General features: G+C 31.9%; 7 protein-coding genes across 12 annotated transcripts; 4 read left to right on the top strand and 3 right to left on the bottom strand.

Annotated features, from left to right (window-relative positions):
- Window positions 1-45,973: 45,973 nt before the first annotated feature.
- On the bottom strand, window positions 45,974-168,066 carry LOC115891037 (ankyrin repeat and BTB/POZ domain-containing protein 2). The gene is made up of 18 exons (XM_030911430.1): window positions 167,480-168,066; window positions 147,825-148,005; window positions 140,062-140,226; window positions 138,995-139,171; window positions 136,812-137,006; window positions 133,441-133,667; window positions 129,519-129,726; window positions 127,462-127,658; window positions 120,843-121,030; window positions 100,076-100,329; window positions 89,487-89,729; window positions 82,070-82,228; window positions 72,434-72,652; window positions 63,932-64,175; window positions 62,761-62,934; window positions 62,550-62,689; window positions 60,322-60,621; window positions 45,974-46,549 (listed from the first exon to the last, which is right to left on the bottom strand). The coding sequence occupies exons 1-18, from the start codon at window positions 167,668-167,670 to the stop codon at window positions 46,136-46,138; spliced, it is 3,876 nt and encodes a 1,291-aa protein (XP_030767290.1). The 5' UTR covers window positions 167,671-168,066; the 3' UTR covers window positions 45,974-46,135.
- On the top strand, window positions 89,961-94,174 carry LOC115891038 (uncharacterized protein K02A2.6-like). Its single transcript, XM_030911432.1, has one exon. It carries the CDS (start codon window positions 90,334-90,336, stop codon window positions 94,168-94,170), a length of 3,837 nt encoding a protein of 1,278 aa, XP_030767292.1. The 5' UTR covers window positions 89,961-90,333; the 3' UTR covers window positions 94,171-94,174.
- Window positions 168,067-182,259: 14,193 nt separating the features above from the next.
- Window positions 182,260-203,622, top strand: LOC115890973 (ikaros family zinc finger protein). Of its 4 annotated transcripts, XM_030911348.1 has the most exons (10): window positions 182,260-182,335; window positions 182,424-182,562; window positions 183,632-183,722; window positions 184,171-184,275; window positions 185,778-185,922; window positions 192,547-192,882; window positions 195,846-196,134; window positions 197,651-197,965; window positions 199,840-199,987; window positions 202,196-203,622. In XM_030911348.1, the coding sequence occupies exons 3-10, from the start codon at window positions 183,686-183,688 to the stop codon at window positions 202,429-202,431; spliced, it is 1,611 nt and encodes a 536-aa protein (XP_030767208.1). In that variant the 5' UTR covers window positions 182,260-182,335; window positions 182,424-182,562; window positions 183,632-183,685; the 3' UTR covers window positions 202,432-203,622. The 4 variants fall into 4 exon arrangements, with proteins under 4 accessions (XP_030767208.1, XP_030767205.1, XP_030767206.1 ...); XM_030911345.1 differs by lacking the exons at window positions 182,260-182,335; window positions 182,424-182,562 and adding an exon at window positions 182,856-183,025; XM_030911346.1 differs by lacking the exons at window positions 182,260-182,335; window positions 182,424-182,562 and adding an exon at window positions 183,055-183,439.
- A 2,825-nt stretch (window positions 203,623-206,447) lies between these two features.
- On the top strand, window positions 206,448-209,341 carry LOC115891002 (zinc finger protein 569-like). Its single transcript, XM_030911385.1, has 3 exons — window positions 206,448-206,750; window positions 206,802-207,432; window positions 207,492-209,341. The coding sequence occupies exons 1-3, from the start codon at window positions 206,637-206,639 to the stop codon at window positions 207,743-207,745; spliced, it is 999 nt and encodes a 332-aa protein (XP_030767245.1). The 5' UTR covers window positions 206,448-206,636; the 3' UTR covers window positions 207,746-209,341.
- Window positions 209,342-210,594: 1,253 nt separating this feature from the next.
- Window positions 210,595-220,530, bottom strand: LOC115890958 (serine/arginine-rich splicing factor RSZ21A-like). 3 transcript variants are annotated; one of them, XM_030911327.1, is made up of 5 exons: window positions 220,361-220,530; window positions 220,125-220,293; window positions 219,920-220,073; window positions 219,701-219,865; window positions 210,595-213,139 (listed from the first exon to the last, which is right to left on the bottom strand). In XM_030911327.1, exons 2-5 carry the CDS (start codon window positions 220,288-220,290, stop codon window positions 213,037-213,039), a joined length of 588 nt encoding a protein of 195 aa, XP_030767187.1. In that variant the 5' UTR covers window positions 220,291-220,293; window positions 220,361-220,530; the 3' UTR covers window positions 210,595-213,036. The 3 variants fall into 3 exon arrangements, with proteins under 3 accessions (XP_030767187.1, XP_030767186.1, XP_030767185.1); XM_030911326.1 differs by having other exon boundaries at window positions 211,142-212,855; window positions 220,356-220,529; XM_030911325.1 differs by having other exon boundaries at window positions 211,142-212,855; window positions 220,361-220,528.
- Window positions 218,972-222,212, top strand: LOC115890957 (5'-AMP-activated protein kinase subunit beta-1). Its single transcript, XM_030911323.1, has 6 exons — window positions 218,972-219,553; window positions 220,826-221,014; window positions 221,070-221,141; window positions 221,203-221,382; window positions 221,440-221,648; window positions 221,720-222,212. Exons 1-6 carry the CDS (start codon window positions 219,490-219,492, stop codon window positions 221,864-221,866), a joined length of 861 nt encoding a protein of 286 aa, XP_030767183.1. The 5' UTR covers window positions 218,972-219,489; the 3' UTR covers window positions 221,867-222,212.
- Window positions 222,213-222,685: 473 nt separating this feature from the next.
- On the bottom strand, window positions 222,686-235,287 carry LOC115890982 (coiled-coil domain-containing protein 85C). Its single transcript, XM_030911357.1, has 6 exons — window positions 234,256-235,287; window positions 232,365-232,548; window positions 226,974-227,280; window positions 223,887-224,074; window positions 223,161-223,289; window positions 222,686-222,977 (listed from the first exon to the last, which is right to left on the bottom strand). The coding sequence occupies exons 1-6, from the start codon at window positions 234,801-234,803 to the stop codon at window positions 222,930-222,932; spliced, it is 1,404 nt and encodes a 467-aa protein (XP_030767217.1). The 5' UTR covers window positions 234,804-235,287; the 3' UTR covers window positions 222,686-222,929.
- Between the last annotated feature and the right edge of the window lie 4,242 nt (window positions 235,288-239,529).

The raw sequence follows: 239,529 nt of genomic DNA, 5'->3' as shown, positions 1-239,529 counted from the left end.
CAGAACCTCCCAATTAGTGGAATAAATTAGTGGTTTCAATAACACTTTATACTTTTTGGTTTACGATCATTCACAATGTCTAACACAATTAAAATTAATAAAATATCCTAGCAACAGCTTGTGGTAGTCTGTTGTATCCATAGAGATAGAGAAAGCATAATATTTAGCTTATAAAACAATAAACTTTTGATTTCTAACCAAAATTTTTCTTGACGGGTGATGATTTCTTAACCAAAATGATATTCCTCGCAAATTTTGAAGTATAATTAGTAGAAAAGTCAACAGTTTGTTAACTTTTTCCAATAATTGAGAATTACTACCACTAATTATGATGTTCTGAATGCTTACGTTGAAATTCGGTGAACAAACTTCTACGGCTAATTGAAACTACTAATTTATTCCACTGATTTCGAGGTTCTGAATAAAGCTTTATTTTTCATATCAACATGAGTCCGATTCTGCTTTGTTGTGTAGCTGCAAGAGATTGAAGTCGTTGCATTTTTTTCGATTTATTATAATTTTCTTCCAAGTGCTTTTAGCGATGCCTATGAAATTTGGAGGGTAAAAGTTACTGTGAGTACTACATACATATATTAACGCTAAAAAAGTGTCGGCAAATTCACCAGGGACGGACATCTAAGTTATCACTAGAATATTTTTCTAAAAAAACATGTACTCCACTGACTGTTTTTCTTATTATTAGCAAACTGATGCACAGTGCTACCTACAGCAAATTTTCCAAAAAATAATCGTTTTTAAGATAATTATACAAGCACTATTAAAAAAAATATCTACGTCAGTGAGTTAAGAAGCTCTTAACTCACGCATTTTCATTACCGCACTCCTTGGTTAGATGACTACCAAAGAGAAAAAAATATTTTGTAAAACATTTATTTTGCACTAAATTGGAAAAATGTCATGAGTACCTCTTCATTTCCATAGATGTGTACTTTTTTTCGGTGTTTCTTTAATTTTCTGTTTCGATGTTGCTGGAAGCAATCCAGAAATGGCTCTGAATGCCTCTTCTTCAATGTCAGAGGGAATACTTTTCGAATCGCTCATTTTTAGCCGACCATACCAATAGGTATGGTAGACTATCAGGATCGACAAAAAAAGTTATTTTAATTTCACTCAAAATGAGTTGTTTGGGTCATAAATGACCTAAATACAAAATATTTTCGTGGTGTCTGTCTGTCTGTCTGTCTGTCTGCCGTCTGTAACACGATAACTCAAACCGCTGAACCGATTTTAACCAAATTTGGCACAAAAATACTGTGGCCTCCGAGAATCTGGCCATTAGTTTTTGGTGGGGGTGGGGGGTTGGTAAGGGGGTATAGGAGGGGGTTAAAAATTTAAAAAAATCGTAACTCCAAAATTACAGTAGCTAGCGAAACGCGGTTTTCAATTTAAGATTGGGAATAATATTTGCAACAAAATTTGTAATAACATATCGAGATATTAACATATTTCAGTATGGGCGGCTATACGTGCCTCCCGGCGCCAATTTTTTAAACTAGTGACAACAATATTATTTACTATCATATTGACATTGCCATGCACGGTTACACAACTCGTGCTACGCACTCAAGAAAGTTGCACGTTGTGCAACTTTCACACACGCATGAGTTAACAGCATCTTAATGATGCTGTTAACTCACTTGTATCGTAAATATCTATTAAAATCCTCTAACTTTAAAACATGTTTATAGAAACCTTTTTTTGTATTTTTTTGATGGGGAATCAATGAGTACCTACTTATTTAACATTTTCGTAATCACATTTTTTAATCACATTAAAATGTTTTAAAGGTTGCTATTAGAGTTAAGGCAAATTAATTAAATGGCATTTATCTCATCAAGAAGACCGAAATCGACAAAATATCAAGAGACAACTTTTAATCAGCATTTAATGGTCTACACAGTGCCGCTAACAAAAGAAAAAAAACAGAGGCGCACAGATTTTTTTTTACAAAAATATTCCTGTGAATGAAACTCATATGCACGTCTCTGGTGAATATGTCGACAGTTTTTTAGCATTAAAATATGTTGCACTTAAAGTAATTTTTACCCTCGCGATTACTTTCGAATCGCTAAAAGCCCTTTGAAAAGAAAATTATAATAAATAAAGAAAAAAGATGAAGATTTTAACCCCCTGTAGCTACGAAACAAAGCAGAATCGGGCCTATGTTTTATGAAAATTAAATCTTATTTTTAGGAGAGGAATCTCCCAACGAAAGATGGCACAATGTTTGTTGAAACACCCTGTATTTACCGTTATGTAAGTAGCGTATTTGCAGTTTGTTAAACTACAGGTTCTGAAAAATTTAAATTTGTAAGTACTTTATTTTTTGTAAAATGAATAAAAAAAAAACAATACTTTATTATTATTTTTTTTAGGAAAAACTTTATGAATCTATAAAAACTTATTACAGTTTTTGAACAGTCTAAACAAATATACTTTTTTGTGAAAGCGTTTCGAAATTGACAGCTTTTGATATTTATTTGAGATTCGAAATGACATTCTTTTAGGCACTAGTATCTAAAAGTGACACTTGTTTAGGCACTAGTACCTAAAAGTAAAAAATGAAACGTTAGAAACAATGAAAATATTTATTAGTAGGACAACTTTAGCTAATTTGTCATTCTTTGCCATCGGCTTCTTTCATAAACCGTTCTATCTCCGGTTTTGTAAGTACTTTTAATTTCGGGTCCGGTGAACTATCCTGACAAACAAATTTTGCATTTTTCTTTTTTTTATCAAAAAGTAGCCATTTTTAGTAGTAGTTTTAATTAAAAATAAATGGAGATTATGCACAGAATTTTAAAATAGCTTAATTTAATTTTAGTAGTTTTTGACACATATTTGACGTTATGGAGAATTTTAACACTTGATTTAACATGACAGCGACAAAAAGGAACAAAATGAATTTTCTTTTTCTGTTTTTTATTTTTATTTTGAAAAATAGCCATTTTTAATAATAAAAATGCGTTGGTAATGCGTGAGTGGGAAAACTACAAAAAACAACAGAAGAGTGAAACAAAATATCAATCAAACAGATACAAAGAAAAAAAAATAGCCAAACCAAACCAAACCAACCCATACAAAACCAACCAACCGCTGTAAGCATGTTTTCTTTGCTAGAGCTATAACTATAGCAATTGTCTCACCGGCGCGGTAATTTAGCCAATTTGATGAACTAATCTAATTAGTATTAAAAAAAAACATTTTTAAATCTATGACGTCATTTTTTTTCCTAAACAAAAAAGATGCATGAAATTCCTGATAATTTACTAGCTGATCTGACAACCATGTATCAATTCGCAATATTTGTCAAAATTCGACATTCACTACTCTCAGCGTAAACCACAAAACATCCCCCTTTAGAACTTTGTCTTTAATGGCCATAAGCGGGAGGAAAAGACCAACCGCCCGAACAAACACTAGAGGCGCCACCGGTCATCAAATGGTGTAAAAATTGCGAAAATTTAATCATCTAATTTTGACACAAGGGGTCGCGCTTAACTTTTTCAATTTTAATTCAATATTCATTGTTTTCAAACTATATTATTAGATTTTGTTGTATTTTGTGAATGTATAAATGTTTTCTTAGTATAAAGTTGCATTATAGTAATTTAAATTATATTACATACATATTTAAGATTCAAATATTATGACATATATGTCAGTTGCCGTCTAAAATGTCATCTTGATAACAAAAAGTTAGTTATTGTCAAAAGTAGTTAAAATCATGTTAAAATATTAAAATTTACAAGTTATAATTAGATATTTTATATTATTTCAACAACAAACACATAATCGTACAGCGTAATGTTGATATGCAGGTCCAAAACAAAACGTGCCGTTATATTTTTCAGTTTTCGTTGTCAGCCGCGGAAGTTTCAGTGATTTTAGTGTTGTCGGATATTTTTATTTGTGAAATAGAAATATTGCGTCTGGATTGCAAAACTAAAAGTGGAAGTTTTATTGCAATGTAAGTAAGCGTTCGTCCATTTTATATTTTACTTTTTTCATACCTAGGACAAATATACATATATTGAAATTTTATAATTCGTTTTATTTAAAAAATGTTAGAAAACAAGCTTATAATCCTGTAATTGACATAATTGTTATGTAATATATTCCATTTAAATGTAATATATTACTTTACAATTAAAAAAATGTAAATTTAAAATATATATTAAAAATATAAAAGAGAAAGAAATAGTTTGCTCCTTTTTTTTCCATCATTTATTTTCGTTTCTTCATATCAACACGGTGCCTCGTTGCATCGTTTGCTTCCTGGATTTTTGTGATTTGGGATCGGTTTCTTCGCTTCCTGAATCCTTACCGTACTGATGAAGCCTGAAGGCAGTTACATCAGTGTGCACTAGTGTAGGTGTGGTTGTGTGAGTGTGTGGGTGTGCGTGTCTGCACTGGTGTACACTGGTGTATACGGTTACGAGTTGTTGAGGGCTGAGCCGTTTAATCTTTTTTCTTCTTTTTTTATTAAAAATATATACAGGGCATTAAATGAATTTTTTTGTGTGCGAACAAACACGAGAGGCGCTTTATTATTTACTTTAATTTCTTAACATGACAGACGAAGTTCTAAAGGGGGATGTTTTGTGGCGTAAACATAGAAACGGATATAAATAAGTCCGCGACTCTTTCATTATCGGTTATGGAATTTGCCCTGGAATTTGCTATAAAAATCATATAACAACATTTTTAAGAATATTTTTTATGTGAAACGTGTTTTTCCGCATCAGATTTTAGTCAAAGAATCCAAGAAGTTCATTTTAAGGTAACATAAACTTCATTTTCTAAGAAAAATCGTGTGTCAAGATAGTTCACCGAAGCCTTTTCTTTGCCTGATATCCGGAAGCTTTTCTTTTTAAAAATGCAATAAGGTATGTGAATTTGCTAATATCTACGTTTCTGTGCAAGTAAATCATGGTGCAGAGAGAGCATCGAATATTTACTCCACAGAGTTGACGGCTTTAAGGTAGTGGATAACTTCAGGAAATAGATTTGGAAATAGGCTAGCAATACCTTTACTGTGAAATTCTCAACATGTTTTTCTTTGACCAAGGTTTCAAAGTTGTTGTAGGTGGTCTCGTATAAGTTTTTCGACTTCTCGGACACTAACGCGGACAGCGCAGTTTCAGCAGCTTGAAGACTCGTCATTATCACTCATTTTTTCACAAAACTTTGTAGGAAATACGGTAACATTTGAACCTGACAGAACTTTCTCATTAAACAATGTATAAACAATGCCTGACAATGCCTTAGAAACCGATTACCAGAACATTTTAAAAAATGTTTAAAAATAAATAATAATAATAATAGCATCTCGTATGAAATTCGTTGCGAAAAGAGTGTTTTAAGCACTCGACGCATTGTCAATTTTGCGTCCCGTGCTTAAAACATATTCATTTCGCAACTTGTTACCTAAAAAGCTATTTTGTCACTCTGAATAGAGATTTTGCTGATGTCAATTTCTTTAATAATTAAAGGTTATTATAATTATTTTAATGAGGAAATTGTGCTCTCTTTTTTTTTCTACCCTCAGAACATGGAGTCCATAATTACACTTATTTTTAGACATCCTTATTGAAGATTTAAGTAGTCTAATAATCGTTTATCACACTTTCCTTAGTTTACTGATGATGCTAATATAACGACTGGTTGAAGTTAAATAAAAATATAGATTTTTTAAATAATTATTTCTTTTTTATTTTGTACCTGCTAAATGTAATTATAGAAAATCAAAGAATAAAGCTCATGTCTAAAACCATGTACATAATTTACCTTAATTTTAATCAATATTACGTGTGATGTTAAAATATCATTAAATGTACTTTATAAATATTAATCTGAATTTTGTGATACATATTTTTAGTAAACTCCACAGAAAAACCGTATTCTGTGCGACTCACAGGCACTGGTCACCAATAAAACTAGTTTAGACGATGTCCTATAATAGCTACCTAGTAACGGGCATGTATATGTACTAAATACTGGAGTAGCTATCATGAATGTAAAATGTAAGCACAATAAATATCATATGATCGCAAAAAATAACATTTCAATTAGAACTTTACTATATCATAGTGTCTCCAAAAAATCCTGTATGAGTATTTCGACACTGCAAGAAAATCTACAAAATAAAATAGCTATTTTTTGGAAATACTGCTGCGTTAATCCAACGGAAACTACCGTATGATCGAGAAAAAACAGCGTCAACGATGGCTATGAAATGAAGATCGCTGTCATTTTATATATAAATTTATATGGGAAATGTCATCGATCGTCATTTCCCAGCCAACTGGACGCCGTTTTTTTTTTCGATCATACGGGACTTGTCAGCAGTTAGGTTTACAGATAAACAAATTTGGCTAACGAACAAAAAAATGTTTAACGTTTCGGAAAGTTTATCTCTTTCCGTCGTCGGAAGTAAAACAAAATACAAAGAATAAAGAAAAAAAATATTTAAAATATTTAAATGCAACTATTCGAGAACACTTTAGTTTTTTTTTAAAACAGATAGGTCCACAAAAAAAACCGTTAAGCATTTTTTTGTTCGTTAAGCAAATTTGTTTATTTGTAAACCTAACTGCTCACAAGTAGTTTCTGTTGGATTAACACAGCAGTGTTTACAAAAAATAACTATTTTATTTTGTAGATTTTCTTGCAGTGGCGAAATATCCATATAAGATTTTTTTGGAGAGATGAATCTGCCACATACATAGGTATAGACATTTTTATATACTAAAAAGTCAAATATTTGGCTACGTATTGCTTTAAAAATAATCAAATCGGCCCACTAGAACAAAATATATTAAACTCTCAAATACATCAAAGTTTTAACGTACAGTGCAATTTTTCGTGCAGATGAATGTATTTCAAAAACAATACATTTTAGTCATACCTATATATTTCTAATGAAACTCGCCTTTATTTTTTTACTAGAATCCGAAAATCAATTAATATAGGATGTTCCGTTACAAAAAACACAACTTTGATGTGTAACTTTTTCTCGAGACACCCTGTAGAACTTTATACAGGGTGCTACAAATTCGAGGTACGAGCATTGGTATCTCGGAAACCGTAATAGATACGAAGATGGTTAAATTGGGGCAAAATTGCGCCTTGGGATTTTCACCAAGATGCTATCAAAAAAGTTTTTAAAATTTCAAGGATTGCTGAGTTTTTTGGAAAACACTATTTTTTTTTTAAATCAATTTTATTTTTTCCTGTCGTTACTTTTTAGACAATCAAAAAACTAGTACGCAACATTCTCATAGCCACTTTATTAGGGCTATCTGACAGTATTTTTAGATTTTTAAATTAGCTGATAATTTGTGAGATACAGGGGCCGACTTAATATTTTTAAATACGGACCTGCATTTTTTATTTCAGTTTTTGAAAGAACTCGGTCTCCTGAGTACAGCCACACTTTATACTTTTTTTTTTGTTTTGGGTACCTTAACAACAACAAAACTATTTAATTATTATTTAAAATATATTCAAGTCCGACCCTGGTTTCTTAAAATATTTAATCTGATTATATTCATTGCATCAATATTGATCAGCGCTAATTAACATTGAATAAGGAAAATCGAGCCAATTGAAAGATTGAAATAAATAATATCCAGGTCAGAAATTGTTTATTTATTATGAATATTTTTAATTCTGACAATTTTTATTGTGAATTTGAAATTCTCAGTGTACGATCTAACTATATGCATAATATTAATCGTAGTTATTATAAATAAATCACCTTCTACAAACTAGTTTCTAATGCTCTACATGTTTGAAAGGGTTACCACCGTGCCTATTGTACAAATTTATTATTCTTTCAATTTTATTTATAGCTCTTTGAACATATCTTCTTCTTATACTTCCGAATGCATTTTGTACTCTTTATTGTAAATGTTTTATTACAAATGACGTCAAGTAGTCAATAATTTTTTTTATTGAATTTGATTTTTCGTATTCAATGTTTTACCTCATAGTCATAGTTAAGTTTGAATGCTTATCAATATTGTAACAATGAATAATTTAAATATTTAAAAAACAGAGCCGGACTTGAAATTAGTTTGAATAAATTTTGTGTTAAAATGTCCGAAACAAACAAAAAGTATAAATTGTGGCATATCATTGTACTCAGGAGACCGAGTTCTTTCAAAATCTGAAGTAAGAAATGCAGGTCCGTATTTAAAAAAATTAAGTCGGCCTCTGTATCTCACAAATTATCAACTAATTTGAAAATCTAAAAATACTATCAGATAGCCCTAATAAAGTGGCTGTGAGAATGTGTAATTAGTTTTTTGATTTTCTAAAAACTAACGACAGGAAAAAATTAAATTGATTTTCAAAAAACTCAGCAATCCTTGAAATTTTTAAAACTTTTTTGATGGCATTTTGGTGAACATCCCAAGGCGCAACTTTGCCCCAATTTAACCATCTTCGTATCTATTGCGGTTACCGAGATACCAATGCTCGTACCTCGAATTTGTAGCACCCTGTATAGTTTTAGAAAATGCTTTAAATTGATTTACATAAGCTCACAAAATTTCACTTTAATACAAACTTTTGTTCTCCTTGCAAAAACCGCGTCGTATATGACGCGCCACCCTGTATTATTCGATTTCAATCAAAATTTCAATGATTAGAGTATAAGCAGAATAGGCATAGCTTATGCATTAGATTCATTTATTTCAATAAATTTACCTAGAAAAAGAATTAAAGAAATCAAAAAATTAAGAAGGAAAAAACTAATAATTTACTAAAATTACTAAAATAAAAAATTAAGAGCAACGAATAAAAATGGGTAAACATTTTAGTATTTTATCTATAAAATACAATACAAAAGGTTTCATATTAATACATTCACAGTAATTGAATTCCGAGGTAAAGATCTCTGGGCAACACTCCACTACATATATTTTTCCATTTTGTAATAAGAATTGACGGGATATTTTGAGGAACTGATAGAAATTATTCCTGAATTAATATTTCAAAAAATGACAATTATAATATGGCCACCAAGCGATAATCACTTAAATGATTATCACTTATTAATCACATCCTTCTATAGATATAGGAAAAATATACATAGAGTTGTATCTTCTTACAGTGCCATACTCTATATAGAGCGTCGGCTACCTCTCGCATGTACTTGTGATGTGTGTCATCAGTGTTTCACAAGTACACGGGACCTACAGTTTATTTCCGAATCCGAACGGCACTATTTGAGAGCCTGTACAGGGCAAATATACTCAAGGTGGTTTGTCATTGCCTTCCTTGAGGTGGCGGCTCGTTGGTCGCTCTATTTGGATAAATAAATATTTTTATTTAAATAAATAAAGCGACCGTACTGGCTGGGGATCGAACCCGATACCTTCCGCTCCGCAGATCGACACACTAACGCTGGAGCTACGGCCGGCTACATAAAGTCGTATAATCTGATGAATTTACTCTGATGAAATAGCTTAAGAGAAAAAATAAAAATAAAATTGGTTCAGTTATTTCTAAAGTTTGAAATTTCGAAATATAGTCCAAAATACTCCTGTGTGGATGATTTCTCGCAATTATTTTGGAATTCGCTAACAAACGCTCCAAAAGGAAAATGTAAATTTTTCAGCTGCATTTTTATTTCGAAAACTTGTATAATTCCTACTTTAAAACGATTAAACTCTAAACATAAAAAAAAATTGCTAAAAATAACTTCAAAAATGTACGTTGCAAAGGTAATTTTGCAAATTTAATCGGGGATCCACCGAGATGCATGGTATTTCAAATCATCCCAGTGGAAATAATGCTATCATGCAGCTATTGAATTTCAGTTAGCATAATTGGCGGAATATAAAACTCCTTAATTTATCTAGGATTATTTCGATTTTTAGATAATACTTTATACAGGGCTGTTTTGTTTAGTTATACTCAGGTTTTTTTTCTCATGTATGATTTCGACAGACGATGGCAGAAAAAAGGCAGATGGCGTCCATACCAATCCATTTATTTAACTAAAAAAAGTTTCTAATATTTTTTAAGTTAACTATGGATGGGATTATATATGAATCCGTCATGCGTCATCTCTTGTTGTTTTTAACCAATTTTATTGGTTTATTTCAAAAATGTCAGATCATATTTCAATATTATCGGTTTAACGGAACGATGAACGACAAAGGGACGCCTCACAGTGGGGTATTTGACACAGATAGTTGATCGAAATTTTTTTACCTAGACCTTATATAAATTATTGCTATTTTCAATTAAAAAGGAAATAATATGAACAAAATAAAGGATAATTCGTCGATTCTAAAAAAAGAAAGAAAAATCACTGTTCCAGTGTTTCCACGGTCAATGCCACTAATGCCAGTAGTAATATCGCAACTAATACTACTATTGCTACCACTGCTCCGCGAGCAATGCCCATACCACTAAAGTCGCTACTAATGCCAAATTGTGCTATACTGCTAATGGCACTAATGCGATCGCTTTGTACACAACAATGCCATCGCGGTTTACACCTCGCATTAGTATATCACTGATTGGCAAATTAGAGGAAACCAAGAATGTTTTTCTCATTTTATTAGCAAAGTCGCAAAAAGTCGCAGTATTTTATTTTACTGTATGAAAGCCCAATGTTTACTAAGTAAAACGTATATAGACAATATGCTGAATTCTTCGAAATGCGCAACTAAATCTCTAAGTATAATAAAAATGTCACAAATTTAATCAAATTTTCTGAACGCCTAACTTTTAGTTGCAAAAAAGTCATTAGTATAGAGAATATCAAAATAAATAATACGTTTTTGTAGAATACATACCTGCAGCTTGCTGAGCCATTTTCAATCAAAACAATAATATAAACGTAAAAAGAGCACAAGTACAAAAACAAATTATAATTTTAAACATAAAATTTAGCCATTTACCTCTTATCTGTAAGAAGTAACAACTTTGACGTTTCGTTGAAACAAATGAATGCAACTAAACACACCCATAGCAACGCCATTCATGGCAGACATGATTTAACTTATCATTTATCTTTTTTTGGGAAATCTTAAACACATTTGCTTTTTCGAATTTCAATCACCTTTTTCATGTTAATACTCCACCGTGCGCCTGTGCGTATGAACTCAACATCGAATTTTTGAGAAATGTCAAACTCTTGCCAAATTATAGGTTATAATTTTGCGTCAAATTATGACAAATAGAAATGATAAAAGGTTTTGCATTTTGCATTTTGGACTGTGTTTTTACGTGTTTCTTGTTTTTTAAAATTAAGTGGAGGAAAACTCAAAGGGGAAATTAAATGTTGACCCAGACCATAGTTTACAGTTAATATTCGGTGCCCAGAGACAGGTTGCCAGAGATTATGGCCAGAGAGTTGTATTAGCCACAAATAAAGTTTGTATATTATCTTGTATATGATACTAAAAACTGGAGTATCTGTAAAATAGCAGCACACAAGGGGTAAATAATAATCATATTGAATAATTAATATATTGATAAATGTAACAATAAATGCAGGAAGTTGCTTGAGCTTGAAACACGGCTTGAAAGCAGGAAATCTATTTTATATTGGTATGTGATGTTTTTTTAAATTACACCCTTGCTTGTTTTGTATTAACACATACTGTAATGCATTGTTTTTAATAAAATAACTCGGGTAGATTTTTTCAATTTTATACAGTTTCTTTTATACATATCACTTCTTGTCACTCAAATTTTAAATATATTAATTTTCTGCTATGCGTTCCAATTGTACCAACTTATTTCTTTGTAAAATAAAATAAACTACTTTATAAAAAAAATAAAATGGCAGACACATCTATCACTGTCAAGGATCTTACATCAGACTATACATCCTCTTGTATTGATGACACGCTTTTATGTTTTTTTTTACACAGGTAATGTTTTTTTTCGATCATATGATATTTTACCATGCAGTGATACACTGCAGATAAATACACACATGTTTAGGTTAAATACATGTCATAATTATATTGCAAAAGTAATTATAAGGATTCTATTACCATACTACATTAAAATAATTTATCATCACTCTGGACAAGCGTTGCTAACTATTGACAAAGTTAATTGTGCACACTTACAGCATTTAAGCATCATAAGCAACTAATAAATTAAACTACTAAAATTAATTGAATTCTCTACCTATTAACAAATATGTTTTGATGCAGTGTGGTAAAACTTTATGTTGTACTACCATAGTAGAAATAAATTAGTAGTTTTTCTCATTATCAAATCCTTTCTTCTTTTTTTTCTGCCAGATTCTGTGACCATGTTTTATTAACAAGAAAATAATAGATACACAATAAAATACAAAAAATGGTTTAATCATTCCATGAAAAATTACGCAAAAACGGAATTCTAAAATACATGTACGATTGAAAAAAAAACGGCGTCAAACCTTGGCTTAATGAATATAAAATTAATGAATATTCTTCAATGAGGGAATAAAAGACACAGAGTATCCTCACTATCTTTTTATACAAAAAGGGGGGTGGCGCCATATTTCGAGACAGTGAAGCCTCATTTTCAGCTTCAAGCTAAAATATTAAAAAACAAAGTTAAAAGAACTAGAAAAAATCATAAAAACAGTAAAATAAAAACAAGTAAAGTAAAAAAAGGCAAATACAAATTACATATAGTTAATTACATGCTGTCAACAATCTGATGAATTTTATCCTCTAGCAGAAAATATCTGGTGAAGTAGAACTACTATTTTCCTTCTACTATGGTAATACCGTTATAGACGGAGAGCTGGCTACATAAAAAACCTTATCATCGTTACATGGCTAATTTTTTGTGTGAAGTATCCTTTTGTGTAGCCATTATGAAATAGTCATGTCTGCCAGCGCGATCTCGGGGCTTAAAGCGGGGGCGGCCATTCGAAAGGGTGAAATTCTGACACTAAAAATATTATAAGGTACACGTGTTATAATTGCGAAAATAGCTTTTATTTATTTTTAAGAAACGTGTAAAACTGTTGACAGACATTTTTCTCGTGGCTAAAATGCCGGCAAACCACACGAAAAAGGCATGGAATTTGACAAAAAAAATCATCGCATACATGCATGTCGGTTGGTGGAATGTCATGTTCATTTATTTAAAAAGTCGTATGCAAAATGACAGACAAAAAAGTCGTGGCTCAATCAGCGGTAGACAGTTATAAAAAACGCCATATTACTCTACAGGGTGAATCTTAAATAAGTGCAAATATTTTCAGAGCTGGTAGATCTCAATAAAAGAAACATAGTTTCTTTTTGCCGTTTTCCAAATAAGTCCAAAATAACCGAGTTTGAAAATTTAAAAAGAAATTGATTTATTTTTAAATAATTTTTGACACCTATTTTTTTCTGTACTGGCATCCATTATTTTAGTGTCGTAGCCATAGAGTGGTTAAGAAAGGCATGATTGGTTAAGAAATAATTATACAGTTAGTAAATTTGCGGTGAACAAGCAGTTCTAAAAAGTTTTCTAAAATATACAGGAAAATTTAAAAATAATGCACGATTTTCTACATCTTTTTTTGCGAAAAAAAAATCATAGACGTGTTCCTGGGGTCGAAATATATCACCCTTAAAAGTATTTTCACTTATTTAAGACCCACCCTGTATAAGCGTTTTCAGGAAATGCTGGCCGCGTTATTAATTGAAACATAATACCTGTAAGTCTACAAAAATTTTACGGTGCAGATATCGACTCAGAGGAAGACTCGTTTGCGAGCTTTGTTTGCGAGAGCGGGGATCTGCAGTACGATGAGTCAGATACAAATAGGGGTGAGACAGAATAGTAAATGTATGATATCTGTTTTGAAATAATAAAAAAATATATTTATAATATAATCATAAACATGATTTATCTATACTTAAATGGATGAGGTGGCGAGCGTTCCCTGAAAGCTCTAGAGTAATATAGCGCTTTTGATAACTGTCTGCAGCTGATTTAGGCACGATATTTTTGTCTGCCCTTTTGCATACGGCTTTTAAAATAAATAAATAAATATGACATTCCACCAATCGGCACGCATGTATGCCATATTTTTTTTCATTCTTCAAATTTCATTTTTTAATAATTTTCGAGATCATTTTTAAAATTTCATGCCTCTTTCGCGTTGTCTGTCAGCATTTTAGCGACCACAAAAATGTCTGCCAACAATGTTCCACGTTTCTTAATAATAAATTGAAGCTATTTTCGCAATTATAACACGTGTACCTTATAATATTTTGTGTCAAAATTTCACCCTTTCGATTGGCCGCCTCCTCTTTAAGCCCCGGGATCGCGCTGGCAGACATGACTATTTCATAATGGCTACATAAAAGGATACTACACACAAAAAATTAGCCATGTAACGATGATAAGGTTTTTTTATGTAGCCAGCTCTTAGACTATTAAATGTTACACTAATTACATCTATTCTGTATAGATTCGGTCACATTGTAAAATAGTAATACAGAGGTGGCATGTTACCATAAAGTCAAATTTGAAATAAGTAAATACAGTCTAATGAAAGATAAGATCAAAGATTTGAAACCTTTACAATATTCATTGGTATGACCAAAAAGCTTCAAAGTGTTTCTAAATTCTATACATGAGATTTTTTGTTTCTTACTAAGGTTTATGTTGTGTAGTATATTATTTTTTAAATAGTCAAAAAATGCGATAGTCACATTACTCACATCTGCCGATGCCTGAGAAATATATAATTTGTGCTGTTTACAAAACATTCTGTTGTCATTATCACCATCACTCATGCCTAAAAAACACATACAGGGTTATTCACCTCATTTGACACGGAGTATTATTGGTATTGTATTGTAAGTGATGGAGTCGTTGGAGGACTACTAAAACTACAATGTAAAATTATTTTGAAAAAGTACAGAGGGTCCCAATTAAAGAAAAAATATCAAAGTTTTGTTTTTTTTAAATGGAACACCCTGTATATTATTACATTTTTAGTTTCTATAATTAAAATAAACGTAAATTTGATTAAGGTTTACCGCACTTTAATCTTACCGTTTTTGAAATATTTCCGGTTTTGTAAAAATGAAGTAACAATTTTCATGTTTCATTTTTTTTTCTATGCGTATTTTAAAACCAAATATTATACTGAAGTTTTTCTATTTACTTAATTTGGAGTTTAATAATACTACCTTATACAGAGTGTCTAAAAATTTATATTAAATAATTTCTAGCTTTAAACGGCAATAATTTGTTTAATTTAAACTGAACACCCTGTATATTTTACGTGAATCAGATGCACAATTTAATTATCTATAGAATTGTAGTATACAGTTTTTACCTATCTCCTCAAGTTTTCGTAGAATTTTTTCTTATAATTTAGACCTTATTTATTAATATACCTATAGAATATTGATATCTTAGATATTTTTTAAAGCAAAAACCATACAAATTGTACAGTGTCTAAAACCGATAATATTACTAGCCCGTTTATTTACAAAAACAAATTTATTTAAATATTTGTAAAGGAGTATACTAATTAAGTATAGTACTATTATTTTCGCACAAGTATTAATTAATTACATACGTTATATTAATTGTGTTAGTTAATAAATTATTCTAAATAAATGTGTATTTGGATCAGAAATCAATATAATAATTAGTTAAGAATGCGAACGTCTCTAATGTTATAAAAAAGCATTCGTCAAAAAATTAAATAATTTTTTTATAAGGTTTTACTTCTTACCACACTGTCTAATACACATACAAAATTCAGTTGTTTTAGTATTTAGAGCAATTATTAATAATCAATGCAAACAGTCAATTAATATAGAATATTGGGATCATATTAATTGGTCTTCTTTTACAAATATTCAAACAGTTTTTTTTTATTTTTTTAATGAAATAAGCGAACTATGTCGACAATATTGTATCTGTCTGTACTCTTTGAAATTTTCTTTTTTTCTTGAAAAAGATCTCTAAAATGTCAATATTCCATGGGTATATTGATAAATGGGGTCTAAATTATATAATAATACATTTTTTTACGAAAACTTGGAAAAGATAAGTAATAAATGGTATAACACAATTTGATAGATAATTAAATTGTCCCTCTGATTCTCGAAAAATATATAGGGCGTTTATTTACCATTTAAATTAAAGAAGTTTTTGCCGTCTAAAGCTAGTAATTATTTAAAATAAGTTTTTAGATACTCTGTATAAGGTAGTATTATTTTTATTATTGCAACACAAAATTTATGATCACAGTATGATTAAAGTGCGGCAAACATTAATTAAATTTACCTTTATTTTAATCGGAGAAACTAAAAATGTAATAATATACAGGGTGTTCGATTTAAAAAATACTAATTTGATATTTTTTATTGAGTTGGGACACTCTCTACCTACCAAATAATTTTAAATTGTAGCTTTAGCAGTCCTCGAACGATACCATCACTCCCAATTTCTAAAAATCTAATCGTGTGACTGCAATACTCCTTGTAGAATGAGGTGAATAACCCTGTATAAATAACTGTATAATATGTTGACATCTCTATCATTTCATTTTTACTCTATGGTTGCTGCTATGGTTGTCAAAAATGTATTTCAAGGGGTAAAGCTACTACGCCTTAATCCCTGTAAATAATTTTGCACGATATTTTAATCGATATCAGATGTGATGTTCAATGTGCTGGTGTTAAATATACTTTAAATGGCCATGTATTTTTGGTGATAATTATTTTTAGTGTTTTTTTTTCAACTTTATGTTTATTATTTATGATCTTTGTATTTAAAAAAAAATAGCTAGATACTAAAATGTTTGTTTTTATTTTGTGATACATATTTGTAATAATCTATTTCAGCTTTATCTTTTTTATTCTATAATATAATTTCTGTTATACAGGGTGACAATTTGAAAACGAACAGTATTTAATATTACCTCTACCGATGATGATAGTATGAAAATTCCTTTGACCCCCGGGGCACCTACCCCTAAAATTTTAAATGGCAACCCCTTTTACCATTTTCTTTTGTATGTAAATAGTATGAAAATTTGGCGAAACACGTCAATTTACATATCAAGGCGGACAATTTTTGAGGCATTTGTTGTCGTGTTACTTTCAACCCCTTGTGCGCCAGGGCACCTACCCCTAAAATTTTAAATACAAGGGGTTGAAAGTAACACGACAACAAATGCCTCAAAAATTGTCCGCCTTGATATGTAAATTGACGTGTTTCGCCAAATTTTCATACTATCATCGGTAGAGGCAATATTAAATACTGTTCGTTTTCAAATTGTCACCCTGTATGTACTAAAATTCTTGTTTTAAACTTATTATAAATGTTGGTGTTCAATAGAAGTGAAAATACAAATAATCAAGATGTTAAATTTAGAAGATGTTCAATGTTGAATGATATACATGTCCCCTTTTAATGTATATCAAGCAAGCTATTCAGGTAATACACTGTTTCCAATAATTTTACAATACTCACATAATACTAAAACAAAAATATTTTCCTCTGTCAACGTCAGTTAAAAAAATATCTATCATGCATGCATTCAGTGTTTTAAATGTCATTTCATGACTTTGGTGTTAAGTAGCTACGAATTGCTTTTACCTGAAAATATCATAAACACACGTAATTGTCATAAAAGAGTTAAATATTATTTTTTAGAACTTTTGAAAGCATTATTATGTTCCTTCTTTCATAGAAAGACAAATAATAATTCTCTCCCGTAGTCAATAATGATGATAAACCTTCATTATTAACCTAGGTTAATAATGAACCACTTCTTTGCATGTATGCTTTCATATGAGGCGGCGATTACATTAGGGTACGTCCATAGTACACCATTTATAATCACTACCCTTTTTCAAACCAATTCTAAACTTCCAATTACGTAACATTTCCTACAGCATATATTTTTCTCTTTTTTCACAACCTTAATTTTCCCTAAAACTAAGCAAAATTAGAGACCTATTAATTTCATAACGCGAGTACCTAGTACTTTTTCGTATCAGTTTAATATGAACATTATCACTAGCTAATAAAAAGCCTTTATTATTTCCCACGGGATAGAAATGACAACTCCACGATGCCAAATAACATTCTCTTCGAAGGCGTAGGTTCACAAAACAATAGGACCTGCCGCGAAAAGCGGGAAACCTGTGCACAATGGACGTACCTTTAGGAGGTGCCAATCGTACAATAAGTTGTGTTCACTTACGAATAATTTCTTACGAATTAGTACGAAATTTCAATACGAAATACGTCAAAAATATTTTGTTTTTGTTCTTTCGAATAGGCATTGGGGTAAATTCTTATATTTGTTTCAATTGTTCTTTATAAATAATAACTTTATTTGCGTGTGAAGTAGTAAAACAGTACGAACAGAGTTTTGTACGACTTAGCATCCACTATAACCGCCACCTAATACCTGTTTGATTTTTTTTTGACCTAACTCATGGATGGATCTCATACAGGGTACATACATACTTCCATTTCTAAACCATTGTCACTGAAATTTTCACACAGTTTCCAATACCTATTGTTGTGTTGACATTTTGCTCAAAACCATCAATAAAGTTTTTTTTCTCTTTATAATATGACACTTTATTATTATATATTTTATTATTTATTGAAATGTGTCACTTTCAATTACTATTAATTCGTTACCTTTGACATCTTAACCCCAGACTACTTGATTATTTATATTATTTAATTCCACTATCGACACTTTAAAATAACGTTGGTGTTTTGCTGTTCATGTCTACAGTGTGTCACATCAATGATAGAATAATAATCTGTATTTTAAGAGATAAATATTTAAATTTTTGTAGAGTCATATTTGTGGGCCACATTAAAAAAATGTACAATCTGAAATTTTAGCTTTGTAAAATTGCAATAATTTACTGCACGGTGAAGATATGTATTGTACTTATTTTCTATGTTATTATATTTTATAATAATAACCCTAAATCTTATCGTAAAAATAAATAGTAAAATATTAAAAACAGTATGTTGTTTTATTAGGAGTAAAAATGACACCTTTTGTGGCGATGCTGTACGTTTGACTACAGGCGAGTCACAAAAAGTCATTTTTACTCCGAATAGAACAGCTATTTTTTATCAAACGCCACAAATAATTTTTTAATAATTTTCAAACATTCCAAATAATATAAAAATATTTAAAAGTAATATCTTGTATGTAATTATACAGGGCGGTCCGAACTGTATTCCGGAAACTTCGGCAGCATATTCTGTAGATAAAAATAAGTAAAAAAGTTCGTATTAATGTATGGCCTAAAATGCTTAGTTTCGGAGATACAGGGTGTAGAAGTTTCATTTTTATTTTGATTTTTTCCAAATAATTTCTGAAGTAACATCAATATTTGGATTAAAATTGGTGGATAGGTGTTTTTTGACATGAGAAATTTGATTTTGATGTTAATATGACTCCCATTTGTAGGTGGCGCCATCTACATGTGTTTTAACTGTTTTGAAGAGTAATAACTTTTCGTCGGTACCTGTATAAAACTACTGAGTAAAAGAATACACATTTACGACTTGTTTTACATAAAAAAGGTCTCTTGGTAAAAATCGCTACGAGTAATGGTTCTCGAGATATTTGGAATCGAAATTATCAATACCTGTCATCATTGACATAAATTAAACATGTTGACTAAATAGTTATTAGACTGAAACCTTTTTGTGTCAAAAGTTCAAAAGAAACTATTTAATCATAATTTTACGCAGAAAAACTTATAATTAATTTAAAAAAAATAAAAATTTATTATTTCAGTCAAAGAACTATATCAACGTGGGCTTATCTTTTGTCAATAATGACATGTATTCACTATTTCCATTCTAAATATCTAGAGAACGCTTGCTCGTAGCGATTTTTACCAAGAGACATTTTTTACATAAAAAGTCATGGAAATGTATATTTTTTTAGTTAGTGGTTTTATACAGATACGGTCGAAAAGTTATTACTCTTCAAAACAGTTAAAACACATGTAGGTGGCGCCCCCTACAAATAGTAGTAATTTTGACATCAAAATCAAATTTCTCATGTCACAAAACTCCCAGATACCAATTTTCATCCAAATATTGACGTTGCTTCAGAAATTATTTGGAAAAAATCGAAATAAAAATGAAACTTCTACACCCTGTATTTCCGTAACTAAGTATTTTAGGACATACATTTATACGAACTTTTTTACTTATTTTTATCTGCAAAATATGCTGCCGAAGTTTCCGGAGTACAGTTCACACCCTGTATATCGAGAATCTATGGCTTGAATTTGGCACTTTGTCAGTTTAATAATGTATTTTCGTATTTTTGTACTTAGTGCTTTACTTTTATGCCTAGGCGTTATAAAATGACTTTTTTATATTATCAATCACGTCAGAAAAATTAATACTGTTGTGACGTTTGAAAAAAAAAATATTATCGTAAAAAAGTAAAAATTATAAACTAAATCTCAAAATATTTTATTTAATTTTGGTACTTACTATTTTACGCAAATTTAACGTTACGGAGAATGTTTAACACGTGTTTTGGCATAACAGGGAGACAGAAGGAAGGCAATGTTGCCATTTCACCAGAATTTTCTGTAAAATTTTGCTGCAAAAACACAAAACTCGTTTTTTAGTATTTAGCGCAATTATTAATCAAAGGAAATTTTTTGTTGTAATAAGATTTAAGTGAGGTAATTCTTTAGAGATAATTTTTACCATTTCTTTATTTGTACCTTTTGAAAATAATTTTAAAATTTTAGGTCTAGTAATTATTTGGATATAATATACAATATTCTCGGTCGAATAGCATGAATAGCCCTGTACCTATATTATGTAATTTTGAAATGTAATTTTCAAATATATGTTTATACACGGAGAAAATTATATAATAATTGTTATTAAAAAAATTATATGATTTAAGAGAAATTCTAATACTCTATAGGACGATTACCCAGTATAATGCCACTTAAGATAATATATATTATAATAGCCAGATATAATGAAATACTGTAAAATATAATAGCTATTTACAGTACAAGTGTGTTTATGAACATGATTACAACAACGAGTGTGAACGATAATCTAATCTAATCACACGAGTGTTGTAATCATGTTTAAACCCACGTGTCATGTACAACGTTTTATCTACAACCGAAAAATAAGAAAATGCTGTTTTAATTTTCGTTTATTAGTGGTCCACCTTTAACACCTTTAACTATGACATTTGTCACATTTTTTTAATTATAATTGTGGGGAATTGTCATTATTATAAAAACTAGTTGTGTTATAGATTCATAACACCACTAGTTGTGTTATGAATCTCATATCAAATAAATAGTGATGTAAAAACGTTATAACTAAACGGTTGTAGATAAAACATTTTATAATAGCGTTAACTATAACTTGTTATTAAAAAACACGTTATTTTTAAAGAAAATTACAATAAATTTTGAAAAAACATTTCTTTAGAAATTATTAAAAAATAATTTAAACAGTAAAACAATTTATTTTATGTTTTAATAAAAACGGTTTTAACTACTGTTATCAATTTTATTACTTTTAAAGTAAATTATGTTATATTTTTTAGACTTTAAATTATCCGTTATTTGAAAATGCAGTAAGATTTAAAACATTTTGTTTTATATTTTAATAAACAGGGTTTTAAATAGTATGATAAATTCTAATTGTTTTAAGGGTAAATTATGTTAAATTTTATAGTCCCCCGCACCGTGAACGCGTAGCAATTTAGTCAAGGTTTTTAGTGGAAATAGTGGACGGTTTTCGTTTTGTTGTAAGTGTACCGGTGTTTTAAGATATAAAAAAATCATGTTTTTTAAAATTTCAAGTAATACCATTCAATATAAATTTTTGGTACTGTTTGCAAAAATCCTTATTTCTGGGCTTGATGGTAGTACTTGGTAGTACATATGGACAGCAGGAAGTTCAATGTAAGGTTCAACTGAACATGAGTGGCAAAATTTTTATTCAAGATCCATTGCCATCTCTCAAAATTGTCAGATATTGACTACAATGTATTTTAAATGGACAAATCTTATAATCTTGTACAAGCCCGGCCGGCAACAAGTAAAAGTTAGGTTAAGTAACAAAGTAACAAGCTGTATCAAGTATCTACTTGTACATGATATCGTATCATTCGTATCTAAATAGTAGGCCTAGTAGGTAATATCAACAATCACCCCCAACTACAAAATTATAATTCAAACAAAGCAAACTGCGACAAACCATAGGATCAAAGCTACCATAAGTAAATGAGTTAATTTTACTTACCTTCAAAACTTTCAGCCAATTCCGGCAATCCAAATTTTTCCTTGGGAAAAGATTCTAACCTAGACAATCTAACCAAAACAGCCTTACAACAAAACGAAAACCATCCACTATTTCCACTAAAAACCTTGACTAAATTATGCTACGCGTGCACGGCGCGGGGTTGGCGAGTACGAGCACCACCTCACGCGGCCAAGGCACACAAACCAATAAGGCCACAGATTTGCAGGTTTCGACTCCCAACGCTATAGAGTGTATATTTAATTACAGGTTTATTAAGAAGTATAACATAAAATAATAAAACCTAAAATATAATAATAATGAAAGGGTGCATTTCATTATAACTTTATTATTAGATGTAATGAATTGGTTTCATTAGGAATTCAATAATTGACGAAAAGTATTATAACTTGTTTTAAAATGTATTACTTTTGTTGAATTTCTCGTTTATTATAAAATTAGAGTAAGTGGTATTAAAGTCATTTTTTAAAGTTTATAATATTTCTTTTATCTGGTAATATATATTTTTTAAAATAATTTATAATAAAGCTATTTTTCTCCGTATACCCTGTATAAACATATTTGAAAATTACAGTTAACGAAGTATTTCACATAAAACTAGAAAATGGCATTTTTTATGGCCCAGGCAATTAGAATGATGTATTTTTTTAATTTGTCCCATGTATGACACTCAAATAAGAACCCATAGGCAAAAAAACTATATATAATCTTAGTCTCATAATCTTAATGCTGATTTATACGTATCCAGTAGCAAGCGCCAGTAGTGGAACCATGTAAAGAAATTTGCATGCCGATCACTGGCGTATGAATCAGCCTTAAGTCACAATATTTTATAAGGTATATTATATCACATGTGATGTTAGATGTACTTTTTAAACCTGCTGTGCATTTTGTGATACCTACTTATTTTTAGTGATCCTTATAACTTTAGGTTTTAAAATATACTACAGGATGATCCAGCGTCCTGAAAAATCTGTAAATCAGGATATTATATTTCAATCACAGTTTAAAAGTCTATACGAGTTTTTTTATACAAGCACACTATACAGGGTGGTCCGGACTGTATTCCGGAAACTTCGGCAGCATATTCTGCAGATTAAAATAAGGAAAAAAGTTTGTATAAATGTATACCTTAAAATGCTTACTTTCAGAGATACAGGGCGTAGAAGTTTCATTTTTGTTGCTATTTTTTTCAAATAATTTTTGAAGTAACCTCAATATTTGGATGAAAATTGGTGTCTGGGAGTTTTTTTGACATGAGAAATTGGATTTTGATGTCAAAATGACTCCTAATGGCAGGGGGCGCCACCTACATGTGTTTTAATTGATTTAAAGTGTCATAACTTTTCGTCCATACTTGTATAAAACTACGTAGTTAAAAAATATACATTTCTGTGACTTTTTACGTAAAAAACGTCTCTTGATAAAAAGCGCTACGAGCAACCGTTCTCAAGATATTTAGAATGGAAATAGTCAATACATGTCATTATTGATAAAAAAATAAATACGTTGAGTAGATATAGTAAACGCCACGAATGTTTGGGAGTGATTCATCGCTTGATGAAGTTAGAATCGACACGCGCGCTATCATTTTTACATTTAAAACGTAAATTTTTACCGCAGACGTGGGTTTTTAAAGGCCCGGTCTAATCATCTGCCTGCGATCCTCCTACTTATTCTAAAATGTTAGCGTGATTGACAAAGACGATACTATATCGCGTTTCTTTGATTGGTTCATTTTTATGCGTCAGTCCATTGGTGTGCTTGCAGTGCGACCGATGGGGCTTTCCATTTTATATTTATAACCAAATATATGTTTTGACAAGACTTTGACAGTTAAAACAACAAATTACAACAGATTATATATTGATTATTATATGACTTTAAACACCACGGCACTGGAATTAAGTTTTATGTGACCTTGAACAGATTAGTTCACATGGTAGCGACCGATGAATCACTCCCAAACATTCGTGGCGTTTACTATACATAGTTATTTGACTGAAATAATAAATTTGTGAAATTTTTATTTTTTTATATTAATCATAAATTTTTTTCCGCATAAATGATGACAAAACAATTTCTGTTGAACTTTTGGCACAAAAACATTTCAAAGTTTATGATTTCAGTCTAATAACTATTTATTCAACATGTTTAATTTATGTCAATGATGACAGGTATCGATAATTTCGATTTCAAATATCTCCAGAACCATTACTCGTAGCAATTTTTTTACGTAAAAAACGTCGTAAATGTATATTTTTTTACTCAGTAGTTTTAAACAGGTACGGACGAAAAGTAATTACTCTGCAAACCAGTTAAAAAATATGTAGGTGGCGCCCTCTACAAGTAGGAGTCGTATTGATATCAAAATCAAATTTCTCATGTCAAAAAACTCCCAGCCACCTATTTTCATCCAAATATTGACGTTACTTCATAAATTATTTGGAAAAAATCGAAATAAAATTGAAATTTCTACACCCTGTATCTCCGAAACTATGCATTTTAGAACATACATTTATACGAACTTTTTTGCTTATTTTTATCTGCAAAATATGCTGCCGAAGTGTCCGGAGTACAGTTCGGGCAACCCTGTATATTTATAAAATATTTCCTATTAAAATACCAAGTAATTTGGTGTTCTATAATATTAGAGAGATTTAAATACGCAGGAAATTTAGTCTAAAATGATGATATTTCAAAATCCACTCAGTATAGAACATGACATTTTTAGTTATGGTATTTTTGAGATTGATATTTAATGGTAAATCCATCGAGTAAAAAAAATTACAGGTCTGAATCGCCCTGTATATTGACGAAAATATCAGACCATCAATAATAATAACAATAACACAGGCCGACATGATTTTTGTAACACGAGTCAGTTGCAGAATTTCTTCATAAAAATATGCTTCTAATAACAGAAAAAATACTCCTGAAGCTCCTACACGTACCACTTTTCAGTTGCCTAATTACGCCTCTTTTTTGCAGGTAGTCAATTTTATAGATGTCAGGTATTAAGTCTAGGTAGATTCGTTTACATACAGGTAAATTTTATGATGGGATGATTGAAAGGGACGCAGTTTGTGCACTATAATATATTGTGAAAAACATAAGAGAGTTCAGTTTCAGTTGATTTTCGACGTGAGTTGTTCTATGCGTGTAGATAAATAGTACGAAAATGTCAAGTCAAACGCGCCGCAGTTGTAAAGTGTCTCCTGATCGATTTTGTTACATTTGTGGAGAATTTATGGTGCAATCACAAGCCAGACCATTTTCTGAAAATGTGAAGAAAGCCTACTTCAAGTATTTTGGAGTTTTGGTTGGAGATCAAGACAAGCAGTGGGCTCCTCATGTGTGCTGCGTTACTTGTAGCGTGTCGCTTGTGCAGTGGATGAAAGGGAAGAGGAAAAAATGCCATTTGCGGTTCCAATGGTATGGCGAGAACCAACTAACCATTTTGACGATTGCTATTTTTGCCTGACGAAAACTGAAGGTTTTTCCAAAAAACAAAAGCACAAGATCGAGTATCCCAATTTGCCGTCTGCCATACGACCTGTTCTTCATGGTGCAGATCTCCCAGTGCCGATCGCGCCCTTAGACTGGCAAGGTATTGTTTTGGAAGATAAGGAAGATATTGAATCAAACAGCTCTGGAGACCAGTGTACTGATCCTACCTTTTTACCCCAGAGGGCGGTTCCGACAAGCCACATTTGATTGTTCAAAGCGAGTTGAATGACTTAGTGCGTGACTTGGGGTTATCAAAGCAGCAGTCAGAACTTCTTGGATCCCGGCTTAAGGAATGGAATCTGTTAGCCAATGAAACAAAATCACCACTTTTAGAAAAAGAAATGCTCCGTTCTTTGCATTCTACAGTATGGAGGATTCGTTGTGTGCATGTACTGATATCGATGGCTTAATGCAGGAACTTTCTATAGAACATTCTCCTGTGAGTGGCGCTTATTCATAGATTCGTCGAAATATAGCCTAAAAGCTGTGTTATTGCATAACGGAAATTTAAAACCCTCTATACCAGTTGCCCATTCAGTGACAATGAAGGAAACTTATGAAAATATGCGCATGCTTTTAGATAGAATCAACTACAACAGGTATAAATGGCAGATATGTGGGGACTTGAAAGTTATAGGAATTTTAGTGGGACTTCAGGGAGGATTTACAAAATATTGCTGTTTTCTTTGTTTGTGGGACAGTCGTGCAGTAAATCATCATTATGTACAGAAAATTTGGCCAGAAAGAAGTGAATTTCAACCGGGTTCCCAAAATGTCAAGTATATCCCTCTTGTAGACCCCAAAGACGTCCTCCTGCCTCCTCTTCATATCAAACTTGGCCTCATGAAAACTTCGTGAAAGCTATGAATAAAGAAGGTGATGGATTTAAATACCTAAGGCAAGTCTTTCCCCAGTTGAGTGATGCCAAATTGAAAGAGGGTATTTTTATTGGACCACAAATCAGGAAATTGTTGGACGACACAAATTTCACAGACACGCTTACCAGGCAGGAACTCAGAGCATGGACCCCATTTGTTAGTGTAGTGAGGGGATTTTTGGGAAACAATAAGGATGCGAACTACGAACAATTGGTTAATGAGCTTTTAGATGCTTATAAATCGCTTGGTGCCCGAATGTCTTTAAAATTCACTTTCTCCATTCTCATTTGTCATTTTTCCCTGAAAATATGGGTGCTGTCAGTGATGAGCAAGGTGAGAGATTCCATCAAGACATAAGGACAATGGAAATTCGTTATCAAGGACGATGGGATCCAGCCATGATGGGTGATTACTGTTGGTTTTGAAGAGAGAAGACGCGGTCCCTCATAAAGGAAAAAGTAAAAGTTTTTGTTTATGTTTTGATCTCGTTTCGATTGTTTTGTACTTTTTAGGTATAAGTAATGTTTGAGGAGTGTAAACTATAAAATATAATCGGTATATAGGCTTAAGAAGTTCTTAAATCATGTTTTGAATAGCTATCTTAATATATTGAATATTGTAATATTGAATGATGTTTTATTAATGTAACAAAAAAACCTTACGTGTTACGACTTTTTTTTTGCCACTTTCGTGATTAGATAGGTTCATTCTACCACAATATCCTATTGAGCTTTGTGTTACATCGAAAAAATTTTTTTTTGTCGGCCTGTGTAACCTAACATAGAGCTGTTTCAGAACACTGGGTCACCATATACAGGGAGGTGCTTCTCACACAATTCGGTGTCTGAAATCGAAGTTTAGATACGTGTCTTTTATTCATAATTAAAAAATATTTTAAAAAATTTTTCTCTAAATCTGTAAACGACCTTTCATTTTTGACATAGTTTATTAGTTAATTAGTTTCGGAAATCCATATTTTTTATAATCGGTATTTTTGAGGACACCCTCTAGATTTACAAATAATTGTGTTTTATTTGTTTCGTTTTTCTTCGAGTCGTTCGGGTCGTATGAGGGACGCCACTCTGTATAATATTTATTTATATACTCAAATATATATTTCCAAGTGTTTTGTTTTTGAATGCTAAAATTTATCAATGTTATAATAGATGTATATCAAAATAAAAAAAATGTATATGAAATGTTAACTTTAGAGAATATATATTATGTTGATTATATATTCCTATTTTTCTTTAGTACAATAATTATTTTTAACACAGAAATGCAGATGAAACTATTTGGATGTTTTAAATTATGTAGTTAATTGAGAATATTCAGTTATAAAATAACATGACAAATTATATTCTATTTTTTAAATTGTATTTGTATTAATCTTTTGGCTACAAATAGAAATATATTATATTTATTTAATAGTTAAGTATCAGAATAATAAATTAATTTTAGTTTAGGTTGCTTTGGATTAATATTTGGAATTGTATAAAAAATAAAGTTAATTTTATATACACTAACTTGTTTTACTTAATATCATCTAAAATTAAAACTTATACAGGGTGAATCTTAAATACGTGCAAATATTTTCAGGGTTGGTAGTCCAAAATAACCGAGTTATTTTACTTTAAAAATTTCCAAAAATGTTGATTTTCTGCTTAAATTTTGTGAACCACTGGATCTTTTCTGGGTTTTCTTTCTTGTATATTTAATCTGTTACCTATGCTGCCATATGTTTTAAACTAAAAATTAAAAAAAATCAATTTTTTTTCGCGAAAAAAGCTCATAATTGTGTTTCTGGACTAGAAATATATTACCCCTAAAAAAATTTGCACTTGTTTAAGACTCACCCTGTATATATTTCTTCCAGTGACATACAAATGAACCTATGACTGCTCTATTGATGAAAAGCTGCCGTACGCTGGGGACAAAAAGGGACAAATACCTTTTTAGATAATATTTTTCTTTATTTACTAATCCGCTACACCATCAATAACTTTCAAACGAGTCAGTTAAATGAAAAATCATAACAGACCTTTTTTGCAGGTCGTTCAAGTTCCTACAAGAATATGTGTTGGTGTTTACAACACGCTAGAGATGGGCAAAAGTAACCGGTTTTTTGAATAACCGGTATTTTCCTCTAAAATAACCGGTTATTTAAAGGTAGTTTTTTTTTCATCAGTTAACCTAATAACCTTGCATTACGTTCAATAACCTATAGCCGGTTATTTTTTAAAAAATCGTACTTGTTTAAAACAAGTAACAATTAAATATTAGCTGTTTGAATCGTAAATTTCGAAGAAGCGAAAGGCACGGATCTTCCAGATATTACGACGATAACGGGAGATCCTGCTGCCCCGCTCCAAAACGAAAATATATGACATCAAACATCAAATGTCAAAATTAAATCAGGCATCAGGCGAACCCTGATGATAATAATCAAAACAACGGCCGAATGGCCCTGACAGGTCAGGTCGTAAAACAAAGTACTAATGGCATAGACTACTACTAGCCACCAGCTAGCCAAGTGATACGAACCTAACTTCAAATAGATTCTCTAAATTCTATATTTAAATTTTAACCGACTTTAACGGATTTTCAACGGTTCTTCAAAAGTTTCCATGGTTTCGCCCAGTTTCACCCACGTTTCACCGTAAATATATTTTATTTGTACTTTGAAGTCTCTCTTGAAGCTTAGACTAAAGAATACAAAATTGAAGTTCAAGTAATGAATGAAGATAATCTTTCAATATCTATTCATTCAGTCTCCTTATTTTTCTTTGGTATTTGATTAAAATAACTTGGTTGTAGATTGTAGAACTTGTGAGTTGTGTAGTTTATTTGAACGTTAAGTAATTACTAGTTTTAATATTTAATATCATATCCATGTCTACTCAAAAAAGTGAGGTTAGAATTTTATTTAAATTCATTTTGTACATATACATACTTACATTGCTACAATCTCTATTTAATCATGCGATTTAACTAAGTTTATTATCTAAATTTGAAGTAGACCTATGGAGTGTAGAGGTAAGTAAACCTATAGGAAAACTAAATATTTAGTTTTGCTAGGTTAGGTTATTTGAATAACCGGTTAATTTGTGTCGGTTAATTTTGTCAAGTTATTATTTTTTAAAGATAATTCCGGTTAACCTATAACCAGTTTTTTTCCCAATAACCGCCCATCTCTACAACACGCTAATTTGCAGTGGCGGCTCGTGGTTATTATTATAGGGAGGTCAATATCTAAAAATATTGCGTCGATTTTTCGTCTAAGACGCGGCCAAATTTAATTTGTTTCTTAGAAGGTACTTGTACGTTTATAGTTAAAGGAAAATGAATCTAAAAATAAATACAAATTACGTTAAAATGAAACCTACCCTTACATTTTTAAACAGGTGGTCCAGTGCTATTTCACTAAAAATCCAGTCAATGTCCTTTACACAAATTTTTCCACGGTAGGATATAAAAGACACTTAAATAGTAATGTCACAAAAATATAAATACATATACAGGGTTGTTCACCACATACGACACGGAGTATTGTAGCTAAACGACAAGATTTTTACAAATTGTAACTTTTGGGTTCATTGAAGGACTATTAGAGCTACAATTTAAAAATATTTTTACAAGATACAGAGTGTCCCAAATAAATAAAAAATATCAAAGTAGTATTTTTTTAAATGGAATACCCTATATATAATTACATTTTTAGTTTCTACGATTAAAATAAAGGTAAATTTGATTAAGGTTTATTACACTTAAACCTTACCGTTTTTGAAATATTTTCAATTTTGTGAAATTGCAGTATAAATTTTAAGGCTTCATTTCTCCGAGGGTATCAAAGTTTTTAATACTAAATATTTACTGAAGTTTATTTATTGGTCAGTTATTGTGTTGCAATAATAAAACTTTATTACCTTATACAGAGTGTCTAAAAATTTATTTTAAATAATTACTAGCTTTAAACGGCAATAACTTGTTTGATTTAAATGGAACACCCTGTATATTTTATGAGAATCAGATGCACAATTTAATTGTCTATCAAATTGTGTTATACCGTTTTTTACCTATCTCTTCAAGTTTCCGTAGAAAATGCATTTTCTTGTAATTTAGAACTCATTTATCAATATACCCATGGAATACTGACATTTTAGGTTATTTTTAAAGATGTACCAAATTTTTAAAGAGTATAAATACTAATATTGTCGATATAGTTCGTTCGTTTCATTAAAACATAAAAAAACTGTTTAAATATTTGTTAAAGAGGACCAATTAATATGATTCCAGTATTCAAATTACATTAATTGACTGTTTGCGTTGATTAATAATAATTGTTCCAAATACTAGAAAACTTAATTATGTATGTGTATTAGACAGTGTGGTAAAAAGTAACACCTTAAAAATTATATTTAATTTTTTGACAAATGCTTATTTATAACAACAGAGACGTTCATTTTCATAACTTATTATTATATTGATTTCTGATTCAAATCCACATTTATTTAGAATAATTTATTAACGAACACAATTAAGTATGTAGTTAATTAGTATTTGGGCGGAAATACTGGTGGTATATTTAATTAATGGTATACTCTTTTATAAAGATTTAAATAGTTTTCTTTTTTGTAGATAAATGGGTTAGTAATATTATCGTTTTACTAAAAACGATAATATTACTAGCCCGTACATTTTGTACATTTGTTGTTTTAAAAACAATCTAAAATGTCAATATTCCATGGGTATATTGATAAATGAGGTCTAAATTATAAGAAAATGCATTTTCTACGAAAACTTGAAAGAATAGGTATAATACAATTTGATAGACAATTAAATTGTGCATCCGATTCTCATAAAATATACAGGGTGTTCTATTTAAAGTAAATAAGTTATTGCCGTTTAGAGCTAGTAATTATTTAAAATAAATTTTTAGACACTCTGTATAAGGTAGTATAATTTTTATTATTGCAACACAATAACTGATCAATAAATAAACTTCAGTAAATATTTAGTATTAAAAACTTTGATATCCTCGGAGAAATGAAGCCTTAAAATTTATACTGCAATTTCGCAAAATTGAAAATATGTCGAAAACGGTAAGGTTTAAGTGTAATAAACCTTAATCAAATTTACCTTTATTTTAATCGTAGAAACTAAAAATGCAATAATATACAGGGTGTTCCATTTAAAAAAATACAACTTTGATATTTTTTATTTATTTGGGACACACTGTATCTTGTAAAAATATTTTTAAATTGTAGCTCTAATAATCCTTCAACGAACCCAAAACTTACAATTTGTAAAAATCTAATCGTTTAGCTTCAATACTCCGTGTCGTATGTGGTGAACAACCCTGTATACACATACACATTTCTAAAAGTTTTATTTCACTTTTTTTATATTTTAAGTCAATTCTTTCTCTAAACGTTTTTCCAAATTCAAGCAATTGTTTTCCTTTAACCGCACGATTTTACAAACTAAACACCGTATGTTGTCTATTTGAAAATATCTATTCCAGAATCAGTCAACAAGAGTTCATCATTTATCCAGAACCAGAAAATTATGAATTATTACCTACACAAATTTCGCGCTGCATCTCAAACCCTCGGCTACGACGAAGCTACGGCAACTAAAACTAAATTTTTTTTCGATATTAAAAATTTTAATATTGATTAATATTGGCTAAACCAAACATTATACGCGATACGCGATAAACGATACAAAAACCTAGGTTGTTTTATAATTTGAGTTTTTATAAACACCCAAACTGCCCAACGGCGAAATTTTTCCAGCGATATGACTGAAATCCTGTAATATATTTATATAGAAATAATGCATATTTCTTAATCAACTATATTGATTCTCAACTAATAAACAATATTACAAATTACAATAATAGCACGCTGGGGTTTCTAGACAAAGACAAAAACCGCCACTTGTTATATCATCTGTCAGTAAACTACCAAATACAAATGTTGTTGGCGTCACGAGCCGCGGTACTTGGAGTTTAAGGCTCCGCGCGGCACTGCATCGGATCGGACCAGAGAAATAGAAGGGATAGAGAATGAGCGTCAACATACGCAGAAGGTCTAATCAAGTTGGGCGCCATTCCAGGTCTTCGTGTCATTTTGTATATAGGTGGTAATCTATAAGTAATCATATATCAATTTGCTGTTTTCAACCATACGGGGGGCAATTTAAATTTAGTGAAATTCTATCATTTATTATGGTTAGTTAACATTAATATGATTTATTTAATTATCACTTTCAAAACTGCGTACAATATTGGTATATAATACAATAAATATACGAATATTCTGACAAAAGACGCTAAGGACAGATGACCTTTTCGTCGTTAAACACTCGAAATGATATTAAATAAGTATTTACAATATTTCATGTTTACTTGTACTGAATTACGCGTTTCAATTTAAAATTTTTGCAAATTTGGTAAAAATTGTTCTAAACAACTTTTTGTTCAAGTTGTATATTCATAAGAAACATTTGGTTCATAATTATTTTTGATGATTACCTACCTTGTATTTTTAATATAAACCTAGAAAAAATATGTTTTTGTTTTATTTTTTTTATTCGTCCCTTCAAATTGTGTTACAAAAACTGTTACATAACATGTCCTCTAACAAATATTTTCATAATCATTGATTTTATTAAGGGTATTATTATTAGTATTTATCCTGGTTTTTGTCGACAATAAAAACTCAATCTTGTAATAGAACATCAATTTTATATTTCATAAAATTATTTTGATACAAATTCAATTTGTCAAAATTCAAGTCATTAATATATTGATAAACAACCCAAATAATTCCTAAATATTTTATTATAAAAAAAAACTGTTACCGATAAGTTTGTAAAACACATTATGGTTTGTCTTAATACTAGAAAAAATAATTTATTTTTTGCACAAAAGAAGCTTGTCGATCCTTATTTGTCCATAACAAAATTCTGTATGTACAACATACATATACCTAATTTATTATTAAGAAAATTAGATTATATGACCTCAGAATTTTAAGAAAAATTTTTTAAGATAAAATAGTTTCTTCTCAACTGTAATATTGTCAACTTTGGCCTGTATTTTATCTATTTAAAAACATGGGATTGACAATCCTCTTACTAAAATACATACTGGAAGGTACTGATTAAGTTTCATTGCATCAAATACCTTTGCTATAAATCCTGGCTCACAATTTAAGGCCATTGCAAAATGCTTTTGAACTTCATCATAGATTTTACAAGAATAAAAGTGTAATATTGAAATAAAGTAACATTGTAAGCTTCATGACTAATAGTCTCATTTTTAACACTTTTTAAATATCATCTCGTTAACAATTATGAATATTATATGATTTTTCTCAGTGATTTGTGGCACTGATACAAATTAATATATGCCCCATAACAGTTTTTAAATAAGAAACTCCTGCCAGATTTAATTTTCTTATTGGCATAATACCCTTTCTTCCTATATAAATCTTGCCATTTTTTCAGTCCAATGTTCCTTGTTTTTACAGTTGTAGCAATACTAAAAATGTTGACTATAGAACTCGATACTATGTTTGAAAAAGCCTTCATACCTGTAACTGTGCATAAATCTAATTAACTGAATTCTCCTCCTCTTGACACTCTGAACACTGTTGCTGCTAATGTTAGAAATATTTAGCACAAAACTACAACTACCTACAACAAACTTTACAATAAAAATGTTAAATTTTCGCTGTTCGATTAAAATACCCTATCTTATGTTTTCTTTTCCTCCAAATAATCTTCTTGTCAAGTAAGGACCAATCTTATTTGACATATTTCTGGTACACTTGAAATTGTGCTTTCATGGACACTATAAGAGTGCACTGTTTTACAGAAGCACGAACATTGATTCAAAGTATCTTCTTCCTCCACACGTAATAAAAACATCCTCTTTAAATGGCCACATCATACACTTATTTTTTACCATTCCCAATTACAATCACGATTTTTACAAATCGCCTTTAGAAAAACTAAAAATAAACAGTTTTGGATCATCTGTAAACACGATTATGTTGTATAAACTTACACATGAAAACGAATCATTTTTCCCGGCGTATTAGCTTTCTTAGAATGTCTATGACAATAGACAACAAGCCTTTTTGAATTAGTGTTTAGAATAATTGAGATAATAATAAATTTTAACTAGATAACAACACAAACGAAAAAAAAAAAACAAACAGATGTCAATTAAAGAGGGGAAGTGACAGCGAGACCTGGAAGATGTCTGCCATCTTGCCTTCGACAAAAATTTGGATGCGCACTCGTCGAAGCTCATTCTCCCACTCCCATATCTCTGGATCGGACTGACCAGCAAAAGCGACTGCGACCATCGTACATATAGACGGCGTCGGCGTCCACTAAAACATTTCGGCCTGTAGAGGCCAGATTCCTACCTCTACCTATCTACGATAGTTGAGTCATTGCCTTCGCCGTTTCTCGCCGGCCCGATCCGATGCAGTGCACGCGGAGCTTAATACGTGTAAAACATAGCGGGAACGAATCAAGCAAAAATTAGATAAATTGGGAGTAGTTTTGAATATTTTAGGATGAAAAAAAGTGATTTACAAAAAGTAGAATTTAAATAAGTTTTTCTAAATTTCTCCTGATTTTTTTTTTTTGAGTAGAAGAGGTCATTGACCATTTGACCTCATGGTTAAGCCGCCACTGCTAATTTGTTAGAATAAAATTAGTTCAGTCATTGGGGATCAAAAAAGGGGCCTGCTTGGAAAAAAGTCCGGAAGTTTTGAAACTTTGCAGGTTAACTATAGGTTTTGGGGTCCGTAACTAAAATCCATAAAATGCACATTACCAGACTTGCCGCCGGCGCCGCCATCTTGCCAAGATGGCGTCCAAAATCGGTATTTTGTAAATATCTCGAAAACTATGCGTTTTCTGCAAAAAAAGAAGACTTGAAGACAGCAAAATTAAAGAGAATAGAATTTCCTATAAAAAAGGTTATATGAAAATTTTCGCTAAAGTCAACCGTTTAGGCACAAAATCCCTGGAAATTTTACAATTTTGCGTATAGTATGATATACAGTACGTCTGTCCGTTCTACGGCTACGGGGTATCCGTAAGAGGGGAAACGATATTCTCTCGATGTTTTTCGTAAAGAATTAGACGACGCGTCCCATCAATAAAAATTCGAAAAATTTACAATAGCCAATAAAATGAGTGGGCGGAGCGATTTGCGGTGACGTACTCGTCAAGTCGACGTATAAAATATATTGCTGTTTATTTAAATGTTTTTTGTCCGCATTCATTTCATAGACACAGATCGAGGAGACGAACTGTACATATAGTCGATTTTCCGAAATCAAATGTCGATTAGTGTTTTCACTAAAACTAGTTTTAGTTTAGTTTCTTCAATTTTATCATAAAACAGCGGCGTATCATTAATTCGCTCATATTAATTTATGAATAATTAATTGTCGTGCCGGACAGCATTCATTGCGAACTTACCACCAGGTTCAGCATTGGTCTGGTTGTACCAAAGATGCTAAAGAATGGGGTTGGAAGAAAACAAAAACAGGCATTACAGTCACAACGTTGAAAGATTCAGCTCCAAAATCCCTATTGGCATTTTTATCCTGTAAGTGCAAAACCAACAACTATATTGTAAAGCCTGCGGATGCAGAAAAGCAGGATTAAAATGTTCAATGATTTGTGCATACTGCAATGGGAAATCCTGTGACAACGTCACTGAAGTGTCACTCGACGTATCCGATGAAGAGGAGTTGGACTTGCCTGTAGATATCCCTCTGGCGGCTGAAGTTGAAGAGTTGGATGTATTGAAAGACCACCCTGATGAGCCCAGCACCGCAGACACGATCGACTTTGACATCAATGAGCCAGATCAGTCGGGCTTGTCCAGATAAGTTAAAGTTTTTAATTTATCTAGTGGAGTAGACCTCCGTTAAATGAAAGAATTAATGTATAAGAACTTTAAAATAGACGCGCCATGTACTTTACCTCTTGGGTGGTGTGGAAACAAGTACACATCAATAATTAAAATTAATTATTTATAAATTAATGAGCGAATTAATGATACGCCACTTTTTTATGACAAAATTGAAGAAACTAAACTAAAACTAGTTTTAGTGAACCCTAATCGACATTTGATTTCGGAAAAGCGACTATACATAATATATCATATTTTACCCAAAATTATAAAATTTCCAGGGATTTTGTGCCTAAGCGGTTGACTTTAGCGAAAATGTTCATAAAACTTTTTTATAGGAAATTTTATTCTCTTTAATTTTACTCTCTTCAAATTTTCGCGAAAAAAGCATAGTTTTCGAGATATTCACAAAATACCGATTTTGGGCGCCATCTTGGCAAGATGGCGGCGCCGGCGGCTAGTCTGGAAATATGCATTTTATGGATTTTAGTTAGGGACCCCAAAACCTATAAACCTGCCAAGTTGCAAAACTTGGGGACTTTTTTCCAAGCAAAAATCCCCAATGACTGAACTAAATATAAAATTCTAAAAAAAATCCCCTTGTTATTTAAATGGAAAATAGAAAATCACGATGTCAGTCACCTCTTAATATCAGTATTAAGAGCTCAAACTTTACTAGAGTTTTTTTTCGACCATCGTGTAACCTGATTTTTTTTGTAATCATTTATTTACACCCTGTATAAATGTAATACATTAACACACTAACGCTTCAGCACCACATTGAAACAGACTTTAGATAAATCCGGGGTTCTAGTAGCACTTATATTATTAAGGCTTCGCTAGAGCATAGCAGACACAAATGCTTGAACTAAGCATTTAAAGCCGATGAAATTACTATCGATTTTCTATGGCATAACCTGAAAATTTAACGAGATTGAGCAGATAAAAGCCCCCGCACACTAAAGATGTGAGTCATAAAAAGTTTGGTTTAAAAAGATGAAAAGGAATTAGAATGTAATTTGATTAATGCATCCTCTCAAAACTAATGCATATCTATTCTGAAAGTAAATAGTAGTATACATGGTGCTATAAATTCGAGGTACGAGCATTGGTATCTCGGAAACCGTAATAGATACGAAGATGGTTAAATTAGGGCAAGGTTGCGCCTTGGGATGTTAACCAAGATTCCATCAAAAAACTTTCAAAAATTTCAAGGATGCTGAGTTTTTTTAAGAAAAAGATTTTTGTTTGAAAACCAATTTTATTTTTTCCTGTAGTTACCTTTTAGAAAATCAAAAAATTAATTGCACATTTTCATAGCCACTGTAGGAGGGGTATCTGTTAGTATTTTTATATTTTCAAATTAGCTGAAAATTTGGGAGATACAGAGGCCAACTTATTTTGTTTAAATACGGACCTGCATTTTTTATTTCAAGTTTTGAAAGAACTCGGTCTCCTAAGTACAATGCCACCCTTAATATTTTTTTTGTTTCGGACATTTGAAAACAATTTATTTATACTAATTTCAAGTCCAGCTCTGTTTTTTTTTAAATATTTAATCTATTCATCGTTACAATATTGGTAAGCTTTCAAACTTAATGACGTGAGGTAAAACAGTGAATACGAAAAATCAAATGCAATAAAATGATAAAAAATAATATAAATATAATATAATATAAACAATAAAATCATTTCCCCGGAAGATGGATTGGAAATGGTAGAGCAGTATAATGGCCAGCGAAGTTCTTAGTCACATTTACAATAAAGAGTACAAAATGCAATCGGAAATATAAGAAGAGAATTCAAAGGGCTATAAATAAAATTGAACGAAAAATAAATTTGTGCAATAGGGAGGGTCTTTTTTCCTTTCGAACATGTAGAGCATCCGATACTAATTTGCAGAAGTTGATTTATTTATAATAACTACGATTAATATTATCCATTTTATTAGAGATCGCACACTGATATTTCAAATTCAGAACAAATAAAAGTTAAAATTAAGTTGTTTAAATTGCTGACCTAGATATTATTTATTTGAGTCTTCCAATTGGCTCGATTTTCCTCAATGTTAATTAGCGCTGGTCAATATTATTGCGATAAATATAATCAGATTAAATTGTTAAAAAAAATCAGAGTCGGACTTAAAAAAATTAGAAAATATTTTAAATGATAATTAAATAATTTTGTTGTTGTTAAGGTACCCAAAACAAAAAATAAGTATAAAGTGTGGCATATCATTGTACTCAGGAGACCGAGTTCTTTCAAAAACTGAAATAAAAAGTGCAGGTCCGTATTTAAAAAAATTAAGTTGGCCTTAAAAAATTAAGTTGATTAGAACTAAATAAGTTAAATTTAGTTTAAAAAACAAACAACAAGTAGGAACTAATTTTTATAACACGGGCTTATATTTATCGTACTATTTTGTGAAATAGCACTAGGCAATCAAGGTCAAACATTGTGGTGGCTTCAGAAAAATAAGTAAACGTGGAAAAACAGTTACCCATGGTAAATTAAATTGGCTATTCCTCGAAGGTTACACAAGAATATTTTTTGTGTGTTTTAATCATTGTCTAATATTATTAATTACAATATACCGTATGATCGAATAAAAACGGCGTCAGCGATGGCTATGAAATGAAGATCGCTGTCATTTTATATGTAAAATTATATGGGAAATGTCATCGACCGTCATTTCCAAGCCAACTGGACGCCATTTTTTTTCGATCATACGGTAGTAAAAACATATAAAACAGTGACTAACTAGCGGTCTACCATTTATTGGCTTATAATCAACGGTATTGCGCCTCATGAACAAAATATACACAAAATTATTTAAAAAATCGTGTACGAATTTGGTTTTGTTTTTCTAGTTTTAATTGTCTAAATCCCCTGCATAATAAATATTAGTTGAGTGGATTTATATCAAACCATCCTGGGTGCTAATAAAAGTATCGTTTGCAGATTTTTCTTAAGAACAATAAAAGAACATTGCTTTTGAATAATGTGCGTGGATCATACTTTTGTTGACATCGGGTCAATTAATAATTTTCACAAGCGGATATATTGATAATGTTACCAGTATTACTCATCAAGCAATACTACTGTTATATTAATCAATTAAAGTCGTAAACAAACCTATCATATACAATTTTATATACTAATTCATTATAATAAAATTAAATCATAAAAATATTCCTGTAGTTTAAGTGAAAAGTTTTGTTCCTAAATATCTACTATACATATAATAAACGCGTGTTTAAAAATTAATTCTGTGGAATATATTATATCAATATAACATAAAACGAGATGTAATTAACGAAATATTATCGTAACAACAGCTATTTTAGAAACGTCTAGGTTGACTTATTTCACTGAGATTTATGAAAAAAAATCCTTTGCCTCCGATACAGATACCGCCACGTTCTGGAAATAGCTCAAAACAAAACAAAATTGAACGAGGTAATAAAAAACGCCAAAAAAATCCCCCTCGCCCTCCTCACGAGTAGTTTTCAGGCGCTTTTGAGAATCGAAAGTAGGTCGAGGCAAACCGAAGTGGGTCAAGACAACTGGAAATAAATCGAAACTCATCAAAGTTGAGCGACGAAATGCGACCTTGACATGTTTCGGGTTGTTTCTGGCATAGTGTGTACGCTGTTTAAAGTTAATAAGTTAAATCGCGCCCTAGATTACGTAACTAAAAATTTAACTGGTGTCGCTTATAATTAGGTATCATCACAACCGAGGCAATTAAGAAGTTTCTAGTTAAAGTGGGCCAGAGGACAAAAAATCTTCGACAAAGGTCCAGTGTCAAAGTGGGTGCTAAATTACATCAACGCCTCTGTTCCAGTTAATCAGGGTTGGAATTTTCGCAAATCATCAGAGATCGAGTTTATTGGAAACGCCGATGGTAAAAAGTCGATAGCGGGGTGTGAGGAAGGGGGGGATAGACTGTGATATACAATTATGATCTGGAATTAAAATAGGGGTTGCGGGGTACAATTTAAAAACAGGTCAATCGTTTTAACATGTTATATTGCCGTTGATAATAATAATAATAATAATAAATAATGTTTATTCAAACTGATCCAATTACAAAGTATATACAAGACTTATACATAACTTACGAATACAAAATAGTGAATAAACATAATATCCTCTTAAGGTAGAACCTTGTCTGAGGAGTTTTATTTCTACAACAATAACTACAATATTTTATACTAAATTCTTAACAATATCTAAATGTATCAAATTAATATATTTCATTGTCCAACACTTAAGCACGCTAAAAAACAAGTTATTACACAGCGGTCTTATCTCCTATAATATCTAGTATTTTATAGGAATAATTTAACGAACATTTTATAAGTACTACTACTCCATCATTTTTATTTAGACTTCCTTCATTATATATAATGTTGTATCCCGGTATCCTATATAAATCAATATTCCAAATTTTAAAACTTTCAGTAAGTACTATACAATCAAATTCAAAATCTATTCCACGTAAAAGAACAAGAAGCTCATCAAAATTGTGATCTATGCTACGAATATTATTATGAAAAAGTTTAAATGATGATAATTCAATGTCAAATTTACATATATTAATGTCATCCACCACATCTGCCTCAATCAACCTTGTTTCAAAGTCCCTAATATATGAATTCATTGTTATCTTATATGTTAAGCTTTTAAATATTTAACTTGCAATCTGACCCATATCGGAAACACCTAATTTTTCAAAAGAGAATAAAAGATAAAATATATATTTTTTTGTTTTACAATATACTCCAAATACCTTTAATAAAGAAACAAATAATCTATATTGGTTTATAAACGTCCATGTATTTACTATATATTTAAATATTAATAGTCTATTTATTTTTAGCCCAACACCAAATTAAATTTAAACATATAGTATATTTTAATTATTTAAAAGTCCCAAAAGTGCAGAGTCAAGTCGCGATATATGCTTATATCTCCAATTAGACTAAAATTACAAGGAAATTGTAGCCGCGCACAAACGAGCGCCATCAATGTATATAAATAATTCACTAACGTTTTGTTTAAAAAAAAATGTCTCTTTACACTTGACGACATCTTCATTTCTATACCGGCTTCGAGTAACTTCTTGTTGCTGGTCTTCCCTTATTAGTTGAAGGTAGGGATGCGGTTATAAGGCCAGCCGAACCCCTGCGAGTTTGCGTAGCGATGCTCCCGGATTAATGGTAAATTCAATAGTACTGGTCGGCTTAGCTTTTGGATCCGGATAGTGAGTTTCTTGCTTGTGACGCTCTATAGGTTGTACAGGTTGTTCGTTGACGGGTGTCCCCGGAGCACTTAGGGATGGTCTAGATGGAATATCGGTAAAGACTTCGCAATCAGATTCGTTACCTTTATTTCCTCTCTCCACCAATTGTTCGTAATTATAAGTTTCGCTGCCAATTACAAGAGTATCCCTTTTAATGTACGCCCTTAAACCCTTTTCCTTTGCCTCTTTTAAATTTTGTTTGAGTACCTTGTTCACCACTCTCTCTTTCTTGGAAAGATCGTGGTTAATAAAAATGTTCTTTCCCTTCAGCTTATAGGCGCTTCGAAGAATCAATGCCTTTTTTAAATATGAATTGAGTTCTATACGTAGCGGTTTCGTTGAGTCGTTTCCTAAGTAGTATAAATTGTTTATATCGCTTATATTTATATCTACTTCTAACAGATTTCTTAGTTGCTCGGTTACCCAAGTAGCTAATTCAAAGTCCTTTAGGTTTCTGTGGTCCCGTAGCCCAAATATTATCAAATTGTTCTTCCTAGCTAATTTTTCTAGTGCTTGTACCCTGTATTCTATATCGTTTAATTTACTTTGTATTACAGTAATACTCTCCTTTAGAACTTCCGTTTGAATTGACAAATCCTCTCTCACCGTTTTAATGTCTTCTTTTAATTCTTTTTTGCTGTTCTGTATTAAAGATTTGATTTCTTGAAATTGTTTGAATATGAGCGTATCTACCATTCTTACGGTGTATATTATATATTATAATATCTGTTACTCAAATAAAAAATATTGCAATTGGCAACGACGTCCGCTGTACTTGTCCAAAACTAGGTCAAATAATTATTGTTAATCGATTTATGTGATGGTTCAAAGTCCAAAGTTATTGACCACGGCGGGGCGTTTTCTAACAAATTTGCCTTTTTAAAGATGATTAGCCGTTCTAATTATGGCACTTCTTTATTTAAAGACTAAAGACTTACTTTGTCAACTACTTGTAAACAAATTTCTCCGCGATTACAACATTAATACTTATTCACTGCGCGCCAGCGTTGCCACTGGATGATATTTCGATATTATTTATGTATGATGTGTAACGAGCAATAAATGGAAATGTATAAACACCGAAAAAATTGTAAAAAAGTAACATGCAGAAAAAAAATCGTGGGTGTTTGGGAAGGCTTGAAAGGAAACAATGTTTTTGCGACGTTTCGCGACTTTATTGTCGCTTCTTCAGGCACTATAGGAGAAGCAGTTTTTTAAAAAATATCAAAATAAGATTAACTGACCACTTACCCAAAACATATATTAATCCACATTATGCCTACAAACATTCATGGCGACTCCAACCGCCAACACTAAGACACATACAGACGAATCGAACAGAAACTTGACAGGTATTTTTTGGGCCGATATACACCGATGCTCGGTTTGTGTCGTCCCGACACCAGTTAAATTAATTTCGGTACCAAAAAAAGGATTGATTTTTTGGTATATAAATATTCCATAATATCTTAGGATTATGTAAAGTAATCAAAAAGAAAGCCAAAAATACAATAATATACAAGGTGTTCATTTTAAAAAAATCATCCCGATCTACTCACACTTTTTTGAGCCACCCCGTAGAATTTAAAATATTTTCCTGAAATACATCCCTCGTACATACTTTACATTTGCACTTAAACAAAATTCCCAAGTTTTTATATAGGAGCTGCAGATGCCCGACGCACTTTTGCCGGACCCTGTATAATGAAAAACGCTAAAGTTTAAAGCTGGTCAAATACTTTATTTTTCACTAAAATTATAATATGCCTTTATATAAATATCGAATATAAAACAATAAAAACTTAGCCAAGAATATGTATTAACAGTTCAACTTTTATTGTGAGTTATTTTAAGGAATCTACATAACTTATTTTGATAGAACAAGTAAAAATTATGTTCATTCTTCTTAAATAAAATATTTAAAAAAAAAATTTATATTATACTAACAGTCTTAGAAATTATAAGTAACATAACTTTAATAACATGGAATGTATCATAAAAAGGGGTCAACTTGACTTTGAAATGGTAATCAATATTATTCGCCAAATAATTTTACATAAAAAAATACATTATTATAGTACCAGCTAACTCAGACGTTTTTTTTTGAATCGTATGGTTATATCATCAAATTAAATATTTTTCTACTTACCACACTCATACAGAAAATAATAAATCAAAGAAATCACGCAAAAAGGTTATTAGGAAAAAGTTTATTAAACTCAATTAAAAATTCCTAAAGATTCCTAAACTGTGATTGAGTTAATTAATGTAATTTTACTTGGTACTCTTGTTTTTTTATAACGAACTTTTCGAAGTATTTGAACTTTTCAAATCAGTATTTCAACTTTTGGAGTATTGAAATCTCAATCGTATCGGTCCTTGAAAAAGCTAGCTGCAAGAGCGCTGAAGTCAAGGTTACTGAATCCCGCTTAAGAAGGGCTGGTCGCATATACAGGGATACAAGAAAACCGTCTACCGAATAAGTCTCTCTTCTTTACGGTGAACTTGTAGACGGTAAGAGGAAACAACCGGGTGGACAACTCAAAAGGTACAAGGATATTTTCCATGAAAACTTAAAGGGGACAAGCATACAGGTGGGAGGAAGCAGCGCACAATAGAACGCAATAGAGAGAACTTAAGGAAAAGCTCATGAAAAAAAACGCCTTGCGTAACCATCTTTTGATGAGTGTCAAATACTCGTCAGCGACTAATGGCAGTAGTAGTATGTACCTAGTAGGAAGTATGAAATATACTGCCCCCGACTTAAACTATTTACATTTTATTTATGACACACGCTATAGCGGGTGCGTCTCGAAAGTGGCTCACCCCTATAACTTTTTGATATTTTCATTTGAAAAAAACGAGATTTGGTATGGTAGTATATGACATCAATTAGGATTGATTGGCGTATATCTGTTTCACCGGAAATGACTACAACTTTTGATTTTTAAACGACACCTTCGGTATTTTTTTTACTTTATTCGATAGAAAATAACACTCTGAATAGAATTACATATTATATGTCAACTTTTGACGTTTTCGCTTTAAAAAATCGTATTTTAAATTTCAATCTTGAGTTCCATGATTGTGTTAAAAACACGAAATTTTAATCAAGGAGCCTTGGAAAAATAGATTTCATCGTCTAATGTTTTTCGTGTCTTGTCCTGGTCTGTTTAAAAATGCCCCAATCGTATTTTAATCATATCTCAATTTTTTTCAAATGGAACGAGGGTGGCTCATTAGCATGTTTGAATAAAGCATTTTTTTACGAATAATTTGGTACAACAAACTTGGTATTTCGAGTCAAATTGCCGTTATGAACCGCATGTTACAATTTCAAATAAACCATATAAGAAAATGCCAAAAGTTGATATATGATATGTCACTCTATTCAGTCATTTTCTGTCAAATGAAGTTAACAAATAACAAGGGTGCCATTTAAAAATCAAAAGTTGTAGTCCTTTCCGGTCAAACAGGAAGTGACCAAAAACAATTGAATACGTCAATCAATCCTAAATCTCGTTTTTTCATCTGAAAAAAAAAATTAAGTTATAGGGGTGAGCCACTTTTGACGCATCCGGTATATAAAAATGTGCCTATTACTATATTTTATTTCTTCTGTTTAAGTAGATAATATATCAAGGCTTTCTATTTTTCATTTTATACAGGGTGTCAAAAAAATAGTGTATCTAACTTCGGTGGGCAATTCTACAGATAAAAATAAAACAAAAAGTTCCTATTAACATACTATACCCTGTATGATGAGTTATGATTCAAGAAAGGGGGACACAATGGATCTGTAAGGTCGAAGTGATTAACCCCCCTCCCACTCATTCTAAATTCTAAATTCATTCTAAAATACCCTAAAATGCTTCTCGAAGAAATTACAGCTCTCGAAAGTTTAAATAAAAATAATATATTTTGTTTATTTTTAAGAACATTGGTAAACCGTTTTTCGGGCATATGTTCAGGAACTTTTTGTTTTATTTTTATCTGTAGAATCACCTATAATAATATATATATATGTATATAAATTATATACATTATTTTTATGACACCCTGTATATAATAATAGAAGAAAGAATTAATATAAGAAATTCAACAGTTTTTCTATCAATTTTTCTTCTCCAAGAATACTGAATTAAATGTATTTTTATACACTTATTTTGCTAATACCCCTTGAACGTTCTGATTAGCCTTACAAATGTTCTGATTTCTTCTAGCCTTGATTCTGTTCTGCAACGTCAAAAGCAACCCGGCCAATACATCGTGATTGGGCAACTTTTTAGCGAACAGCAATCGCTTAACGCTGTCGTCGTAGGTCAATAAAGCCACCATGTTCTGCAAAAGGAAGCCTTGGCAATACTCCAATAATTGCATAGCGTTATAGACCTTGGCGTGAATGTACATGGAAACGACGTTATCCAAAGCTACCATTGAGGCACACCGAGATTCGCAGTACCTTAGCAGGCCGTCCAACTGGAAGAAATTTGCTGCGGCCATTAGCTCCAAAATGTCTTCAGTGGCTGGTTCGAGAGTTTGACAGCCTCCTTGGTAAAGGAACTGCATAACAACCTGCAAATCAATTGTTTAATATTACTAACTTTACCTTGGATGGCAAACTTTAAGTAAAGTTTATAAGTAGTTCAGTAAAGTTAAATCGTATTTAAATATACCTATAGTCTGTCCAACGACAAAATCCTTGACAGTGATAGATGTGTCTGTCATTTTAATTTCATAGTAGTGTATTTTATTTTACAAAGAAATAAGTTGGGTACAATTGGAACGCATAGTTAATATATTTAAAATTTGAGTGACAAGTGATTGAGGTCATCAAAACATTGTGAAAAAAACTGTATAAGACTGAAAAGATATAATCGAGTTATTTTATTAAAAAAACTTACGGTATGTATTAATACAAAACAAGCAAGGGTGTATTTTAAACAAAACACTACATGCAAAAAAATATAAAAAGACCTTCTTACTTTCAAGCTCAAGCAACTTCCTGTAGTATTACATGTATCAATTGTTTACCTATCGTGTGATATTATTTTACACATACATCCAGCCAGATGGTATACAAACTTTATTTGTGGCTAATACAACTCTCTGGCCATAGTATCTGGTAAACTGTGTCTCTGACGGTCTCTCTCCGTCAAACCAATAATATTAAAATATAATCTGTCATTTTTGAAATAAACCAATAGAACTGGTTAAAAACAACAAGAGACGACGTATAACGGATTTATATATCAACCGCATCCATAGTTAACTTAAAAAATATTAAAAACTTTTTTAGTTAAATAAATGTATTGGTATGAATGTCATCTGCTTTTTTTCTGTCATCGTCTGTCGAAATCTTACCTGAGAAAAAAACAGAGTATACAACAACTTTCAAATATACAGGGTGGCGCACCTCATTCGCCTCGGTTGATTATACAAAAAGGGAAAGATGTAGAAACAAAATATTTTTTGGGTATATATGGGGAGGGAATGTGCACAATTGAAAATTATTTTGAAATGTACAGGGTGTTTCGGAACTAAGACCCATACCAATGTTATATTTTTTCTTATGGAACACCCGGTATTTTATTTCATTTTTGGATTCTTGGGCCCAACATAAGGCATTTATTATAAGGGTTAAATCTCTTTAAAATCTTTAGTTTTTGAGATATTTAAAGATATTTAAATTTGCATGCTACAATAGAATAGACTATTAACACCCTGTACATTACTTTTCAGAATTAATTCTTATGCTGAGTTTAAAGGTAGATAAATAATTTTGTGGTATTGGTTCCTTAAATTTATACAGGGCTATCAAAAGTTGCTGATCTATTTTAAGGATATATTTTATATAAAAACTTTGTTATTTCAAATGCAACACCCTATATTTTTTTAAATAAATCGAAGCAGATTTAAATGCTCTTTCAAACTATATTAGGGTTTCCTATACCTATCTAGCTCAGATTTTGAATAAAAAGCGATTTTTAAATAAAATTGCGATCAAGATGGCTGGTGTCGCCGGGGCAATTTTCTAGTGACAGTTAGTAACTATTTTCAAAGTCGACACTAGCTTATGGACATTATTATTTATAATTTATAACAGTTTACTTAAATTTACCTACAATAGTTTAATAAGTAAGTGTTCATTACTTTATCAAGAAAAATAAAGCAGTATCTGCTGGCGGAACGAATAGATATGTTACTAGTGATATTATTTTGTGAAGAAAATTGCTTCTTGGTCTCACGGGCTTATGCTCAAAGACATCCAAATAGGAATCTTCCAGATAAGCGTTTCTTTGAAAAACTTCTTGTCCTATTTCGCAGAGCTGGTAGTGGGTTTATAAAAAAAACCTATTAAGCAGGAACCTGTCGTTGGAAGTGAAGAAAATGAATTTGCCGTAATTGGCTCTTTTATAGAAAATCCATATATCTACGAGTAATCGTAAAATAATTCAAAGAACTACTTATTCGTTTTTCTTGATAGAATAATAAATACATATTTAATAAATATTATTTATTAAACTATTGTAGGTAAATTAAATAAAAGTAAACTGGTATAAATTTAAATAAGTCCATAAACTAATTTCAATTTTGAAAATAGCTACTAACTGTCACTAGAAACTTACCATGACAACAGTAGCCATCTTGATTACAATTTTATTGAAAAATCGCTTTTTATTCAAAATCTGAGCCAGATAGGTATAGGAAACCCTAATATAGTTTGAAAGAGCATTTAAATCTGCTTCGACTTATTTAAAAAATACATAGTGTTGCATTTGAAATAAACGAAATGTTTATGTAAAATAAATATTTAAAATGGACCAGCAATTTTTGACACCCCTGTATATATTTAAGGGAGGAATAACATTTTTCTGTAAAGTTTATTTCTCTACCTTTAAACTCAGCACAATAATTAATTCTGAAAAGTAATGTACATGGTGTTAATAATCTATTCTATTGTGCCTTATATTTAAGCCTTATAATAAATACCTTTTACTGGGCCCAAGAATCCAAAAATGAAATAAAATCCTGGGTGTTCCATAAGAAAAAATATAACTTTGGTATGGATCTTAGTTCTGAAACACCCTGTACATTTCAAAATAAATTTAAATTGTCCACATTACCTCCCTACATATACCCATAAAATATTTTGTTTCTACATTTTTCGTATTACGTATTTCGTATAATCAACCGAGGCGAATGAGGTGCGCCACCCTGTATAGTAGTAAACATGTTTGTATTTTCTACAGGGTGAGTCTTAAATAAGTGCAAATATTTTCAGGGGTGGTATATTTCGAGCCCAGAATCACGTCTATGAGTTTTTTTCGCAAAAAAATGTTGAAAATCATGCATTTTCTTTTAAATTTTCCTGTATATTTATCAAAAAAATGTTAGAACTGCCTGTTTCCCACAAATGTTCCCACGGTCTAATTTCTTAATCTCTGATATTACCATGATTACGGCACTAATAGAGATGCAACATTGCCACTTCCTAAACGACCTATATTTTTAATTATTCATCTGAGAAAATGCAATTAACAAGTAAAAATTACTGAAAAGAGGTGAAAATTCAGAAAAGGTGTGAACAAGATACAGTGTATTAAAAAGTGCAGGAATAAGTACTAGTTGTGTCATCATGATTAATTTATTTATTTCAGTATTCACATAATAAATAACTCTAAAATAAAACAGAACCCTTTTACCAGTTTTAAGTTTTACCTTTGTTAACCCTTTGGTTTAAGTGTGTTACCTTGTCAGCACAAGTCTATTAAAATAATATGGTTGGAAAATAATATGATTAAAAATATCTATACCATAATCATTATACATAATCATAAATACGATATTTATTCATTTTAGTCAACAAGTAGTAACCTATTTTTTTTTCTATTACATCTGGTTTTTAGATGTTGGATTCCTTAATTTTGTACAGTAGGGCCTATTTATATCTATTACTTGTCTGGCGTAGTAGCATTTCCAGTTTTTAATTCCATAAGGGGATATATCAAGCTTCTCAGTGTAGAGTAATTACTTACAACACCAGATACACCAATTATTTCAATAATATTAAGTGCTGTATCGTACACAGTTGCACAATTTTAAGAAAACACCATATAATACACTGAACAAACAGACTAATATAGAATGCAATATTGTTTGACTTCGTTGAGTAATTAATATTATTCTGTTATTGATGTTATTTGTAACCCCGATAGTATCTGCCTTTTAACGTAATTATATGAGGCGTCAAATTGCAAAACCCGTCTTATCCCAAAAACATTGCATCGAAATAATATGCAAAAACTGTTTTAGCCAATGTTTGAAGGGTTATTTCGTGCGTATGGGTTATCACTAAAATATTTAAAAAAAAACATGTGCGCCACTGACGTTTCTTCTTTTGATATCAAAATTGTATAGACCGTTTCATGCCAATTAAAAGTTATCTCTTGATATTTTGTCGAATTCGGCCTCCTTGAAGAGATAAACGCAATTTTATTAATCACAATTAATAATATTAAAATAAAAAAAAATAATAAATTATTTATATTTTACCTAATTTATTATTAAATATTATTACTATTAGTCCAACATACAGCAATTGCAAATAAAAAATAATGGTATTTATTATCTTAAATACACAAACTTAATTTACAAAAAAAAATAATTCTAGAAAGTTTTAACATCCTGTAACTCTGTAGTTTTAACATCCTGTAACCTAAAATATGCATTTCCATACCCATGTTTATAGGAACTTTTTTTCATATTTTTGATGAGGAATCAATGAGTACTTATTTAAAACTTTCGCAAGTTAATGATATTAAACTTTTTTAAAGGTTGCTATTAGACTTGGACCAAGGCAAATTTATAAAATTGCGTTTATCTCATTAAGGAGGCCGAAATCGACAAAATATCAAGAGACAACTTTTAATTGGCATTAAACTACTTACACTATTTCGATAACAAGAGAAAAAAAGTCAGTGGCGTACATGCTTTTGTTTAGAAAAATATTCCAATGATAACCAATATGCAAGTCCCTGGTGAATATGTCCACACTTTTTTGGCTTTAAAATATGTCGCATTTATAGAAACTTTTACCCCCAAAACGCTAAAAGTACTTGAAAGAAAATTATAATAAATCGAAAAAATATTAAGTTTTAACACCCTGTAGCTACGAAACAAAGCAGAATCGGACCTATGTTGATATGAAAAATAAATTTTATTTTTACGTGAGGAATCTCCCCACGAGAGATGGCACATGTTTTTTAAAACACCCTGTAAAAGTCTTCTACTGTCTATGCTAAAGAATTTATACTTGGCTATGATTCTCAGAGAATCATTGAATAAGATGACTAAAGAAGATATAATTATTTGTTATACAAGACGATAAAACGGTATCTTATCGGTCGACCTAAAAGATTAATTCACGAGCGATGAAATCGCGAGTGAATTAATTTTGGGAGACGATGAAATCGCGAGTGAATTAATTTCGGGAGACGATGATGCAATCGTCGTGTACAGGGCCGGATTTCCGCCTAGGCCTGCAAGGCCCGGGCCTAGGGGCCCAGCTAGCCTAGGGGCCCCATGCAATGAGTAGCGCGCAACTTTTATATATAAGCTCCAAATTAGATATAACATGGGGGAGCCCCAAATGTTATAAAAACAAATAAAAAAACTTACAAATGTTAAGTCCGGCACTGGTCGTGTATAAAACAATATTTTTTCCATAGCCGACTTACGTTTTAAAAAATATTCAGAAATTATTATTTCAAGGAATTTATTACGAGTAGAAAAAATATTGTACTGGGTTGGCGTTGGTTTCTATGTAATTTGACAAATAAATAAATACTATTTTTGATAGATATAAGGCAATTTCATAGACTAATGTCACATACTAGAGATAGATTGGACACTGATATAAAACAAATGGGTCCGTCATTTAGAGCCACCTGGTGATCCGGAAGAAACTAATGGAGAGTTTTGGCATAACATAATTTTAGCGTTCCGTTACTTAATAACGCTAACTAAAACGATAACGTTATTCAAGCGCAAAATTATTCCTTGTAAAATATAAAATAATAAATATAGACTTTTTTACTACATTATATGTTTTATTAGACCATTAGAACTGTAACATAATTAAAACAAAATTAAAATTATGAATACATAATACATTTTAAACACTAACAATAGATCACACAGCACCTATTTTTTTTGATTTAACAACTAAATTATAATATAGTAAAAAATATTATAGACTACTAATTAACTGTTACTAAAATACGATATATTACCAACTATGTACTTACTATATATATATATATATATATATATATATATATATATATATATATATATATATATATATATATATATATATATATATATATATATATATATATATATATATATATATATATATATATATATATATATATATATATATATATATATATATATATGTACTTACTTATTTATGATTAAATTATTTTTTTAATTTAGTTCATAAATTTATCATTTCTAAAATGTCAAAATGACTTTAATAAAAAAGTTTAGTATCTGACACGAAAATGATGATCGACTGTAAATATCAGAAGGCACAAACTAATAAAAACACAAATCACTGAAATCACTGAAATGTCCAATCACAGATCAGGAATATCTGAATTAATAATTATTTAAATAATGATTTAAAAATATCTTGACGGATCACCAACATTTTGTCAACTAGAACTAGACCATAACTAGACCATAGACAGCAGTTAACATAGAGAATGTCATGTCATCTTCATATATAAATTAGACACCTGTACTTTAATATCTTTTGCGCCGTCTGGCGATGCGGAAGAAACTAAATTTGTAGTTCTATAAAATTACCATTGGATGTCTAGGGCATGGGCAATTTTAACAGTTGCTATGGAAAAAAAGAACGAATTTTAATGTAGCTAATGACTTTTGGTTGATTATAGTGGCGTTTGATTTGTTTAACGTTAAAAATTCCAGATTATCCTCATTTAATAAATACCTCGAGGTAAAAATAATATCGATTTTTTAAGTAGATTTGATTTGAAAATAGTATCTAATGAGTTTATTAATAGTAATCGACGCTGACGTCTACTGTCTGTCCATAACAGAAGACGGTCAAGGTGTCGAACACCTGTAGCAAAATCTCATGTCTTGGTTTGCTATTTATTTTGATTGTTATTAGATATAATTTAAATGTGTTGATGTTGGTTAAATATATATTTAAATTGTTATAAAATTCTGCATCTCTCATAGTAAATATTATTTTCGTTTTAATTGATGCTCACAGCCAGAATGATTTGCATTACAGCCGGTGGCGTTCAAAGCCTACTTATTTAAAGCGGCCAAATTGTTATATACTCTATATCTCGAAGAGGAATCGAGCAAAATATCAAGTATGTTATATTTTTGGAAAGGTAATTTTAAATTCTTTTCAATAAATTAAAAATATACAGGGTGTCCCATATAAAAAATCAAATTTTCTGTTGATAATTCTTAATTATTAATTTTAAAAAAATTATACTTAAACCATTCAATTCTACGTAAAAAGGTGCTTTGGAAATGTTTTCATAAAAATACAAAATTTTCCATAGCAAAAAAAGTTACAGCGATTTGTTAAAAATGCGTATTTTTGAAAAACACCCCGTAACTCCGAAACGGTAACAGATATCGATATGCGGTTTTCACCATCATATTTTTGACAAAAATTGAGCTCCAGACACCGATATTAGTTTTTGTCTATCTCCTATAGAAAATGGTGTTTCCATTTAAAAGCGTCGAATTTGACCCCCCTGTACAGGGTGGCGCCTTTCATACGCCGCGGAGACTCTAAGGAGAACGGGAGTTTCTATCGAAATGAATTTTTCGGAGCGTATGTAGGTTAATTTAGAGCACTTTCTAAAAATATAGAGAGGTCTACAGGGTGTCACCAAAAAAAGTTACATATCAAAGTTGTGTTTTTTATAATGGAATACCCTATATATTAATAGATTTTCGGATTCTGGGAGAAAAATAAAGGCGAGTTTTATAAGAGAAGTGTGCAAAATGTAAGGTTTTTGATATATTTAACATTTTCTAGAAATAAAGAACAAATTTTAAATTACAATAAAAGCTACCTAAATTGGAATATACCCAGTATAGCCTAATATGTAGTTGAAATAATTATTGTACTTTAAATCAAATTAAAACTTGATCCAACAAGTTATAAAGGGCGAGACAAAATTAATATTGAACACTGGTCACCGTTAAAAGCCATGTTACTCTTTTATATCTCGTGAGGAATTTCCTCACGAGAGATGGCATATGTTTTTCAAACACCCTGTAGTAACCTTCGGGTTTTATAAAACTATACAGGGTGAGTCTTAAATAAGTGCAAATATTTTCAGGGCTGGTCAGGGCCGTATCTGGGGGGGTGTTTTGGGGGTTCAAACCCCCCCCGAAATTATGGCCGAAAATTTTTAAAAAGTAATGTATATGTATCATTTATTAAGTAAGTAAGAATGAAACAAAAAAGAAGAAGAAGAAGATGGATGAATATCAATGACTAAAGAATACAAGGACATGTAACGCCCATATACGGGCTGCAGCAGAATTTGTGACCTTAGACGCCAACTTTTTAGACATAACGAATGAATCATCAGCTGGTCATCAGCGACAATTTTAGCGATTTTTAATAGTTGATTGTGTGTAGTGAACTTTGTATAAACTTTATTACAATGGTAATTTATTCAGCTTTCAAGTGTAAAAGGCACAATGATAAGAAAGAGCCAGAAGTTACGTTTTATAGGGAAATAAACAGTCCCCTACACTTTTTTAGCGTTTTTTTTTATTGAATTCGATAATTATTTTTCTGATATTATATGTACTTGATATGTACTATACGTCGATACTAGTTATGTACCTTTTGTCAACATTTTAATACGTTTTTTTCGTAATTAATTAATATGATACCACCCGATACACCATAAGCGTAGTGAAAACATATAATATCAAAAATATAAATATCCCTTCAAGCGGCAATGTTAAGTAAAATAGGTGCTACGCGAGGTGCTACGGCACTGTTTGGAAGAATGGTCACAGTTTGGTCTCGGGTGCTATTTGTCCTTGTATTCTTTAGTCATTGATGAATATACATTATACATCCTAACCTCATTTTTCCACTTTGAAAGCAAATGTCATTTTCGATTTTCGACTTTCAACATTCAAGTGTTTAAAACAGCAAAAGTTTGACAAGGACAAGATTTTGAATGTTGTGTGTTTTGCTGGTCATTAACGTGATTAACGTTTGTTATTGTTCTGCTATTAGACAAAAGAATTCTTGGACTATGACACTTTAGCGGCAGAACTAGACTTGTGGCGGGAAAATGGAAGCAGCTACCTGCAGTCGACCGACCTAAAAAACGCCATCGAAACGATAATCGGAGTGTAACCGGTGTATATTTCCAAATATATACATTTTATTAATGATCCTAGCAACTCTACTAGCGTCAACAGCTACACCAGAAGGTCTTTTTCAACCCTAATGCCGCAACCGCGCATGCGGTATTCGGCGATCTCCGATCGGGGCTTCGCCGATTTCCTATGTTTGTGGATGAGGAAGTCGGAGTTCGGCGACTCGATCGGCTACGAGCAGAAGCGCTCATCTCTATGTTGTTGCTATCAGAGCCCGCATGTGTGGATGGAAAGGCGAAGTCCGATCACGAGCGTTCGGTAGTTGATGAGCGCTCGGAGTTCGCTAAATGTCGCATGTGCGGTTGCGGCATAAGACGATTGAAGGACTTCCTACGTAACTCTACAGGTCAGGAGCGATTGACAGGACTTGCTCTATTAAGCGTACATAGAGAAATAAATATCGAAGAGGTAGTCAATCGTTTTTCCAGGGAAAAGACCAGTTTATCCTTTAAGATTAATAATTTTTACCTGTTACTTTTTTAAAATTTTATTTTCATTTAAGATTTGAGTATAGCAAAGCGATTTTTTTATTATGCTTTTTTCCTAGCAGCTTTTGTACCCCCCAAGGCCAAACCCCCGAAATTTTGGTCTAGATACGGCCCTGGGGCTGGTAGATCTCGATAAAAGAAACATATTTTCTCTTTACCATTTTTCAGACAAGTCCAAAATAACCGAGTTTATATCTGTACTAATATATAAAATCCTTAAGTGACTGACATGCTGATTAATCACGATCCTGCTCAAACCACTCAACGTAAGAAGCTCAATTTTGGCATACAGGTTGATTCTAGGGTGTAGAGGTTCGATAAGAAGGGATTTTTCGAAATTCCACTTCCAAGAGGGTGAAACCACCCCTCAAATATTACAATATTTTTTATTTAAAAAACGGACAAGTTTCCGAAAAAACGCTTAAACAAGTATATTTTATTTTGTTTTTTACATATTTTAAGATTTTTTAAAAATGTATACAGGGTGTTTCGAAAAATCTGGTCATTGATCAACCACGATCCTGCTTAAAGCGGTTGACGTAAAAAGCTGATTTTTAGAAAATAGATTGGCTTTAGGGTTTAGAGGTTCGATAAGAAGGGATTTTTCGAAACTCGAATTCTAACAGGGTGAAACTATCCCTCAAATATTAAAATCTTTTTTATTTCTTTTTTTCTGGAGGACAAAAGAAAAGGGACGCCAACGTGCCAGCAAAATACAAATACAAGTTAAGTTGGGACATCCAAAACTCTACCCTAATATGCAGTAATAATATCGAATCTAAAAGGATAATATCTCATCTTTACCTATTGGTTTGAAATAGCAGCTGATTCAAATTATACAGCAAGATTTAAATAATCACCATTTCTAAAATCCGGGATACAACAGAGCGGCAAAACAAAGTGAGGTAAAGCACGGAGAGAGTTGACAGAAGCGATGTTGACAGCGCCTCCTCAGAGCGATAACAGGGTTGTGTCAAACGATAACAGGGTTGGCGACTAGGGAACGTAAAAATTACGCCAAGCGTGCCAAATAAATTATCAGGCCTGAACGATACAGAATCCGATGACGATACGCCAGACATCATAAGACATGTAAAAAAAAACGTAAAAACGTTACAAAATCGTATATTAAAATCTTTTTTTTCGGAAAAACTCTTAAACACGTATATTTTATTTTGTTGTTTTACATATTTTAAGATTTTTTATAAATTTATACAGGGTGTTTCATAAAATATGACCATTGAGTAATCACTATTCTGCTTAAACTGCTTGACGTTTAAAGCTGATTTTTGGCAAACGGATTGACTGTGGGGTATAGAGGTTCGATAAGGATGGGTTTCTCGCATCACAAATTCCAAGAGGATGAAAAGGCCCCTCAAATATTACGACATTTGTTATTTAAAAAACGGTTAGTCTTTTCTTAAAAAGTTTTTTAACCACGATTTCTTAACCACGATTCTGCTTAAACTGCTTGACGTAAAAAGCTTATGTTTGGCAAACAGATTTTTCGAAAGTCAAATTCCAACGAGATGAAACTACCCCTCAAATATTACCAAGTTATATAATAATATTGCCATATTGTTTTTTCTCATGCTGACATATATGTGAGAAAATTTTATTCAGTTTGTATGTTAATGGAAATTCTTGCTTTGCTTTATCATCACCATTACAAATGATTAATTCGACGCGAACGAAGTCGCTGGTACACGCTAGTTATATTATATTGTAACGATGTTACTTAATTTTTGTGATAATTAATTTGTAGTGATTAAATTAATTAGCTTTTAATTATCAAATTATTTATAAAATAATTATTTTGTTAAAAGCAAGTAGTAGAGTCTTGCTTCGTATCGATCGATACTCGCGTGTCTGTTCTAGTGTAGTGCTACGCCACGTTTTCATCAAGTGAATCTTGTCGTTTGAAAACTTTCCTTTCAGTTTTCCTCGCCCATTCACGTGAACGTGTGTCCTAGCCAACGCCTTCGGAAAAGCGGTGAGCGGCTTTATATTAAATTGTGAAAGGCCGTTCGCTGTCTTTCAAAAGGTGGCTGACTATGAAGAGCAGTAGGTAGCGTCCTTTGGTCAGTGTTTTCACAAGTACTGTCGGGAGGCGTTTCCTGTGCCTAATCCATCCGTGATTGAAGGGAAAGCGTGAAAACCCTACAATTTTGACCGTGGGGTGCTGTTTTCACGTACGGTTGGATTGTGGGCTAGTGAACAAACGAAAGACAAGTTTCTTCTCCGGGTTAAGATAGGGTTTAACTTGTAACTTTTGATTTCGCGATCTTGCCACGCCTGCGCTACCCTAGCAGCCGTCAGGAAGCCGCCTGCCGTCTTCGTCCCGGTGCGCATGCGGTGCCCGATTTTCTTTTAGAAAGTAACCAGACACTGCGTAGCTGACTGAAGCGCTGTGTTGCGGATGTAGACGTCTTTCGAAAGTCATCCTAACACATGCGCAGTACATTCTCCGACCGCAAATTCTAGGGTGAGCCATCCAGCCATCACCTCCATTTCAGGGCCGCGCATGCGCCCTTGGTTAGAAAATAGAAAGTGTCGCGCTTGCGTAGGATCTTACTCCGCGCCATTTTGCGCGAAACCCCTGAGCCTAGACTTTACGGCTGCTTCTCAATCAATTTGAGTTTAATAAAGATTGTTTATATTATGTTAATGTAAAACTGATTGTCTTATTTTGACTTTACCTGCACCCCTTCATACCCGGAGTCTCCACTGTTTAAAGGCTACCCGTACTGGCAGACGTGGACCTCTACCACTTTAAATAACAGAGGTGGCGCCCGAGACATCTAAAATTACCACTGTGCGTCAATAAGGCTATTTTTCACAGAACCAAAGAAATAGCCTTGCAATATATCCGGTTTTGTATATCCATTGCCTTCGATCTTCCCAATCTCCTAGAAGTAAATTTCTTTCGGACATGGCTCGGTTAATGCCCTCAATCCAGGTAGCTTTAGGTCTTCCTTTCTCTTTCCGCCGGTGTCCATTTTAGGATTTGTTTTGGCAGACGTCCGTCAGCCATTCTTTCTACATGTCCATACCATATTAGTTGGCGTTGTTCGATTTTATCGAGGATAGTTTTCTTTACGCCCATAATCTCTCTAATTCTCTCGTTGGTTATTCGTTCTATTCTTGACTTTCCAGCAGATCTTAGCCAAAAATCCATTTCAAGAGCCAGTAGTTTACGCTCTAAAGTTTTATTTATTTGCCAGGTTTTTACGCTCTAAAGTTTTATTTATTTGCCAGGTTTCACATCCATACAATACAACACTTTTAAATATTGCATTGTATAAAAGGTGTTTTCTTTCAATAGAGATGTTTGTTGACCATAATAGTGAGTTTAGGCATCCTATAGCTCTTTTCCCTTTAATTATTCGCTCCAGTATTTCTTCTTCAGTTCCTCCACTTTGGCTAATCTTTGTTCCGAGGTAGGTATAATCTGAACAACATTGTACTATGCAGCTGTCGTCCACTTCCAAATCTGTTCCATCTCCACCGATATACATATATTTAGTTTTACTGCAGTTAACAGTTAATCCCCACTCTGCGTATTCTTTAAAAAGTTTCATCGCCATCAATTCAAGGTCTTCCCTATCTTGGGCCACTGCCACTTGGTCATCTGCAAAATGAAGAGTATATAAGTAGGTGTCATTTTTTAGTTCTATTCCCATTCTACTGCAGGATCTTCTCCATTTCTTTAAGGCTTCATTGAAGTAGATTTTGAAGAGAGTTGGCGATAGACAACATCCCTGATGAAGGCCTTTGGTCACATAAAAGGTTTCTGATATGTTACTGCCGATCTTTATTCTGGAAAATGCTTGGTGGTATAGCTGCTTGATGGTTTTGATCGCTGTATTGTTAATTGGAGAGTTCTCCAACACTTGCCACAGTTTTTGGATTGGCACTGTATCATATGCTTTTGAAAGGTCAACAATAACCGAGTTATTTTCCAAAATAACCGAGTTATTTAAGTTTGAAAATAAAAAAAATATATATTTTTTTTTAAATGTTGAGTCACCGAATTTTTCCTGTATTTGCATTTTGCATCTCTTTTAGTGCCGCGCCGTAACCATGGAGTAAAGCCGTAACTATGGTAATATCAGAGATTAAGAAATTCTACCGTGGGAAAATTTGCGGTGAACAGGCAGTTCTAAAAAGTTTTCGAAAAATATAGAGGGAAATTTTAAAGAAAATCCTCGATTTTCAACATCTTTTTTTGCGAAAAAAAAACTCATAGACTTGTTCCTGGGGTCGAAATATACCAGCCATGTAAATATTTGCACTTATTGTTACAAGTTGAGCAAAACAAAATCAATTTAATGAACTCTAATTTAAAGGTACTATATAAAATATATCTACCTATATACTTACTTGAAATATATGGTATCTTATATCGTTAATTTGTACAGTAGGAAGCCCTCCCTCACACAGCTTGCTGCTCAGCATGGCTCTCAGTCTAGGACTGGCAGTGACCAGCACGATTTTGTGAGCGTAAAACAGTCTACCCTCCACGCGAAACGTGACGTCACTCAGTTCTGGATTGTTGACGTACTTCGTGTCAATTCTGGAGCCGCTAGATGTCGTAGGGGCGCATTCTTTGATGGGTTTGATCGGTTCCCAACCGAAGCACGTTGAAAAGATGTCGGCAAGAAGCAATGTTGTGCCCTCTTTCTGAAAAAGAAAAACGTTATGAACTTTTTATTGTTTGAAGGAAATATATATGTTACGGTTAAGGTCCGATGTCCGGTTAATGTTGACATTACCCGGTTAATCTCGAGAATAACACACAACAAAACAACCAGAAACATAACCTAACCCAAACATTAACGTGTTAATGTCGACATTAACCGGATATACACTCAGATGAAAAAAAAACGGAACAGAGAAATTTTTGGTCAAATTTAAAGTGTTATATTTTTGTTATTTTTAGCCCTATTTACACGAATTTTTTAGCAAACTGTACATAATTATATCAACTTTAATTCGTAAACTCAGCTTTTTGTAAACTTTAGTAATTGGCATATTACACAGGGTTAATCGGGGTTTTTTTTGTCCTAACTTTAAAACACCCTGGGCAATAATTTCGTCTGTAAATTTTCCCAAAATATAATTTCACAATAAGAACCATGCCTACTGAGCAATTTGTTTTTTTGGATCACGTCAATGCATGCTTTGGTTAGTTTTTAAGAGCGAAATGAACTGATCACGATCAATTTGCAATTTGTTCAGTTATCATTACTTTTGATATAATTTTTTAAAAAGACGAGATGGTTTTGGTGACTATTGTCGTAACGTCATATTACGCTACATCGGATACTCTATACTAAATTAAAAAAAATGTTAAAGACTAACGATACAGTCCTGGTTTTAATAAACATTAATAACGATAACAGAACTAACGATATTAAGGAAAACATCTGTAATATTGAAGTATACACTCAATATTACAGATGTTTTCCTTAATATCGTTAGTTCTGTTATCGTTATTAATGTTTATTAAAACCAGGACTGTATCGTTAGTCTTTAACATTTTTTTTTAATTTAGTACAGAAAAAAAGATTGTAAAGAATACCCTTATACTTTGTATTGCCTCCCCTGGCTACTATAACTGCCTGTATACGTTTGTTCATACTATCATTGAGGCTGCATATATCATAATGCGTTATGTTTTCCCATTCTTCTTTAAGGACCAAGCGAAGTTCATTTAATGAAGCTGGTAACGCTTCACGACCTCTAACCCTAATGCCAATCATTACCCAAACGTCGAACATGATGGGCAGTTCATAGTAGTATATAGTTCACAATAATCACCAAAGCTGCCTTGTCTTCTGTCTTTCTTTGAAAAAAAACTTCAAAAATAAATTATATGTAATTGAAAAAATTGCAAATTGTTGGTGGCAAGTCCATTTCGCTCTTAAAAATTAAACAAGGCATGTATTGACATGATCCAAAAAACAAAATGCTCAGGAGACATGGTTCTGACCCTAAAATTATATTTCACGGAAATTTACACACGAAATTATTGCACAGGGTGTGTCAAAGTTAGGGTAAAAAAGCAACCCCTCGATTAACCCTGTATAATATGCCAAATACTAAAGTTTATAAAAAACTGAGTTTACAAATTAAAGTTGATATAATTATATACAGCTTGCTAAAAAAATCATGAAAATAGCCCGATCCTGTCGTGTTAAGCCACACCCAAAATTCCAAACACACGTGCTTTGATTAAGCCTTGATTAACATTTGCAGAGCTTCAGCATTTGCCATAAAATAAGGAGCAATTTGTTACAAAACCATATAAATTATATATCACTGTAATCACAAAACTTCAATCTATTTCTGTATTATAACGGAATTATAAATTATGTCTTTATTTTCGAGAAAATTTAGACCAAACATAACGTACATTTTGTTGGTGTTTGACCATCAAAATCTTCATAAATGTGTTACAATAGTATAATCCTTTATCTTTAATTTCCTTCTTCATTTGTGTAAAAATATCTAGCCATTTTTTCATAAAACGGTAAATGCCAAACGCTTATTTTGCTACTTTTTTGGACTAATGAAATGGACTCATAAAACATTCCTTTTTTGCTTACCTTGCTATATCGGAAAATGTTGAAAAGCAACGGGAGACATTCTTGTACGAATTGAGAACTATAATCATCAGGGCATACTTGCAAAAAGTCTTGCAACAGCTGATCTATCACACAGTCTAATCTTGCCTCATGAGCAGCACCTGCAATGTCAAAAAATGAGATGAACTTACAAGAGTACAATATCATTAAAAAAAAACAAAATTCAACTAACCCAAAGAATGCATCCAACAATGTAAGGTCCAGGGAATACCCAAGGTTCGTATTTCAACTGTTATATCCAAATGGTTGTTTTCCGCACTGTGATACATGGCTTCTTGTAAAGCTTTGATTTGAACCTTGTTGAACTGCGGCGTTGAATTTGAAGTAGTTGAAGATTTTGGTGTACCTAGTTTAAAGAAATATATACAGGGTGGGTCTTAAATAAGTGCAAATATTTTTAGTAAGAGCAGAAACACGATTAAGAGGTTTTTTCGCAAAAAAATTTGAAAATTTGGTTTTTTTTTAGTTACAAACGATAATTTCTTGATAATATAGCAACATAGGCAATGGATTAAATTTACAAAAAAGAAAATCCAAAAAAGTCTAGTGGTTCTCAAAATTTTAGCAAAAAATCATCTTTTTTGGAAATTTTCAAAGTAAAATAACTCGGTTATTTTGAATTTATTTGAAAAACGGTAAAGAGAAAATATGTTGCTTTTTCTGGAGATCTACCAGCCCTGAAAATATTTGCACTTATTCAAGACTCACCTTGTATAAGCGATACCAAATAAACTTTTAATTACGTCATCGAAGGCGCGATTATTAAATTCAGTGTTGCCAATCATGGACATGACTAACTAGAATTTAAATTTCCCGCTGGCGTTTCAGGTGGTAGCTCCGCAGTAAAAAATGTCTAGTTGCCACATTTATTTATTTCCTGACATTTTGATTCGATTTATCACTTTAGTTTTGTATTACGAGATTTTGGTTTATGTGAATTGTGCTGTGAAACCTTAATCTAAAAATGTTTTACTAGCAGATCTGGTATTCGAAAATTGTTCTTTTTAGAACCGCTCTTAGTGCGAACTGTACAAGATACCGAAGCAGCTTAATAGCCGTTGCAAAAACTCGTCGTTAACCAACGTTTTTAGAATATGTTGAACGGGAAAGGGAAAGTAATTTCCCTTAATTGTTGTTAAGAAGGTGAGTTTTGTTCATGCAAATAATAACTGTTTGTATATTTATAATTAATTCATTTTTGTTTCCTAAAACATTTTGATTAAAAGAAAATATGTAAAAGTCGGCAACGCTGTACCGGTCAGGATTAATCACGTAACTAAAAGTTTATTTGGTATTATCTATATATTTTAATTCCAAGTTATATTTAGAAAAAAAATAATTACCTTCGGCAAGCATCTCCTCCAAGCTGAGGACTTCTTTATTTACAGGAGCTAAAGGCTGAGCTAGTAACTTTTGCAAAACTACCCTGTGGCCGTGAGCTGCCGCTACAGAAATGGCGCTGTAACAGCCTCTTTGAGTTGAGGCTGGATAACTTAGTGTATCCTTGATTTGAGTGGAGAAGAACGGTTGGGCCCCGTGAGCACACAGGAGGGATACCATGTCGACGTTTCCACTGCCACAAGCAACCTAAATATAAACAAAATTATAAATAAATAATAAAATCTAATAGTTATTTTTTTATACTTTATACAAAACGATAAAATAGTATTTTATCGTCGACCGAAAATTTCGGGAGACGATAATGCAATTTTATCGTCGTGTATAAAACAATATTTTTTTCCATAGCAAGTTACGTTTTAAAAAATATTCAGAAATTATTATTTCAAGGATTTTATTACGAGTAGAAAAATATTGTGCTGGTGCTGGGGGTTCTAATTTGACAAATAAACAAAGCTGTCTCTTTAGTTGTCAGTTTTAAGTCAATATTTTTTAATTCTCTTTCGTGTCGATTACTGATTGAATTGGAGCCAGAAATGGCTCAAAACGAAATAAGTAAATTACCAACAGATATTCAGGCTGAGGCGACAAACGCCATATCCAAACTACTTCCATTTAAATCCCGAATAACTTATGAAAAGGAATACAAAAATTTTCAAAAATGGAAGCAATTAAAAAACGTACGAGAAGAAATAAAGTTTTTAACCTATCCTCGCTGTTAAAGTATCATTTAATCTACCCTTGTGGTTAAAGTACTATTTTATCTACTATTTTTGATAGATATAAGGCAATTTTAACAGTTGATATGGAAAAAAATAAATAATTTGCCCAAGGCGTGTAAACATTGTATACGGCACTATTAATGTTAATAATAAACATCTATCAAGGAATGTAAACAAAATTATATTACCTTAAAATCGCGTTTTGATGTTTGGGATTTTTAGGAAAATTCAACTACTATCTGGATTACTGGAGGAATATTTTTATAATTTTATTGTTTCATACTTTTATTGTTTCCAACCTAAACTCAAAATTTAAACACCAAATGTTGTTTTAAATCAAAACGCCAAAACGCCTTTATAAAACATATTAAAACTTCGTTTTTATAAATTGTGCTTATTGCACCCATAAAAAAAATAACTCAGTTAGTACTTACTACAATATCCATATTAAGTTACTTATACACCTTAATACAGATTAAATACTTACATAAAAATGTCAACAAATGTGAAATTAATATTTTATTTGAATTGAATTGATTGATTTGAATTATTTGGTTTTTAAAAAAAATTAATCGATTTTTATCTACATACATACTTATCGATTTTTCAGCCTCAACAGCCTTCTTTTTTACTCCTTTCAAAAGCAAAATATTTTGCATAGAAACTTGGTTTTCTTCTACCGTTTCTCTAAATACTTTTTGATAAAGATTATACAGCATTGCTAATTTTCAATTTCATCCTCTGTTTCACTAAGTCGTCATTTGTTTCCAATGCCTAGTATTTTCTTTTCAGTTTGTCTCTGCCTTATACTTATCAGTCAAACCAGAGAAAAACTCTTTTTTCTCCTTAAGTTCATTTATATATATTTTTTTTATTTCGTAGGTAAATAGTTTGATATTTATTTATTCTTGGTATGTCTGATTTTTTTTATATCTGAACTACTACATATCCTTCCTTCCCTGTCAATGCAATCCAATCTTGCAATTCAATTTAGAGTGCCATGGCTGTGTCAAAAACGCTAATTTTTAATCAAGAAGCTTTGGAAAAATAGATTTGATCGTCTAATGATTTTAGTGTCTTGTCCTGGCCGGTTAAAAGATGTCCAAATCGTATTTTTAATCATATCTCAATTTTTTCAAATGAAACAAGGGTGGCTCATGTGCATATTTGGAAAAAGCATTTTTTTACGAATAATTTGATACCACACACTTGGTATTTTGAGTCAAATTGTTGTTATAAACCACGTGTTACAATTTTAAATAAACCATATGCGAAAATGTCAAAAGTTGACATTCATATGTTTCTCTAAGAACACTCTGAATAGAATGAGATATCATTATCTCATTCTTATTATAAACACTCTTTTCGCAACGAATTTCATACAAAATTTTTTGTGAAAGCGGATAATTTGAGATTTTCATGCTATTATTATTATTTATTTTTAAACATTTTTTAAAATGGTCTTGTAATCGGTTTCTAAGGCATTGTTTATGCATTGTTTAATGACAAAGTTCTGTCAGGTTCAAACGTCGCCGTATTTCCTACATGAGTGATAATGACGAGTCTTTGGATATTCAACAAGCTGCTGAAACTACGCTATCCACGTTAGTGCCCGAGAAGTCGAAAAACTTATACGAGACCACCTACAACTTTGAAACCTGGGTCAAAGAAAAACATTTTTTTCACAGAAAATGAGAGAGAGAACGAGAATTTCACAGAAAATGTACTGCTAGCCTATTTCCTGAAGTTATCCACTACCTTAAAGCCGTCAACTCTGTAGAGTAAATATTCGATGCCCCGCACCATGATTTCTAACGTTTAATTTTTTACTTTTAGGTACTAGTCCTAAACAAGTGTCACGTTTAGATACTAGTGCCTAAAAGAATGTCATTTCGAATCTCAAATAAATATCAAAAGCTGTCAATTTCGAAACGCTTTCACAAAATAAGATATTTTGATGCATAGAAGACATGTATGAAAGTTTCATAAAGATATCTGTAATAAAATCAGAGTTATTATGAAAAAAAAATAGAAAAATTTACCACCCTGTATCACAGAAATTAATATGTTTAAAGCCGAAATTACATTTACAAGTAAAGGATGATTCACGGTACACCGGACCGTACCCGAGCCGGGCACGTTTCGTGAAGTAGACACCGAGCCACGTCCGGACCTTCTGTTTATGCTACACCGAGTTGATAACGGGGCTCGTATTAGTTCTGAGTATATTATAAAACACAGCCATTAAATACTGCTGTAAGATTCACTACCTACTACAGACATGATAAAAAGTGTACTTTGTTTATACCATAACTTCAGATTGCAGTCGGGGCACCAGGAAATTCCCACCACGTGGCGGGAACGGAGCGGATCCGAGAAAAAAATGTACGCCGACATTTCTGGGACGGGGCACGGACGAGTTCCGGCGAAGCTCGGATCGTGCTCGGCCTGGCATGAATGTATATGTGTAAAGAACACTTGACAATGTTTGGACGTGTCTTCACCGACGAACGGCTCGGACCCGTTACGGTGTAGCGTGAAGCATCCTTAAAGCTTGATTTTCATGCATCCGTTATCCGACGATACGATGATACGATATTAATTTTATTGGTTGAATTTGAAGACTTCGGTTGGTTAGAAACGGTTAACCAATCGAAGCCTTTACATTCAGCCAATAAAATTAATATCGTATCATCGTATCGTCGGACAACGGATGCATGAAAATCAAGCTTAAGTCGTATACGAGTAAGCGAATCGTATACGATTTCGCATATTTATGTAAATAGGAACTCGTAGATCGTATACGTGTTTGTTTCAAAGTTGAATGAGATCCGATTTCATTACGAGTACCGGTTTTGTTTATTAACAAAAATGGCGGCAAATAAGTTATCGCCGGAGGATATTGATGGATATAGATCTTTACCACAATATGAAATGTTTATGGGGTGTAAGAAACAAAGAATATAGAGTTAATAACTCGGTTAATAATTTTTCTTCAATTTCCAAAACACTTCTTGATTTTAAAGAGGCTTTAACCAACACTCGCCTTTTTTTCTAACAATCTGTTGACATTCTCTCTATTCTTTTTTTCATTATTAACAATAGAATTCCGGCTATAGCAACACGCTTTCTTTTACTAGGCGCCATATTTACACACTTTAATGGCATACGATTCTAAATTTAAATGTAAATAAAACTCTTACTCCTATACGAGTACCCGTATACGGTTTACTCGTAAATGTAATTTAGACTTAAGACATACATTCATATGAAGTTTTTCTCTCAGAATAGGTCCAAGAATCACACCCTTTTATATTAGCATGTCGTTAAGGAACACCCTGTATTTTTATATTTTTTTATTTTTCTCTAAAACTTTTTCTCTATAGAAATTTAAAAATTATAAACGAAGTTAACCATTTTAGAAAAAACTTTTTTTTTAAATATGCATTTTATCTTAAAATGTAAGTAATAAAAAAGTGTTTCATCATATAATGACAACCCGGAGACGTGCTGTATAATATGAGCTATGTTGCTTGTCCCAAGCGGTCCCTATAGCCTTGCGGCTTCCTGGCAAGAGCTAACGGAAATTCAAGTTACACAAACCCGAAATCGGAATGGAAGCCACAAATCGGATTTCCAAAACTGAATAAGCATTTCGCCGCGGTCCAGTAATTACACAGATTCTCCAGTTGTAAAGGACAGACGACCCTATAAACATCTCCTTAGATAGTCCGTCTTTACATGTGTAAATAATCTAAATTGATCTATTACGAACGTCGCGTCGTTTCAATTAATCGATATACATATGTTATGTGAAACTTACAAACTTCGATAAATGACATGAAGAATTTTCTAAAACCTTTTATACAGGGTGTCCCAGGCTGAGCGTTCATTAGCAGTTTCTAGAGAACTACAATATCTAGATCAGAGATTTTTTGCACATCATTTTTTTCACAACGTTTCTATCGATTAAAAATATTTTCAATATAGCGGCACTTCCGGAAATACCGGAAGTTGACAGCAACTTGTGTTATTTTAAATGGGTACGTAAAATTTTATTAATTTTGATATCAAACACTATACAGGGCGGTCCAAACTGTATTCCGGAAACTATTCTGCAGATAGAAATAATTAAAAATGTTCGTATAAATGTATGTTCTAAAATGCTTAGTTTCGGAGACACAGGGTGTAAAAATATCATTTTTATTTCGATTTTTTCCACATAATTGCTGAAGTAACGTCAATATTTGGAAGAAAATTGGTGTGTGAAAAAATTTTTTGACAGAGGAAATTTGATGTTGATGTCAATACGACTCCTACTTGTAGAGGGCGCCACCTATATATTTTTAACTGGTTTGAAGACTAATAACTTTTCCTCCGTACCTCTATAAAACTACTGAGTAAAAAATATACATTTACGAGAGATATTTGAAATCAAAACTATAGTCTGTAAAACGAATAACTTTGAATTTGACAGTTCCCGCGGGCTTTTCTGGTGTTAATTTTATTAGGTTAGCAACTTGCGGCCATACTGACGCAATGCCGTCTCTAATAGAACAGCCTCGGAGCGAGATTTATGACGTCACACTAGTTAGATACTACGGATTAATAAATATGTTGTAGAATACATGGAAAACATAATTATTCCTCGTATTTTTGGTTTGTATTTCAAAAATGATATAGTTTACATGAAGTTAATAAATACAATATATATACCTATTTATAGCAATAAATACTTTGGCAGATAAACTATGAACCATACAAATGCAGCAAATGTTTTACAATATGGCTGAAATCGATAGTCAATGTAGATAGTTTTTGTGTTAAGAATAATAATTTAAAAAAATATGTGGTCATCTTTTGACAAGTTTATATTAGTTTATTTATTGCAGTAAACATTATAATATATAAATAAATTTTGTGAATGCAAATAATAATACATCACTATTAGTAGATATTGAATGTTTTTTGTTAATTAGATCGATTTTCAAACCCCAAAATTTAAAATATATTTTACATTTTACCCATTATCTTATGTACCACCTATTCATTATTTGTATATTGTAAAACATTTGCTGCATTTGTATGGTTCATAGTTTATTTGCCAAAGTATTTATTACTATAAATAGGTATATATTATATTGTATTTATTAACTGTATATTATGTATATTTCATGTAAACTATATCATTTATAAAATACAAACCAAAAATACGAGGAATAATTATGTTTTCCATGTATTCTACAACATATTTATTAATCCATAGTATCTAACTAGCGTGACGTCATAAATCTCGCTTCGTGGCTGTTCTATTAGAGCGGCATTGGTCTAATATTTAGAAATGTCAAAAGCTGATGACATTTTACTTTTGTCAATTATGACATTCCGTGATGATTTTTGCAAGAAGTGGAAGAACTGTCACTTGTTTTATTATTTTCCTTTTCTATTTCACGAAAGTAAAAAGAGATACCTATCTGATTCGTTCAGGCACTCAATTTAAAGAATATCAGTAACTTTATTGACAGAGTGATTTTATATTTGCCATGTTGGTAAAAAATAACGGTCAAAATTCAAAGTTATTCATTTTATAGACTATATCAGTACCTGTTATCATTGACAAAAATTAAACATGTTGACTAAATAGTTATTAGACTGAAATCATAAAGTTGAAATGTTTTTGTGCAAAAAGTTCAACAGAAACTGTTTTATCATCATTTTTGGCAATAAAAAATATGATTAATTTAAAAAAATAAAAATTTCCCACATTTATTAGATCGGTCAAATAACTATCTACTCAACGTGTTTATTTTTTGTCAATAATGACATGTATTGACTATTTCCATTCTAAATGACTTAAGAACGGTTACTCGTATTGATTTTTATCAAGAGACATGTTTTACGTAAAAAGTCAGGGAAATGTATATTTTTTTACTCAGTAGTTTTATACAGGTACGGACGAAAAGTTATTACTATTTAAAACAGTTGAAACACATGTAGGTGGCGCCCCCTACAAAAATAGGAGTCATATTGACATCAAAATCAAATTTCTCATGTCAAAAAATTCCCAGATACTAATATTCATCGAAATATTGACGTTACTTCATAAATTATTTCTAAAAAATAGAAATAAAAATAAAACTTCTACACCCTGTATCTCCGAAACTAAGCATTTTAGGACATACATTTATACGAATTTTTTTGCTTATTTTTACCTGAAGCAGAATATGCTGCCGAAGTTTCCGGAATACAGTTTGGAGCACCCTGTATACAGAGTGGTCCCTTTAAGACAACTTTAAAGTGCAATAACTAAGATACTACTGAGAATTTTGATTTTGGTTTTTGGCTAATTTTTGTGTTATAATAAAGATTAATCCACGAGCGATGAAATCGCGAGTGAATTAATTTCGGGAGACGATAATGCAATTTTATTGTCGTGTATAAAACACAATTTTTTTCCATAGCGTTTTAAAAAATATTCAGAAATTATTATTTCAAGGAATTTATTACGAAAATTCCACACCTGTAATTTTTAACCAATCAAAACGTGTTTTTTTGACAAATCACCATGGCAACGGATAAATTTTAGTGAAAATTTTTTCCTTGTGGGCACCCAACAGCGAATTATACTGGAAATTTTTTGACGTTTATAATGACAGAATATATTTTTGAGAGTCTGGTTTTTATTTGTTTACATGATAATTTTGATACATTTCAATTACAAAGCTGAGATGAAAGTTTGTAAACTGCTTCCATACGCTTGACTTCGATTTCCTAGTATTCGCGGGTGTCAACTGCTTAATCTCCTGGCGAATATTTTCTTTGCTTTCATGACCGAAGCGAAACATTTTTTTTAAGCCGTGCCGCTTGACAGCTTCAAAACTGAAATAGTTTTTAAGTTTGGGTGTCTCTTAGTTGTCATAGTAACTAAATAATCAATTCGACCAAAAAGCGAAAAACACATTTTAATTATTTGATTTTCAAACACAATTTGGTGTGGAATTTTCTTACCGAATACACGAGGTCAATTAATTCGGACATTTTTTCTCGCTCATGAATATTTTTAGAAAATTATCCCTCGTCTTCGACTCGGGATAATTTTCAAAATATTCATGGGCTCGAAAAAATTTCCGGAAATAATTTGACCTCTAGTGGTATTACTAGTGAGTAGAAAAAATATTGTGCTGGGTTGGCGTTGGTTTCTATGTAATTTGACAAATAAATAAAGCTGTCTCTTTAGTTGTCAGTTTTGAGTCAATATTTTTTAATTCTCTTTCGTGTCGATTGCTGATTGAATTGGAGCCAGAAATGGCTCAAAACAAAATAAGTAAATTACCAACAGATACTCTGCTGGCTGAGGCGACAAACGCCATATCGAAACTACTTCCATTTAAATCCCGAATAACTTATGAAAAGGAATACAAAAATTTTAAAAAATGGAAGCAATTAAAAAACGTGCCAGAAGAAATAAAATTTTTAACCTATTCTCGCTGTTAAAGTATCATTTAATCTACTCTTGCGGAAGTACTATTTTATCTACTATTTTTGATAGATAAAAGCCAATTTTAACAGTTGCTACGGAAACAAGAGGTTAAATGACACTGTTTAAATTTAAATATTTCATATAACAAGGACTAATCAACGAAAAAGCCTAAAAATCGTACCAAAGTTACCCCGGTTGAGGGTACAAAAAAAAATAACTAGAGATGGTTGATGAAAATGACTTGCCTGTAGAGGGGTTAAGGTAATTTTCTCCTCGCTGACTACCGCACCCCCTTCGATGTTTGCGCCCCTTTCCAAGAGTATCCTGGCACATATTGTATGGCCCTTTGCCGCGGCGTACGTCAAAGCTGTCCAGTGCTGATTGGCCCCATTCACTGCAACGAATAGAGGTGAGGACGGAGGGGGTGTCTCTGTGTCCACTGAAGCACCTGCATCCAAAAGGGCCTGAAAGGAAAAATAAGAACTTTTGTTGTAGCTGATTTAGGAAATTACACAAAAATATTTAATCTAAATAAAAAAAATATTGTTTTGGTAATACATCTAAATTAAAAAAATTAAGGAAGGAGATTGAGCATATCAAAAAGCTTAGGTCGAACGCGATGGTGACCAAAAACGGCTGACATAAATTCCGGTTTATCAATGTGCGGTCCTAATTTTATTCAAAGCTTTTAAAAATATGATATACGTTAGGCTTAAATTGGTGTCTGGGAGATTTTTGACATGAGAAATTTGATTTAGATGTCAATATGACTCCTACTTGTAGGGTGCGCCACCTACATGTGTTTTAACTGTTTTGAAGAGTAATAATTTTTCGTCCGTACCTGTATAAAACTAATGAGTTTTATACAGATTTTTTTACGTAAAAAATGCCTCTTGGTAAAAATCGCTACGAGCAACCGTTCATTTAGAATATAAATAGTCAATACATGTCATTATTGACAAGAAATAAACATGTTGAGAGAGTAGATAGTTATTTGAATGAAATGATAAATTTGGGAATTTCTTGTAATTTTAAATTAATCACAAATTTTTCTCCAAAAAAATTATGATAAAACAGTTTCTGGCACAACGGTTTCTGAACTTTTGGCAGATAAACATTTCAAATTTATGATTTCAGTCTAATAACTATTTTGTCGACATGATTAATTTATGTCAATAATGACAGGTATTGATAATTTCGTTTCCAAATATCTCGAAAAGCATTTCTCGTAGCGATTTTTACCAAACGACCTTTTTTACGTAAAAAAACGTCGTAAATGTATATTTTTTACTCAGTAGTTTTATACAGGTACGGACGAAAAGGCATTACTCTTCAAACCAGTTAAAAATATGTAGGTGGTGCCCTATAGGAGTTATATCAAAACTAAATTTCTCATGCCAAAAAACTCAATTTTTTTACATCAATTTTCATCCAAATATTGACGTTACTTCAGAAATTATCGAAAAATTTGAAATTATCAAAACTAAGCATTTTAGGACATATATACGAACTTTTTTACTTATTTTTGACTGCAGAATATGCTGCCAGAGTTTCCGGAATACAGTTCGGACCACCCTGTGTAATTGGTTAATTTTAAGTGAATTTTATAAATGATCGGTTTATCACAAGTATGTATATTATATAGTCACTTACTAGTAAAAAGTTCCTTCTGCCTCTACTATTCTCCTTTTACTTCTACATCCTAATTTTTGCCGATTCTGAACCGTCTTAGGACTGTGGTACAGAAGTGCAGAAGTAAATATACGGCAATACTTCTACGCATGAGTTGTATAGTTCTAGGACGGTTCAGAACCGGTAATAACAAAAACCCAAAGAAAGATATTAGTAGTACCGTATGATCGAAAAAAAAACGAGTCAAAGACGGCTGGCGAATGACAATCGATGGTAATTTTGGCCAAATCAATCTCTAGATGTCATTTACTAAAATATATATAAACATAAAACTTATCAAAATTAACATTAATTATAGAAAGATTTAAAAAGAATAGAACGTTTCCAGCCGCACAAATCTATTTCCAAAAATATATTTTTTTCTAATTTTAAACTACATTTAACAATCATTCTTACTTAATATAAAAATAAATTACAACCTTCTTAAGACTTCATTTCACTAGTCCGAAAAAGTAGCAAAATAAGCGTTCGGCATTTAACGTTTTATACAAAATTGGCTAGGTATTTTTACACAAATGAAGAAAGAAATTAAAGATAAAGGATTATACTATATCCGTATTGTAGCACATTTTTAGACAACTTCTTTATTTTTAAGATTTTATTTTTAATGGTCAAACATCAACAAGATATTTCTTATGTTTGGACTAAATTTTCTCGAAAATAAAGACATAATTTATAATTCCATTACAATACGGAAATAGATTGAAGTTGAGTGAGATATAATTTATATGGTTTTGTAACAAATTGCTCGCCATTTCATGGCAAATGCTAAAGTTCTGCAACCTTAATCAAGCCTTAATCAAAGCACGTGAGTATTGGAATTTTGGATGTGGCTTAACACGACAGGATCGGGCTAAGCCTTAGGCAGATTTCAGTACAGACCAAGTAATGATGTCTAGGGCTTGACCTCGGAAAAATTATCATCGATTGACAATCTCCAGGCGCCCTTGACGCCGTTTTTTTTCGATTAAATGGTAACACTTTCATAAAATGTCATTATTCTATCACTGTTCATTTTTAAAATAAAATAATATAAATTTTATATACGCCTTACTTTGAAGAACAATATTAATCTTAAATATTTTTTGGTATACCTGTCCAAAATTATTTTGTTAACCTATCTCGGCTGCCGTCACTACAAATATGGACGTATTGGCATAAATTACATGCACGTTGTACGGCTGTTGTTTTGGGGACATAAATATACATAACCCCGATTCTGGGGATGTACTTCCGCTCTGTAGGACGAGCTAAGGGCTTTATTAGGCGCGTAATACTAACTAAAGCGTCAAACAAGAACCGTCCAACTGAAATTACTGGTACACATTGAGGGGACCTCGATTTTACGCGCCAAAAGCTAAAGGAGATTACGATTTAAATCATTTAATTATAATAGCATCTGACATCACTCTTTCGAACTAATTAAGCTGATGAAATGAAATTATATCTTATTAGTGATTTAGAGATCGCTGCGATCTCTATACACCAGGGTTGCCACCTTTTGTATTTAAAAAATCGGGACAGCACTGGTTCAACCTTTTTTCTTAAATGTGAAATTTTGTGTGCTCATCGGATTGTGAAACAATATTTTATGCATTTTTTTGTTAACTTAAAAAAACTATTGGAAATTTTTAAATAATTAAGTAAAAATAAAAAATTAAAAGTTGAAAACAAAATTAATAAGCAATCAATTAATTCTAAAACAACTAGAACAAAACCTAAACAAAATCAAAAGTTTCAGTTGTATACTTTGTATAATTGGCTTTATTAGTTTATTTAATTATTTTTAAATGATCATTTTTTGGCAAAATAAAACACTAATTCAACATAATATACCAAAACACTTTAAAATATAACATACATACAGGGCCCGGCAATAGTGCGTCGGGCATCTGTAGCTCCTAGAATAAAAAACTTGAGCATTTTGTTTAAGTGCAAACCTAAAGTATGTACCAGGATGTATTTCAGGAAAATATGTAAACTTCTATAGGGTGGCTCAAAAAAGTGTCAGTGGACCTAGATGATTTTTTTTAAATGGAACACCCTGTATATTATTGCATTTTTGGATTCCTTTCAGATCACTTTACATAACCCTAAGATATGAATAAATATATTTCGATAGTTTCAGAGATATTAAAAAATAAATCAAAAATATATATTTTTCAGCCCTTCTTAAAAAAATTATTAAAAATACAGGAACTGTTCTGAAATCAAAAGTATATTAGGTATTTACTTTAGATGGTCTGTTCTTACTTTGCTATAAATATGGTAATCGTAAATCATACAGGATGTTCAATATTCTACGCCAAACTTTCTAAAATATAAAATATTTTTTCTTTGTTTTTTTAAATGGAACACCCTGTATATTATTTTTTTATTAGATCGAGAATTAAAAAATGAACATTTTTTGTATTTAGAGTATTTCAAAATTTTTAACGGTTTCGCAGATACAGGCAGTATTATTTCATATGGCGCTGTCAATGGTAAAATACGAGAGAAAAATTATTCGGTGGCTTTGATAAAAATTTACTGTGGAAAATGCCATATGAAATATAAAACTGCAAATACCTGCGAAATCGTTAAAATTTTTGAAATACTCTAAATACAAAAAATGTTCATTTTTTAATTCTCCGTCTATTGAAAAAATTATATACAGGGTGTTACAGATGAAAATTAGCGTAGACATAGCGTTAAACATCCTGTATGATTTACGATTTTCATATTTATAACAAAGTAAGTACAGACCATCTAAAGTAAATACCTAAAATAGTCTTGATTTCAGAACAGTTCTTGTATTTTTAATAATTTTTTTAAGAAGGGCTGAAAAATATATATTTTTGATTTATTTTTAAATATCTCTGAAACTGCAAAATAAAAATAAAAAACACTAAATCACCACAACACACCAAAACACTTTTACTTTTACACTGGACGCGCGTTTCGCTAACCATGTTAGCATCATCAGCAGATGATTATAAACTAAAGTACAATCTACAAGGTGAGCGTTTATATACTCGCTCAGTGGGCCCCGAGTGGGCGTGGCAAAATCTAGCCAACCGAGTCAGAGCCAACTGAGCGTAACAGATTTCCGCCACTAGAGTAGTAGGAACAAAGAACTTGAAGGAATTGGACCGTTGACTCTGTTCATACTATCTTTACATTTATTAATTCTGATGCTTTCATATGCATCTAATTGCCTGTAATTTGAGACTTGTTTAATTAATTTTAAATTATTAAGATCTATACAATGTTCATTATCAACAATATGTTCGGCAACGCAAGATTTATCCGGTCTACCATATCTTATCTGAGCTAAATGTTCTTTAAATCTGGTTAATATTGATCTTCTAGTTTACCCAACATATTTTTGATTACAATCTTTACAAGAAATTTCATAAATACCCGACCTTTCCAGTGGAGGTGTTTTATCTTTTGGATTACCTAATAATTGTTGTAATTTATTATTAGCACTATACACAAGTTTATAATTGACATTCTTAAAAATTCCTTTTAGACCACGGGATAACTTTCTATCAAACGGTATCGAAAAATATTTAGACGAAAAAATATTTAGACGGGTTCAAGTGGAGAAAGATACTCCACTTGAAAAGTCGAATTTTCAGAAATCATTAACCTATACTAGTTGATAAATTAATTAGAAAACGTAGGTATAGGTTAATGATTTCTGAAAATTCGACTTTCAAGTGGAGAAAGATACGTCTAAATATTTTTCGATACCGTTTGATAGAAAGTTATTTCTGAAAATTCGACTTTTCAAGTGGAGAAAGATACGTCTAAATATTTTTCGATACCGTTTGATAGAAAGTTATCCCGTGGTCTAAAAGGAATTTTTAAGAATGTCAATTATAAACTTGTGTATAGTGCTAATAATAAATTACAACAATTATTAGGTAATCCAAAAGATAAAACACCTCCACTGGAAAGGTCGGGTATTTATGAAATTTCTTGTAAAGATTGTAATCAAAAATATGTTGGGCAAACTAGAAAATCAATATTAACCAGATTTAAAGAACATTTAGCTCAGATAAGATATGGTAGACCGGATAAATCTTGCGTTGCCGAACATATTGTTGATAAAGAACATTGTATAGATCTTAACAACTTGAAATTAATTAAACAAGTCTCAAATTACAGGCAATTAGATGCATATGAAAGCATCAGAATTAATAAATGTAAAGATAGTATGAACAGAGTCAACGGTCCAATTCCTTCAAGTTCTTTGTTCCTACTACTCTAGTGGCGGAAATCTAACTGTTACGCTCAGTTGGCTCTGACTCGGTTGGCTAGATTTTGCCACGCCCACTCGGGGCCCACTGAGCGAGTATATAAACGCTCACCTTGTAGATTGTACTTTAGTTTATAATCATCTGCTGATGATGCTAACATGGTTAGCGAAACGCGCGTCCAGTGTAAAAGTAAAAGTGTTTTGGTGTGTTGTGGTGATTTAGTGTTTTTTATTTTTATTTTGCTGTGTAACACCAAAGGTTCCAACCCTCAACTGTAATCTCTGAAACTGTCGAAATATATTTATTCATATCTTAGGGTTATGCAAAGTGATATGAAAGGAAGCCAAAAATGCAATAATATACAGGGTGTTCCATTTAAAAAAATCATCCAGGTCCACTCACACTTTTTTGAGCCACCCTATAGAAGTTAAAATATTTTCCTGAAATACATCCTGGTACATACTTTAGGTTTGCACTTAAACAAAATTCTCAAGTTTTTTATTCTATGAGCTACAGATGCCCGACGCACTATTGCCGGACCCTGTATACTCAAGCATAAAAAGGCCTCAACACAGACAAGTGCGCTAATTTCCATTACTTTTGCAACACATTTTCTTTATTCCCTTAATTAAAAAAAAAATTTAAACACTAATTCACAGTTCACAATCTCGCGTCCAGTTCAAAAGTAAAGTTTTTTGGGTAATGTGGTGAATCAGTGTTTTATTTTGCTGTTGTAAGACCAAAAGTTCCAAGCTTCAACTGTAATGCATATATTTTTTATTTGTTTTGTTGCTGTCAATACACCAAAACACTTTGCTTTTAACACTGGACGCGCGTTTCGTTAACCAGCTTAGCATTATCAGCAGATGATAAAAACTGCTTCAAGCTTCAAATTTATGGTTAACGAACTAAAACGTACTTTAAATTATCCACACGGAACCGAGCAAAAACGTAACATTATTTTTATAGAAGCGTCTGTTTTTAAAAGAATACATTTATCTCAGCTAATAAGAAAAATCTTAATTAACTGATCACACCGAGCGAAAAATTCGTTATAAAATTAATTACTCTATTTTCAACTAATGATAACTAATGCTCAATTTTTATCGCAGACAGCTATGTATTTGTATTTAATAAATAATACGCCTACTATATATAGTACAGAAAGGAACATAAATTCTATTTTTATCTACACACTTCTATTTTGTTTCTAAACAATGTTAAAAAGGTTAAAGAATGTTACAAAATTACACTTTAAATCTTACCATACTATTTACCTTGCTATTTTTTAAGCAATTTACTAATGTATAATATTACCTAGGTTTTATTGTAAGAAAATCCATAAACTGCTATTTTTACTTTAAGTGTTTCAAATCCTTTTTCAAAGCCTTTCTTTAACACTTAATGGACTATTTGACTTTACGATCCATCAACACGGAGTTTAATAGCTTTATTAGGGGACATAAAAATCGTCATTTTTTGAAAGAAAAACAAAGTAGTTAAAGTTTGCTTTCCCACTATTTAGTGTAATACAACTCGAACAAAAAATGCCTGACATTAGTGTCCACGCTTTTATTTAAACAAAAACGGCGATTTTCACAAACCTATGATTTGTCAGCAAGCGTGGGACACAGAGCACAGAGTAGAGTTTAACAACGCAAAAATTATGATGAAAGAACCGATAGGCCTCGAAACGTAAAATAAAAGAGAAGAATTTTTTCGTCAAGTTCGAAGTTTCCTTTAAGCCCGATTTTCATGAAATATATTCTTTTCGTGAATTATAAGAATAGCAAATTGTATATAAATCTATCAACTTTAATTCATAAACTCAGTTATTTATTAACTTTAGTATTTGGCTTATTATACAGGATTAATTGAACGGTTGTTTTTTACCCTAAATTTAAAACACTCTGTGCAAGAATTTCGTGAGTAACTTTTCCTAAAACATTATTTTTCGATCAGAACCATCTCTCCTGAGCATTTTCTCTTTTGACTAATATCAACACATGCCTTGGTTAATTTTTAAGAGCGAAATGAACTTGCCCCAACAATTTGCCTTTTTTTAAGTTTATTATTTATTTATTTATTTAGCGTATGGCATATTAAGACACAAAGTACGTATATGACAAAAAGAAAGAAAAAAAATACAAACGAACATTTAACAAATTAATATAATCTATTGATTCTGGAGTTGCCAGTAGGAAATCTTCTCGTCTGCCGTTATAAGCCGTTTCAGGGCATACCTCCACGATATGTGTGATGGTCTGATTTTTGCTGCACTCGTAGGAGGGGCTTGGACTTTTGCCCCATTTGTGTAAAGTACATGCGCATCTGCCATGCTGCGTTCTAATTCTATTTCGCGTGCACCAGGTTTTCAATGGTAAGTCAAAACCTGGTGGTGGGTTGGTGATGCATGGTATGTCACTGTTTTGTTTCGACGTCCATTCCTGATACCAAGTGTCGGTGATGCTCCATTCGTCTTCAATTATATTTAGTGCGGTTTTGGTGGGTGGTTTTCTGGATCGGAGGCGGTTGTGGTTAGCATCCTCGATGTCTGTATGGATCGGTAGTTCTCTGTTGTCCAGTATCTTGTCAAACTCTCTCTACAGAGCGTTTATGCGGCGCAGACTTGGGGGGTGGATGTGGTACTGGAAGCCATTCTGTGAGTGTGGATTTAATAACACCAGCAATCATTCTCATTGTATTATTGAGCTGTGCGTCGATTTTGAGGACCTGTGGACTATTGAGCCATACCAGAGCACAGTATTCGGCGGCTGAGTAGACGAGACCCAGAGCTGACGAGCGCAGAGTAGAAGATGAAGCACCCCAAGATGTCCCGCACTATTTTTGTATTATATTGTTTCTTATTTTCAACTTCTCTGCTGTTTTTGATAAATGCTCTTTAAACGAAAGTGTTCTATCGAGTGTAACACCTAGGTACTTTGGGTTTTTATTATGTTTGAGAGTAGTGTTTTCAAACTGGACATTGAGTTCCCTATTTGCGAGATTGTTATTCTGGTGAAAGCAGGATACTTCTGTTTTGCTAGCGTTTGGTTGGAGTCTCCACTTCCTGAAATATTTCCCTAACTTCTCGAGATCAGGCGTTAATTTGCTCTGCTTCTTCGAATCTTATAGTAAGTCCCCAATCGTCGGCATATCGATGTTTTCTTGACCTAGTTTGGGGCATATCTGAGATGTACAAGCTGAACAAAAGCGGCGCGAGCACCGCTCCTTGAGGTAGACCGTTCTTAAGTTTCTTTGGAGAGCTTGTGTCAGATCCCATTACGACTTGAAATATTCTGTCGTTCAACATGTTGTCAAGCAGTTGTGCTGTTAGTTTGCATGGAATCATTCGCAGAAACTTATATATCATACCTTCTCGCCACACCGTGTCGTAAGCTGCCGACAGGTCGATGAAGGTGGCCGCCATTTTTTGTTTTCTTTGGAACCCTGCTTCTATGTGTATGGTGAGGGAAAGAACGCTTGCTATCAGGAATGGACGTCGAAACAAAACAGTGACATGCCATGCATCACCAACCCACCACCATTTTTTTAAGTACCATTACTTTACGATGTTATACGAGGCGGCTTTGGTGACTACTGTCGTAATGTCATATCGACACTGAGTAAAAATCTATATTAAAATTTAAAAAACGTTAAAAAAGTAACAACATCGGCTTGGTTTCAATATAATAAAATATTAGTAACACTAACAAAACTAAGAATATTTAAAAAAAAATAACTGTAAAAACTAATATAATATATATAAAATGTATTTAACACGTCGCGTCGTTTCTTGCACCATATTGTAACTCTGTGCATGCAGTTTGCAATGCCACCTTTGGTTAAAAATATTAAACAATGGACAAATGCATTTAGTAAGTCTGCTCCTCAAATGTAAACATTACCGTTCAACCACCCCCATATTCAAGTTTAACTTACGGTTAGTGTGACGTCGTCGTTGTGAATGGCCGCCAACATTAGGGCCGTGTGCCCTTGCGGATTAAGGGTATCCAAACGGGAGGCAGTGGGCAGCAAAGCCAAAGCTTGCTGGATTAATTCCGGTCTGCCAGTCAGCATTAGTCGAAACGCCAGCTCCACCTGTAAATTACAACTTATCAGTAAATTGCCATCTTTACTGGTACAACGAATAATCCAAATGAAGTCAAAACACTTTAAAATATCGAGTTTATCACACAACTGGTTCATTAAATGTATTTTCATTAAAGGCTGATTTTTTTTTATTTATCCATTAATATCTCACTCTATCAAAACATATCGAATAATATCTTAGGATTATGTAAAGTGATCAAAAAGGAAGCCAAAATGCAATAAAATACAGGGTGTTCCATTAAAAAAAGCTATCCAGATCTACTAACACATTTTTGACCTACCCTGTAGAAGTTAAAAAATTTTCCTGAAATTCATCGGGGAAAACATACTGTACGTCTGCTCATAAACAAAATTCCTAACTTTTTTATTATAGGAGCCACACATTCCCGGTCACCCCCGCTCAATATTGGAGGACCCTGTATACTATACCATTTAGGTATACTTCATAGATAAAAGACTTTGATACACTTTTTGTATACTAGGGCTGGCATTTCTGGTCTTGGGTGCCGATTTTCGCTTCACGCTTAGCAAAAAAATTGGCGCCGGGGGGCACGTATAGCCGCCCATACTAAAATATTTTAACAAAAAGTTGGTAGGCAGTTCTTTTAGTTTCACAGTATAGGAATTTTTTCAATTTTTTTTTATCTCAAAACCTGCGACTTTGACTGATTTTGATGTCATTACAAATTTTGTTGCAAATATTATATCTAATCTTAAAATGAGAACCGCGTTTCGCTAGCTACTGTAATTTTGGAGTAACGATTTTTTAAATTTTTAACCCCTTCCCATACCCCCTTACCAACCCCTCACCCCCACCAAAAACTAATGGCCAGATTCTCGGGTGCCACATATTATTTTTGTGCCAAATTTGGTTAAAATCGGTTTTGAGTTATCGTGTTACAGACGGACAGACAGACAGAGAGACAGACAGACACCATGAAAATATTTTGTATTTAGGTCATTTATGACCCAAATAAGTCATTTTGAGTGAAATTAAAAAAACTTTTTTTTGTCGATCTTAATAGCCTCCCATACCTATTGGTATTGTTGCGGACCCGTATGAACTCGGCATAACCTAACTAGCTAAAATGTCCCGCCCCCATATGACCTTAATATCGCATTAAAGAATAATAGACACCGTAATAATTCATTCGAACCTTCGAGAACCATCGAGCTCCACTGGAATGGAGTAGTACATACCAGAAGATTCGAAACCTTCTCTATGCACCTAATGATCTATGGATTATTCGAGAATTCCTTAGAAAAGCCGGGGGCTGGGGCCTAAAGAGGACAGAAATAAATAGACGAGTACAGTTGACGCGCTAAATTCAAAATAAATTCTTTCTAGATAAATAGTTATAAATCGTTTGTAAATAGTTCTTTAAGTTTTTTATCGTTATTGTTTTTGTTAATTAGTGTTAAATAAATTGTGATTTTCTGGTCGGCTAATAAGATGTACTGAATAAAGACAGAAGGCAAGTATTTTCCCAAGCGCATGGATTCTAGCGTCAGATTAAGTGGTTATGTAATAAATATTTCGCGTATCTTTGCTCACTCTGCCGTTCTTTAAAAGATATTTTAAAGAACGGCACTGCTTTGCTCTCTCCGACTTACTAGATTGCCATAGCGATTCACTTCTATACATGTAAAGGCCGATTCAAGGTTTCGCTTGCCAGTAGGGTATAATGTGATATCCTAGGCCTAAATTAAACCATTTTTGAATTATTGGCAATCAAAATGTCTAAAATAGCTTTGTGTAATTTTACAAAATAATTTTTATTCATTTTACTTAATTTTTTATAATAATTGAGGTACCTACTTATTGGAAAAACTGGAAATCGTCCTTTTTTTCACAAAAATTTGTATACACCTTATTTTTAGCCGTAGATTACGAATATGTAATTCTTTTTGGTGGTCTTTTACTGTTTTTTTGGAAAAATCCAAAAATATATCGAAATGTAACTTTTCAAAATTTCTCAATAATTACCGATTATACCTATTGTTTTATAACCTATTATTTTATAAGACTTCATTACAGGTTTACATTACATTTTTGTATAATGTGTAATTTGAGATACATTTTAATAATAGTCATAAATAGCCATAAAAAATTAAGGATGCCATTTAAAAAAGATGTCATGGCAGATACAGGAAACATTATACAGGGTGAGTGCAAATATTTTTAGAGATAGTATATTTCGTTGGTTTAAAAAAGTTGAAAATTTGGCATTTTCGAAAAAAAATGGGAATTTTTTTAGTTAGAAAACATAATTTCTTGATAATATGGCATCATAGGTAGTAGATTAAATTTACAAGAAAGAAAATTCAGAAAAGATATAGTGGTTTTCAAAATTTAAGAGATTTTCAAAGTAAAAGAACTGGATTATTTTGCACTTATTTGGAAAACGGTAAAGAGAAAATATGTTTCTCTTATAAAGATCTACCAGCCCTGAAACTATTTGCACTTATTTAAGACTCATCCTGTATAAACATTACATCTCAAAAGATTTATCCAATTTAAGTTCCAGCGTATTTTAAAAAAATATATATTTGATTCAGTGAAATTATTCCAAGAGAATCACCCTGTATTTTGATCACATATTTTATAGATGCTGTTTTTAGGAAGCTAAAATTATTATTCGCTATACAAAATTAATTTAAAATACCAATGAAGTAAAAAATTGTGACTGAAATAGACGTGCGTTTGAGTATTTTGTAAAAAACATTCTTTTTTAATATTTAATAAGACTTTTAAACACGAAAATAACTGCTGAAATTATTTTGCCATACAAAATTAATTTAAAATATTAATGAAGTACAAAAATTAATACTAAAATAGACGTATTTTGTGTCCGTCATAGAAAGCCTTTGTTTTAAATATTTAATAAACCTTTTAAATATAAAAAATTACTCGATATATATATAATTCAAAATATGTCATTTACATATATGTAGTTTCAAAAATTGCTGAACATAGGTTATTCAATACAAAAACAAAATGTTTTTAATAACACTGTTATAACTGAATATACGTGTTTATAAGTCAAAAACAAAGGGTATAGCCGGATTAATACTTAATTCACCTACATTTTTAGCTCTTTAACTGAAACGGTTTTCGAGATTTTCAAAAAAACTTGTTTTTTCAATTTTATTTTTATTTTTATAGTAAAATTCAAAATTAATTAATGATGATTTTTTTCTAATTCATAGAAGTCTACGATATGAAAAAATAATATGATCATGATTCTTAAACGGAAACCCGATTTTTAGCGGAAGAAAGAAAATTAAAATCTTCATTTTTTTAACCTTTGTGAAATATGTCATTCACTAAAAATCGTCAGAAAATATCTTTTATACTCCTTTACACTCACGAATTTTTTAGAATTTTTTGAAGTGGTGGAACAATATGAAAAAAATAAATAAAATTTTTCATTTACATTTTTCTAAATCTTCTGTTTTAACTAACTTATATTTTTGTTTAGTTTAAAAAAGTGCGTAGAAAATATTTTTTCATTAAAAATACATTCTTGCCAGAAATAAACATAAAGATTATTTTAAAAAAATAAAAATATATTATTACTTATTCATCTTGACGCGAATTTTTCAAAAACTCAGTCTTTACGTAATCATTGGGTAGCAATATGATTGAAAATGTGTAATAAGCAATATCATTGTGAATTTGAAGTAAAAAAATATTTTGTACGCACTTTTTTAAACTAAAAAAATATAAGTTAGTTAAAAAAGAAGATTTTTGAAAAAAAAATAGTTTTTAATTTTTTTCATATTGTTCCACCACTTCAAAAAATTCTAAAAAATTTCTGAGTGTAAAGAAGTATAAAAGACATTTTCTGACGATTTTTAGTGAGTGACATATTTCACAAAGGTGAAAAAAATGAAGATTTTAATTTTCTTTCCTCCGCTAAAATTCGGATTTTCGTTTAAGAATCATGATCATATTATTTTTTCATATTTTAGGGCACAAACATAGTGAGGCATCTCGATGCGATGCTCGCCAAGATGCTGGCCGCGCTGCTCGCCAGGATGCTAGCCGCGATGCGTCCTACGCGCACTGTTTTAAAACGGCGAGTAAGTGCGCGTAGGATGCATCACGACTATCGTACAAACATAGTGCGGGGCATTTCATCTCGATGCGATGCGCGCCATTCACCTCGCCATCCGGCGATGCTGAATCAAACATGTACAAATTTATGCGTCAAAACATACTGGAGCCTCGCACCTCGCCACGCACCTAGATGTTCAGCGCGATGCTTCCTAGGAAACAAAATTTTTGTTTTTTGCGAGAATCGGACACGGATGCCTGAAACTTTACATATGATTGGTCGGTTTAGGATCACAATTCGTTGAGCATATTATGTCGAACTAGAGTCGGGTGGAATAAAATGTTCACAATAATAATATTTAATTTATCACCAACAATGTAACAACCTTGTATATTATATATTTATATATAAGTATATATTTAAATATGCATGCTACAATGGAATAGATTATCAAGACCCTGTACAATTCAAGCTCCAGAAGAGAGCTGTTCGATATTCACTGGGACTAAACAGCAGAACTCATTGCCGGGACTTTTTTAAAGAATTAAAAATATTGACTCTTCCTTCCTTATTTATATTTGAATCGGTTTGCCTAATACGTAAGCATGTATCAGCTTCTCAAGAAAGGCCATCTCACACTTATCCACTCAGGAATGCGGAGCAAGATCTCGAAAAAAATGCACAATCACCTGCCATTTGAAATCAAATCCATAACATATTTTTTTCATTTCGCAAAGCATTGAACTCTTATTTACTAGACAAGTCACAGCGTCATATTTTCATATGATTTGAAACAGGCCCTGAAATAAACTGACTTATTTTTTTAAGTAAAAACTAAGCGTCGAATGGAAAAAATCAAGAGATAAAAAATGTTTAGGAATGAATTGAGATTTTGAAAATAATTTTTATTTTAAGAGAAATCAGTGGTGGATCACTTTTTTCTCCAAAAATATTAAATGTAAAACCCGTGTGGACGGCACTGGTTGAAATAAATAAAATTCTTTGTACACCAAAAAAGGTATTTTGGTATATAGAAAACGTGTATTAAGTTTCATAAAGATATCTGTAATAAAATCAAAGTTATTATGAAAATAATTTTTTTTTCGAAAAATTTACCAATCTGTATCTCAGAAATTAAGATGTTTAGAATTTAGAACATATTCATATCAAGTTTTTCTCTTACAATAGGTCCAAGAATCACGCCCCTAAATTTATATTTTATATTTAAGAACTTATATTAAGGAACACCCTGTAGAACACAACATACCCAAAGTGTTTTATTCTATTTTACTCATTTGACTGGCAATAATTTTAAGATTTTCTTATTTTGTTGTTATTAGTGGTGTAAAAACATACCAAAAAGTAAATAATACGATTAATTTTTAATTATATTTAAGTTAATTTTCATAATAGTGAAACTAAGTAACGAACCACTAATCAACAATAAAAAGAGTTCCATCATCAGGTAATAAACGGTATAACACAATTTGATAGACAATTAAATTGTGCATCTGATTCACGTAAAATGTACAGGGTGTTCTATTTAAATTAAACAAGTTATTGCCCTTTAAAGCTACTAATTATTTAATATAATTTTTTAGACACTCTTTATAAGGCAGTATTGCATTCATTATTGCATCACAAAATTTAGTAAATGGAAAAACTTCAGTACAATATTAAGTTTTAAAAACTTAAATACGCCTAGAGAAATGAAGCATTAAAATTGTTTGGTTTTGGTTTACGATTTTCACAAAATCGTAAATATTTCAAAAACGGTAAGATTAAAGTGCGGTAAACCTTAATCAAATTTACCTTTATTTTAATCGTAGAAACTAAAAGTGTAATTTTAATTTTGAAAATCATTTTAAATTGTAGCTTTAGCAGTCCCCCAACGATAATCACAATTTTTAAAAATCTAAGCATTTGGCTATAATACTCCGTGCCGAGTGAAGTGAATAACCCTGTATACAAGTATAAAAATTTTAGCATTTCTTCTGCCTAAATTTTGATGATATAATATTTCTTATAATTTTCCATTCTCGTCTTATTATTACAAAAAACTTCCCAGAGAAATCTACAGATACTTTCGAAATTTTGTTTTAAAAAAAGTTTTCAAAAGAAAACTTCGTATACTTTTCACGATTTTCCCCTGATTTAGAACAACTGTTCGCAATAAATAGGTCTTCCACCCTTTTCAACTCCTACGCGTTACTACAGCGTGTCTCTCAGATGAATTACAAACTCCAGTCTAGAATTTTAAATTATGTTTTCTGATAAACATTTACAGAAAACTTCAAGTGCAATTCACCTAAATTTTTAGCACTTTAACTCAAACGGTTTTCGAGATTTTCAAAAAACCTGTTTTTGTCAATTTTATTTTTATTTTTATAGTAAAATTAAAAATTAATAATAAAGATTTTTTTCTTATTCTTAGAATTCTAAGGGCACAAACATAGTGAGGCATCTCGATGCGATGCTCGCCAATATGCTGGCCGCGATGCATCCCACGTGCACTGTTTTAATACGGCGAATAGGTGCGCGTAGGCATACTGAAGCATTTACCATCGCCGTTTTATTAAGCACCGGTTTATGTAATAGTAGTTATTAATTAGTATAGGCTTGGTGAATTTCAGTTGATTTCAACAAATTCCTACCGCAGCGCTTCAATGGCAAAAATCAGAAATTATCCCTATCTATTTTACGTCGCCGTCATGTTGATCGCATAGAATAATATTGAAATCGTGGTTTTGTTATAATATTTAAGTATTTTAGTTTTTTGCTAGTGCAGTTATTGAGACAAAAAAGAGATGAAACACTCAGGTACGAGGTTTGTGTGATGTAACGCTGTTTCGGGTAGTAAAAAATAAATGAAAATGACCCTTGACTGATTGACTGTTTGACAAGCTGACTGACCCTTGACAAGCTGGTATTGGATATTCTGGTAGGTGAGCCTACATGCATGGCTATTCCAGAAGATTCAAAAACGGACTGAAGAAAAAATTAGAAAATTTCTTGAAAAGTTAGGATATTTAGGACATATAATCATACGAAGTGTTTTTTCTTAGAATAGGTCCAAGAATCACCTCCTTAAACTTTAGCATATCATTAAAGAACACCCTGTATTTTTCAAAAAAATAAACAAAAATTGTATTAGCTTTTCTATTATCAAAAAAAAATATTTTTACCTGAATTTGCTTGGTAGCCTCAACGTGATCTTCATCAGTGCCATTGTTTTTCCTCACTCTCACTGCCTCTTCACCAAGTGACCTCACAGGGCAATCAACGCCGGGCAAGAGCAACCTTGCAGCTTGCATTATATCGTCTTTATCCAAAATGGCGGCGAACCTATGCTCGCCGTGAGCAGTAGCAACCCTCAACCATTCAACCAGAGGGGGAAGTACAACGTAAGCTCTTTCATAACACAATTCCTGTAAAAGAAACAAATTTATCATTAAAACAAATTAATTATTGATGCGGGTTTCGCTGACTTTTTAAGCTTTTATTATTCTTTATTACACTATCGCATTTCATTTTTTTGAAAAAAACAATGTTTGTTAAATTGTAAGACAGCGCCCCCTAGCGTCTACATTCAAAAGCTTACTATTATCAGAGAAGTCTGCTATTATTGTCAATATGGTATAATATAGAGTAACTGTAATATTATCTGATATTATTAGAAAGTGCCCCTCCCTAATAGCTAGAAGGTCAATGGTGGACAGTTGACATTGAACGCTAGATTATTCCTACGCATCCTAATTGTTAAACTCATGTATTATTTTATATTTAAATAATAAACATATATGATTAAACAATAGTAGTTTAAGTCATATTACATGGCGCAGTCGTAGTGGGTAAAAAGTGGAATAATACCAAACAATACAAATTGGCGTGGATTGAAGTTAAAAGTAAATAAAAGTACATGTGGATACATAACCTTTAAGTGGTAAAAAACGGAAAACGAAAAAAAATTGCCCGCCAAATTATTAGAGTCCTTTTGTGGTGAAACAAATAAAGAAAAGTTCAAGAGGAAAAATGGATGTTAGATTACCAGAACCACTTTCCTTTGATGGAAATTTAGCGGAAAATTTTCGAAGATTTAAGCAAAGTTTTGAAATTTATCTAATAGCCAGTGGGAAAAGTGAAAAAGATGACAAGATGAAGATTGCTTTGTTACTAAATCTGATGGGTGAAGAAGGGATAGAAGTCTACAACACATTAAAACTAACAGAGTTACAAAGAGCTAATTTTCAAACAGTACTAAATGAATTGGAGAATTATATGACCCCGAAAAAGAACGTAGTGTATGAAAGGTTTCTATTTTACTCAAGGAAACAAGAAGATGAAGAAACATTCGACCATTTCTATACTGAATTGAAAAAGTTATCAAAAAACTGTGAGTTTGAGCAGTCGACTGATTCAATGATCAGAGATAGGATTGTCTTGGGTATCAAGTCGAGGCAAGTCCAAGAAAAACTACTTAACGTAGACAAGTTAGATCTCAATAAGGCCATTGAGCTCTGTCGAGCATGTGAAATCGCAAAATCCCAAATAAAAAGTGTACAAGGTGCTGAAGCTAAAGTTGAAGTTGTTAAAAACAAAGCGAAGACAGTACAAAGGCATGGCAATACTGAAGAAAAAACATTAATAAGCTGTAAAAGCTGCGGAAAGAAACATGAAAAAAGAAGATGCCCAGCATTTGGCAGAAAGTGCAACAAATGTAGGCGCTATGGACATTTTGAGAAGATGTGTAGAAGCACAATGATGGTGAAGGAGCTACAAGAAAGTAAAGAAGAAGAAGAAGATGAAGAACTCTTAGTATCTGTTGTGACAGTGAGTGAAGTGAAAAGTGAATCGGAGTGGATAGAGACATTAGAATTTGGTAAGCAAAATATTAGATTTAAGGTAGACACAGGGTCTCAGGTTAATTTGATTCCACAACATATACTTAAAAGTATTAAAAATCAAGATATTGCATGGCAAAAAACAAAATTGGTACTTGAAACCTATGGAGGTTTTAAAATAACGCCTATAGGTGTAGTAAAATTAAAATGTAAATTTAGAGATAAGGATTACACAATACAATTTGTTGTTGTAAAAGATAAATCTATGCCTATTTTAAGTCTACAGTCGTCCATGACAATGAATATTTTAAAGAAAATTAATGAAGTTAATTTAGGGTTAGATAAGAACAGTTTTATTAATAATAACAAAGATTTATTTATAGGAATAGGGAAATTTAAAGAACAATGTAAATTAAAAGTAAAAAACAATGCCAGTCCTGTGGCTAAGCCACCCAGAAGGGTTCCTTTATCAATAAAAGACAGGTTGAAAAAACACCTGGATGCTTTAGTTAACAAAGGCATTATTGCTAAACACCAAGGACCGACTGAATGGCTTAGTAACCTAGTTATTATTGAAAAAAGTGACAAAACATTAAGGGTATGTTTAGATCCCAAGAATCTTAACGAAGTATTAGAAAGAGAATATTTTGAGATACCAACCTTAGAAGAAATATGTGTTAAACTTAAAAATAAAAGCTACTTTACTGTACTAGATTTTAAAGATGGGTTTTATCAGGTAGAGTTAGATTTAGAGTCAAGTAAACTGTGTGCTTTTGGAACACCCTTTGGAGTGTATAGATTTCTTCGTCTACCATTTGGGTTAAATTGTGCCCCAGAATATTTTCAAAAATTAAATCAAGAACACTTTGGTGATATTCCGGGAGTGATAGTTTACTTTGACGATATTCTTATAGCGGCTGATACGTCAGAAGAACATGATAAGATATTAACTAGAGTGTTAGAAAGAGCAAAGAAATATAATGTCAAATTTAACAGCTCTAAAATTCAGTATAAAGTAAGAGAGGTAAATTATTTAGGAAATATTTTTGACAGGGAGGGTATGAGGCCTGATAAAAATAAAATTAAAGCAATACAAAATTTGGAACAACCAAATAATAAGAAAGAATTACAAAAACTTCTGGGAATGATTAATTATTTAAGAAGGTATATACCCAACCTGTCAGAGATATCTGCACCACTGCGAATATTATTAAAAAATAACACTGACTGGATATGGACTGATAATCAAACAAAGTGTTTACAAATGTTAAAAAATATTGTTAGTTCAGCTCCAGTATTAGCTAATTTCGATGTAAACAAAGAAATAACAATACAAACAGACTCAAGTCAAAGCGGTGTAGGGTGCGTGTTGTTGCAGGAAAATAGGCCTGTTGCTTTTGGATCACGTGCTCTTACAGATAGTGAAACTCGTTTTAGTCAAATTGAAAAAGAAATGAATGCTATACTATATTCATGCCAGAAATATCACAGTTATATTTACGGTAGGAAGGTTAAAATACTAACTGATCACAAACCCTTAGTATCAATAATGAAAAAAGGTGTTGCAGATGTAAGTTCTCCAAGATTACAAAGAATTAAAGTAAAATTGTTGAAATATGACATTGACGTTCAGTATTTACCAGGAAAAGATATGCTTATAGCAGATCTTCTCTCAAGAAATTATATTAAAGACGATATAGGTAGTGATAATACATTTTTGACAGAAATTGTTCACTCAGTAAATGTAACTGATGATAAATTAAAGGTATTTCAAAGTGAAACGAGTAAAGATTTTGAACTAAAATTATTAAAGGAAATTTGTTTAAAAGGTTGGCCTAAAACAATAACTAAAACACCAAGTCCTATAAGAAAATATTACAACTATAAAACTGACATATATACTTCTAATGATATTATGTTTCTAGGAGATAGAATAATTGTTCCAGAGACTTTAAGGACAGATATGCTTACACAACTTCACGCAAATCATTATGGTATCACTAAGACACAAAAAAGGGCTAAATCTTTATTGTATTGGCCAGGAATAAATGAAGATATTAAGGAATTTATAAAGAAATGTAAGAAATGTGAAGTATATCAAAAGAGTAACATAAAAGAGCCCATGATTTTGAGAAAAATACCTGATTTGCCATTTCAAAAACTAGCAAGTGACATTTTAGAGTGGGGAGGTCAGTCATATATAGTAATTATTGATTATTATTCAAAGTGGATTGAATTAATTTGTTTACAATCAAAAACGTCTAAATCAGTCATTGATGTATTTAAACAAGTTTTTAGCACACATGGAATACCATTAGAAGTGGTATCAGATAACATGCCATTTAATTCATACGAATGTAAAAAATTTGCAAAAGAATGGGGATTTAAATTCTTGACATCGAGTCCAAGATACCCCAAATCAAACGGCCTTGCAGAACGAGCCGTGCAAATTGCTAAGAATATGCTGAGAAAGTGTACTGATATTAGCAATGCTTTATTGGAATATAGAATGACACCTATTTCCGCCTCAGAAAAGTCACCAGCAGAATTATTGTTTAACAGAAAACTACAAACTAAATTGCCGATTAAGACAGAATTATTAATACCTAGCAAAATAAATTATGAAAAGGAAAAAGAAAAGCTAGAACAAAAAAGACAAGAATATAAGAGCTACTATGACAGGTCAGTAAGGGAGAGAAAAGAGTTTGAAGAGGGAGAAAATGTTGTAGTAAAAGAAGGTAGAATATGGGAGCCCGGAAAGATAATCAGAAAATTGGAAGAGCCAAGATCATATATAGTGCAGAAAGAGAATGGAAATGAAATTAGAAGAAACAGTTCCCATTTAAGGCAGTCACTAAATGAAGGAAATTTTAATCAAAACCATGAATTTATTTTAAATGAGGGTGTTGATATTCCAAGTAATGATATTCCAAGCAATGATATAAGTATTAGCATAAATCGGGCAACTGACAAAAGCAGGAGGCCTGTTAAACTGCCTCAGCATTTTAAGGATTTTCATATGTATTAGCTTTACTCTATTCACTAGTAAAAGGGGAAGATGTAATATTATCTGATATTATTAGAAAGTGCCCCTCCCTAATAGCTAGAAGGTCAATGGTGGACAGTTGACATTGAACGCTAGATTATTCCTACGCATCCTAATTGTTAAACTCATGTATTATTTTATATTTAAATAATAAACATATATGATTAAACAATAGTAGTTTAAGTCATATTACAGTAACAAACGCTCTTTTAAACGAGCCCCCGTTTGATGGATTCCGTTCATTCAGTCCGGAGTTATTAATATTTAAATAAAAACAGATCTAACATTCCCCCACCAGTTAATTTTGGTTTGGTTTGGCAGATATGGGAGAATGGTTCTAACAAAAAATATTCAAAATTTACCGAAGATTATGAAGCTATTATTTATAGTACCCGTTATCTAGACAAAATTGTGTAAAAACTCCTTTTTCTTATTTTTTATAGCAGTTTTTATAGCCCTCTACCGGCCGTTCTACCAACTTGAAAATAATTTCCAGCAATTTCTCAAAGCCTCTTTAGTTATAAATATTTTTTCCACAGGCTAATACTTTCCAAGATACAGCCGAGAGCTATTCTTAATGGGACACCCTGTACATATAATTGAACGGACTGTAAGAAGAAGAATACACGAAGTAAATCTTGTGTCAAGAAGGTTAGCTTCGGGACCACAACTTACTTGGTCTGTCGACTAGAATCAAAAGCAAAGGCATAATTTTAAGTAAAAATTACGAAAAAATGCTAGTGACTTCTTCAAAAGCGAATATCTCCGACAAAAATAAACACCATAAAACACACGAAAATGGGACACTCTGTACACTCTTAATAATAGATATTTACGATACAAGTGAGTTAACAGCATCATTAAGATACGCGTGTGAAAGTTGCAGAACGAGTGCGTAGCACGAGTTGTGTAACCACACAAGCAGGGTTGCCATGATTTAAACCGTGATTTAAATCAAGTGATTTTTTTAATTTTAATCATGTGATTTAAATAAAAAAAAGATTTTTATTGAAACTTTATAATAAATCAAAAAATACTGTAAAAGTTATAAAAATGTGTCCTATAAAACTCGAAAAAATATTTCTATGACAGATATAACAGATAATAAATCGAAAAATAATTGTAAATGTTATAAAAATATCAATCTATTCATTCATTAATTTAAATGTTGGACCGATTTTTGAAGTAATTTCGTGTGAATCCATTACACCGCTAAACGCAGGAATTTATTTTAAAATTTATGTATAAGTGACAAAAATTAGCTGTTATACATATCATTCGCAAAGTCTAGTGCAGAACTATGTTCTTCTGATAGAGAGACTATAGGTTTGTTCTCACAGCGTGTTCCCAACATGTTTGTGACTTCTTCCAAACCGGTGTTAATGCGCAGGTCTCATATAATGCAATTTCTTGTCGATTTCAAACTGTCTGTGCGAACAGCGAATCATGAGCGAATCCCCTACTCTTCTTTTTTGATCTAATAATACCACTAATTTTAACTCCTAAGAAGAAAACGAACAGGGAATTAACCAAAGACATCTTTTAATGTTTTTATTTTAATGTTTTTAATGCACACAAGTATTCTAATGGAGTTAACTCGCGTGTATTGTACAATATTTTATCTACGTCTAACTATAAAAAAACTCAATGAATTTTAAAAATTATTGTACTTAACTATACTAATGGTCGGTATTTCTGGTCTTGGGTGCCGGTTTTCATGTGTACGAAGAGTACGGTCAACACGCTTAGTAAAATTAGATGTACTGAATAAAGACTGAAGGCGAGTATTTTCTCAAGCGCATGGAATCTAGCGTCAGATTTAGTAGTTATGTAATAAATACTTCGTATTTTTGCTCACTCCGACTTACTAAATTGCCATAACGCCTCACTCCTATACATGTAAACGCCGACCTAAAGGTTCGCTTGCCAGCAGAGTATACCCATGGAGTATACCTATCCTAAAAATCAATTACCTTAATACGCCTTAATACCTTTATTCAAATAACACCAGGTGTGACAATGAAAATATGACAGTAAATAATACGATGATGTCACTAGTTTAAAAAATGAGCGATTCGGAAAGTATTCCCTCTGACATTTTGAAGAAGAGGCATTCAGAGCCATTTCTGGATTGCTTCCAGCAAGATCGAAACAGAAGAATGAATATACAAGAGTATATTTATACTCTTGTATAAAAGTATTTTTTATACTCTAAGTATGAAAAATGGTGCACCGAAAAAAAAAGCAGACAACTATGGAAATGAAAAGGTACTCATAACATATTATAATAAATAAGTTTTTATGTTTTAATAATTATTATCAATAGAACACTTTATTTGTAGTTATAGTCTGTGAAGCGAATAACTTTGAATTTGACAGTTCCCGCGGGCTTTTCTAGTGTTAATTTTATTAGGTTAGCAACTTCAGGGCCGCAAGTTGCTAACCTAATAAAATTAACACTAGAAAAGCCCGCAATGCCGTCTCTAATAGAACAGTAGCTGAAATCGCACTCCATAGTCAATGTAGATAGTTTTAGCGTTAAGAATAATAATTTAAAAAAATATGTGGTCATCTTTTGACAAGTTTATATTAGTTTATTAATTGTAGTAAACATTATGTGGTGTATGGTGTGAATATTTTATATGTAATTTTTTGGATTATATCCGACACTATTTTTTTCATATGACACAACACTGATGAAGGCTATAATGTTACCCGAAACGTTTTTTTTTAACCAAATAAAAATAATGAAAAACCAAATGAAACCTTAATCAGCGTTTTTCCCGAACCTAAATCACAAGAAAATCAAAAATTTTAGAATAATTTTACATATAAAATGACAGCGATCTTTGTTTCATAGCCATCGCTGACGCCTTTTTTTCTATGATATTGTATTATTTGCAAATATAATTTTTCGAACATTGATACTTGCAAAATATACATATAAATTTTGTGAATGCAAATAATAATACATCACTATTAGTAGGTATTGAATGTTTTCTGTTAAATTAGATCGATTTTCAAACCCAAAAATTTAAAATATATTTTCCATTATCTGATTCATTATTTGTATATTTTAAAACATTTGCTGCATTTGTGTTGTTCATAGTTTATTTGCCAAAGTATTTATTACTATAAATAGGTATATGTATTGTATTTATTAACTGTATATTATGTATATTTCATGTAAACTATATCATTTTTAAAATACAATGTTTATGAATGAACATGTATCAATAACAATGTATCATGAATACATGTTTTCTATGTATTCTACAACATATTTATTAATCCGTAGTATCTAACCAGCGTGACGTCATCAATCGCGCTCCCAGGCTGTTCTATTAGAGACGGCATTGGTCTGATATTTAGAAATGTCAAAAGCTGATGACATTTTCCTTTTGGCAATTATGACATTTTGTGTTGATTTTTGCAAGAAGAGGAAGAACTGTCACTTGTTTTATTATTTTCCTTTTCTATTTCACGAAAGTAAAAAGAGTTACCTATCTGATTCGTTCAGGCACTCAGTTTAAAGAATATCAGTAACTTTTTGACAGAGGGATTTTATATTTGCCATGTTGGTAAAAAATATCGGTCAAAATTCAAAGTTATTCATTTTATAGACTATAGTAGGTATTTAGTGCAAAATAAATGTTTTACAAAATATTTTTTTCTCTTTGGTAGTCATCTAAACAAGGAGGGCGGTAATGAAAATGCGTGAGTTAAGAGCTTCTTAACTCACTGACGTAGATAAAAATTGTTAAACCCATTCTTTTTCGGACTTTTCAGACAGAAAAATACAAACAAATCTCTGTATAATTGAGGTCTGTGCCCTCTATAAAACTCAGTTTGGACCAATCCGCATGTAGTATTTACCTTAATACTTATTTCCATACAACGGAAACAAGAATACGCTCGAATTATTCTACTTACACCTCGACTGCCACCTACCCTAAAACTTTCTTATGTCCATTATATTTACATTAAACTTCCACTAGTTCTGAACTTGTAAAACAAGTTTGTTTAATATAATCGTTTACTTTAGCCAAATCCGTTTTATTTTATTTTTTCGGTGTACCTACATTGTTCTATAACTTTAGAGTTCGTCGACAGTGAAATTATGCTTCATTGTGTCTAGAGCAGCCATTTCAAGATTATATCTGTTGCTTTCTTAAAAAACGTCACTAATTCGTCTGCATGAACTATTATAGTTGAAGCAGTAAAAAATAGAAAGTTTCAAGTGGATGCTGGAGTTTTAACAGGGTTTTAACTAACTAAAAACAAAAAAATATCTTTTTCCATAGTAACTGTTAAAATTGCCTTATATCTATCAAAAATAGTAGATAAAATAGTACTTTAACTGCAAGGGTCGATTAAATGATGCTTTAACAGCAAGGATAGGTTAAAAACTTTATTTCTTCTAGCACGTTTTTTAATTGCATCCATTTTTTTAAATTTTTGTATTCCTTTTCATAAGTTATTCGGGATTTAAATGGAAGTAGTTTGGATATGGCGTTTGTCGCCTAAGCCTGAATATTTGTTGTTAATTTACTTATTTGGTTTTGAGCCATTTCTAGCTCCAATTCAATCAGTAATCGACACGAAAGAGAATTAAAAAATATTGACTCAAAACTGACAACTAAAGAAACAGCTTTATTTATTTGTCAAATTACATAGAAACCAACGCCAACCCAGCACAATATTTTTTTTTACTCGTAATAAATTCCCTGAAATAATAATTTCTGAATATTTTTTAAAACTAACTCGCTATGGAGAAAAATATTGTTTTATACACGACGATAAAATTGCATGTTCGTCTCCCGAAATTAATTCACTCGCGATTTCATCGCTCGTGGCACTTTGTTTACCTATTAGTTTTGTTGAACTGCTAGAATCCATTTTTGCTTTTGATAAGATCAGTTTGTGAAGCTGTGAAGCTATAAAATATTGATTCGGGAGAGTTGAATATTCGGAAAAGTTGAGTTATTGAAAGTTATTGCACCCAACAACCACGTAATTAGGTCCTTCTTTACGCGTTAATATTTTTTCGCAATTTAATTAATTTTCGCAATTTAATTAACATTTGAAATGGTATGAACACAACGCGACGCCCAGTTCGAGATCTTTTTCACTTAATTTTACTTGAGTGTTTTATAGTTTCAATAACTGCACTAGTAAAATACTAAAATACTTAAATATTATGACAAAGTCACGATTTCAATATTATTTTAGTGCGATCAACATCAACTGTAAACGGGAAGGCGTGAAATATACAGGATGAGTCTTAAATAAGTGCAAATACTTTCAGGGGTGGTATATTTCGACCCCAGGAATACGTCTATGAGGTCTTTTTCGCAGAAAAAGATGTTGAAAATCGTGTATTTTCTTTTAAATTTCCCTGTACATTTTTCGAAAACTTTTTAGAACTGCCTGTCCACCGCAAATTTTCCCACGGTATAATTTCTTAATCTCTGATATTACCATAGTTACGGATTTATTCCATGGTTACGGCACTAAAAAGGATGCAAATACAGAAAAAATCCGGTGACTCTCAAAATTTTTTCAAAAAAAATCAATTTTTTTTAAAATTTCAAACTTAAATAACTCGGTTATTTTGAACTTATCTGAAAAATGGTCAAGAGAAAATATTTTTCTTTTATCGAGATCTACCAGCCTTGAAAATATTTGCACTTATTTAAGACTCACCCTGTATAACGAAAATTTCTGATTTCTGTCGTATAGAGCGCTGCAGTCGGAATTTTTTGAAATCAACTGAAATGCATCAAGCCTATAGATAAATGAAACTCCAATATTCCAAAGAAACTCTATATCAGCGATTGTCCAAAAACCAATTAGGTTATTATTTATTAATATTACAAAACTTTACCTGTACGGCATGACCACTAGACTGATCGCTATGCTCCAACTGAGAGCACCTCATGAAATAAAACAAGGTTCTCACTGCTTTAGGGCACAGAGGTATTCTGTTCTGCATTCTACCAATTAGTTCTTGGAGTTCCGTCAAGGATCCTACGCAAGTGGTCATTAGAGATGGTTCTGGTATACTTGACGGTCTGCCTGAGTCTCTGCTTGAGCTCCCTACTGAGGAAACTGATGCCCATCTTGGCAGAGCTAAGGCTCCTGCAAATAAGAGCATTATTTTAAACCTATAATGGCATTTCCATATTTAAAAAAAACGGTTGAGAATGGTTGAATTATCTATGAAAAATAAAATTTAAATAGAAAACTTAAAAAAAGCAAGATCGCAAGATCATTGCATGCTAGGTCTTGGTCTTACAAATCTAACACTATAGTGTAGGAAACAGTGAATTTTTTGGTTAAAATTTTTAGATGGGTTCAATAGATAAAAAAAATTGGCCAAGTGCGAGACGAACTCGCGCACAAAGGCCTCCGTACCATTCATTATCTATACAACATTAGACACTATATTATTATAATTTTTTTCCGATTTAGCTGAAATTTTGAATGCGCGTATAAGTAATTTAAAAAAAAATGAAGAAACACATTACTAAAAATTGTATTAATCAATAATAAATATGTAAAAATATGTAAAATTAAAAAAAAAACGATTAAAAAAAGTCGCCTTGACTAGGATTCGAACCTGCCTTACTACGGCTCCAACGTCATAGCAGCGTAAAGTCCTAACGCTTTAGCCACGCGGCCACCGAGGACTTGAAAGATTCTATGTAAAATTTTTACTTAAAAGATAATGTTTAGTGAAAGCACTTTTTTATTTATAAACATTTGTTTAATTCTGTTTTTGGTATTTGTTCTTATAACGGCAACGTAGATACATTATCTGTAAAAATTTCAACTGTCTAGCTATAACGGTTCATAAGATAGAGCTTTGTGACAGACGGACGGACGGACGGACGGACAGCGAAGTCTTAGTAATAGGGTTCCCGTTTTTACCCTTTGGGTACGGAACCCTAAAAACAGATTCACTTGATTTCCCAGTCATAAATATTTGACATTTATTAAAGTAAATCATTTTATTAAAAGAAATAACAGTCTGGCACATCCCAAGTGGAGAAAAGTCAATCTGGCTGAAAATTTGCGGATGCAAAAATTTGACAGATTATTGATATCCGTAACTCTTATTCAGTGGCGGAAAAGGGGGGGGGGGTAAATAGTATAAATCGAAGCAGATATTTACTTAATTATCAATTATCAGGCCCCAATAATTGTCAATGGCATTTTCTATTTAGGAAATTAAATCAAGGGGTAATTATTTTTTATATATTTTGAGACTGAATTTATTTATTTCAGCTTTTAAGTTATTTTTCAATGGTTTCATTATTTATTTTTACTGAATAAACATTTTAAATTACAACCAATGCACAGCATTACTTGTATTCTGGCTTCACTACTGATGATGAGCAGTGAAGTCTTTAGTATAACGGGGGCCACGGGCCTTAGACAGCGAAGGGGCCCCTCGGATCTTGGAAGACTTACAAAATCGCGATATTTTGTCGCGGTATTTCCCTGGAAACATTTTTAAGAAAAAAATATTTAAAATTTTTGGACGAAAAAAAGTACCTGTCAAGAAAATTTGTACGGCCTAAAAGTCAAATTTAGTGATTATCACAGCCCCTGTGACATAAAGAAAAGACATGTGGCTATCTATTTCAAAAATTAAATTGTTTAAATGTCATATAGTAATGGCGGTACCTGTCATGGAATTGAGCGATTAAAAAATTATCATAAATATTTTTTTTTTCAAATGGAGACCCATTTTTTTATTTCACTAGTGAAAAGGTTTTCCAATTCGTTACGTTTTAACTAGACATATTCCTATACCTAAAATAAATCTTTTTTAAGTTATTTAAGATTTAGTTTGAAAACGTATATTTTTCTTGATTTTATCTAGCTTCTTTTTAGTGTCAAACAGTCAGACAATTTATGTCCATCTGTCAGAAAATTAATTATTTGTATTTCCTATATTATAACTACTGCTGCCTTAAAAGTTTAAAAAGTGTATTTATATAAACATATCTCGTATTTTCGTTATTTAGTGATATCTAATAGTTGATATTTTAATAATATACCGTACGATAAAAAAAACCATTTATTTTAGGTACAGGAACATGTAAAGTCAAAAAGTAACAAATTTTAAAAACGAAAGTAATGAAAGCCTTTTCACGAGTGAAATAAAAAAAGTGGATTTCCATTTCCAACAAAAAAAAATGATTTATGATAATTTTTATATATATAATATATATAATCGCTCAATTCCATGACAGCTGCGGCCATTATTATATGACATTGGGACAATTTAATTTTTGACATAGATAACCACATGTCTTCTCTTTATGGTACAGTGGCTGTGGCAATCATTAAATTTGACGTTTAGGCTATATACATATTTTTGACAGGCAGTTTTTTCCTCTAAAAATTATAATTTTTTTTCTCAAAAACGGTTGACGTTAGGTATAGAGTGTTTAATATCAAAATTCATAAAATTTTACAGAGAATATAAGTATGTAATAAAAAGTGGGGTCACCTATTTAAAATAAAAAAGTTGCAGTCAACTTGCGGTACTTCCGAAAGTACCGCCATATTGAAAATATTTTTAATCGATAGATATCATTGTAAAACAATGATATGCACCAATGCACAAATCTCGTATCTAGATATTGTAGTTCTCTAGAAACTTCTAACACAAGCTCAGCCTGGGACATCCTGTATAAATACTTGAATTTTGCTAACCATTCGGTTGACACAACCAACCTCATTCAATTTTTACAAAATGTGCATTAGAAGTATATCATTATCTAAACAGACCGGGGGCCACATTTAGCTTCGCCGCCCCGGGCCCCCGACAGGCTTAGTCCGCCACTGCTCTTATTTTCCCATGCTTGAAATTTAACGATAATCGAACTAACTATAATCAAAAGCAAATCCGGTTGATTTACGAAATTGGCAAATAATGAGCCTGGCAGCACTTTGAAAATTGAAAAAATTACAAAATATTGGCCCTTATTTTCCTGGATTTGAAAATTCGACATAATAAATAATACAATAATTTCAGAAAAAATACACGTCTGGCTGTGATTTACAATCGCGAAAGCCCCGCCAGAAAGGAGGAAAGGATGTGAAAGGACACTCTTCAATTTCGTGATGGTTAACTAAGTTTGTAAACTATTTTATAATTCTTCTCCATTGCGTTCTATTGTGTGCTGCTTCCTCCCACTGATTCGACATGCTTATCCCCTTTAAGTTTTCATGGAAAATATACCTTTTAAGTTGTCCACCCGGTTTCCTCTTACCGTCTACAAGCTCACCGTAAAGAAGAAATGACTGTTATAAACCTTGTCTTTTAATTTCCAGAATGCTCTTGAGGCACTGCTACTAGGCTACTTGCACGTACTTTAATTTTCACCTGAAAACTACTTAAAGACCTTTATAAATACAACACGTAGCACCCCCACGATGTTATTTCCAAAAAGAATTGCAAATTATTTCATAATTTCGATTATAAACTTCACCCGGGACCTTTAAATTTGACGTCACACGAAAACGTTACACCATTGGTTGTGACGTCACGAGGTACGATTTCGGTAAGGCAGTTTACCACAAGCGAATAAAGTCTGCCATTCTACTGAAATATTCGGAAATTTCAGCAACAAAAAAGCAAAGAACCACTTATCAAAAATCACGCGTGCAACTAAGTAAAACTCAAAATCACGAAAAAATGGTTCAAATAAAAAAAATAACCTGAACAGCCCAGTTTGGTCCGAGCAACTGAGTAGACATCATAGACTTTATTCGCTAAATCATTTTACTGCCATTTTACAAAAGTCTTTACATTTTACGTTATTCATAGGTACTATTAGTAATAATACACAAATTTTAATATATTTATTGCTTTCAAGTTATGTAGTTGGTCATATTGTGAAGGGGATTGGCTAGATTCATTATTATACCGTATGATCGAAAAAAAAACGGCGTCCAGTTGGCTTGTAAATGACTGTCGATGATATTCCTCTCAGTCTTTTTTCGATGTCATTTTATATAGTTTTTATGTCATTTTATATATAGAATTATATGGGGAATGTCATCGATCGTCATTTCCAAACAAACAGGATGCCGTTGTTTTTCGATCATACGGTATATATGTATATACACGTTTATAACATATATATTTACATTATTTTTTATTTAATTATACATTATACACACATTAATAAATAAATAATTGTCTTGATGATCAGTTCACTGTGACTGTTAAATAAATTTTGCATTATCGGCTTAGATATTCTAATATTATAAAGGTGAGACTATAAAATACAAAATTGTATATGCATTACTCAAAAATAAACGATATATTAGTTTAATAAACGTTTTAATAAATATTTTTTATCGTCTAGGTACAATTATTTTTGATGCTACACCATTGGAGAATTTCGAGTGGTGACAATTGGCCTCGCTTTCAGCTGCCGTGTTACCTGTCCCCCAAAAAATATACCTAGCTAGAAAAAGAATGGTCTCTGCCATACTGAAAAATGGTCCTACAGAAGTGGCGCCATCTATTGAGTAGGGCTTGTTTTAAATGGATCGAAGCGCGGGCTTTTTAAATGAACTGAATTTATTGAATTTTACTCTAAAATAATTAAATTTGATTATTAAATCTTATTTTTTACACAAATTCAACAATACTAATAACAAGTATCGTTGTGATGTGTAACAGTATAATTTATACAATTATTAAATAAAATTAAAGCCAAACATGTGTAAATATTATTTATTATTGAAAGTTTTTTATTTATAAGTCAAATATTTAAACATCGTTTATTATAATAAAACAAGACCAACGTAATACGCCCAAAGTTTTGTAAATGAAGTAAATATAAATAGGTACTTAAATGATGGCAAAAATAAAAGACTTACATTATATTTTTAGGGCCACAAACAAAAGGAATTGTCTAATTAAAACACATAACAAATTATAGTTTGAAAAACGTTTTGATAATCATTTGATAATATCATGGCTGGGAAACTCAAATGGAAATGACAGTTCATTAAAAATAGTTTTTCCTCCAAGATGCAGAGGCGCAAAATATTAAAACTGTCAATATTAACAATGCAAATGTCAATATCTGACAATAATAAAATTTGATTTTTAACTGTCACTCAGAGACGCTTTTGTTGTGATTTTACGGTTTGATTTCATTTTGATTTGTCGAATTATTGTAAAATTAAATTCCTTCAGATTTTTTGCCAGTATTCTGTTTTAGACAATGTTTTTTAAAAATGGTGGGACAATTTGTGTTTTGTAATAACTTTTAATTATTTTTTATAGTGGAGTTTAATTGTTGTACACCTGGTTTCCGAAGGATACAATGGTAAGTAAATTAAACATATCTACTTACAGTTATAGATTTTTTAAATTAGTACTGCTAATAAATGCTACTTGCAGAGCAGTTATTTAATTTTTTTTACGGTGCATGTAAGGAATTAAGGACGCGCGTTTTATATTAGCATGATCAGCAGATGATTACATCTGATTTAATTTGTTTTTATTATTTCAGGTCCCAAACGGAAACAAACTGGGAATCTTGCCTACACCAAAATTATATACCTAGCCGTTTCCAATTCACTTCAAAGGGAGGAAAATTATGTAAAACTGCCTGCTATTTGTTGAAAACCGCCAAAGATTAAATTATAACTGTAACAACTTAATATATACTATTTCTAGTATTTTTAATATATTTTTTAATTAATATCCGACATATAGGAACACTTTGTATGCTTTTAATTCAGTTGATTTATCGTTTATAATATGTTCGACCTAATTAAAAGCACACAAAGTGTTCTTACATGTATGTCTAAATTTATTTTAAATTAACTAAAACAACCCCCCTTCCCCGCACCCCTCTCTTCCTTTAGTATTTCTTCCTCCGTCTACCAGAGGCGCCCTTGTATAATAAAATTGAAATGTATTATAAGTTGCTTATCTATTTAATAGTATAAGTCTTTTATCTATGGATAATATTATGATGGGCGCTATGACAACGACAATATTTTTTGAGAATTTAACAATAGTATGACAATGGCCGTTGGGAACTATGGAAACTACAAAAAAATTCTGATTTAACGCCATCTGGCAATAACTAGTAGCAACTTCTTAACCTAAAAATTAATTGCACTACCACCTAGCGCCTAAGGTTGGAACTATTTTATTTGAAATTTCCGTGGAAACGGTGGAACCGCTTTTGCTATTTTACTTTCTCGCCCCTGCTGTCCCCTCTCTTTCCTTGTCTAAGCATATTCCTTATTTTCCTATTGTTTTATATTTGTATTTCTCAACTAACCCAAAAATAAATTTATAATTTAACTATGCTTTTCAAATTTAAATAAATACTTACATTAAATGGTTTTCACAAAGGTAGATATAGATTTTTGAAGAACTTAAGGCTGGCGTCTTATTTTCTAGAGCCAGATTTTCGCTGTTTCTCTTCGATAGACCAATGTTAAATGTTTTTCCAGTAGTGGAAAGTGTCGTACTTTTGCAACCTGGTACTACAGTATCGATAAATCATTTTGCATTCGAAAATTAGTAAAAAACCTCGCCGAAAATCGTAACTCAATAGAATGTCAAAACAAAATAATACCTCGTGACGTCACATCGTAAGCGAGGTTAAAGCCGACGTTTTAGCGGGCTTCTCATCAATTTGAATTTTAACTATTTATTACGGCGTTAATGCACCAGATATTTTAAAAATATTTTGCAGAGGTGCTTTTTGGGTCGAAATGATCATTTTAAGACAATAAAAAAATAACCGCTGTATTTCAGAGTCGATATAGGCCTTTTTCGAAATCAAACTGCCAAGGTAATTGAATTCCTCTACATACTCCAATAGTTCTTCTCCGATTTTTATAGCATTGTTATAATTTTCCGGGAGAGGGCACATGATTTTAGTTTTATCCAGGCCCAAATCCTCGTATACCCAGGTATATCTGTCCAGCATTTCATAAACAAGCCTAATTTCATTTTAATTATAACTGTTTATTACTTATTTTATTTAAGAATAGAAATACATTTAATTTCTAGGCATTACTATTAGAACTTGCTAAACTAAATTATTTACACCAAATCTGTGTTGATACTTTATCTATTTTTATTTTCTCAATTCCGAATTCAATGTTTCTACACCGATTATTTTGCTAACAGACGCAAACTTTCTTTCGATATACAACTTTCTTTATATGTACATTACAACTTTCCCGTTTCTAGAAGTCCTATACAAATCTCTATAATATGTACCTTAAAATTCTATTCGAGACTGAATAGAATTTGTGTTGCAAGGTAAAAAATAAAAAAAAATGTTCGTAGCTATAAAAAAAGTTTAAAATACATTTACATGGGAATTACGTATCTTGGGAGTTTGTAATTAGTTTGGGGAATGCCATTATTTTGAAAAATTCGTAAAGTCTTATTAAAAACTTCTTAACTTTAAGGAGATTGTGTTTTAAGTTGTTAAAATTGTCTCATTTAAGTTGAGAAATAATGAAAAATTGTGTTTATAGATTAGTTTATGATTTTTAAAATTTTATAATTAATTGATATTTAAAAAAAATCGTTACTATAACTATCTTTAAACTTCATATTAACATGTATACAATTTGTAGACAAAGGTAAAGTAAACAATCAAAGTAAACAAACAAACAAACAAAAGAGAATAAAAAAACATTATACAAATTACATTGTCAGTCTTATTGTTTAAAATAAACATTTATAAATGTTTACAATGTCAAAGAATAAAAAAATAAAAATAAGATTCAAAATTATTTAGTAAGTTTATAGTAAATATCAATGTCCCCTAACTAAATTTATTTCGATGTCATTAGTAAATAAAGCAATAGCAAACATTAGACCAGTGTTTACAAGATCAAATTCGATTATCAAAATATAAGTTATTTACGGCGTAGAAAACCTTATCTAGTAAATAAGATTTCAATGTTTTGCGAAATGAAGAAAATTATGTTACGGATCTGATTTCAAAGGGCAGGTGATTGTGCATTTTTTTAACTAACTCTGAGCGTGGGGTAGGTAGATAAAGATCTTGCTCCGCGTTCCTGAGTGGATAAGTGTGAGATGGCCTTTCTTGAGAAGCTGATACATGCTTACGTATTAGGCAAACGGATTCAAATATAAACAAGGAAGGAAGAGTTAATATTTTTAATTTTTTAAAAAAGTCCTGGCAATGAGTTCTGCTGTTTAGTCCCAGTGAATATCGAACAGCTCTCTTCCCTGAAGCTTGAAAATGCGGTCAAATTGCGTCGCACAACACGGCATATCTGAGGTGCGACTCAAAAATTGCATAATAAACAGTTCTAGCCACTGACACGTTAAGCTCCTTAGAAACAGATCTTAATGCAAAACAGGCAGAGCTTAATTTTTTCGAAAAAGCGTCGATATGCATGTCCCATTTCAGAAAATTGTCTACAACAAGCCCTAAGAATTTTACAGATTTTACGACGTCAATGGTGGTGTTACAAGTTAAGTACAAGAGGCTGAAGCGAGTTTTTATACGACAAAGCTTTAGTTTTAGAAATGTTGAGACTCAGGAGGTTCGAATCACACCAAGACCTAAAAAGAGTTTTTTTTTAATACCTCAGGGCCCTGTTGGACGAAAATTACTAAATTTGGTACACGTTGTTTTACCATAAAATTACATTTTTTGATGCTATTAACTTTTTTATTTTAATCAATGGCGCCCCTACGGTATTTAAACTAAATATTATTGAAGAAAAAAATGGCACGCCACTGTTTTTTTTAATAAAAATTATTTTTAAAATCTACATTAAATTTGGAACAACTTTATCTCTTGACTTTTTTTCGTACGACGCCACGCACCGCTTTCGCGTAAAAAAATAAAAACCATTTTCATACATGACCAAATCGCTAAAATTTTAATGTAAATTTTCATAGCAAAATTTAAAAAACGGCAATTTAGGTTTTTGGACATTTTGGTTCGCACTTAAGTAATAAAAACAAGATTTTGGAAAATAAAAAATTATTTTAAACTTAAGTTTGCCGTTTTAAAAAATAAATTTCTTGCAGTTTCTAGGTATATAATAAAATTATATAAGAGTTTCTTGCCTTGAACTGCTAATATAGAAATTAATTCCACGCTGTGCTCGACATAATGTGGATCAACCTGTTCTCACTACCGGTTTCGGGGCCCTACCCCATCATCAGGTGAGCGTGGGTATTTCCACAATATTTCGAGCACAGCGCAGAGTATATAAACACGACTTGTCGTAAAGTAGCGGTAAGATATTAAGTCCCGCATCGCGAGATAGCGGCCTGCGTGCAATTTTCGTACCACCGAGGCACAACTATCGATAGTAAATAAATAAAATATTGTGGAAATACCCAAGCTCACCTGATGATGGGGTAGGGCCCCGAAACCGTTAGTGAGAGCAGGTTGATCCACATTATGTCGAGCACAGCGTGGAATTAATTTCTATATTAGCAGTTCAAGGCAAGAAACTCTTATATAATTTTATTATATACCTAGAAACTGCAAGAAATTTATTTTCCATTATATAATTTGGGCTAGCCGAAAAAAGCCTTTATTTACTATCGATAGTTGTGCCTCGGTGGTACGAAAGTACTACCATTGCACGCAGGCCGCTATCTCGCGATGCGGGACTTAATATCTTACCGCTACTTTACGACAAGTCGTGTTTATATACTCTGCGCTGTGCTCGACATATTGTGGAAATACCCAAGCTCACCTGATGATGGGGTAGGGCCCCGAAACCGGTAGTGAGAGCAGGTTGATCCACATTATGTCGAGCACAGCGTGGAATTAATTTCTATATTAGCAGTTCAAGGCAAGAAACTCTTATATAATTTTATTATATTCTAATTATAGTAAAAATTGCAAAAAGTACTGATAGATCAAACAATAATTCATTAAAGTGGCCATCAGTAATCTAACTTAATTTTCATTTCTTTACGTTTAATCTTAAAGCTCAGCCAACCCAAATATTGACTTCCTGTCATTCAAAAAAAGCTTTTAAACCAATTACATTCATTATTCAACAAAGAATTTCTTTTAAAATACAATCAAATTAATTATCAAACTTATTAAACCCCGAAATTCTGTTTTGGCAGCTCTCCACTCCTTTTTTGTGTCCTAAAGAATTTAAATTGAAAAAAGAGAAGATGTAAAAAAAATAAAAGAACAGAGAAGAGAATAACACAATTTAAAACCTACCGGATTTAACCCCATAATGGAAAAAACAAACGAAAACAAGGTGAAGCTCTCCCTTGTCATTGAGAGAGAAAATCCCTATTTACTAAATTAGACTTGGAGAATGGCGTTAAAAGAAACTATCGCGGCCGTGTCATTAAACTAATAATAGTATTTTTTTATTCTACTACCTTACTAGAAAATGTAATTTACTCAGTGGCGGCTTATGAGGTAACGCCACAGAGTCGTGATGGGCATTAAGATTCTTTTTAGTGAATCGAGTATAGCAATAACTTGACTCGAAATACAACGTATGTAGTACCAAATTATTCGTAAAAACCTGCTTTTTCCAAATGTGCTAATGAGCCAACCTTACGCTGGCGCTGTCTTACAATTTAAAAAACATTGTTTTTTCAAAAAAAAATATATTCAATAGTTTGTGTAATTTTAGTTGATAGCAAAGAGGAATGCCACATGTATTAATATAGATCATACCAAATAAATTTTTAGTAACTAGTGATTAAGCTTGACCGGCACAGCGTTGATCACTTTTACATATTTTCTTTTAATCAGAATATTTTAGGAAACAAAAGTAAATTAATTATAAATATATGAACAGTTAATATTTGCATCAACAAAACTCACCTCCTTAACAACATTTAAGGAACATAAAGGTCCATTACTACCGCTTTCCCGTTCAAAATATTCTAATAAGGTTGCGATGAGTTTTTTGCCAAGAGCCTATTAAGCTATCTTGTACAGGGTGGGTCAAATTGGACGCTTTTAAAGGGAAACACCCTTTTCTATAGAGACGAAAACTAATATCGGTATCTGGAGCTCAATTTTCATCAAAAACATGATGCTAAAAACCGCACATCGATATCGTTTACCGTTTCGGAGTTACGGGGTGTTTTTCAAAAATGTGCATTTTTAAAAAATCGCTAAAACTTTTTTGCTATGGAAAATTTTGTATTTTTAGGAAATCATTACCAAAGCACCTTTTTACGTAGAATTGACTGGTTTATGTATATTTTTTTTTAAATTGATAATTTAAGAATTATCAACAAAAAATTTGATTTTTTATATGAAACACCCTATATATTTTTAATTAGTTGAAAAGGATTTAAAATTACCTTTCCAAAAATATAGCATACTTCATATTTTGCTCAATTCCTCTTCGAGATATAGAGTTTTTAAAAATTCGCCCACTTTGTAGTAGGCTGTGAACGACGCTGGCTGTAATGCAAAAAATTCTAGCTGTGAGCAGCAATTAAAACTAAAATAATATTTATAATGTGAGATGTAGAATTTTATAACAATTTAAACCATATTTAACAACATCAACATATTTAAACTATATCTAACTAATAACAATAAAAATTAATAGCCAACCAAGACATGAGATTTTGCTACAGGTGTTCGACATGTCGACCGTCTTCTGTTATGGACCGACGGGACCGTTTTTGAACATTTCTCGCGGAATTCAGTAACTCAGTGAGGGTAAAAGATACCCTCGCCTAATTATTATTTAGATTATACGGGCAATTTTAAAATAAGAACCTTTATTCTTCCGCAAAGATAAAAAATCAACTAAGGATAACAGGCACTAAGTCCGGCGGCCTCGACGGCCAACGGCTGGGATCTTGGTTAGCTATTCCATTATTCACGAAATTGGCTGCAAAAATTTGCTGAAAACTTCAGCGTTCTGAGGCGATGCCTCATCTTGCTGGAAAAATATGATTTCGAGTTCCATTAGGGGCAGATCATCAATAAGGGGTTCAAAGCCTACTAGTTAAAAGTGACGAACTTATAAAAATTCTGTATTTCGAAGGGGACTATAACAAAATATCAAGAAGTGTACTATATATATTTTTGGAAAGGTAATTTTAAGTTCTTTTCACTTAATTAAAAATATACAGGGTGTCCCCAATAAAAATCCTGTACACCCTGTACACTTCTCAGTAAAAGAGGTTCTAAAAAGAACAATGTTCGACTGCAAGGTCTGATAGTAAAAAAAATAAACTAAAAGTATCACAAAACACTTATTAATTTAAACCAAAAACTTGTAATACAAAACTAAAGTGTCAAAACGAATAACAATGTCAGGAAATAAATAAATAAATGTGGCAACTTGGTATTTTGTACAGCAGAGCTACCATCATAATTTCCAGCGGGAAATTTAAATTTAGTTAGTCAGCCTGGCACCAAATATGTGCATGGTTGGCAACAACGAATTTGAAAATCGCGTCCTCAATTACGTAACTAAATGTTTAATTGGTATACTCTGTTTTTTTTCTCAGGTAAGATTTCGACAGACGATGACAGAAGAAAAGCAGATGACGTCCCATACCAATCTATTTATTTTACTAAAAAAAGTTTCTAATCATTTTTAAGTTATCTATGGATGGGTTTAAATATAAATCCGTCATACGTCGTGTCTTGTTGTTTTTAACCAGTTTTATTGGTTTATTTAAAAAATGACAGATCGTATTTCAATTTTATTGGTTTGACGGAACGATGAACGATAAACGGACGCCGATGCGTATGAACTCGCCTTTAGATTTTTGTCATTTTTGACGCATGTCAAAGTCTTCCCAAATTATAGGTTATAATTTTGTGTCAACTTTTGTTAAATACCCTGCGTTTTGGAAGATGATGCATTTTGATTCGTATTATTACGTGTGTTTTGTGTCTTTTGAAGTCAAGTGGAGGAAAAATCGAGTGAAAATTAACTGTAGACCCAGAGCATAGTTTATGGTTAATACTCGCTGCCCAGGCAGAAAGTCTTATACACCAATGAAGTTGCCATCGTTAAAGTTTGTATACCATCTCGTCGTAGATAAGTGCATCTCGTATATGATAGAAGGATCAAACTAAACACATACTAAAAACTGGAGTAGCTGTAAAATATCGACATCACACGATAGGTAAATAATGGATTTTAGTACTGCAGAAAAATAATGTCAAAAGGTACTGGTTTAAAAAAATTAAGATTAAAGTTAATTAATCAACCTTTAAGGTATAAAATTTGGTAGGTGTTATTATTAATAAAATAGTTTGTTTTATTTACCTATGTTGTTTTATTTATTCCTGTGGAATATTACAAATTTGTATTTGTACATAAGTTATATTGATAAATATAATCATAAATGCGGGTAGTTTCATAAAGCTTGAAAGTAAATAATAGTTCTTTTTTATATTTTTTTGGTATGTAGTGTCTTGTTCTTGTTTGTTTTGTATTAACACATACCGTTTTTATTAAATAAAATAACTCGATTACATTTTTTCAGTTTTATACAGTTAATCACTTGTCATCTTGTTAATCAAATTTTAAATATTTCCTGTTATGCGTTCCAGTTGTACCAACTTATTTCTTTGTAAAATAAAATAAACTACTTTGAAATTAAAATGACAGACACATCTATCACTGTCAAGGATCTTCTCGTTGGACAGACTATATCGCGTATAGAAAATGAATTTTTTCAGTGGCGAGTTGTGAGGTAGAGTCACAGAATAGTGATGGGCATTACGGTTCCTTTTAGTGAATCGAATCACACGATTGAATTTGTCATATTATTGTATCGACTCATACGATTTGAACAAACTACCGGGTGTTTTTTAAAAGTGGCTCGCCCCTAAAACATTTTATTTTCTACGCATTTTTTACAGGACCTCGTAACCACGCTTAATGCGTAATAATACTGTTAAATCTGAATTGCGGTCATCGGTTGTCCAAATTTGCTTAGCCGGGCAACTAACACAATTTCGAACGCGTTCAATGGCAAGATCTTGCCCGGGCAGGACATTAATAATTATGGTGAACTTTTGATTGGAGCGGCTCTTAATTGGATGGTATACACTCTAACCGGAAAATTATTTAATTAAGATGTACAGGGTGGGTCAAATTGGACACTTTTAAAAGGAAACATCCTGTTCTAAAGGAAATAGACGAATCTCTTATATCTAATATCGGTGTCTGGAGCTCAAATTTTATCAAAAACATGATGGACATCGATATCTGTTACCGTTTCGGAGTTTTTCAAAAATATTAATTTTTAACAAATCGCTGTAACTTTTTTGCTCTAGAAAATTTTTAATGAAAACATTTCCAATTCATTTTTTACGTAGAATTTAATGGTTTAAATATAATATTTTTAAAATTAATAACTTAAGCGTTAACAACAGAAAAAATGATTTTTTATTTGGGCACCCTGTATATTTTTAATTCATTGAAAAGAGCTTAAAATTGCCTTTCCAAAAATATAGCACACTTGATATTTTGTTCGAGTTCGAAATACAGAATTTGTAGTAAGAAATTATAGTACTAGAGCTAGCAACGTCGGGAAAACAAGTATTTTAAAACGTCTGGCTCTTTGATATATCTTTTATTATGCTCTCTGGAACAGCGTGCACGCCGTCTGACTGCTAATACACGTTGCGTTTACTACTGCGCACCCAAAGAAAATCCTCTATTTTTTACTTAGCGCTTTAAATTCTAGTCAATTCTAGTATTGAATAAAAACCGAGCAAGTCTCCATTAGCTCGGTGCGTAGAGCTTTCGCCTGTGAAGCGAAGGTCACTGGTTCGATGGGGGTGCAACTTTTTTTTTTTTTTTCGTTTATATTCTGATAGTAAAGTAATAAATATTTGCTGACACTAATATTAAATAAAAATATTTAATTCAATTGTAATAATTAGATTGTAATGATTTAAACATAATGTCTAAAAATAAAACTAAAAATGTTGGCCGTAATTTTTTCTTGCCTCATTCATAAAAATATTTAATTCTTTTATAATTTCATTTTAAAGATTTAAACATAATATATAAAAATTCACATTTTAATGCTTTATTAACGTAATTTCTGCCTGTCTTTCTTCAAAATATTTTTTTCAGCTGTTGTTTATTAATTTAATAATCATTTTAATAATACTTTTTTAACAGATTGTTATCTAAAAGCTACACAAGTTTATTTTCAGTTCAGTTTGTTAAGATAACGATGGAAAACAAAATTATCTGGTTAAATAAAATAAAATAAAATAGTAATACTTTTTAAACAAGATTGATTAATGTTAATTTGTAGAAAATGCGCAAATCTATGGGTAGAACATTAAATTACCTAAAAAACTAGCAAAGTAATGTGAAAAAACGCATCATTGTATCTCCACTCATAAACGAGAAATCCCAAAAAACGCTCGAAAATGAGACACCCTGTACCCATGTGATGCGCAGTAGTACCTAGTAACCTAACCTACCGGTGCGGCGCAGCAGCCAGACCATCCTAAACCTATCTAATAATTAATTACCACAATAATCCTTCAAAACAAATGAAAGTATCAAATTCTACTTATATACACTACGGATCATAAACCCATAAACGCCATCCGTTCTGGTGATAAAGAAAAAATAAATATTTAATACTTTATTATCAGAATATAAACGAAACAAAAAAAAAAGTTGCATCCCCAGCCGGTATCGAACCACTGACCTTCGCTTCATACCATAGGCGAAAGCTCTACCCGCCGAGCTAATGGAGACTTGCTCGGTTTTTATTCATTACTAGAATTTAAAGCGCTAAGTAAAAAATATAGGATCTTCTTTGGATGCGCAGTAGTGAACGCAACATGTATCGGCAGCCAGACGGCCTGCACGCTGTTCCAGAGAGCCAGCCTATATCAAAGAGCCAGACGTCTTAAAATACTTTCTCGAAAACGTTGCTAGCTCTTAGACTATTAGTAGGCTTTAGGATACACTTCGCACCAAAAGAGGTTCTAAAAAGAACAATGTTCGACTGCAAGATCTGCTAGTAAAAAGTTTTAAGCTTAAACCAACTTAAACTATCACAACACAATTCATTTAAACCAAAAACTCGTACTACAAAACTAAAGTGTCAAAACGAATGACAATTTCAGAAAATAAATAAACAAATGTGGCAATTTGACATTTTTTACGGTAGTCAGCCTGGCTCTGAATATGTCCATGGTTGGTAACAATGAATTTAAAAATCGCGCCCTCGATTACGTAACTGAAAGTTTAATCTGTATCGGTTATAGATTCGAGATTCTGCGATCTACTTTTCTAAAAGGAAAATAAAAAAAATAATTACAATGCGTAAAAAAGTACGTATTGTAATCCCAAAACATTTTCCGATGCACGTCATCAATCATATCGACTGAAGTCTATAAACATGACTAAATGAAATTTTGCCAAAAATATTTCAATTTGTTGTATAATTTAAGATACCGAGCAGCTCTTCATTTTAATTGCTGGAGCAAATGATCGTAACAGATATTTTGTTTAGATTAAAGCTGCCAAAATTAGTTTAAACCGAATTTTATTATCGCTATGTTGGTGACATTGCGCCGTGTTCAGCAATGTTGTCCTTTATTATTTGACAATTATCTTAGTATTAGTCATTATTTTGTACAATATTGTGTTGTTGTTGAATCTTTGTGAGGAATTCTCGTTTTTTGCCTATTTTCAAACTCCTTTTTTAAAAACTGCACTTTTAAACACGAGGGGTTCTTTTAAGAACTAAATTTTTTGAGAGTTTTTGTATTACATTTCTTGAAATTGTGTGTTGAAAATATACCGAAGCATTTAAACGTCGACGAAAAGAGCTTGCAGCTTCCCTGTTTTTTAAAAACTATTTTGAACGAGAACGTGACAATAAAAGTCCTTTATTACCCTTGAGTGCAGTCAGAAAAATAAGTTTGATTGATAAGCACATTACACACTTATACCACTTTCAAAGTTAGTTTTAATTAAATTCTGTGATTATTAGTTTGTGCATTAATAGCATTTATCTTACTTGTTATTACCACTTAATGGCGTTGTAAGATGTACATCAATAAATAAATAACCCATAATAACGCTTATAATAATCTTCATAATGGACTAGTTTTTGCCAATATATAATAAGTAAAATAAGTTATAAAACAAATAAATCAAATAGTCACTAAAATACTAGTTATTAAATTAAAAATACAACGTAAAACTCTTTAAAAAATGATATAATAAATATGTTGTTTGTCAATTTTAAATTAAGATTCATCTCATAAATCCATCGCAATCTGGCAACGCTGGCGCCATCACTTGTCACTCACAGTTGATCACGTGCATCAGAAATTGTTTTGCGATTACCATATAATAAAAATTGCATGAAACGTTATTTACGTTTATTACTTTCGTTCAGCTTTCATTGATCCATTTTACGGATGCGGACCTCCCCCGTACTCTTTCCATATTAGTCCTGCTACCCGCTGTACTTTTCCATGTTTATGTTTATTTCTTTGTATTTATTTTACATCGGCAACTAAACGACGAATGGCATTTCGAATTCGCCTGCGAAATTACTTTTACATTCACGTTTAGCGAAACCTTGTTTTTAATAATTTGACTCGACTACCGCTGCAGGTCTTAGCCCCAATTCTTTTGTGGAATATTCCGAAGTTGAATATTTTTATCTGGGTTTTACAAAAATAAAATAAAAATACATGGATAATATTTTTTTCAAAAATTAAAATTAGACGATAATGGAATTAATTCTTATGTAATATTAATAAATTAACTAACTTTAAATCCTAACCAAACTTAGTATTAACTTAGTAGTACTACAGATTAGGTATATTATAATATGTATACAGATAAAAATCTTGTCCCTAATTCGTGGTACGAAAATTGTTTTTAATTACAACCACATATGTAATACTGACATTACTGACTTTTAGAAAATTTGAAAGTGTCAAATTATCTACATTCTACATTTCTTCCCTCTTCGATTTCCCTCACACATTTCCCTCGCCCATTTCCCTCACCCATTTCCCTCACCCATTTCCCTCACCCATTTCCCTCACTCGGTTTTTCTTATTTCTCGCCTCATTTTATTAAGCAAAATATTCTTGTAATATCTGTATTAAATACTTATCTAACATCAACAAAAATAAACAAAAAGATTAACAATAATAATTGAAGATTTTGATAGGTACGTTTATTTGTTGATGGTAAAAATGCTAGACTTCTTCGGCTTAAAACCTACATTCTGGCGTTTGAAAAAAGCGAAGAGTTTGTGATATTTTGATATGTCAGTCTTTTCCCTTAATTCTAGCATTGTCCGTATCATGCTGTACGTAGTACCAAGAATAGATGAATTTTTTTACCTTGCCATGTCGCTAAAATATGCCATCAAGACTGTCTCCGAAGCAATATTCTTAGCATTTCTTTGGGCACACCATTTTTCGTATATTTTCAATGCTATTTCATATCGCCCCCTACTTTTCTCTGGAAGTAAACTGACTTCTGCTCTTTTTGCAGCTTCTGTAAGTTCTGGTGTAGTACCAATATTAAAGTAGTCTTCATTATCAGAACTTTCCGACGACATTCTGGCTTTCTATGTTATATAAATTCAAAAAAGCAAACGAGAAATTCAAAACTGTTACTTAGTTGTTTGTTTTGCAGTTGAAGACTGTTGAAGTTTTGCGCCATAACAACCATTGGTACCGGTAACTATAGATATGGAAATGCCAAAACAGAAAACTACAAATTTTCGCATATTTATTTTTTTTTTCAAAATAAATTACTGTCCCTATTTTTTAATTAATGATGTGGTTGTAAATAAAATAGTATACAAACCTCGGAGGAAAGTTTTCATTATTGTCTCGAGATTTAGTTAATCTCTAGACAGTAATGAAACACTTCCCTCCTCGGTATGTAATATACTATTCACAAAACACATACACAAGGAGAAGTGCGAGCGCCTTGCTAAATATTGGAAAGTGAAATTGACGTTTAAATTTGACACTGTTGACAAGTCTACTGCTACTAGCGCCCCCAATATCGCTTGTAGGAACTACGGACTAGATTGTAACGCAAAGCGGGAAGTTTAAAAAAATAAAAATTTTTAATTCTTCATTTATTTTTAATTATGACATACATAAAAACACAAAAAATACACCATTTTTTAAAAAATGTTTAATATCATTATCAAATATACAACAGAAATTAATTTTAACAAAATAAATTAATAAAATTAAAAGAATAATGTTACAAGTAGATCAAGAGACAAAATTAATTATAACAAAACTGAAAAAAATGGCGTCATAGATGGCTTAGAAATGAAGCCATCTATGAATTATATAGGATTATTGTATATATATATATATATATTGTTATATTAGCCAGCTGGACGATTATTTCAAACATACAAGCTGAGTTCGTTCATAGTGCTCTTAGAAATCTAGATAAACAAAGAATAATAAATTAAAAGTATTCCAGGGGAAAAGAGAGGAAGAACCTGTATCGTCTCTGATATCTGTCAGGGTATTGTTGAAAGTGTCATCTTTTTGCTCGAAGTTTTCAGGTCGATTAAAAAGATGACATTTACAACAATACTTTGCCGTAACTTTCACAAATATCAGAGAGAGAGTACAGGTATTGCCTCTCTTTTCCTCTGGGATGCTTTATATCTGTTGTTCTTTGTTTATCTATATTTCTCAGAGCATAATGCCGAACACGACTACAGTATATAATAATTTCAATATCCTAAGTGGAAAGAAAAAAGATCACCCTTCTGTTTTGTACTATGGTCCCTTTCTTCCGATGGCTCATCTCGTTGATATTTAGGAAGGTATCCATAAAATATATATTTTATTATCGGTCCTGGGATGAAAAAATATAAAATTCAATTTGATTTGATGATCCTTTTCTGTCACCTAAATCAGGAGAATGACAATGAGCATGTTAAGATGAAAAAAAACTTATTTATCAACACTTACCTACACGTTAGTCCAAGGAGTTTTATCAAAAACCTATATTTGCCTAAATAATTTATGTATTCAATTTACAAAGCAAACTGCAGCGTGTAAACAAAAGAAATAAAATGGCGACAAGTCACGTCAACGACCCGACAAGGAGAAAAGTGGTGTTCGAATAACAAATTATGGGTTACAAAACTCCTTTCAACGCACACTTTAGAAAGAAAAAGAGATGAACAGTTATACTGAAAGAATGTCAAGGTTTTATCTGTCACTCTTGTCAATAATTTATCGGTAAGGAAGATTCCTAGAAAATCGCTTGTAGTCAAGTTTTCAACCATTTCCAGTTCTCCCATAAGAAGTGTCATCCACCTGATACTATTTATGACAATGAGAAAACGAGTAATTTCCTGTGCGCAAAAATAAACTCGTGTTTAAACAGCGTAATAACTGGGCCGGTCATGCGTTGTGCACAATTTTAGAGGCCATAAGTTGGCGTGCTATGTGCGCAAACTAGTAACCTCACTAGTGCGCGACTCCGAAAATTGGAACCACGAAAAACAATGCTTTTGACGATAAGTTTATAATCTGTATAAGTAGTAATATGACCAAACACTTTTGACTAAAATATTCGACGTTTTCACAATTTTTTTGTTGCTCCCAACAAATACATACCTGAAGCAATCCTTCCGGCATTGAGATGGGTATAAGGCTGTAATAATCCCCACAAATCTCCATTATTGGCTATGGCGTGTTCTAAAAGTGTGGCTGTCAAATTGACGTCTGAATCGCTAGGTAGGCACTGCAGAAGAATCTCCTCCAGCAAGTTCTCAATTCCGGCACACATGTAGACAGCAGCGTATCTGTAAAATTATTTTTTTACGAATTAGAGGTACAAAATAATTAAGTTTTAATAAAAAAATATTTTTTTTTCTCTTATGCAGGGTGACCCGAACTGTATTCCGGAATCTTCGGCAGTATATTCTGCAGATAAAAATAAGTAAAAAAGTTCGTATAAATGTATGTCCTAAAATGCTTAGTTTCGGAGATACAGGATGTAGAAGTTTCATTTTTATTTCGATTTTTTCCAAATAAGTTCTGAAGTAACGTCAATATTTGGATGAAAATTGGTGTCTGGGGTGTCAATTTTTTGTCATGAGAAATTTGATTTTGATGTCAATATGACTCCTACTTATAGGGGGCGCCACCTATATATTTTTTAACTGGTTTGAAGAGTAATAACATTTCGTCCGTACCTGTATAAAACTACAGGGTAAAAAAATATACATTTACTACTTTTTTTACGCAAAAAAGGTATCTTGGTAAAAAGAGTAATAGTTCTCAAGGTATTTGGAATCTAAATTATCAATACCTGTCATTATTGATATAAATTAAACATGTTAACTTAATAGTTATTATACTGCAATCATAAATTTGAAATATTTTTGTGCCAAAAGTTCAACAGAAACTGTTTTAGCATCATTTTTTCAAAGAAAAAATTATGATTAATTTAAAAAAAGTAAAAAGTTTCCAAATTTATCATTTCAATCAAATAACTATTTACTCAACATGTTTATTTTATGTCAATAATGACATGTATTAACTATTACCATTCTAAATATCTTGAGAACGGTTAATATGAATATGCTACCGTTTCTTGCTAAGTTTTCGGAATACAATTCGAACCACCCTGTATATTTAACTGATTTAAATACTACATCAATGCCTTCACAGTATTTGTTCCCGAAATAAATACAAAAACAAAGTCATTTTTTACAATTTAGTTCAATGTTTCCGACTCATGCATTTCCAATGCATAATAGCGTCGACATGCGATACAACAAATCATTATTTGCAAATGGTGATTTATAATACAGTAATTTTATCCCAAATAAATGACTCCAAATAATGTCACCATATAACAATTGTTCTCTCTGATAACAATTACTTAATGAGGTAAAACCAAAAAGCCTCAAACTTTCTGTATATAATTATTTTTTATTTGTTTTTAATGTTTTATTTATAATAGGTTTATTTATGTAAAATATATTTTTATCAGGTAGTAATTGTTAATTTTGAAGTTTGATATAACGTCAAAGTTGAACTTGATATAACGTCAAAGCCGCTATCGTAGTCACCGTGGATGCTTACGTCACGCAGGGACCAGCGCTCCACAGTGCGGCGGATGGTTATTATAGCGGGACAAAATCTCAGGAGCGATATTATATGGTTGGTTGATAAAAATGTATCGAAATACAAAGAATATATACGACCTAAAAATAATTCATGCATTTTTATATCAATTGGAATGTCTACTATTTATTCATATAGTACACATTTTTGGCTTATTTCTAACCAAACGGTTTTGTCCCGCTAGATTTATCTTCTGCCGCACTGTGCGCTCGTCCGTTAAACGCAAAAATAACTGTCACTGTATAAAATCTTTAGCGCGAACTTCAACTCGGTCCCTAAAAAACGTAAAAAAACTGACAGTACAGAAAGATAGGAATCGAACTATCCTTATTTCTATAGTATCCTTGGCATTAACCCAGCAGTGTTTACAAAAAATATCTATTTTATTTTGTAGATTTTCTTAAACAGTCGCTTAACCCGGATTAACAATAAAAACCAAACCAATCACAGCGCGTCTCGATCAATTTCTAATATTATTAATTACAATATAGTCAAAAACATGTAAAACAGTGACTAACTAGCGGTCTACCCAAAGACATTATAAACATAGACCGAACATCTCATTCATAAATACTCGTTGGTAGTGTATCAAACATTCCAATGTGTCAAACAAGGACAGAAGAGACAGAGAAGTCTAAAATTTCCGACCCCGGCAACTAGGCGCATTTGGATTGTTCTAATGGCCAGTGGCGTATCGTTTTTTAGAACGAATTTAATTATAAAGTAAAAGTAAAGTAATTAGAGAGTAAAATTTTTACTCCATATTAATATACTACATTAACACTTTTTCGTCAGATGAGTTTTGTTATAAGGTCTAATATAATAATATAATTAATATCCCACATACACTTATGTTGAAACGTTAGTAGTGTTCGAAAATCGCTCCAACGTCGATTTTCAATTTAAACTTTCAGTTACTTCTATATAAACTTTCAGTTACTTTTGAATATTTACAGGGTGACTCAGGCTTCCGAAACATTTTTAAATAGGTATTAGGTTTGTAGTAGGTGACTTTTCTTTCATTTTTTTTTCAGAATGTGGAGGCAATGGTAAAGCACATTTTAGACATTTTTGTAAACATAGGTGGCCGGAACATATTTTCAAACTAAAGTTGTAGATTTGCCATTAAATTTCCATTCCAGAAATACCTAGGGTTGCCACTTGTCCTTTTTTGAAAAGGACAGTCCTTTTTAGGAATAACTTGTCTTTTTAACTTTTTTTGACTTAAAAAGTCATTTTTATTTACCTATTTTCCCTGAGAAAATTACCTACAGCAAACAGAAATATTCATTATTTAGAACTTCCCGTTTAATCTCAAATGACAGTTTAGGTTTTAGTTTTACCTTTTTTTATCTTAAAAAGAACTTTTCAAAATTAGTAATTAGTAACGATTTAGTTAGTTCGCAATCGATAGCTTCCTGTGAAGTACTGTGTAATAGTTGTTTAATCTTGTATTATTAATAACTTCCTATACCAATAAAATCAATATTTAATGAGAAAACTGTGTTTTTTTTGAAAATATAATTCTTCTTGTATTATGATGGTCTTCTTCTTGTATTATGATGGCTCTGATACGAGGCAATTGCCTTTTAGTCTCTCAATAGAAGGCATTTATCATTAAAAGTAAAAAATCTGTGTGCTACAGTATGGGATTTCTGTCGCATAATAATGAATACCTATTACATTTATTTACAAATCCATTACTTTTAAAGGTAGCTTCATCAAATAATCAAATTTTAGTTAAATGTCCCAATCTTATAATATAAATGTCCCGATCTCTGTCGTCAATCTGTATGTTGACAAAAATGTTTTGAAAATGTGCGTTACAATGGCACCCATCTTATGTAAAAAATTGAAATAAAAATCACAAACCAAAAACGAAATAGGTAAAAAGCTTTTTTGGAGGCCTGGGTCACTCTGTATATAGGTAGGTATAAAACTAGTAGCATAAGAATTATTTACAGTTCGTCCCATTCTAAAAAAAAGTTAAACACACCGTACAAATAACTCTAGGAAGATGTATTTGTACGGTGGTAAAAAATTGTCTAAACAAGGCCGAAGGGGCAGATATAATAAAGCAATAAAATGTAAAAAAGGTCTGGTAAACACCTCTGTTTATTTGTTGAGCAAAATTCCTTTAGAATATAGTATATAATGACCAAAATATGACGCAAATTTTAAGAAAAAAAATGTCACTTTCTGGCTTATAATAAAGTTTCAAATGCAACGTTTATATTCAAATTTGTTATGATCTACAACAGTTAGGTAGTAATTGAGACGAATTATAAATTAATTGCCGGCTACTACGTTCTTGTTTTAATAGATCAAAATTCAACACATATAATTAGAAATTATTTTAATTGTGAGAGGCTCCCTTGTGGGACGCCTATGTACAATTACGGCGGCATATAAAACGTCAAAACAATATCTACAATGCCTGTAAAAAGACAAATTTGGGTAATTTGAGCTTATTTTTCCACACACTTGACACTGTCGTACCATATTGAAAATTCGCAGATTCAGTACGTTAAAGAAAAACAAAACCTACTGAAAAATACTGAAAAGTTCACTTCGGACGGCAAAGTTCCGACTTCAAACACACCGTAAGCTAAACGTAGTACGCTATAACGGACCAATGGCCGTCGCGAAGGGAGGTGGGACGGACGGCTCATTTCATTTTGGAAGACTAGCAGCGACGTCGCCAATAGTTCTAGATATTTCAGCACATTAAACAGTAAACATGTCCTTTAATAGTAACGCATATATCCTCTGGTTAATAACATATTATTACGCATGCTTCTTTAAAAATAAACTATTAATTTAATTAAGAAATTGAGATTTATTGATATCCGGTGAAGGTTTTAAAATCACCTTTTGTGCAAATCAAACTAAGTAGATAGGCGCAAATTTGATATGTGGCAATGTCGCCTTCTCTATCTCAGTTGGTTTTTACAGTACGTAGTCAACCTCCGAATGTTTGATCGGGTTAAAATTCATAATGTGATATCTGTTCTTCCTAAATCTATGGGTCTACCATTTATCGGCTTATAATCCACGGTATTGCGCCTCGTGAACAAAATATACACAAAATTATTTAAAAAATCGTCTAATTATTTTTTATTTCTGGTTATGGTAAAGTTTGCTTTATTTATACTGTTGTCTGTAGCAAAGTTTAGTGCACGAATTTGGTTTTGTTTTTCTAGTTTTAATTGTCTAAATCACCTGCATAATAAATATTAGTTGTTATGGATTTATATAAAACCATCCTGGGTGCTAATACAAGTATCGTTTGCAGATTTTTCTTAAGAACAATAAAAGAACATTGCTTTTAAATAATGTGCGTGGACCATACTTTTGTTGACATCGGGTCAATTAATAATTTTCACAAGCGAATATATTGATAATGTTACCAGTATTACTCATCAAGCATTACTACTGTAATATTAATCAATTAAAGCCGTAAACAAACATATCATATACAATTTTATATACTAATTCATTATAATAAAATTAAATCATATAAAATATTTTAATTATATTCTTGCAGTTTAAGTGAAAAGTTTTGTCCCTAAATATCTACGTGTTCAAATATTAATGCTGTGGAATATATATCAATATAACATAAAACGAGATGTAATTAACGAAATACCGTATGATCCAGAAAAAACGGCGTCAGCGATGGCTATGCAATGAAGATCGCTATCATTTTATATGTAAATTTATATGGGAAATGTCATTGATGTTCATTTCCCAGCCAACTGGACGCCGTTTTTTTTCGATCATACGGTATCATCGTAACAACAGCTATTTTCGAAACGTCTAGGTTTACTTATTTCATTGGATTTATGAAAAAAAAATCCTTTGCCTCCGGTACAGATACCGTCACGTTTTATAAATAGCTCAAAACAAAACAAAATTGAACGAGGCAACAAAAAACGCTAAAAAAAATCCCCCCTCGCTTAACGAGTAGTTTTCAGGCGCTTTTAAGAATCGAAAGTAGATCGAGGCAAAGCGAAGTGGGTCAAGACAACTGGAAATAGATCGAAATGCGTTAAAAGTTGGGCGACGAAATGCGACCTTGACATGTTTCGGGTTGTTTCTGGCATAGTGTGTACGCTGTTTTAGAGTGTGAGTGGCTAAATACCCATAGGAGTTTTTTTTAATTATTGCATTATGCGTTACGGAATATCTTGTAAAAAATATACTATAAAATCAGTCAATAACAACAATTATCATTATAAAACAAAAAAATAAAGTAAGTAAAAACAAACAGTACTCAAGACACCCTTTTTAGGGTTCCGTACCGAAAGGGTAAAAACGGGAACCCTATTACTAAGACTTCGCTGTCCGTCCGTCCGTCTGTCACAAAGATCTATCTTATGAACCGTTTTAGCTAGATAGTTGAAATTTTTACAAATAATGTATCTATGTTGCCGCTATAAGAACAAATACTAAAAACAGAATTAAATAAATGTTTATAAATAAATCATGTTCATAAATAAAGGAATTTTACATAGAATCTGTCAAGTCCTCGGTGGCCGCGTGGTATAAAGCGTTAGGACTTTACGCTGCTGTGACGTTAGAGCCATAGTAAGGCAGGCTCGAATCCTTGTCAAGGCGACTTTTTTTAATAGTTTTTTTTAATTTTTAATATTTTTACATATTATGTATTTTTACTTTTTACACATTTATTATTGTTTAATACAATTTTTAGTAATGTGTTTCTTAATTTTTTTTTAAATTACTTATGCGCATTCAAAATTTCAGCTAAATCGGAAAAAAAGTTTATAATAATATAGTGTCTAATGTTGTATAGATAATGAATGGTACGGAACCCTTCGTGCGCGAGTCCCATTCGCACTTGACCAATTTTTTTAATTATTGCATTATGCGTTACGGAATATATTGTAAAGATATACTATAAAATCAGTCAATAACAACAATTATCATTAAAAAACAAAAAAAATAAAAACAAAAAGTATTCACGACACCGTTTTTACTATTTATTCCTTCAGTAGGAATAGTTTTTTTTTCATGTTAAAATTACAATGTCTCAAGATTTCAATTATTGTCCACAACTTAAAAGAAAGCAAATACTTACTCATGTATAAATCTGGCTAAGTTAACATCGGCCATCCACCTATGAAATCGGCCAACTTGCAGCTGAAGTCCTGCCCTGGACGATTTGCTCTGTTTCAAAGTACAGTCCCCAGAAACTGATAACATAGCGGCAGCTCTCAGACATGCTTTGATACAAGAATCTGCTAACGGCGGACACAAAACTATTCGAAAGGACACCTAAACAAACAAGACAAAAAGTATGTATACTGTTTTGATTTCCCCCAATATGACGTCAATTATGAGTTATATTTATGATCTACATTGTACCAACTACAGTAAAAATCTGTTAAAAAATTATACAAGGTATCCCAGAAAAAAGTGCAAGTATTTTAACTGGTAGTATAGGCTTGGGGCATTTCAGTTGATTTCAACAAATTCCGACCGCAGCGCACTCTACGGCAGAAATCAGAAATTATCAATATATAGTTCACGCCGCCGCGCCGTCATGTCGATGGCATGAAAATAATATTGAAATCGCGGGGTTTTGTCATGATATTTAAGTATTTTAGTTTTTTGCTAGTGCAGTTATTGAAACTATAAAACACTCCGATACGAGGTTTGTGTGATATAACGCTAAACTAGGCGTCTTATTGTGTTGTGACAATTTGAAATTTTAATAAAATTGCGTAAAAAATGTTAACGCGTAAAGGAGAGCGTAATTAGGGCGTTGTTGGGTGCAATAACATTCAATAACTCAACTTTCCCGGATATTGAACTATCACGAAACAACATTTTATAACTTTATAATCTCTTACAACAAATTGATCAATAGCAAAAATGGATTCAAGCAGTTCGACGGAACAAGTGAGTAAACAAAGTGCCCGTTAAATAATCAAAAAATTAAATAGACATATACTATGAGAGAATGAATATAATTTGCAATATTAATGCTATACTTTTTTAATTAACTAGTGATTAAATGTTTTATGAACATCTAAAATTATAATTATGTACCTTTAAAAAATTTCGTTATAGCCGAAATAGCTCCAATTATGCCCCACTAGCAAAACCGGTGATAAAACTATGCTCGCTACCGTAGTTGAACTCCTCTATTTTTTTTTAAATGGAATAATAAAATATAATGCAAGTTAGACCTTCTGAAGATATCAAAATATTTACCTTTTTATTTTTTTATTTAGAATTTCCACAAATTATACTTTCTAACACTTTTAGAATACTTATATACTAATTTTTTCGTTTACTCGCCATTTAAACCCGTGTATTTGTATGTATTCGTTATTTACGATATTCTCCGGCGGTGGCAGCACCGGCGGAGAATGCACCAAGCCTATAGTTCAACCCCTGTAACACGCACAAGGTTTTTTGCGAAAAAAAAATTGAATTTTTTATATTTTTCTTGAAATTTTCATAATAACATAAAATAACTTTACTCAAAATAATAAACCTCTGATAAAACTAACAAATAGGCAAATGTAAGATAAGCCTGTAAAAACACTTATATTTTGGTGTTTAACAAGAGTGTGGGATAGAAAAACAGATGATTTTAAATTCTCAAAAAATAATCCTAAATAATTCAAATGGCATATGAATGTATTTTGTGCCAAATACACGTGTAAGTGTAGTGCTGTCAAGAATCCCAGTGAAATGAAGTGTTGTTAAGTGTAGAGTTGCGGTTTTAGGCAAAATGATAAAACGATACTCTACCCTAATTACATCGATCTGTTATCTATCAGAGTCCCTTTTTCTTAATAGGTATTTTTTTTACTTCTAATCTGAATTTTCCAAGTCGTTTTTAAATCATTCTACTCGATGTGGTAACACTGGGCGTCAAACAAGCTGAGATTCTGGTAATTGCTTGGTATTTGCGGCTGATTATCGATTGCGGCTGGCGACTCTCAAAATGTTGCCATTATTTATTTAATTTTCAAAGTTAAATAACTCGGTTATTATCAATTTATTTTAAAAATGTTAAAGAGAAAATATGTTTCTTTTGGCCAGATCTACCACCCCAACGTGTACTTATTTCTGGGACACCCTGTATTACGATCTAAGGTAGGTAGTTGACAATACATTTACCGTAATATCATGTTTTGTACAAATTCCTAATGTGGATGATAATCTTTGGGTCTCCCTACTCATTCGAACCAAGGCTCGTTGAAGTAAATAAGAGAGCCTTGGTATTGTTTCTACGCTCAGTCTAGACATATGTTCTTTGCATCTTCCTGACTGTAAGACTCTTAAAATACAGTGATTGGTCCAGGGTAGATGTTGCAGCTCTACAAGTCTGAAATATAAAATTTAGAAAGTTAAAATTATTTATAAAGCTTCGTATGGTTTTGCTGCAAAAACTCAGTTTGTACAACAGGGGTTCATGTCAAAATTCATGTGAACTGTCAAATTTTGATATAAATCGCGCTTTTTAAATACATTTTCTATGGTTTTCAAAATTTAAGGTTTGTTGGCGTCTTCTTTAGTGATTTTAAAGATATAACGATTTTGAAAATATTCAATTATATATAATTTTCACATTTATTAGTGTTCATTTTTAAAGAAAATCTGATTGTACCTCATCTTGTAAAGTCTTGCCAGTTTAATGGCTATATAACCAGAACAAAGTTATACCATGAAATCATTACAACTTTTGATTTTTAAATGATACTCTCTGTATTTTTTACTTTATTCGATAGAAAATGACACTCTAAAATAACATATCACATGTCAATTTTTGACTTTTTCGATTAAAAATCGTATTTTAAATATCAATATAGAGTGCCGTGGCTGAGTTAAAAACACTAATTTTTAATCAGGAGCCTTGGAAAAATAGATTTGGGAGTCTAATGTTTTTTTATATCTTAAGGTTGATTTTCACTATACCTTCCATATCAGCTCCCTTCCGTTTACAAAAATATAGTATATCATGTAAATGAATAGGACAATGCACACTATCCGTTCCGTTTCCCTTCCGTTACATATTCTTTCCTTCCATACATTTTTTTAGCGGACGGACTGAAGCGTATCGGAAACAGCGTTGTCAAGTTCTTACATTTGTACCAGCTCTGTTAACATTTTGCTGATATTTATTTATTATTTCACCTCTTAATTAAATCTATTACTTTCTTCAAAAGACACACATTTTTAAAATAAAACTTTCGTAATGATTGTACAATAAAAAATATGGAACTCATACAAAACGGAAGCTTACGTATAGCGTCAATACAATAAAATACGGAACGGATATGGAATGGATATGGAATGGATATGGAATGGATATGGAATGGATATGGAATGGATATGGAATGGATATGGAATGGATATGGAATGGATATGGAATGGATATGGAATGGATATGGAATGGATATGGAATGGATATGGAATGGATATGGAATGGATATGGAATGGATATGGAATGGATATGGAATGGATATGGAATGGATATGGAATGGATATGGAATGGATATGGAATGGATATGGAATGGATATGGAATGGATATGGAATGGATATGGAATGGATATGGAATGGATATGGAATGGATATGGAATGGATATGGAATGGATATGGAATGGATATGGAATGGATATGGAATGGATATGGAATGGATATGGAATGGATATGGAATGGATATGGAATGGATATGGAATGGATATGGAATGGATATGGAATGGATATGGAATGGATATGGAATGGATATGGAATGGATATGGAATGGATATGGAATGGATATGGAATAGTAACGGAAGGTAGTGAGAATCAACCTTTATCCTGGCCGGTTGAAAGATGCCCAAATCGTATTTTCAATCATATCTCAATTTTTTTTCAAAAGGAACAAGGCTGGCTCATTAGCGTATCCGAAAAAAAAACATTTTTTACAAAAAATTTGGAACCACACACTTGTCATTATGAACCGCATGTTACAAATAAACCATATGCGAAAATGTCAAACGTATTGACATCTTATATATCAATCTATTCATTCATTTTCCATCGAATAAAGTCAAAAAATACAGATGGTGTCATTTAAAAATCAAAGGCTGTTGTCACTTCCGGTGAAACAGGAATTTATTTATGCCGTTTTATTTATGAATTCGGTATTAGATTTTTTACAGCGCGCCATAGGTCCTTATAAGAATATATGAATATGTATTTTTCTCTTGGCACAGCTTTTTACTTTCATTTTATTCCTGTCACAATTTATTGCCTATTTTGCATAAGCGAATTATTTTTTCTCGCTGTACAGCGTGTGTTATTTAAAGCAATAATTCTTTTTGCTTAAGCACTTCAGACTTATTCAAAGAATATGAGTGTTAAAGGGTATAGCCGGATTAATATAGGAAATCTGCCCCCGCGGCTTTTTTGACCCTCACTCAGGGGATCGATTTGGTGTCGAATCAAAATAATTCGCCTAAATTTTTAGCTCTTTAACTCAAACGGTTTTCGAGATTTTCAAAAAAATCTGTTTTTTCAATTTTATTTTTATTTTTATAGTAAAATTCAAAATTAATTAATGATAATTTTTTTTCTAATTCTTAGAAGTCTAAGACATGAAAAAAGAATAAGATCATGATTCTTAAACGAAAAGCTAATTTTTAGCGGAGAAAAGAAAATTAAAATTTTCATTTTTTTAACCTTTGTGAAATATGTCACTCACTCAGTGGCGGCTCGTCAGGGTAGGCAAGGTAGGCGGCGCCTAACCTAAGATTTTGACAGAATTTAAGCGATTTATTACATTACATTATTTACTATTAATGTTACCAATACATAAAAATACTGTTAATACACGAAAGTGTGTTTTAATAATCAATATTATTTTAATATTTGTGGTCTTGTATATTAACACTACCGCTGGCGGGCGTACGGTCAGTACGGTGACCGCTGACTGTGCCGCTGCGTTAGAAAACAAAATAATTTTGACCGTTGGAACAAACGCGATTCGGCGATTTCTACATCGCCTACTACCAGAGTCGATGCACGACGTACGGCAGTCTTCTATCTTTGTCTAACTCATCGTGCGGTAGCGACGCGACGTAAGTCCGAGTTGTATCATATTAAGGCGGGGCTTAGGCGAAATCTCCGGTCGCCTTCGCATGAAGTCTCGTGGAGGCTTCATAGGCTTAGATGTTGAAGGGATATGCCGGATATTTCATAAAGAGATATATCACATTTCGTTAAGGGGATATTTCATATGATTCATTATACGTAACATTTAAAACTTTTATATGAAAATTCAAAAAACGTTTAAAGCAAATTGGAAACATTTTTCGGGCTTGTCCGAGATTATTAAAAATGATATAACCGGTTGTATTTCAGAACACGCCGGGGAGGGCAAATAGACGCAACTAAAATTTTGTCGCCTACCCAGTCACACGGGTCACGAGCCGCCACTGCACTCAACAAAAATCGTCTGAAAATGTATTTTATACTCCGTTACACTCAGGATTTTTTTAGAATTTTTTGAAGTGGTGGAACAATATGAAAAAAATTAAAAAATCTTTTTTTTTTCTTTAAAATCTTCTGTTTTAACTAACTTACATTTTTGTTTAGTTTAAAAAAGTGGGTAGAAAATATTTTTTCATTAAAAATACATCCTTGCCAGAAATAAACATAAAGATTATTATAAAAAAACGAGTCCGAGCAGATGTGAGTGACATATTTCACAAAGGTAAAAAAAATAAAGATTTTAATTTTCTTTCCTCCGCTAAAAATCGGCTGTTCGATTAAGAATCATGATCATATTATTTTTTCTTGTCTTAGACTTCTAAGAATTAGAAAAAAAATCATTATTAATTAATTTTGAATTTTACTATAAAAATAAAAAGAAAATTGAAAAAACAATTTTTTTTGAAAATCTCGAAAACCTTTTGATTTAAAGAGCTAAAAATTTAGGTGAATTATTTTGATTCGACACCAAATCGTCCGGAGTGCGAGTCAAACAAGCCACGAGGGCAGATTTTCCATATTAATCCGGCCATACCCTTTAATATTTTTTAACACAATGTATACCTGTTATGTGAGTCGACCCAAACAAACTCATCAGCACTGGTTATGTTCGTATTGATGGTTTCAAGTGAGGAATGTCTCATGAGTCGTCTAATTGCTGGTTCTGAGCTTTCTGAACCAGCACTGACACTTGAGTACGTGCTAGTGGAGGTATGAGATCTCATCGTGAGTTGCTGGAGTGCTAGTTTGATGTCTTCTAGTCCTCCAGATCCTGACCAAGGGACATGTAACTGAAAAGGAAAAAAATGGTTCGAGAACAGTCAAAATAAAAAAAATATACTCAGATAAAACAAAACAACGGAAAAATGTTTGGCCTAGTTTAAATTGTTATATTTTTTATTTTTAGCCCTACTTCCTTGATTTTTTAGCAAACTGTACATAAATATATCACCTTTAATTCGTAAACTCACTTGATTATAAACTTTAGTATTTTGACTTATTATACAGGGTTAATCGAATAATTGTTTTTTACCGTATCTTTAAAACACCCTGTGCAATAATTTCGTGTGCAAATTTTCCTAAAACATTATTTTTCGGTTAAAACAATGTCTCCTGAATATTTTGTTTCTTGACTCATGTCAACACATGCCTTGGTTAATTTTTAAGAGCAAAATGAACTTGCCACAAACATTTTGCAATATTTTCAATTATCGGTACTTTTTGATGTTCTTCATAATGGCGAGGTAGCTTTGGTGATTGTTGTTGTGTACGATTGAATATGGTTCTTGGTGTCGAAGATTGTATAAAAGTCATTGATCTTGTTGAAGATGGCCGAAATTATGAATATTCGCTTGGTCCTGTAAGTAACAGCATGAACCATGAAGTCTACGGACAGTTAGAGCAGCCAGGGGAAGCAATAAAAAGTATTTTTACATGTTTTTTGTTTGTTTTTACACTTGGTTATTACAGTTATTTTTTTAATATCCTTAGTTCTTCTAGTGTTACTAATATTTATTAAAACGAAACCTGTATCTTTATTTTTTAACGTTTTTTAAATTTTAATATAGAATTATAAACAGTGTCGATATGACATGCAGAAAAACGCATTTACATTTAACATTTACATTAAACATTTTATGATAACCAAGTAATCTCAGAAAATAGTATTTAAACCAGGATGTCTATTTTAACTGGTTCCTCTGCGTCTATCGCAGAGACATGAGGTTGAGGCCCATGAGTTTTTTTTTCCAAAAAAATATTCTTCCAAAAAAATTGGTAACCCTGTACCTATTTTTTTATTAATAAAACCAGCTTCTGATTTTCCTGCAAAAACATATTCAGCACTTTTTAACAAAACGTCAATTTAAATTTTTGAAAAGATGAAAAGGATTTATTGTTATTTTATCGATGTCATCGGATCCTATTTTTTAATAATTGGGTAATGGACGAATGAATTCATCCGTTTATTGTCAGTTTTTGTTTTAAAAATGGAATAAAGAAAAATATTTGTTAGTGGCCTCCAAAAACTTTAAACAATTTAAATAAAACTGTACACGTGTATTTTGTGAAATGAATTGTAATATTTTTCATTTGAGTAGTATATTAATAATTATTTGGAAATATACATAATAAAATTAAAACACAGTAAACAGGAACTATATACCGTGTAGTGCATCGGAACACACGGGTCATAGGAAATCCCACACCAATTTTGAAAAGGTCAAATATTACATCCCCAGATAATTGACTTTTTTGAAGAGGCGTTAAAGTTGTACTTTTTTCTAGAATTTCGTTTCATTTGGAACAATCATTTAAAAATTATTTGCAAAAATCTACCTTCACATTAGTAAAATTTATAATACGACCCTGAGAAAGCTACAATTAAAATACCAGCAAAAATGTGATTGTGTCATTGTCAAATTCGATTTCACATTTTGTTTACAAAAATTTGAAGGAACCAAAATCTTGTCTAAACAAAAACAAATTTAATTTTAAACAGAAAATATCGAAAACAATATTAATTATTTCTCACAACTAATAGTCTGCATTGCCTCCTCGAGCCTCAATGCAAGCTGTGAGACGATGTGGCATGCTCTCAATTAAGTTGTCCAGAAGATGTTGAGGAATGGCTTCCAATATTTCGCGCGCAGCAATTTTTAATTCATTTAAGGTACGGGGGGGGATCATTCCTTTTGGCAATATGGCATTTTAGCAGGTCTCAAGCATGCTCGATCACAGATCATATCTGGCCACCACAGTTTTCTTATGCCCTCTTCCTCACAAAATTCGCGAACCGCTAAAGTGAGATGGGGAGGAGCATTATTGTCCGTGTAAACAAATTCATCCCCCACTGCCCTTCGAAATGGACGCACAATAGGCTCTAAAACGTCTCTAAGATATGAGGCACCTGTCATTGTGCCATCAATAAAAAGAAGAGAAGTTCGAGCTCGGTGCATTATACCTGTCCATACCATAATGCTTCCCCCTTGAAACGGGACACGGGGTTGAGCTGAATTCAAGCGTACTCGTCTTCCATATGCTCTCCAGACCAAAGTTCGTCGCGAGTCTGACACTATATATAGGCCTATTCTTGTTTCATCACTAAACTGACGAAATTCCAATTAGGTCCATTTGCTCTCATCTCCTCAGCCCATTGTAGTCGCGTAATTTTGTGCTGTAAATTAAGCTTCGGAACACGTAGAAGCCTCCTTAAATGTCATGGAGTCATCCTCTGTCATGGAGCCTTGCTATGGTATTTCTTGAAACATTTACTCCTTCAAGGCGAGCTAACTCATTTTTTATAGCAGTACTAGAAAGCAGGAGATTTCGTCGTGCAATTAGGGATATTTGACGGTCTTGCACAGTAGTAGTAACTCTCTTTCTACCTCTTCCAGGCCGGTCTGTAACCTCGTCTGTCTCCCTGATTTTTTTTAATATTCGCGATACATCGCTTTGGTTAACTCCTACAATTTCAGCTATTGCAACTTACCGGTAGCCCTGTTGAGACAGTGTTACTATTTTGACTCTATTAAACTGTGAAATAATGTTTCTAGGCATTTTAAGGCCAAAACAATGGTCAAATTTCTTCTGAAACCCAAAAGACCACAAATCGAAATGTGCAAGGATCTGTAATAATATTGGGTCTGAACGACAAACGTTGTTTACCATATCTATTTTAACAAAAAAATGTTTATTACAGATTATCAAAGCTATGTATAAAAAAAGATTCTTTAAATTCCTTTCCGGATATTTTTAAACGATATATGCAATAATTTTGGCCATGTGTGTATTTTAAAACCTCTTCAAAAAAGTCTAATACAACTTTTGCATAAAACCACCTGGGGAGATATTTGACTTTTCAAAATCCACATAGAATTTTCTATGTCCCGTGTTCCGATGCACCACACGGTATAAGATCTAGGTTAAATACTTACTCTGGCAGGTGTGGCCCTATGTCTGGACCTATTATGTTGTGCGGCTATTTTGTTCCTGATCGGCTTTTGAAGCACGCTGGCGTTGAGACGATCGCTGCCGGAAGTACACAGACCTCTAGGCGACGTGTTTCCGGTGTCCGACATGCTTGCATGTCCGGATGATCGGTTGTCGTCAGACGAACTGTTGCTGCATTGCTGTAATTTGATGGGAAAAAGAACGTTAAGGAAAAATCTCTATACCGAATGCGTCTCAAAAGTGGCTCACCCCTATAGCTTTTTTATATTTTTACATAAAAAAACGAGATTTAGTATGTTAGTATGTGACATAAAATAGGATTGATGGACGTATTCAATTGTTTCTTGTCGATTCCTGTTTCACCGGAAATGACTACAGCTTTTGATTTTTAAATGACACCCTCGGTATTTTTACTTTATTCGATAGAAAATGACATTCTGAACAGAATGACATATCATATGACCTATGAATGACATATCAATGACATTATAAAAAATCGTATTTTAAATTTCAATCTAGAGTGCCATGGCTATGTTAAAAACAATAAATTTTAATCACGTAACCTTGGAAAAATAGATTTCATCGCCTAAGGGTGCACTCTCACGACTCGTCTACTTGGCAAGTACACCAATATTTGCGTACTTGGCAAGTATCCCCACCAGTCCCCACTTTGTAAAGAACATTGGTAAGTGTGGCGCTCACACGACGTGTCCATTTCAACAAGTACGCCAGCACAAACATTGTTAAACCTTGGCAAGTAAACAGTATAGTCACATCCATGGATACCAGTGGTCCCGAAATTGTCGTTGCTAGTGACTCTTTTTTCTTTTTAAGTTCTTTTACCTTACACTGCAATACGATTTCTATGTTCTTTATATTTGGTCATCCATATGAAGGGCTCATTTTCGTATAAATCCATAAATTCCAGAACAACATAATTTGAAGACTACACGTGAAAACCCAGTTTTGTTGGTGCCGAGAAAAATGCAATTTAGTGTTTTTTAAAGAAATATGTAATTTTCGGTTGAATAATTTCTAACATATCTTACTACTAACTCTGAATTATTAATATTGTGAATTATTGCCATATTCTGAAATACCGAAATAAAAATGTCAAAATGCAAACAAAAAAGGGGAAAACCAGGGATGTTCAATTAAAGGTTTAAACAAAAAGGTTTTTTTTAAAACCTAAATTTAAACTATGATTTTTTAAACCAGGGATGTTCAATTAAAGGTTTAAACAAAAAGGTTTTTTTTAAAACCTAAATTTAAACTATGATTTTTTAAACTTTCTCTATGATTTTTTTGTTGTAGGAAGAAAATTAATATTTAAGTAAGAGGTATGTCGCCAATATTGAAATTATTAATGTAAATTTGATATTATATAATCTATTATTGTTTTAACGTTTTAAATTATCCAAAATTAACTCGAAAAACACTACGATCCGGAAATAAACGGGACCTACTCTATAACAGTACAATTATTTGCGCAGTCGTTTTTTTGAGCCTCGGCAAGTATTGACAAGGCTGGCCAGGTACACTTGGCAAGTGTACGAATAATTATTGTGGTACTTTGACTCGGGCTATATTTACCTACAGAGAGTGGGGACGCGACGAGTGACCAAGGAAGCCGGTCTCACGACATGCCGAGTATATTCCAATAACAAATGTTTGTCAAGTACACGAGTCGTGAGAATGCGCATTAAAGTTTTTGTTGTCTTGTCCTGACCGGTTAAAAGATACTTAAATCGTATTTTTAATCATATCTCAAGTTTTTCAAATGGAACAAGGGTGGCTCATTGACATATTTGAAAAAGCATTTTTTACGAATAATTTGGTACCACACACTTGGTATTTCGAGTCAAATTGTCGTTTTCGAATAAACCATATGAGAAAATGTCAAAAGTTGACATATGATATGTCATTCTATTCAGAATGTCATTTTCTATTGAGTTAGAGTAAAAAAGGGTGTCATTTAAAAATCAAAAGTTGTAGTCATTCCAGGTGAAACAGGAAGTGACCAAAAACAATTGAATACGTCCAATCAATTCTAATTTATGTTATCTACTAAAATACCAAATCTCGTTTTATTATGTGAAAAAAATAAAAAAGTTATAGGGATGAGCCACTTTTAAGACGCACCCGGTATTTAAATAACTAGTCTTACCTGCATTCTAAGTTCTTGGACACTAACATGATAGTGTTTTCTGCTTGAAACCATTCTATGTTCGTCGGGAGAATTAAAATCACCACCAAATTTTGACACCAACTGATTCTGGGCAATTCTTAAATTGCCAAAAGCATTTATAGGACCTTTATTTGGTCCCGTGTCCCTCTCAGGCACCTAGATAATACAAAAATATACAACAGATATTAATCTACAGGGTGGTGCTAATTATAGTCCGGAAATTTCGGCAACGTTTTAGCAAAGTTTCCCGATTCCAATTCGGACCACCCTGTATAGAAACAAAAGCAACATACCACTGTAAAATATATAGTATATCTAATTTAGTTTAAATATTTTCAGAGGTTCGAATTTTTTTTTATTAAAAAAAATGATTTTTTTATTTGAAAATTTAAATACCCTATATCGAACCCTATACAGGGTGAGTCTTAAATAACTGAGAATATTTTCAAGACTGATAGATCTCGATAAAAGAAACATATTTTCTCTTTACCGTTTTTCAAATAAGTCCAAAATAACCGAGTTATTCCAGATTGAAATTAAAAATATAATTTATTTTTGAAAAAAATGGAGAGCCACCGGATTTTTTCTGTATTTAGATCTCTTTTAGTGTCGTAACCATATTAAAAAATTATACAGTGGAAAATTTGCAGTTCTAAAAATTTTTATAAAATATATAGGAAAATTAAAAAAATGCACGATTCAACATATTTTTTGCCAAAAAAAATGTCATAGAAGTGTTCCTGGTGTCGAAATATACAACACCTATAAATATTTTCACTTATTTAAGACTCACCCTGTATATTTAAAAGCCGGTTTTGACTCAATATTGAAGATGAAATATTCTTCTTAAAACTAGTGTTTCAAGTTGCTAAAAGGGATGATCAGCTAAAGTAACTAAATATCTTTAGGTAAATATTCATAATTTATTCTTTTATGATACGCACATATTTATTTTGAGAAATGATTACAAGAAACAAGTAATTTTAATTATTTTTCAACAATAAGCTCTCTACCAATTCTATAAGTGTCTATTAAATTTTCCTTACCATATTTATTGAGGAATGAGAGCAACCGTATTCGGCGCTATTGTTCAAATTGCTTTTGTTGTTGGAGAGATTGTTTTTTTCGATTTGCTCACTAAACGTAGACGTTTTTACGTTGTTTGCCACGTACAAGTGCTGGAAATGTTCCACTTTTCTTTTTGGCGAGACCTATAAAATGTCACATGGTTAAATTTAAGAAATGATATAAGACAAATACAAAAAATAAATGCTACAGTTTTTATATTTTAAATTATATATAATTTTATATTTAAAAAAAAATGGTTATGGGTGTATTAAAAGAATGTCAATAAAGAGGAGATACAGGGTGTCCGAGGCTGAGCGTGCATTAGAAGAGATTTCTACAGAACTACAATATCTAGATCGGAGATGTGTTGCACATCATTGCTTCATAATAGAGATCTTTCTTATATTAAATGGGCAGGCCCATTTTTGATTATATACTTAAATTCTCTATAAAATTTTATGAATTTTGATATCAAGCACTCTATACCTAAAATTAACCTTTTTTTTTAAAGATTTGAATTTTTTGGGGGAAAAAACTGCCTGTCAAAAAGAATTTGTATAGCCTAAACGCCAAATTTAGTGATTACTACAGCCACTGTGACAAAAAAAGCAGACATGTGTCTATCAAAAAAAAAAGAAATAAACTTTACAGAAAATTGTTATTCCTTCCTTAAGTATACATTTAAGGACGTGTATCAAAAATTGCTGGTCTATTTTAAATATTTATTTTACATAAAAACTTCGTTATTTCAAACGCAACACTATATATTTTTTTAAATAAGTCGAAGCAGATTTAAATGCTCTTTCAAACTATATCAGGGTTTCCTATACCTATCTGGCTCAGATTTTGAATAAAAAACGATTTTTCAATAAAATTGTAATCAAGATGGCTAGTGTTGTCATGGCAAGTTTCTAGTGACAGTTAGTAGATATTTTCAAAATCGAAATTAGTTTATGGACATATTTAAATTTATACCAGTTTACTTTTATTTAATTTACCTACAATAGTTTAATAAATAATATTTATTAAATATCTGTATATTATTCTATCAAGAAAAACGAAGAAGTAGTTCTTTGAATTATTTTACGGTGACTTGTAGATATATATATGGATTTTCTATAAAATATCCAATTACGGCAAATTCATTCACTTCCAACGACAAGTTTCTGCCTAATAAGTTTTTTTATAAACTACCAGCTTTGCGAAATAGGACAAGAAGTTTTTCCAAGAAACGCTTATCAGGAAGATTCCTATTTGGATGTCTTTGAGCATAAGCCCTTGAGGCAATTTTCCTCACAAAATAATATCACTAGTAACATATCTATTCGTTCCGCCAGTAGATACCGCTTTATTTTTCTTTTTAAAATAATGAATACTTACTTATTAAACTATTGTAGGCAAATTTAAGTAAACTGTTATAAATTATAAATAATAATGTCCATAAACTAATGAATAAAAAAAAATAAAACTGAATGAAAAATAGTTACTAACTGTCATTAGAAAATTGCCATGGCGACACCAGCCATCTTGATTGCAGTTTCATTTAAAAATCGCTTTTTATTCAAAATCTAAGATAGATAGGTATAGCAAACCCTTAGATCAGCAACTTTTGATAACCCTGTATAAATTTAAGGAACCAATACCATTTTCAGTAAAGTTTATTTCTCTACCTTTAAACTCAGCATAAGAATTAATTCTGAAAAGTAATGTACAGGGTGTTAATAGTCTATTCTATTGTAGCATGCAAATTTAAATATCTCAAAAACCAAAGATTTTAAATATATTTAACCCTTATAATAAATGCCTTTTTTTGGGCCCAAGAATCCAAAAATTAAATAAAATACCGAAATAGAAAAGTAATGTACAGGGTGTTAATAGTCTATTCTATTGTAGCATGCAAATTTAAATATCTTTAAATATCTCAAAAACCAAAGATTTTAAATAGATTTAACCCTTATAATAAATGCCTTTTTTTGGGCCCAAGAATCCAAAAATTAAATAAAATACCGGGTGTTCCATAAGAAAAAATATAACTTTGGTATGGATCTTAGTTCTGAAACACCCTGTATATTTCAAAACAATTTTAAATTGTGCACATTGTCTCCCCACATATACACATAAAATATTTTGTTTCTACATCTTTCCGTTTTCGTATAATCAACCGAGGCGAATGAGGTGCGCCACCCTGTATAAGATTTAGTTCTAATTTTTCTTGATTTTATCTAGCTTCCTTTGACATCAAATGTCAAACAATCAGACAATTTATTTCCTTCTGTCAAAAAACTAATTATTTGTATATCGTAGATATAGTATAGATACTGCCGCTAGAACTTTATAAAGTGTATTTATAAAAATATACCTTGTATATCAGTGATATTTAATAGTTGATATTAATAAAATATAGCATATGATCGAAAAAACGGCGCAAAGTTGGCTTGGAAATGACGATCGATGACATACTGATTTTTTAATAAAGTGTCGCAATATGACATGGCTAGATATATTGTTTTACATCGTTTGACGTTTAAAGTCATAGGCTACTAGTGAAAAACCAGAAAAAATATACGCTTTAAAACTACATCATATATAACTTAAAAACGATTTATTTTAGGTTATAGGAATACGTATAGGTAATCAAAAAGTATCATTAAGTTATTTTATATTCACTAACCCAAATTTGTTTTATTCGTTTGGATTAATGCTAGATTTAAAAAAGTAAAAATTTATACTCTAATTTATTTTTATGTTTTTTTTGTTAATTTTATCCTAATAATAGGTCTTCGAAAGCTGAAATATTTGACGTATTATTTTTTATTTTTGGTTGGAATACAGACGGAATTTTATTGCAAGTACTAAACTGATCATAAAATTTTTACACATATTTTATAGCTAATTATTAGCCTCCTACAAGATGACATTCTATATAACTTGATATCGATAAGACATAAAAGTTCGAATTCTGTCTCTAGATCCGTCAGTTGTCAGTTGTAATAATAGAGATAACATAGAAGTTTATTTTCTAATTTATTAGTTTAATGAAAATATTGCAGCAGGAAATTCATTATGTCTTAACGACCGTTTAACAGAAAAAGTGTCAAACTCAACGAGCATAATCAATTTCTCAATATACAAGGTGAGTCCTAAATAAGTACAACTAAATTATATACAGACTGGTCCGAACTGTATTCCGGAAACTTCGGTCACATATTCTACAGATAAAAATAAGTAAAAAAGTTCGTATAAATATATGTCTTAAAATGCTTAGTTTCGGAGACACAGGGTGTAGAAGTTTCAATTTTATTTCTATTTTTTCCAAATTATTTCTGAAGCAACGTCAATATTTGTATAAAAATTGGTTTGATGGTTTTTTTGACATGAGAAATTTGATTTTCATGTCAACATGGCTCCTACTTATAGGAGGTGCCACCTACATATTTTTTAACTGGTTTGAAGAGTAATAACTTTTCGTTCGTACCTTTATAAAACTATTAAGTAAAAAAATATACATTTAAGGCATTTTTTGCGTAAAAAAAATCTCTTGGTAAAAATCGCTATGAGTAATAGTTCTCGAGATATTTGGAATCGAAATTATCAATACCTACTATCATTGACATAAATTAAACATGTCAACTAAATAGTTATTAGACTGAAATCATAAATTTGAAATGTTTTTGTGCCAAAAGTTCAACAGAAACTGTTTTATCTTATGTATGTTTATAAAAAATTATGATTAATTTAGGAAAATAAAAATTTCCCAAATTTATTATTTCAGGCAAATAACTATCTATTCAACGGGTTCATTTTTTGTCAATAATGGCATGTATTGACTATTTCAATTCTAAATATCTTGAGAACGGTTGCTCGTAGCGATTTTTACCAAGAGATATTTATTACGTAAAAAGTTACGGAAATATATATTTTTTTACTCAGTAGTTTTATACAGGTACGGACAAAAAGTTATTACTCTTCAAAACATTTAAAACACATGTAGGTGGTGTCACCTACAAATAGGAGCCATATTGATATCAAAATCAAATTTGTCATGTCAAAAAAACCCCAGACACCAATTTTCATCCAAATATTGACGTTACTTCAGAAATTATTAGGAAAAAATCGAAATAAAAATGAAACTTCTATACCCTATATCTCCGAAACTAAGCATTTTCGGACATACATTTATATGAACTTTTTTACCTATTTTTATCTCCAGAATATGCTGCCGTACTTTCCGGAATACAGTTCGGACCACCCTGTATACAGGGTGTTTCAAAACAAATGCGAAAAACTTCAGGGGGTGATTCCTTGTTCAAAATAAAGGGTAGTTTGCTTTATAAACGTTGGGTCAAAAGTCAACCATTAGGGAGATATCGCGGTACAAAGATGGCGGAAAAATAATGTTTTTATTTTTTATCTTGAAAACGAAAAGAGATAGACTAATGAAATTTTACGGAAGCATTACTGTTATGAAAACACACTTTCTGGTAATTTTTTCACCTTTTTAAAATGAGTTGAAATAAACTACCCCTATCATTCTTTTATAATGAAATTTAAAGAAAAATCTTATCAAACACATGCAAAAAAAAATAATTTTGATAGTTTAGTTTATTTAGAAACTTTTTTATCTCTTGTGTTTTTTTGATAAAACTCACCGATTTGAAATTAAAAAATAAAATGTAAAGCATTACATGTCAGGACAAAAAACATTTTTAGATAAAGAATCTAGTGGGCAGCTGTAATAATTTTTTAGGAAAAAATCTAGTCGGCCGCTGTCACTTTAGGATGTTTCTAATATTGTTTTATTTTGACATTACCCTACTGCAATATGTTATTATCTAGATTATTATTATCATTATTATCACTATATTATTAATCTAAAAATATTTTTAGTCCTGACATGTAATGCTTTACATTTTATTTTTTAATTTCAAATCGGTGAGTTTTATAAAAAAAATACAAGAGATAAAAAAGTTTCTAAACAAACTAAACTATCCAAATTAAATTTTTTGCATGTGTTTGATAAGATTTTTCTTTAAATTTCGTTAACAAGAATGATAGGCATAGTTTATTTCAACCCCTTCCACTCGTTTTAAAAAAGTGAAAAAATTACCAGAAACTGTGTTTTCATAACAGTAATGCTTCCATAAAATTTCATTAGTCTATCTTTTTTCGTTTTCAAGATAAAAAATAAGAACATTATTTTTCCGCCATCTTTTTACCGCGATATCTCCCTAATGGTTGACTTTTGACCCAACGTTTATGAAGCAAACTACCCTTTATTTTGAACAAGGAATCACCCCCTGAAGTTTTTCGCATTTGTTTTGAAACACCCTGTATATAACTACAAACTATTTTTAAGGGTAGTATATTTCGACCCCAGAATTATTTTTTGAAAATTTGAACTTTTTTTAAAAAACATAATTTCTTGATAATATGGCAACATAGACAATAGATTAAATTTACAAGAATTAAAACCCAGAAAAGATCTAGTGGGACTCAAAATTTTAGCAAAAAAATATCTTTTTTCGGAAATTTTTCTCTAAAAAGTAAAATAACTCCGTTATTTTGGACTTATTTGAAAAACGGTAAAGAGAAAATATGTTGCTTTTATCGAGATCTACAAGCCCTGAAAATATTTGCACTTATTTAGCAGTCACCCTGTTTAATTACATACAAGTTATTACTTTTAAATATTTTGATATTATTTGGAACGTTTGAAATTGTTTAAAACTAATATATTGTTTAATTAGGGGTAAAAATGATACCTTTTGTACAAAATGGCTCTTTTGCTCCGAATAGAACATGCTATTTTATTTTCTAAAGTCACAAATAATTTTTTAAATAATGTCAAGCGTTGCAAATAATATAATAGTATATTACATACCGAGGAAGGAAGTGTTTCATTACTGTCGAGAGATTAACTAAATCTCCAGACAATAATGAAAACTTTCCTCCGAGGTTTGTATACTATTTTATTTACAACCACATCATTAATTAAAAAATAGGGACAGTATTCTATTTAAAAAAAATAAATATGCGAAAATTTGTCGTTTTCTGTTTTGGCATTTCCATATCTATAGTTACCGGTACCAGTTGTTATGGCCATAGATAAAAGAAAATAATCTACTATTAAGATAGATATGAAACTTAATAGAAAAATTTTGGGTCAAAGCGCCCCTCCATGTTTTTAGTGGAGACTACGTTTAACCCGGCGCCTTCGCCTTTTCTGCTGTAAATGTTTTTATGTTTATATTTGAATGCAAAGGATTTATTTTTAAAGTTACCCTGATATATTAGTATATCAGAGTAACTTTAATGGAAAATAAATTTCTTGCAGTTTTTAGGTATATAATAAAATGATATAAGGGTTTCTTGCCTTGAACTGCTAATATAGAAATTAATTCCACGCTGTGTTCGTCATAATGTGGATCAACCTGCTCTCACTACCGGTTTCGGGGCCCTACCCCATCATCAGGTGAGCTTGGGTATTTCCACAAAACGAAGAGCACAGCGCAGAGTATATACATACGACTTGTCGTAAAGTAGCGGTAAGATATTAAGTCCCGCATCGCGAGATAGTGGCCTATGTGCAATGGTAGTACTTTCGTACCACCGAGGCACAACTATCGATAGTAAATAAAGGCTTTTTTCGGCTAGCCCAAAATATATAATGGAAAATAAATTTCTTGCAGTTTTTAGGTATATAATAAAATTATATATAAGTTTCTTGCCTTGAACTGCTAATATAGAAATTAATTCCACGCAGGCAAGAAGCTGCGAAAAGAGCAGAGGCCAGTTTACTTCCAGAGAAAAGTTGGGGCGATATGAAATAGCATTGAAAGTATACGAAAAATGTTGTGCCGAAAGAAATGCTAAGAATATTGCTGGAGACACTCTTGACGGCATATTTTAGCGAGATGGCAAGGCAGAAAAAGCCATCTACTCTTTGGTACGGCAGCATGATACGGACAATGCTAGAATTAAGGGAAAAGACAGATATATCAAAATATCACAAACTCGTCGCTTTTTTAAAAGCCAGAATGTAGGTTTTAAGCCAAAGAAGTCTAGCATTTTTTACTTCAACAAATAAATGTATTAAAATCTTCAATTATTATTGTTAATATTCTTGTTTATTTTTTTTTGATGTTAGATTAGTATTAATAATTTAGATAGAAGTATTTAATAAAGATATTACAAGAATATTTTGCTTAATTACATGAGGCGAGAAATAAGAAAAACCGAGTGAGGGAAATGGGTGAGGAAAATAGATGAGGGAAGTGGGTGGGGGAAATGGAAGAGGGAAAAAATGTAGATAATTTAACACTTTCAAATTTTTTAAAAGTCAATATGTCAGTATTTCATATGCGGTTGTAAATAAAAGATTTAAATGCCTTGTAAGATATGATCTAGGCTTGTAAGTAATTATATGTCGAGAAACTATGGCTACACTCGTTGAATTTGACACGTTATGTCAGTTTAATAATATTTTTTCGTACTTTTATGCTTAAGCGTAAAAGTGATACACTTTTATGCCTAAGCGTGAAAATAACTTTTTTATATTGAGACGTTTGAAATAAAAAATAGCATGTTCTATTCGAAGTAAAAATGACTTTTTGTGCCTCGCCTGTAATGTCTCAAACGTAAAGCCTTGTCTCAAAAAAAATCATTTTTACTCCTAATCAAACAGTATAGAGAAACAATCAGATTTTTCGTTGACAGCTCATCAAATTCAATAATTCCTTACCATTCTTTCATTAGAAGTAGGCTGTTCAACATTCGTTGGCGAAAAGGCTGGTTTCGTAACCGCGTTAGCTGGAGTGTGGACCCGAGATGAATCGCTTTTAAGTGAATTCCTGTTGAGTTCGTTGTTGGTCTCGTTGGCATGTTGAAAGGTGGCATGTTCTGTGCGAGAGTTGCTCGACAATCTGAAATATAAACATGAATAAGTCAACAATAGGATATCTACAATAATATACCTTCATATAACATAGAACTCTAGCTCACCACCTGACTCATTTTGCTGCGTAGAGTATGGCCAACGAGTAAGGTGCATTTCAGTTGATTTCAAAAAATTCCGACCCCAGCGCTGTATACGGCAGAAATCAGAAATTTTCGCTATGTATATCACGCCGTCCCAGTTAAAGTTCATGTTGATCGCATTAAAATAATATTGAAATCGTGGCTTTGTCATAATATTTAAATATTTCAGGTTTTGCTAGAGGAGTTAGTAAAACTATAAAACACTCAGTTACGAGGTTTGTGTGATTTAACGCTGTTTCGGGTAGTAAAAAATAAGTGTAAAAGAATCCGAACTAAGCGTCATGTTTGTTGTGACAATTTCAAACGTTAATAAAATTGCCGAATGTTAACGCGTAAAGGAGAGCGTAATTAGGGCGTTTTTGAGTGCAATAACATTCAATAACTCAACTTTCCCGAATAATCAACTCTCCCATTCATAATCAATCTCCCAGAAACAGCATTTTATAGCTTCATAGTTTCTCACACCGATTTGATCAAAAGCAAAATTGGATTTAAGCAGTTCGACGAAACAAGTGAGTAAACAAAGTGCTCGTTAGATAATAAAAAAAATAGACATATTCTATGAGAGGATGTAATATAATGTGCAATATCATGATACAAAGAATACAAGGTATGATATTGCGCAGGTTGGGCACTACGTCACAGGTGATAAACGGTACCATTGGTCGGCAAGCTCCGCGCGCCAATTTCAAATTGTCAAACAGTTGACAAAATAAATGTGAAAATAATTTTTCAAATGTCAAGCTCGATGATTTGACATAACTTTTGGGGTTTATGTCTTAATTCTTCCCTATTTTAGGTCTTTTTTTATTAGTGGCAATTGAACAACATGGATATTTTTTGTAGGGCGTATGACGTCACAAGTGGTATGCGCAAACTTAACGAAATTGGAGCCGCTATCGATCATACCTTGTTTTCTTTGTACCATGGTGCAATATTAATGGTATATTTTTTTAATCAACTAGTGATAAAAATGTTTTATTAAAAAAAATTATAATTATGTACCTTTAAAAAATTTCGTTATAGCCGAAATAGCCTCAATTATTACGACCCCACTAGCAAAACCGGTGCGTAAAACTATGCTCGCTACCATAGTTTAACTCATCTAATTTATTTTTAGCTGGAATAATAATTTTATAATTCAACAAGTTAGACCTTACTTAAGATATCAAAGTATTTACTTTTTCCCTTTGAATAAGAAGCTTTTTCCATAGCAACTGTTAAAATTGCCTTATATCTATCAAAAATAGTAGATAAAATAGTACTTGCTCTAGTACCTACTTTAACCGCAAGAATAGATTAAATGATACTTTAACAGCGAGGAGAGGATAAAAACTTGATTTCTTCTCGTACGTTTTTTAATGGCTTCCATTTTTGAACATTTTTGTATTCCTTTTCATAAGTTATTCGGGATTTAAATGGAAGTAGTTTGAATATGGCGTTTGTCGCCTCAGCCTGAATATCTGTTGGTAATTTACTTATTTCGTTCTGAGCCATTTCTGGCTCCAATTCAATCAGCAATGAAAGAGAATTAAAAAATATTAACTCAAAACTGACAACTAAAGAGACAGCTTTATTTATTTGTCAAATTACATAGAAACCAACGCCAACCCAGCACAATATTTTTTCTACTCGTAATAAATTCCGTGAAATAATAATTTCTGAATATTTTTTTATAACGTAACTCGCTATGGAAAAAAATATTGTTTTATACACGACGATAAAATTGCATTATCGTCTCCCGAAATTAATTCACTCGCGATTTCATCGCTCGAGAATTAATCTTTTCGGTTAATATGGTATTTTATCGTCTTGTATAAAAAAAGTATTTTTATTTTACTTTTAGAATTTTCACAAATTATACTTCCTAACACTTTTATAATAATTATATAATAAATTTTTCGTATACTCGGTATTTAAACCCGTGTATTTGTAGGTATACACCAATTGTTTACGATATTCTCCGATGGAGGCAGCACCGGCGGAGAATGTACCAAGCCTATTGGAAATATTTCGACATAGAAAATCCAAAAAGTAGTGAAGGAACTATTCGAATACAAATAATCGAAGTATTTGTTTTATTCATAAGGATAATTACCCCTCCCAGAAAGTAATTTTTAATTTAAAAAATACCGTTTATTCTTGTCCACTCGCACTTGTTTGAGACACTCTATACAACTAAACTTGATTTACTAGTACAAAGTTATTTTTTCTAAACTTAAACGAAATACTATGTTTGTCCTTATCATAACCTGCATTTGCTTGATTTCAAGTAATATGTCTATTTGCTGATAAACAAAGTGTAATAATGTAATAACAAATAAAATAAGCACTCCACTACACAAAAATGTATTTTTCTTTTATCTTCGTTCGTGATTAATGTATTTCAGGTATCTACCATTAATCCTGCTAACGTATCAATCGGATTTCGCTTCTAAAAATTACGGAGAAACAGAAAAGGAAGAGTTTCTGTCTGGTTTTTCCTCTCAATGGTCTAGAGAGGTTTGAAAAATGGTACATTAATCTCCATTTCTGTATTCGATAACGGGCAACAAAACCGAAAGTTCTGGAGTTTAATAGTAGGTTAATAATAGCGATATATTGCAGGGTGACATTAAAATTTATTTGTATTTTGGTGAAGTAGTTTTAAATTTGCTGCTGCTCTAAAATGTTCCAAACAGCGTAAACCAGGCTTCCAAGAAGCTCTATATTTAACGTAATGTGATGGCAATGGTATTTATGTATTTTTACTTTTTCCTAATATGCTAATGAGCCACCCTCGTTCCATTTGAAAAAATTGAGATATGATTATAAATACGATTTGGGCATCTTTTAACCGACCAGGACAAACCATTAGACCACTAAAAACATTAGACGATCAAATCTATTTTTCCAAGGCTCCTTGATTAAAAATTGGTGTTTTAACACAGCCATGGCATCTCGATTAAAATTTAAAATACAATTGTTTTCACTGAATATGTCAAACGTTGACATATGACATGTCATTCTATTCCGAGTATCATTTTCTATGAAATAAAGTAAAAAAATACCGAGGGTGCCATTTAAAAATCAAAAGTTATAGTAATTTCCGGTATAACAGGAATTAAATTAAAATTATATTTTTGTACACTGTATATTATAGGTGTATTATGCCGGGTCCAGACCAAACAGACAAAACAACGGCAAAACAGAAACATTAATGTTTTACGACAAAATTGCGACAAATCCAATACATTTTTGTCTCATTTTTGTTTTGTTTCAAAATTCGGAGACTTTTCAATGTCCCGTCTCGAGTCGGTAAAGATCAAAGTGTCTATGTTTTGTTCGTATATTTTACGACAAGTTGTCGGCGCATTGTGGATGGCGCATGCAGCCAAGAGTAGGGGACCAATGAAATCACACATGGTTAATAAAACTTATTCGCAACAACTAAACTTTTGACTTTGTTGTACTTTTGTCCTTGCGGTGTGGACAATTTGTCTCAAGTTTGTCTTGTTTTTGTCTCAAAATCGTGTTTACTTTTTGTCGCCTTGGTCTGGACCCGGTATTAGATAGCACATTTTTTAAACTAATAACCAATAGCTAACACTGCATGAATAATGACATACTTGTTATTTTGAGAATCGATAAAATTTTTATTTTTTCCCATTTTTTTCCTCGACTTTATGATTAACATTGTATATAAATTAAAAGAATAAACAGAAAAACATTACATAAAATCCATGATATAACGCTTTGCAGTCAAGCTTACTAATCGGATACATTTGTTAGCGATATTTTATGCATCAGTAATACGTACAAAACAGAAGCTGCAATTATTTGAAATAACTGAGACGTAAAATACACATTTTTTAATTGAATAAATATATTGATTTTGTTATAAACCACCAGACTAGAAATAACGGTTATCATTTTCTTTTTAGTAGTTTCTGTAAAAATTTTAACATATATTTAGAGATTGGCCTGACAAAAATTATCTTCGATTGTCACTTAGGGATTACTGAGACGCCGCGCGCCGTTTTTTTTTGACCGTGTAATAGAACGATTATTAATAGATAATAGATTTAATACAGGACGACCCAGGCCTCCGAAATAGCTCTACCGGGTGCGTTTCAAAACTGGCTCACCACTACCACTTTTTTATTTTTTCAGTTAAAAAAACGAGATTTGGTATGTCAGTATATGACATAAATTAGGATTGATTGACTTATTCAATTGTTTTTGGTTACTTCCTGTTTCACGGGAAATGCCTACAAATTTGAATTTTTAAATGACAATCTTGGGATTTTTTTTTAATTCATTTGATAAAAAATGACATAGGATATGTCAACTTTATGCCAACTTGATGTTATTACAAATTTTGTTGCAAATATTATTCCTAATCTTAAATTGAAAACCGCGTTTCGCTAGCTACTGTAATTTTGGAGTTACGATATTTTTTTAAATTTTTAACCCTCTCCCATACCCCCTTACTACCCCCACCAAAACTAATGGCCAGATTCTTGGGTGCCACAGTATATTTGTGCCAAATTTGGTTAAAATCGGTTTAGCGATTTTTGAGTTATCGTGTTACAGACGGACAGACAGACAGACACCATGAAAATATTTTATATTTAGGTTATTTTTGACCCAAATAACTCATTTTGACACTACCATACCTATTTCAACTACCATACCTGTTGGTATGGTCGGCTAAAAAAGCATTTTAAATTTTAATTTAGAGTGCCATGGCCATAAAAATAATGACAATTTGGCTCCAAAATACCAAGTATGTGGTACCAAATTATTTGTAAAAAATGCTTTTTCTAAATATCCTAGTAAAGTCCTGTAAGACACACGAAAATTGGGCACCCTGTATATAAAAAATCATACCTTTTATTATTTAAATATTGTGATATCATATCAGCTTCCATTCCTAAAGGAAAATCATCGACATCATTGGAATAAAATTCGTACGAACACATATTCAACTCGTTAATAATTTGACAAGCATAGTCAAAAGTATTCCTGGAAACCACGTTAATAACTTTACAATTTTCCAGACTTTCTATTACAAAATCCTCGTCAATCTTTTCAGAGACTTTAATAACATTTTTCGGGTCATTTTCAACTTCGTTTATGTATATCACCGATTTGTGTTTGTTATTTATATTATTCGTCTCTTCTGTATCCTCTTTTTTCTTCGTTTGTTTTGCTGGTGTTTTGTTTCTAGATTTTTTCTTATTACTTTTGCCCACGGTTGAAAACTTTTCGAACTTTTCGTATTCCAAATCAAGCTCCATACCGAAAAACGTAAATTTCCTTGCGGGGGTTCGCTTTTCTGGCACTTCTTCATCTTCGATCTCGATGTCCCAGTGGGGATCGATGTTTTTGGCACTCAAAATAAAGTTACTGTCACTCGCGTCGGCCAAATTTAAATTGCTTCTGTTTGATTCGGCGCCTGCGATGCTCTTGAGCTGTCTGCACAACGAGCAAATGCAATTATCTTTGCACAGTTTCATTGCGAAGTAGTTATACGCGATAGTTCTTTGATTCGACTGAAGTGTATCTGTGCTGGTCGTCACAAAACTATTCGCGAGCGACTTTAAGAAGAATGGCTTATTTTGACGAATAAAGGAATAATTAGTGAGAGTTTTCGCGTTGGTGGGAACGCAAATATAAAGCAAGAGAACCGACAAAATTCTGTTTAATTATATTATTTTGTTTCTTTTGCGATTGTTAATCTATACTCTAATACAGGGTGGCCCATCGAAAACGTTCCGCAATGCATGACGACCAGGGTATTTATTTTTTGAAAAAATCCAAAAACACGTCAATTTTGTTTGTGAGGGGGACAACTTTTGCCCCAAAAATGATTGCAAAATCTTCAACCCTCTAAGCGGAGGTGTCATCCCCTAACTTTTTTCAAATGGGAAGGGGGTCAAGTGGCGCCGCAATGAAAAGAGCTTTCTATTCTCTATATTTCCCCGCTTCGTTTTTAAAAATCGGTCGAGTCACTTTGAAAATATGAAGTATTGAAATTTGAAAAGTACTTTCTGCAAAAAAAACGCATAAATTGAATTAATTAATAAAAACTTACATTATTAATGAAGCAAATGCTGAAAATATTGCCCATCAACCTCCATACAGTAATACAAATTATTTTCAAACCGTTCTCGAACATTCTGAAGAACTTGCGGAGTCACTACGCGACAAACATCAATAATTCGTCTTCACAGGTCTTCTGAGGCGGGTTACGCACATTTTGAGAGTAATGCGGAGGTGCACCGTCTTGTTGAAATATTAGTTCCGCTTCAACGTATCCAGGATTGTTCTCTATGATGTTAGTTAGGGGCTGGGTCGATGGTATTTTCCAGTAAATCCAAGTACATATCACCTGTTAGATATCCAGGGAGAAAGAAACGGCCCACAATAGAATTTCTAAAAATACCAGCCCACACATTCAATTTCTGAGTGTTTTGTGTGTGCACTTCGTGAAAAACCCTGGGGTTGTCCTCAGCCCAGTACCGACAGTTGTGCCGATTAACTACACCATTCAAAAAGAAAGTACACTCATCGGAAAAACACACATTAAACATCTAGAAATAATAAGAAAAAACTGCAAATTGGTGGAAGGAGTTTATCAATCAGTCAATGTTGAAGATTTTGCAATCATTTTTGGGGCAAAAGTTGTCCCCCTCACAAACAAAATTGGCGTGTTTTTGAATTTTCTGAAAAAAAAATGACCCTGGCCGTTATGCCTTGCGGAACGTTTTCGATGGGCCACCCTGTATAGGTATAAAATCCTTAAGTGACTGACATACTGATTAATCACGATCCTGCTCAAACCACTCAACGTAAGAAGCTCAATTTTGGCATACAGGTTGATTCTAGGGTGTAGAGGTCCGATAAGAAGGGATTTTTCGAAATTCCAGTTCCAAGAGGGTGAAACCGCCCCTCGAATATTACAATATTTTTCATTTAAAAAACGGTCAAGTTTCCGAAAAAACGCTTAAACACGTATATTTTATTTTGTTTTTTACATATTTTAAGATTTTTTAAAAATGTATACAGGGTGTTTCGAAAAATCTGATCATTGATTAATCACGATCCTGCTTAAAGCGCTAGACGTAAAAAGCTGATTTTTGGAAAACGGATTAACTTTAAGGTGTAGCGGTTCGATAAGAAGGAATTTTTCGAAACTCGAATGCTCAGGGGGTGAAACCACCCCTCAAATATTAGAATATTTTTTATTTAAATGCCGGTGAGTTTTTCGGAAAAACTCTTAAACAAGTATATTTTATTTTGTTGTTTTTACATATTTTAAGATTTTTTAAAAATTTATACAGAGTGTTTCATAAAATATGACCATTGAGTAATCACGATTCTGCTTAAACTGCTTGACGTTTAAAGCTGATTTTTGGCAAACGGATTGACTGTGGGGCACTTCCTGAAAGGAGGGTTTTCTCGAATTTCAAATTCCAAGAAGGTGAAAACGCCCCTCAAATATTACAATATTTGTTATTTAAAAAACGGTTAGTCTTTCGGGAAAACGCTTGGACACCCATAATTTATTTTGTTTTTTTACATATTTTGAAATTTTTTTAAAAAATCATACAGGGTGTTCCAAAAAGTTGGGTAATTGATTAATCACGATTCTGCTTAAACTGCTTGACGTAAAAAGCTTATTTTTGGCAAACGGATTTTTCGAAAGTCAAATTCCAACGAAATGAAACTACCCCTCAAATATTACCAAGTTATATAATAATATCGCCATATTGTTTTTTCTCATGCTGACATAAATGTGAGAAAATTTTATCCAGTTTGTATGTTAATGGAAATTCTTGCTTTGCTTTATCATCACCATTACAAATGATTAATTCGACGCGAATGAAGTCGCCGGTACACGCTAGTTTTATATATAAACAATGTCTATACCTATGTGGCGGATTCATCTCTCCAAAAAATCCTATATGGGTATTTCGCCACTGCAAGAAAATCTACAAAATAAAATAGTTATTTTATGTAAACACTTCTGCGTTAATCCCAAACGGAAACTACTTGTCAGAAGTTAGGTTTAAAGATATACAAATTTGCCTAACGAACAAAAAAATGCTTAACGTTTCGGAAAGTTTATCTCTTTCCGTCGTCGGAGGCAAAAAAATACAAAGAATAAAGAAAAAAACTATTTAAAATATTTAAATTCAACCATTCGAGAACACTTTAGTTTTTTAAAATAGATACGTCTACAAAAACCGTTGACGTTCTGTTAAAATGACATTATATCAAGTTAAACTTTAAAATTAACAATTACTACCTGGTAACAATTACTTAATAAGGTAAACCAAAAAGCCCCAAACTTTCTGTATGATTATTTTTAATTTTTTCGTATGTTATGTTTATTTATGTTATGTTCTTTAAAATCAAAAAAGCGATTGACATACATTACTAACATCTACAGATGCGTGAGCAATACGTTTATTTTTATTAGATTGTATTAAAAAAGCCTCTTTTATTTTTCTTTTAGAGGCTATCGCTTCTTTCATTATAGTTTTGGCGTTATTAAAATTTATTCTGTGCCCTGTGTCCCATGAAAGCTGACAAATCTTAGATTTGTAAATGTAACAAATCGAATACCATGTGAATAAATGTGATAAATTTTACATTGGTAAAACATAATTAAAGAACATAAAGATTATTTAAGAAAGGGAGATTTTCACAAATCTAAGATTATTAAAGCAGCAATAACAGTGTTGTTCAGTGCGAATACTAAAAATATTAAGTAAAGTTCATAAAAATTGAGCCATTTCCCATGATCATTATCGATGTCTATTCAAGAAGCCTTGACTGTTTTTTCTACTGTTTTCACTTTTACTTCATTTTTCGCATTTGTATTATTCTATATTGTGAGAAATTAGTGCCTAGTCAAGTTACTGCTTTTATTGAAACAAAAATATACCAAGTTGTCAAAAAAATATAATCATTAACATATAGTAATACAGGGTTATTCACCTCATTCTACAAGGAGTACGGTAACCAGTTAAAATTATTTTCAAAAGGTACAGAGTGTCCCAAATAAATTAAAAATATCAAAGTTTTATTTTTTTAAATGGAATACCCTATATATTATTACATTTTCAGTTTCTACGATTATAATAAAGGTAAATTTCATTAAGGTTGATCGCACTTTAATCTTACCGTTTTTGAAATATTTACGATTTTGTGAAAATGCAGCATCAATTTTAATGCTTCATTTCTCTAGATGTATTTAAGTTTTTAAAACCAAATATTGTACTGAAGTTTTTCTATTTAGTAAATTTTGTGTTGCAATAATAAAAACAATACTACTCTATACAGAGTGTCTAAAAATGTATTTTAAATAATTACTAGCTTTAATCAGCAATAACTTATTTAATATAAATAGAACACCCTGTATATTTTACGTGAATCTACAACGGAATGTGTCATACCTTGTTCTAAATAAAGTATTAATTTTATTAATTGGGGTTGGCCTAAGAGAAGTATATTATCGATTGTCATTTCAAAAACCACTATGACGGTGCTTTTTCGATCGCGCGGTATGTTCGAATAGGATCTTGTTAAATATAAACAAAATTCACAGAGATAATAGATTAATTATTAAATTACGGCTTAGGAATTTACACTAAAAACAATAAACACATTTTCCCATACTTTCTTCAGGCAAAAAAACTTTCCTTGATTCTTAAAATATAATGTAAGTCTCCCACGAACAATTTCTTCTCAATTAATTATTATTATTAACTTAATCGCACCTTAGTTAAGAGATGAACTTTTACTGAATATTAATATACGGAGTGTTTTAACTAAATAGCGACATTTATTCATAATAAGAAACAATGTATAATAATATTATAATAATTAATATGTTGCACATCATAAATCGTAGTAATTGTTTTCTTTTTCAAAAAAGATTGGTACTTATATATATATGATATCTGAAAAACTACAAGCATGCACAAATTAACAAACTAAATACAGTGAGCACTAAAGTAGGTCTTAAAATGAATTTAGCAAAAACTAAAGTAATGTACACCGAACTAGTAGACAGAAAAGACAGTCTAATAAATAATAAAACACTGGAAATAGTAGAAGAATATACAGGGTTGTTCACCACATACGACACGGAGTATTGTAGCTAAACGATTAAATTTTTACAAATTGTAGTTTTGGGTTCGTTGAAGGACTATTAGAGCTACAATTTAAAAATATTTTTACAAGATAGAGAGTGTCCCAAATAAGTAAAAAATATTATAGTTGTATTTTTTTAAATAGAACACCTTGTATATTATTCTATTTTCAGATTCTACTATTGAAATAAAGGTAAATTTGATTAAGGTTTATCACACTTAAACTTTACCGTTTTTGAAATATTTTTAATTTTATGAAATTGCAGTAAAAATTTTAAGAATTCATTTCTCCAAGGGTATCAAAGTTTTTAACACTAAATATTTACTGAAGACTATTTGTTGATCGGATATTGCGTTGCAATAATAAAAATTCAACTACCTCATACAGAGTGTACAAAACTTTATATTAAATAATTAATAGGTTTAAACGGCAATAACTTGTTTCATTTAAATGGAACACCCTGTATATTTTACGTGAACTAGATGCACAATTTAATTGTCTATCAAACTGTATTATACCATTTATTACCCATCTTTTCAAGTTTTCGTAGAAAATGCATTTTCTTATAATTTAGACCTCATTTATCACTATCTTCTTCTTCTTTCAGTGCCTATCCTCTATGGATGTTGGCAATCATGTTGGTGCGCATAATCCTATTGACAGCAGCCCTGAATAGATGTACGGTCGTCATTCCCGTCCACTGTCTAATATTTTTCAGCCATGATATTCGTCGGCGTCCCTGACCTCTTCTATTATCTATTTTGCCCTGCAGTATCAGTTGGATAAGTTATTATCATTACGCATCACATGCCCAAGGTATGCCATTTTTCTCACTTTCACACTATGTACTATTTCTAGTTCCTTTTTCTCTGGATCACGGTGTTGTTTGTGACATGGTAAGTGTATGAGATCCTGAGCATGCGGCGATAGCACCACATTTCAAAGGCTTCCAAGCGTTAGATGTAGCATATGTCAGGGTCCAAGCTTCCACTCCATATAGGAGCGTGGAGAATACGTAGCACCTTAGGACCTGTGTTCTTATAGCAATATTCAGGTGCATATTGCATAGGATTTTTCTAAGACGGTTAAAAACGGTTCTGGCTTTTTCTATACGGCATCTGATCTCTCGTGAGTGATCCCATTCCTTGTTCAAGCTGCAGCCCAAATACATGATTGTATCTGCTGTTTCCAAGGTTTCGTTATTCGCCCTAAACTGGTGGTACTGCGCCTCATCATTTTTACTAACTACTAGAATTTTGGTCTTCTTGCAGTTAAGCCTCATACCATACATATCACATGCCTCTACTACTCGGTCTAATAATTTCTGCAATCCCTCAGCACTATCTGCTATGAGAACTGTATCGTCCGCGTACCTTAAATTATTGATGGTTTCTCCATTGATCTTAATTCCTTCTTCTGTTTCACTGAGCACTTGTCTAAACAATATTTCGGAGTACGTGTTAAACAGAATTGGTGACAGTATGCATCCCTGACGCACTCCCCGACTCACTGTAAATTCTTGGGAGGTTTCGTTGTCTACACGCACGGTCGCTCTCTGATGCAGATACAAATTTGTTATAAGGCGAAAGTCTTTGTCGTCGATACCATATTCCATTAATATTTCAAATAGTTTGTGATGTTGCACCCTATCAAACGCCTTCTCGAAGTCGATAAAACAAGCGTAGACATCGCAGTTTACGTCTCTGGCCCTCTGTATCAGGACCTGTATAGAAAATAGGGCTTCTCGCGTTCCCATTCCACATGTTTTCTTCAAGCTTTCTGCATATAGCGAGATATGAATGATGTTAAGTAGGATTTTCAATGCATGGCTCATCAAGCTTATAATTCGGTAGTCAGAGCACCTAGTAGCATTTGCTCTCTTAGGAAGGGGAATAAACGTGGAAACCAGCCAGGAGGCAATTCTCCTATTTCAAACAACAGCTTCAGTATTTCTGCTTGAACGTTGTCTGGTCCAGTTGCTTTGTTATTTTTTAGCCGTGTTATTGAGTGCCGTACCTCATCTAGTGTTATTTCTGGACCTGAATCAGCATGGACAATGGTTTCCGCCTGTTGCTCCTCATCAAACAGCTCTCCCATGTATTTCCAGTATTCCTCCGGTGTCAGTTATAAGACCACCTTGTTTGTCCAATACCAAGTTATTGCTGCGTGAGCTAGTCCTTCCTGCCATGGTCTTGATTTTCTTGTGCAGGTTGAAGGTGTCACGTTTTTGTTCCAAGGCTTCAATCTCCCTACATTTATCACTATACCGATGGAATATTGACATTTTAGATTATTTTTATAGATGTAACAAATTTTCAAAGAGTACAGATACTAATATTGTCGATATAGTTCGCTTATTTAATTAAAAATAAAAAAACAAAATTTAAATATTTTTTGTTACAGAGGACCAATTAATATGATCCCAGTATTCAAACTACATTAATTGACTGTTTAAGTTGATTAATAATAATTGCTCCAAATATTAAATAACTGAATTTTGTATGCGTATTAGACAGTGTGGTAAAAAGTAACACCTTATAAATTTTATTTCATTTTTTGACGAATGCTTATTTATAAAAACAGAGACGTTCATTTTCATAACTTATTATTATATCGATTTCTGAGCTTAATCCACATTTATTAATAATAATTTATTAATTAAAACAATTAGAAACTGCACGCAAGACAATTTTTTAAACTCAGTGCCTCTTAATGGAGTTGTTTTGTTTTTATACTATCCGATTGAAATGAATCTTTTTGGGCATACCTGTTAAGCTTGAACTCCCTGTGACTGTGACTACCTGTGTTGGTAACTACTGGTAACTCAAAAGATTTACATCATTCAATATATCGATATTTGAAAAAAAAGTGAATGTTTGATATCTGCAGAACAAAGGCACGAAGGATTTTAACAAATAATATACGTACAGTAGAAAAGTACATACCTTTGGCAATCTTCAACATAATTTGGAATGTCTATTATTTATTCTTATCAGTACACATTTTTTGGTTTATTGCTAACCAAACGCTTTTGTCCCGCTAAATTTATCTTCCAACGCACTGTGCGCTCGTCCGTCAAATGCAAAAATAACTGTCACTCTAAAATCTTTAGCGCCAACTTCAACTCGGTCAGTAGATGACGTAAAAAACTGACAGTGAAGGAAGATAGGAATCGAACTATCCTTATCTCTATAGTATCCTTGAGCATCGAGTACTTATGGAAGAAACTCAATCATATTCAAATCTAGAATGCCACTCTATCTAAAGAAGAAAACATTCGACCAATGTGTACTACTCATAGATTTAAAATAAAACGGACATTATAAGGAAAATGCAGGTCGCACAACGCTCAATGGAACGAAATATGCTGAAAAAAAGACCTTAAAATGATAGTGTGGATAGTGGATACGACAAAAGGGCCCAGGTAATAGATGTCATCCACAGAATCAAATCTTTCAAATGACACTGGGCAGGACACCTGGCAAGAAGGACAGGCTACAGATGAACCACAAAAATGACAGCATTGTACACATGAGGAATTAAGAGACCTGGATGAAGAGCAAACCTGAGATAGAAAATGAGGAAGATGCATATATTTTATTTTTCGCCAGAAACTGTTCAATTTATTAGAATAAGTATGTGTAAATGCAAAAAAAAACTTTTTTCTTGAAAGCAGTACCACAATTTTATAAAACGGGCCATTAAAATACTATGGATAACGCAAACGACGCCTCGCGAATTGAAACGATATTCTATTGGTCTGACGTCACCCGCCGTTCTCGTCGACGCGCGATTGCCAGCAGCAGCCAGACGTGTTCCCTTTATGTACGTATTTAGGTAGCGTACTAAGACATTTTTATTGCTTTTAGCGTTGATTGAAGGAGCTTTTTATGCTTTTTTGTGCAGTTATTATTTGTATGTGTTGTATGTTCTGAGAATTTTTTAAGTAATGGCAGATTCCGGGTTTATAAAAGCACAATCAGATAACTTGCCAAAAGTCGATGCTTTTATGTTGGCTGCCTTTATAAATACAAATTCCCAATTTATTGGTGCTGAATTACGAGGAAAAAAACAGAGAGGTATGTAACATTTATTCTTTGTAGTACTGAGGCATATTTAAGTATAGTAGGTACCTACTGTTACGAACTTTTATATAGTTATAAATTAATGTTATAAACTTATTTTTCAGATCAGGTAGGGAGACGTATGGAGATAATGCTGTAGGTTATGTAGAAGTGAAAAGAGACAAAAATATTTGTTTAGTACGTGGAAAAATAACTCCAGAGCATAGCGTGAAAAAGAAAGTTTTTTTTATATATTGATACTCCCTTGCCCTTGTTATTTTTAAAGATTGTTTTTTTTACGAAATTATAGGAAATTAATTGTTTATCAGTAATGAAAATATTATACAAGGTGTCCCATAAGCAAACGCCAAAATTAAGTTACTTTTTTAAGTGAAACACCCTATATATTTTTGGATTCTTCGGAAATTTCTAGATATTCTAGATATATTTCATGTATAATATCCTATACCTATCTTCAAATGTTTACGAAATATTGACAGTTGAAAAGCGAAAAATACCTACAATTTTCTGGACCACCTTTTTTGAGACACTCTGTATAACTAGAATTAATTTTAAAAGAGAGAATATGAAAAACCATGCAACTTTTTTATTTAATGTTTTCTTCTAAAACTTGCAGTTAAGGCTGTATGTGGGTGTCAAAATATAATGAATAACCCTGTACATTCAAATTTCATATACCTATGTAAGACAATATACATAAATATATGAACTTACATCAAAATGATCTTCACATCAACAAATCGTAAAAAAGAGGATAATTTAACGTTTTTCTTCTCATCTCTTCTAATGGCCTTGGACCATTTTTTTCTGTTTTCGCTCATCCATTACTGTTTATAAATATCACTAATTACTAATTATGTATTAATTAACACAAATAACTAAAATTTTGACTCAGATTCAACAGCGTATAAAAGCAAACTGTGTAAAATAAACACGCGTCCGGCTCCACTCAACCAGAAGAACGGCGGGTGACGTCACAGCGGCAAGACGCGGTAGAGAGCGTTTGCCCGGCCAAAACAATTAACAATATTTAATTATTTTATATTAGAGGCATTTCTTAACCGATATCAACGATTTTTCTTTTATTCAATTTTTAATTATATGAATTATTTATTAAAACCATTATTTTTAAAAACGTGCATTTTCCTCATTATGAGTGATAACTTGAAATATCCAACAAATTTTCTGTACATCTAAAAATTTACAAATAAATAAAAATAAAATACACCAATTAATTTGCAACAAATCAAAATTTACATTTCCTTAAGTAAATAATATTTCGATGTTATTTATTATACATATTTTTAATTAAAATATACCTATCTGTCTAAATAAAGTATGTCTACAAATTACGCGCGCGCCTAAGTAAAAATATAAATTCACATTCATAGCACCGCTAAAGATATATACAGGGTGTCCCACTTAAGATGGATACAACCCAATATCTTGATTGTTTGTTGAGCGATCTTTTTCATTTTTGGCAGGAGGTTGTATGGCTATAAGACGTACATTTTGCCCATGGTAAGAAATGCGATACCTCATAGACGGACGTTTTAATGAGGTTTGATATTTTTCGAGTCAAGAGTAAACTACCCTTAGGACAGTATTTATTTCAAATCTGATAAATTATATTGAGTCCTCCTTACCTAAGATACTTAAGTTCTAGTTTTGAAAAATATTTATACAGGGTGTGTCATTAAAATAAGACATTTTTATTATTATTATTTTTTTTAAGTACTTACGACACCACTGGATAAACAACTAGTTTATTATCAGTAACCAATTATAACCAATTATCAATTAATAATCGTTTTTTTTATAGTGGTTTGGTCGAAAATGTTGACTTTTAGTTCGTTATAGTTTTATAAATCTTTGTTTAGAGCATATTTTTCAAAGTTAATAGTGATTGTTTTAAATATCTAACTATTTGGATTTTTTAAAATATTCCTCAATAAAACGAATAAAAATCATATTTCAGATTCCATTGAAAACTGGGATTTTAAATTATTTTCTAACTCATTTTATTCATTTGTATTAGCAAACTTAAAAAACAATTTTTTAAAGTAAACAAAATAAATTGAAAATATTTAGTTTTTTTATATCATATCTTAATTATTATGGAAGCTATCTGAAAACTTAAATCGATTATTAATTGATAATTGGTTATTGATAATAAACCTGTTGTTTATCCAGTGGCGTCGTAATTACTTAAAAAAAATAATAAAAATAAAAATGTCTTATTTTAATGACACACCCTGTATCAATATTTATAAAAATTAGAACTTAAGTATCTTAGGTAAGGAGGATTCAATATAATTTATCAGATTTGAAATAAATACTGTCCTAAGGGTAGTTTACTCTTAACTCGAAAAATATCAAACTCCATTAAAACGTACGTCTATGAGGTATCGCATTTCTTACCCTGGGCAAAATGTACGTCTTATAGCCATACAGCCTCCTGCCAAAAATGAAAAAGATCGCTCAACAAACAACCAAGATATTGGCTTGTATCCATCTTAAGTGGGACACCCTGTATATATCTTAATAAATAACAGCTTACTAAATATATTGTAGATTAAATATTTAAATAACATAAATATAATCTCTTTTTGTTATTGGCGGATCGCAACATGAGAAATCGAAATGTTTTACACAATTCTCGGTTGTTATTATAAATTATTTCGTCCAATGCAAATACCAAATATAGGCTACTCTATCAATTATTTTAATTGATGTTATTTATTTAAAATATGTATACGGATTGCGTACATATTATAAAGGGATTTGTTTTATAAATTAATTGTCTATATCTCGTCATAATTCAAAATATTCAACTTTAAAATCATATACCTAATCAAATTATCTTTTATTTGATATGTTTATGTCCCTTTAATAAAAAAACAAATTCATGTTCTTAAAAAAATCATGAATATTTTGACACTGAAACAGAAATATTTTTTTACAAAAAGACGACGGGAAGAAATATACTTCCCGAAACGTTAAGCATTTTTTTGTCCGTTAGACAAATTTGTTTATTAGTCAATCACTACAGATAAGTGCTACTTGACCATCCTATCCGATAGTCAAGCAACACTTAACGCGATTAACTCAGTAACCATCAATTCGAAGTTGGTCAAAGAATACCTAGTAAGTAGTAAGTGTTGTCCTCCTACTCTGGGTGCCTGCTCACCAAAGGATAGAAGGCAATGAAAAAGCAAATGATCTAGCTAGGAAAGGAGCGAACACTCCACTAACTGGACCAGAACCGTTCTGTTTTCCAAACGGGAACCAACTGAAAGCGGAACTTAAGAATCTGGAAGACTCCATCCGTAACTTGGAATGGGTGTCCTCCAACGGTCTAAGACACTCGAAAAAGTTCCTCAGAACTTACGACCGAGAAAAATCAAAGATTTTCCTTTATTTAAGTAAAAACAATCTTCGGATTGTCACGGGGTTTCTAACAGGACACTGTCTCCTCAACGAACACCTCAGTAGGCTGAAGCTGAGAAACAACGGCGAATGCAGATTCTGTGGGGAAAATGGGGAAACACCAGAACACCTTATCACTGAGTGCGCCGAGACGACGACCATTCGTGCCATGTACTTTGGTACGGCTGATGTCGAGGATGGAGAGCTGACCTCTGTGGAGCCGTCCCAGATACTGGCTTTTGTTAAAGCCCTAAGACTGTACACAATAGATCTATAAGGTCCCGGTGATTAGCTCCCCTCCTAAACATTCTACATTCTACTACAGACTACTAAGTTGATTTTTTTACGGTGCAAGTGGTGAAATACCCATAGGACTTTTTTGAAGAGATGGTAATTCCGTTTATACTTCTCCAAATTGGAGAATGTATTTTTTTTCCAATAATATGGTTGGATTTTTTATGAAAAGTCCTAAAAATCCAAACGAGTAACCTAATATAATTTGGTTTTCATTCTTTGATAGCTAATTATAGATCACAAAACATCCCCCTTTAAAACTTTATCTTTAACAGCTATAAACGGGAGTAAAAGACTAACAGTGCGAACAAACACTAGAGGCGCTACCGATCATCAAATGATGTAAAAATTGCGAAAATGTAATCATCTAATTTTGAAACAAGAGGTCGCGCTTAACTTTTTATTAATTTGAATTCAATTTTCATTTTTTTCAAACTATATTACTAGATTTTGTAAAAAAAAGAGATTTGGTATGTGAGTATATGACATAAATTAGGAATGATTGACGTATTCAAATGTTTTCGGACACTTCCGGTTTCACCGGAAATGACTACAACTTTTGATTTTTAAATGACACCCTAGGTATTTTTTTACTTTATTCGATAGAAAATAACACTCTGAATAGAATGACATATCATATGTCAACTTTTGATATTTTCGCATGTGATTTATTTGAAATTATAACTTGAGGTTCATAACGAAAATTTTTGACTTGAAATACCAAGTGTGTGGTATCAAATTATTCGGGAAAAATGCCTTTTCCAAATATGCTAATGAGCCATCCTCGTTCCATTTGAAAAAATTGAGATATGATTAAAAATACGATTTGACAACAAAATACACAAGACACTAAAAATATTAGACGATCAAATCTATTTTTTCAAGGCTCTTTGTTGGCACTCTAGGTTGAAATTTAAATACGATTTTTTATTAAACAAAAATTTCAAAAGTTGACATATGATGTCATTCTATTTAGAATGTCATTCTCTATAGAATAAAGTAAAAATATACCTAGGGTGTCATTTAAAAATCAAAAGTTGTAGTCATTTCAGGTGAAACAGGAAGAGACCAAAAATAATTGAACACGTCAATCAATCCTAATTTATATCATATACTAACACACCAAATCTCATTTTTGTATCTAAAAAAATAAAAAAATTATAGGGGTGAGCCACTTTTGAGACGCACCCGGTATATCTTCATGTCTTTTTTTTATTTTTTTCTGAAACAGTATGGAAATTTAGAAAATTTATACTTTTCTTAACCGCATAACGGCATTAACCATTTTATAAAAAGTTTTTATGAAGAATGCATTTTTCTCAAAAGGTCAGTATAATAAAAGAGTTTTTCCTTTTGTAAGGACAATCCGGGGACATACTGTACACATATAAACAGTTCCTACCTTCTGGGTTTTGGCCTCAAAATCTCATGATTAGCGTCGGTAATGCAGAGCGGATTCAGAGGCCCACTCAAATGGTCCACTCCCGTCCATTGTTCCTCCAAAGTTCCCGTGGGTTCCTCGTTGGCTTTTAGGGGACTCAACCCTTCCCAGCTACCCGGGGACTGACCATTACGCCCATCAGAATGGGCCATTTCCAGCTTCACACTAGCATATTAACAAAAACACAAACTTTTTCCAAAAGTCCTCGATATCGACAATATTTACATTGTCCATTGTTTAAAAGCACCATTTTTAGACTTTAAACAATCTCGACTCTAAACTCACTGTAAGTCTATTTACGTGAATCAATAAGGCTTTTAAGTTGACTTAAACACATTTTTCACTCACTGTGATCAACGGTACCGAAATTCCATCATCTTTTTATCAGCGCGGTACCACCGAAAAAAACTGGACGGTTCGAAAATCCGATACGACTAATCAGCTGATTATCAGATACGATAGTTAATCGAAAAATCTAAGTTGAACGATTGCTGCACGATGGTGGCTGAGAAGGTACGTGAGGCTGATGGTCTTGGTCACCGATCTGTTGTAAACATTAACTTTTGACCATGAATGCCGAACTCAAGGTATGGGTTCAGGTAACTTCTTAGTCTAGCGGAGAACGTCGATTGGATAAGATATTTAGTAAAGGGCTACTGAGCTTATACAGGGTGTTTCAAAAAACATGTGCCATCTCTCGTGGGGAGATTTCTCATATAAAAATAAGATTTATTTTTCATATTAACATACGTCCGATTCTGCTTTGTTTCGTAGCTACAGGGTGTTAAAGTCTTAATATTTTTTCTATTTATTATAATTTTCTTCCAAGTACTTTTAGCGTTTCGAATAAAATTTTGAGGGTAAAAGTTACTATAAATGCAACATATTTTAAAGCTAAAAAAGTGTTGACATACTCACCAGAGATGTGCATATGGGTTATCACTGGAATATTTTTCTACAAAAAGCATGTACGCCACTGACATTTTTTTCTCTTGTTAGTGAAATACTGTAAGCAGTTTAATGCTGATTAAAAGTTGTCTCTTCATATTTTGTCGATTTTCCTGTTGAGATAAATGCAATTTTATTGATTTGCCTTTATAACTTATATCCTATATGCTATATTATATGCCATTTAAAATTTTAGGGGTAGGTGCCCTGGGGGCAAAGGGTTGAAAGTAACACGACAACAAATGCCTCAAAAATTGTCCCTTATGATATGTAAATTGACGTATTTCGCCAAATTTTCATACTATCATCGGTAGAGTAGTATTTTCATACTATCTTCGATATTAAATACTGTTCGTTTTCAAATTGTCACTCTGTATATATTAATAACAGAATTTAATACATCGCCAACTTAGAGATAAATTTTCATTGCTTGTGTTGTCAATATGTTGCTAGGAACTTAAAACGTTTACGAGATAAAATAGGTATTTGAGGGCGTTATAGATCATAAAGCCCTGTAATATGGCTGTTATTATAAGTTTGCTTTACGTATTTGTTATCCTAGTAATATTGCTGAAATAACGGTAAAGTGCAATATAAATAAATTTGCTAAGAACTTTGTTTACGTATACCTACTGTTAGCAGTGTAGCTAAGGACTTTAGCGCAAATATTATTGGAGAGCGTTCTTGATCATTTTCCTCAGGTAAATAATATAGATAAAACAAAAATTTATTACTAAGAGCGCATATGATTATTATTTCATTAAATTCTAAAAAAATGCCACACATTTTAAAGTGAAACTTCTTTACTAATTAAATTTGGTATGTCGGTAGATTGGACCAAGGCCAACTTAACCGTGTACGACACGGGTCACTGTGACAGTTAGTTTTGACGTAAGAAACGTCAGAAGTTGATGTCGTCCGATCGCGACCAAATTTCATTGGTAGGCTATGTTAGCGACGGTGTACACGGTCCCACCCTGCAAAGTTGGATTCGACGTTTCGTTTATATCTTCATCAGAGTGGGACTAAGGATCTAATATTGAAGAAAAATGTGGCTCGATTTCGGCATAATTGGGGACGGGCTACAGAATGACGCTTTCGACGTTTCGAATGGACGAAATCATCAGGATTTTTCTTAATTATGAGTTGATTGGAACCAAACACGGCACGTGGATAGAGGAACTCCAATGGAGTTCCCAGATAGACAGACGAATAGACGGTCTTTTTAAAACAAATTTTGTGAAAGTGTTTTAGAGAAAATTAAAAAAACATAAAAATTTAGATGAATTTTTTAAGTCCTAAAAGTCCAAGAGGTGTTTCTATGGTAATATAATTAGAATTACATTCTTTGAAAGATGGTTATTATTAATTTTGATTAACGTCATCTTTTTTGCGGTTAAAGTACCACATTTTCCGATAACTATTTTGTATTTCTTTAACGTTTAAAAACAGCAAAAAATATGACGTTAACTAAAATTCTATCAATAACTATCTATCAAAGAATGAAAACAAAATTATATTACCATAGAAACGCGTATTGACTTTTAGGATTTTTAGGAAAAGTCCAACTATTTTTTCATGTTTTTTTTTCCTCTACGGTATGGAAATTTGGAAAAGTATAAACGGGATTAACCATTTTAAAACAAGCAAAAATTTATATGAAAAATGCATTTTTCTCAAAATATCAATAATAAAAAAGTTTTTCCTCTTGTAAAGACAATCCGGGGACATACTACTATGTGTTATACACTACCTCTAAGAATATTCTAAGACAAACGGTTTACAGAATATATTCTGTAAACTTTAGTGTAACAAAGATTGTGATACAGGGTGGTCCGAACTGTATTCCGGAAACTTCGGCTGCGTTTTCTGCAGATAAAAATAAGTAAAAAAAATCGTGTAAATGTATGTCCTAAAATGTTTAGTTTCGGAGATACAGAGGGTGTAGAAGTTTCATTTTTTTTTTCGATTTTTTCCAAATAATTTATGAAATAACGTCAATATTTGGATGAAATATAGTATTTGGGAGTTTTTTGACATGATAAATTGAATTTTGATGTCAATATGACTCCTACTTGTAGAGGGCGCCACCTACACATTTACGGCGTATTGTATATAAAGCGTTAGGTGCCACACAGTGACACCGCCCTATGGTGCATTCTCACGACTCTAATCAGACCCTGTATGCCAATAAAAATAGCCAAGTAGACGAGTCGTGAGAATGCGCCTTTATACATTGGTTATATAACAAAAAATGAATTTGGCACTTACAACTTTCCTTCAAGTATTTTATATGGAAAAAACAAAAACAAATCACTAGTGAAGATAATTCAGAAAACATGCTTTATGGCAAATAAGATACTTTTCAAGTAGTTTTATTGTTCATAGCAGTAAAAATAAATTTCTTCATGTAACTCTATTGTATAAGTTACCTTGGAAGAAAGTTGCTTTATATTAGAAAAACCTGCTAGTCTAAAGCTCTGTATCCGATTTTTTCTTGACATCAGTCTGGCCTTAGGGGAATTTCGGAAGACATGGCATCACGAGAAAGAGAGAGAGAGGGCATTCTTGTGGCATAACCAACGAGTTTGTTGTTTGAAGTAATACTTCACAGACTTACGTTATACATACCTCACCACACTTATTCTTGAGATGAAAACAGATATATATAACCATCTTCTCATCACCAATAAAAATATATATGTATAAATTTGTAACTATCACTAAATTCTACATAACTACGTAGAAACAACATTTTATAGTTTCACAGCTTCTCACACCGCACCGATTTGATCGATAGCAGAAATTAATTCCAGCAGTTCGACGAAACAACTGAGTTGCGTTACATAATCAAAAAATTAAATAATATATACCTATTTATTTTTTTACTATGAGAGGACAAAATATAATTTGCAATAAGTGGTATACTTTTTTATATACCTTTAAAAATGTTTGTTATAACTGAAATAGCCCCAGTTATGTTCCCATTAGCTAAACCGGTGTGTAAAACCGTTGGAAAAACCGGTAAAACTATGCTCGCTACCGTAGTTGAACTCAACTAGAAAGTTTTATTACAGATACAGGGTGGTAAAATTTTCTATTTTTTTTTCAAAATATCTCTGATGTTATATTTGATACACGTCTTTGATACACGTCAAAAAATGTTTTATTTTTTAATTTCCTTCCAGCCGATGCAGAAATAATTTCCACGCAACAGTCACCGCGTCAGATTTTCAGCGATTTGGCCTTGAAGTAAACTGACTTTAATTTTTTTAAGCAAAAATTATAAGTCGGACGAAAAAAGTCAAGAGATAAAAAATGTTTAGAAATAAATGTAGATTTTGAAAATAATTTTTATTTTAAAACAAGTCAGTGATGTACCACTTATTTCTACAAAAATATTCAATATAAAACAAGTATGAGCGGCAATGGTTGAAATAAATAAAATTCTTTGTAGACTAAAAAAGGTATTTTGATGAAAGGTATTTTGAAGACATGAATCAAGTTTCATAAAGATATCTATAATAAAATCAAAGTTGTTAACAAAACACTTTTTTTTAGAAAATTTTACCACCCTGTATGTCAAAAATTAAGATGTATAGGACATAATTTATTTGAAGCTTTTCTCTTTAAATATGTCCAAGAATCACCCCCTTAAATATCAACATAGTCATTAAGGAACACCCTGTATTATTACCAAAACATCATAAATAAAGGTAAATAATAATTAGTTTGGTTTGGTTTGGTAGTTTGTTTAGTATTTGACAAATAGTAATAGCTTTGTTTAAAGGGTAATAGTAATTTGACAAATTTGATAAATACAAAATATTTTCATGGTGTCTATCTGCCTGTCTGTCTGTCTGTCCGTCTGTCCATTTGTCTGTAACACGATAACTCAAAAACCGCTAAACCGATTTTAACCAAATTTGGACAAAAATACTGTGTCACTCGAGAATCTGGCTATTAGTTTTTGGTTGTGATTTTTAAAAAATTGTAACTCCAAAATGCAGTAGCTAGCGAAACGCGGTTTTCAATTTAAGTTTAGGAATAATATTTGCAACAAAATTTGTAATAACATCTTAATCAGTCAAAATCGCAGTTTTTGAGATAAAAAAAATTGGAAAAATTCCTTTACTTTAAACTAAAAGAACTGCCTATCAACTTTTTATTAACATATTTTAGTATGGGCGGCTATACGTGCCCCCCGGCGCCAATATTTTTCATATATTATTGACAGTAGAAAAAAATTAAAATGGCTGTGCTGGGTGTAAATGACACTCTTTTGCGCTCCACGAAAGGTACGATCTGATTCAGGTTTCGGTAATGCTTGCACTACTCTAGCTGAATGGAAAAAATTATAATATTTAAAATAAACCCTACAAATGTAATAAGAAAAACAATGTGCGGATAACATACGAAAAAAAAATTGGCGCCGAGAGCCGCCCATACTAAAATATGTTAATAAAAAGTTGGTAGGCAGTTCTTTTAGTTTCAATTATCTCAAAAACTGCCATTTTGACTGATTTTGATGTTATAACCAATTTTCTTGCAAATATAATTCCTAATCTTAAATTGAAAACCTCGTTTCGCTAGCTACTGTAATTTTGGAGTTACGATTTTTTAAAATTTTTAGCCCCCTCCCATACCCCCTTACCAACCCCCACCCCCACCAAAAACTAATAGCCAGATTCTCGGGGCCACAGTATTTTTGTGCCAAATTTGGTTAAAATCGGTTTAGCGACTTTTGAGTTATCGTGTTACAGACGGACAGACAGACAGACAGACACCATAAAAATATTTTGTATTTAGATCATTTATGACCGAAATAACTCATTTTGAGTGAAATTAAAAAAACTTTTTTTGCCGGTCTTAATAGCCTACCATACCTGTTGGTATGGTCGGCTAAAAAATAATTTAGATTTTTGTCAAGCTAAACACAGTATTTTGCCGTGTGTGCACCGGAAGAATGCGCAGAAGGCTTCTAAATATTTGAACTCGTTGCCGCAGCCTCATGGAATTCAGAACTGGTTCCTTCCAACAATGAGAGAAGTTGATGGTTGAGGCGGAGTGGCCAAAAAAACGCTACCATTTAACATTTCCATTATAATTTGCTGGTGTTCGATGCGCTTGACCTGCAGCACGTGTTAAACAAATAATTAATTAATTATGATCAAGCCCGTTAGATTTAGAGTGCCTAAAAGGCTTGATTAGGTTTTGCTGAAAAAGATAATCCTATAAGAGGATAATAACTATACTGTCCTATATTACTGTAAATAAGATAGTTATAATTATAATCTCTCATGTACCGTATGATCGAAAAAAAAATGGCGTCCAGTTGGCTTGGAAATGACGATCGATGACATTTCCCATATAATTTTACATATAAAATGACAGCGATCTTCATTTCATAGCCATCGCTGACGCCGTTTTTATTCGATCATACGGTATTATGCTACATAAAATACAAAACCCTTAAAATTAATGAATTAAACATTGAAAAATATAGTTGAGCTCTTACAGAGTATCCTAAATATTTTTTTCAATAAATTCTATCTAAAATTACAAATTTATCAATAACAACCTGTAGTATGTAGAAGCATGTAGAATGTTTAGGAGGGGGCTTAATCACCGCGACCTTACAGGTCTATTGTGTGTTCCCCTTTCTTAAATTATAGCGGATTATATCTCAAAAGCCAGTATCTGAGACGGCTCCACGACAGTTGTTGACACAACACAAAATTGATGGCACGAACGGTTGTCATCTCGGCGCACTCAGGGGTTCTGGTGTTTCCCCATTTTCCCCACAGAATCTGAATTCGCCGTTGTTTCTCAGCTTCAATCTACTGAGGTGTTCGTTGAGGAGACAGTGTCCTGTTAGAAACCCCGTGACAATCCGAAGATTGTTTTTACTTAAATCAAGGAAAACCTTTGATTTTTCTGGGTCGTAAGTTCTGAGGGACTTTTTCGAGTGTCTTCTCGAAAGACTTTCGAGTTCCTTTTAACAGCTTATAACTGAATGAAGAATTAAATGTAAAAACTTTTTGATTATACCTATTATGGGTACAGTAAAATACAATTTCACCTGTTAATAAATACGTATTATACCCAATATACCTATGAGTTCAGTGAGAATTTTTTGTAAATTTAAATCAAATATGCTTTAATTGATTTTGTCGTTCACTTGGTAATCATTTTAAAATTCCTAAATTTCAATCCTTTATTTTAGTCAGTTTTTAGAAACTTGTTTGAAACATTTGAAACCAATACATGTGGCGCCATCTCTGCAACAATTATTTACCCACTAGCAGCCTAAAAATTGACATAAAGCAGAGTACTGTTTCCTTATTTCTAAGTATTTATTACTATTAAAAGAGGGCGCGGATTTAAAAAAAATTAAATAGAGTCCCTAGCTAGATAATATATATATAAACAAGGATAATATCACAGATAACACATAAATAATTTAAATATAAAATTAAACCAAACAATAAACAAACTGGTGATAGGATGGCCTTTAAATTGGCAATCGAATATCATAATTTTAAATCATACAGGATGTTCAAAATTCTGCGCCACAAACTTACTAAAATATAAAATAATTATTGTTCTTCGTTTATTTAAATGGCTATATTCTATTTCTATATTTATTTAATAGATGGAGAATTAAAAAATTAACATTTTTTGTATTTAGAGTATTTCAAAAGTTTTAACTAAGCTTTTATATTTCATATTTATGGTATTTTTCACAGTAAATTTTTATCACAGCCACCTAATGATTGTTCTCTCGTATTTTACCGTTGAGCCATATGAAATAATACCGCGAGTATCTGCGTCACCGTTAAACATTTTGAAATATTCTAAATACAAAAAAAAATTATTTTTGAATTCTCCATCTAATAAAAAAATAATATACAGGGTGTTCCGTTTAAAAAACACAAGAAAAATAATTTTATATTTTAGAAAGTTTGACGCAGAATTTTGATCATCCTGTATGATTTAATAAGATTACGATATTTATAGCAGAGTAAGTACAAGCCACCTAAAGTAAATACCTAACATAGTTTTGATTTCACAACAGTTCTTGTATTTGTAATATTTTTTTTTTAGAAAAAACCTGAAAATATATTTTTTTTATTTATTTATTAATATCTTTGATTATATACAGGGTGGCGCACCTCATTCGCCTCGGTTGATTATACGAAAACGGAAAGATGTAGAAACAAAATATTTTATGGGTATATGTGGGGAGGCAATGTGCACAATTGAAAATTATTTTGAAATATACAGGTGTCTCAGAACTAAGATCCATACCAAAGTTATATTTTTTCTTATGGAACACCCAGTATTTTATTTCATTTTTGGATTCTTGGGCCCAAAAAAAGACATTTATTATAAGAGTTAAATATGTTTAAAATCATTGGTTTTTGAGATATTTAAAGATATTTAAATATGCATGCTACTAGAGAATTGATTATCAAGACCCTGTACATTACTTTTCAGAATTAATTCTTGTGCTGAGTTTAAAGGCAAAGAAATAAACTTTACTGAAAAATGTTATTGCTTCCTTAAATTTATACAGGGATACCAAAAATTGGTGATCTATTTTAAGGATTTATTTTACATAAAAACTTTGTTATTTCAAATGCAACACCCTGTATTTTTTTAAATAAATCGAAGCAGATTCAAATGCTCTTTCAAACTATATTAGGGTTTTCTATACCTATCTATCTCAGATTTTGAATAAAAAGCGATTTTTAAATAAAATGGCAATCAAGATGGCTGGTATCGCCATGGTAATTTTCTAGTGACAGTTAGTAACTATTTGCAAAATTGACATTTAACCCTTATAATAAATGTTTTTTTTTGGGCCCAAGAATCCAAAAATGATATAAAATACCGGGTGTTCCATAAGAAAAAATATAACTTTGGTATGGATCTTAGTTCTGAGATACCCTGTATATTATACCCATAAATTATTTTGTTTGTACATCTTTCCGTTTTCGTATAATCAACCGAGGCGAATGAGGTGCGCCACCCTGTATAACTATCGAAATATATTTACTCATACATCTTAGGATTACGCAAAGTGATCTGAACAGGAGCCAAAAATGCAATAACATACAGAGTGTTCCATTAAAAAAAAATCATCCCGATCCACTCACACTTTTGATGTTAAAATATTTTCCTGAAATAGATCCTTTACTTTAAGTTTGTACTTAAACAAGATTCCCAAGTTTTTTATTCTAGGAGCTACAGATGCCCGACGTACTATTGCCGAACCCTATACAAATATTGCAAATTACGAATTTTACAATGGAAAATCTTATTAAAAAAATAAATAAAAAAGTAGGTTTTATTTCATTTTACTAAATAACAGTCAGGTTTTTTGAAAATATCTTCTGCATATTATCTGATTGTTTATTCAAACCAATACCTTAAATACTTGAACCTGATTTTAACGGGAATTTGGATTCAACGTGACCCACTTTTTTAGCATATATTATCTCTCCTTCAGGGCATGTCTGCTGGTTACATTGTGCTCATTTTATAGCCACTATATCCTTAACAAAAATGTTTTAAAAGTCAGGACCCTTGATACCTACCACAACAATAGTACCTGTACCCCTAAAGCCAATAAAATACCGCCCTATAGGGACCTACACAATGAATTTTTTGACCGTTTGGGGCCTATCCTATATCCCTCCATTATATCACCTGTTGCCCAAGGCTGAAGATCGCCGACTTTTCGCACGGTAAACCTTAAAATAACAAGAAATTTCTATGACTTAATAAATATAATATTGGATCTTGGATCTAATAAATAATTGCAGGCCCGAACAACAAAGAAAAATGTATTTATGGCCATTATAAAAAATAAGACTATTAAATTAGTCTGTCATTTTATTTTATGTAAAATTATATGGGAAATGTCATCGATGTTCATTTCCAAGCCAACTGCACGCGGTTTTTTATCGATCATACATTGTTTTATAGGAGTAATACTTTTTTTGACGAGGCTGTACGTTTGAGCGAGCAAAATGTCATTTTTACTCTGAATAATATAGATGATAATAATAATATGCTATTTTTTAGTTCCAAATAATATAAAAAGATGTAAAAGTAATACCTTGTAAGTAATTATATATCGAGAAACTATGGTTACGCTATTTGAATTTGACACTTTATGTCAGTTTAATATTTTCGTAATTTTATGCTTAGGCATAAAATTGCTTTACTTTTATGCCTAGTTTATTGTGCTGGGTGAGTCTTAAATAAGTGCAAATATTTTTGAGCGGTGGTACATTTCGACCCCAGGAACACGTCTATGAGTTTTTTTTTTTGCTAAAAAAAGATGTTGAAAATCGTGCATTTCCTTTTAAATTTCCCTGTATATTTTTCGGAAACTTTTTAGAACTGCCTGTTCACCGCAAATTCTTCCACATTGATTGAATTTGACAGATAAAATTTCTGACAGATGAATGTTTCAGCCAATAGAATTACTGGAAATCTATTCAAGGTCATTACGCCGTTACGCCGATACGCCGATACGCATTTTTTAGGATAGTGTGGCTGCACCCTCAGATAGTTACGGCACGTTACGGCTTTACTCTATGGTTACGGCAAAGAAAACGGACGCAAAACAGAAAAATCCGGTGGCTCTCAAAATTTAAAAAAAAACTCAATTTTTTTTTAATTTTCATACTTAAATAACTCGGATATTTTGAACTTATCTGAAAAGTGGTAAAGAGAAAATATGTTTCTTTCGTCGAGATCTACCAGCCCTAAAAATATTTGCACTTATTTAAGACTCACCCTGTATATTGTCAATCGCGTCGCAAAAATTAATACTTCTATGACGTTTAAAAAAATAATTTTGAGGATTGTTAGTTCAAATGCCGTTATGACGGCGTTTTTTTTTCGATCATTGATTATAGTTGGTGTACGAAAAACAAATTTTTATGGAATACTGACGTGCGAAAATTACAAAGTGAAAATGACTTTAGAAACCCGCTAGCCGAAGAAGTTGGTTAGCGTAAAATGCGACGTTGTCAGGTTTACCTTATTTTCTTTAGGGGAGATACATTGTTATAATTTATATAATATTATTTGAGGAGCTTTAATTTATGTATTATTACTAACAGTGTAGAACTAAGATTTGATATAAAGCAATAAGTATATAATTATCTATTTATTCCTTCTAATAAATATATGTAGTTTAAAGATATGTAACAGTCTAAAAACATACAATACGATTTCCCACTGTAGAAAAATTCACAAAATACACAAGAGAAACAAACAGGCCAATAATTAGATGAGATGATGTACCATTTTCCATTAATTTTTTTTTTTTTAATAAAAAAATACAGGGCGATTATGAGTTTTTTTTCGGCAAAATTTGGAACTTTTTGGATTTTTTTTGTTTTTAGTTAAAAAACATATTTTCTTACTAATATGGCAACATAGGTACTAGATAAAATTTAGAGGAAAAAAAATCCAGAAAAGATCCAGTGATTCTCAAAATTTTAGCAAAAAATTATTTTTTTTAATTTCCAAAGTAAAATAACTCGGTTATTTTGGACTTATTTAAAAAACGGCAAAGAGAAAATATGTTTCTTTTATCGATATCTACTAGCCCTGAAAACATTTGCACTTATTTAACTTCCCCTGTATATTACTTTTATCTTTTATTAGGGAGTCAACATATTAGGTAGTAGCCTTTATATACAAGGGTAGTAGTATTAGGAGTCAATATAGTATTAGGAGTGAATCAACATTTGATATTTGTAAATACAAGTGCTTGGATATTTTCTGCTCATAAGTGTAAAAAATCTTCAAAACGTGTCTTTGAGGAAATATTTTTGCGAAACCCGGCAACACCGCCGCGATCCCATTCCCAAGTCCTGTGGTCGGACATGGGCGCGAACCGATCACAAATATTATTTATCTGAATTTTGTTTTTCATGGCTTAGCGAAATAAAAACCAGGCTCTGGCATGATTTGTATGATTTGTAGATGGGAAAACCGCTCTTATCAAATTTGGTTTATCCTTAATTTTATCTAGTTCTCTCCTTAAAATTCGTATAGTGAGAAACACGGACAAGTTTGTGGGGAAATTTACGCAATACACATCGCTCTCCCATCTCTAGAGGTATTATGCGCCAGGACCGGGACCCGGGATTTTCTACTTTTTTTTTAGTTTTTAATGTTTGCTGTAAAAAATCGTTGCACAATAAAAGTTTATTAATAATATAATAATATCTGTTTTAATGAAATAAAAAATACATCATGTACGTAAAAATAAAAACAATCAGTTGTAATAAATAAAACAATGAGAAACTTACCTACCTCTTGTGATAGAAATCTTTGAGTCCCCTTTATGTCCTTATTTTAAAAATCTCAAATGATTAAAACATCATTAAAAAAATATTATTGAGAATAACTAATAGGTACTGAATATTATTTGTGATTTTATCATTAGATTGATATACTCGTATCCTTGTTTTATCTACTTCAATTTTCAGTTGGCTAAAAGCTATAACCTCATACAAATTTTAGCTTAAAAACAAACTAAACAAAATTTGTTATACTTATTCATGGCTAAGCATTATTATTAAAACACACATAATAATAAAATTATACCTACTTAACGTTTACATTCATTAAAATATCATTGGAAAAGCATAAAACGTGAAACGTAAAAAAACAAGTGCGTTAACCTAACCTAACTTCTAACTTATACCGTATGATCAAAAAAATGCGTCAGCGATGGCTATGAAAAGAAAATCGCTGTCATTTTATATGTAAAATTATATGGGGAATGTTATCGATATTCGTTTCCAAGCCAACTAGACGCCGTTTTTTCGATCTTATGGTATATTTGTTATATTATTAATTATTATTAACTTGCGCGGATCTTTCATTTGAATCTTTGTTGCAATGTTGCAGAAAAAACGTTTTAATCGCCATTCAAAAACAATGTTTCTGTAGCAAGGTTTCATCAATTACGACACAGCGTTTAGAAATTAACATTACAAAGCAAACTGTTTGGGGAATGACTGTTGCAGATGTAATGTGAGGTTTTTTGCTTGGTGGGGTATTATTACTACAATTATTCACTATACTTATTAATTATACAGGGTGGCTCATTTTTTAGTAGCTGGTCCATAACAGGCGAAATACCGAATAATCGAAAAAATGGCGTTCAGTTGGCTTGAAAATCAACATCGATGACATCCCTCATATAATTTTACATATAAAATGAGAGTTATCTTCATTTCATAGCCATAGCTAATAGCTAGTGCCGTTTTTTTTCGATTATACCGGGTGAGTCAGGACTCTTAAATAAGTGCAAATATTTTTAAAGCTGGTAGACCTCAATAAAAAGTCTCTACCTAACCAAACCTAGCCTACCCCCTAAAAATATTTGCAATTATTTAAGACTCTTCGCCTGTATTATACCTATTTTAAGAAGAATATTTTATATGAACGTATGGTCAAAATAGTTCGTAAGAGACGTTGATACAGGGTGTTCTACTTTCTAATAGCAGAACTTTAATAGGATTAGTCGAGAGAAAAAGTTATTTTAAAGAGAAAATTTCATATCTATATACGGCACAGCTGCATCTAGTGAGGATAGTAGCTACATATGTAATTAAAGTATCTACTCCTATATTTAAATTGAATTTACTTTGAAAGGCAATGACTAAAGAATCCAAGGACAAATAACACCCGAGAGCAAATTGTGCCGATGTCACCAAACAGTGCCGCGGCACATATTTTTCTTAACCTAGCTGTTTGAAGCAATATTTATATTTTTTGATAATTGTTTTGACTACGCCTATGGTGTATCATCTTAATTAATTACGAAAAAAACGTATTAAAATGTTAACGAAAGGTACAAAACTAGTATCGACGTATAGCACATATCAAGTACATATAGATGTTAATTGAAATTGAAGAATAATTATCGGAATTCAATAAGAAAACGCTAAAAAGTTGAAGTGGACTGTTTATTTACCTATGAAACGTAACTCCTGACTCTTTCTTATCGCTTCTTCTCTAATCGTTAGTTAGTGTCACACTAGAAAGCTGAACAACTAATCACCATTTGCTGTCCTCCATTCGCGAACTTAGAGTTCCGGGCTTTGCGCCCTGGGGCGTAACGGTTCTGAAAGGAGCGGTGCGTGATAGCCTGGTGCCTCCATATGGCGCCGAACAGTTCTGGAACTTTATGACTCAATTGAATGGAGTGAGAGTATCGCGTTCTTGAACAGTTCAGAGCTGCTCAACGGCGTGAACGGAGGACAGCAATTGTAACACACAACAGATTGTAAAAAAGTTTACTACACACAAACTATTAAAAATCGCTAAAATTGTCGTTGGTGACAAAATGATGACTCATTGTTTGCCACCAAAAGAAAGGTCTCTAAGGTCACAAATTCTGCTGCAGCCCGTATAGGAGCGTTACATGTCCTTATATTCTTTAGTCATTGTTGAAAGGTAATACTGAAAAAGGTAGTACCATAGAGTTAAAAATAAAAGGTAGTACTTATAGGTAGTCCCTGGTATTTGACAATCAGCTCATGGCGACATGCACATTAAAACATACTTTTTTAATTTATTTAGTTATATATTTCATTTATTTAATAATAATAATAAATCGTATTAGGAAAAATACCATTAATATTGTAAATTATAATTTATCTCCTCATAATTATGCCATTAATTTTTTGATTATGTAATATGGGCATTTTGTTTACTCACTTGTTTCGTCGAGCTGCTTGAATCCATTTTTGCTTATGATCAAATTGGTGTGAGAAGCTGTGAAGCTATAACATGTTGTTTCGGAAGAGTTGAATATCTGGCAAAGTTGAGTTACTGACATGTTATTGAATATTATTTCTGATGTTATTGCACCCAACAACCACGTAATTACGCCCTCCTTTATGTGTTTCAGGTTTCAGAAATTGTTTGGCGACTGATTGTCATTTTAAGGTAACCGAACGCCTTTTTTTCGTCCATTCATCTCACGGACATCTTTCTACAACATCATCAGTGATCACCACTCAATCACCACTACAGAATACAAGAATTAGGTAGGTACTTATAGACGGTCCCTGGTATTTTACAATCAGCTGATTGCAGTTTCTAAATACACCTGCAAAAATCTACCTGTTGAAAATATGTTATCTCTTTAAAAATGTCCTTTTAAGTCCTTTACATGAGAAATTCCCATTTATTATAGAATTTCTAAATTATTATGTAAAGAAGTCCTTATTTTATCAATATTACTAGTGTATAAACATATTATACACAAGTGGATAAATCACCGACGTTAAGCGTTTATATTTGACTATTATCGAGAATGCCAAACAGATATTTTAAAATTGGCGTTCCCGAAATCGTTGAGCGACTCCGGTCCTGCCCAGGGCCACAATCCCACTTCCCCTGCCAGGTCAACGTCAACCTGGAACGGCACGAAAAGCGGTCAGCAGAATGTGTACAGGTGTTTTTTAACGCAGTTTGTAGTTTCACAATCCGATCCGGTCCCGTTCCCAAGTAAGTACGACCGATACAACGACATCATTAAGCGATTTGAGACATTCAGGACAACCGTACAGGTTATGTGGGTCTGCGAAGTGTAATTTGTTGATATCTAGTGCATAAAAGTGCAGTGTTCTCATTTCGGGACATCCTACTCGCGGCCAAATCCCAAATAACGTTACTCTCGACCGCTCTGCTTACGTGTTCGGCCTTATTTTTTCATTTCCAAAATAATTTGTTATCTTCCCAAATTTAAATCACGCCGTTTTTAAGTGTTGTTCTAATAAATAAATGGTTTATAGTGACGTAACGTAGATTTGCGGACCGACTTTGCTAGTGGCGATTTATATGACCCGCCGAGAAAAATAGGTTACTTCTAATAAGCTGGGCCCCCCTTCTGGTTGTTGAACTGAATATTTTGCAATTACAGTTAGTTAAGAATTTCTATTGCACAAATTCTTCGTATTCTATCAGGTTTTTTTTTCTGAAAGAAAAATTATAAACAATGTTTTCTTGACTTGTGTATTATCAATTTATTATTGAAGATCTTGAAATGTAAAGTCAAATGTTTTTAAGATGTATTCTGTAATCTTTAATTATATATAAATTATTATTTTTTAGGCTGTTGATGGCACAATTAATTGAAACCCACTTAAAGTCCTACGACAGGTGATCATGGCAAATACTGCCACTGAAAATGAGGCAGATTCTGGTATGTATTGTAGTGTTTTTTTTTTAATATTAAACAATTTAATAAATTCGAGAATAAATTAAATTAAAACAAAATTCTCCCTCTAGAAGGTGTTCTGGAGGGTTGTAATCTCCATTGATTAGATGGCATTAAATAATAAATGTATGATCAAAAAAAACAGCGTCAAGTTGTTGTAAAAATGACTATTGATGACATTCTCCATATAAGATGACGGATATTGTAGTTGGCAACTTACATACGAATATTAAAAGTTAATAAGAAGCATGTAAAAAATCATTAACTTCAACCTTTTTTGACGCTTTATTAATATAAACATCGCTTAACCATAACCTTAAAATCTGAATATTTTAATCGAGATTTTAATATACCTGTAGTATGCAGTTTTTTTATAACTTATTGTCTATGTTATAAAAATAAAAAAAAACATTATACATTGTATATATTTTAGGTAGTAGTATAGCTGTAACAACACAAGAGCATCCAATACAGGAGGATGCTGATCAAACCGAAGACAGAGTAACTGGCTCAAATACAAACTACGATTCTTCAGAAGGTGTGTTTAACATTTTCTTTACATTTTCTATTATATACATGGTGATGCAATTTTTAGTACCTGTATTTTAACAACCTATAGTACTTATTTTACGAATAAAATTTAATATCAATATGGGACCAAAAAGATTTAATTTTAAAAATACAAGGTGTTGTGGAAGTTTCAAATATATTGATGGTTTTTGGCCATGGTTTTTGGCTGTATATGAGCCATAAATTTATTGCAGACATTTCAATTTTAATTTCATAAAATTAAAAAATATCTATTACTGCCCTGTTTCAATTTAAAGTTCTCACATTTATTTGCAATTTATCTCTCCATCATGTCTATTGTTTTTTTCATATCTGCCTTAGTTTCAACACATTGTATTTTTAAAATGGATGATTTTTAGCCTTATATACAGGGTGACCATAATGCTTAAAGTGCCTGTTAAGTACCTAAAACAAAAAATAGTAAATAAAAATCGTTTTTCGATTGTGATACAAAATACAGGGTGTCCTGGTTGGAAAAAATCAACATTTAGTTTTTATTAACTAGCCTTGTATACCGGGTGCGTCTCAAAAGTATCTCACGCCTATAACTTTTTATTTATTTTTTTCGGATAAAATAAACGAGATTTGGTATGTATATGACATAAATTAGGACTGATTGACGGATTCAATTGTTTTCCCTCACTTCCTGTTTCACCGGAAATTACTATAACTTTTGATTTTTAAATGGCACTCTCGGTATTTTTTTACTTTATTCTATGGAAAATTACAGTTTGAATAGAATGACATATGATATGTCAACTTTTGACATTTTTACATATGGTTTGCACCGTCGTTCCATTTGAAAAAATTGAGATATGATTAAAAATACGATTTGTGTATATTCTAACCGGCCAGGGCAAGACGACTATTTTTCAAAGGCTCCTTAATTAAGAATTGGCGTCTTTAGCACGACCACGGCATTCTTTATTGATATTTAAAATTCGATTTTTTAAGCGCAAATGTCAAAAGTTGACATATAATATATCATTCTATTCAGAGTATCATTTTCTACCGAATAAAGTAAAAATATACCGCGGGTGTTATTTAAAAATCTAAAGTTGTAGTCATTTCCGGTGAAACAGATGACCAAAAAAAATTGAATACCTTCAATCAATCCTAATTTATGTCATATCATACCAAATCTTGTTTTTTATATGAAAAAAAAAATAAAAAAGTTATAGGGATGAGCCACTTTTGAGACGCACCTGGTATTGTCAAAATTATTTTTAAAATATGAGCGACTATTACCCACATGATTTATAGAAAAAATGGGATGGAAACATTACACCCTGTATAATCTCCTGTTCCTGGGAAACTTCATTTAAGGATCGTGTCTTATACTAATAGCCATCATAAATATATAGAGTGCAATAAAACAATTTAGATCTGTTTAATAAGGTTAAATATGAGAATAGATTGAGGTAAAGAAATTTTAAAGTGGGTTTCAGTTGTATTGGCATGTCGTTACAGGCGGACACAAATGCAATAGATGCGATTTTGAGGCTTCATCAGCAACATCATTGACCAATCATTTGACCATATCCCATTCGGGTGCCAGCGAAGTCGAAATGGAAGTGGCTGAGAATAACAACCCCCCTGCGGATAGGGTACATCGGTGAGTGACTTCGATGCATTTTATTTTACGAACTGGCTTTTTTTATTTATTTTTTATGTTTGATTAATACGCATCTGGTTGCTTTGAATATTTTAATTTTAAATTTGAATGTTTTGCAATTTTTAGAATTATCAAATATCAACGACAGCTCAGTTCAAGGCAAAAAAATAAAATACAAAAATATTAGGTTATGACAAAACAGTGTTCCCAACTCTCAGAAATTTATCTCCCTAAAAATCTAAAACGCTCGCATCAAAAATCCCCAAAATATCCCTAAAAACCTAAAAAAATATCCGGAAAAAAACCTAAAAATATAAATAATAATAAATAAACAATTTGTTGTGTTTTAAGTGGTTGACCTTGAAACGTCTAATCACAGCAATGTAGCCAACTGTTCGAAACTTTCCATTAAAGCAATATCAAACCTTCTTAAATCCAAACAACTAAAATCCCCACAACTGTTATCCAAGATTCGGTGATTAAAATAAATAAATTATTTTGTTTTATTTATACTTTCCTATTAATTTTGAAAAATAGCAGTAGCGGTCTTATCTCCTCTTTGGTAGCGGTAAAATTCCATATACGTATTGTTTACAAATATACTCAGCCTAATCTCCAAAAAGTGAAGCCCAAACAGTGAAAGAACAATATGGAATTCTGCATAAGTCTATTTCACCCGGATATTCATTTAACTGCGCATGCCTCACCTGAAGAAGTTTTCATTGGTCGATGTTTTTATAGGGAAGTCGTTGACTGACATTTCACCTAACCTTCAATTTTATTTATGTTTTTATTATTTATAAATATGGAGGGCTTTAAAAAGGAGATTTATCGACAATGGGCATATTTGAAATTTCTGTCCCTACTTTAAAGCAAGTTTCTCGGTTTGACACCAGAGGCATTGTAAGCGTGTGAGATTGATCATTTTCATTGTTAGTATACGATTTAATTGTGTTTTGCTATTTTTTTTTAAATTTAGAGTTAATTTATTGAACTATTAGCAATGTACCAATGAGTATGATTAAAAAAATCCTAAACGATAGGTCTTGCTTCGTACCTGGCTGTATAAGTGGAACTTACAGTGGAAGAAAGGCAAATAAAGAACGGGGTGAAAGAAACCCAAGCCTTTTCAAAGGTCCTAATGTAATAATTATTATTAATAATTAATTAAAAAAATATGGATAGATGTTAAGAAAAACATTCAAATTATATACTGTCAGTGCACAGATTAATTTTAACTTAACTCTTTTGAAATAAATTGAGTTCATTATTTATTCATTAATATTTTATTTTCGAAAATTTACCTTTACAATTATTAGATGACATTGAATATAATACATCTTGAATTTAATTGTCTACGAAACAGTGACAATTTGCAAAACTTTGCTAATGACATTAAAACTTAAATTCAGAAAATCTAAAGAAAAAACACTATTGGACACAGGAAACATTTCAGCTTAATGTACCTATTCTCTGGTTTCAGCTATAAAAAGTTATGGGATAGATAACACTGATCAAAGGGTGCAACAGTAGTGTTCATCTTCACTTTCCACTGAAGTTATTCCTGATAAAATACTTTTAATTTTCGCGATTCAGTTTCTGTCAATTGCCGTAAAACCACTACTAGTTTGTTACGAAAGTTTTTAATGTTTTTAAAATGGTATCACACTGAACTGCATGTAAACATATCAATTTTAAATGTTTTTATGAAAAACTATTAATAAATCACTAACACAAACACACCATAAACTATTTAATTCGCATTTGTAATCAAGAAACAACTCTGGAAACAATTACTGTTTACATCAAATCAAAGGTTGAACTGGTGATATTTGTTGCTAGAACTTCTACCTTTTTTGTACAACAGTTCTCGGGAAGATTTATTTTAGCAGCTTATATTTTTCTTCGGCCGTGTGTGCACTAAAAAGAACCATATAATGAAACAATTTTATAATAACAATTTAGAAAAAGAATATCTAAAACCGGCATCTGATATAACCTAACTTCTAACTTACTTTTCAAGCTCAAATTTAAGGTTTTGTATTCACAATTTTAGCCACGCACATTGTTCAATTAGAAAAAACACGTTTGTAAAAGCTAAATCTGGTAAAAATATGCCCAAATATTAACTGAACTCTATAATTTATAACAAAATAGTAATTCTTGCCATAAGAAGCTGTGTATTTTTCAATCTCTTTGATCACATGCGCCCCTAACGGCGATTTTCGAACTTCATTTAGATCATGAAATCTGGGCCCAACATTTTTGCGTTCGATTCGCCTCCTCCTTTTAGACTCCATATTTATAACACATTATCATGGAGTTGGAAAAATATCAATAAATAGTTGGAAACAATAAACTAAACAAAATCACTCCTTTACGCGCACAAATAAAAAGTAATCCAAACAGAACTAAAACAACAATCAATCGGAGTTTGGCGCAATCGCAGTTCAATCCATATCCGGGTGAAATAGACTTATGCAGTTTTAATATGGAGCTGGGTTATGTTGTCTTTTTCTTACGGCACAGAAATTGCACACGGGGTTAAATAGGGAACCCTGAGTATATTTGTAAATAATACGTATATGTAAAATTCCATTGAAATTTTATCTCCTAAAATATCCCCAAAAATTTTACTCCCTAAAAAATCCCCATATAGATTTTTCTCCCAAAATTTAAGGATAAAATCCCGGAGTTGGTAACACTGTGACCAGAACGGTAAACTAATAGGATTGCTCATCCTCATAATACGTACGTTCGCCTCTTCCCGCGCTTCAGCTGACAGTTGTGACGTCATTGTAGTCCTTGTCATGATAGTGTGTATTATTAGTTGCCTATGGTAAACTTATAAAAATAACAGCTGAGAAAATTTGAGTTAATTATTTTATCAATTTTAAATGTGAAAAAGGTGTTTTTAAGTTCTTAGAGCTATAGAGTGTATAAATACGTTCATTTTGTGTTGTAAATTGTGACACAGTGCTTACTAAGTGCCTACGATATTGCTTATTTATTATTTTAAAGCAAAATATGGAAGTACTCTAAAAAGAATGCCTGCAAAAGGGATACTGGGAACTGCTGTTCTTAAAAATGCATTATCCGAGTATTTAATACGATTTATACAGTTAATTTTCTATACTGCATACATATAAGGTGTTTAAATAAATAAACTAAATAATGAACGTTTTGTATCCGGCAACCAATAATGCACGGGTATGTATTATTGGTTGTCGTATAAGGAATAATAACCATGACAACGACTACAATGACGTCACAAAGCGAGTAGTTTTCGCATGCACCTGGCAGACAATTTTGGGTGAATGAGCAGTGAGCAGTCCAATTAGGTTAACTGTTCTTGAGGTTATGATTTCGGCGGCACTTGATATCAAAAATACAGTATGATAGAGCAAAAAAAAGCAAGAGTTTTCTGAAAACTCATATTTTCAAAATTGATTGCATTTCAGTGTTAAAAAGCAAAGATACAGTCAACAGTTTCAGTTCTGGGACACCTGGCGCTGAGAAAGGCGCAATTTTAAACACCACCAAACTGTTCTCTGAAGCCTGAAAATTTGTAGGTAATATTCGAATGCAGTGTAAAACAAAAATATAACAGTCAGACAGAGCAGTATGGAGACACAAAGCGTCAGCTCTACCTAAAACGCGCTGTCAAAAATATAAAAATATTTTGTCACTTTTCACAAGTTTCAGCCTTCAGAAATCACTTGACTGACAATTTTTTTGACAGCGGGCTTGAGGTAGCACTGACGTTTTGTGTCCCCATACTGCTCTGTCCCGACTGTTATATTTTTTTACATTGCATTCGAATGTTATCTACTAATTTTCAGCCTTCAGAAAACAGTTGTGATGTGTTACACCTTTGCTTATTAACACTAAAATGCAATAGATTTTGAAAATATGAGCCTTTAGAAAGTCCTTGCATGTTTTTGAACTCGGCTCTCCGACTATATAGACACACGATGCCGCCTAATGGCGGTATTTTTTCGAATACACTAACAATACCGCCGGCGTCTGTTTAGTCCGTTAATTTTAATTTATTTTACGATTTTTATGCGATCTTTTCTTGGTGTTTTTTTAATAGCATGGTAGATTTAATTTTTTTATTGCATAGAATTTAGTAATTTTATTCAAGGTCTAGGCGTCAATAGTTAAAATATGGAATGTTATCGGAAAATTGCTATTGTCGGATGTGGTGAAATAAAATTTTCGCTTTTTATTTAGAAAACAGTTTTAACAATTTTATTAACATATTTAAATTTTTTATTTCCTGTAGAATATCAAAAAATGTTTTGCATGTTGTAATGTAATTCCATAGTTTTTTGCATTGCCATTAAATCCCTATTCTAAAAATACCATAATACCTAGATAGGATTATACCGGGTAAAATGTCCTAAAAGCGCGATAAAATATTACCGGTAATATTTTATCCTTCATATACCGGTAAATTCGGTTATTGTTAATAAAATAAAATATGCATAAATGTGATAAAACAATAAAACATTAAATTTTGTGGAACAACATTGCAAATTTTAGTAGTTTGAAAAAGTAAAAAAATCAGAATTTCAGTTTCAGTTTTAGAATTTTAAGAGAGCTTTAAATAAGCAGCAAATTTACATCAAAAACGTCGTATTTCAAAACCCTCTCAGTATAGAATAATATGACATTGTGCTATTTTTTGAATGCATATCTTCTATCCCAAAAAATATATAGCACTCCGTGTAACAATTAAAATTTCGTTATACAACTTTAGTTTTAAAATATACAGAGGGAGTCTTAAATAAGTGCAAATATTTTCAGGGCTGGTAGATCTCAATAAATTAAACAGATTTTCTCTTTATCTTTTTTTAAATAAGTCTAAAATAACTAAGTTAGTTTACTTTGAAAATTAAAAAAAAAAATTCCTCAAATTTTGAAAACCACTTGGTTTTTCTGCGTTTTCTTTCTTGTAAATAATCTATTACCTATGTTGCCATATAAGATTTTATGTTTTTTTTTTAACGAAAAGTTAACAAAAATCTCAAATTTTCAAAAAAAAATAGCGATTTTATGTTTCATTCACATTTTATACTTAAAAATTTACAATCATTCACAGTGTCAAAAAAAAGTTATTTTTAATAGAGTATTCTAGCAATAGCTTGCGGTAGTCAGTTGTATATATAGACAAAGTCTAAAGTAGGATTTATAAACTCACAGTTGGATTTGGCTTTGGCGTTGGCGCCGCCGCCCAATTCTTAAAACTGTATATTACCATAAGAGCATTTATAAACACGATTGGCGTTGGCTTTGGCGCCCGGTTGCCGTCGGACTTGAATTATGTTTAACTTTTTACCGTTCGAGGCGGTTCGCCGTCCGTAGCACCACGTAGCAAATGACGTTACAGCCAATAGAATAGTAAAGAGCGATCACGTGATGCTTTGTTTACATCTAGTTTTGAAGTATGGGAATTCCAAATTTATGGTCACTCCCAATAAACCTAATAGGGTTATTTCATCAAGACCATTACTTTCCAAATCCATAATTAAAAATCTCGAACAAAAAACCAAAACTTTAAACACTTTCGTCTCTAAAAACGCCCTATAGACTCTGCTACTCTCAAGCAAAAAGTAAACAAAAATGTAAGGTTAGATCTGCCCAAAACGGCCAAAGCCAACTGTCAACCGTCGAGTTTATAAATGCGATTTTGCGGCGCTACGAACGGTCGACGGCAAATCCAACGCCAACGCCAAATCCAAAGCCAACTGTAGAGTTTATAAATCGACCTTAATAACTAGCTTATAAAACAATAAACTTTTGATTTCTAACCACAATTTCTCTTCATGGATGATAGCCAAAGGCCAAAAGGACTTCCTCGCAAATTTTGAAGTATAATTAGTGGAAAAGTCAAAAGTTAAGCTTCATTCAGAACCTCCCAATTAGTGGAATAAATTAGTGGTTTCAATTACGCTTTATACTTTTTAGTTTACGATCATTCACAATGTCTAAAAAACACAATTAAAATTAATAAAATATCCTAGCAACAGCTTGCGGTAGTCTGTTGTATCCATAGAGAAAGCATAATATTTAGCTTATAAAACAATAAACTTTTGATTTCTAACCAAAATTTTTCTTGACACGTGATAATCAAAGGCCAAAATGACATTCCTCGCAAGTTTGGAAGTATAATTAGTGGAAAGGTCAAAAGTTCATTAACTTTTTCCACTAATTGAAAATTACTACCACTACCACTAATTATGACGTTCTGAATGCTTACATTAAAATTAGGTGAACAAACTTCTACAGCTAATTGAAACTACTAATTTATTCCACTGATTTCGAGGTTCTGAATGAAGCTTTAAACTTTTTCTACTAATTGAAAATCATTACCACTAATTTTGATGTTCTGAATGCTTACATTGAAATTAAAGGAACACACTTCTACGCTAAATGAGACCACTAATTTCGAGGTTCTGAATGAAGCTTTAGATTTGTTATAGAAAATTTATGACAACGGCAATTTATGGCGATTCTCAATAAATGTCGTATGTGATGCTTTTTTTGCAATCGTTTGAATTAAAACGAAAATCTATGTAAACCATATTAATTGTAGTTATTTTTATATATTTTTTATAGAAAAATGTTCGAATGCGACGTCTGCAACATGAAGTTCTCGAACGGCGCCAACATGCGCAGACACAAGATGCGCCACACCGGTGTCAAGCCCTACGAGTGCCGTGTCTGTCAGAAACGATTCTTCAGGAAAGACCACCTAGCCGAACACTTCACCACGCACACCAAAACGCTGCCTTACCACTGCCCCATCTGCAACAGAGGCTTTCAGAGACAAATTGCTATGCGAGCCCATTTCCAAAACGAACATGTCGGACAACACGACCTCGTCAAATCCTGTCCTTTATGCAATTACAGGGCCGGCTCTATGAAGAGTTTGAGGATACATTTTTTCAATAGGTAAGTTTATTGCTGGTGTAAGATCTAGAAGTAATTTTATTCACAAATAAGTGAATGTTTTCATTGTGAATGTTCAGTGTGTTTTAGAACCTGTTTTAGTGCGAAATGTACAAAACAGCTTAATAGTCGTTACAAAAAACTCATCACAACCTTATTAGAATATTTTGAACGGGAAAGCGGTAGTTATGTCCCTTAAGTGCTGTTAAGGAGGTGGGTTTTGTTGATGTAAATAATAACTGTTTATAAAAAATCTCTATACCTATGTGGCGGATTCATCTCCAAAAAAATCCTTTATGGGTATTTCGCCACTACACTTCAAGAAAATCTACAAAATAAAATAGTTATTTTTTGTAAACACTCCTGCGTTATACCTAAAACGACACTGCTTGTCAGAAGTTATATTTACAGTTATACAAATGGGACACAGGGCACAGAATAAATTTTAATAACGCCAAAATTATAATGAAAGAAGCGATAGCCTCAAAAAGACAAATAAAAGAGGCTTTTTTAATTCAATCTAATAAAAATAAATGTATTGCTCATGCATCTGTAGATGTTAGTAATGTATGGCAATCGCTTCTTTAATTTTAAAGAACATAACATAAATAAACATAACATACGTAAAATTTAAAAATAATCATACAGAAAGTTTGGGGCTTTTTGGTTTTACCTTATTAAGTAATTATGTAGTAAAAAGTTATCAAGTTATCAGGTAGTAATTGTTAATTTTGAAGTTTAACTTGATATAATGTCATTTTAACAGAACGTCAACGGTTTCTTGTAGACGTATCTGTTTTAAAAAAGTAGTGTTCTCGAATAGTTGAATTTAAATATTCTAATAGTTTTTTTCTTTATTCTTTGTATTTTTTTGCTTCCGACGACGGAAAGAGATAAACTTTCCGAAACGTTAAGCATTTTTTTCTTTGTTAGGCAAATTTGTATAACTGTAAACATAACTTCTGACAGGCAGTGTCCGTTTAGGTTTAACGCCAGAAGTGTTTACAAAAAATAACTATTTTATTTTGTAGATTTTCTTGAAGTGTGGTGGCGAAATACCCATAAAGGATTTTTTGGAAATAACTGTTTATATATTCATAATTAATTTATTTTTGTTTCCTAAAATATTTTGATTAAAAGGAAATATGTAAAAGTGGGCAACGCTGTGCCAGTCAAGCTTAATCACGTGACTAAAAGTTTATTTGGTATAATCTATAGATTTTATTTTTCTGAATTCGAAATGTAAGGTTGTAATTATTTTTTGTACAAAATTGAGATAAAAATAGGAAAAAATAAATAAATACATTTAAAAATGTTAATATAAAACAGTAATCAAAATTGGGTAAAATTCTAATAAAAATAAAGGGTATTCCATTTGTTCCATACTTTTTGGTTGTCACTACTCACCCTAATACGGGTGAGCCAAAAAACTAACCTATGGAATTTATGGGTTAAAATGAACCTAATAACTGAGAGAAAAAAATATCCCCAGAAGGCAGGATTTTTAGCTCAATTTAAAAAGGTGTCAGTGAACATTCAAAGTTTTCCATTTAAATCACACGTTAAAAAATATTTTTCCATTAAAAGTACTAGTGATCGACCGATACCGATACCGATATGAAAATATCGGCCATCATGCCGATTATCGGTATCGGCCGATATACAAATGTATATCGGCCGATATTTTATTTTATTGATTATTCACGAAAAAAATTAACTGAACTTGATTTTTTAGGAACAACTTTATTAAACATATATGAATACAAACTGAAACGGATTCTTTAAAATAATAAACAGAAAAATAAACTAAAACAGAAAATTTGAAAAAAACAAATTTCCCTTAAATCTGTCTAAAAAAAGCTTTAGTATAGGAATGTATAGGAACACAAACCGGACGATTTCCTTAAAATAAGACAAAAAGATAAACAGTAACGAATAAATAAAACACATAATTGGCACTTAACCGTCGAAGTCTTAGCTGTCACAGATAATTTATTCTTCTCGAAATATTTCCAATAAATACTTTTCTTTGAAGCCATTTTAATTTAGTTTAAACACAACACGCATTTAAAAATAAACACCCTAACAGGATTAGACAAATTCAATCCCAAAACAAGCCCAGAGTCTAGTGAACGAAAAATGCGTGTTCTGGGAAATACCGAATAATAAAGAAACTCGGGATGCTCGGAAACGGCCGCTGTGTCGCGAAGACGATTAGAGGATTTACCAAGGTCATTAATTCATTATTATTATTACTAAAGTTATTACTACTACTGTGGTGCAATGTTGCCAGATGTTCGGAATTAAATTATATGCATAATATAGGCGGTAGAACTTGAGCTGAACCTCGCCACTATAAAAATCGGCCCTCGCGGCAATTAAAAAAAATACGCCGATAGGCCGATATATATCGTATCGGCCTGAAACATATCGGTATCGGCCAAAAAATGCCTATCGGTCGAACACTAAAAAGTACCATAACTTTGAAATGGTTTACGATAAAAATAAATTACATCGCGGATTCTTGTAGAGCATAAAATTTCCTAAAAAATCTATCTGAAAGTAATCTATTAAATATGAAAATTTTTAATCAATAAACACTAAAACTCATTCATTTTTGATTGAAAATTTATTTTCTTTCACTTTTCAAAGCTTTTAAATATACGAATTATTGAATTGAAAAAAAATACTCTCAGATATATTTTTTAGAAAATTTTATGCTCTACAAGAATCCGCGATGTAAATTTTTTTATCGTAAACCGTTTCAAAGTTATTGTACTTTTAATGGACAAAGATTTTTTACGTGTTATTTAAATGGAAAACTTTGAATGTTCACCGACACCTTCTAAAAGTGAGCTAAAAATCCTGCCTTCCGGGTATATTTTTTATTATTAGGTTCATTTTAACCCATAAATTCCATAGGTTAGTTTTTTTGGCTCACGCTACCAACTGTGTATGTTATTTAGACACGGCATCGACTTGGACAACCCTGGTCCGCCGGGCTCGCCCAATCAGCTGATAGCGGCCGCCGCTCAGCAGAGTTTCGGACCGGTAGAGGGCGCCCTTAGCTCGCTCAATCACCTCAGCAGCAATCTGTCGGTCAGCGTGACGGGTGGCAGCGCCAACTACAGCGATTCCGGCGAGTCTACCGGAGCGAGGAGCACGGACAATGCGACGCCGCCTATGCACTTTTTGACGCCGCACGTCGAGATTTCAATGGCCGATGCACCGTCGGCTGTTTTTTCACCTTCAACGGTATGTTTTAAATCTATAGATTACATATAAACATGTTCAATCCCTTGTAAACCTACATATTATTATAGGCAGTAGCGGCTCGCCAGACAGGCGAAGCAAAATGTCATCTTAATTATTATTAGTGCTGAGTAAGAAAACTTTAATTAATTAGTTAATTTTAATTAATATTTAATCATATCTCAATTTTTTCAATTGAATCAAGGGTGGCTCATTAGCATATTTGGAAAAAGCATATTTTTACGAATAATTTCGTATCGCACACATGGTATTTTGAGTCAAACTGTCGTTACAAACCGCATGTTTCAATTTCAAATAAACCATATGCGAAAATGTCAAAAGTTGACATATGATATGTCATTTTATTCAGAATGTCATTTTCTATTGAATAAAGTAAGAGAATACCAAAGGTGTCATTTAAGTTGTAGTAGCTACAGCTAAATCAAATCACATTGTAGCCTTATCTTTTGTGAGCATTTTGTTTTTTTAATCACGACATTATCTCTGTTTGTATTGGAGATACACTGCTCTAAAACGAACGGAAAAATGCTTCACAGGCAGAAAGTTTTATGTATAAATAATCAAAACGACATAGCCGAAAAGGATTTATGAGTATTTGCAATATGACAATAAAGGTTGTCAAATTTAAAAATGCCATTATCTATGACGGATGTTGCTCGTATTGTGGCTTTAATTGAGCATGGCCGAAGTCAACGTTATGTGTCCGATACCCTGGGTATACCTCGAACAACAGTCCAGAATGCCTGGAATCGGTATATGGAAACGGGAAATTTCACCAGGCGAGTGGGTTCCGGAAGAAAACGGAAGGAAAATGCAATTGACGACCGCTTTATTGCCCTGAATACTTTACGAAATCGTAGAATTACAGCGTTTCAGAATCAACATCTGCTACAAGCTGTGCGTAGAGCTCAAGTCAGTGAGAGAACAATTCGACGAAGACTAAAAGAAAACAGCTTGTCTGCAAGGAAGCCTGCCACAGGACCCCAGCTACTTCCAAGACATCGTCGAGCACGTCTTAGTTTGTGAGTTTACATGTGAATTGGGATATTAAACGATGGAAAGTCATTTTCACGGATGAATCGTGGTTTTGCCTGCGAAGCATTTTTTCGAGACGTTCGTTTTAAAGCAGCGTATGTTCAATACAAACAGAGATAACCTCGTGATAAAAAAAACAAAATGCTCACAAAAGATGAGGCTACAATGTGGTTTGATTTATCAATAGCTACTACAGCTGCTGCACCCTACAGGGTGTTACAAAGTCCGGGCAAAAAACTTCGTCTTATTGTTGTGCCCTGTATGTGCTCAAAATAAATTCGGAATAAAAATTTCTGACATAGCATCCGTTAAGAAGGAATTAATTTACAATTTAAAGAAAAATCATCAAAATCTAATGAGTGGTTCGCGAAAAATCCAACTTTGAAATTGGGACTAGTTTTTAGTGGCCAGTTTTTTTGCCGGTGAGTGTATTTCTTTGGACTGTGATTATTATTTTTTATAGGCTGACCAGCAACTATCGACAAGTCAGTCATCTCAAGGAGACACCCGACTGGTCAACGGAGACTGTCCAAATTCCCCTCAATCCGCAGATTCAAACTCCAACGCCCCCACAAGCAGTCACATTCAACCGAGCTCGCTGCGGATGGAGCAAGAGACCAGCATAACGCCATCTATCTCGCTCATACCGATAAAACAGGAACCTGGAGACGATTACCACGAGGGTGGTAAGAAGAACGGGCCTGTCAATTTGAGTACGTCGCCGTCGAATAGTCTGCAAATGAACCCGACTAGTAGTAGCCTGAGTTCTTTGATTAAGGTATGTATTAATTACTAACTTTTTTGGACATGATTTTCGCATTGATTTTTTTATATACATACAGGGTGGCGCACCTCATTCGCCTCGGTTGATTATACGAAAACGGAAAGACGTAGAAACAACATTTTTTATGGGTATATGTAGAGAGACAATGTGCATAATTTAAAATTCTTTTCAAATGTACAAGGTGTGTCAGAACTAAGATCCATACCAAAGTTATATTTTTTCTTATGGAACACGCGGTATTTTATTTCATTTTTGGATTCTTGGGCATAAAATAATGCATTTATTATAAGGGTTTAATATGTCTAAAAGCTTTGGTTTTTGAGATATTTTAAGATATTTAAATATGCATGCTATAATAAAAAAATTGTCAATGCCCTGTACATTACTTTTCAAAGTTAATTCTTGTGCTGACTTTGAAGCCAGAGAAATAAATTTTACTAAAAAAATGTATTGCTTCCTTAAATGTATACAGGGGTATCAAAAATTGCTGGTCTACTTTAAATATTATTTTACATAAAAACTTCGTTATTTTAAATGCAACACTATGTATTTTTTAAAACAAGTCGAAGCAGATTTAATTGCTCTTTCAAACTATATTAGGGTTTCCTATACCTATCTGGCTCAGATTTTGAATAAAAAGGGATTTTTCAATAAAATGGCAATCAAGATGGCTGGGTCGCCATGAAAATTTGCTAGTAACAGTTAGTAGCTATTTTCAAAATCGACATTAGGTTATTGACTTTATTTAAATTTATGACAGTTTACTTTTATTTAATTTACCTACCATAGTGTAATAAGTAAGTATTTATTGTTTTATCAAGAAAAATAAAGAAGTAGTTCTTTGATTTATATTACGATGACTTATAATTAATGATAAATAAAAATAATTACATATTGGATTTTCTATAAAAGAACCAATTAAGGCAAATTAATTTTCTTCACCTCCAAAGACAGGTGTCTGTCTAATAGGTTTTTCATATACATATATCAGCTATGCGAAATAGGAAAAGTAGTTTTTCAAAGGAAGACTTGTCAAGAAAATTCTTATTTGGATATCTTTGATCATAAACCCTTCAGGTCAACAAGCAATTGTCCTCACAAAATTACTAGTAACATATCCATTCATTCTACCAGCAGATACTCCTTCATTTTTCTTGATAAAATATTAAATAATTACTTATTAACCTTATTGTAGGTAAATTAAATAAAAATAACCTGTTATAAATGTAAATAACGTCCTAATAAGTCTATTTTGAAAATAGGTACTAAGTGTCGCTAGAAAATTGCCATGGCGACAACAACCATATTGATTACAATTTTATTGAAAAATTGCTTTTTAATCAAAATTTTAGCCAGATGGGTATAGGAAACCTTAATATAGTTTGAAAGAGCAAATGCAGCAGATTTAAATAAATCTGCTTCGATTTATTTTAAAAAATAGAGGGCGTTGCATTTGAAATAACGAAGTTTTTATGTAAAATAAATATTTAAAATAAACCAGCAATTTTTGGTACCCCTGTATACATTTATGAAAGCAATCAAATTTTTTTGTAAAGTGTAGTTCTCTGTAAACCAAAGCTTTTAGACATATTAAACCCTTATAATAAATGCATTATTTTATGCCCAAGAATCCAAAAATGAAATAAAATACCGCGTGTTCCATAAGAAAAAATATAACTTAGGTATGGATCTTAGTTCTGACACACCCTGTACATTTCAAAATAATTTTAAATTATGCCCACATTGCCTTCCCACATATACTCATAAAATATTTTGTTTCTACATCTTTCCGTTTTCGTATAATCAACCGAAGCGAATGAGGTGAGCCACACTGTATAGAAGAATATTTTAATTTATTTCTTTGCCAGGTGTCTCCATTAAAGAGTTTGCTTAGAGATGATCTGAAGAGGAAAATCATTTCTCGAAGTAATTCTGCCAGTCGAAGCCGATCTACAGCTTCACCGAATGCCAATAACTCTGATAGTTCGCCTACAGACGCTAACACAACTACAAACGGTGAGTATTTAGTTAGCAAATGAAAAATATTGTCCAAACCAAACCAACTTTACGTTGCAAAGTGCCCATACGGACAATGTAAACACTATTTGGCGCTATTCATGCAACGGTCGCGACCCAAAGCTTTTGATAATTTCGGATCGGTTCGGCTTTTTCCTGAATTATGTCGCCAAAGATGATTTATTCAAATTTATTTATTTTCTTTTAATTTTATAAATAAAATACAGTGTGTTGCATACAAGAAACTTTATTTTATATAAGGACTTGTATGTGAAATACCTATGAAATATTGGAAACGGACGTTATGCCACGATCCACGATGGTTTTTGCAGTTCACAGTTCACAACACAGTTTTTCAGTTTTTAATGCCACTTTTTCACAATTATCACGGATCTGAGTAAATAAAATTTAAATTAAACTCACAAGATAGCAATAATTACTTTGAGAATGGACGCTTTAAACACTTATTAAATTTTAAAAGATTTTATAATTTTTGAAGATTCTGACTTTGACAAGAGAAAATTATTTCTGTTATTGTTTGGGGGGGGGGCGGTTGTTCTTAGCAACCGCTATAGCAGCGCCAGATCGCGTACAACGGTCGCGACCCAAAACAATTATATGTTTTGACAGGTTTTCCAATCTAAATGTATTTCCTTTATCTATGACTTTAGTTGTTTGACGAACAGATACGTCTACAAAAACCGTTTACGTTCAGTTAAAATGACATTATAAGTTAAACTTCAAAATTAACAATTACTACCTGATAATAATTACTTAAAAAGGTAAAACCAAAAAGCCTCAAACATTCTGTATGATTATTTTTAATTTGTTTTGAATTTTTACGTATGTTATGTTCTTTAAAATCAAAGAAGCGGTTGCCATACATTACTAACATCTACAGATGCATGAGCAATACATTTATTTTTATTAGATTATATTAAAAAAGCCTCTTTTATTTTTCTTTTAGAGGCTATCGCTTCTTTCATTATAATTTTAGCGTTTTTAAAATTTATTCTGTGCCCTGTGTCCCTCTAGCAACCTTGGTTAATATTTTTCCTTTCATCTCTTGTAATCACTTTATATAATTTTATATTTTAAATTTTTCTAAACTGTCAAAATATAGAAGCTTCTACGAGTACGTCCCACTAGTCAACTCGCATACCCAACCATGTTGCCGTTTGCTGTCGTCTTATTTTACGAACAGTTTTAAGAACGGCGGAAAGTAACGCCTACCTATATACGCCGTAGGCGTGTTTTGATTGCGTTGGTTAGTCTCTGGGGTAAGTTTTTTTTTGTTTAGATTGCACGCGAAATACCCGACTGATTATATCGTTTTTGCGCGTGTAGAACTGCGAAATTAAGGGACAACAAACGGCAACATTGTTGGCTATAAGAGTTGACTAGTAGGACGTAGAAGCTAGTTCAAAATATGGGACTTCAAGGTCATCGTTTACACATACGTCATAAGAGCCAATGCTTACAGTCTGAGATACCGATATTCAATACCAATTAAACTTTTAGTTACGTAATCGATGAATTTAAAAATCGTACCCGATTTTTAAATTCATTGTTGCTTGTTGCCCACCATGGACATATTTGACGCCGGGCTGTCTAACTGGAATTTAAATTTCCCGCTGGGGATTCAGGCGCGCTGTAGAAAATACCAAGTTGCCACATCTATTTATTTATTTCTTGACATTATCCTTCGTTTTGACACTTCAGTTTTGTATTACGAGTTTTTGGTTTAAATGGATTGTGTTGTGATACTTTAAGCTTAAAAATGTTTACTAGCAGACCTTGCAGTCGAACATTGTTCTTTTTAGAGCCTTTTTTAATGTGAAGTGTGGCAGATAGCTTAATAGCCGTAAAAAAATCATTGCAACTTTATTAGAATATTTTGAACAGGAAAGTGATAGTAATGTCCCTTTATGTCCCTTAAGTGCTGTTATGGTGAGTTTTGTTGACGTAAATAATATCTTTTTATATATTTATAATTAACTTATTTTTGTCTCCTAAAATATGTCGATTAAAAGAAAATATGTGAAAATGCGCAACGCTGTGCCGGTCGAGCGTAATCACGTGACTAAAAGTTTATTTGATATGAACTATAGATTCCTCACTTTTTTTAGATGTACTAATTGTTTCTTACCCTTTTTTAGTGTACACGATTCAGAAATTGTAAATCTTATTAACTTTTTTTTTCGACAGGAGCAATAACTTCAACGGGACCTGAACAACCATCCGACTCCACTCTGTGGCGTATCGTCGGTAAGAGATCGCTACAATGCGTGTTTTGCGGCATTGGATTCCCAGACCAAACGTTGTATTTTCTTCACAAGGGTTGTCATTCGGACGCTAACCCTTGGAAATGCAACATTTGCGGCGAGCAGTGTTGTAACGTATACGAATTCAACTCGCATTTGTTAAGTAAGAGCCACCAATAGCAATAATTCTTAGAAGAATTTAGGAACTGGTTTTTCTTTCATTTTGTTTTTTTCTGATATTCCGGTCTAAGTGACATTTTATGAGAGATTTCTGTTAATAATGTCATAAAAAGTCACAGAATGTGATACGACAATTTTTCCATTATTAATGACACATGATGACATTCGAACATATCGATTTCCTATACCAAATTAAGAACTTAATGTTTGGGTTATTGTTGAGATTACTGATTTAATTGTAGTTTTGCAACAATTGTTATAATATATTCCTTATTATACATTCCTTATTCCGTATTACCACAGAGTTATCACATTTTTTAAATGTTTTTTTGCGCACAGTGTATCTCTCTGAAAATATTAGTCCAAGCAAAAACATGCAATGGTTTTTCGGCTCGTATTTTCAAAATCGATTGCATTTTAGTGTTAAAAAGCAAAGGTACAGTCATCAGTTTCAATTCCGGGACACCTGGAGCGTTTTCTGAAGGCTGAAAATTTGTAGATAACATTCGAATGCAATGTAAAACAAAAAAATAACAGTTAGACAGAGCAGTATGGGGACAAAAAGCGTCAGCGGTACCTCAAACGCGCTGTCAAAAATATTTTGTCACGCAAAGTGATTTTTGAAGGCTTAAACTTTGCAAGTTAATAGTGAAATCTTACATGTTTTTGTACCCGACTCTCCGACTATATAAATATATCGTTTTTTCGTATTTTCCTGTGAACTTCCATCAACAGGTGATTCAATCAGAAACATTTAGAGTGATATTTTTCTTGCGTATTATGTTGTTCTTTTTTTTTTCATTTACAATCTCTAAAGAATTATACATATCAAGTTCTTCAAATTTTGTTGTAACTAGAAAATTAAATATTAAACATAATGTATTTTGACATCTAATCTTTTTACATTCGTTTATACTTTATTTACATAGACTTGCCGTCTTAGATTTTATTTTTGAATTACCACTTTTTTGTTTCTTGTTAATTAAAGAAAATTAAATTTTTATATTTATTTTGACATAATTTATTTAAAAATATGGAGGTCAGCAATAATTAATGTTTATATTATATACATTGTCCTTGCAATATCATTCACAAAGTACCGGGTGGCTAAGAATGGACGCCGGCTTTATCTCAAAAACTACTTATCGTATAACTTTGGGAGAACAATTTTAATGAGTAAATCGACCAAGAGAAATCGCTGGAAATTATTTTTAAGTTCGAAAAATGTCCGTTAGGGAGCGTTTTTTTGATAGCCAATCAGAAAACAGAGTTTTTTTCAAAAATATGCAGGTGAACGAGTATTTTAAATATTACTATTGTAATCATCGAGAAATTTGTAATTTATTTGATATAAAGTGTTTTGCTCTACGTCATAAAATAAAGTGGGGGGGTTAAACCAGCTTTTATTAAAATAAGGATAACTCTGGTTTAGGTTAACCGACTTAAACAAACTAGGGTTCGTTTAAAAGAGCTTTTCTTCCTTAATTATATCCAGTATAAATTTTGTTTTTATATTTTTTGCGTGGTGGCTAGAGGGCGCTGTTTGACATTATAACAAATATTGCGCTTTTGCATAAAAAATTAAATAGGAGGCTATATTTCTCTTTGCATAGTTAAATAGAGCACAAGTTTTTATGCTAAAGCGCAATATTTGTTATGATGTCAAACAGCGCCCTCTAGCTGCCACGAAAAAAATTATAGAAACAAAATTTATACTGGATATAATTAAGGAAGAAAAGCTCTTTTAAACTAGCCCTAGTTTGTGTAATTCGGTTAACCTAAACCAGAGTTATCCTTATTTTAATAAAAGCTAGTTTAACCTTCCCCCACCACTTTATTTTATGAGATAGAGCAAAACACTTTATATCAAAAAAATTACAAATTTCTCGATGATTACAATAGTAATATTTAAAATACATGTTCTCCTGCATATTTTTGAGAAAAACCCTGTTTTCTGATTGGCTATCAGAGAAACGCCCCCCTAGCGGATATTTTTCGAACTTGAAAATAATTTGCAGCGATTTCTTATGGCCGATTTACTTATTAGAATATTTTTCCCAAAGTTATAGGATAAGTAGTTTCTGAGATACAGCCGGCGTCCATTCTTAGTTGGCCACCCGGTACAAGAAAAAAATCAATTTATTATTACATTTCATTAGAAGTCTGTTTTTCATTCCTTTTTTTATTCCTGCATTTTCTTTTATATAGTATATATTTTTGATAGTTGTTTTTATATCCCAAAGTATCATTTCACATTCCATTTTCTCTGTTATATCTGTCATTGATTTATTTAATAGATGTATTTATATTTAAATAATAAATTATATTAGTGGTGATACACGACAATGAAACAAAACTATTTTTTTTTTGTTATTCTGTATATTGAAATACAACATGTGTCTTATTTTTTATAACAATAATGATAATACGTGGCCTTGACAGTGCTTTGCTCATATAAAGGCTCAAAGCTGAATTTTTAAGCTCCTTCAATGCTCAAATGAACATACAATGTTATTTTAGAAACATATCAACGAAACTCTTATTTGTTATAAAGAACTTGTTTATTTATTTTCTGAATAACATAACTTACTTATCTCTATATATTTCAAAAGCAATTAAACCGTTTTATGACCTTTTTGGCTGTGATATTTTTGAACCTAAAAAAAATATTTTCCTAAAGAAACTAAATTAACTTAGTTAACTGTAAGAAAATAAGTAAATTTGTTCTTTACATATGATATAAAATCTATAATACATAATTGTGACAATGATATTGAACAAAATTGTTTTGATATTTAATATAGAGCATATTATGAAATTACTATTTGTTGTAAAGTGCCTAAAAATTCCAGACTCAAAACACTATGTGCATAATTTGTAACAATATCCGTCCAAATATTATTGTTGAAATTGAAATATTTAATGAATATACATTTTATAAATAAAATTTTATACATAGATTTATAAGTACATATAATATGTAAAATTTAACATTTGTTACATTCCTTTATTACGAAGCCTAATCTTAAAAGAAAAAAAAATAATTTATATAAAAATTGTTTTATTTTCTTTTAAGCTAACTTGAATATTATTTTGTAATTACATAGTTATAAGTATTTTCAGCGTTCATCAAACATTCCATATTAGAAAATTGTATAGGTTTCTTATTTATATTTATTGAATCTTTTTGTGCAATACACTAAAGCAAATTGATGGTTTTTCCTTTGAATAAAAACGTTTTTTTTTATTTCTTTATAGAAATCGCGATATTTTACAATACAATACTGTCTTTTTTCTTTTTCTATTTATTTGTATTTATCACCAATTAGTACTTTTGTAAAGATATTTTATTTTGAGGTGATTGGGTTAATAAAAGACTTGATTTAGAATTATTTTGTTTTTATTGCCTTTGGTACAATAAGTAATAATCACAAGCCAACAAATAAGAAAACGCTTTTAACATTTCTATTAAAAAATATATCTATGATCTTCTATGATAATGATAACTATTAATTTGTGAAAAGAATCTCTAATGATAAATTTCAGCATTATTCATTCAAATAGAAAACTCAGGAAACCTAATTTTTCACTACTATAAACTTCTCTGTAATGTCATTCCTTATTTTTTTATAACTATTTTAATTTTGTTTTTTACAATTTTTAAATAAAAGGAGTGAAATTTTTTAGCCCTCAGTTCTCGAAATCGTTGATAGATGGTGCAAAATCAATTACAGTTTTCTTTATGACATTCTTCTTTAAAAAAACTTGTAGTTATTAACTGTATATTATGTATATTTCATTTAAACTATATCATTTTTAAAATACAAACCAAAAATCTGAGGAATAATTATGTTTTCCATGTATTCTACAACATATTTATTAATCCGTTATATCTAACTAGCGTGACGTCATAAATCTCGCCCGTAGGCTGATCTTTTAATAGAAGGCACTGGTTAGACAACCTTTCAAACACTCTTTTATTTTAGTTACTTTATGCGCATAGCTATATATTCTGTGATACTACTAATCTGAGGTAAATTTTCTAGCAAAATAAATACCGTCTGTTTTCTATATTTCAAATAAAATAAAATCACAGAACAAACTCAAAATTATGATCCAAACAAAAATAGATAAATAATTAATTTCCAGGGATTAAAAAGTAATTTTTTGACGTTTTATCCTATTCACATGTTATTCACCTAATAATGGATTTGAAGGAAGTGTGTCGAACTTGTTTACGTATTCCTAAAAATTCCGTAAGTTTGTTTGAAGATGGAAGCGTTCTTATTAAACGAATACAAGCCATTTCTTCGGTGCAGGTACGACAGTTGACACTCTACGATATAGTGTTCTAAAATTTTATGTTTTAGATTAAGGAAAACAATGAACTTTCCTCGGTTATTTGCGAAGACTGTCAGGAAAACATAAATCAGTTTTATAGTTTTCAAAAGGTTATTAAAAACACAGACTATGACTTACACTATAGACTAGAAACGTTAAAGAAGACAAATTATTGTTCAAAGCCAAGAAGTGCACAGCCTATGGAACCAGAAACTAATTTAATTGAGTTACGAACAGATTTTAAATCTGAAGAAGTGGAACCCGACGTAGAAATAGATACAGAACCTGATAATTTCATCCCAGATCTAAGTTACTCTTTGAAGAAGGCTTTAGCCGTAAGGAAATTATTCAAGTGTCGACAATGCAATGAACTTTTCCCCACTAAATCGACGCTGTTCCATCATAAAAGAAGGAAACATGTTGCTACTGGTATTTGCAATATATGTGGATTGAAAACACGTGCCGATAACCTGAGAAAGCATATAAAACTACACTCGGAAGGACCGTGCAAGTGTGAGCAGTGCGGGAGAATGTTGAAGAATTCAGAATCGTTAAGAACACACAGATTGTTACATCTCGAAGGAAGTTATACTTGCGAAATTTGTGGAAAAACGTTTAAGTTGAAAAATGAACACACAAGACATTTAAAGAGGCATCAAAGTATGTATATTTATATAGGTAGTCAAAGATAAATGTCTATTAAATATTTAATTTTATAGATCCGGACTATTCCAAAATGACTTGTCCCCTTTGTGGAAAAAAAGTGCACGACAGAAGGAAGCACATGCTCACTCATACGGGGGAAAGGCCATATAATTGTGGATATTGTCAAAAAGACTTCAGCACGTCGTTTGCCTTGAAAGTTCACACGAGGCAGCACACGAACGAAAGACCATATGCTTGTACATATTGTAACTGTTCCTTTACACAAAAAGTATCATTAATGACACACTTAAAAAGCAAACATAGATAATATTCGTTGTAAATAACATTCTTAATTTATACCTATGTTCCTTAATCACATGCTAATATTTAAGGGGGTGATTCTTGGATCTATTTTAAGAAAAAAAAAATATTTCATATGAATTTTGTTCTAAACATCTTAAGTTTTGAGATACTGGGTGATAAAAACTTTCATAACTCTGATGTTATTAGATATTTTTATGATATTTGACGCACGTCTTCTATGCATAAAAATGATTTTTTTGATGTTTGTAGAAGTAAAATGACATTAATTTGTTTAAGCAAAAAATATGGGTTGGAAGAAAAAAATCAAGGTGCCTATAAGAATTGTTTAAAAATAAATGAAGATATTGAAAAGAATGTTTACTTTAAAAGAAGTCAGTGGCGTACAATTTGTTTTCTTCGAAAATATTCAATATAAAACCCGTACGGACGCCACTGGTTGAAATAAATAAAATTATTTGTTTCTTCAACACAGGCACTTTGATGCATAAAAGACGTGTATCAAACTTCATAAAGATGTGTATAATAACATCAGAGTTATTAAAAAAATTGAAAATTTTACTTGTATCTCAAAAGTTAAGATATTTATTAGGTCCAAAAATCGCCCCCTTAAATATTAGCATGTTATTAACGAACACCCTGTATAGGTAGAAAAAATTATTCCAGCAATGTACAGTTTTAAAATTATAACATTACCAAAATCAGTACTTAGTTACTTCTATTGTTACTATTCAATTCATATAGTACTTATCCATAGAGATAGTATATTAGAATTTGTATAACTGTCATCCTTCATAATTATTGTATATGTCGTAGTCTCATAGTGTATTCCGTCTTTTCATGAAGAGCCTAGTCACTTAATGAAAAAAATTAACCTAATAACATAACTAAACTGCTATCCCAACCGACGCTTCATGAAGTGAACTAGGATCTTCATGAAAAGACGGAATACACTATGAGACTATGACATATATAAATTTAAAAGGTATCGAATGCGTAAAAAACGGTGTCACAGGTCAAAAATAATTTCTGCTAAGCTGACCCCTAAATTTAATTTATTAAAAATTGAAAAAACTTGTGAAAAATTAATATTTAATTTTGAAACATGTAAAAAGGTTCTGGACAAATCTATTGACAAAAAATACGGGGTCGACCTGACCGAAATTATAGTCAAATGTCATTTGAAAGGTCATCGTAACACCACTTTTTTTCAATTGTTCGGTACCTAGAACAATTTTAGAAGAAACGTGTATAGGCTTCAAGCAAAACTGTTAATTTTAATTGATAATAAAATTATGCTACTTTTTATTGTTTATCGTAGAATTTCACTGCAAAATAAATTATTATATTCATTCAAAACTAGTGTTAATACATTAAATCAGATTAATAATTGATTAATCTAGTTTAATTAAAGATATACCTAATTTTAAGCCCCGTATAGACATAACGTTCTATCTGTCAGGTAAGACGGATTATAGACTAGTGTACACACTGGAAGTTTTAACTGTGCTTTGATCTATTATAGCATTGTGAATATAGTGAAATTGTAAAAAAAACATGGAATTTTACTATAAAGCTTCATTCGGAACCTCGCAATTAGTGGTTTCAATTACACTATATACATTTTAGTTTACGATCATTCACAATGTCTAAAAAACACAATTAAAATTAATAGAACAACAGCTTGCGGTGTAATCAGTTGTATCCATAGAGAAAGCCTAATATTTAGCTTATGACACAATAAACTTTAGATTTCTAACTTGCCTCTGTTCTAACCACATTCCTCTTGACTATGGAGTGTACTCTTGAGATGAAAATCAAAAGCCAAGAATGAAGCAAATTTTGAAGTATAATTAGTGGAAAACTTGAAAGTTTGTTAACTATTTCCACTTCCACTAATTGAAAATTCCTACCACTAATTTTGACGTTCTGAATGCTTATATTCAAAGTAATGAATGAAGCTTAGTGTATTTATTCTTTAAATTTAATTAACTGTAGATATAATTTTTCAGAAGTTAGTTGGAATAGATGGGACTATTAAAATTATGTCTAAACAATTTTTTTATGAAATTGCATTAAATTAAACGTTGCAAAAACTATGCAAAAATATTAGATTATTAAAAAATTATAATCCATATTATTTTTTGTAAGTTCACATATGGATCATACCAAATAAACTTTTAGTCACGTGATTAAGCTTGACCGACACAGCGTTGCCCAATTTACGTATTTTCTTTTAATCAAAATATTTTAGGAAACAAACAGTTATTATTTACATCAACAAGACTCACCTCTTTAACAGCACTTAAGGGGACATAAAGGATCATTACTTCCCGTTCAAAATATTCTAATAAGGTTACAATCAGTTTTTTGCAACGCCTATTAAGCTATCTTGTACACTTCGCACTAAAAGAGGTTTTAAAAAGAACAGCTTTCGACTGCAAGATCTGCTAGTAAAAAATTTTGAGCTTAAAGTTTCACAACACAATTGTCTTAAACCAAAAATTCGTAATTCAAAACTAAAGTGTCAAACGAATCAAAATGTCAGGAAAATTTAAATTCCAGTTGTCGGCCCGGCGCCGAATATGTCTATGACAGGCAACAATGAATTTATTACCGCGCAATCGATAACGTAACTAAAAGTTTATTTGGTATCGCTTATATATTTTTTTCAGTGTAGCCTGTACAACTGAAAAATGCATGATCCCTTTAGTTCTCAGACGGTCTCTGTCTTAATCAGTTCAAGTCAAACGGACAATTTTGTTTGTCTGCGTACAGGTAAGACTGACAGATAAAACGTTAATAGATGTAGCATGGGCTTTAAACAAGGACAAATAAAAAAATAAGACATTTTAGTGAACAATGACATTTATTTATAGAGTTATTTGGTTCCATAAATTGGTGTTGAATACAATCAATTATAAATCTACATTAAATAGAGGCTTTCATAAAAAACATCTGTTTTTTAAATGGAAGGAAACCAAAAACATTGCACATCATTAGAGAAGAATAAAAATCAAATTTTTATAAGAGGTAATTAAAAAAGTCAATTAAATGAGATCTAAAACTGTCTTCCGAAAAATAATTTTAAAATTGTAATAATCAGATTTATAAAAAGTATTATATTTCTATTAAACCCATAGTATTTCAATAAATAGGAATCGACTAAAAAAGGTATGTTATAATTAAAAAACAATATTTTCAATGGTTAATACAGTTTTTTTATCTATAATCAAAGAATGTTGCATGCACATGGTTACAAAGAAAATTTGAGAAAATATTAAATTAACGGATTTTTTTAACGAACACTTTTTCTACCAAACTATATCATGAATTCATATGTTTTTCAATGCGCAATTACCGTAAATAGGAATTTCTTTTATCCAGAGTATCAAAGTTCTAATTTCTACAAAAGATTGAACAACATTTGTAAGACATAAACACACAATTTTAAGTTCAAAAAAAAAATAATAAGGCGAATATAATAAAAATTCAATTTACATAAATTGACTAATTGCAAGTCACTTTTTCAAAAATAACACAAAGGAATAGATTTATAAATTAAATCAAAGTCAAAAATCAGTTTTTACAATATGTGGAAAAGTACTATAAACTATACAGTAAACATATTTCTTTTTTTTTCATTCCCAAAGTTAGTTTAAAAAAATCAAATTCAAAAAATAGTACACTACAACATTGTACCTACCTTTTTTTAGTCAATTTTTTTAATAGTTACAAAAATTAGACAAATTTTGATCAAAAGAACGATGTTAACCGTCTACTACTAAGGTGTTCTACTAGTACAAATAAAACAATTTCCTATGCACGACATTAAACAGCTCAAAACTGACAGTCCTTCAAAAAATGAGATTTATTGTCATAGTATTCTCATAATCTCACCCGGTATAATTGTCGTGATTTGCACTGCAATAATCGTTGGTTTTATATCAGTAGAAAACTATAACGTGCCTCGGAAATTCTTTTGACTATAGTATTATATTACAACTAAAGTATTTACTTCGGAAAGTTATAGCATATCAGGAGAGTATACCTCGCTGGGAGTATAAATTCAAAGCCGCCGGCCGTGAGACACGATCTAGCGAGATGAAAAGTGTTAAGAATCGCACGATCACGCAAACACCGAAAAACATTTGATTTAAAGCTAAGAAAGTCATTATAATAAGCTTGATACTATACTGTGTCCAGTATCCTCTGGTGGTGTGCTAGGAAGTAAATTTTCATGCATATTTTCATCGATAGGTTTGTAGATTCTGAATAACGGTCTAGGTAAAGCATCTAGCTCATTTGCTAGCGCAGAATTAAAATTATTTAGAGTTAAGCAACTCGCATTTTCATTGGAGGACGTTGTCATATTTATTTCAAACCAATGGTCAACAAAAATATTCGTAGAATTTAAAAAAATTACTGTAAACCACTATAAATCCGAACTATTGGTTAGGTTCAAAATTTTTTCTCTTCTTAAATAAATTTAAACGTTAACATTATTAGGCATTTGCGTAAAAGTGTGTATTTTGGGTGGTATTCCACAAAATTTGCAGGCTAGTGAGGAAACAGAAAATGTACAGATTACAGAAGTAAATTTTAAATAATATTTATATTAAAACAGCATTATATTATGTCATTTTCAACATGTCCTTCAAATCCTCCAATTTGATAAGTCAGTAAGAAGTTTCACTTCAAATATGCGCACATAGTACACACACCGTTTTTTTTTATTAAATAGTTAATTTTTAAACAAAATGTTTAAAATACAACAACCCCGCCCTATATTATCCACGGACGTGAGTTAGGTAATTCTGTGACGACGGTTGTGATTGGTAAACTCTCCTGTTATGAAAAAACCATCCGTAAGTAATCGCTTTAACTATAAATTATTATAATATAAATGATTCTTTATAAAAGCCAGTAGATATCTGGTTTAGGACAATCCTACAGGAATATACGGTACCTAGTAACGTTGTCTCCTATCCGACCTTCTCCTCTTGCTACCGCCTCCGTAATCGTCGCTGTACCTCCTCGACGATCTGTACGATGAGCGGCGACCGCCGCCGTAATCCCTGTCGCGATCCCTGTAGCCTCTCCTGTCCCTTCCGTAACTAAAAAGCATACCAATTTAACCATACAACAGAGACCACCCAGACCATTTTAGCGGCATCATCGTGGCGTCGCGTCGTCATGGTGATCGTCAGTTTTCGTGAGATAGAGACAGAGAGAGCGATAGAGCAACCATATCAATTGACATTCCATCTGACCGCGCGGTTCGACAGACCAACCCATTCACGTGATACCAAAGTTCACTGCACTGACTGATACCATATCAACCAAACGTTTTTTAACCCATACTATGAATAACCAAACCATACAAACTAATACCATGTGCCTGACAAATCACAAAACAACAATTAGGTGATTATTTCAAATGGACCGGCGAGATAAATGTCTGTGTGTGTGTGTGTGATAATAAGCGTTTTTTAATTAGAACATAACACACATTGCGGTGATAATGGAATATGTATAATATATGATCCATTGAAGAAGATAGATATTATTACAGCGTCTTATTTTATCAAAACGTTAAAAGTGTTTAATAGAAGTGCCTGCTAAAAAAATTCAAGTGTTCTTGTACTTATTTTATGCTAATTAGTAGAATTAATAACATTTTAAGAAACTAAAAATCTATAATCTGGTGTTTTAGAATTCCCAATTCACGTATAAATCAAAATATATCTTGAATATTCAAAAAAGCCTGCATAACGTGTACAGTTAAGAAATGTAGAGAATGTTCAGCCACCATTGAAGGTGACGTCATATATTGTCGAACTCTCTCAAGCACTTGTCAACCAGATGAAAAACATTGGTGACGTGATTACGGCATTTCGTAAATTACTGCATATATTCTTTTTAGCAATGACTAAAGAATATAACGACATGTAACGCCCATTGGGCTGCAGCAGAATTTGTGACTTTAGACGCCGGACTTTAGATCGGCAGGTCACCAGCGACAATTTTAGCGATTTTTAATAGTTTGTGTGTAGTAAGCTTTGTATAAACTTTATTACAATGGCGATTAGTTGTTCAGCTTTCAAGTGTAAAAGCCGCAGCGATAAAAAAGAGTCGGGAGTTACGTTTCATAGGTAAATAAACAGTCCGCTCCACCTTTTTAACGTTTTCTTAGCTTTCTGATTGAATTCAATAGTTATTTTTCTGATATTATATGTACTTGGTGTGCGCTATAGGGCGATACTAGTTTTGTACCTTTTGTTAACATTTTAATACGATTTTTTCGTAATTAATTAGTATGATGCCATCGCCTACACCATAGGCGTAGTTAAAATATTTATCAAAAAAATAATTATCCCTTCAAGTTAAGAAAAATATATGACCACGGCACTGTTTGGTGCCATGGTAACAATGTGGTCTGGGGTGTTATTTGTCCTTGACTTCTTTAGTCATTGCTTTTTAGTAATTGTCATTGTCATTTGATTTGGGGTTATAATTTTATTGACGAACATTGATCAATGTCAAAATTAAAATTTCATTATTGTGGCTGTAAAAAATCATTCTTTTAAACATTTTTTTTTATTTCAAAAATGCCTCAAACATTTAACCAAAATGGACTAGAGCTCATTGCTAAGCTTATAAATATTTTTTCTCGAGAAAGAGACGCTGGTAGAACACTCTTGCCCGTGGACGCCGTATATGAAGTAAATACAACGCAAAGCTGTAATATTTTATGTAAAGTACAAATTGTTGATAGCGTTTTTAAATAATATAGCGAGTTGCTGATGCTTTATATATAGGAATTTGAACAGTCCAAAGGATTGGAATTAACGGGATTGAAACTGAAGAAGAGTTCAAGAAAAAAAAATGCCGAAAAAAAACGGAACTCGCTCTATCAAAATATAGGAACGTACTTTAAAAGTTTCAAATAAATATGAACTGATTTCAGACACACCCTAAAACTCATATTTGACAAATAATCATGACGTAACGGTGAAGGACGAACCGTGAATCTATCGAGTTCATACGTCAAAAATAATTAAATTTTTGTTTGATGTATGTTCTATAAAAAAGTTAAAACCAAAAAAAAAGTTTAATATTAATTGCGGAATTACGTTGTCTACGTAACCAGGTTTAAACATATTCATCAATCCAAAGTAATTATCATCAATTTGACTTGATAATACACGAAATGTCGATAAAAATTTCCGTAATAAAATTGAAAGTTAAATCGTTAATTTAACAGACAGCTTTTGTGATATCCTTGGAGAAATTCCTATATCTTCTTCAATGGAACTAATATAATCGGAAAATTTAACAAAGACAGTGAAGTTAAAAAATATCTCAGAACGTCTAAAAAAACAAAAAAATGAGAATATTGCATTCTTCATAAAAATATTTGCTTGTTAAAATAAAATGGTTACTGTAGTTTATACTTTTTAAAATTTCCATATCGTTTTAGAGAAAATTAAAAAAAACATGAAAATATAGTTGAATTTTGTTTCTAAAATTCAAAAGACATTTCTATGGTAATATTTCGTTTTCATTCTTTGAAAAATTGTTATTGATGAAATTTTAATTAGCGTCATATTTTTGTAGTTCTAAAACGTTAAAGAATCACAAAATTTATTTAGTTCAATGCAAAGGAAAGTGTGATAAGAGTTATCGGAAAATGTGATACATCAAAAAAAATTAACAATAACTCTTTATCAAAGAATGTAATCTATCATATAACGTTGTTAATTTTTAGGATTTTTAGGGCTTCAAAATCAAGTATATTTTCATGTTTTTTTAATCTTCTCTAAAATGGTAGGAAATTTGGAAAAGTCTAAACGGGACTAACCATTTTAGAACAAGCAAAAATGTTTATAAAGACTGCATTTTTGTCAAAATGTCTATAATAAAAAGTTTACCCTCTTGTAAAGACACTCTGGAAACATATTGTATATGTTGGCTAATATACAGGGTGGTCCGAACTGTATTCCGGAAACTTCGGCAGCATATTCTGCAGATAAAAATAAGTAAAAAAGTTCGTATAAATGTATGTCCTAAAATTCTCAGTTTCGGAGATACAGGGTGTAGAAGTTTCATTTTTATTTAGATTTTTTCCAAATAATTTCGGAAGTAACGTCAATATTTGATGAAAATTGGTGTCTATGAGTTTTTTGACATGAGAAATTTGATTTTGATATCATTATGACTCCTACTGGTAGAGGGCGCCATCTACATGTGTTTTAACTGCGGTTTGAAGCGTAATAACTTTTTGTCCGTACCTGTATAAAACTACCGAGGGAAAAAATATACATCTCTGTGACTTTCTACGTAAAAAATATTTCTTTGTAAAAATTCCTACGAGCAACCATTCTCAAGATATTTAGAATGGAAATAGTCAATACATGTCATTATTGACGAAAAACACGTTGAGTAGTAGGTAGTAGTTATGAAATAATAAATTTGATAAATTTTTGTTTTTTTAAATTAACCATAAATTTTTCTGCAAAAAAATTATGATAAAACGGTTTCTGTTGAACTTTTGGCACAAAAACTTTCAAATTTATGATCTCAGTCTAATAACTATTTAGTTAACATGTTTAATTTATGTCAATAATGACAGATATTGATAATTTCGATTCCAAATATCTCGAAAACCAATACTCGTAGCGATTTTTACCAAGAGACATTTTTTACGTAAAAAACGTTGTAAATGTATATCTTTTTACTCAGTAGTATTATACAGATACGGACACCAGTTAAAAAATATGTAGGTGGCGCCCTCTACTAGTAGGAGTCATATTGACATCAAAATCAAATTTCTTATGTCAAAAAACTCCTAGACACCATTTTTCATCCAAACATTGACGTTACTTCAGAAGTTATTTGGAAAAAATCGAAATAAAAATGAAACTGCTACACCCTCTATCACTGAAACTAAGCATTTTAGGACATACATTTATACAAACTTTTTTACTTATTTTTATCTGCAGAATATGCTGCCGAAATTTCCGGAATACAGTTCGGACCACCCTGTATAAACAAAAATAAATTGAATTGTTATTCCTATAGTTATATTACACTATAATTATAACTAACCAATTTTGTTTAAAAAAAACTTAATTACAAGTCTGACACGTAACAATTTTAAAGTCACCTTTGTCAAACCTTCCGATTTTTAGTGACAATGCGATGGTATAAATTATTATTATTAGATTAACTGTACCGACAGTCGTTTGCTAATTAAAAATGAATTCAATGGGAAATCCTAAAAGTTGAGCAATATTTAGGTTGTCGTTTTTAAATAATATACCAGAAAAACCTAAAAAATTACTAAAAAAATTGATAGAAATAGTCAAATCGCACCACCAACTCGAGACAGACGTTTTAAGTTTTAAAAGAAAAAATAATATAACTGAATCAGTATTATGCCTAACTTTGGCCTTGTTTAATATATTTTGAAAGAATATACCGTATGATTGAATTAAAATGACATCACAGCATAGCCAAGACACTCAAATGTTAAAACAGCAAAGAAAGGACAAGAATTTTAGCAATATAACCTCATAATGTTGGAACTAAAATATTATCTTCATGCCTATTGTGGTGTCGTTTATATTCGATCACACGGTATTCTTCTTTTTAACCAATTCAATTATAGTATGCCACTAATCTTTTTTTTATTAATAATGAATACTGAAGTTAATATAATGCTTTTGAAAATATTTTGGAACAGATTAATTTTAGTTGCCCTATCTAGAAAATTATATTCAAGAAGTCATTGAATTTAAGTATTGTCTAAAGCTACTGATTAAGGGCTCGAACTCACTGTCGACCAGGTCGCAACGACCTGGCGGCTGTCGGCTGGCCGGATGTATTGCATTTATAGCTGCGGCCAGATGAACGACCAGTTTCAACAGAGTTGTCAGATCTAACGATTTTTTACGTTTTACCAATTAGAAAATATTGTTTCAGAAAGAATTAAGTTTCAGAAATGTTAAAATATCCGAGTTAACTAAAAAGCGAAGTTGCTATTCATGAGCTTATTAAATGTTATAATATTAAATAATGCATTTAAAATATTCTTGAATGCCTCTTATCGACTTTAGAAGTAAACATATTAGGGCCATCGTAAAAAGAGGTCGTCAGACACTGGCTCTAAATATAAGCAGGTAGAAAGTTTAGCTTCCAGTTATTTCAATGTTTACAATATACATTCCTCTATTTTATTGTTACTGAGAATCTACAACAGTAAATACTTCTATTTTTATGAATGTTTAAGTTACTTTTACTCTTAATTTTTTTAAAAAATAATGTACCTAGTAGAAATATAGTCTAATGGACCTTGTTTGGAAAACGTTAAATTAAATATAATATTTAAAATACAGTTGTCCTCCTTGTACAGGACTACAATACAACTAAAAAAAATAATTTAATAAAAAAAACAAGTGGTTGTAGGAAAGCTTTAAATATGATTTTTTTATTTTTTAACATCGAAACTTGAAGGTATAATAACAGGTATTATACCAACCATAAATAAAGTATGTCATATAAAAATGTTTTGAATTTTTACTAGAGTCCACATTGATAAAAAAAGGGACCAGATTTAAGTTTCTCTTTGATCCAGTCTGTATCTTTGGATTTTCTGCACGCGTGCAAAAACTACACTAAAACACTATATCTTATAGAAAATAAAATATTGTGCGTTGAATTTGAGGGATTTCATCTGAAAAATTATTAATTTGGAAGAAAACCGGCAACAAGCGGCAGGAAATAATAATATTTTAGTGCAGTCTACTGGTCGCAACAACCAACGGACAGCCAGGACGTTAGTGTGGGCGGTATCATTTGATTTAATGATTTTGAGTTAGCAGCGGCCTGGCCGGTGCGACCTGGTCGTCAGTGTGTTCGAGCCCTAACCCTACCTATTATTATATATATTATATTGTATAAATATTAAAAAATGTCACAAAATTAAAAAAAAATATTTTTTCTCTAAAATTATTCTTTAATAAATTAATAAAAATGATTTACATCGTTATTAGCTCCAAGCTATTTGTTTCTCTTGTGTACATTGTTCATTATTTATTCAAATCCATTGCCTTACTTAATCTTTATCTAAATTTGCAATCAATAAATTCCCAAGATAAAAAATAAATTTATAAATAAAAGATAGAAATTTTAATACTTTATAAAATCCACTTTATCTTTACTTAAATATTAAAATCGAGAAATTTTCAATAAAAAGCATAACGACCTCCTTCAAGACAAGTAACAACATCTTATAAAACTTATAAATAGCCCCATTAATTTCAATAAAAACAAAATTGTTCCAAAAACAATGTCATTATCTTGCCTGTAATTAAAAATCGGTGATATGTTGGAAACTTGTTTGCTTTGAACAGTTCTAAATTAGTTCAAAATATCGGTTGATCTGGAAGAACCAGAAGCACAGTAGATTTATATAGGCAGAATATATTAAAAGATGACCTTTGCTTTGTTGCTCTAATTGTTTAAACAAACAGAACATAATTAATTAAATTGACTCCAGCCTGTATTATCATGTTTATTTTCGACGCATTGCCTCGCTTGTAAAAGCAATTTTATCGTTTAAATTTACAGCAACAGTTCTATTTGAAGGCTCTGAATATTTATTAAGCACACTTAAAGTGAATTGTTCAAAAATAAGTTTCAGAATAATTGCCTAATAGTGTTGTTAAGTGTTAAAAACAGTTAATAATGGACGAAGATTACAGCGACGATAACGAGAATAAAGTTATTTACAAAAGCTTTTCTTTTTATGGTAAGTATAGCTAAATAATTCATTTATCAGACTCTTATTGACACTTTTAACTACTAACTAAACATTTTCCAATAAAAAAAAGATTGTGGTATAAATAGTATTGCATTAATAAACAAATATTTCATGACAATAAAAAATGATACTTACCGATCTTTACGGTCACTCCCTCCAGTAATTTCAGGGCAGTCTCTGTAGAAATGTCCAGAATATCCGCACTGATAACACCTCATGTTATTGGAAAAATAACGTCTTCCTTTACCCCTGGTCCTCGGTCTTGCATAACTCACTCTAATGCGACATCCAGCCACCTCCCTAGAATTTAAAGTTTATCAGAACCAACATAGAGGTATTTTAGAGACAACTTACGCTCCATCAGTAGCCTTCAAAGCCGCGGCAGCGTCTTTCTTGCTTTTGAAGACGGCAAAACCGAAACACGGGGTGCTGTTTGTCATCCATACCTCTTGCAGTTCGCCGAAGGGCGCAAAAACCTTTTCCAGGTCGCTTTTTCTGACATCGTCGCCTAAGAAGTTTACAGTTCGTATTGTGTATTAGTTTTTAACGTTATTCTTACCAATATCAGCAATATGTAAACGATATCCATCGATATCGCTGCTGCGACTTCGCGATCGAGACCGACTTAATGAAGAGGAACTGGGACTTCTCGATCTACTCTTTTTACTGCCGCTACTCAAAGACCGACTACGACTTTTCGATTTTGATTTAGCAGGACTATCCATTATCTATAATATTCAATATTACAGAAAAGCTATGCAAAAATTTTGAAAAATCAAAATATGAATACCTTACCACAAAATCACCCAAATCCAAACAGAAAGTTTATTCTATTATAGGGCAAGTAATTGAATTATATCTAACACACTTTCAAGGCTTCTTCAATCGATTTTAACAAATATATTTATTAAAACGTATTATCATCACCCAAAGAAACCAACATAATGACGTTTCAAAACAAAATGGCCGTATTTTCTCTTCTTCTTTTTGAAATCATTGGTTTAAACTGTTTTAAATTCTAGATCATATGCATATACATATAAAATGTATATGATGATATGAATCAAACTAAGGTCATATTAGTATAAATGTCGTAGCCGAATAGCCCTGGCAGCTCAGGCCGTCTAATTAAAATGTTTGTTTGCAACTTCAGACTAATATAGTTGTCAAATTTTTAATATGTCCTAAATAAAAAGCCCTTTAAGATTTTCAAAGTTAGTTTTAAAAAGTAAACAAGTTAAATTATAATGGGTAATGCAGGCAGTGCAGGACCGACAAGGGATAGACAAAAATTTGGTGAGACTGCACCGTCATCACCTGCGAAGGAAGGACAAGCTTTTACTTTTGATAGGACACCTGACAAATTGGGATACCAGACGTCTCAGGACGATGAGGAGCCTTATTTTACAAAACCGGCAGAAGGATATAATAGGCCCCGAGCTAATACAGGTAATAAAAACGTTTGCGATAGACAAAGATTGTTTTTAATGCAATTTTTTTTTAGTTTCCGAAGGCACTACAATTACGAGCAGTACAACTACTAATTCAAAAACGCCAACAGTTTTTCGTTGGGAAGGTAATGTTAGGTTTCAGTTAATTATTTTTTAACAGATTTGACTGTTGTCTTTCATTTTTAGGTGGTGGAAAAGATGTTTGCATTTCAGGCACGTTTAGTAACTGGGAAAAAATTCCAATGGTAAAAAGTCATGGAGACTTTGTTACCATTGTTGATTTGTCAGAAGGAGAACATCAGTACAGATATTGCGTGGACGGTGAATGGAAAAATGATCCTCATAACAAAACTGTTGATACAAATGGTAACTGTTTTGCATGTTTCAAAATAAGCTTTTTTTAATCTTACTGATAATTTTTAGGTGATAAGAATAATTCAATCACTGTTAAGAAGTCAGATTTTGAAGTATTTCAAGCTTTAGCAAAAGATCAGGAGAGCGCTAAAGATGATGCACAGAAGGAGTTTTCCCAAGAAATTCCTGCATATAAACCATGGGAGAAGAATAGCGGACCACCTATCTTGCCACCTCATTTACTTCAAGTCATTTTAAATAAGGATACTCCACTTTCAGTAAGTTTATATAGTAACCAGGACTCGTTTACAATTTTGTAGTAAGTAAACAGTAACAATTTAAATTTTAGTGCGAACCTACCCTTCTACCTGAACCAAATCACGTGATGTTGAATCATTTGTATGCTCTTTCAATCAAGGATGGTGTTATGGTGCTCAGCGCTACACATAGGTATCGCAAGAAGTATGTCACCACACTTTTGTATAAACCTATTTAAATTATTTCTACTCTCTGTAGTAAGATGAATCTTTGGTTTGTTTTTGTATTATTTTCTCTAATAGGATGTATTAAATGTTAATAAAATATCAAATTTGTATTATAAAAAATGAAATAATGTTCTGGTACCATATAGTGATGAAAAATTGTTGACAATATTATTTAATATAAAAAATGTATTCATTATTAATACTGGTGCCCATATCTTCTTAATCTTAAATTCATATGAAGATAAAATAGAATTTAAAACTGTGTATTATAGAATAGATAAAGGTTTTAATTTATTTTAATATTATATGAGCTGTGTCATTTAATTGTAAATAACATGAAATATATTTTTAACTGTTTTTACATTTTTTTTACTTTACATGAAAAACCCAGTTAAATAAAAAAATGTTTATTTTTACAACAAACAAAATACAAGAAAAAAAATATATCTTTAAAAACAGTAATACTTCATAAAAATCGTTGAGATTAATTTTGAGATAAAATAAAACCAGGCAATTAAAAATATGTCCCAAGAAAGTCTAAAATACTTAATGCTATATTTATAAAAAAAATTAATATTAAAGTTCTGGTTTTAAATCTGTAAAGTATGAGTTGTACAATATTTGAGTGAACATTAACTAAACAGACTATATAACAAAGATGCTCTGTAAATTCGAAATTACTGTAAAATAATATATTTTTGCGAAATACTTCTTTTATGGTTGAAACCTCAAATCTAATGTTCAAACTCATATTTTGGATTTGAATAAGAATATAATGGCGCGAAAAATACAGGACCGGACTAAAAAAATAAATTAAAAACGATTGCTAATTATTAAACATAAAAGATGATTGTGACATAGTAGATTTTAGTTATACTGGCCAGAATAGTAGTTATTAATACTCTATAAGACATATGTACATAAATAAGAGTCAGGTTTATTGTAGACTTTACTGTATCTGCAATTATTTAAAGTGAAATAAACGTTTCTCCGCCATATTTCCTAATTGCTCAGGCTTAAAAATTTAAAATAATATATAACATTTTAACAGAATTGGCAAGAAAACTATATGCACTATCTCCTAGGTGTAGGTGGTCCCTCTTCTAATTTTCTCCAAACCACCTGAAAATGTTGATAAAATTAATTATACAGTAAAGAAAAAATTCGAAAAAATCCTGATGAGTTAATTCTAAAATTGGGTAAAAATAAGGTTTAAATGCTGCTCATACAGGTAAAGCTAATAGAAGTGTACCAAAAAATAATTACAGGAAGAATATATAAGGGTTCTATAAATAGTTCTCTTACATTACACATTTCCCATAGGAGGGCTTTTTGTCCATCGTCAAGATCTTGCTGGTTGGGTGCTTCTTGTCCACTTTCACCTCTTTCTGGCGACCTAGTTTCTCTTTCCAATTGTTCCCGTACTTCAAGAACCTAAAAACAATTACGTTTACTTTCACCTTGTATATTATACAGGGTGTCTCTAAAATAAATGCAAAATAATAATACTATATAAATAATAATACCACAATAATACTATATGCAAAATAATAATACTATATAACATTATACCGTATGATCGAATAAAAACGGTGTCAACGATGGCTATGAAATGAAGATCGCTGTCATTTTATACGTAAAATTATATGGGAAATGTCATCGATCGTCATTTCCAAGCCAACTGGACGCCGTTTTTTTTCGATCATACGGTTAATCCATTTCATCAATCATTTGTTATCCAGTAGTCTGAAATAAATGCAAAATAATAATACTAGATAACATAGTATGTTATACTATGTTATCTAGTATTATTATCTGTGATTTCGAGATTCCAGAGGTTTTTACAGCAAAATATTAAAAATGTTACATTTCTGTTAATTTTAATAATCTTGGTGTAGATCTAGCACTCCTTAAACTTACACATATTCATATACTGGTTGACAATTTAAAATCTAGGAGTATTATCACTTTTACTCAATTGCTACTTCTAAAACTATCACCATGTCTAAGTAATTTGAAATACATAGTTACCTGAAGAGCTCTAACAACTGCTTCTGGTCGTCCACTCAGACCTCCAACCGGAGCATCCGGAGGTACTGCTATACTTGGATCTCCGGTACTAGCAGCTACTTGATTAATTTTATGTGTCAAAGACCGCTTATCCTCCTCCAATTGCTTGACCCTCTGTTCCAAGCTTCTTACGTATTGCATTATTTGATCTATACAAATAATTTCAGCTTAGAGACAAAAATAAAATCAATCATAACAAAAAGAAGCTAGGGAACAACTAAGGAAGTATTTATCCTCTTTATAGATATTCAAGTCAAGGGTAGTAACGTAAGTAAGGTAAGACAACGAAATTTCGACATATCAGTTTACTAGGACTAAAATACCTTTAAAAATACCTTTTAGTTACACCTCTGCTTTAATAGTGGGAAATCTAAGATCATTTTTCTGGCATTCCTATAGAAAAAGGTCATAATGTATGGGCTTTTAAAACATGGTTTATCTACCTGGGATATTTATGAGGTAATAAAAAAAAATCAACAGATAGCTACGTAGGTATTTTCCCACAGAGCCAATACTTTTAAGACTTATATACAGGGGGGCCCATTTTATAGCAGCAGGATTTTCAAAGACGATATAGAAAAAAAATCAAAAGTTTATCAAATTCAAATCCTTTTAGTATTTTTTCGCATTTTATTCAAAATTACACCACTTTATTAGAAGTTCCCTGTATACATACGCAAACGCATACGATACGTAAACTTATAGATTTTGGTTAGCTTCCTGGTATGTATTGCAATACTATACACAAACAAAATCAGAAGAGTTTAATGTAGAAAAAAAATTGGCTTTTTTTTTAAATTTTTAACCCCCTCCCATACCCCCTTATTAATTATAATAAGTTAATATTAATTAGGGTTAATATTAATATTAATACCCCACCCCCACCAAAAACTAATGGCCAGATTCTCGGGTGCCACAGTATTTTTGTGCCAAATTTGGTTAAAATTGGTTTAGCGGTTTTTGAATTATCGTGTTACAGACGGACAGACAGACAGACACCATGAAAATATTTTGTATTTAGGTCATTTATGACCCAAATAACTCATTTTGAGTAAAATTAAACAAACTTTTTTTTTTGCCGATCTTAATAGCCTACCATACCTGTTGGTATGGTCGGCTAAAAAAATCTATTCAATACATAAATAAAAAAATAAGCATATCCATATATAGGATATCTCTTAAATAAGTGTAAGTATTTTAAAGGGTTGAAATTATTTTTTTATGGAGTCGCAGAAAATGTCAAGAAAAAAGTAAATAAATTTAAAAAGATATGGTCATCTTCCTGGGAGACGACTAGAGACACCCTATATACATAAGAATAGGCATATATTTACTGGTTTATGTCCATACAAATAAGTCTTGCGAATTCAAAACCATATTATTTACGCTATTATATGTTATTTCCGCTACAATAAACATATTTGCTTTGAATAACAAGGAAGAATGCCTTGCACTTGAATTTTTAATTCCAAAAATACATTAACAAAAATTGTGTAAACCGTTATGAAGAAAAAACATATTTACATACAATATTCGATTCTGATTTAAAATTTCTTGTTTGAATTCTATGCTGGGATATGTATTATAATAAAGTTATGATTAAAAACAATTAGCAGATTAGTATTAGTAGATTAGTACAATATATAGATAAAAACTTCTTAACAAGGTCGCGAAATTTTAAATTGCCATCAACTATTTCACCTAGATTCCTAGAATAGCGTACAGAATATAAGTTGTGTATTATTTAAAACAATATGTAAATTATTTTCAAGAAAATGTCTCATTAATTGTGTTTGATTTAAGTATTTTAAAAATCTATTTAGGTACATAATTTATGTTCTCATTTATTGTTTCTTTGTAAGTCTGTAAAATAAATTTGTGCCTCGTATTTAGATTTCTTAACTTAAATATGTTTTTTATAAAATAATTTGAGAAATTTAATTTTGAACTGTTTGAGCTTATTTACACTCTGTATATTAATAATAATAAGTCCGACAATGGGGTTCTTGCGATACTTATTAGGCTGGGGTTTAGCCCATATAGCTACAGGGTGAGTCTTAAATAAGTGCAAATATTTTTAGGGGTAGTATATTTTGACCCCAGAAACACGATTATAAAGATTTTTTCGCGAAATTTGTTTTGAAAATTTGGTAGGTATTTTTTTTAGTTTTTAATTAAAAAACATAATTTCTTGATAATATAAAACCCAGAAAAGATCCAGTGGTTCCCAAAATTTTAGCAAAAAATTTTTTTTTTGGAAATTTTCAGTCATTTCAAGTCAAATAACTCGTTTATTTTGGACTTGTTGAAAATTTTTACAAAAAAAATGGCGCCAGGAGGCACGTATAGCCGCCCATACTAAAATATGTAAATAAAAAGTTAGTAGGCAGTTCTTTTAGTTTCAAAGTAAAGGAATTTTTCCAATTTTGGTCCGCGGTTATTTCCCTTATCCGCCACCTGGGGTCGCGTTCCATGGGAGTTTGGAGTTCTCCACACGGATTTTCTCAAAAACGGACTATGAAAACACGGAATATCTCAAAAACTGCGACTTTGACTGATTTTGATGTTATTACAAATTTTGTTGCAAATATTTTTCCTAATCTTAAATTGAAAACCGCGTTTCGCTAGCTACTGAATTTTGGAGTTACGATTTTTTAAAATTTTTAACCCCCTCCCATATCCCCTTGCCAACCACTCACCCTACCAAAAACTAATTGCCAGATTCTCGGGTGCCACAGTATTTTTGTGCCAAATTTGGTTAAAATCGGTTTAGCGGTTTTTGAGTTATCGTTTTACAGACAGACGGACAGTCAGACAGACAGACAGACACCATGAAAATATTTTGTATTTAAATCATTTATGACCCAAATAACTCATTTTGAGTGAAATTAAAAAAACTTTTTTTTGCCGATCTTAATAGCCTACCATACGTGTTGGTATGGTCGGCTAAAAAATGAGGATCATAAAGTCCAACATAACCCTTCCTTTTCAAATGAAACAATATCTAGCACCTTTAATCAAAGGTTTAACAAAACATGTCGTACATACCGTTGAAGGTACTTCTTTGCCTGGCCAAATTTTCGTGGAGCAATCTTTCCCTGCTAGCCGACCTCCTAGGCCCATTAGGATTGAATTGTTGAGGTACAGCTGGTTCGTCAGCATTGGTACTACTACTAGATCCATCTCCGTCGTCCCTCAGATTCGTTGTGGTGGTACTCGTACCACAAGACGGACAAATTGCATTGCCGCGTTCTTCGTCCAAGTACAAGCAAAGTTCCTTTAGTTCCAAATTGTCTTTTATTAGTTCTTGTTGCTTGTTGTCCAGTTCGCGGAGTTTCGTTTGATAGGCGCTCACCTAAAAAATTGTAATAAATCACACAAATTTGTAGAAAACGCTGCTGCATTTTGCTTAAAATGGTACTAGGCATCATGTTGTAGCTTTTATTTCTATCAATTTGTAGATCTCCAAAACAGTTAAATATGCTTGATTTTATACGAAAATACCAAACAAGTGTGGTAGTAATTCTCTTTAATAGGGTGTTCCTTAAAAAAGACCAAACCTTTTAGTGGATCTGTATAATGTAAATTTAAAAATGTATTTTTACCTTTTGAGAGCCGCCGGATCATTCTTATATTTTCTCTTTTTTTAAATTAAACTCATTACTTATGTTAACAGCATTGGCATAAAAGTGTTTTTACACAACATCTAACTTAAAGGAAAAATGCAACTGTAACATATATACAAGTCCATTTTTAATTAAATTTACATATACAGGGTGGTTAATTAAATTTACATATACAGGTGAACTGTATTCCGGAAACTTCGGCAGCATATTCTGCAGAGAAAAATAAATAAAAAGTTCGAATAAATGTATGTCCTAAAATACTTAGTTTCGGATATACAAGGTGTAGAAATTTCATATTTATGTTGCGGACCCGTACCGTGTGAACTCGGCTTTAGGCTTGGCCACTCGGCTATGACTCATACGCCCACCGACGTTCGAAGAACGCCGCTAAGAATTTTCGAGATATGTCTGGACTGTCTGTTTCTCTCATATATAAGCCGATGCCCGAAACCTGAAGGGGATAGAGATAAATAACCAATCGACGCGTACAGTTACAATCGCGGCGATAATTCAAAATAAATTTCTGTTAGATAAATAATTAGATAAATTGTAAATAAGTTATAAATAGTTCTTTAAGTCTTTAATCGTTATTGTTTTTGTTAATTAGTGTTAAATAAATTGTGTTTAAATAAATTGTGTTTAAATAAATTGTGACTTTCTATCCACACGGAACCGACGAAAAACGTAACAATTGGTGTCAAGTGTGGCGTGTGTGATAGACAAGAAAAATAAAAAGACTGACCATGGCTCTGAAAAAGTTGTTGAAAGACTTGAAAGTGTCCGAACTGAAATGCATATTGGAAGAGAGAGAGTGCGAGACAGATGGAAAGAAAAGCATTTTGCAAGCTAGACTGAGAGACGTTTTGGTGGAGGAAGGTGAGGATCCTGACACATTTTGCTTTGAGTTGGAAGGTGACCTTGACTCGTGCCTACAAAAATTTTAACAATAAAATAACAGAGATTGAGGAAGATGTAAATAGAAAAATCGAAATTTTGAAAGAACAAATAGCAAAGGCAAATTCACCAAAATGTCAAAAAATATCGAAGAAGGTTAAAACAACACAATGGCGACTACGTACTGCTACGGGGGGCTCCGCTGCTGTCCATGGAGAAGTAAACCTTAATTTTGTTATTGGGAGCACCAGTTTTGAACATCCAGTATTAGTAGCAGATATCGAAGATGAACTTATTCTCGGAATGGACATTATGACCACTAAAGGTTTTGAACTAAACTTCAAACAGGGAATTTTGAAAATAAATGAAGAAGTGGTTCTACATCAAATACGTTTTAATTAAATAAATACAATCAAATACGTTTTAATTATACAAATACATTTTATTAAAACGTATTTGTTCTACATCGAAAATGTGAGGAGACGCTTCGCGTGGTGGTAGCAGAAGATGTTTTGATCCCTGAGCGCTGTGAGATATTTTTGGATGGTTGCCTAGAAGGTAAAATAAATAATGGGAGTATTATTCTGTTGGAGCCAAGGAACCATGACAGCGAAATAGGACGAGGGATCGCTGTTGGAAAAGCCCTGCTGCGAGCGAAGAAAACTGTACCGGTGAGAGTAATGAACACGAATTATTATTCTGTATCCTTGAAGAAGGGAACCCTTTTAGGGTACTGTTGTTCGGTCTCCTCAGTCATTCGAAGCGTGGAAGCCTCCAAAGTTTCGACTTCAAAAATTCCGGACAAAATGGTGAAGGAGTTAGTAAACGTTAAGGGATTATCTCCCGAAAATAGTAGAAAATTGAGAACCTGATAATTAAGTATCAAGATGTGTTTGATAAAGGAGAAGCGGGGCAGAGAGGTCGTACCAATTTAGTACAACATAAAATTGATACCGGAGATGCACGACCAATTAAACAAAATCCGAGAAGACTTCCACTCGCCAAACGTGAAGAAACTGACAAGATCCTTCGAGAAATGAAAGAAGAGGGTGTTATCGAACTATCTAACAGCCCGTGGACATCGCCGGTAGTACCAGTAAAGAAGAAAGATGGTACCACCAGGTTCTGTGTTGATTATCGGCAGCTCAATAATGTTACCAAGAAGGATAGCTATCCCCTGCCGAGGATAGACGATACTCTTGACACACTGGCGGGATCGACAATATTCTCTACCTTAGATCTGAAGAGTGGATATTGGCAAGTCGACATGGCGCCGAAAGACAGAGAGAAGACAGCGTTCTCGGTGGGCTCCGGACTGTGGCAATTTACCGTCATGCCTTTTGGATTGTGCAACGCGCCAGCTACCTTTGAAAGACTAATGGAGTCTGTGTTAAAGGGACTATCCTGGACCACCTGTTTAGTGTACCTGGATGACATTATAGTGGTGGGGAAATCCTTCGACGATCATCTGAAGAATTTGGAAGAAGTTTTCCAGCGACTTGCGAGCTCTGGTTTGAAACTTAGCCCCAAGAAATGTCATCTGTGTCAAGAAAAGGTACACTACTTGGGCCATGTGGTCTCCTCCCAGGGAGTTGCGGTAGATCCACAGAAGACCAAGACAGTGGAAGAGTGGCCGATACCCAAAGACAAACATGAACTCAGAAGCTTTTTGGGGCTATGCACATACTATCGCCGTTATGTACAGGGTTCGCCACCATCGCTAAACCATTAACCAGACTTACCGAAGGCGAGAGGCGTTTCTGTTGGGACTCAGATTCTGACGAGGCATTCCGAACACTGAAGAAGACCCTGACTAGTGCGCCCATACTTAGCTACCCTCTTGGCAACGGAAACTTTATATTGGATACCGACGCTAGCAATGTTGGGTTAGGCGCTGTTCTGTCTCAGATCCAGGATGGTCAAGAAAAAGTAATTGGCTATTTTAGTAAGACCTTGTCGAAACCGGAAAGAAACTACTGTGTAACCAGACGAGAATTACTAGCAGTAGTTAAAGCAGTGGAACACTTCTAGAAGTATCTCTATGGAAGAAAGTTCTTGTTAAGAACAGACCATGCTGCTTTGAAATGGCTGTTGCAGTTTAAGAATCCTGAAGGACAGGTAGCTAGATGGATTGAACGATTACAAGAATTTGATTTCGACACAAAACATCGAGCTGGGGCGATCCATCAAAATGCCGACGCACTTTCCAGAAGACCTTGCGATAAGGACTGTAAGCATTGTTCCCAAGCAGAAGAGAAAGAAGCGAAACTCCTAAGAACAACTGTGGTTAACGATACTTGGTAACCCGAAGATCTTGCAAACGACCAAATCAGTGTTGAAAAAACGGAAACAACCAAATGAACCGTTGGCTTACCAGACTTAATAATGTCACTTATATCTTGGAAGTTCCGACTAGAAAATCCCTTTTTTAATAACACACATACAACACAAACACAGTCTAAATTATTGTCCACACTAGCAGAAGCAGAAGATTGTCCTTCTTGACCCTCTATTACAAACGAAATAGTAAACACTCAGTTAAATTCGAAAAAAATACAATATTACCTATAAAATCGCAAGCGAACCCGTCCCGATAAATTAAAAGTCGAGGAAGGCGGCCGAAAGATCGCTACCGTGGCTAGCAACTGTGCGTGATTTTCCGGCTTAAATTTGTCGTTTGCGTTCGAGGTCAATAACACTTACATGAAGGAGGGATAGGCGACCGGCGACGACTTCCAGACGCGCATCCATGCAGTAAAAGGCTAATTAAATTTAGTACGTTTATGTAAGGTTTCAAATAAATAATTTTAACAAATTAAATTAATGTTTTGTTATAAAATAACAGTATTATTAACGTTTAACTATTTATTTTTTTATCTTTAAAAAGTTTAGGGAAGCGGTGCTTCCCCCGCTTCCATGGACCGCACGCCGCTGAAACACATGTAGGGGGCGCCCCCTACTATTAGGAGTTATATTGACATCAAAATCACATTTGTCATGCCAAAAAACTCGCAGACACCCATTTTCATCCAAATATTGACGTTTCTTCAGAAATTATTTGGAAAAAATCGAAATAAAACCGAAACTACACCCTGTATCTTCTGTATCCCTGTTCTGTATCCCTGTATCTGTAAGCATTTTAGGATATACATTTATACGAACTTTTTTGCCTATTTTTATCTGCAGAATATGCCACCGAGGTTTCCGGAATACAGTTCGGACCACCCTGTATATTAAATAAATTATAAAATTTACTCTGAAATGTGTTTTATTTTTTCTAAACATTTTTTAATTATTTATGGAGATAAATTCATAAACTATGTTAACAATGTGTTATTTTTTTGTAGGCTAATTATGTGCTCAATCGCTTTACAAAATCCAATTTTGTGAAACAAAGTTTTTTTTTCGCACAAAGAAATTTGTGCGATTGTGCTGATTATTTTTTCAGATGGTTAGAGTACCAGAAGGCCCTCTAATAACTAATAACAAGTTAGGTAACCTAACTAATAACTAGAGGGTCCCATTCTGGTCCAAAAAGAAGTGGTCAAAAGTTATGGGATAGCCTAAAATTTCTAGTTACGCCACTGGAAAGATGAAAGATTCAGAAAGGCCAGCAGCTCTAAAAAGTTTTCCAAAACCTGCAAAAATGCCAAATAAATCCCAGCTTACTGAAAACTTGGTTCCTGTCTACCTACGATCATTTACATTTAGATATGGACTGGCACTCTGTAAACTGCGTATCTACTTAGATTTAGACCTAGATATTCGCTTATCTTAGTATATTAAGTAACAAATCGGATTCTCACACGGTTTCCATTGAAATTTCGTTTAAAAAAAAACGATCGAGTTCAAAGACTCAGTCATTAATTCAAGGAACATCCTATATATTTTAATAAACCATTTTCTAATTACTATTTACCTCTTGCCGCATGACACTGGCAGTGTACCTTCCGAAACGTTGCCATTCTCTGGCAAGCTTTCGTCCTTTTTGCCTGTCGTCGTCGAGGAAACAACATAAATCTCGCAACTCTTGGTTGTCGTCTGCTAGATGCTGATTCTGTTCTTTTAAAGCTCTGAGATCTAATAGAAGACTTTGCATATGTCTGAAACAAAATTTGTTAAGGTATGGAGAGTAGCAAACTTGTATGTATTTGAACAAAATAAAGCACTAGTTCCTAGTTCACAATACACCAAAACACTCTTATAATATATGAATATGATTGGATATTTTTCTTAGAATATTTAAAAAACTTTTTAGTGCCACACATTTACTTCCACAAAAAATATTTTAAGGTCATTAAAATAATAAAATCCGACATTGTTGCCACGTCTATATAAAAACTATAACCCTTATAACCTTCCTAAAAAACATTAAAAATGAACGTAAAACCTTAAACTGCATTTCTCTTTTATTGTGAGTTCTTAGTTTATTTTTATTTTGAAGAACTATAGAATATATTTACAACATTATACAGGGTGAGTCTTAAATGAGTGCAAATATTTTCAGGGCTGGTAAATCTCGATGAAAGAAACATACATGTATTTTCTCTTTACCGTTTTTCAAATAAATCCAAAATAACCAAGTTATTTTACTTCCAAAAAAAATGTTTTCCTGAAATTTTGAGAACCACTGGATCTTTCTGGATAAATTTAATCTACAATCTATGTTGCCATATTATCAACAAATTATGTTTTCTAACTAAAAACTAAAAAAAATCTCAAAAATTCAAAATTTTCATTTTTTTTCGCGAAAAAACTTAATAATCCTGTTAATGGGGTCGAAATATACTACCCCTAAAAATATTTGTACTTATTTAAGACTCACCCTGTATAAATAGCCTAAAGCTTAAATTTGAACGACCACATTGAACGTGAACGTATAGATTTATTTACCTTATCTACCAATTCGCCAGTGAAATGTGTTAAACTGGTAACTCCATTATTTCTAATTTTAGAGGAGTTAAAAAAAATAGTAGAAAGAAATATGTATACTAAGGGTCGGCATTTCTGGTCTTGGGTGCCGGTTTTCATGTGTACAAAGAGTACGGTCAACACGCTTAGTAAAATAAGATGTAGGTACTGAATAAAGACAGAAGGCGAGTATTTTCCCAAGCGCATGGAATCTAGCGTCAGATTAAGTAGTCATGTAATAAATACTTCGTATTTTTGCTCACTCCGACTTACTAGATTGCCATAACGACTCACTCCTATACATGTAAACGCCGACCCAAAGGTTCGCTTGCCAGTGGGGTATACACATGTAGCAAGTATATTCATGCGTTAATATGATAAAGAGATAACAATAATATTTGTGGAGAAACAATAAAACTCAATATTTAGTTAAAAATTTAACTTAAAAATTATGTATTAGATGTTTTATCACAAACTAATATATAGGTTAGTCTGTGGTATTATTTAATTAAAGTAAAAAATGGAGCAGCGCGATTTTAATCTGGAAACATATTTTCTTTCTAGTGACTCATTAATCGGCTTAAAATAACATTAGCTAGGCAAGAAATTTCTTGCAACGAAGCTTACGGAATCCCACTGCAGGTTCCCCTGACTAATTGTTCTTTATATTCTGTTATTAAAGAAAAATTGGCAACGGAGCACAACTATTTTCTTTAATTATCGGTGGCTCTCAACATTTTTATTGCCATGTTAATTTTGATTTGCAGTTGTATTTCATTTCCAAGTTCTAAAATCTCTTAACTGAATAAAAATATATTTTAAATGACCTCTTTTATGACTACATACTCGTATTTCTTGACAATCACACTGAGGTGAATAATAAAAAATCAAAGTTTTACCTTGTTTGGTCTTGTACGGGAGGCATGATCCTCGGATCCTCCGACTTCCTGACAAACTTCAACATTTCCGGCCTCAAAAACTCTTCCTCGTACCGCACAACACCCCGATGTAGCCGCAAATCCTGCGTGTTTTGAGGCAAACCCTGCGGTAACCCCACAGGAACAGTTCTCAACTCACTAGGATTCACTTGCGGCACTCCCGGCTCATCCAGAGGTCTTTGTCTTGTATCAGTCTGATGCACTTGCACTTGAGTAATCCTGGTATGATCGTCTGGCCGCGTAGGTATTGTTTGCGGTGGATACTGTCCGGGATAGTACTGTTTCGGATGCTGGGGAACAGGGTAGTACTTGGAGGGGTTTAAATTCTGGTCTGGGAGCTTGGTCGGGTAATGTTTTGAAGCATCTTTCGAAATTGGATGTTTTAGAATGCCTTGGTTGCCTGGAATGGGTGGTGGTTGATATCGTGGTGGTACTGTAACGGCAGTACCGCCTGGAACATCTCCCGAACTGCTAGTTTTTGTGATCACAAACGGTTTCTTGCTGGACATGATCTAAGCAGCTTTACACAGTGTTTGAACAAACCATCTCGGCTACGTGACCTCTAAATTGGTACTACTTCTTTTCTGGTACGTAAATACCTTTTCGGAACGAATGTGGGTCATATAAGTAGTACGCTTTGATAAATTTCACGTCGGTTTTGCATACTAAACGTCACCGATCGTCTAGAGCAATAGGACTCTTTAACTGTTTGACGTGTAAATATTCACTAGCGACATGCGAAACGAGCGGAAGGTACGCATCGTCGAAGAATTTCAGTACATTTTCATGGAAAAACTCGCGTTAGTTAAAAGGAAAAGCACTAGTGGTACGCGTCGTACTATCACAAGCAACATGGCCGCGATTTGACTCTGGTTGGTTTTTGAACGTCAGCAGGTAGCTAAGTAGTGGAGGAAGAAGGTATAGAGAGCTTGAATGCCTGGGTATTGTACTACGTTTTGGCTGTTGGATACCCGCACCAATCACTTTTTATTCAAAACAAGAACAAGAACTTTTAAATTTAATTGTAAACTTAATACTTTTAAAAGCTGTGGTGGGGTCCCTTAATAGGTATAAAAGGTGTCCCATTCCGAGGAACTGCTGCGTATTTTTGGAATCAAAATAAGTTTATTGGACACAATTTACCTCTATACAAAGGTGCTTAGTTTGTCCGTTAGAGGGCCATCAAACTTAAAAAAACATATTTTTAAGATATTTTAAGAACCGATATTCCGATTTGAATGACATTTGAAGTGCCTATGTATTTTGCTAAGCGTTTTTTTTCTTCTTTTGTTTTATTTGTCTTTCACAAAAAAAAAAAAAAGTACGAGAAGGGTGATAACTACCTCTACATAAATTTTAATAGAAATATTTTCCAACTACGTACCAACAACTGATTTTTTTTTCGTAAATGGTCCTCTTAGTATTTACTACTTTTTTGTCTCGTTAAAAAAGCCACATCGCATAATTCTCGTTAAAAATTTTTTGGAGAATACTTTTTTCCAAAGCAGAGCTACAAAACGTACAGGTGTTTCAGTATTCCGTGGACTATATCGAACTACGTATGTTTTTCGTCAAAATAAATTAATTGCACACAATATACGTATATACAAAAGTGCTGCGTTTGTCCGTTAGAGGGCATCAATTAAAAATAAAAAACGGTAGTTAATTTAAAATTTATGAAGCTTATTGTCAAATATCATTTGGGATGCTAAAACCTAAAATACCGTATTTTCGCCAATCGATTATTATATTATTATTAGCTCATACTAGATTTTATGCGCCTCTTTTATGACTAGCTTCTACGTCCCACTAGTCAACTCGCATACCTAACGTTGCCGTTTGTTGTCCCTTAATTTCGCAGTTCTGCACGTGCATAAACGATAATCGGTCGGGTATTTCGAGTGCAATTTAAACAAAAAACTTACTCCAGAGCAATGTCTGAAGAATCCAAGGACAAATAACACCGGAGAACAAATTGTTACGATGCGATGTCACCAAACAGTGCCGTGGCACATATTTTTCTTCACTTGGCCGTTTGAAGAGATATTTATATTTTTTGATAAATGTTTTGACTACGCCTATGGTGTATACGGCGGTATCGTACTGTAATTAATTACGAAAAAAACGTATTAAAATGTTAACAAAAGGTACAAAACTAGTATCGACGTATAGCACACATCAAGTACATATAATCTCAGAAAAATAATTATCGAATTCAATAAGAAAACTAAGAAAACGCTAAAAAGGTGGACGGACTGTTTATTTACCTATAAAACGTAACTCCTGGTTCTTTCTTATCGCTGCGGCTTTTACACTTGAAAGCTGAACAATTAATCACCATTGTAATAAAGTTTATAGAAAGTTCACTACACACAAACTATTAAAAATCGCAAAAATTGTCGCTGGTGACCTGTTGACTCATTCGTTGACCTCAAAAAAATGGCATATAATGTCACAAATTCTGATGCAGCCCGCATATGGGCGTTACATGTCCTTATATTCTTTAGTCATTGCTCCAGAGACTAACCAACGCAATCAAAACGCGCCTATGGCGTATCGACTCGACTAAAAGCTATCGGCAGTTTTTGGTATACATAGAAATAAATACTGATAATGGATAATTTAAATTAATTGTAATATATGAAAATAATTAAAATGTATAATATACAGGGTTTGTTTCAAAACCCTGTGTGGGTTTGTTTCAAAACCCGGTTGTGTTAAATAAAAAAAAACACTTCTCAAATTCAAATTTGTATAGGTAAGGGTAATATCCTTGTAATATCCTGTAATAAGTGTAATATGTACCTATTATAATTATTTTATCATAATTATACAAGGGTTTTAGGTATTAGTAGGTACCTAGACAGTTTTGTCATAGATTTAGGAACATTAATAAAAGTTATTTATATATCGCCGTCAACTGTTTCATATTCAGTTTTCCCAACTGCGTTTTGATAATGAAATCCCGTTTCATGTTTGTTTCAAAGATATACCGTATGATCGAATAAAAACGGCGTCCAGTTGGCTGGGAAATGACGATCGATGACATTTCCCATATAAATTTACATATAAAATGACAGCCATCTTCATTTCATAGCCATCATTGACGCCGTTTTTTCTCGATCATACGGTATATGTATTGTAAAAGTTATTATCCCATATCGTCCTATTGCTGCCAAAAGTCACTAAATAACATTTTTCCGAACAACCAAATTCAATCACTATCTATGTTTTGAAGCGGAGAATCGATTGCAAAAGTCATTAACTACGATTTCTGGCTATTTATGTTTTATTTTAATACCGAATAGTTACTAACTATAACATCTTTATGCAATGCAATTCATTTTCAGACGCATTTTTCTCGGAAGTAATAAAAAGTAAGTTAGTGACTTTTGGCAGCAATGGGACGATATTATATAGAAATTATAAGAGTTGGTGCAGATGGTCTTCTAACAAATTTAAATCTCTAAATGAATAGAAATCGCAGGGCGTGGAAAATATGCCTCAGACAATGCCATTAAGAATGTTAAATGGAATAATTATTTAGCTCAGATAATATGAGCTATCAAATATACAACACCATATTATTTTTAATGACAACACTATACCAGGAAAAAAATACAGAAGAAAATATCTAGCACCTATAGTAAAAAATATTAATAAAAAGTGAAAGTTTTATTTTAAGTAAAAAAGATTTTAATATTTATTGAAATAATAATAAAAAATCAATCAATCATAAATTATTTAAAATATATCTACCTATTTCTAAAAAAACTGAAATTGTCAGAAATATATATATATATATATATGAATTTCTGATTATTAAATATTTAACAAAAAATATTAAATAAATAAAGTGTGCTATCTCAACGTCAAATACAAGCAGCTGTCTTTATTTTTTGCCATATAGGTATTTACTTTCTCTTTTAAATTTAATGATTGACTTCAAAAATTCAAGTGAAATTATTGATTCATGTTTGTTGATAAAAAAAGTTAAAGCGACCTTTTTAATAGTTATTATATACCTGCTTAACCCAAATAATTTTTTGTGTAGAAACTCTAAGCTAAATCACTGGTGCCTTACCTTTTTTAAAGCTGATATACTTACCTACTCTTCGGATCTTATTTTTATTTAAAAGGAATACCTATTGCCAATCTTTTTTTACCGCCCTTTAAAATAATTAAACATTAAATTTTATTTAATAATCCACAAAAAATATTTTTTCATCAAAAAGTATTTTTAAATAAAAAAAACACTTCTCAAATTCAAATTTGTATAGGTAAGGGTAATATCCTTGTAATATCCTGTAATAAGTGTAATATGCACCTATTATAATTATTTTATCATAATTATACAAAGGGTTTTAGGTATTAGTAGGTACCTAGACAGTTTTGTCATAGATTTAGGAACATTAATAAAAGTTATTTATATATCGCCGTCAACTATTTCAGATTCAGTTCTCCCAACTGCGTTTTGATAACGAAATCCCGCATCGTTGTGACAAAGGTTGTGAATACAGCCAAAGGCACTCCGATGTTGCCGATTTATCTCGAATTTCGTTGAAAATTGCCAAGCAAATTATTTTTGTTTTCAAATATACAAGAGGTTGTCTATAAAAATTGTAGTAGTAGTAAAGGGACATAAAAAAGTAGTCATAGTTTGTGTTTCTGAAATATATTAATTTTTGAGCCATAAAATATAATATGTTCCTAAAAAATTATTTTTTCTCAAACATTCTGCATTAATATAACATACAGGATGTTTCAATAATCCGTGGACATAAGAGATTATTTTTATTTCAAAAATACACAGTAATTTTGGAAATAAAAATATATTTATTAGACACAATTTATCTCTATACAAAAGTATTTCGTTTCCCCGCTAGAGGGCATCAAATTTAAAAAATAAGCCCAATTTTTAAAATGTTATAATAACGGATATTCCGATTTGAATGAGATTTGGAGTGCCTATGTTTTGCTAAGCGCCTTAACATTTGACTTTCACAGAAAACATGAAAAAGTACGGAAGGGCAAGAACTACCCCCACCCCTACAAAAGTTTTAGTAGAAATATTTACCAACTCCATATTTCAAACTACGGCTTCGTAATATGGCCATTCTAGCGCATAGTTTTGACCAAACCGGTGTCTTAAAGCTGAGAAGTTGTAAAATGTTGTTCCAGGAGATTTGTATTGGGTGTTATTGTATCCAATAACCACGCAACTATGCTCTACTT

The sequence above is a fragment of the Sitophilus oryzae genome, unplaced genomic scaffold, assembly GCF_002938485.1.
Source record: "Sitophilus oryzae breed Bouriz unplaced genomic scaffold, Soryzae_2.0 scaffold_942_pilon_pilon, whole genome shotgun sequence".
NCBI lineage: Eukaryota > Metazoa > Arthropoda > Insecta > Coleoptera > Curculionidae > Sitophilus > Sitophilus oryzae.
This window is presented reverse-complemented; position numbering and strand designations above follow the sequence as displayed.

What these genes read in the sequence shown, in the direction of transcription:
- LOC115890957 (XM_030911323.1), top strand. Translation starts at nt 219,490, where the DNA reads ATGGACGAAGATTACAGCGACGATAACGAGAATAAAGTTATTTACAAA. An exon ending in AACAGTTTTTCGTTGGGAAG is followed by an intron (nt 221,142 to 221,202) that starts GTAATGTTAGGT and finishes TTTCATTTTTAG; the next exon opens with GTGGTGGAAAAGATGTTTGC. An exon ending in CAAAACTGTTGATACAAATG is followed by an intron (nt 221,383 to 221,439) that starts GTAACTGTTTTG and finishes GATAATTTTTAG; the next exon opens with GTGATAAGAATAATTCAATC.
- LOC115891002 (XM_030911385.1), top strand. Translation starts at nt 206,637, where the DNA reads ATGGATTTGAAGGAAGTGTGTCGAACTTGTTTACGTATTCCTAAAAAT. An exon ending in AAGCCATTTCTTCGGTGCAG is followed by an intron (nt 206,751 to 206,801) that starts GTACGACAGTTG and finishes TTTATGTTTTAG; the next exon opens with ATTAAGGAAAACAATGAACT. An exon ending in ACATTTAAAGAGGCATCAAA is followed by an intron (nt 207,433 to 207,491) that starts GTATGTATATTT and finishes TTAATTTTATAG; the next exon opens with ATCCGGACTATTCCAAAATG.
- LOC115890958 (XM_030911326.1), bottom strand. Translation starts at nt 220,290, where the DNA reads ATGGATAGTCCTGCTAAATCAAAATCGAAAAGTCGTAGTCGGTCTTTG. An exon ending in TTGAAGGCTACTGATGGAGC is followed by an intron (nt 219,866 to 219,919) that starts GTAAGTTGTCTC and finishes TTTAAATTCTAG; the next exon opens with GGAGGTGGCTGGATGTCGCA. An exon ending in GGGAGTGACCGTAAAGATCG is followed by an intron (nt 212,856 to 219,700) that starts GTAAGTATCATT and finishes TATGCTTTTTAG; the next exon opens with TTACGGAAGGGACAGGAGAG.
- LOC115891037 (XM_030911430.1), bottom strand. Translation starts at nt 167,670, where the DNA reads ATGGCCCATTCTGATGGGCGTAATGGTCAGTCCCCGGGTAGCTGGGAA. An exon ending in GTACAAAACATGATATTACG is followed by an intron (nt 127,659 to 129,518) that starts GTAAATGTATTG and finishes TTGTTTGTTTAG; the next exon opens with GTGTCCTTTCGAATAGTTTT. An exon ending in ACATTTTCCGATATAGCAAG is followed by an intron (nt 60,622 to 62,549) that starts GTAAGCAAAAAA and finishes TTTCTTTTTCAG; the next exon opens with AAAGAGGGCACAACATTGCT.
- LOC115890973 (XM_030911348.1), top strand. Translation starts at nt 183,686, where the DNA reads ATGGCAAATACTGCCACTGAAAATGAGGCAGATTCTG. An exon ending in TGAAAATGAGGCAGATTCTG is followed by an intron (nt 183,723 to 184,170) that starts GTATGTATTGTA and finishes TATATATTTTAG; the next exon opens with GTAGTAGTATAGCTGTAACA. An exon ending in GCCTGAGTTCTTTGATTAAG is followed by an intron (nt 197,966 to 199,839) that starts GTATGTATTAAT and finishes TTTCTTTGCCAG; the next exon opens with GTGTCTCCATTAAAGAGTTT.
- LOC115890982 (XM_030911357.1), bottom strand. Translation starts at nt 234,803, where the DNA reads ATGTCCAGCAAGAAACCGTTTGTGATCACAAAAACTAGCAGTTCGGGA. An exon ending in CCCGTACAAGACCAAACAAG is followed by an intron (nt 232,549 to 234,255) that starts GTAAAACTTTGA and finishes ATTTTGTTTCAG; the next exon opens with ACATATGCAAAGTCTTCTAT. An exon ending in GCAAAGAAGTACCTTCAACG is followed by an intron (nt 224,075 to 226,973) that starts GTATGTACGACA and finishes TTATTTGTATAG; the next exon opens with ATCAAATAATGCAATACGTA.
- LOC115891038 (XM_030911432.1), top strand. Translation starts at nt 90,334, where the DNA reads ATGGATGTTAGATTACCAGAACCACTTTCCTTTGATGGAAATTTAGCG.